Here is a 288,358-nt window from a genome sequence, read left to right as displayed (position 1 = left end):
TACATGTCACAAGAGGTAGCAATTTGTCTTTTCTTTTTCCTTTACACTAGGAGAAGTGCAGGTGAGATATAAAGGAATGAAAGAAATATTAAATGCTGGAATAAATTTCGGAGATGCAACGGAGAATTTTTCTTGACAAATTTATTAAGAAAAGACTTAACCTACTAATTTTAGGGGTAAGTGTAGCTCTGTTAGGTGGAAATAGTTTACACTTGCTGCTCAAGTGTGGTCCCTGGGTCAGCAGCATTGGTGTTGCCTGGGAACTTACTGGAACTGCAGGTTATTTACATGCATATTCAAGTTTGGGAATGCACTGGCCTGCACGATGACCTCTGAATATGCCATCTGGTTCCAGGCACTCATATTATGGGGGAGAATACAAATAGAAATCTAGGCCAGGTGAAAATAATTCATAAATTCATGGCAATAAATTAACTTTACCACAAGCACCTGAAATAATTTGGGTTTTCTTTTAGAGAAATTGTCCTGCATACTGGTATTCTGCGCGTGTGTGAGAGCACGCATGTGTGCGTGTGCGTGTGTGTGTGTGCGCACGCGCACGCGTGTGGTTTAAGTAGATCAGCAATTTACCGGGCAACATGAAAATTCAATTTAAAAAGTTTAATGAGGGGGGGCGGAGCAAGATGGCCGAATAGGAACAGCTCCAGTCTCCAACTCCCAGCGCCAGCGACACAGAAGACCGGTGATTTCTGCATTTTCAACTGAGGTACTGGGGTCATCTCTCTAGGGAGTGCCGGACAATCGGTGCGGGTCAGCTGCTGCAGCCTGACCAGCGTGAGCTGAAGCAGGGCGAGGCATCGCCTCACCTGGAAGTGCAAGGGGGAAGGAAATCCCTTTTCCTAGCCAGGGGAACTGAGACACACACCACCTGGAAAATCGGGTAACTCCCACCCCAATACTGCGCTTTAAGGAAACAGGCACACCAGGAGAATATATCCCACACCTGGCCGGGAGGGTCCCACGCCCACGGAGCCTCCCTCACTGCTAACACAGCCGTCTGCGGCGATCTATCCGCAAGGCAGCAGCGAGGCTGGGGGAGGGGCGCCCGCCATTGCTGAGGCTTAAGTAGGTAAACAAAGCCGCTGGGAAGCTCGAACTGGGTGGAGCTCACAGCAGCTCAAGGAAGCCTGCCTGTCTCTGTAGACTCTACCGCTGCGGACAGCGCACAGCTGCAGTCCATTAGGGGAAAGAGCGGGGCCGCTGCAGACCCGAACGACTCTGTCTGACAGCTTTGGGAAGAGCCGTGGATCTCCTAACGTGGAGGTTGAGATCTGAGAACGGACAGACTGCCTGCTCAGGTGGGTCCCTGACCCCTGAGTAGCCTAGCTGGGAGACATCCCCCACTAGGGGCAGTCTGATACCCCACACCTCACAGGGTGGCGTCACCCCTGAGAGGAAACTTCCAAAGAAAGAATCAGACAGGTACACTCGCTGTTCAGCAATATTCTATCTTCGGCAACCTCTGCTGCTGATACCCAGGCAAACAGGGTCTGGAGTGGACCTCAAACAATCTCTAACAGACCAACAGACAGTCCTTCTGACTGTCAGACGGAAAACTATCAAACAGGAAGGACACCTATACCAAAACCCCATCAGTACGTCACCATCATCAAAGTCCAGAGACAGATAAAACCACAAAGATGGGGAAGAAGCAGGGCAGAAAAGCTGGAAATTCAAAAAATAAGAGCGCATCTCCCCCTGCAAAGGAGCGCAGCCCATTGCCAGCAACGGATCAAAGCTGGTCAGAGAATGACTTTGACGAGATGAGAGAAGAAGGCTTCAGTCCATCAAACCTCTCAGAGCTAAAGGAGGAATTACGTACCCAGCGCAAAGAAACTAAAAATCTTGAAAAAAAGTGGAAGAATTGACAGCTAGACTAATTAATGCAGAGAAGATCATAAACGAAATGACAGAGATGAAAACCATGACACGAGAAATACGTGACAAATGCACAAGCTTCGGTAACCGACTCGATCAACTGGAGGAAAGAGTATCAGCGATTGAGGATCAAATGAATGAAATGAAGTGAGAAGAGAAAACCAAAAGAAAAAAGAAGAAAAAGAAATGAACAAAGCCTGCAAGAAGTATGGGATTATGTAAAAAGACCAAATCTACGTCTGATTGGGGTGCCTGAAAGTGAGGGGGAAAATGGAACCAACTTGGGAAACACTCTTCAGGATATCATCCAGGAGAACTTCCCCAACCTAGTAGGGCAGGCCAACATTCAAATTCAGGAAATACAGAGAACGCCACAAAGATACTCCTCCAGAAGAGCAACTCCAAGACACATAATTGCCAGATTCACCAAAGTTGAAATGAAGGAAAAAATCTTAAGGGCAGCCAGAGAGAAAGGTCGGGTTACCCACAAAGGGAAGCCCATCAGAATAACAGCAGACCTCTCGGCAGAAACTCTACAAGCCAGAAGAGAGTGGGGGCCAATATTCAACGTTCTTAAAGAAAAGAATTTTCAACCGAGAATTTCATATCCAGCCAAACTAAGCTTCATCAGTGAAGGAGAAATAAAATCCTTTACAGATAAGCAAATGCTTAGAGATTTTGTCACCACCAGGCCTGCCTTACAAGAGACCCTGAAGGAAGCCCTAAACATGGAAAGGAACAACCGGTACCAGCCATTGCAAAAACATGCCAAAATGTAAAGACCATCGAGGCTAGGAAGAAACTGCATCAACTAACGAGCAAAATAACCAGTTAATATCATAATGACAGGATCAAGTTCACACATAACAATATTAACCTTAAATGTCAATGGACTAAATGCTCCAATTAAAAGACACAGACTGGCAAACTGGATAAAGAGTCAAGACCCATCAGTCTGCTGTATTCAGGAGACCCATCTCACATGCAGAGACATACATAGGCTCAAAATAAAGGGATGGAGGAAGATCTACCAAGCAAATGGAGAACAAAAAAAAGCAGGGGTTGCAATCCTAGTCTCTGATAAAACAGACTTTAAACCATCAAAGATCAAAAGAGACAAAGAAGGCCATTACATAATGGTAAAGGGATCAATTCAACAGGAAGAGCTAACTCTCCTAAATATATATGCACCCAATACAGGAGCACCCAGATTCATAAAGCAAGTCCTTAGAGACCTACAAAGAGACTTAGACTCCCATACAATAATAATGGGAGACTTCAACACTCCACTGTCACCATTAGACAGATCAACAAGACAGAAAGTTAACAAGGATATCCAGGAATTGAACTCATCTCTGCACCAAGCGGACCTAATAGACATCTATAGAACTCTCCACCCCAAATCAACAGAATATACATTCTTCTCAGCACCACATCGCACTTATTCCAAAATTGACCACATAATTGGAAGTAAAGCACTCCTCAGCAAATGTACAAGAACTGAAATTATAACAAACTGTCTCTCAGACCACAGTGCAATCAAACTAGAACTCAGGACTAAGAAACTCAATCAAAACCGCTCAACTACATGGAAACTGAACAACCTGCTCCTGAATGACTACTGGGTACATAACGAAATGAAAGCAGAAATAAAGATGTTCTTTGAAACCAATGAGAACAAAGATACAACATACCAGAATCTCTGGGACACATTTAAAGCAGTGTGTAGAGGGAAATTTATAGCACTAAATGCCCACAAGAGAAAGCAGGAGAGATCTAAAATGGACACTCTAACATCACAATTAAAAGAACTAGAGAGGCAAGAGCAAACACATTCAAAAGCTAGCAGAAGGCAAGAAATAACTAAGATCAGAGCAGAACTGAAGGAGATAGAGACACAAAAAACCCTCCAAAAAATCAATGAATCCAGGAGTTGGTTTTTTGAAAAGATCAACAAAATTGACAGACCGCTAGCTAGACTAATAAAGAAGAAAAGAGAGAAGAATCAAATAGACGCAATAAAAAATGATAAAGGGGATATCACCACCGACCCCACAGAAATACAAACAACCATCAGAGAATACTATAAATGCCTCTACGCAAATCAACTAGAAAATCTAGAAGAAATGGATAATTTCCTGGACACTTACACTCTCCCAAGACTAAACCAGGAAGAAGTCGAATCCCTGAATAGACCAATAGCAGGCTCTGAAATTGAGGCAACAATTAATAGCCTACCCACCAAAAAAAGTCCAGGACCAGATGGATTCACAGCTGAATTCTACCAGAGGTACAAGGAGGAGCTGGTACCATTCCTTCTGAAACTATTTCAATCAATAGAAAAAGAGGGAATCCTCCCTAACTCTTTTTATGAGGCCAACATCATCCTGATACCAAAGCCTGGCAGAGACACAACAAAAAAAGAGAATTTCAGACCAATATCCCTGATGAACATCGATCCAAAAATCCTCAATAAAATACTGGCAAACCGGATTCAGCAGCACATCAAAAAGCTTATCCACCATGATCAAGTGGGCTTCATCCCTGGGATGCAAGGCTGGTTCAACATTCGCAAATCAATAAACGTAATCCAGCATATAAACAGAACCAAAGACAAGAACCACATAATTATCTCAATAGATGCAGAAAAGGCTTTTGACAAAATTCAACAGCGCTTTATGCTAAAAACGCTCAATAAATTTGGTATTGATGGAACGTACCTCGAAATAATAAGAGCTATTTATGACAAACCCACAGCTAATATCATACTGAATGGGCAAAAACTGGAAAAATTCCCTTTGAAAACTGGCACAAGACAGGGATGCCCTCTCTCACCACTCCTATTCAACATAGTGTTGGAAGTTCTGGCTAGGGCAATCAGGCAAGAGAAAGAAATCAAGGGTATCCAGTTAGGAAAAGAAGAAGTCAAATTGTCCCTGTTTGCAGATGACATGATGGTATATTTAGAAAACCCCATCGTCTCAGCCCAAAATCTCCTTAAGCTGATAAGCAACTTCAGCAAAGTCTCAGGATACAAAATTAATGTGCAAAAATCACAAGCATTCTTATACACCAGTAACAGACAAGCAGAGAGCCAAATCAGGAATCAACTTCCATTCACAATTGCTTCAAAGAGAATAAAATACCTAGGAATCCAGCTTACAAGGGATGTAAAGGACCTCTTCAAGGAGAACTACAAACCACTGCTCAGTGAAATCAAAGAGGACACAAACAAATGGAAGAACATACCATGCTCATGGATAGGAAGAATCAATATCGTGAAAATGGCCATACTGCCCAAGGTGATTTATAGATTCAATGCCATCCCCATCAAGCTACCAATGACTTTCTTCACAGAATTGGAAAAAACTGCTTTAAAGTTCATATGGAACCAAAAAAGAGCCCGCATTGCCAAGACAATCCTAAGTCAAAAGGACAAAGCTGGAGGCGTCACGCTACCTGACTTCAAACTATACTACAAGGCTACAGTAACCAAAACAGCATGGTACTGGTACCACAACAGAGATATAGACCAATGGAACAGAACAGAGTCCTCAGAAATAATACCACACATCTACAGCCATCTGATCTTTGACAAACCTGAGAGAAACAAGAAATGGGGAAAGGATTCCCTATTTAATAAATGGTGCTGGGAAAATTGGCTAGCCATAAGTAGAAAGCTGAAACTGGATCCTTTCCTTACCCCTTATACGAAAATTAATTCAAGATGGATTAGAGACTTAATGTTAGACCTAATACCATAAAAACCCTAGAAGAAAATCTAGGTAGTACCATTCAGGACATAGGCATGGGCAAGGACTTCATGTCTAAAACACCAAAAGCAACGGCAGCAAAAGCAAAAATTGACACATGGGATCTAATTAAACTAAAGAGCTTTTGCACAGCTAAAGAAACTACCATCAGAGTGAACAGGCAACCTACAGAATGGGAAAAAATTTTTGCAACCTACTCATCTGACAAAGGGCTAATATCCAGAATCTACAAAGAACTCCAACAAATATACAAGAAAAAACAAACAACCCCATCAAAAAGTGGGGAAAGGATATGAACAGACATTTCCCAAAAGAAGACATCCATACAGCCAACAGACACATGAAAAAATGCTCATCATCACTCGCCATCAGAGAAATGCAAATCAAAACTACAATGAGATACCATCTCACACCAGTTAGAATGGCAATCATTAAGAAGTCAGGAAACAACAGGTGTTGGAGAGGATGTGGAGAAATAGGAACACTTTTACACTGTTGGTGGGATTGTAAACTAGTTCAACCATTATGGAAAACAGTATGGCGATTCCTCAAGGATCTAGAACTAGATGTACCATATGACCCAGCCATCCCACTACTGGGTATATACCCAAAGGATATAAATTACTCTACTACAAAGACACATGCACACGTATGTTTATTGCGGCACTATTCACAATAGCAAAGACTTGGAATCAACCCAAATGTCCATCTGTGACAGACTGGATTAAGAAAATGTGGCACATATACACCATGGAATACTATGCAGCCATAAAAAAGGATGAGTTTGCATCCTTTGTAGGGACATGGATGCAGCTGGAAACCATCATTCTTAGCAAACTATCACAAGAAGAGAAAACCAAACACCGCATGTTCTCACTCATAGGTGGGAACTGAACAATGAGATCACTTGGACTCGGGAAGGGGAACATCACACACTGGGGCTATCATGGGGAGGGGGAGGAGGGAGGGATTGCATTGGGGAGTTATACATGATATAAACGTCATGCACATGTACCCTAGAACTTAAAGTATAATAAAAAAAAAAAAAATGACAATTATGTAGATTCTTCCAATATTTGCCAACATATGGAAATATGTCACTTAAAGTGATATTTTAGAGAACAGAACAAAGAAATATAGTAGCTGTTGACTACAATTGAAAACAATGCATGTATGTATATATTGAAAAAGAAAGTAAATGTGGAGTGATATAAATTATTAAAATTTAGTATGCATTAAAAAAAAAAAAAAACATTTCATTTATTGCCAAAGAAAAAAAAAATCCTCTTTTAAGACCTGTATGCTTGTTTATTTTCCACAGTTTATATTTAGATTTAAAAATTATTTATGTTTAACTTCAGTACCAATTTTCTATTGAAATTTAAATACCTTAAGCTCCTGAAGCCCTCGAGATTTGGAATCTTTAATGAAAGCTGTACTGGCATATTAATCACGTGCCTTGAATTCTCAGAATCAAAGAACGCATGGGCTTTCAAGACTATAGAGCAGTTTGCAAATATAAGACATTATCAGTATCACTACTAATAATTATTATATGACTTAAACCCTCTGTGCCTCAGTTTATTTATCTCCAAAACGGGTATGGTAGGTTGTCTTATAGGTTATTATGTGAATCAAATAAGTTAATAAATGTAAAAAGCTGAGACGTAATACATGTAAAAAGTTAGCACATAATAGAGATTTAACTAGTGTTAGCTATTATTATCTAATGTTTGTTTCTATGCATTACTCAGTTTGAAAAATACTGTTTGAATTCAGGTATGTAAAAATGTTGCATCTTTTCAAAGACACTCATTGGGTTTTCGTTGGATGCATTATACTAAAATCAATTTAATCATTAAAGAAAAACACACTTTGAAACTATTAAGCAAGCTATATATATTTTTGTTGTTGTTGTTGTTGTTGTGTTTTCTGAGATGGAGTCTTACTCTGTTGCCCAGGCTGGTTTGCAGTGGCGCGATCTCGGCTCACTGCAACCTCCGCCTCCCAGGTTCAAGCAATTTTCCTGCCTCAGCCTCCTGAGTAGCTAGGATTACAGGTGTGTGCCACTACACTCAGCTAATTTTTGTATTTTTAGTAGAGACAGGGTTTCACCATGTTGTCCAGGCTGGTCTCAAACTCCTGACCTTGTGATCCGCCCTCCTTGGCCTCCCAAAGTGCTGGGATTACAGGTGTGAGCCACCACGCCCAGCCTAAGCAAGATTTTTTTAAAAGCCAATTTTTTGGTACAGAACCAGTCTAAGAAAAATCACCCTCAAATTATTTTTTTCTATGACATCTATCTATTTCCATGTGATCATGGAGAATAAAGTCATTATTATATGGGAGAGGGTTTTCCATGAGGCTGCCTATTCCTAGGAATAAGAATTTAAATTCTAAGGGACAAGTGCATATTGTATTACAGAAAGTGTCATGCATAGGTGGTGATTGCTAATAACAAATTTTAATGATGACGGTGGTGATCGTCTCAGTCCTTTTTGCATTCCTCTAAAAGAATACCTGATGATGGGTAGTTCATAAAGAAAAGAATTTTATTTGGCTCACAGTTCTGGAGGCTGTACAAGAAGCACAGCACCAGCATCTTCTGGTGAGGGTCTCAGGAAGCTTCCAATCATGACAGAAAGGGAAGTGGAGCTGGCATGTAAAGTGGCGAGAGAGAAAGAACGAGAGAGAGGAGGAGATGCCAGGCTTTTTGACAATCAGTCATGACATGAACTAATAGAATGAGAACTCACTCATTACTGCAAGGATGGCACCAAGCTGTTCATGAGAGATTCGCCCCCATGAGCCGAACCTCCCACTAGGCCCCACTTCCAACATCTGGGATCAAATTTCAGCATGAAATTTGGAGGGTGAAATATCCAAACTACATCAGGGATGATGAGTAATAAGAAAAAATAAGGCCAGGCACAGTGGCTCACCCTGTAATCCCAACACTTTGGGAGGCTGAGGTTGGCAGATCACTTGAACCCAGGAGTTTGCAATCAGCCTGGACAACATGTCCAAACCCCGTCTCTGCAAATAATACAAAAAATTAGCCAGGTGGGGTGGTGCGTGCCTGTGATCCCAGCTACTCAGAAGGCTGAAGTGGGAGGATTGACAGCCTGGGAGGTTGAAGCTGCAGAGAGCCAAGATTGCACCACTGCACTCCAGCCTCAGCAACAGAGCCAACAGAGCAAAATCCTCTCTCAAAAAAAAAAAAAAAAAAAAGAATAAGAAAAAATTCACATTACTACTTACCCATCTTATCCCCCTGGCTCACAAGAAATTAGATTAGTCAGTTAAACTACCGAAAAAAAGTTACATGTAGACATATAGAGAGAGATTTTTTTTAATGCCCTATAAATATGTTCCTCAGGAACTGACTTCAACTAATATGAAGTCACATTTCAAGACCTTTATAATAAGCAGTGTGTGCAACCTCAGAAACCATATTTCAGAAAATCCCTGAAAATTTATATTCAGTTTTCTAATTTAGATATCCACAGACTGGGTGGTGTTTGGATCAGTTTCCCAAAGTAAACTTTTACAGAACAACCTTCCATGAGGAATTTCATTTCTTCCTGTGAATACATCTAGACATCTACCTATAAAAGAGATTTTCATATCTACCTTTTTGATATGAGGAGTGAAAAAAAGTCACTGATTTTCGAATGACTCAAGGTTTATGCAGTTAACAGAGAAAACAGAAGAAAACACACACATAACATCAGAAATTTCCAGGAGTACATGCAGATTCCCAGCTCAGTTCCAATGGTGATTTGCTGCAAATCATTGCTAATAAGGGATTAATAAGGGAAATGCTTATTATTTAGGGAAATTACTCAGGAAAAGCAATGCCTACAGCTGAGGTAGGTAGGGTTCTGAGTATTTTCAAATCCTTTCTGGATACCTCTTTACCACATTTTCTGTAAACACTGAGGAGCACAAGATTCCCACCTTAGCCTTCCTCTCCTCTCACTCTATCTATTCTTCTTGATTGAATTTATGTACACCTGTTGCTGCAACAGTTGTCTTCAGGATGACTCCCAAATTAGTATCTGCAGTTCTAGCCTGTCTCCTGAGACCAAGTCCTGTATTTTGAACAGCCTATTGGGAATTTCTGCATGGAGATCCCACAGTTACCTAACATTCAACATTATTCGAATCTAATCTACTATCTCCTCCCCCTAAACCTGCTCTACCTCATGTATTTCCTGCTTTAATTAATGATCCCACCAGCCAGCCAGCCTGCCGAAACCGATTCCATGTCCTCACACATCCTCACCACCCATGGACTTTAAAGCGCTTCAACCATGGCTTCCTCTCTGTGAACCAATGCTTCAGGGATTTTCTCCAAGCTCCAAAACATCTTTAGGTATAGACCATTTCATTTTAATCTGTTTTTAGTACTCAAATCACTCTTTGGGACCAAACAAAGGTGTTTTAACCTGAGGCACATGGACTATCAACAATAGGCAGACTCTGTAACTCTTCTTGCCCATTCTTACACCAAAACCTGGCTTCCAGGCAGACACATAGCGAGACCCACATCTCTGAAAAATATTTTTTTAATTGGCCCAGCATAGTGGTGTATGCCTATAGTCCCAGCTACTTATGAGGCTGTGGCATGAGGACTGCTTGAGCCCAGGAGTTTGAGGCTGCAGTGAGCCATGATTACACCACTGTACTCCAGCCTGGGCAACAGAGTGAGACCCCATCTTAAAAACAAAGGTAGGAAAAAATATAGCCTGAAGAGACAATACAATCATAAAAACCAGACTCAAATATGAGAAATATTTTTAAACCATCAGACAAGGAATTTAAAATTATAATGATTAACCGCTTAAAAGCCTTAATGGAAAAAGTAACCAACCTGCAAGGTCACATAGTTGATTTCAGCAGAGAGGTGAAAACTATAAGAAAAGATCAAATGGAAGTGCTATAAATGAAAAACACGGTAATAAAGATGAAGAATTCATTTAACAGGTTCTTCGATAAACTTGATACAGCTGAAGAAAGAATTCATGAATTTCAAAATAGGTCAACAGAGGCCAGGTGCAGTGGCTCACAGCTGTAATCCCAACACTTTGGGAGGCTGAGGTGAGTGGATCACCTGAGGTCAGGAGTTCAAGGTCAGCCAGGCCAACACGGTGAAACCCTGTCTCAGGCTGGGTGTGGTGGCTCACACTTGTAATCCCAGCACTTTGGGAGGCCAAGGCAGATGGATCACGAGGTCAGGAGATCAAGACCATACTGGCTAACATGGTGAAACCCCGTCTCTACCAAAATACAAAAACAAAATTAGCCGGGCGTGGTGGCGGGCGCCTGTAGTCCCAGCTACTCAGGAGGCTGAGGTGGGAGAATGGTGTGAACCCGGGATGGGGAGCTTGCAGTCAGCCGAGATTGTGCCACTGCACTCCAACCTGGGTGACAGAGCGACAGCGAGATTTCATCTCAAAAAAAAAGAAAAGGAAAGAAAGAAAGAAACACCATCTCTACTAAAAACTACAAAAAAAAAAAAAAAAAAGCTGGATGCAGTGGTGGATGCCTGTAATCTCAGCTACTCAGGAGGCTGACGGCAGAAGAATCTCTTGAAACTGAGAGGCAGAGGCTGTGGTGAGCCAAGATCGTGCCACTGCACTCCAGCCTCGGTGACAGAGTGAGACTTCATCTCAAAAATTAAAGAAAAAAAGAAAAAAGAAAATAGGTCAACAGAAATTACACAAACCAAACACAAGGAGAAAAAAAAGAGTTAAAAGCAATTTTTAAGCCAGAGTATCCAAGAGATCTGGTACAGTACCAAACTGTCTAAAAATTGGAATTTGAGAAGGAAGAGACAAGTAGTAGGAGGAAAAAAACAACCAACAGGGCATCACAAATAAGAAATATAGCAGATTTCACATCAGAAACTACACAGTCAAGTGCTAAATGAAATGGTGTGACATCTTTAAAGTGCTAAATGGGAAAAAAGAAAAAAAATAACCTGTTAACCTGAAGACATCCTTCAAATATTGAGAGAAATAAGGATTTTCTCAGACAAATAAAAACTGAGGGAATGTGTTGCCAACAAATATACTCTAAACAAATGTTAATGTAAGTTTTTCAGGTATAAGAAATATGCTGTCAGAAACATGGATCTATACAAGCAAATGGAAAATGTTTGAAATGAATTAAATCAAGATAAATGTATTGGGTTGAATAGTGTCCCCCTAACATTCATGTCTAACCAGAATGTGATCTTATTTGGAAACAGGGCCTTTGAAGGTGTAATTATTTAAGTTAATATGAGATTATACTGGATTAAGGTGGGACCTAAACACAGTTAGTGGCATCATTATAAGAAAAGGAGAGGACAAATAAAGACACACACAAATGAGAGCGCCATGCAAAAATAGAGGCAAAGACTGGAGTCATGCAGCTACAAGCCAAGGAACAACAGAGATTGTCAGGAACCACTAGTTGTTAGGGAGAAACAGAAAGGTATTCTTCCCTAGAGCCTTCAAATTGGGTTTTAAAAGGCAGCATCCAACTATATACCGTCTAAAAGAAACCCACTGTAAATATAAGGAGAGTGGAGAGTTGAAAGTAAAAGAAGAGAGAAAGATATACTATGCAAATGTTGCATAGTAAAAGTGGGCAAAGGATATATTAATTTTAGACAAAATAGACTTCAGAATGAAGGAAGATCACCAGGGATTAAAAGGAATATTGCATAATGATAAATCAAATCTCCACAAAGACATTATCCTTTAAGTGTAAGCACCTGAAAAAGAACTTCAAATTACATGAGGCCAAACCTGACAGATCTGAAAGGAAAACTAGACAAATGCACAATTATAGTTGGAAACTTCTACAAGCCTTTCTCATTAACAATAAATATCAAGCAGAGCATATTCTTTGGCCATAGAGAATAATAATATTAGAAAGATACCTAGAATATTCCCAAATATTGGCTATTAAACAATACATTTTAAGATAACTTATGAAGCAAAGAAAGTCTCAAAGGAAATTTTTAAATATTTTGAATTGAATGAAAATAAAAACAATAAATCAAAAATTCTGAAATACAGCTAAAGCAGGATTTAGACAGAAATATATATCACTTAATGTGTATATTAGAAAAGCCTGTATCTATAATCATTGACCTAAACTTCTGCCTTAGAGAAAGAAGAAGATATCAAACCCAAAGCAAACAAAAGTAAAGAAACAATAAAGATTTGAGAAAAAAATCAATGAAATTGAAATAGAGAAAAATCTGTGAAAATAAACTAGTTCTTTAAAAAGAGCAATAAGATTGATAAACATCTAGGCAGGCTGACTAAGACAAAAAGACGGAAGACACAAATTATAAATGTCAGGAATAAGACAAGAGCGATCAATACTGACCCTACATTAAAAGGATAATTATGGAATACTACTACTTGACAGCATAGATGAAACACAACATTTTCTTGAAGACATCAGAAGATCCCAAAACTCACTCAAGAAGAAATGGATAACCTGGATAGTTCTATGTATGTTAAAGAAATTGAATGTTTAGTTTAAAACATTCCAAAAAAGAAAAGTCCAGGCCCATATGACTTGGGTTTTTTTTTTTCTTTTCTTTTCTTTTTGCTTTTTTTTTGAAACTTGGTAGATTTTTATTCAAACAATAAATCACTAAAACAAAAAAAAAAAAGAAAAGGAAAGGAAAAAAGGACAGGATAATTGGAAAAACTTGAACATACTGACTTGATAATGCCTTAGTAGACATTATTTTCTTTTTTATATTAATTGTTTAAGTTCTGAGGTACATGTGCAGGATGTGCGTGTTTGTTACATAGGTAAATGTGTGCCATGGTGGTTTGCTGCACCTAACAACCCATCACCTAGGTATTAAGCCCAGCATGCAAATGACCCCCATTAAAAAGTGGGCAAAGGATATAAACAGACACTTCTCAAAAAAAAGTCATACTTGCAGCCAACAAACATATGAAAAAAACCACAACATCACTGATCATTAGAGAAATGCAAATCAAAACCACAATGAGATACCATCTCACACCAGTCAGAATGGTGTTTATTAAATAGTCAAGAAACAACAGATACTGGTGAGATTGTGGAGAAACAGGAATATTTTTACACTGTTGGTAGAAATGTAAATTAGTTCAACCATTGCGGAAGACAGTGTGGTGATTCCCCAAAGATTTAGAACTGGAAATATCATTTAACCCAGCAAACCCATTAACTGAGTATGGATCCAAAGGAATATAAATCATTCTTTCTTTTTGTTTTATTTTATTTTAGTTTAGTTTAGTTTAGTTTAGTTTTGGAGACAGAGTCTCACTCTGTCACCCAGGCTGGAGTGCAGTGGCGTGATCTCGGCTCACTGCAACTTCTGCCTCCCAGGTTCAAGCGATTTTCTTATCTCAGCCTCCTGGGTAGTTGGGACTACAGGCACATGCCACCACACCCAGCTAATTGTTTTTGGTTTTTGTTGGTTTGTTTGTTTTGTATTTTTAGAAGGGACAAGCTTTCACCATGTTAGCCAAGATGATCTCTATTTCCTGAGCTCATGATCCACCCACCTCAGCCTCCCAGAGTGCTGAGATTACAGGTGTGAGCCACTGTGCCCGGCCTAACTCATTCTATTATAAAGATACATGCACGCGTATGTTCTCTGCAGCATTATTCACAATACCAAAGACAGGGAATCAACTCAAATGCCCAACAGTGACAGACTGGATAAAGAAAATGTGGTATATATACATCATGGAACACCATGCAGGCATAAAAAGTAATGAGATCATGTCCTTTGCAGTGACATGGATGAAGCTGGAAGCCATTATCCTCAACAAACTAACACAGAAACAGAAAATCAAAAGCTGCATGTTCTCACTTACAAGTGAAAGCTGAACAATGAGATCACATGGACACAGGGAGGGGAACAACACTCACTGGCACCTGTTGGGGAAGGGCAAAGCAAGTGGGGAGAACATCAGGCTTACATGATTTCACTGTTGAGTTTGACCAGGCATTTAAGGAACACATTACACCAATTATAAACAATTTCTCACAGAAAATATAAGAGGAGAGAAACTTCTGCACATATTTCATATGGCCAGCATGAGCCTGATAACAAAACTAGACAAAGATATTACAAGAAAACTAAAGATCATAAATATAGATGTAAAAGTCCTCAACAAAATATTAGCAAATTGAATCCAGAAGTATATAAAAAGAATAATACATTGCAATTAATTGAGATTGATTCTAGGAATGCAAAGTTAGTTTATCATTGAAAAAAATCCATATAATTTACCATATTAACAGACTAAATAAGAAAACACACACATATAGATATATTATTATACTTTAAGTTCTAGGGTACATGTGCATAACGTGCAGGTTTGTTACATATGTATACTTGTGCCATGTTGGTGTGCTGCACCCATTAACTCGTCAGCACCCCATCAACTCGTCATTTACATCAGATATAACTCCCAATGCAATCCCTCCCCCCCCCCCCCATGATAGGCCCCAGTGTGTGATGTTCCCCTTCCCAAGTCCAAGTGATCTCATTGTTCAGTTCCCACCTATGAGTGAGAACATGCGGTGTTTGGTTTTCTGTTCTTGTGATAGTTGGCTAAGATTGATGGTTTCCAGCTCCATCCATGTCCCTACACAGGACGCAAACTCATCCTTTTTGATGGCTGCATAGTATTCCATGGTGTATATGTGCCACATTTTCTTAATCCAGTCTGTCACAGATGGACATTTGGGTTGATTCCAAGTCTTTGCTATTGTGAATAGTGCCGCAATAAACATACGTGTGCATGTGTCTTTATAGCAGCATGATTTATAATCCTTTGGGTATATACCCAGTAACGGGATGGCTGGGTCATATGGTACTTCTAGTTCTAGATCCTTGAGGAATCGCCATACTGTTTTCCATAATGGTTGAACTAGTTTACAATCCCACCAACAGTGTAAAAGTGTTCCTATTTCTATTATCTCAGTAGATGCAGAAAAATCATTTAAGAAAATTCAACGTCCATTCATGATAAAACCTATCAATAAAGTAGGGATAAACTGGAACTTTTTAACCTAATAAAGAGTATTGAGCACATATAATGCAGCAGGCATATAACTTATATTATCTCATATTAGTTTTCCCAACAATTGTTAAGATAGACACCATTAATATCAGAATACAATGAGCAAACTAAGAACAGAGATCAACTAACTTTTCCACTGTCTACATCTAGTAAATGGCAGACATAGAATTTCAAACCACATCTTTTAGGCTCAAGAGCCCACTGTTTCTACCATATCATCTTCCCTTTAAGACAGAAAAAGAAACAAAAGTTGCAGTTCACGATAATGTTTCAGAGATTAGAAAGCATAGCTTAATACAAATTTGGCAATTGTATCAATTCTCTTTTCAGGATGAACATAATAGTTTCTGAGCTTAAATCTAGGACTACTAAAGTTTAATAAGGAAAAAAGAAAAATATATAAGTAAAATATATATTATTGGTTGAAATTTCTTATATCTTATAAACCCTGAAAAACATGTTTTAACTCTTACTGAGAAAAATAAAGTTATCTAAAACCAGGCTGACTTAAAATTTAATTCTGAGAAATAATCAGAAATGTTCACAGATACTCATGTCTGAAAATTTTCATTCCAGTATTTATAATAGCAAAAGGAATAGAAGCCATCTAAATGTTCAATCAAAAGAGAGATACTAAATTTATTTTGTGTGATAGAATAATACAGTGTAATTTTGGGAATTTGTGCTCCTAATATTTTAAACTCATAAGGAGAGATCAGGATTCATATATAGAGAAAAAGACTGGAATGGATAATACTGAAAGGTAGCATTGATTCCACGGATGCTTTTATCCTTCTTTATATCTTTCTGCATTTTCTTACTTTTTCATAATAAAAATGTGTTACTTAAAAAATAAGATATTTACAAAAAGGAATTTAACACAGTGAAGTGCAATTTTAGAAAGAAGCTAATACAGAGCCAGTGAAAAATGAGCTTACTTTAACATGGGAGTTAACAGCTTGTTGCTGATTTTAAAACGTCTCCATTTATTCTTACCAGCCAGCAGACATACAAAACCCTGTGCAAAGTTGTGATCTTCCTAAAGGTACTCCTGCATACCTCTTCAGGCTGCTGTATATACATTATTTGACATGGCTCTGCAAGTTCAGAAACACAATAGTGGTGCTTTCAGTAGTTCTCATTATAGTTTCTTTTTTCTTATCATTTTGTAGCTGAGACATCATTTGAAATAAACAAATGTCACTGAATTTGTCTTCCTGGGATTTTTCAACCATCCAACTGACAGGGCTTGCTCTTTCTGGTTTCATGATCATTTACCTAACAACCTGACAACTCTCCTAGGGAACATGCTCATAATGCAGGCCACCAGGGTCAGTCCTGCCCTCCAAACTCCAATGAGTTATTTCATCAGCAATCTGAGCGTCCTGGATATCTGCTACGTGTCTACCACCATCTTGGTCATGCCAGTGAACTTATTCCAGGAGAAGAAGACCATCTCCTATGAGGGCTGCCCTTCTCAGATCTTCTTCCTTGTGACATGAGCTGGCATTGAGGGTGTCTTTTTGGCTGCTATGGCTTATGACCACTATGTGGCTATTTGCCACCCTCTTCAATATGGGATCCTCATGAGTGTGAAGGTCTGTGTTTGTTTAATGACTTGGTCCTGGATGTGTGGGCTGGTGAATTCTGGGACACACACAGTGTTGACAGCTACAATTACTCTGTATGAACCCAAACCAGACCCACTGCTTGCTCTGCGGCATCCCATTGCTCCTGAGGCTCTCCTTCTCAGACACTTCTGTCAGTGAGTCTGTGCTCCATGGGGCCAGTGCCACTGTTGGCCTGAGCCCCTGCCTGTTTACTGCAGCATCTGACATACTCATCATTTCTGCTATCCTTCAGATTCCCTCTCCTCAGGACCAGAGAAAGATCTTTTCTACCTGGGCATCCCACCTCACTGTGGTAGTGGTCTTCTTTGGGATATCCCCCTTCAACTATGACACGCCCAAGTAACTCCTAGCCACTTACCTAGGAACTTTGCTTTCAACAAAATTGAAGGAGGACCTAGTTCAGTAGTTAGATGGTACATCACTTTTTATATTTACTTAGACATTTACCATTTCTGATGATTTTTATCATTTCATAAAGATTCTAGATTCCATCTGATATCATTTCTCTTCAGCCAGAAGAATGTTGTTTAGCATGTTCTGTTATACAGCTCTTCCAGCAACATAATCTGTTAGTTTTCTTTCATCTGAGATTGTCATTATTTTACCTTAATTCTAGAAGAATACTTTCTCTAACCACAAAATTCTGGGTTGAAAGTTTTTTTCTTTGACTACTTTTTTTTTTTTTTTTTTGAGTCGGAGTCTTGCTCTGTCGCCCAGGCTGGAGTGCAGCAGCCGGATCTCAGCTCACTGCAAGGTCCGCCTCCCGGGTTTACACCATTCTCCTGCCTCAGCCTCCCGAGTAGCTGGGACTACAGACACCTGCCACCTCGCCCGGCTAATTTTTTGTATTTTTTTTTTTTAGTGGAGACGGGGTTTCACCGTGTTAGCCAGGATGGTCTCGATCTCCTGACCTCGTGATCCGCCTGTCTCAGCCTCCCAAAGTGCTGGGATTACAGGCCTGAGCCACCGCGCCTGGCCTTCTTTGACTACTTTTAAAAATTGTGTTCCACTGTCTTCTGACCTGCATTGTTTATGATGAAAGGTCAATGAAAATTTAAATTTCTCTTGGTCCTCTGGCTATAATGTATCATTCTTTTCTAGTTGCTTTCAAGGTATTTTCTTTATCTCTGCTTTTTGGCAGTTCAATAAGAACCTTAAACATAAACAGATCAAACTCTTCTCTTAAAAAGTTTAGAATGGCTGAATGGATAAAATCAACATGATCCAACTATATGCTGCTTGTGTGAAACTCATCTTGCCAGCAGAAACACATATAGACTAAGAAGAAATGAATGGAAAAAGATATTCCACACAAACAGAACCAAAAGTGAGCAGGAGTTGCTATACTTATAACAAATAAAACAGACTTTAAGTCAAGACAGTAAAAAGGACAAAGAAGGTCATGGTACAATGACAAAGGTATCAATCCAGCAAGAGGATATAACATTCTAAATATATATGCACCTAACACTAGAGCACCCAGATTCATAAAGCAAATATTAGTAGATCAAAAGAGAGAGAGATAGACTACAATACAATAATAATGGGAGACGTCAGTACCCCACTCTCAGCATTAGACAGATCATCTAAACAGAAAATCAACACAGAAACATGAGATTTAAACTGGACTTTAGACCAAATGGAGCTAACAGACATTAACAGAACATTTTGTCCAACAACTGCAGAATACACATTCTTTTCATCAGCACATGAAACATTCTCCAGCGTATACCATATGTTAGGTCAGAAAACAAATCTCAACAAATTTTTAAAAATCAAAATAATATAAAGTACCTTCTCAGACCACAATGTGGTAAAACAAGAAATCAATACCAAGAGGAACTCTGGAAACTATACAAATACACGGAAAGTGAACAACAAGTTTCTTAATGACTACTGAGTCAATGAAGAAATTAAGATGGAAATTAAAAAATTCTAATAAACAAGCATACCCAAAATGAAACACAGTATACCCCAAACTGTGGGATAAAACAATAACAATTGTAAGAGGAAAGATATAGCAGTAAATGCCAACATTGAAAAAGCAGAAACATTACAAGCTAACAATCTAACAATGCACCTCAAAGAACTAGAAAAGCAAGAACAAACCATACCCAAAATTAGTAGAAGAAAAGAAATGATAAAGATCAGAACAAAACTAAATGAAATAGAGACTAAAAGATACAAAGCATAGGGGAAATAAAAAGTTAGTTTTTCTAAAAGATAAACAAAATTGATAAACCATTAGCTAGACTAACCAAGGAAAGAGGCAAATAAGCAAATTCAAAAATGAAAAGGGACACATTATAACTGATGCTACAGAAAAGCAAAAGATCATTAGAGACTATTATGAACAATTATGTGCTGACAAACTGGAAAACACAGAGGAAATAGATACGTTTCTGGAAACACACAGCCTGCCAAGATTGAATCACAAAGAAAGAGAAAATCTGAATAGGTCAATAAGAGTAACAAGATTGAATCAGTAATAAAAAGTCTCCCAACAGGAAAAACCCAGAACTAGATGGACTCATAGCTGAATTCTGCCAAATATACAAAAAAGAATGAATATCATTCCTCCTGAAACTACTCCAAGAATTAAAGAGAAAGGAATCCCCTCTAACTCATTCTATGAAGTCAGCATTGCCCTGGTATCAAAACCAGACAAAGACACAACAATAAAAGAAAACTACAGGCCGATATCCCTGATGAACATAGATGCAAAAATCCTCAAATACTAGCAAATTGAGTCCAACAGCACATCAAAAAGATAATCCACCACAATCAGGTAGGATTCATATCAAGGATGCATGGATGGTTCAACATACACAAATCAATAAATGCAATACATTACATCAACAGAATGAAGGGGAAAAAAACACATGATAATCTCGACAGACTCAGAAAAAGCATTTGATAAAATTCAACGTCCCTTCAGGATTAAAAAAAAAAACTCTTGGGGCACACCCAAGATGGCTGAACGGGAACAGCTCCAGCCTCCAGCTCCCAGCGTGAGTGACACAGAAGAAGGGTGATTTCTGCATTTTCAACTGAGGTACCAGGTTCATCTCACTGGGGAGTGCCAGACAAATGGTGCTGGTCAGCTGGTGCAGTCCAACCAGCGAGAGCTGAAGCAGGGCAAGGCATCACCTCACCTGGGAAGTACAAGGGGGAAGGGAATCCCTTTTTCTAGCCAAAGGAAACTGAGACACACAACACCTGGAAAATAGGGTAACTCCCACGCTAATACTGCACTTTACCAAGGGTCTTAGCAAATGGCACACTAGGAGATTATATCTCACACCTGGCCCGGAGTGTCCCATGCCCACAGAGCCTCCCTCATTGCTAGCACAGCAGTCTGAGAACTAACTGCAAGGCAGCAGCGAGGCTGGGGGAGGGGCGCCTGCCATTGCTAAGGCTTAGGTAGGTAAACAAAGCCTCTGGGAAGCTTGAACTGGGTGGAGTCCACTGCAGCACAAGGAGGCCAGCCTGCCTCTGTAGACTCCTCCTCTGGGGACAGGGCATAGCTAAACAAAAAGCAGCCGAAACCTCGACAGAGGTAAATGCCCCTGTCTGATAGCTCTGAAGAGAGCAGTGGATCTCCCAGCACGGAGGTTGAGATCTGAGAATGGACAGACTGCCTGCTCAAGTGGGTCCCTAACCCCTGAGTAGCCTAACTGGGAGACATCCCCCACTAGGTGCAGACTGACACCTCACACCCCACACGGCAGGGTACACCTCTGAGATGAAGCTTCCAGAGCAAGAATCAGACAGCAACACTTGCTGTGCAGCAATATTCTATTTTCTGCAGCCTCCACTGCTGATACCCTGGCAAACAGGATCTGGAGTGGAACTCAAGCAAACTCCAACAGACCTACAACTGCGGGTCCTGACTGTTAGAAGGAAAACTAACAAACAGAAAGGACACCCACACCAAAACCTCATCAGTACATAACCATCATCAAAGACCAAAGGCAGATAAAACCACAAAGATGGGGAAAAAGCAGGGCAGAAAAGCTGGAAATTCAAAATATCAGAGTGCATCTCCCCCTCCAAAGGAACGCAGCTCATCACCAGCAAGAGAACAAAGCTGGACGGAGAATGACTTTGACGAGCTGACAGAAGAAGGCTTCAGTCAATCAAACTTCTCAGAGCTAAAGGAGGAACTATGTAACCGGTGCAAAGAAACTAAAAACCTTGAAAAAAGAATGGATGAATGGATAACTAGAATAATCAATGCAGAGAAGACCTTAAAAGAACTGATAGAGATGAAAACCATAACACGAGAACTACATGACAAATGCCCAAGCTTCAGTAACCGACTCGATCAACTGGAAGAAAGAGTATCAGCGATTGAAGATCAAATGAATGAAATGAAGTGAGAAGAGAAGTGTGGAGAAAAAAGTAAAAAGAAATGAACAAAGCCTCCAAGAAATATGGGATTATGTGAAAAGACCAAATCTACATCTGATTGGTGTGCCTGAAAGTGACGGGGAAAATGGAACCAAGTTGGAAAACACTCTGCAGGATATCATCCAGGAGAACTTCCCCAACCTAGTAAGGCAGGCCAACATCCAAATTCAGGAAATACAGAGAACACCACAAAGACACTCCTCAAGAAGAGCAACTCCAAGACACATAATTGTCAGATTTCAACCAAAGTTGAAATGAAGGAAAAAATGTTAAGGGCAGCCAGAGAGAAAGGTTGGGTGACACACAAAGGGAAGCCCATCAGACTAACAGCAGATCTCTTGGCAGAAACTCTCCAAGCCAGAAGAGAGTGGGGGCCAATATTCAACATTCTTAAAGAAAAGAATTTTCAACCCAGAATTTCATATCCTGCCAAACTAAGTTTCATAAGTGAAGGAGAAATCAAATCCTTTACAGACAAGTAAATGCTTAGAGATTTTGTCACCACCAGGCCTGCCCTACAAGAGATCCTGAAGGAAGCACTAAACATGGAAAGGAACAACAGGTACCAGCCATTGCAAAAACATATCAAAATGTAAAGTCCATCGATGCTAGGAAGAAACTGCATCAACTAGCAAGCAAAGTAAGCAGCTAATATCATAATGATAGGATCAAGTTCACATATAACAATATTAACTTTAAATGTAAATGGACTAAATGGTGCAATTAAAAGACACAGACTGGCAAACTGGATAAAGAGTCAACACCCATCAGTTTGCTGTATTCAGGAGACCCATCTCACATGCAGAGACACACACAGGCTCAAAATAAAGGGATGGAGGAAGATCTACCAAGCAAATGGAAAACAAAAACAAAAAAAGCAGGGGTTGCAATCCTAGTCTCTGATAAAACAGACTTTAAACCATCAACGATCAAAAGAGACAAGGCTATTACATAATGGTAAAGGGATCAATTCTTCAGGAAGGGCTAACTATCCTAAATATATATGCACCCAATACAGGAGCATCCAGATTCATAAAGCAAGTTCTTAGAGACTTACAAAGAGACTTAGACTCCCATACAATTATAATGAGAGACTTTAACACCCCACTGTCAACATTAGACAGATTAACGAGACAGGAAGTTAACAAGGATATCCAGGAATTGAACTCAACTCTGCACCAAGCGGACCTAATAGACATCTACAGAACTCTCCACCCCAAATCAACAGAATACACATTCTTCTCAGCACCACATCACACTTATTCCAAAACTGACCACATAGTTGGAAGCACTCCTCAGCAAATGTAAAAGAACAGAAATTATAACAAACAGTCTCTCAGACCACAGTACAATTAAACTAGAACTCAGGACTAAGAAACTCAATCAAAACCGCTCAACTACATGGAAACTGAACAACCTGCTCCTGAATGACTACTGGGTACATAACGAAATGAAGGCAGAAATAAAGACGTTCTTTGAAACCAATGAGAACAAAGACACAACATACCAGAATCTCTGGGACACATTTAAAGCAGTGTGTAGAGGGAAATTTATAGCACTAAATGCCCACAAGAGAAAGCAGGAAAGATCTAAAATTGACACCCTAACATCACAATTAAAAGAACTAGAGAAGCAAGAGCAAACACATTCAAAAGCTAGCAGAAGGCAAGAAATAACTAAGATCAGAGCAGAACTGAAGGAGATAGAGACACAAAAAACCCTCCAAAAAATCAATGAATCCAGGAGCTGGTTTTTTGAAAAGATCAATAAAATTGATAGACTGCTAGCAAGACTAACAAAGAAGAAAACAGAGAAGAATCAAAGAGACGCAATAAAAAATGATAAAGGGGATATCACCACCGACCCCATAGAAATACAAACTACCATCAGAGAATACTATAAACACCTCTATGCAAATAAACTAGAAAACCTAGAAGAAATGGATAATTTCCTGGACACTTACACTCTCCCAAGACTAAACCAGGAAGAAGTTGAATCCCTGAATAGACCAAGAGCAGCCTCTGAAATTGAGGTAATAATTAATAGCCTACCAACCAAAAAAAGTCCAGGAACAGATGGATTCACAGTTGAATTCTAGCAGAGGTACAAGGAGGAGTTGGTACCATTCCTTCTGAAACTATTCCAATCAATGGAAAAAGAGGGAATCCTCCCTAACTCATTTTATGAGGCCAACATCATCCTAATACCAAAGCCTCACAGAGACACAACAAAAAAACAGAATTTTAGACCAATATGATGAATATCGATGCAAAAGTCCTCAATAAAATACTGGCAAACCGAATCCAGCAGCACATCAAAAAGCTTATCCACCATGATCAAGTGGGCTTCATCCCTGGGATGCAAGGCTGGTTCAACATACGCAAATCAATAAACGTAATCCAGCATATAAACAGAACCAAAGACAAAAACCACATGATTATCTCAATAGATGCAGAAAAGGCCTTTGACAAAATTCAACAGCCCTTCATGCTAAAAACGCTCAATAAATTCGGTATTGATGGAATGTATCTCAAAATAATAAGAGCTATTTATGACAAAGCCACAGCCAACATCATACTGAATGGGCAAAAACTGGAAGCATTCCCTTTGAAAACTGGCACAAGACAGGGATGCCCTCTCTCACCACTCCTATTCAACATAGTGTTGGAAGTTCTGGCTAGGGCAATCAGGCAAGAGAAAGAAATAAAGGGTATGCAGTTAGGAAAAGAAGAAGTCAAATTGTCCCTGTTTGCAGATGACATGACTGTATATTTAGAAAACCCCATCGTCTCAGCCCAAAATCTCCTTAAGCTGATAAGCAACTTCAGCAAAGTCTCAGGATACAAAATTAATGTGCAAATATCACAAGCATTCTTATACACCAGTAACAGAAAAACAGAGAACCAAATCGTGAATGAACTGCCATTCACAATAGCTTCAAAGAGAATAAAATACCGAGGAATCCAACTTACAAGGGATGTAAAGGACCTCTTCAAGGAGAACTACAAACCACTGCTCAGGGAAATAAAAGAGGACACAAACAAATGGAAGAACATACCACGCTCATGGGTAGAAAGAATCAATATTGTGAAAATGGCCATACTGCCCAAGGTTATTTATAGATTCAATGCCATCCCCATCAAGCTACCAATGAGTTTCTTCACAGAACTGGAAAAAACTGCTTTAAAGTTCATATGGAACCAAAAAAGATCCCACACTACCAAGACAATCCTAAGCCAAAAGAACAAAGCTGGAGGCATCATGCTACCTGACTTCAAATTATACTACAGGACTACAGTAACCAAAACAGCATGGTACTGGGACCAAAACAGAGATATAGACCAATGGAACAGAACAGAGCCCTCAGAAATAATACCACACATCTACAGCCATCTGATCTTTGGCAAACTGAGAAAAACAAGAAATGGGGAAAGGTTTCCCTATTTAATAAATGGTGCTGGGAAAATTGGCTAGCCGTAAGTAGAAAGTTGAAACTGGATCCCTTCCTTACTCCTTATATGAAAATTAATTCAAGGTACATTAGAGACTTAAATGTTAGACCTAAAACCATAAAAACCCTAGAAGAAAACCTAGGTAATACCATTCAGGACATAGGCATGGGCAAGGACTTCATGTCTAAAACACCAAAAGCAACGGCAACAAAGGCCAAAATTGACAAATGAGATCTAATTAAACTCAAGAGCTTCTGCACAGCAAAAGAAGCTACCATCAGAGTGAACAGGCAACCTACAGAATGGAAGAAAATTTTTGCAATTTACTCATCTGACAAAAGGCTAATATCCAGAACCGATAAAGAACTCAATCAAATTTACAAACCCCATCAAAAAGTGGGCAAAGGATATGAACAGACATTTCTCAAAAGAAGACATTCATGCAGCCAACAGACACATGAAAAAATGCTCATCATCACTTGCCATCAGAGAAATGCAAATCAAAACCACAATGAGATACCATCTCACACCAGTTAGAATGGCAATCATTAAAAAATCAGAAACAACAGCTGCTGGAGAGGATGTGGAGAAATAGGAACACTTTTACACTGTTGGTGGGACTGTAAACTAGTTCAACCATTGTGGAAAACAGTGTGGCGATTCCTCAAGGATCTAGAACTAGAAATACCATTTGACCCAGCCATCCCATTACTGGGGATATACCCAAAGGATCATAAGTCATGCAGCTATAAAGACACATGCACATGTATGTTTATTGCGGCACTACTCACAATAGCAAAGACTTGGAATCAACCCAAATGTCCATCAGTGACAGACTGGATTAAGAAAATGGCCGGGCACAGTGGCTCAAGCCTGTAATCCCAGCACTTTGGGAGGCCGAGACAGGCGGATCACGAGGTCAGGAGATCGAGACCATCCTGGCTAACATGGTGAAACCCCGTCTCTACTAAAAAATACAAAAAACTAGCCGGGCGAGGTGGCGGGCGCCTGTAGTCCCAGCTACTCCGGAGGCTGAGGCAGGAGAATGGCGTAAACCCGGGAGGCAGAGCTTGCAGTGAGCTGAGATCCGTCCACTGCACTCCAGCCTGGGCGACAGAGTGAGACTCCGTCTCAAAAAAAAAAAAGAAAATGTGGCACATATACACCATGGAATACTATGCAGTCATAAAAAAGGATGAGTTAGTGTCCTTTGTAGGGACATGGATGCAGCTGGAAACCATCATTCTCAGCAAACTATCGCAAGAACAGAAAACCAAATACCGCATGTTCTCACTCATAGGTGGAAATTGAACAATGAGATCACTTGGACACAGGAAGGAGAACATCACACATCAGGTCCTATTGTGGGGAGGGGGGAAGGGGGAGGGATAGCATTAGGAGATATACCTAATGTAAATGACAAGTTAATGGGTGCAGCACACCAACATGGCACATGTATACATATGTAACATACCTGCACATTCTGCACATGTACCCTAGAACTTAAAGTATAATAAAATAAAATAAACTCTCTATAAACATAGAAGGAACATACCTCAAAATAATAAAGAGGATATAAAACAAACCCACAGCTAACATTATACCAAATGAGGAAAAGTTGAAAGACTTTCCTCTAAGAACTAGAACAAGATAAGGATGCCTACTTTTACCATTCCTATTCAACACAGTACTGGAAGTCCCAGCCACAATCAGACAAGAGAAAGAAATAAAAGACATCCAAATTGGCAAAGAGGAAGTCAAATTGTTTCTCTTTGCTGATGATATAATCTTACAACTTTAAAAACCTAAAGACTCCACAAAAATCTCTTAGATTTGTTAAAGGAATTCAGTAAAGCTGCAGGATACAAAATCAATGTGCAAAAATCAGTAGCATCTCTATACACTAATAATGATCTGGCCAAGAAAAAATTCCCGAAGGCAATGTCATTTACAATCAGTACAAAAAAAAGAATGAAATATCTAGGAAAAAATTTAACAAAGGAGGTGAAAGACCTCCACAAGGAAAACTACAATACGCTGGTGAAAGAAATTGAAGATAACACAAATGAATGGAAAAACATCCCATGCACATGGATCAAAAGCATTAATATTATTAAAATGACTGTATTGTCCAAAGCAATCTACAGATTCATTACAATCCCAATAAAAATACCAACATTGTTCCTCACAGAGTTACAAAAAACAAGCCTAAAATTCATATGGAACCAAAGAAGAACCTGAATAGCCAAATAAATTCTGAGCAAAAAAAAAAAAAAAAAGAAAGCTGTGGGCATTACACTGCCTTACTTTAAAATATATTACAGCATGGTATTGGCATAAATATAGATACATAGACCAATGGAAAAAATAGAGAACCCAGAAATAAAGCCACATATTTACAGCCAAGTGATCTTTGACAAAGCCAACAAGAACCTAACATTGATTGGTGAAAAGACACCCTCCTCAATAAATGGTAATGGAAAAAGTGCATAGCCACATGCAGAACAATGAAAATGGACCCCTATACCTCACCATATTAAATACTCAACTTGAAATGGATTAAAGATTTAAACATAACACTTGCAACTACAAAAATACTAGAAGAAAATCTAAGAATAACTCCTACATTTTGCCATCACCAAAGGCAAAGACCTAGATTTTGATCAAGGCAAAATCTAGGACATTGGTCAAGGCAAAGGATTTATCACTAAGATTTTGAAAGCACAGCCAACAAAAACAAAAAATAGACAAATGGGACTTAATTAAACTAAAAAGCTGATACATAGCAAAAAAGAAAAAGAAAAAAGAAATCAAGAGTGAAAAGATAACCTGTTGCAAAGAAGAAAATATTTTCAAATTATTCATCCAACAAGGGACTAAGATCTAGAATATACAAGGAACTCAACAGAAAAAAGAAAAATCTCATTAAAAAGTGGACAAAGTACATAAGCAGATATTTCTCAAAAGAAGACATACAAATGGCCAACAGGTATATGAAAAAAAAAAAGTTCAACATTACTAATCACCAGAGAAAGGAAGGGAAATCAAAACCACAATGAGATAACACTTTGCCCTAGTCAGAACAGCAATTATTAAAAACACAAAAGATATCAGATGTTGGTGAGGACGCAGAGAAAGGAAACTCTTATACACTGTTGGTGGGAATTTAAACTAGTACAGTGACTTTGGAAAACAGTATGGAGATTTCTCAAAAAACTAAAAATAGAATCACTCTTCAATCCACCAATTGTACTACTGGGTATCTACCCAAAGGAAAAGAAATCAATATATCAAAGGGATGCCTCCACTCGCATGTTTATTGCAGTACTATTTACAATAACAAATATGTGGAATCAACCTAAGTGTCCATCGGTGGAGGAATGGACAAAGAAAATGTGGTATATACATGATGGAATACTATTCAGCCATAAAACAACAGAAGAAAATCATGTATTTTACAGCAACATGGATAGAACTGGAGGTCAATATCTTAAGTGAAATAAGCTAGGCACAAAAGGGACAAATACTACATATTCTCACACATATGGGAGCTAAAAATTTTGACCACATGGAGATAGAGAGTGAAAAAATAGATTACAGAGACTGAAAAGGGTGATGGAGGTGAGGGAAAGCAATGAAGAAAAGTAAATTAAAGGCTACAAACATGTAAGACAGAAGGAATAAATTCAATGCTTGATAGCACAGTAGGATGACTGTACTTATTATAATGTATTATACTCAGGTGATGGACACTGTAAATACCCTGACTTGATCACTACACATTACATACATGTAAAATATCTCTTATGTATTCCATAAATGTTCACAAATAAAACAATTATTTTCTAATGCAATCATTTAAAACTATACATTTCCTTCTAAGCAATGTTTTAACTACAATGTTCTAATTCTACAACCTGTTGTATTTTGTCATCTGCATATTATTCTATCCAAATTATTTTAAATTTCTGTTGTGATTTCTTTTTTGATCCTTGAGTTTTTAGAAGTATGTTGCTAATTTCATGATATTTTGTAATTTTCTATGTATTTTTTGGTTTTCTGTTTATTTCTAGTTTAATTCCATTGTGATCAGAAATATACTTTATATTATTTAAATAATTTTGAATTTATCAAGATTTATTTTATGGTCCAGTATAAGGTCAATTTTGGGAGAAATCAATGAAATAATATTCTTTGAAAATATTTTCCCACTCATTCTTCTTGTCTTTTTTTCTTTAACTTTTTAGATTCAGTGAAAAATTTCTAGAGTGCTATATGCATTCAAAGCAATTGTTTATCCCATAGTTATCCAGTGTCACCCTCTATAAATATCAATTAGCAGAGGCAGGTTAATTGCATTGTTGAAATCTTCAACAAAATTATGGGTTTGTCTATATCTCCTTTTAGTCTATTAATTTTTGCTTCATGTAGTTTGAAACTAGGCTATTAGGTGCATAAACGTTTCTAAAATATAGTCCCATATTTATATTTTAAAGAAGTCAAGTTTTTTTGTTAGTTTGTTTTTTGAAATGGAGTCTCACTCTGTCACCCAGGCTGGAGTGCAGTGGCACGATCTCGGCTCACTGCACCCTCCACCTCCTGGGTTCACGCCATTCTCCTGCTTCAGCCTCCTGATTAGCTAGGACCACAGGTGCCGACCACCACGCCCTGCTAATTTTTTGTATTTTTAGTAGAGACAGGGTTTCACCGTGTTAGCCAGGATGGTCTTGATCTCCTGACCTCGTGATCTGCCTGCCTCAGCCTCCTAAAGTGCTGGGATTATAGGCGTGAGTCATCGCACCTGGCTAGGGTTCAAGTTTTAAAGGATGTGTTAGACAATATAATATTTCTAGTAGAATCTATATTATTTGATGTGATTTTTAAACAGTTTTATTGAAACATAACTTACACTATAAAATTCACCCTTAAATGGTATAATTCAATGCTTTTTAATAAATTTACAGAGCTGTGCGATATCACCAAACCCAACATCACCAACCTTTTCATCAGTTCAAAAAGATTTCTAATTTCCACTTGCAGTCAGTCCCCATTTCTATTTCCAGCCCCAAGCAACCACTAATCCATGTTCTGTGTCTATGAATTTGCCTATTCTGGACAATTCATGTAAAATGAATGATATATGTAGCCTTTTGTGTCTGGCCTATTTCACTTAGCATAATTTTTCAAGGTTCATCTACACTGTAGTATATATCAGTACTTAATTCCTTTTTATTGCCCAATAATATTCCATTGTATGTGTACACCTCATTTTATTTATCCATTCAGCAGCTGTTGGACATTTGGATTACTTGCATTTTGGAGCAAGTATGAATGATGCTGCTATTAACATGTATGCGCCAGTTTTTGTTTGAACACGTTTTCATTTCTTAGGAACATACCTGGAAGTGGGATTTCTGGGTCATTTCCTTTTGAAGAACTGCCAGGCTATTTTCCAAAGCAGCTATACCATTTTGCACCCCCAACAACAATGAATGAGGATCCCAATTCCTTCCCATCCTTACCAATGTTAATTAGCTCTCTTTTATATTATAGCTATCCTACTATGTATGAAGGGATATTTCATTGTGGTTTTGTTTTGCTTTTCTCTGATGACTCAGGATGTTGAGCGTGTTTTTATGTGCTTACTGGCCATTTATATGTCTCCTTTTTAACTTTTATTTTAGGTTTGGGGGTACATGTGAAGGTTCATTAGAGAGGTAAATTCATGTCATGGGGGTTTGCTGTATAGATTATTTTATCGCCCAGGAATTAAGCCTAGTACACAATCATTATCTTTTCTGCTTCTCTCCCTCCTCCCACCCTCCACCCTCAAGTAGACCCCAGAGTCTGTTGTTTGCTTCTTTGTGTTCATAAGTTCTCATCATTTAGCTCCCACTTATAAGTGAGAACATGCAGTATTTGTTTTTCCTGTTTCTGCATTAGTTTGCTAAGGATAATGGCCTCCAGCTCCATCCATGTTACCCCAAAAGACATGATCTCATTCTTTTTTATGGCTACATAGTATTCCATGGTGTATATGTACCACATTTTCTTTTTACAACCTGTCATTGATAGGCATTTAAGTTGACTCCACATCTTTGCTATTGTGACTAATGCCATAATAAACATTCACGTACATGTGTCTTTATAGTAATGGTAGAATGATTTCCATTCCTCTGAGTATATACTCAGTAATGGAATTGCGGGGTCAAATGGTAGTTCTGCTTTTAGCTCTTTGAGAAAACCACTGCTTTCCACAATGGTTGAGCTAATTTACAGTCCTACCAACAGTGTATAAGTATTTCATTTTCTCTGCAACCTCGCCAGCATCTATTTTTTTTTATTTTTTAATAATAGTCATTCTGACTTGTGTGAGATAGTATCTCATTGTGGTTTTGATTTGAATTTCTCTAATGATGAGTGATACTGAGCTTTTTTTCATATGCTTCTTGGCCACAAACTATGTCTTCTTTTGAAAAGTATCTGTTCAACAAAGTCCTTTGCCCACTTTTCAATGGTGTTGTTTTTCTCTTGTAGATATGTTTCAGTTTCTCATAGATGCTGGATATCAGACCTTTGTCAGATGCACACTTTGCAAAATGTTCTCCAATTGTGTAGGATATCTGTTTACTCTGCTGATGGTTCCTTTTGCTACGCAGAAGCTCTTAAATTTAATTAGATCCCATTTGTCAATTTTTGCTTTTGTTGAGATTGCTCTTGCTATCTTTGTCATGAAATCTTTGCCCATTCCTATGTCCAGGATATTATTGCCTAGGTTGTCTTCCAGGGTTTTTATGGTTTGGGGTTGTACATTTAAGTCTTTAATCCATCTTGTGTTGATTTTTGTATACAGTGTAAGAAAGGGGTCCAGCTTCAGTCTTCTGCAAATGGCTAGCCAGTTATCCCAGCACCAATTATTGAATAGAGATAGTCTTTTCCTCATTATTTGTTTTTGTTAACTTTGTCAAAGATCAAGTGGTCATAGGTGTGCAACCTTATTTCTGGGCTCTCTATTCTGTTCCATTGGTCTATGTGTCTATTGTTGTGCTAGTATCATGCTGTTTTGGTTACTGTAGCCCTGTAGTATAGTTTGAAGGTAATGTGATGCCTCCAGTTTTGTTCTTATTGTTTAGGCTTGCCTTGGCTATTCGGGTTCCATATACATTTTTAAATTGTTTTTTCTAGTTTTGTGAAGAATGTTTTTGGTGGTTTGATAGGAATAACATTGAATCTGTAAATTGCTTTGGGCAGTATGGCCATTTTACTGATATTTTGTCTTACTATCCAAGAGTATAAAATGTTTTTGTGTATAAACAAGAGTATAAAATTTGTTTGTGTCTTCTCTGATTTCTCTGAGTAGTGTTTTGTAAATCTCATTATAGAGATCTTTCACTTCCCTGGTTAGCTGTATTCCTAGCTATTTTATTATTTTTGTTGCAATTGTGAATGAGACTGACTTTCTGATTTGGCTCTCAGCATGGCTGTTTTTGGTGTACAGGAATGCTAATTTATGTATATTGATTTTGTATTCTGAAACTTTGCTGAAGTTGTTTATCAGTTGAAGGAGTTTTTGGGCAGAGATTGGGTTTTTTTAGATATATAATCATGTTGTCTGCAAACAGCAATAGCTTGACTTCCTCTCTTCCAACTTGGATGCCCTTTCTTTCTTTCTCTTGCTTGAGTGTTCTGGCTAAGATTTCCTATGTTGAATCGGAATGGTGACAGAGGACATCCTTGCCTTGTACTGGTTTTCAAGGGAAATGCTTCCAGGTTTGCCCATTCAGTATGATGTTGGCTGTGGGTTTGCCATAGATGGTTTTCATTATTTTGAGGTAAGTTCCTTCAATGTCTAGTTTCTTGAGAGCTTTTAACATAAAAGGGTGCTGAATTTTATTGAAAGCCTTTTATGTGTCTATTGATATAATCATATGGTTTTTGTCTTTATTTCTGTTTATGTGATGAACCACATTTATTCATTTGTGTATGCTGAACAAACCTTGCATCCCAGAGATGGAGCCTACTTGATTCTGATGGACTTACGTTTGATGTGCTGCTGGATTTGGTTTGCAAGTATTTTGCTGAGAATTTTGTCATCAGTGTTCATTGAGGATAATGGCCTGAAGTTTTATTTTTTGTTGTGTCTCTGCCAGGTTTTGGCATCAGGATGATTCTGGCCTCATAGAATGGGTTGAGGAGGAGTCCCCCATCTTCGATTTTTTGGAATAGTTTCTGTAAGAATGTTATCAACTCTTCTTTCTACATCTGGTAGAATTTGGCTGTGAATCCACCTGGTTCTGGGCCCTTTTTGGTTGGTAGACTATTTATTACTGATTCAATTTCAGTGAGTGTTATTGGTCTGTTTAGAAAATGAATTCCTTCCTGGTTCACTCTTGGGAGGGTGCATATGTCCAGGAATTCACCCATCTCTTCTGGATTTTTCTAGTTTGTGTGCATAGAGGTGTTCATAGTAGTTTCTAACAGTTATTTCTATTTCTGAGGGATCAGTGGTAACATTCACTTCATTATTTCTAATTGTGTTTGTTTGGATCTTCTCCTTTATTCGTTTTTTTTTTTCATTGTTTTTATTAGTTTTTTTCATTTCATTAGTTTTTCATAGTTTTTTATTGTTTTTTGAAAAAAAAAAACAACTCCTGGATTCACTGATCTTCTGAATGGTTTTTCATGTTTTAATTTCCTTCAGTTCAGTTTTGACTTTGGTTTTTTCTTGTCTTCTGCTAGCTTTGGGGTTGATTTGTTTTTGATTCTCTAAATCTTTCTGTTTTGATGTTGTTAATTTGAGATATTTCTAAGTTTTTAATGTGGGCATTTAGTGTTATGAATTTCTCTCTTAATACTGTCCTAGCTGTGTGCCAGAGATTCTGGTATATTGTGTCTTGGTTCTCATTAGTTTCAAATCTGCCTTATGTTATTTACCCAAAGTCATTCAGGAGCATGTTGCTTAATTTCCATGTAATTGCATGGTTTTGAGCAAATTTCTTATTCTTGACTTCTATTTTTATTGCACAGTGGTCCAAGAGTGTGCTTGGTATGATTTCAGTTCTTTTGCATTTGTTGAGGATTGTTCTATGTCCAAGTAAGTTGTCAATTTTAGAGTATGAGACATGTGGCAATGAGAAGAATGTATATTCTCTTGTTTTGGGGTGGAGAGTTGTATAGAGGTCTGTCAGATCCATCAGGTCCAATGTTGAGTTCAGGTCTTGAATGTGTTTGTTAATTTTCTGCCTCAATGATCTAATACTGTCAGCAGAGTGTTGAAGTCTCCTACTGGCATTGTGTTGAAGTCTATGTCTCTTCATAGGTTTCTAAGAACTTCCTTTATGAATCCAGGTGCTCCTGTGTTGAGTGCATAAATATTTAGAACAGTTAGGTCTTGTTGAATTGAACCCTTTACCATTATGTAATGCCCTTCTTTGTCTTTTTTTCATCTTTGTTGGTTTGAAGTCTGTTTTGCCTGAAATTAGGATTGCAACCTCTGCTTTTTTTCTGACTTCCATTTGCTTAGCAGATTTTTCTCCATCCTTTAATTTTGAGCCTATGTGTGTCACTTCGTGTGAAACGTGTCTCTTGAAGACAGCATACCATTGGTTTTTGCTTTTTTATCCAGCTTGCCACTCTGTATCTTTTAAGTGGGGGGCAGTTAGCTCATTTACATTGAAGGTTATTATTGACAGATGTCAATTTGATCCTGTCATTGTGTTGTTAGCTGGTTATTGTGTTGACTTGTTTGTGTGGTTGCTTTACAGTGACATTGGTCTATGTGTTTAAGACTGTTTTTGTATTAGTTGGTAGCAATCTTTCCTTTCTATGTTTAATGCTCCTTTCAAAATCTCTTGTAATGCAGGTCTGGTGGTAATGAACTTTCTCAACATATGCTTATCTGAAAAGGATCTTATTTATTCTTTGCTCAGGAAGCTTAGTTTGGCTATATATGAAATTTTTGGTTGAAGATTTTTTTCTTTAAAAATGTTGAACACAGGCCCCCCAATCTCGTCTGGCTTACAGGGTTTCAGCTGAAAGATCTGCTGTTAGCCTGACAGTGTTCTCTTTGTCAGTAACCTGCCCCTTCTCTCTAGCTGCTTTTAACATTCTTTCTGGCATTTTAACCTTGGAAAATCTGACAATTATGTATCTTGGAGATAATCTTCTTGTATAGAATCTTGCAGAAATTCTCTGTATTTCCTGAATTTGACTATTGGCCTCTCTAGCAAAGTTTGGGAAGTTTTCATGAATGATATCCTGAAATGTTTTCCAAGTTATTTGCTTTCTCCCTCTCCCTTTCAGGGATGCCAATGATTTGTGTAGCTCTGGCCTCTTTACATAATCCCATACTTCTTGGAGGTTTTGTTCATTCATTTTTATTCTTTTTTTTTAATTTTTGTTTGTCTCACTTCAGAGAATTAGTCTTCAAATTCTGAGATGCTTTCTTCAGTTTGGTTTATTCTGCTGTTAATACTTGTGATTGCATTGTGAAATTATTGTATTGTGTTCATCAGCTCTGTCAGACCTGTCAGGTTCTTTTTTATACCACCTACTTCGTCCTTCAGCTCCTATATTGCTTTATTGTGATTCTTATTTTCCTTGGATTGGGTTTTGCTGTTCTCCTGAATCTCAATGATCTTCATTCCTATCCATATTCTAAATTTTATTTCTGTTATCCCAGCCAGTTCAGCCTGATTAAGAACTCTTATTGGAGAACTGGTACAGTCATTTTGAGGACATACAAATCTCTGACCATTTGAGTTACCAGAGTTCTTGCATTGGTTCCTTCTCATTTCTGCATATGGGTGTTCCTTTAACTGCAGTATAGACTGAGTTCAGTCAATAGACTTCTGGATGTTTTCACCTGGCTGAGGCCTTGTGCAAGGTCTCTATTTGAAGCTGATTTCTTGTCTCTGGTTTCAGATGGGGGTATGTTAGTGAGGCATTTTTTATGTTGAAGCTTTGTGGTGTGATCCAGTAGGTGGCATTTAGGCTTACTGGTCAGTTGGTAGACTCACTCAGTTGTGTAGCTCCCCTATGTTTCCCCACAGTTGCAGCTATGTTTCCTCTCAATCCTCTGGAAGTGTGGCTTCCTCTCCCCCTTGAGCGCTGACTGTAGATCATGGCTTGTCACTCCTGGACTGCCCTCTGTAACTCTGGGATGATCTCAGCATTTATGATCCTTCCCCAACTCAGAGGCAGCAGAGGAAGAGACCTTAGTAGTGGTTTTGACCAAGGGTCTTTTTCCTGTCTCCTGAAGGCTCCACCCAAAAGATGGAAGATGAACTGACCTCCCTTCTTAAATTGACTGCAGCTTATTGGAGGTATGGATAAAGCACTTAAGGCCTTTTTCCTTCATTAGTCTGAGTGCAGTAATGGCAGTTCTACTGCAGAGACAGTGGCAGAGAAGCTTTCAGTTGCCCCTGGAGGCTCTGCCCAGGGAGTTGCTGAGGTGCTACTGGCTCAATAGCTCTGTGGATGGCTCAATCAGTGGATGGCTGGAGGCCCTGGAGAACCTGCCCAGTGAGGAGATACGGGAATAGGCACCCATTCAGTCTGGCCAGTTTTCCATAGGGGTACTGTGGTATGCTGGAGTCCCTCTCCAGTTCCTAGTTGCCTTGAATTTTCCAGTATGTGGAGATATCATCAGTGAAGGCTGCAATACAGCAAAGATGGTAGCCTGTCCCTCCCTCTGGAAGCTCCATCCCAGGAAGGTATGGGCCTGGTGCCAGCCCAAATGTGCCTGCAGGAGGTGGCTGGAGACCCTGATTAGGAGGTCCCACCTAGTGAGGAGGAACAGGATCAGGAACTACTTTAAAAAGCACACTGGCCGTGTTTTCATAGAGCATCTTGCTGTGCTAGGGGTCTGCTTCAGCTCCCAGTCACCTCAGACACTCCAAAACCACCCAAACAGCAAAGACAGAGGTCCACCCTTCCTCTGGAAGCTCCATCCCAGTGAGGTTTGAATCTCTGTCAGCCAGAGAACACTGGTGAGGGTAGCTGGAGACCCTGGTTGAGAGGTCTCACCAAGTGATGGGGAATGGGATTGGAGACCTGCTGGAAAATGCAATCTGGCCATGTTTTTGGAGGGTAACTGTGTTGTGTTAGAGGTCCACCTCAGACCCTTGTCTGCTTGGACTCTCCAAAGCCCAAAGGTTGGAAAGGCTAAGTCACTCAAAAAGCAAAAATAGTGGCCCATCCCTTCCCTGGGGAGCTCCGTCCCAGGGAGGTGCAAAGCTACTATTGGTGGCTGGCTGGAACTCCAAGCCGGTGGGTCTTATCCTGTGAGATGGCCATGGATGTGGTGCCTGCAGACTAGCTGATCAGCCCCCTGGATTCAGCCTCTTTCCTAGGTGTATATTTAGGGTCTAACCTCCTGCTTTGCCTGAGTTTCAGCTACTTTTGCTGGGAAGCGCAGATAGCCTGAGTATCTAAGGCTTCCAGGTCTCTGCAAGTGCTGAGTGGCTGCTCTGCCAAGACTCCATGTAACTCTATGTGTCAGACTGAAGGGCCTGGTGGAGTGGGTTCATAAGGGGATCTCCTGACCTAAGGGTTGCAAAGATCCATGGGAGAAGTGTGGGTTCCCAGGGTCACACATTCACTCATTACTTCCCTGGGTAGGGAAGGTTCTCTTGGCTCTATATTCCTCTTGGGTGGGCCACCATCCTGCCTTCTCCATTCTCCATGGGTCAAGTTGTTTCCTTGATTAGTCCCACTGCTAGTACCTAGATGTTTCAGTTTGAAGGTGCTGTATTTACTGACCCTTCCGTTCCTCTCCATGAGAGCCATGCACACTAGCTGCTTCTAGTCAGCCATTTTGGCCACCTCCCCAATATGTGTGTCTTCTTTGGACTTTGCTCATTTATAAATAGAGAAATTTGACCTTTTATTATTGAGTTGTAACAATTCTTTATATAGTCTAGATACAAGTCCATTAACATATATACATTGGCGAATATAATCTCCCAATCTGTTGACTGCTTTTTCACTTCCTTGGTGTTGTCCTTTAAAGCACAAAATCTTTTAATTTTATGAAGTCTAATTTATTCATTTGTTCTCTTGTTGCATGTGTTTTTGTGTTACACCTAAAAAACCAAACTGCCAAACCCGAGATCATAAAGATTTATTTCTAATAAATCTCTGTCTGACACACAGAGCTAAGTGGAGTCTTGGCAGAGCAGTCACTCAGGCACTTGCAGAGACCCAGGAGCCTTCCCTCTGACCTGGAGGGATAACTTTGCCCTGAAGAGCTGCTAGGCTAGTTTTTTGTTTTTTTTTTTTCTAAGAATTGCATAGTTGTAGCTCATACATTTAGGTCTATTAGCCATTCTGAGTTAATTTTGTGTATATTACTTACAAATCCTACAAATGATGTTTTGTAAACAAAACTTATTTGTGAACTGGGAACTGCCTATAACACATGACCTTTTGAATAACACAAGATTCACCTTGACATTAATTGTGATGAATAGAAATATGTCAAACAACTGCCTTGGTGCTTTTGTTTGGGAAGTAGGCAAAGAGGGTTGTTCTTCACAAAATCTACCAGTAAATGTGTGTTAGTAAAATGGACCATTGATTCAGGTGTAGGCACTTTTTAAAAAATAGGCAGCTGGGCTGTAGAAGCTGAATCTCCCTACAATATTCCTATTTTGTATGCCTGTTGGCTATGCCCAGATTTCATACAATTTACATGTCTATATTATGACATTTCTACCGTCTTCTAATAAGCACTATTGCTCCTTAGTGAGTAGAAATAACATAAATTACTAACGATGTCTGCATTTTTGATATATAAATCTGACACTGTTAGATGTTTTTGTCCTAGTTTCATTGCAGTGAAATATTGCAAGATTATTCAAGCCTACTGCCTTCCCTCTGACCTGGAGGCATAACTTTGCCCTGAAGAGCTGCTATTTATCTTTTCCTTTTCTTGTATTCCAGAGGCAACTGCTGTTAGTACAAAGTCTTGGGAAATGGCAAGCAGAATATCAGGGGACCTATGAACTGCAGGAAGCTGTGGGGAAGCCAGGAGGCACAGCATTCAGGAAAGCATTTTCAATCAGAGCATGGGTTGGTACTAAGAAAGTGGTGTATTGTTAGAACCATAGCTTTGGTGCCAAAGCACAGGTCAGTGTAGGTTGGTAAGTCAAAAGAAAGGGAAGGTGCCATATGGAGTCTAAGAAGGTCTGTATCCAAGGACACCAGCCAATTTGGAGGAAAAAGTCCATATGTGAAGTCTAACGAAGCACATGGGCTATGGTTAGTGTACTGAAATCCAGGCAATAAATACATCAGAGAGGTTTGTGTAATCCCAGCTTTGGGAGGCCAAGGCAGGTGAGTCACTTTAGCTCACAAGTTCGAGACCAGCCTGGGCAACATGGCAAAACCCCATCTCTACAAAAAATGCAACTTAACCAGGCATGGTGGTGCATGCCTGTAGTCCCAGCTATTTGGGAAGCTGAGATGGGAGGATGACTTGAGCCGGGAGGCAGGGGTTGCAGTGAGCCGAGATCGTGCCACTGTACTCCAGCCTGGATGATAGAGCCAGACTTTGCCTCAAAAGAAAGAGAGAGAGAGAGAGAGAGACCGAGGTAGTGAGGTCTGTTAGCATGTATAACCATGGGAAGAACATGGAGGGTACTCAGACTGGCCTTGAGGGAAACAGGTAAGGAGCAGAGTTCAAAAAAAGCAAGAAACAGCAATTTGGATCATAGAACCACAGAGCAGCATAACCAGCATTATGGCTGCGAGTTTCTTAAGGCTGGGAATTGTCTTTTCATTTCTGTTACTCCAGTGCCTAAAATGGACCTGACATAAAACAAGTGCTCAGTGCCCGCTGTGGAATTAATGAATACATGAATGTTTATAAGAGGATTGAAGTTGTCTGCTCCTAGGCTTAGTTGTTTTTGTGGATGTCTAAGGTTGTTGGGTATGCACAGTTCTCTAGAGAGGGGAAGGACTCTGCAGATGACTAAAGTTGGAGACCATAGCTTATGGGGTGGGCTGAGTTTGGTCCATTGAAGAGTACTCACTCTCAATACTCAATAGTCAGAAACACAGTGGTTAAGATAAAGAGGAAATGCAGTAAGGTGCAAGTTTGCATAAATTAGGAAAAGAGTCAAGAAACGATGACAATTTAGGCGGCCTGACCAAAGTTATACTAATGAGCTTCAACAATCAGCTATTCACAGGGAGTCTGATTTGAAACTTAAGTTATGGAGAGTGGCATATTTTCGCTATCTCTGCCCTCTTAGAGCACAAAAGAGAGCTTCAGGGGAGCTGAGATAGAGAGCTAATCTGTTCACTGGGTGTGTAGGATGACCAACACAAAAAAATTCCTGTGTTCCTGGCAAATATAAGGATTTAATCAGAGAATTCTCAACCCTGAAAATAACAGACCAGAGGATGATTTGAAACCAGTGTCAGGAACACCCTAGTCCCAGGGACTGTCTACTGCTCATCAGAACTAATTGATTTAATCCACTGAGAAGAAATGTTTGAACTCTTACGGTATTATAAATAATATCATATTTATATTACATAAGTGTCTGAGCATGATAATAAAAACTCATGGTTGGTAGGAGCTGTTAAGAGTGATCTCACTGGATGTAGCAGTCCAGCCTCTGCCTGAATATCTCAGTCATGAGGAGCTCATTACTCCCTAAAAGCTACAAAATGCTTGTTCAATTAGTAAAACAAGGAATTGAAAAGCAAAAACAAATACAGTAACAACAACAAAGAAAAATTTTAAAAACCAAGCTTCTATGACAACACATACTTGCCTCAATTAAACATGAGAATGAGATTACAATTCACTATGAACTTCCCAGCTTTTCCAACTGCTAATCACACATTCTCTGGGAAAGCTTGTGGATTTACAAGTAAACAAAGTTAAGTTGTGAGCTGAAACCTGAACACCCTGACATTTAATATGGGGGGAAAGTTTAAACTTCTAAGCTTACTCAACAGATATTTCGTATTCTGTCAAAGCAAATTATTGACAGGCATACTCACTGTGCTTCACTGTATTGCATTTCACAGAGACTGCATTTTTTACAAACTGAAAGTTTGTGACAACCCAGTAACAAGCAAGTCTGTCGGCTCCATTTTTCCAACGGCATGTGCTCACTTCGTGTCTCTGTCATATTTTGGTAATTCTCATAATAGTTCAAATTTTTTCACTATTATTTTGTCTGCTATGTTAATCTGTGACTATTGATCTTCGGTGTTACTATTTTAATTGTTGTGAGGTGCAAAAACCACACTCTTATAAGATGGCAAACTTAATCAATAAATGTTGTGTGTGTACCAACTCACCACTCCCTTGTCCATCTCTCCCCTTCTCCACAGGCCTCCTTATTTCCTGAGATGCACCAATATTGAAATTAGGCCAATAATAACTCTACAATGGCCGCTAAGTGTTCAAGTAAAAGGAAGAGTCACGTGTCTCTCATCTTAAATCAAAAGCTAGAAATGATTACGCTAAGTAACTAGTAAACGATTAAGCATGTCAAAAGCTGAGATAAGCCAAAATCTATGCCTCTTGCACCAAATAGTTAGCCAGGTAGTGAATGCAAAGAAAAAGTTATCAAAGGAAATTAAAAACACTACTCCAGTGAACATGTGAATAATAAGAAAATGTCACAACCTCATTGTTTATATGGAGAAAGTTTCAGTGGTCCGGGCAGAAGATCAAACCAGCCGCAATATTCCCTTAAGCTAAAGCCTAATCCAGAGGAAATCCTTACCGCCCTTCAGTTCTATGAAGGCTGAGAGAGGTGAGAAAGCTGCAGAAGAAAAGTTTGAAGCTATCAGAGTTTGGTGTTTATGACATAAAAGTACAAAGTGAAGCAGCCAGTGCTGATGTGGAAGCTGCAGCAAGTTGTAAAGATTTAGCTAAAATAATTGAGGAAGGTGGCTACACTAACCAACAAATTTTCAATGTAAATGAAACAACCTTCATCTACATTGATGAAGACGGAAGAAGATGCCATCTAGGACTTTCATAGCTAGAGAGAAGTCAATGCCTGGCTTCAAAGCTTCAAAGGATGGGCTGACAGTCTTGCTAGGGGCATACTGCAGTAACTTTAAGCTGAAGCCAATGCTCATTTACCATTCTACAAATCCTAGGGCTCTTAAGAATTATGCTAAACCTGCCCTTCCTGTGCCCTGTAAATAGAACAATAAAGCCTGGATAATAACACATTTGTTGACAGTGTGATTTACTGAATATTTTAAGCCCACTGTTGAGACTTACTGCAAAAAAAAAAAAAAAATCAATTCCAAAATATTACTCATTGACAATTCACTTGGCCATGCAAGAGCCTGACAGAGATATATAAGGAGATTAGTGGTGTTGTCATGCCTGCTAACACACCAACCATTTTGCAGCCCATGTACCAAGGAGTAATTTTGCCTTTCATGTCTTATTATTTAAGAAATACAGTTTGTAAAGCTCTAGTTGCCATAGATAGTGACTCCTCTGATGGATCTGGGCAAAATAAATTGAAAGTCCTCTGGAAAGGATTCACTATTCTAGACACTATTAGGAACATTTGTGATTCATAGGAGGAGGTAAAAAATGTCAATGTGAACAGGAGTTTGGAAGTTTATTGTAACTCTCATGGATGACTTTGGAGGGTTCAAGACTTTGTTGGAGGAAGTAACTGCAGATATGGTGGATGTAGCAAGAGAACTAGAATTAGGAGTAGAAACTGAAGATGTAACCAAATTGCTGCAATGTCATGATAAAATTTGAATGGACAAAAGTTGGTTCTTTTACACTGTTAGTGGGACTGTAAACTAGTTCAACCATTGTGGAAGAGAGTGTGGCAATTCCTCAAGGATCTAGAACTAGAAATACCATTTGACTCAGCCATCCCATTACTGGGGATATACCCAAAGGATTATAAATCATGCTGCTATAAAGACACATGCACACGTATGTTTATTGTGACACTATTCACAATAGCAAAGACTTGGAACCAACCCAGGTGCCCATCAATGATAGACTAGATTAAGAAAACATGGCACATATACACCACGGAATACTATGCAGCCATAAAAAAGGATAATTCATGTCCTTTGTAGGGACATGGATGCAGCTGGAAACCATCATTCTCAGCAAGCTATCCCAAGGACAGAAAACCAAACACCACATGTTTCTCACTTATAAGAACACCACTTATTCTCACTCATGAGTGGGAATTGAACAATGAGAACACTTGGACACAGGAAGGGAAACATCACACACCGGGGCCTGTTGTGGGGTGGGGGGAGGGGGGAGGGATAGCATTAGGAGATATACCTAACGTAAATGACGAGTTAACAGGTGCAGCACACCAACATGGCACATGTATACATATGTAACAAACCTGCACGGTGCACAAGTACCCTAGAACTTAAAAGTATAATAATAATAATAATAATAATAATAATAAAGAAAGCCGTTTCTTGAGATGGAATCTACTCCTGGTGAGGATACTATGAACACTGTTTAACTGTAAACAAAGGACTTAGAATGTTACATAAGCTTAGTTGATAAAGCAGCAGTAGGGTTTCAGAGGATTGACTCCAATTTTGAAAGGAGTTCTCCTGTGGGTAAAATGCTATCAAATGGCATCATATGCTACAGAAAAATCTTTTGTGAAAGGAAGAATCCATCAATGTAGCAAACTTTATTGGTCTCTTATGTTACCAAATTGCCACAGCCACCTTAACCTCTAGCAACCACCACCCTGATCAATCAGTAGCCATCAACACCGAGGCAACACTCTTCACTAGCAAAAATATTAAGACTTGCTGAAGGCTCAGAAGATTATTAGCACTTTTAGCAATAAATTAAGGTATGTACATTGTTTTTATACATAATGCTATTGCACACTTAACAGACCACAGTATACTGTAAACATAACTTTCATATGCACTGGAAAACCAAAACATTCATATGACTCATTTTATTGCAATATTTGCTTTGTTGCAGTGGTCTGAAACCAAACCTGCAATATTGCTGAAGTATACCTGTATTTCTTAGAAACTTCTAGGCTTATTATATATCTACCATTTAAATTTAGCTTTAGCAATTGTCGAATTTGAACTTCAGTATCAAATTTCTATTGAATAATAAATACTTCAAAAGGTCCTGGAGACTTTGAGATTTGGAATTTTTAATAAAAGCTACGTCTGCCTATTAATCATGTGTCTTGAAAGCTTGGAATAAAAGAATAAGTAGTGTGCGTTATTTTTCATGTGCTTTAAATAATTCAAAGTATTGTTAAAGTGTATCATTTCATAATTATGTTATATGGCATATTATCTAATAATCCATAACATTATCATAGCCACTTAACCCCTCTATGCCTTGAATTTCTCATCTATAAAATGAGAATAACAGTATGACTTCAGTATTGTAATGATTAAATAGCTAATACATGTAAAGCAATTTCAACAAATTCTGGCATCTAGTAAGTTTTCATTAAGTGTTATTATTATAATACTGTCTAATATGTGTCCACACACAACACAATTTGGAATATCCTGGTTAAATTCAGGCATGTGAAAAAATGCATTTATTTGCATGTGTATTTGTCATTTTATAATGAACTCAATCTAGAGGTGACAAGTCAGGATAGAGGATACATAGCACAGTACTGACAGCATAGACTCTAGAGTCTTACAAGCTGGGTTTATATCTCACTTCTGACACTTAGCTGAGTGAACTTGGGCACCTCATTTAATCTTTCTGTGTCTCATTTTTCTCAGCTGTAAAACGAAGGTCTTAATAGTATCTATCTTCTAATGTTATGGTAAAGATAACCGAATTAATATACATAAGATATTTAGAGCAGTGAACTCCATATAAGGGTTTACTACTATTATTATTATTACGTCTACTATTATTTTTCAGGATCTACCTTCAAGTAAATAAAAGTCATATATCAAGATATTTAAAATAAGCAATGAGACTAATTCCAAAGCCAACCAATTTTGACCCCTGAATATCTGTATCCTTTTTGTTAATTTGGTTATTCAAAAACAAGGCAAGTGTCTCTCAGAGAAACTATGTAAACAGTGCCCTTTTTTCTTTTCCTTCTATAAATAAACCTACTTCAAGTTGGGATATTTATTTGAGATTTTCTATCATGAGATAAAGTAATATATCAGCTCCCAAGGGAGGAGGAACTTGAGGTTTATCATCAGAGATGATAAAAACCACAAAAAGCAGCACTCTCATTACAGAGAAATTTGGAACACATATACTCAGACTCCTAACCCATTTAAGGGGAGTATTTGCTGAAAAATCAATGCCTAAGCCTTGGGGATTTCAGTGCCTGCAGTCAACTCTGGAGATTGAGATGAGTATCTAAAAACCCATCACAGATCTTCCTTGACAACTTTTTCTACTTTTTAAATATATGAGGACCCAATCCTCAACTTCTTTTTGTAACTACTCTCCCTGGTACATTTCATACACAGTCATGGCTTCAACACTCTCCTTCATGCCAATGACTCTTAAACTGCTATCTTCAGCCTTTCTCCTGAGTACCAATCCTATAATTTCCATTATTGACTGGGCACTTCCTCCTGGAGTCCCACAGCACTTTACATTTCCAAAATGAATTCATTATCTTATTTCCAACACTTGTTCTTTCTCAATAATTCCCACCATCATTTAATGACCAAATTGGCTCAGCGAATTCATACCCACCCACGGACTCTAGGATGTTCAAAAAACGCCTTCCACGCACTGAACTATTGCTTCAAGGACTCTCTCCAAAGTCCAAAACCTCTATCTTCACATCACAGACCAATTTTTTTTTTTTTTTGAGACTGAGTCTCACTCCAGGCTGGAGTGCAGTGGTGTGATCTCAGCTCACTGCAGCCTCTGCCTCCCGGGTTCAAGGGATTCTCCTGCCCCAGCCTCCTGCGTAGCTGGGATTACAGGTGCACACCACCACACCCAGCTAATTTTTGTATTTTTAGTACAGACAAGGTTTCACCATGTTGGTGAGGATGGTCTTGATCTCCTGACATCATGATCCTCCCGCCTCAGCCTCCCAAAGTGCTGGGATTACAGGTATGAGCCACTGCACCTGGCCCAGACCATCCTCTTTAAATATGGTTCTAGGTCTACCCACTTTCTGGTCTAAATGAGGAATTTTGAACTCCAGGATCTGCTGAGTGCTATGAAAACTCAACAGGTTTTATAATTCTGAAATTCCTTCTTGAAATTACATGCAAAATGCCATGAGTGTAGGTAAGTTCATTTTTCTTAGTACTTGAATTGTATTATGCTTTGCAATCCATCTGTGGTCGATGGACCGTTGACTCACCAAACAGATTCACTACTCAAAACAAATTATTGACTCACACTTTTGAAAGATATGTCAGTCCTTACATATACTCATGGGCACCCTACTGTTCTTCATAAAGAAAAATAATGATGGTCAAATGTGGCAGACTGCCACAGTTACTACTTGAGACCGTCACTACAACAGTTTCTACTGTCACTACTTGAGACCGTCATTACAAGACTGAACAAAGGGACGAATGCAGAAATGAAAACCTAAGACAAAAGCAATCTGTTTTAAAGAAAGGGCCAGGGGAAGAAGAGAGCTCACTGCTTCTAGTGAGCAAGGGCAGCCCCCGAGCTTCTACAGCCCTTCATATTTATTGGGTAACAAGAGCAAGGAAGAGGAGGTAACGACTACTCAGCTGCTTAATTGATCACAGGTTCATATTATTACTAACAGGCTTCAGATGTACCTAATCACAAGAAACACTGCACTTGGGGCATGACTACCCTCAGCATTCCTTCTGGGTGGCATACACAGTTTGTCAGTTTGCCAACATTCTGCGTTTATGAGAACAGTTTGCAGTTTACTCATATAGACTCCGGTGGTATACTGAGTTAATCATGACCCTCAATCTTTCAGCCTCCAACAGTCAAATCTCTGCCAGGAATCACTGGCCACAGTGCAGTCATCCTTTGGGACCATTACCAGTTCCTCCAAGCACCAGGCTTTAGGGCCTTCTCTATCATACCATTCTTCATGAAATAAGATGTCTGGGATAACTTTAACCTCATCTTCACCCAGGGAGTGGAAGACAGATATGTCTTTATTGGTGTGAGTTCACCGTGACATCCTCTGGGCTCTGCAACATACTAACCAATGTCCTTACGTGATAAGCAGCATTTTGAATGGCCTTGGAGTAGGATCTATTAATACTTAAAACACAAGCTAATAACTTCTCCTATGCTGACATCTCATGGACCCCTGGGGAGCACTTAATTACCTATTTCAGAACTGCTCCCAAATCAATTGTAAGAGAATTTAAGAAACTCAACATGGAGATTCCGGATAAAATATCATTAGCCATGCAGTCTATGTGATAGTGAATGTATTAGTTTCCTCTTGCTACTATAACAAATTACCACATACTTAAGGGTTAAAATAACACAAATGTATTGTCTTCCAGTTCTGGAAGTCAGAAGTCCTAAGGTGAAGATATCATTAGGGCTGTATTCCTTGTGAAGGCTCTAGGACCAAATCTGTTTCCTTGCCTTTTCCAGTTTCCAGAGGCTGCCTGAATCCCCTGACTCAATGGCCCTTCTTTACTCTTCAGAGTTCATCATTCCAATCTCTGCTTCCATCATAACATGTTCTTCCTCTAACTTTGACCCACCCATCTCCCTCTTGTAAGGATCCTTGTGATTACATTGGGTCTACCCGGATAATCCAGGATAGCATCCCCATTTCAAAATTCTTAATTGAATCACACCTAAAAAGTCCCTTTTGCATTCACGGGTTCTGGGAATTAGGATGTGAACATCTTTTGGTGTTCACATGATTATTTTTGTCTGCCATAGTGAACAAGGCAGCAGTCTTTTTAGGGTAAAAGCCTTCCCTTATTTCTGTTACTAAGAGTATTAAAGATATCTAGGTTTACCAGTTACTAACCTTAGCTCACTTTCTGCTTTTTCACCCTGACATCTCCAGTACTGGCCCCTTTCAGAAAGGTGATTTTTTAATAGGTGGAGGATGATGCAGTGTTTTGGCATATTTCTCTCTGCCCTGACCAAATCTTGCTCTGACTATGCACGGTCTCACTGGTAGGACCATATACCTTCCCCAGGTGAATCCTAGTCTCTCCTCAGCTTATTTATTACAAAAGCTAACCTGGATAAAATTTAATACCTGATTTGGTAGGTGGGCCCAGTGTGCTAGACATGTGTAAGAGCAGAAAGTAGACCGGTGTAGTTCCAACACAGTGAGCAAAAGGTAGAATGGTTTAAGATGAGGTCAAAGAGCTAGCCATGAATATCTGAGCGCTTTGGACTTTACTCTGCTTGATGTGGAAAGCTACTAAATGGTTTTTAGCCAAGAACTCCCCTTTCCAATCTATGGGAAGCATGGGAATAGAGCAAGGGTGAAATAATAGAAAACAGTAGGCTATTGCCAGTAAGTGAAAGATTTTTTTTTTAATATGTGATAAGAATGTGTTGAAAAACTGAGCACAGGTATGAAATAAAAATATTTATATCTATAAAGAAACACCCTGGCAGCTGTGAGGAGAAAAGACTAATACAGGTAAGGTAGGAGGTCAGTGGAGAGGCTATTGCATAGTCCAGGGGAAAGAAGGTGGTAGATTGGTTTGGGGAGTTAGCAGCAGAGTTGGTGAGAAAATAGGTAGAAAGCACTCGGAACAGAGTGCTTTCTGATGAGACTATTGTATTTTAAGAGCTGTTTACATGGGCTGATACATAATCTAATTTAATCCTTCTAAAACACATATGAGTTAGATATTATGATCTTTATCATTTAGATGAATAAACTGAGACTCATGGACAACAGTTTCTAGAACATACAGAGACAAAGCCAGGATTCAAATCTACCTGGCACCAAAGCCCACCCTTTCCATCATAGTTACACTGACTCCAATTCTAAAACAGATACACTGAAAACTAACCCAGCAAGGGTTCAAAGTTTAAGTGAATAAACTAGTAGAAAGTTGGTAGTCATATTGACTGCTGTTAGGAAAGAGAAAATATTTAACAGAGGATGTCTAGGGTAACAGTTTATATCAATGAGAAAATATTCCAGAAGAAACTGGCATAAAATTAATTGGTTGATTAAAATTTCTAAGAACGTAGGCACTCTGAAAAGAGAAATCATATTGTTAGGAAAAATAAAGTCCATACAAAAGAAAAAACGTTTTCTCAAAAAAATTCTCAAGAAACCTGCTAAAAAAACAGAACTTGCTGTGCTCACCCCCGTAATCCCAGCACTTTGGGAGGCCGAGGTGGGCAGATGACCTGAGGTCAGGAGTTCGAGACCAGCCTGGCTAACATGGTAAAATCCTGTTTCTACTAAAAATACAAAATCAGCTGGGCTGGTGGCACATGCCTGTAATCCCAGCTACTTGGGAGGCTGAGACAGCAGAATCACTTGAACTTGGGAGGCGGAGGTTGCGGTGAGCCAAGACTGCACAATTGTCCTACAGCCTGGGCGACAAGAGTGAAACTCCATCTCAAAAAAAAAAAAAAAAAAAATCCGAACTCAAACATTTAACTTAAGGAAATTAGCAAAAGATGGCATATAATAATATAAAAAATGCTCATCACAATACTTCTATAAAAGAAAAATCATGAACACAACCTAAATATTGACCAATGTGGAATAATTAAACACAATTTATATGTATTTCCATATAATGGAATATTACACAGCCATTGGAAATTATACATTCAAATATACTGAAAGCTATGGAAAATGTTTATGCTATAATGTTAGTTTTTCATGATTTGACTGATGTGCTGCCCACTGTGCTGAGGGTGATGATACTACTTTTTAAAAGATACAAAATTAAATACAAAAATATCTATTTTGTGAAGATACAGACACATATACAGATACAAATGAAGAGAGAGACACAGAAAGAGAATAGTAGAGAAGAGAGGGCAAGAGGAAAAGAGAATGAGAACATAATAAAATACATCGAAGCGAAACATTTATTTGGAAGATGTTAAGCATCTTTTTGTATAATTTTTATTCATAAATGTCTATTATATTCATAATGAGACCTTCACATAAATAAAGTTAAATAATAATATAGTGAAAGCAATGCTAAGAGGGAGGTTTACATAGCCTTTAGAAAGTGAGCTCACTTTAACACAGAGATTCACACAGGTTTGAACTAGTGCATTCATGCGAACATGGGAGCTACCTGAGCCTGACATGGCAAGGTCCATCCTATCAGGAGAAGTGGTGGTCTTCCTGAAGGCAGTCCTGCTTGCTTTTCTCCACAGTCCAGGCTGCTTTGCTCCTAAAATCATTTGGCATAACCCTACAAGTTTACAAACTCACTTATGGTGTTCTCTGTGCATTTTCATTATGGTTTATTTTTTTCTCATTGTTTGTGATGCCATTTGAGTAAACAATCAGTCAAATGTCAACAAATTTGTCTTCTTGGGATTTTCCAGCATCCAACCTATAGGGCATGTTCTTTTTGGTCTTCCTGGTCATTTACCTGACTACTCTGCTGGGGAACAGCCATAATAGGATAAGACTGACCCTGGTGGCCATCACAATAACAGGCACCAGGGTCAGTCCTGTCCTCACACTGCAATGGGTTATTTCCCCAGCAACCTGAGGCTCTTAGACATCTTCTGTATGTCCACCACTGACCCAGTCTGCATTGAACATTCCACATGTATAAGGTCAGTATCTGCTTCACCTTCTTTAATATTATAGGGTTAGAGATTTACAATTAAAACTAAGAAATATACCACATGCCCTACAAGACGGGATGTCAAGTTTTAGTACTTCAGTCCTTTTAAGAGTGCCTTATCCATTCTTATAACTTTAAAACCCCTATGTCTGCAACTCTCAAATGTATTTTTTCAGTCTACACATCTCTCCTCGGCTTAAGACTTAGAGATTTGACTGCCTCTTTGACATCTCCTCCTGAATGTCTAGTAGGCATTACAAATTTACTATGTTCGAAATGAAGTTTTTGGTTTTCCCTGCTCTTTATCTGATCCTCTATTCATCTTCCACCAATTCTCAAACCATATTCCACATTCAATTCATGACCTAATTTTCTGAAGACTATCCCTTCTACCCTACTACAAACCTGAGCAAGTCACTAACAGTCTTTGCTCAGATCCCTATATTTTTCCCATGGTGGCCAGGTGCAGTGGCCCGTAACCCCAGCACTTTGGGAGGCCAAGGTGGGCAGGATCACCTGATGTCAGGAGTTTGAGACCAGCCTGGCCAACACAGGGAAACCCCGTCTCTACCAAAAGTATAAAAATTAGCCAGGTGTTGTGGTGGGCACCTGTAATCCCAGAAACTTGGGAGACTGAGACAGGAGAATTGTTTGAACCTGGGAGACAGAGGTTGCAGCGAGCTAAGATTGCCCCACCACACTCCAGCCTGGGCAACAAGAGTGAGATTCTCTCTCAAAAAAAAATAATAATAATAATAAATAAATATATATATATGTGTGTGTGTGTATTTATAATGTGTGTATACATGTATACACACACACATATTATATATATATATATATATATATATATTATATATATTTTTCCCCCTCATAGCTTTTTCTGATTCTGCTCTTAACGTCATTCTAATTCATTTTCTATAAGGTAACCAAAATGATAGTTCAAGAATATCAACCAGAAATCATATCACCAACATCAACACCAACACCACCAAGGTACATTACAATCAAATTGTTTAAAAAGAAAAACCTCTGATAAACAGAAAATATTGAAAGCAACCATATGAAAAGACATTATATACAGATGAACAAGGATAAGAATTATCACAGACTTCTTGTCAGAAACGATGCAAGCCAGTAGGCAATGGAATGATATATTTAAAGTTCTGAGGGGAAATGGTCAGCCCAGAAATCTACACCCAGTGAAAACATTAAGCACGTTGGGAGGCCGAAGCAGGTGAATCACCTGAAGCCAGGAGTTCAGGACCAGTCTGGCTTCAGGTGATTCCCATTTTTATAATATTAAAATACAGCAATCATAGCTGTAATTTAATGAGCCAAATACTGTTAAAGCACTTCCCCCAAATCATCTCATTTACTCGTCAATAACAAGTTTGTGAGTTTACTATGAGCTCTCATAGAAGGCATCTGGATGTCCATACTTAGGCGTATGGGCTCTGTCCTGGAGATGAAGTTCAGAAACACTCTGACTGTTAGTAGCCTTATTATCTCACAAGGTTAGTGAAATTTAGCATGATTGTAACTGAGCTACGTTCTGGCTCTAGGGGAACTCCAGATGATTCCTGAGGTTATTGTTCCTCCTGTCTGGTGTCTGCAAGCCTCCCAAGCCAGGCAGATAATTCCTTATTATAAATGGTCGAGGTACCTGCATTCCACCAATCAGAGCTCCAGCTTCCTTCCTTTTTGTGTGCATTCCAATCCACAGTGACAGAAATAAGAAAGGCTAGGGCTGAGAATGGGGAAGATCGACTAGAAAGGGGAAGGAGGGAGCTTTTTGGGCAAAGGAAGTGTGTATATATGTGTGTATGTGTGTGTCTACATATATATAAAATACAACATATGTAATATATTATATGTATTTTATTATAATAATGTAGCCCCAATAAAGTTGATTTTAAAAGTGTGCTTCTTACCTTAGGTTGTAGGGTTCTATATAATTTGGCTCCTGCCTCTGTCTCCAACCACTCCTGTCTCCTGCCACTCTCCATCTATCTCATAGTGGTCTTCTCTTTGTTCTGTTTCAGTCACAGGAGGTCTCTCTGTTTCACAAAGCAAGGCCTTTCTTGCCTCAAGGACTTTGCACTTGCTGTTCCTTTAGCCTGGAGTGCTTTCTCCTAGCTCTTCCTATAGCTAGCTCATTCTCATTCTTAAGATTAATCACAAATATTCCTTTCTCAAAGAGGTTGCCTTTGCCATTTTAATATAGCCACCCCTTCCCCCATACCTCTCTTCTTAATGCCTTGCTTGGCCTTCACTATCATGAAGACGAACATGTAAATATAGATCTTCCAGACATGACCAAAAGATTTTGAGATTCTGTTTATCAATAATTTGTTACTTTTTAATGCTGATTAGTATTCCATTGTATAAATAAACCACAATATTTTTATCCATTCACTGTTTTTGATAGAAATTTGGGTCATTTCCAGTTTGAGACAATTACAAATAAAACTACAATAAACATTTGTGTGTTTGGGGGGACACATTCTTCATTTCTCTTGCAACGTTGTCATGCAGAAAAGACAGATATTTGCAAAATTTCTTATGTTACAGGACAATCTATTATTATATTCTGAACTGCCAAGTACATTTGATGGGAGATGATTATCTTTAAATAACATTAAACAAATAATAATATTTGAATATCCAAGAAATATCCAGATTGTAATGGCGAAAGAATAATGTATAGACTTGGTCATTTTTCCTAGAAACATGACCTCACAATTTTAACTGTTAGTATAAACTGATAGTATAAACAAGCATTTTAAAGATCACTTCAGGCCGGGCGCGGTGGCTCAAGCCTGTAATCCCAGCACTTTGGGAGGCCGAGGCGGGCGGATCATGAGGTCAGGAGATCGGGACCCTCCTGGCTAACACGGTGAAACCCCGTCTCTACTAAAAATACAAAAAACTAGCCGGGCGCGGTGGTGGGCGCCTGTAGTCCCAGCTACTCGGAGGCTGAGGCAGGAGAATGGCGGGAACCCGGGAGGCGGAGCTTGCAGTGAGCCGAGATCGCGCCACTGCACTACAGCCCGGGCGACACAGCCAGACTCCGTCTCAAAAAAAAAAAAAAAAAAAAAAAAAAGATCACTTCAAAAAGTAATAGTGTTCCATATGGATATCTACAGAAAAATACAAAGATTGTGGTATATTCATACAATGCAGTATTAAATAAGATGTGAACAAACAAAAGCTACATGCAAAAATATAGATAAATTTTACAAACATAAGAGAGATCATGTGATATTTCAGTTTCACCTTATATTTTTTCGCCAATAGTATACAGCATATAAAGTTCTCTATTTTCAATTAAAGAAATGGCACATCTATAGGCACTAACAAAGAGGTAGCTCTAAACAGCCATATTATATCACATGACCCTTCACCCCCCGCCACATATTTTGGACAGTAGATGTGTGTCTGATCCAAGAGCAGTCAATCCATAATTAAAGCAAACCCCTGCAATCCATGCTTAGTAAAGTGAAAACCAACACAAGCAATTCGCGCCCAGTGGACTCCATGCTTAGTACAAACACTAAAAATAATAACAAGTTCTGTCTTGAGAAGTTTCATAGAGAAGATGTTTCTAAAGGGGCCTTGAACAAAGGACAAAAGAAACATATAAATATGATGGAGGCTGAAAATGAAATATATTGACTCACATCAGTAAACTAGCAAAAGGGAAACAAAGTATACTTCAGAATAAAGCATATAACCAGGAATAAAGAAGGGTATTTAAAATGACAGAAAGGTCAATTCTTTGAGAAGTTATACCTAAGCCCAAATGTGTATATGTACTTACTAAAAGAGCATCAAAAACTGATAGACCTGAATGAAGAAACAGATAAATCCACAATCATAATAGCGATTTCAACATCCTTTTTAATCATTGATAGAACAATAGGTGATGATAGCTTTTAAAACTACTACAGAACACCAAAGGCTGTGAGTATTCCAACTACCAAACAGTAGTGGAGTTTTCATTCCCAGCAACGGGCTGGTGATCCAGTTCCAAAATGCTTTTTAGAGTCTGTTTCCTAGCACTGTTCTCAGTATTTACTATCTTAAGTCAGGTTCCTCAGGAAACAGAGTCAGACAGAGATTGGTGTTCCCCAGAGACCCATCCCTGGAACATTACCTGTAAAGGCAGTGAGAGAGGTAGGGTCGGGCAGACAGAGAGGCAGTGCCGAGCATCACTCCACCGTGATGGAGCTGTGACAGAGACCTCTGCTGATCCCACATGGAGCTGCAATGACTCTTCAGAGTTGTCTCAAACTGAGGCAGTGGGACTGGACCTTTTCTCTGTCACATCCACCAGGCAATGGAGAGGAACTGCCTCAAGTAAGAGTGTTATCTTAAGCAAGACAGGTCCCTTCAGCTGAGGGCAATTCTTAAAGAGGGACTTTGCTACAAGCTGGCAGAGAACTGCCTCAGTTCTGAGGGGGACGTGGCCAGCACATCACAGCAGTCACTACATAAAGATCTGAAGTTTAGTTTTATTATGTTTGAAATGCCTATTAAACATCTAACTAGAAGTGTTAAGTAGCCAATTGAGTATAAGAACTTGGAGCTCAAGAGAAAGGGCTGGGCTAGAGACAAATCTGTAGTCAATATTTGGGTGACACTTTTAAAACCTTAAGGCTAGGTGACATCACCAAGGGAATTCAAAGAGAAGCAGTTCAAAACCTGAACCCTGGAGCACTTCAAAGTTAAGAGTGAAGGAAGAGTAGGAGCCACCTAAGGTAAATGAGAAGGAGGAGCCAGTGAGGCAGGAAGAAAGCAGAGAGTATGGTGACCAGGAAGCCACCAAGTACACAAAGTGTTTCCAGAAAAGACGAACAATCAATGATGTCAAATGTGGCAGACAGGTCAAGGGAGATGAGGACTGAGACTTGACTATTGGATTTAAACATGTGAAAGTCACTGGCCATCTTGACAAGAACAGTTTTGGTAGCGCAGTGGGGGTGCAAGCCTGACTGGAGTGAGTTTACAAGAGAATGAAAAGAGAGGAATTGAAAGCATTAAGAATAAATAAGCTGCCAGGTGTGGTGGCTCACGCCTGTAATCCCAGCACTGTGGGAGGCCGAGGTGGACGGATCACCGGAGGTCACGAGTTGGAGACCAACCTGGCCAACATGGTGAAGCCCCATCTCTACTAAAAATATTTTTTAAAAAAATTAGCCGGGCTTGGTGGCAGGCGCCTGTAATCCCAGCTACTCAAGAGGCTGAGGCAGGATAATCACTTGAACCCAGGAGGTGGAGGTTGCAGTGAGCCAGAGATGGTGCCACTGCACTCCAGCCTGGCGACAGAGCAAGACTCCATCTAAAAAAAAAAAAAAAAAAAAAAGAATGAATAAACTTATTGTGGCATTTGCTCTAAAGGGAAGCAAATAAATGTGATGTAGCTGGAAGGGGAATGAGGTTAGAAAGGAAGTTTTACAAAGATAGGATAAATAACAGATGAAAATAATTAGTCAAAAGAAACAAACTGATAATGTGGGAGAAAGGGGATAATGCTATAGTGACGGCCTTGAGTGGAAGATAGTGTGTGAAATGGAGCATACTTGGAGGGGTTGGTGTAGTTAGGGGCATAGACACTAGGTGGGAAGGCAGAACATATGGCAGTTAGTAGGAGTTGTGGAAGTTCTTTTGATTGTTTCTCTTCAATGTTGGAAGCACTAGGATCAGCTGAAAGTGAGGATGGGGAGGTGTTGGAGATTTGAAGAGAGAATAGAGAGTATACAATCATCTTGGAGAGTGAGAAAGTAAATGGAAGAGAGATATAGTATGATAGGCAGGCAGCATTAGGCCCACTTGAGGTTTGTGGTCATTAATTTAAAATGGGAGTGGTTGGCCGGGCGCGGTGGCTCAAGCCTGTAATCCCAGCACTTTGGGAGGCCGAGACGGGCGGATCACGAGGTCAGGAGATCGAGACCATCCTGGCTAACATGGTGAAACCCCGTCTCTACTAAAAATACAAAAAAAAAAAAAAAAAAACTAGCCGGGCGAGGTGGCGGGCGCCTGTAGTCCCAGCTACTCGGGAGGCTGAGGCAGGAGAATGGCGTGAACCCGGGAGGCGGAGCTTGCAGTGAGCCGAGGTTGCGCCACTGCACTCCAGTCTGGGCGACAGAGCGAGACTCCGCCTCAAAAAAAAATAAAATAAAATAAAATAAAATGGGAGTGATAAGCATGATTGTGTTTCTCCACTGCAGCTATTCATCTATAAAACAGGGATATCAGTGCCTTTCTCCATGGGGTTGCTGGAGGATGAGAGGATTAAACATCTTAGTATAGGTAACATGCCTGACACATGATATCACTTAATGAGTGTTAATTATTGTCCTGTACATTGTTATCTTGTGTACATATCTCTATTTTGATCACAAATAAGTGGACTCCTAGAACTAGTTAAAAATCATCCAGTCCGACCACTTACTTGATAACCTGAATTTCATCTGCATCCCCATTCAGCCTTTGTCTGAGCTGCTTAGGGTAGAGCACATATTCTGTCCCAAAGCAGTCATTTCACCTTTGGACATCTCTAATAACTGAAATGGTCTTCCTTCTATTATAGTGAAATTGGCCCTGTGGTAATTTTCACCAAAACTTACCCATTGGGCCACACTGAAGAAATCATCCTTGTCTATGGGTCCATCTCTCCTACAAACGGTCCTCTTCATGTTTGACTGTAGAGCAGACAGCATTCCATGCAGCCAGTCTCAACCCTTTCAATACACCCTCCAACCTTTCCTTCCTTATCAGTATCATTTGCATTTGCAGAAGTAAAAGAAAAAGTCTATTTTTCAATACTTTCACCCCCTGGAGCCACATTTCTCGTTAAAGTGTCTGACTTTGTTACCTTGCTTGTTTCTGCAGAGAAAAGTGGATAATCTGCTTTTTTTCTAGTCCAGAACATTTTTCCTTTACTGTGTTTTGTAGAACGCTGTAAGATTCTAATGATTGTTTCATTTAAACATGGTTTAACAAAGGCAAATAATTTTGAAAAACTGTAGTCAAAATTGCACAGTTTTCTCATGTTGAAATAGCTAACATGTACTATCAATTCCCAAAAAGGTAGCTGTAGTGCATTTCCTAAATGTATTTGTTAACAAAAGCATTTTGATGTTGTTGTTGCTCATTTCCTGGAACTAGCATTCCACAGAATAATCTTTGGGAAACACTCACTCAGAAAAACATCTCCTAAACTAATACACGACATATAAAATGTTGGCTTATATTACATTTATTATGAAGTTATATAAATATGCACAATCATAAAACTAGGTGTTAACGCCACTCCTTATGCTTATAGCTTTTATATAAGCAACTATAAAACCAAATCAATTTATAAAATAAATATAAGTAAAACAAATGAACTTCAAATTGATCACATTACGTTAATGTGATGTGTAACATTGCTTTGTTTAAACAAAATCACCAATGCAGAGTTTATTGATAATGACATAACATATTATTATTAACTTGGTTTTTTATTTTGTACATGATAAACTTGCATTTGAATCAACAATACGATTGCTGATCATTTCAGTTTTTTAAAAAGAAACTCATAACCACAGATTTATTTTTGGATAGATCAATTTAAGGATTCACTTCCAAATAAAATACTATAATTTTAAAACACTTTTTGAAAAAAAACAATACTTGTTGCATATTTATTTTCTTCTGTTGAACTGTAGCAAGTTGGTATGAACAAAGAATACAGGTAAAACATTTAAAATATGAATACCATATGAATGTACTCACTATATGCACAGATTCTTTCTTTCTCTCTTTCTTTCTTTTTTGAGATGGAGTCTAGCTCTGTTGCCCTGGCTGGAGTGCAGTGGAGCAATCTCGGCTCACTGCAACCTCCACCTCCTGGGTTCAATCGATTCTCCTGCCTCAGCCTCTCAAGTAGCTGGGATTACAGGTGCTGGCCACCATGCCCAGCTAATTTTTGCATTTTTACTAGAGACGGGGTTTCAATGTGTTGGCCAGGGTGGTCTCGAACTCCTGACCTCGTGATCCACCCACCTCGGCCTCCCAAAGTGCTGGGATTACAAGTGTGAGTCATCACACCCGGCCGGATTCTTTCAAGTCTGACATTTCTATTTTTCTGTCACGTGGTCGTGATGGCAGTTCTCCCAGCGATTTTACTTTCTTGACCTACTGCAAAACCTTCATTCACAGGACACTCTAGGATATTATTTAGCCTTCGCTTGGCAGAAATAGAATCATAGACGCAAACTCAGGCACTAAAACTGGGTGACCATAGTCAGTTTTTAAGATAATTATCTACAACCCAGAATATTTTTATATTATTTTCAGAAATTACTATAAAAGTGGAACCAATAATGGGAAAATAGAGACGAGGAGCTGCTGAAATGTCCATCATAATCTTTGTAGACAGAGCGGATTGGCAGCCTCTCTTTTTTTGCACAGGGATGAAGAGAAACAGCTCAGCCAAAGTCTCCAGCCCTCCCTTCTATAGTTTTCCACCCACCCACCTGCCCAAAACAAACAGGAAAGAAAACTGTCAGGTATATTTTTACATTGCTCACACCAATTGTTTCTTATATTTGAATCTGTAAGGCTTTTCAATTTATTATTGTAGAAGAAAGGCTTTTCCTCTCATTCAAGGGAATTCAAGCTCAGATTCCCCGGACTGGTAAAGGATTCTGGATTTGGGGCTGGACAAGATACATAGGGTGATTTTCTCCTTAGAATTTAAGCTATAGTTAGGGATAAAATCTAAGCTAATGCTAATCTAATCTGAACTCTAACCTGCATTTGCAGGTGTAGGGAGTGTGATCTGCCACATGACACCCCAAGTTACTTTTTCACAATGCCCTGTCCCCTGTACCAGAGTTGGCTCCAGCCTGGCTCTTTCTCCCTGCTTGCCTCTCCTCTTTCCTCTAGGGGCCCCCTTAGTCCTCTTCTTCTCACTCTTCACCCTTCCTGCCCAAGGAGGAAGAAATTCCTCTAGGACCACGTTTCTGCGGAACTGGGAAGTGGTAGGCTGGCATGAAAAAGAAATGAAAGGAACCTCATCTCAAGAGAAGCTCAACTCCTAAGAAATAACATGCTTGGTTTTTTGTCTTTCAACTCTCAGATGATAACAAACATACTAGGACGGTGAGATTACAAGACACAGAACATGGTCTCCAGGTCCACACCGATGATTTTTAACGATAAAAAAATGGTGGGCAACTCTGGTTCAGCTAAATGGGAATATGTCTTAATGGTTTTCTCTGGAAAGTAAACTCTTTCATTTACCTGCATTTCCTAATCTGAAAATCTCTAAGAGGTCAATATTCCACTGAAGTCAGGCATGGAAGGATTCTTGTCTCTTCTTGAAGAAAAAAGAAGGAAAGATAAATAAAACTGCACTCTGGGACTAAGAGCATGCAACTCAGATAATTCATACAAGGCATGCTCCAAATTCCTTTCTGTATAGCAGTGTTCACAGTTTTTCCTTCTCATTTTTACTTTTTAATTTCTTAACTTTTTTCTCAGTTGTTCAACAAACATTTATTAAGTCCCTTTCATGCGACGGGCTCTCGGCTAAGTGTTTCAGGATTTAAAGATGAAAAAGACTGGTCCCTGTCTTCAAAAGACTTTCAGTCTAGAGGAAGACACAGACAATAAACTATAAATAGCCAAGTTAACAAATAATTTGCAATACATAATCATTCCTTAACTTGTTTGGAGCTTGTATGCCCATTTTTATTTCTGTTATTTTTTATTTTCTATTATAATCTCCACAGAGCAAGGCTCACCCTGGCCTGCTCAGATTCTGCAGACCTTGCCTACAATCTTTCAGAGAAGGGCATTCAGCATAGCTGCTTTTGATAATGAAGATATGGAGCTTTATATAATGACAACTGATCCATCTATAGATTGCAAGCTGTTTGTGCAGGGCCTGTGTCTAATTGTCCATTTCGTATAGCAGCTAATCCGCTGGGAAAATGCCTTAAGTGTTTAAAAAAGAAAAAAAATGTGTAGCAATACTCCCCTGCTGCCACCTGGTGCTTTATTTATACTAAGTTACACTCAGAATTGTAGGTAAGGCAGCTTAAAATCATTTATCACACTCAACAATAAAATGAAATCCCAGCCCCTCAACACACACATATGAATGTGTGCAAGCACATACGAATACATACTGATCACACATACATACACTCCTTCATTCCCTCCATCTCTGCTAGCCCAGAGCAGACATTTCTTCATGTTTTGAAGATATGCTACCATGATAGCCAGAATTGAATCTTGAGAACTATGTTCAGTTAAGACTAGAGAATAGAACTAAGACAGTGTAACTGAAAAAACTTTCTGCTAGGCCAGGTGCGGTGGCTCACGCCTATAATCCCAGTACTTTGGGAGGCTGAGGCGGGGGGATCACCTGAGGTCAGGAGTTCGAGACCAGTCTGGCCAACATGGTGAAATCCCATCTCTACTAAAAATACAAAACATTAGCCGAGCATTGTGGCATGCACCTGTAATCCTAACTACTCGGGAGGCTGAGGCACGAGACTCCCTTGAACCCGGGAGACGGAGGCTGCAGTGAGCCAAGATCCCACCACTGCACTACAGCCTTGGAGACAGAGTGAGACCCTCTAAAAAACAAAACAAAACAACAAAAGAACATATAACTTTTTTCTTTCTTCTGGATGACAAAATTGTGTGCTATAATGATGAGCCTAACTGTGTAAAGAGTTAATGAAGCAGGCCGGGCTCATTAGCTGTCAGTTAATTCATCATGAAATATTTTTGAAGACCTACGGTGTGACAGGCATAATTCAAAGCTCTGGAGAATCAGTGGTGAACAAGAGGAATACCTCCTATGCTCAAAAGGAAGCTATATTCTAGTGTGGAGAGTGCTGTTACGCTCCTAAACACGTTTTTAAAAATCAGGCAGGAGTAAGGGTTAAAAAATAGGTAAAATATGGGGCTGTGACTCAGGCGCTGCTTCCGTTAATGGAGGCAGGGATGGCCCCTCAGAGGAGGTCACATTTGGGACTCGAGGCAGTATTGATCATGAGAAAGACAGCTGTGTTAAAATCTAAAGGAAGAGCATTTCAGGCAAAAAAAAAAAAAAGACAGCACAGGCCCCAAGAGGAGAAAAACTTTGGTGTCTTCAGGGACAGAGGGAAGGCCTGGGTGGCCACAGCAATGTGAGATGAAGGAGGGGTGGGTGGAGAAAGACTGGCTGGTGAGGGTGGGAGGGTTGGAGTGGGGGTGCCTCCAGACTAGGGATTTGATTTGGTTCTGTAAGCAAAGACAAAACTACTAGAGGGATTTCAGTAAGGGAACAACAGAATCTGTGCTGCTCTTCTGAATAATCATTCTGGAAGATGAATTCCAGGGGGAAGAGTAGAAGTCCAAGACCAGTTAGGAGGCTATGGCTGGCTGGGCGCGGTGGCTCATGCCTGTAATCCTAACACTTTGGGAGTCCGAGGCAGGCAGTTCCCAAGGTCAGGAGTTCCAGACCAGCCTGGACAACATGGTGAAACCCCGTCTCTACTAAAAATACAAAAATTAGCCGGGTGTGGTGGCACATGCCTGTAATCCCAGCTACTCGGGAGGCTGAGGCAGGCGAATCGCTTGAACCCGGGAGGTAGAGGTTGCAGTGAGCCAAGATCACCCCAGTGTACTCTAACCTGGGTGACAGAATGAGACTCAGTCTCAAAAAAAAAAAAAAAGAAGAGGCTATGGCTGTCATGTCATCCAGGTGGAGAGAGGGTAGTTATAGTAGCAGACAGTAGAGATGGAAGAAATTGTCAGCTTTGAGATATATTTTATAGGTAGAGTGAAGGGGTTTTGGAAGACCTAGACATGGGGATATAACTGAAAGAAGAAAAGTAAATAGGGCTCCTAGAGCAACTAGGTAGACAGTGGTACCATTCACTAAGGTGGGAAAGGTCAGGGTGGGGGAATATATCTAGGAGGAACGGGGAATAAATAGCTCTATTTTGGCCATGTTAGGTTTGAAATATCTGTTAGATTTCCAAATGGAGTAGACAGGTAGATACTAACTCTGGATCTCAGGGAAGAGGCCCAGGTCATATGTGTAAGAATTGTCAGCATGTACGTGGCCCCTAAGGCCATCCTTGTTCACCTTACTCTACCTTAGCTCTAGATAATATATTTTCCTAACACCTCTGTCCCAGCTTCCCTGAAAGGCATGTTCCCATCAACAAAAATCTCAAAGACTGAATGGAATGGTAAAAATCTGCCATTCTAAAGAACCAGCTCCATGCACATGCACAAGACAGATTTGCAAGGCCTCTTCCATCAAACCCCTCATTTATCCATGATGAGTTTGGGGTGCAGAGAGGTGACAGACCCAGTGGTGTCAATGCATAGCATTACCAGGGCTTAAACCTGATGTGTTGGTCCACAGCACAGCATCCCTTCAGCAATCCTGTTGCCGTCAAGATGGCCTGATTATATTAGGGCTGTGGGATATGAACAAAGTCAGGTATGTGCACATACCATAACTAAATTTAAAATTACAATTTTAATCTATGGGGAGGGCTCAAATCATTCAAGGGTGAGTGAGAGTCCTAGGCATGGTATAGAACAAACAGCATGCAAAGTTTTAAAAATAATAATCCTTCTGAGGACCAATGAGCTCAAGTCTATCTCCAAGGCTCCTCTGAGCCCTGCTTATCTTTAATTCATGGTCTGTGAAAGCGAATAGGCATTGAGGCCCCAGGTGCCCTGGCAGTCTGCATCAACCCTTTGTGAATAACTGCCATGAAAAGTTAGGTACCACTTGGTTCCTGCAAAGCACCACTAGAGGGCTGCAGACACTAGCAGTGGTTGGTACGGACGGCCACTGAAACCGAATTTGAGAACCGTGCCAGCGCCTAGTGGTCCAACCCTCCCTGTAGGCTGGGGAAATTAGAGCCTCAGAAATATTAAGTGGCTATCCCAAGGCCTCCTGGCTGGTTAGTGGCAAAGTCACAATTCCACCACAGTTCCTCTGATGCAAAATTCAGTGTGATATAATGGAAGTCTATGGGTTTTAGAGCCAAGAATCCCATTTTGCTGTGTCTTATCTTGAGTGCTCAGTGAAATTTCCTAACTTCTCTGAACTTCAGCGTCTTGATCTGTTTTATGGGTGATAAGTGCTTCTGCTGTACCGTGTGTTCTGCTGGTACGTTGCCATAGTTGAGGGGCCTGGCACTTAGTGAACACTCAGCCAATGCTGTGGCCTTCACCTCTTTCTGCTGAGGCCAGGTTCTTCTCTGAGATTGCTCAACCTCATGAAGCAACTTTCAGGAATGAATCCAGATGATGCAGTCTGGTTACAATACTTTGCTGCATGTTGGAGTACACATAAAGAGAACTACCTATTGCTTTAAAAGACACAACAAATAAACACAACCATAGGAGGGGTGTGTGTGTGTGTGTGTGTGTGTGTGTGTGTGTATAGCTTTAGTTGAACAAGGAAGCATGGGAAGGAAAGGGGCTTCCTTGCTCTGTCCTAGGATTTAGATTCCCAGCATGTCCTTTCATGCACGCCCTTTCAATGGATGTTTGTTGAGTGCCCATTGAAGGAGGGACCTGGGCATTTGGGGAGGACACACACGAATCCTACCCTCAGCAAGAAACACAATTTCATGCCAGGCATTTCCCATAACTGTATCTTACCTCATGGATTCCCACGATAGTCAGGTTAGTGATTATTAGTCCTTAAGGATTCATCAACAGTCCCTCATGATTTTAGAGATGAGAAGACTGAGTCCCTGAAAAACTTAGATAACTTGTCCAAGGTCTTTCAGAAAACAGGGAGAAAGAAGCTCTGGAGTTTAAGCCCAGCTCTGCCTGAACTTTCACAGCACTGCCTGCACCCTGTTTCCGGAGGGGTAAGGACTGAGGATGTGGGAAGTGCCGCAATAAGAAGGCTGCTGGGAATTCTGAGCAGTGGCCCCGAACTGAGGGGATCCAAGACGGCTTCAGGGGAAGCTCATATTGGCCTGGGGAGGTGGGAAGAAGAAATTCCTGCCACAACTGTATATGTTAATCTGATGCATCGAAACATGGTGTATTTGATGGATGAAGGAGAACACACACACATACACACACACACACACACACACAGAGTTAGGGCTGGTTGAATTCCATAAAAGAATTCTTCCTGAAAGGAAGTACAGTCAAAAGCTGAAGTAAAAAATCTAAAGTTAGAGTTGTAACACCAGTATACCTCACTACCAGCTTGCCCAGAAAATTAATTTCATGTTGCATTGTTCTATTTAAAAACTCTGGCTGAAATGTCTTCACAAGGTAAACAACGGGAAAGGGTCCAGGAACTTCCTAAAGCATTTAACACAGCCAAAGGCTGACCTGACCTAATTGGTGGGAAGTAGGAGGGAGGCCAGGGAATCCCAGCTCCCTTCCGCCTACCCGAGGCCTGGCTGACTGCCACTTAAAAATACTAGCCCAGTGGCCACGTGCGGCAGCTGCAGGGCCCACCCCCTCCTGGGCCCTCGAGGTGCTGCCCACCAGCAAGTTAGTCATTGTGAGCATCTTCTGAACATGAATGTCCAGATGCTATTCCAAAGCAGTTCTAGAAATAGCCAGGCACCTGAGTAAAGCCTGACACAGGAAACATCTTTCCATCCAGTACAAAGCACACTCCTCCAGGGGAAGCGGAGAGGAAGTCATAATTAGAATCATTCATTCATCCAACAGAACTGAGCCTCCAGCAAAGAGCCAAATGTAATTTTTGCCTCTGACTGCACATTGGAATCACCTGGGAACTTTTAAAAATACCAATGCCGCAGCTCCACCCTAAAACAATTAAGTAAGAATATCTGGGAGTGAAGCCCAGGCCTTCGTATTTTTTAAAAGCTCTCTGGATGATTCTTATGTGGTTGAGAATTACTGCATTAAATATTATATACAAAAAAAAAAAAACAGAGTCACGACCAGGCCTCAAGGAGCTTACAGTTTCACAGAGCCATACAGTTTGCAATATGTTTCTTTCTGCCGGTGACCTTGGTTGATCGTCACCACCAGTCTGGAAGGGTATAGTTGTTGCCTGTTTTGCAGATGAGGCAGCTGAGGCTCAGAGAGAGTATACAATATTGCACAGCAGGTAGGCAGCAAGTGAGCACAAGAACCAGGTTTTCTAATTCCATGACTCCTGCTCTCACATCACAGAGTAACACGTAGAGGAATCGGACTGAGGAGACGCTCAAAGCGCTTCATAATTACAGCATGGCAAGAGTCAAGAGCCAAAGGAATAAATCGAGGAGAGTCTTAGGTGGACCTACCTGCCCTAACTAATTAGTCCACCAACCAGATGATGTCCATTAGTGTTCCTAAAACTGTGCCTGCATTGATCAACTGCTTGCTTAACTCTTCTCATTAAGAATTTTCTAGGCAACAGAACCTTGTGGATAGAATTTTAAGCAGATACTTAAAATATCACCTTGCCAGGCTCAACAACTGGCCTTTGGATATGCTAACAAACCCTAAGAAAAATACAATTTATTGCATAAATTCTTAGACTGTGAACAATAAGTACTTAGTACAGTATGTCAACTGATTTGTTGGCCATTAATTAATGGTCAGTAGGTGTTAGAGGGAGAGCCCATGCTAGTAAAAAGAAAAAGGGAAACAGGTGCAGCATATGGCTAAGCAGTGAGCCAGAACTCAGAGGCTTTGAAATCTAATTCCCTTCTGGGTGGTTGTTTAGCCTTATGTAAATCCTTCCCTCTTTAGGTTACATATACAGTTTTGCCTACCCCGAAGTGGGCTGTACATTCCCATGGCCTCAGAGATATTTAGTCTGGTTTCCCAAGTGCTGGTCCTTTGGGAAGCAGGAATTACTCTTCTCAAACAGATTTTCTACCCCTGCCCTTTCCCCTTCAGCAACTGTAATCTGGCTCTTCTCTGTCTGCTCTCCTAACCCCTTTTCTTCCTCACTCCTGGTGTTTGTCAAAGGGCTGTTTCCCTGTTCACCACTTGGGAATCACCAATAAAATGCAACCCTCCCATTCTGCAGATGAAGAGACTGACATCCAAAGAGAGACCCTGGCCAAAGCCACATGGACAGTGACAGAGCTAGGACCAGCCCAGCCTCCTGGTCCCACCCCTGTACTCTGTCAGGACAGAAACAACCAGGACTATAAAGCATTTGCGAGTGTAGGTTCCATTCCCAATGCTAACTAGAGCAACTCACAGTTACTAAACTCAGCTTAGTGGCCTTTGGGCATGGGTCTAACCTTGGGCAAAATCACGATGAAAGGAAATGTAGTCTGATAACCCCTTGCCTCTTTCAATTCAAGAAGAAAGTACTTAGATGGATTACTAATGTATGTTACTAACACCTCAGTACATTCAAAATCCATATCTGTTTTTTAAAAGGAGATCCACTAAGAGAAGAACCCAAACAAATAACTCTCTGGTAACAGCATTTATGCTCTGTGATATCTGGATTCAGCTGACCTTCTTGGTTCCTTCCATAATAGTAGTAAGGATAATAATAATAATCTACCTACCATTTACGGAGCAGCCGATATATTCCAGGGGCTATGAAACAGGCTTTATGTATCATTTAATGCTCATGTGAAGCAGGTCTTACTTTCTCCTTACATAGCTGAGGAAAGTGAAACTCAGAATGGGTAATAACATGCTCACATTCCCACAGTTTATAAGCACCTGAGCCAGGGTCAAGTCTGGGTCTTTGTACCGCATATATAAACTCCTCCTCAGAAGACCTCAGTTCTAAACAAACATCCAGAAATTTTGGACATGGCAGAGGCCATACATAGATCCAAGGATGCACAAGAGAGAGAAATATCAGTTCTCAAAGGCTGAGCACTCTGCAGTTACTTTTGAACTGGTTGCCCACCCAACCCCTGGACCATTCATCTTACCCTTAGTCAAGAAGTCAGTGAGGCTGGGCACAGTGGCTCATGCCTGTAATCCCAGCACTTTGGGAGGCCAAGGTGGGCAGATCACGAGGTCAGGAGATTGAGACCATCCTGGAGGCTGTGAGGGAAGCATGCAGCTTAAGCACTGTCTGGCCCAACACTGGAGGGGAGCCTGATGGCCGTGACATTCATCAACTGGTTAATTTAAGAAAGGCATCCATTTGCACCAGTTGCTTAAAAAACTCTTGGCCCTCAGGAGACATTCAACCAATCACAAAGCAAAGGCAGGGAGTGTTTCTGGTAATCACATTCAATTGGGTGTCTGTCTGCTGCTTGATTGGTTGTATAATTTCAGCAAAGCAAAGGACAGTGGATAACAGAGTTAAAATGAATGATCTTATTTCTTTTAAATTATTATTTTTATATTTATGACTCACATTTGTCCTTAATGCACAAGTGCCCCATTAATCTATCATGACGATGATGGTCATGATGAAAATGACTGCTGTTGCTCTTTACATGGTGAGAGATGCTTGGCTGTTTCTGACAAATTCTCCCCAGGTGGCCGCATTTTGTGTGTGTGTTTGGAGGGAGGGGAGAGGGAAAGTCACCACAGGTCCAGGGTCTCCTCCTGAACTCGGTCAGTTCAAGTTCAAGTCTCAAGTGAGAAATGTCTTATAAAAATGATTGGTAAACCAGAAAGCAAACACATTCACATAGACAAGGAGAGATTTCCCACCAGTTCCCAGAGTTGGTGTTGAGGAATGGGGCACTTCCTCCTAGTTGTCAGTTCCCCTCATGAAAGCAAACGCTCTACGATCACAGATTTGAAATAAAGAGCATGGGATGTTCTTAAGAAGCCATTTCTCCTTGTTGGGGTGAAGATGAATGAAGAGAAAAGCAGTATGATCATTTCAATCAATGCATAAAATGGATATGACAAAATACTGCTCCCTCTTATGATAAAAACTCACAGCACACTAGGAATACAAGGGAATGTCGTCACTCTGATAATAAGTATCCACAAACAAATTAAAACTAATCATATTAAGTGGAAAAATACTGAACGTTATCATTTCTATTCAACATTGTACTGGCCTGTGCCATATGGTGTTAATGTCAGAAAAATAATGAAAATGTATTGCAATTGGAAAAGAAAAAATAAAATAGTAATTATTTACAGTGACATGATTGTGTATGCTGACCCTTCATAGCCCCACTCTATAGTTAATTCTTATTGGGACCTCTCAATGTGGCAAACACTGGACAACAATGATCTCACTTGGTCCTGCACTGGTTATCTCTTTCATTTTACTGGTGGTGAAGGAGAAGCCTAGAGAAGGCAGTGCCCTCATTCAACTCCAGGTCTGTCGACCTACAAAGCCCAAGCTCTCAATTGCCCCCTTTGTCCCATCTCTGTAGGTTTAGAGCCACTTAAAGAGTTAGCACTGTGTGTCTATACTCAAAGTACCTTCTCCCTATGTAGTATTGAGCACTTCTGACTAATTTTTGCTTATTCTTTCCTTTTATAGTCTCTTTGTAATCCACCAGTCTGGCTGCATTTGAGAGTTTATATGTTTGTTTTAAACTCAATGGTTTATTAAAGTTAAGAATGAAGACTCAGTCCAGAAAAAATATATATATTCATGTATACATATATACACACACACATATATACAATAGTAGAAAGAAGTTGGGGATTATGGTAAAAGGGCAGGTAGGTAGGAGAGGGCAGAACATAAATCTGAAGATGCTACATTCACTATTCAACAACAAATAAGTGTGGAACATTTACTGTGTGCCAGCTACTGAATACTTAGAACTGACAATAAAAAGATGAGGTCTCAGCCTTAGCGCCATCTTCTTGGAAACCTCTGTGCCATGAGAGCCAAGTGGAGGAAGAAGTGAATGTGCAGGCTGAAGCGCAAAAGAAAGATGAGGCAAAGGTTCAAGTAAATCACTAGTCTGTGCACCAGTGGAGGCCATGGGAGTAGAAACATGGAATGGTAGAGGCCGAAAATGCTGGTACAAGTTGTTGAAATGCAAGCTACTGTTTAGAGCTTCTCTCAATGGATCTAGAACTTCATCGCCATCTGATCACCGAGACTACCTCTGAGACTCACCTTGCTCATAACAAAAACTGTCCATGTTGGTCCTCTGCCCTGGACCTGTAACATCCCAGACTATTTCTGTGTTCACTTGTGGCTGAGTGCAACAACTATACAATGAATCACCTCTTCTTCTGTCTTAGCTGAAGAGTTAAAAAACTAAAAAATAAAAAGACGAACAGAACTAGGCTATACCCTCAAGCTTCCTGCGGTGTAGTAGGGGTAACAGTGGGAAATAGTTATGATCTAACGGGTATTTTGGAAGCAAAGGAAAATGCATGACCTGACTCTGCCAAAGTCCCTACGTAGGGAAGCAGGGCTGGGAAGATTTCACTTGCCTTTAAAAATTATATCTTCTATTAGCTCATTAATGGCACCATAAGATGAAAAAAAGTTCATTTTTTTAAAGTCCATGTCTAGGACAAAAAGTCTTAACACAAATATTTAGAAATATCGGCTTATAAATGAATAATGAAATATGTTGAGGTGGAATAAAATATAATAATAAACTAACTGTATTCATCTGTTTTCACACTGCTATAAAGAATACCACCTGCGCCCAGGTAATTTATAAAGAAAGGAGGTTTAATTGACTCAGAGTTCCACATGACTGGGGAAGCCTTGGCAAACTTACAATCATGGCAGAAGGTGAAGGAGAGGCAGGCACCTTCCTCACAAGGCGGCAGGAGGGAGAAGAGAAGGGAAAACCGCCTTTTACAAAACCATCAGATTTTATGAGAATTAACTTACTATCACAAGAACAGCATGGGGGAAATCAACTCCATGATCCAATCGCCTCCCACTAGGTCCCTCCCTCTGCACCTGGGGATTATAATTCAGATTACAATCTAAGATGAGATTGGGGTGGGGACACAGAGTCAAGCCACATCACTAACATTTATCAGTTCAGGCACCAATCTAAGCTCTTTACATGTATTTACTCATTTAAACCTCACTAGAATCCTAAGGGATAAATATCAATACTATTCCCATTTTACAAACTAAAAATTGACTCACAGATTGCTACACATGACCAAATAACACTTATTATCTATTATGTAACTGATCCTAAAATGAGGTAGCAAGGAGTAGAGGAAAGAGAACAAACTTTAATTAGAACAGGGCTCTGCCACAGTTAGCTCTGTTGATTTGGGTTTTTATGGGTAAAGTGAGTGGGCTGGTAGATAACTTCTGAGGCTCTTTCAATTTCAAGCCTTGAAAATCCTTCTTAACTTTATTTTCTATGGGAATAAGGTAAGGAAGGACAAGAGATGAGCAAAGGTGAGAAGCAGACTGAAGCCACCAGGGCTTTGGAAAGTGTCGCTGGAACTGCAACAGAGTTAGTACACAATAGAACCGATGCCCAGTAGGTGGTGAGGAAACAGATGCTGAACAAAATGAATGTATGAAGGGAATAACTAGTGAAGGAAAAATAAAATCTTCAGACATGGAAAAAGATTGACGCCGTACAATATAGCAGAAAAGAATGTAAGCACTGTGTTTATAATGGAACCCCCAGTGGGACTACAGAGGAGGAAGCATGACAAACTTCCTGGTTCCATGGCAGGGTTGTCAGGAGCATGAGTTCTGGCATCAGACTACTTCGAGTTCAAGTCCAGACTCTGCGGCTCTTTACTGTGGCCTTGGGCAAGTCATTCAATCTCTCTGTGCCTTGTTTTCCTTATGTATAATTCAGGAATACTATTAGCACTTTCATCATAGAGTTGCTGAAAGATAAATTGAGATAATATACGTATAGCCCTGGCACATGGTGAGTGCACTATTCATTTAGGCATGGTTATTAATTCTGAATTGGTGTGAGTGAGACAGACAAGTAGGAAATATTGGTTGCACCAGTATTGGTATCTTCTCATCATATCCAGCCTGATTTCTCCTTGAAAGAAGTTGTGGCAGGGGCGAAAGGATGATGTAAACGTTTGGTTAATGAGATCACTTATAAACATGGAAGGAAATAAGATCAGGCATTGTGGAGAAAGGGGGTTGAGGCATTATATGGATTGGTGCATAAAGGGCTCCCTAAAAAAGTCAGTGAGGCTGGGCGCAGTGGCACATGCCTGTAATCCCAGCACTTTGGGCGGCCAAGGTGGGCAGATCACGAGGTCAGGAGATTGAGACCATCCTGGCCAACATGGTGAAACCCTGTCTCTACTAAAAATACAAAAATTAGCTGGGCGTGGTGGCACATGCCTATAATCACAGCTACTCAGGAGGCTGAGGCAAGAGAATCGCTTGAACCAGGGAGTCGGAGGTTGAAGTGAACTGAGACTGCACCACTGCAATACAGCCTGGTGACAGAGCAAGACTCCATCTCAAAAAAAAAAAAAAAAAAAAAACAAAAAACAAAAAACAAAAACAAACAAACAAACAAACAAAAAACAGCGAACTAGAGCTCTCTGTCTCCTCCAAGGGCAGGTCCAGAAGAAATGAGCTTGCTTCCAAACAGAGGGGAAGACTGTCCTAATAAGAAATTAAGAATAGAGTTCTAAAGGAGGAAGAAAGCTGCCTATTTCCTACTTTGTGGAGCTTTATAATGTAAATAGAAACATGTTTTGGACCTTTACATACATTCTTATCCTACTGAAATAAGGACTTAACTAAGGCGAAGGGTGAGTTGGAATGAATCGGTATTCCAAGCCTCAGGTCTAACAACCTAGTATTGTTGGCATTCTTTTTTTTTTTTTTTTTTTTTGAGATGGAGTCTTGCTCCATTGCCCCGGCTGAAGTGCAGTGGCGCCATCTCAGCCCACTGCAAGCTCCACCTTCCGGGTTCACGCTATTCTGCCACAGCCTCCCAACTAGCTGGGACTACAGGCGTCTGCCACCACACCAAGCTAATTTTTTGTATTTTTTAGTAGAGACAGGGTTTCACTGTGTTAGCCAGGACGGTCTCCATCTCCCGACTTCGTGATCTGCCCGCCTCGGCCTCCCAAAGTGCTGGGATTACAGGCGTGAGCCACCGTGCCCTGCCACATTGTTGGCATTCTTGCCATAGCTTTGGTTCTACTTTGTCAAATTCAGCCGCCACTTACTGAGCACCTACTGTGTGCCAGGCACCCTCCAAGGCCTCACACTTGTTTTATATTCCAGACCTCCTAGTCGGCCTTTCTGAAGCACCATTAATTGTCTATATGGGCGTGCAATCCCCATTCAACCTTAATTCGCCTGCTCTTCTCCAGCAGCTGATTTCTGACTCACAAACTCATACTCAAGTCAGCCATAACACCGACGTACTTCCCTGGTGTGTGCGCTGAAGGATGGGTTGGAGGAGGCGACAGTGACACTGGTTCAGACATTGAAAGCCTCCTTAGGGTCTGGGCCTCCACCCTCACACCTAGCAACCGGGGCCACAGAGATCATTAGCACAGTGCACTGATTTCCTTCTATTCCTCGGGTGCTGAGAAATGGAGGTGAATTAAAGAGAAGAGTCGTATAAATAGGCCCCTTTAACAAGTGATCATATTCACACCCAGGAAACACAATAACAAATCAGAACAACAGAGAAACATAGCCCACTAATGAGACCGGAAGGCTGTTTCAGTTTCTGGGCTCTGCTCGCTTGTGTTTTGAAAGGGCGAAGCAACTCAGTTGCAGGAATGTCCTGGGGGAGAAAATTCCACCAGGACGGACTATTATCAAGTTGTCACGGAGGAGGTGGGAAAAGGCTGCCAAAGACAGTCTGATTCGTAGACTGCTCTCAGAAGGAATCAGTGCTGGTTCTGATCAGAGCTCATCCTCTTTCATGCTGCCTGATTTTTTGAGAAATAATGCCCAGGGTTACACTGCATCGTTGCAAACTCACCAGCCAGCTCCAGTCAGAGCTAGAGACCCGGCAGGGGAGAGCAAATGTAATCTGACCCTACCACCTGCTGGCTGGCTGGCTGGAGGGCTGGCTGGAGGGCGGGTAGGGAAGGCAGGCCATGTTTGAGAATCTTTGTTGAGGCTTTGCTTCATCCTCCTCCCTCCCCCATCCTCCCACAGAATTGCTTATTCCTCTGGCAAAACCCTGATTCTCAGCGCCAAGCTTCTCCATGCATAAAATAAGGATGATAACATTTGTTTTCCACTTTTCCAGTGTCTTGTGAGACGTCATCTGCTAATATTTATAAAGCATCTCAAACTTCTTCAGTGAAAGGTGACAATCTGTAAGCACCTTGAACTGCCACTGACAAGTGACATTTATTGAGCCTGGACTTCGGATCAGACCGTGTACCAGGTAATTTATATACATGGTATTCCATTCAGGCCTGGTACAACAGCCTGGCAAAGTAGGTGTTGCTATTCCTATCTGGCAAAGAAAAGGAAACCCAGAAATGTCAAGTAATTAGGCCGGGCGCGGTGGCTCAAGCCTGTAATCCCAGCACTTTGGGAGGCCGAGACGGGCGGATCACGAGGTCAGGAGATCGAGACCATCCTGGCTAACACGGTGAAACCCCGTCTCTACTAAAAATACAAAAAAAAAAAAAAACTAGCAGGGCGAGGTGGCGGGCGCCTGTAGTCCCAGCTACTCGGGAGGCTGAGGCAGGAGAATGGCGACCCGGGAGGCGGAGCTTGCAGTGAGCTGAGATCTGGCCACTGCACTCCAGTCCGGGCGACAGAGCGAGACTCCGCCTCAAAAAAAAAAAAAAAGAGTCATGATTGAGTCTGATTCAGATTTCCCAATACGTGGCTCAGCCTCTCTCATACACTTTGCTTTGAATCTCCTTGGATTGTCTGTTCATCTATCCAGTGAGCCACTAGGTGCCAGGCATTCTTTCCCTATTTTTCATCATCTACCCTTTTTCTATGTCTCTGTGTTTACCTATCTGTTTCTACGTGTCTTTCTCCAATTTTTGTCTCTGATACACACACACACACACACACACACACACACCCTGAGCCAGGTGCAGACCAGTGTTCTCATCCTATAGCCCAGTTATGGGTCACCCAGCTTTTCTGGGCCCACGCCACAAGACTTATTACCCTCCACTAGCAGGGGCAGCCCCATCTCTTGGCACAACTCCCAGGGGCCCCCGTACCTGGCGCTGCTGAGGGACCCAGTTCATCTACCTGAAACTGAGTGAGCTTTCCTTGGCAAATTCTGAAGAAGTTTTTTCATTCATTGTTTGCTACCATTCATTTGACAATAAATCATATATTGCTTTGTGGCAGCTCTTCCATTGTTGCCTTAAACAACTGTTCAGCACTTAAATTTTTCTCATGTTTATGTCTTGTTCCTGGAAGCAAGAGTCGTGTCTTATGTCTCTGTTTCATCTGCAGTCCCCACATGCTTGACACGTGAGAGGCATTCAAGAAACATTTGTTGATTTTATATTCAGCTTCCTCCCCTTCCTGGGAATGGGTCTGCCTAATTACCCTTCCTGACAAATTCTGTGCCTTGCTATATATTTCTATCTCCCCGTACCCCATCCTTTCTTTCTATTTTTATTTTTTTCAATCCTTCCTCTCCTCAGTTAACTAGGCAGAAGTCATGGAGTTATGTGTATTTGTTAAATCATCTTCCTTGGGTCCTATAGGTGGAAAGAAAACCAGATTTTCTGACAATCTGAGTTTGAGTCACTATGTGTCAACGGAGTTTACTGGCTGTATGACCTCAGCCTAACTACTGAACTCATCTGAAAATCCACTTCTCCCACAATTGTTATCTCCAGGTCTTCCTCATCTCAGACCATGCTCCTAAAAGTCTTGCAAAGGTCATACCTTTGCAAAGGTCATCAATGTCCTACCTACAGCCAAATCCAATAGACTATTTTCAGCCTTTTTGTTTTGACCTCAGCACATTTGTCTTTGTTTATTTATGTATTTATTTTTTGCAGAGACAAGGTCTCAGTTTGTTGCCCAGTCTGGTCTTGAATTCCTGGGCTCAAATGATCCGCCCATCTCAGTCTCCCAAAGTGCTGAGATTACAGGCGTGAGCCACTTCACCTGGCCCATTTGTCCTTATTGACCAGTTTTCCCTTGTCTCAACACTATTCCCCCATGCCATCACCTTCATCTCATGTTCTTCTGACTTCTCTAGTTGCTGCTTTTTTTCATTATCATTCTTCTTACTAAAACATGAGCTAACCTTAACTGATGCTTACTATGTGCCAGAATTGCCATAAACTTTAGGTACTGCTCCATAAGGTAGGTGCTATTATTGCCCCTGTTAGAGATGAAAAGACCATGGCTCAGAGAGGTGACCTAACTTGCCCAGAGACATATGGCCAGAACATATTTTCTCAACAGAACAACATGCTTCTTCAACTCCTTTATGGGTTCTTCTTCTCTTCTTTTTACTTTTGAAGTTCCTTGGAGCTCTATCCCGGGCCTGTTTCTCCTCTGTCTACTCTCCCTGGCAATCTCAGCTACTTCTTTGTCTTTAATAACCAACCACATGGCAATAGTTCCATATTGCCATCTTCAGCCCATGCTCCTCTCCTGAGATCCAGATCTTTGTCTTCAACTACTTACTGGACAGTGACACATGATGTTTCCAACATGACATGTCTTAAACTGCATTAGTCATCTCTCCCTCAAAACCTGCTTTTCCTCTCAGGCTTCCTACCTCAGTAAAGTCACATGAGCCATCCACCAACTGTCCAAGTGAGAAAGCTCAATGTCATCTTCTTTACCTCTCATTCATCCTTCTTAACATGGCTTACAAGACCCTTCAAGACTTGGTTCCTTCCTCTTTCCAGTTTCATTTCTTTTGATTCATCCCTGACATTCTTCATCCAGCTGTGATCACCGCAGTGTGGTTCCTAGAGTAAGGCAAATTCACTTGCTTGCTTTCTCTGACTTTCTCTGATCTTCTCATGTCTGGGTCTTCAATAAATTGTACCTCTAGCTGTAACATGCTTCCATCCCTTGCCCCTCACCTAGCTCATCTTTACTTACTATTCAGTCTCATCTTAAATGTCATGTCTTTTGAAAATACTTGCCTACACCATCTCAGGTCTTCCTGCTGGCTGTGCCCAGCTACCCTTACGTACCGAAACATAATCCCATCACATGGCAATTACTTTTCAACTGTTGATATAGTCTTGTCCGTTGTAGTATCTCGAGTATCCAGCACAGTGCCTTGTGCATAAAAGGCTCTCAAAATATGATGAACAAATGAATGAATTATAGAGTTAGCTAAAACTACTTCTCAGTATTATTAGGTAACTGTGGAAATTACAAGATAATATGTGTGATTATACCTTGTAAACTGTAAAATTCTAGAAGACACTCCATAATGATAAAATTATGCATGGTTGATCTCTCACACTTTTCCAGATTCCTCATCCTCTTTCTGGACCTACCATCTCCTCAACAGCTAAGAGATCTTGATGTATCAAAGTCCCATCAGGGGACTCCAGCTGAGATTCGCCCCAGATTCTCTCACTTTGAGGCTCCTTTCTGATCCAGGAGCTACTTAGGTAAGTTGTCTTCCATATCATCTGTCAGTTCCAGGCTGAACTTGGCTCAATCAGCAGCTACTGCCAAAACCACTCTTCCATACCTATACCTCTGCTCTGGTCCAATCCAATTTGGTTCTTTAAGCTGATTCTCTCCACTCACTTTACCCTCTAATCTGCCAAGACACTTAGTGACTACCTTTGCACTGAGAATTAGCCTCTTGCCCTACCACCCCAGTGGACCCTCTTGCTTTCACTTGCTACAGAAACTTTATGAGAGATGGACATCCTAACCTAAGGTTTTCCTGGCCATAGAGAAGCTGATTTGGAGAAGATTAAGATGTTGATAGGTTTTTAAAGCAAACCCTCAATGAGTCAACTACTGAGTGAGGGAGGTTGACATGGGTATGAGAAAAGGGAGACAAGGAGAAACAAGGAGTATCTATGGAGCTACAAGATTTGTTGTGGGAGGAGGAGCATGAATTTGATCCTCCCTGGTGATGCACTGTTCTCTCAGTGACAGCCCATCTCTCCAAAAGCAGGGTAACTTTTCTGGCTGGCTCCCAGAGAATAGATGTCCCATTCTCAACCAGCATCACCTAAGACACACTTGGAAACAGGGTTGCTTATCCAGAACCATCCCTGAGTTTAGAGGCCCAAATCGGGGATAATCTGAGTAGCTTTTTAAATCACCACCAGGGGTATGTTTTGGAAAGTCAATCACTGTATCAGTTAGTGGTTTCAAATTATAAAATCAACCACAATTGCAACAGCAAAAACCTCTGGTTCATTCACATAAAGAGTGTGTGTAGACGGGCCTTCTTTTCTACTTCAACACCTGCTCCTTAGACTCACCCCCTTTGTGACTTCTTGAAAAGTGCCTTGGGTGTTCATTAACCTGATGTAACCAATATAAATATGTTAGAGGAAAGCACTCAACATGATCTGCCCTGGACCATGCTTGCCAGAGAAGGACAAGCTCTTAATACTATAGGAGATTGTTCATCTAAAAAATCTAAACACTGGAAGCATCCAAGGACTGTTTATAAGCTAACTTTATTTTCTTTTTTTAGGCAATAAGTTCATGTGGAATTAACATATCTAAATTCCAGAGAAAGTGCTGATTGAACATTCAAGGTGAACAGTCCTCCCTTACAGTCCCTGAGCTCAGGCACTTTCCCTTTCCTCAGGCCCTTAACATCTCTCTCCCTTAAAGGCTCTCCTTCCCTTCTGGCTTCTGGTGCAGCACCTCTTTCTACCACACACCCCCATCCTCGGCCCAGCACAGCATTGCTTCTAAAACACTCAAGGTGCTAAACTTACCTGCACCTTTGTGTGTTTTTACTGCGTAATTTAAGGAAGTGACAGAACTGTCATAATGTGTGAGTTTAAGTCTCTGAGTTTTAAATTCAACACAGAAGAAAAACAAGGGGCTCATGAAGATGAGAAAGGTAGCAGACACATTTGATAATTTTTCAAGGTATTACTCTTGGAGCCTTATTTTTTTCCTCCTCCTGAAATCCTTGCATAACAACTAGATAGAATGATGAGCAGTGGCACCTTGGAAGGCAGCCAGTCTCACAGTATTAGAGAGATAATATAATTTTAGAACTGGAGGGGACCTCAGACCTGATTTAGTCCAACATTCTCATGTTAAGATTAGGACAGTGGGGCCCAGGGAAGTGTTGGGATTCGCTCAAGGTCGCATAGGGGATTTAGTTGAGCAAAAGCCCTCTGGGCACCCAAGGCCATACTATCCAGATTTAGGCAGGGCTTGACTGGCAGCAACCGGGCCTGTGCAGAGAGCCAGAGGGAGGCAGTGGTAAAGAAAATGAGGCTGCAGGGTGCTGGGGGAAAAGAAACCAGGAAGGATCGCAGAGGAAGATGCCTTTGAAGCACAATTTCAAACCAAGTGGTCAAGTTTGCAACATTCGGAGCATGAAGGTTACCAGATGGGCCTGGGATGGGCAGCAATCAGGCACTGGGGGATTCACTGGGAGTCAAGGCAACCATAAGAAGCTGAATCAAAGACACTGATGTGAAAACCACACAGGGCTCTCCATATAGTGTGGCTACAGCTGCAAACTCAAGGACAGTGTTTAAATTGACGGGTGTGTGGATAAGACTTTTGGTCAGGGCCGGGTGCGGTGGCTCATGCCTATAATCCCAGCACTTTGGGAGGCCAAGGCCGGCGGATCACGAGGTCAGGAGATCGAGACCATACTGGCTAACACGGTGAAACCCCGTCTCTACTAAAAATACAAAAAATTAGATGGGCGTGGTGGCGGGTGCCTGTAGTCCCAGCTAGTCGGGAGGCTGAGGCAGGAGAATGGCGCGAACCTGGGAGGCAGAGCTTGCAGTGAGCCGAGATCATGCCACTACACCCCAGGCTGGGTGACAGAGTGAGACTCCATCTCAAAAAAAAAAAAAATGATTTTTGATCAGCATCAGTCACCTCAGGCAGGTCCCTGAATCACAGCCAAACCTAGATGAGTGGTATTATTGACGATGATAATGGGAGGATGAATGGTGGCTATGACGGCCTACTGCAATCAACCTTTAGGATGACCGGAAATTCTGATTTGGCCAGCATTTGGCCCAGATAGCAATGTCCCCAAGACACAGTGATCACTGTGAACAGAAGCAGCTTCCATGACAAAGGCCACATACACAGCCCTGTGATCGAGGAGACCACTTTGTCATGGGTCAGAGCTCAGGTTAACACAGGCCTTTGGGGGTGTGGGGGATGGAGACAGTGAGGAGAGCACAGAGCTGGAGAACGGAGAGAACTGAATTGACTATTTTCAAATCTTATGGATTCAGAAGCTGTCAATGGGGCAGTAGCAAAACATTCGTGCCACTGATACTAAAAAGGCAAATCTCTCAACAATTTTATTGCCAGTATATTCAGAAGGTTTTGTCACAAATCTTGAGTAAGTGACTTAACTTTGCTATGTGTCAGGCTAAATCAATGCAATGCAAAAACATCTGGATGAAAATGAAGCATCTCTGTCAGTTGTCTAGGTGTTTTGTCTACCTGACATCAAACAGCTGGATTCTTGTAAACATTTGGATGACGCACTAAATTTTTCATTTTTCATTCAGATCACAAAATCATAGACTCTCCAGCTTGGCAGGAACTTAAAGGTCATCTAATCCCTGATATTTGGCATAGCCTCAAATGACCTATTTTGTATTATCATGCAAATCAAACACTAAGATAGGGGTATGTGTTCTGTCTAATTATACACATTGTATCTCATTTAAAAACATGTTTATTTTAACATTCGGTTCTCCTTGGCTGTTTAATTGAACTGTAAATAAATCATTTACAGGGGAAACTAGATTATTATATGTATAAAAATACAATGAAATCCTGTAATTAGGCCAGACCTGATTTACAAAAAAGAGAAAAAAACTATAGGTGTGTAAATGCGTGTGAACTTTGGTGCTATGTTCAACACAAAACCAAGAGGCTGTGTGAGTTACCGTCACTCATACAGCTACCTGCTTAGTTTCACAAGGAGAGCAGTTTGCAAAGAAGTTTGCTTTACCTCTTTTTCACTCCTTACTTATTCCTGCCATTTAACAAGCTCACACCAGGTGTCTGTTTCTAGACTAAGACAAGCAAAGTAAGGGCAAAGGACTGTGAAATTCATTAACTCCAGAGATCTGTTTCAGCATCTGAATCTTTCTCATCCAGATGGCCAAGGCTTCATCCCACCCCAACCCCCTTTCATATTCAGAGAGTTCCTTTAAAAACATTCACCCAATCACAGCTTCATAGAGAACACAGCTAAGGAAGCTTTCTTACCCATAGATTCAGCTCCTGGTCTAAAGTATGTTTTTAATTTCCCTGAAAGTCTGCATGGAGTTTTTCATTTTTTACAAGTTGTTTTTTGAGCTATTGTCTCATGTATACTAGTAGGCAGCATAGAAATGAGGACAGCCAAATTAAGATATAGGAGCAAATAGGGAGTATTTTCCAAAACTAGATAATGTGTGCACGCTGAGTGAAAAAATGATAATCTGGGGAGAAAAAGTTAGAAGGTCCAGAAAAAGGAAGAAAGGGTGAAATGAGATGGTGAGTCAATGAGACAGGGAGATCTACGAGGACTGTTCTGGATGGCAGGAGATGTAGCAAAGAAGGTTCTTGCATTTGCAGTGATGAAAGCTTATAATGGGCAAGGGGGAGGCATAGTAAATCAATCAGTCAGTCAGTCAGCAGCATGTGCCAGGTGCCCACAGTGTACAGAGCATTCTTGCTACTAATAACTGCAGGGCGTTATTGAGGTTGTAAAAGACCTTCCAAGATGAGCTTGAAAACTAGTGGAGGAGAACATCACAGAAAAACCACACCTCACTAAACTTCACAGGAAACCAGAATCATACTGAATAATGAAGATGGCTATTACCTAAGCAGACATCAATACAGCCACATACACAAAAAATAACTCAAGCAATCTAGCTAGTATAAGTTTAACATATATGTATGTCAGAGTTAACATTTATGGAGTGCTTACTATGCAGCAGACATTGTATTAAGCACTTTATACACATTACATCTTATATATGGGAGATGTGGACAAGCCTAGAAAATCTAAACATCATGTAATAGGCCTGTTCATTTTGGTATGAAATGAAATAAATGAAAGGATATGGGTAGAGATGTAAACACAGACTCCAGCATTCAAGGATTTGACATAACTAGCTGTGACTATTCATGGGCAACCCTTAAAGTAAAGGGGTTAAGTTGTAATTTTCTCAGATTTGGATTGACTTATGGTGGGCAATGACTCTCCTTCAGCTTTGGGTAGAGAATTGTTCACTGCTACTGTCTACATCTCAGTACACCTTGATTGTTCTATGTGTTTCATTGAGTTTGTCATTTTTTTTTTGAGACGGAGTTTCACTCTTGTCGCCCAGGCTGTAGTGCAGTGGCACGATCTCGGCTCACTGCAAGCTCCACCTCCCGGGTTCAAGTGATTCTCCTGCCTCAGCCTCCCCAGTAGCTAGGATTACAGGCGCCCGCCACCATGCCTGGCTAATTTTTTGTATGTTTAATAGAGGCGGAGTTTCGCCATGTTGGGCAGGCTGATCTCAAACTCCTGACCTCAGGTGATCCGCCTGCCTCGGCCTCCCAAAGTGCAGGGATTACAGGTGTGAGCCACGGCGCCCAGCCAAGTCATCATTCGTTTGAAGTTACGTGTTTCTGAATTCTAGGGGTACAGTATAAACTATTGTTTAACCAACAGTTTGAAGATCTGCAAATGTCTTCAGAAGTATAAATGTTCACAAACGGAAAGTGTCTCCTGACTTTAGAGAAATGCAGAAGTACCCCATTGGGTATGAATAAGTTCTCCAGAGTCTCTCTTTAGTTCTAGGGTAGGATAGAGGTGGAGCCAGAAGGGTCTGTGTCTGCAGTTGTGTCAGTGTTACCCTTCTTCAGCCTCCTGCACAGTGAGTGACCTCCAAGGATTATTCAGGGTTTGGGAATAGAGAATTGTAAAATGTATTTTAGATGGTCCAACCTTTTCTCAAAATCCTCTTCAAAGGAAAACTAGCCTCTTCCTCACCATTCCCTGCTGTACTGAGGAAGAGGACCTGATGTTCCTTGAAGGAGAGTGGCCATTTCTATACCACAAGAGCCTACTCTGCCCTATGACTGGATGCCTGGCCAACCCCCGACATTAAGGCAGCAAGCAACCCCAGTACTGCACAAAGTTCTGCAGCAACAGAAGTGATGATTAAATAGGGCAGTGGATTCTCTTGGGAATGTGAACTGGGAAATTCCAAAAAACAATCAGTCAGTATCATGAGGAGTATCAGGAAGAACACAGAAGAGCAGCCGAGGCATGCTCGCAGTGAACAGCACGGAGATGAAGGGCCACCTCAGTGTTAGATCCTTCCAGGGGCCATGTAACATTTCACTCACCGGGAGGCCACTGCTGCCAGATGCTCCTGTGATGTACCTCTCTCTCATTGCCACAGGTATGCTGCAACAAGCCCCCAGTGACTAAGGTAGCCTGAAGGAGTGTCAGTTCCTGGAAAACAAAAAATCACTGTACTGTCAGAGGTAGTCACTTAGTCAGTGCTACTCAAAGTGTGGTCCAAGGACCAGTGGAATCCATCACTGTTCCAGTGTGCAGAAATGAAGCATAGAAATAGAATAAGCATTTGGAAACCTTTAAATAGGAATTTGACCTTGCCCCAGCATCCAATTTTATGTCTGTTAAATCTAACAATAAAAAGTTGAGCTTGCATTGCGTAAGTCTATGGGAGTTTTTTTCACTTCATTTTCCTAATAATTTATTTTTATTGTGTTTTATGAAAGCATCGGTCAGTATGTGAAGGACTGAAAACTGTCAAGTATTTAAAAACTGGTGCTTCACAACAGACAGTTTGAGGAGCACTGATCTAGTCCCCTGTTTACAAACGTGATTTCTTGACCCATTCGTGGGTAGTAATCCGTTAAGGCGTCACGAAATTAATTTGTGTGGATACCAGCATTAACAAAAGAATAGAATAAAAAGTATCAGGGTACATTGCATGAATTCAGGGTTACTTTTTTGTGAAATTTTTATATTAGAAAGTATATGCAAATGCATATACACATACACACTTCTATATTTTTGCATGTATATAAAACAGAAAAAGGAACCTGGGATGCCCATGTTTTGTTGTAAATGATACTTCTGCTTTTCCAATAGTTGTAAGGAAAATGTCTGCACATCTTTGGAAAGCTATGTGTTGTCCATCGCACACCCTTCTGCTATCTTTTATCTGATTTGGATTCTATGGGAGCTATTTCACAACTTTGTAAACTGTAACTAGCTGATAGCATTGCAAAATAATTGTTGTCTGTAAACATTCAAGTTTTGTCCCTCTGGTAGAGGTTCAATTGACTCCCACTCCCTCTGTGGAAAAAGTCAGTTTTGCCCTTTTTTTGTGCATTCATTTCAATATTCTTGATCTATACATGTTCTTTGTATTCTCTTTTGAGCCAGTTAGTCATAATATCTGCCTAGTTCTTTCATTGATTGAGTTATACAAAATCTCTAACATATGTTCATGTTCAATCTGTATGAGTCATGATTCTATCTTTTTTTTTTTTTTTGAAAATTACCTTTTAACGTAGGTCACAGTAGAGTTTTCATGCATCAGGTGGCAGTGTTTGTTCAAACTTAGGTCAACTGATCAAATGGGATACCTCGACAGGAAGGCAAGCCTGGATCCCTAGCAAGGCAGAAGGACTTCCTGGTTTAACTTTGTGCTATTGCCTAGAGGAATCAAAAGGAAGGGGAAAATTTTATTGTGAAAGATCATATGCCAGCAATGATTTTAATTGCTGCTCTGTAAGATCCCTCCCACGTTTTGTTCCCATGATGTTTGAAATACACACCTCTTTTACTACAGCTCAGAAAAATCTGAAGATACAAATGAATGTGGACTACGCAAATTAGAAGTACAAGGTCTCAGATATAGCAAGAAAGAACACCAGCCTGAGAATCAAAAATTTAGGTTCTAGGCCCAACTTGATCCCTAATTAGCTGTATGATTTGATTTTAAGCATGTTGACTTAGCTTCTCTGGGCCTCATATTCTTTATCTGTACATTGATTTACCTTAAGCTGGTAGCTTTCAATTTCTTTTCAGGCACAACAACTTTTCTTTTTTTCAAAAGAAAGCTTGCACACAGTTTTAATGTGCGAAACAAGATAATAACTCTGGTTTAGTAGGGTGTCTGCTTGGTTTCAACTCCTCCACTATGGTGGCCTCTAATCATAGGGGCCCCTCAGAATTCTGAGGATTCCATGACGCACAGTCTGAGAAGCATGGAATCCAAGAGCACTAACACTCTTCCTAATGCTGCGATGTTGCAGTCAATTACTTTGTCTCTGGCTTAAGAGCATTCAAAATCTTTTCCAAGTTGTTCCACCCTTTCCTTCCTTGCCCCATCCCCACCCTGTTGACTATCTCCAATTTTAGCTCTGACCTTTAAAGTCCTTGTTCTAGCTTCAGTTCCTTCAACTGCTGGGATCCACCCCACAGCTTTGGTCCAAAACTAAACGTATGGGATGTATTCCACTGTATTCTAATGATCTGTTTAATTATCTGCTTCCCCCACCAGACTGAATTCCCTGAGAGTGGGAGTCTTGTCTTCTCACCTTTGTCTCCCAGGTCCAGTGCCAAGACTCGTCCTCTTCTCTATTCTCAGTACACACTGTCTGAGTTCTCTCCTCTACCCTACCTATGTATGTTCTACTCAGATCTCTCTCCTCAATTTTAGCCTCTCATGTACAACTACTTTCCAGACAATTCCACTTTGGGTAGCTCATAGGCTCTTCAAAAGCAGCACATCCAGTTCTATAGCTTCCATTCAGAATCTTCACCTTCTCCTAAAGTCCTATCTCAAGGAAAGATGCTGCAATCTACCTGCTGCCCAAGCCAGAAATCCTTGACACCTTACTTTCTTTCATTTCCACTTCCATATCCAACCCTTTAATTCCACCTCCTACTATTTTTGAATCCAGCTACACTTTTTTTAGAGATGGAGTCTTGCTATGTTGTCCACACTAGATTTAAGTGATCCCCCTGTCTCAGCCTCCTGAGGAGCTGGAGCTACACGTGTGTGCCACAGCACCAATGATCTATGTCTTTCCATTTCCACGACTGTTGCCCAGGTTAAGATCACATGGATAATAACAGATCATTTTGATGGTGCTTCCAAGGTGCCAACTTGGAACATTAGATCCTTCAATGTGCATATCTGCTCTGGTTATTACTGTAGCCCCATTTTATCATTAAGGAAACTGAAGTTTAAAGAGAATAAATAATTTACCTAAGCTGGTAAGTGTTGGAGCTGAGAATTTAGTCCCTTTCTCTCCAATGCCAATACTCCAGCCCTTAACTGTAATATTACAACTGAAATATTAACTAATGTTGTATCCCTACTATCAGCTTTGCCTTCTAAGTCTTTTCTTCCCATTCTACAGCCCAGGGATTTTTAAGAAATAGTGATCTTACTGTGTCCGGAATTTACTCCTTCTGGCGGGTTCTGTTACAGTTCTTAAAGATAGTGTGTCCGGAGTTTGTTCCTTCAGACGTTCAGATGTGTCCGGAGTTTCTTCCTTCCAGTGGGTACGTGGTCTCACTGACTCGAGGAATGAAGCCACATACCCTCGCAGTGAGTGTTATAGCTCTTAGAGGGGCGAATCCGGAGTTGTTTGTTCCTCCCAGTGGGTTCGTGGTCTCGCTGACTTCAGGAATGAAGCCACAGAGCCTGGCGGTGAGTGTTAGCGTTCGTAGACCTCATTCGGACGCGAAGAGTGAGCAAGATTTACTATGGAGAGCGAAAAAACAAGGCTTCCACCCGGAAACGACCCCCAGCAGGTTGCCGCTGCTGGCTGGCTGGGTGCGGGGGGGTTGGGGGGGGCGCAGCTTTTATTCCCTTATTTGTCCCCGCCCACATCCTGCTGATTGGTCCATTTTACAGAGAGCTGATTGGTTCATTTTACAGAGTGCTGATTGGTCCATTTTTACAGAGTGCATTTACAATCTTTTAGCTAGATGCAGAGCACTGTTTGGTGTGTTTACAATCCTCTAGCTAGACAGAAAAGTTCTCCAAGTCCCCCACTCCACCCAGAAATGTCCAGCTGGCTTCACCTCTCATTATCATGTATCGTTCACTTAAAATTCTTCATTATTTTTCCTTTGCCCAGGGATACAATAGAAATGTGTTAATATCTCACTACGCCCTTCATAATCTGTGTCTGGTGTCTTTTCTTGCTACTCTCACCCTTGGCTTCAGTCATACTGAACCATTTATGATATGGGGGGCATATATTACAGTATTTTCCTTTCATCCTCAATATCTTATTTTTCCTCTGCTTGAGAAATTCTTTATTTCCCCAATAAATATAGCCAATTTATTGGCTTTACCCAGCCAGCTCCTAGTTATACTTCAGTTCTCAGCTCAGAAATGTTCAACTCTAAGAAACACTCTGTGCCTATTGCTGTTCCCAGAGCACCGTGTATCTTCTGAAGCTACCATTGTGACTCTACATTATAAATGCTTATGTATTTGTCCGTATCCTCCCCCAGTACAAGCTCCCAGAGGGAGACTACTTTTGATTTATTCAACATTGCCTGTTGTCTTAACTTGGGTTCCTTAGAAGCAGACCCTGAGATGAGAATTCTTACTCAAGTGATTTACTGAGGGTGAAATTCATATGAGTGAGGGAAACTGGATAGGGCTGGAGAGATCAATCAAGCTGTGGGTCTAGCCTCAGCCTGATTCCAGGGGGCGCTTTGGAGCTTGAATGACATCACAGAGTCAGCCCACTTGAGACAAGGGGACTGCGCTTTTATTCCCATCCCTAACAACCGGACATTGGCTGCAAGCTGCCCCTAGAGTGTGTGTGTGTGTATGTGTGTGTGGTGAGGGGATGAAGGTAGCATAACCTCCCAGGCATCCAGGCATCGCTGTGGGGAGTGCTTCCCTGCTGCAGGGCTCCAGAGAAGGGTGCAAGTGTGAGTCCTTAGTAGCTGGGGGATGGGTGCTCCGCCAGACAGCGGGGATCTACTACATACCCCAGCCGCTAGAAAATGTCCTACCACATCACACTCAATACATGCCAAAGAAAGAAATGATAGAACTTTTTCAACCACCTATTTCTCATTTATTCCCGGCTGAATGATTTTTCTAGTAGATTCGATTCTCTAATATTCCCAATCTTGATTTTTTTTTTAAAGTCTCTCAATTTTCTTCCACCTTTCCTAAACACTAATCACTTTATAAGATTTCCAAACTTGGGTAACTCTAGTTTCTCAGCTCATGTGCTTCATTAAGTTCTAGACAAACATGAGCACGGCCATTAATATTTCTACAACTTAATTAGTTGAGGTCTGACTGGTTACTGGTCAGAATGTACACATCTTCTCAAATTGAGTGGGACTTATGGGGAGAAGGTTTCTGTCAATTATGGGAAAATTTGATTTTTAAAAAATTAATTTTTTGTTTGTTTTGTTTTGTTTTGAAACGGAGTCTCACTCTGTCCCCAAGGCTGGAGTGGAGTGGCGTGATCTCAGCTCACTGCAAGCTCCGCCTCCCGGGTTCACGCCATTCCCCTGCCTCAGCCTCCCCACTAGCTGGGACTACAGGCGCCCACCACCACGACAGTCTAATTTTTTGCATTTTTAGTAGAGACAGGGTTTCACTGTGTTAGCCAGGATGGTCTCGATCTCCTGACCTTGTGATCCACCCACCTTGGCCTCCCAAAGTGCTGGGATTACAGGCGTGAGCCACCGTGCCCAGCCTGGAAAATTTGATTTTTAAACCATTTGTCTAGAACAATTTACTCCAAAATATCTACCTATATACCTTGGGGGTCTACCCAGAGAGATCTGTGAATTCTCTGTAATCCATGAATACATATTCCAGGCTGTGTGCCCTTACCTCTGGCATTCAGCTACCACCTGCTCAGATGGATGGACACCAGCAGCCTCCTCCCTGATGGCGAAGTTGGACCACATGGAGGGAAGACGACTTCTTCCCACAAGAAGGTTCCCTTCTGCTCAAGTGGACTGGAGACCTGAGCTTATTCCTCAAGGAAATTTTCTCTCTGGAAGAAGTCTAACCCAATCAGACTCAGACAAAAGGTAAGAGTCTTAAAGATAGAGATCGGGTCCTGTTCTTCTTTACGTAAAAACTAATAATATCTCACACTCAACTGTTTAAAAGTGCTTTCACATATTGTATCTCATCTGATCCTCAATAAAATCCCACCTATGAGAAAACTGAGACATCTAGCAGTCAAGTGACTCACCTAAGATCACACCTAAGACCAACAAACGGCAGAGCTGTGATTCAAACCCAGGATCTCTGATGCCAAATATGAAGGTCTTTTCAGAGTACCCTGCTGTGTAACACAAGGCCTGGCTTACTCTATGCCCCTCATTAGCTTTTCGTTGAGTTGAATTACCTATGGCTTCTGTTATTCGTGTCCAGTGCACCCCTTCTTTAGATAACAAAAAGTAGATGATGGACTAGTCTGTGTCAGCTAAAGCATTGTGCCAATGAGGTCCAGGTCATTGGTTCAACTCCCAAAAGACCAGTTACCTTTGCCTCAAGATGGCAGTAAGCTTAGTTCTGCTGATACAGGCCACTGCCCTAATCACTCATTTTGCCTATGAGTCAACATCAGAGAATGGCAAAAGGATTTGGATAGAGCAGAGCAAGTTCATTACTAATTCTAGAGGGACATGGGGAAGAAAATCTTATTGCTTTTATTTTTACCCAGGAAAAGGGATAGTGCATCACTGGACTTAGCCGTAGAAGGCTCTGGGTTGATACATGTGGAGTTGAATTCAGTGACTTGAGCGGATCTGACCCAGAAAGGCTTCATGAGGAGGGGGTGTGCCAGGCTGAAGTGAGAAAAAGGGCTGGGAAGAAATGACCAGCTGGAAAGGCCAGTCCAGCACCGCCAAAGTCTTCAAACAGAAGGCTGCAGGGGACATTTTCTGCTAGAGATAACTTGAAGACTTTGAGGAGTAGGAAAGTGTCATGGTTCTGGAGGCTAAATTTAAAATCCAGAGCCCCAAATAAAACCTTCACTCAGGTTCTCTTCTTCCATTCCTATAACTTAGCCTATGGTGCTGACAAGGAAGCAAATACTTAAAAACTGCAGAGCTCTTATTATCAATAATTGTTATACCATTCAATGCAATAAACACTGACAAGCCTGTTTTGCATCCACTGCTGTACAACATGCTGGGGTTGGGGTTCATGAAATCTCTGACCATAAGTTATCATCCAAGGAGTAAAATGATTGTAGTACATTATACAGATCAAGCAAAAATAAGTTCTACTTAGTGACTGCTCTGAGAGTTTAAAGGGAAAAGTTGACTATGGTCAGATTCCTTTGGAAGAACTTCTCAGGAGGGGACTGAGTTAGTCTTTGAAGAACTGGCAGGATCTGAATCTGAAGGTGGAGGGAGGTAGAAAGAGGATTCATCCCCTGAATCCAGTGCCCCACATACCTCCTTTGGGCCCACCTTACTGTTTCAGCCATTGCTATAGCAACCAGCTATGAGCAAGTGAAACCTGGCAGAGCCTTGTCTTTGGTTGCAGAGAGCAGTGCTCACCTTCTGTTCCTGGTTTCTGTGCCACATCTGCCTGCAGGAACCTGCTCGCCATTCTGATACACATGCAAACCTGAGAGTATGGGGAAGTTAACAACCAAAGGACAATACTTGATCAGTGGGAGCAGACACTGGTAGATTAATACTTCCCTCTTCCACCTTGCAGGCTGCCAAGTCTGAGATGCATTCTACAGGGGCTTCATAGCCTTCTAAGTAGGACTGAGCTCTGGTTGCCCACAACGATGATCCGATAAAGTCATCATGGATTGGCTTCTCCTTCTTCCTTCTTTCAGCCTTCACAGACCTCAAAGGTCCCAATCCTACTTCTTAGCATAACTCCCCCAATTCAACCACCTGTATGAGCCATTTTTTGGGAGGGAACATGAACTAAAGTTAAAAATGGGCATGTTGCTTTTTCCCTATATCCCTGAAAAGTAACTTCCAGAGAAAGGAGAAAGCTGAACAACGTGGCACAGGGAAAAGGTGCAGATTCTCTTTACTACACCTCCCAAACCCCTAACTGGCTCCCACCTTTTGATCAATCCTTGGGGACTTCACTTAGAGCCACCAGGGGTCTTTAAAGAGCTCCCTGAAGCCTGAGTGATGGGAAGCCTCACACCCATGTGGTAGGGGACATTTCACTGAGAGTGACACAGCCAAGCCCTCCTCTCCTTCCCCAATTCCTTCAGACATCTCTGAAAGCTGAAAGGGGTTCTTGCGTTCCCAGGCCAAGGACTGCAGGGAAGGAGGTAGCTGACCCTCAGCCTCCCTGAAACATCCTTTGTGGGACTCCCATCCCTACCACCTCTTTAAGTTCTCAGACCTCAGCACTGGGCTGGGATCTTCCCAGGACCACCAGCCCACCCAGCCCCAGAGTATATCCACCAGAAGCCATGCTCAGAAGCTGGCCTGATCTTGGTAATAGTCCTGACTCTTTCCAAGCATAGACCATGCTGGGTTTTATGCCTCACAAGTGAAGTGTGATAACAAGAACTTGGAGAGGATCTAAAGCAACCAAAGGGCAGGGCATGGTGGCTCATGCTTGTAATCCCAGCACTCTGGGAGGCTGAAGTGGGAGGGCCACTTGAAGCAGGAGGATTGCTTGAGGCCAGAAATTCATGTTTACAGTGAGCTACAAGCTGCATTACAGCCTGAATGACAGAGCAAGATCCTGTCTCAAAAAAAAAAAAAAAAGTAAAATAAGATAAAGCAACCAAAGGGATATGAGTTTGAAAAACAGCTTTAGGCTGCACCCTTAGAGAAGTGGGGCAACTTACCTTCTCGAAAAGGCAGGAAGTGCAAGGATGGCCACTCAGCCCAGAGGAGGACACGATATGAGAGACTGGGGCAAGACAGAACTTTGGCCTTGCGAAGACTGTGGAAGGACTTGAATTTGCTGGGGAGGTGAGACGGGAAAGATAATTGGAGAGTGTGAAGAAAGGATTGCTAAATAGTTTTTTTCTGGCAACATTTTAAAAAGTTCAGGTAGTTTAGACACGGCTGAGGCAATGCTTGGAGAGAGTCGTGGGAGTGGGCTTTTTCTTCGCAGCAATCTCTCCAGCCCTGAGTGCCCCCGTCAGATTCTACCCTTGTACACTTGAAGGCACATGAAAGTGATAAGGAGAAGAAGGGAGAGAGGACAGCGGAGAAGGAAAGGTGAGAGAATGACATTGGTCATTGCTGTGGCACATTTCAGGTCACCGAGGCTGCCCACCTGCAGGAATCCTTACACAGTCTTCCCGGGCCTGTAATATGGGACCCTCTTCAGGGAAGCAGTATGGCCTAGGATTAAGAACACTAGCCTTGGAGTCAGACCCAAAGGTCCCAGAGCTGTTTATTGGCTAAACAACCCTTGCTCAACAAGTATTTACCTTCTGGGGCCACTGTTTCCTCATGTAGAATGGGAGCTCCATGAAGTCTGCCTTATTCTCTACAAGAGCCCTAGAGCCTCGTATTGCACCTGGCGATACATATTTGCTGAGTGAATAAATAAATCTATAAAATGAGAATAACCTTATTACTACTCCAAAGGCAGTAAAATCACGATAAGGAACGTGGATGCTGGAGCCAGACTCCCTGGATTTGAATCTGGGCTCAGCCGCTTCCATTACTGCCACTTAGCAGGTTAGTGAATCTTTCTACGCCTCTCTGTGCCTCAGTTTCCTTGTCAGTGAAATGGGGGTGATAACAGAACACCTACCTCAAAAGATTGTTGTGAGGCTTAAAACAAGTTAATGTATGTGAAATGCAGAAAATAGTGCCTGACTATGTATCAGTTCACTATTGTTATAAGGGTTAATTGACTAAATCCAGAAAAAGTAGTGAGAATTTCATGTTTTATTCTATATACTTCTGAACTATTCAAATCTCTCTCTCTCTTTCTCTTTGAGATATAGTCTTGCTCTGCCCCCTACCCCCAGGGTGGACTGCAGTGGTATGATCTCGGCTCACTGCAACCTCTACCTCCTGGGTTCAAGCAATTCTTGTGCCTCAGGCTCCTGAGTAGCTGGGACTACAGGCATGTGCCACTGTGCCTGGCTAATTTTTGTAGTTTTAGTAGAGAACGGGGTTTCTCCATGTTGGCCAGGCTGGTCTTGAACTCCTGACATGAAGTGATCTTCCCACCTCGGCTTCCCAAAGTGCTGGGATTACAGATGTGAGCCACCGCACCCGGCCTCAAGTCTCTTATAATAAAATGTAATCAGATATTATTATTACTAAATATTTTTAAGCAGTTAGCTCATTACCTGCTACATTGTAAACTCTCACTAAATGCTGGCTGTTGTTGTTGTTATTGAAAAAAAAATCATTCTGATCTTACTAGGTCTGCCAGTTGATGATAAAGCCAAAAGTTTGTCCTCAGGATCAACTTAGAATAGGAGCAGGCAATTGCAGGCTTTAACTGAAGAAGGATCCCCAGGAAAACTGCTATTGGCATTGAATAGGATGAGAGTAGTGGGAGCTGCATTGGTTGTAATGTTTAGCCGCAGGCTAGAGAAACAGACTTGAACAGGAGAAAAACAGTGCCTTGCAGAAGCACATACACTGAGTGTAACTGTTTGTAATATACCAGACCAATTTCTTCTTTTTTACAGTTTATTTCCATTCCTAGTCAGAGGAGCTGGTCCAATTCCTCAGGAAGTAGTTACAAAACTCCTATTTTTTTTTTCAGCCCTACCATTGGGGTTGTGGGAAAAAGAAAAACCCTACACGGCAGCCCTAACTCTTGCAGAGAGAATATGTTAAATCATAAAGCAAGATCATATATGATCACATCTCAAAGTGCACAAAACAGGAAACTGCTACAGTAAGTTAAGACAAGGGAGACATCAATTCATTTGTTCATGCTCGCATGTATTCATTTACTGACTCATTATCTAAAAGACACTAAGCACCCACTGCACCGAAGGCCATAAGAGACAGGGAGCTTGGGGTGGGTTCCCTTCCCTCAAGGAACCTACGCTTCATTGAGTTGGTGTCAATCTGTATGAGAATAACTCCAATACGGGGCAGAATGTGATCATGCTTTATGAGGCCACAGAGCTTGCTTGGGGTGAGTGTTATCAGAGTTGCCTGGTTGAGTAGTCTGGTATGGCTTTTTGAGGGTGGTGGGACTTGATTTGGACCTTGAAGGTGTGGTATTAGCTAAACAGATGGGCATGAAAGTTGGCATCCCAAGCAAGAAGACACTAGGAGGAAGCTCACGGAGGCAGGGATGATCATGGCTGTTATATTATTGATTCATCAATGCACTGAACAAACTTTCGTTTTGAAATATCTATTATGTGCTTGAAAGATGAACACATCATCATTCTTTCCCTCAAACAGTTTTTAGTTTAATGGGGGAGGCAAACACATAAAGAAAAACGTCTATTACAGTGTGGTAAGTGTATTAGCCAAGGTAGGTATAAAGTTGCATGCAGAAGGTTCTCCCGGGGAATGAGCTGGGGGCTCAGAGGGTGAGGAGGGAGCCATGGTGCTGCAAGCACAAAGGGCTGCAGAGGCCCTTTAGGAGGTACATTGGAGGAAAGGGTATATGGGCCACTGGAGAGTGATGGGAAATGAGGTAGCTAGATGGGTAGAGATCAGATCATAAAGGCATGCTGAGGACGTTCTATGGAATTTGGGTTTTATTCAGAGGACAGGGCAATCACTGAAAGGTTTCATAGGAAAGGACATACTACATTTGCATTTTAGAAAGATAATAAATTATAACATTGTCTTATATTATTTACACTATTTAGGGCCAACTATGATTTAAACATCGAGCCTCACAATAATGTTAATTATCTCCAGAGAGATGCATGCACACTTGCCCCAAGTCAGTTGAGTAGTAAGGAGTAGAAAGATGCTCTGTCTACAGGGCCAAACTCTTAACCCTTATACTCTGCTACTTCTGCAGCATGGAGGAGGGAGGCCAGGGGGTGGTGAGGAAAGAGGCAGGAGCTGAAGTCAGAATGAAAAATAATGAGGCCAGAACTAAAGCAGTAGGGGTGAGAATACAGAGAAAGAAACAGAATCCAGAAATGTTGAGTAAGTAGGCTCTACCAGATGTTAGGATTGATTAGATGTAGGGAGAAATGTGAAGGGAGGACTGGAATGACTCCCAGGTTCTGCTCCTCTAAGTGTGTCTCGTGTGAGGCTGCTACCAGTGAGAGGAACTATAGGAAGTAAAGGAGGTGAGGAGATAATGAATTGAGGAAGCTGTGGGACTCCATGGCAGAGATCCTAGTGGGGAGTGGGACAGACCCAGCTGGAGCTTAGGAGCCAGGAATGGGCTGGAAGAAGAGACTGGGAAATCTGACGGATTGGCTGGGGCAGCAAGGACTGATTAGGTTGCAGGAAGCTGAGATGACAGGATAACATATGGATTTGAATTTGAAGACTATAAAAAGTCGCTGAGGCCTTTTGATTACGGAAGCAACATGGTCAGTAACAGCTTTTCAAATGTCAAGCCTCAAACTAAAATATCCAAGAACTGACACGGAATTTTATTTCCAACCTTGCTTCCGGTCTCTGGTGAAAGCAACATCTCAGTAAGGATGGGCCAGTCCCCCATGCTCAGGGTGAAGACCAGGTTCTGGGGGGCTTAGCAGGCACTGGGGAAGGGAGCTGGTCCTTGACCGCTTTCCCCCTCCTGCCCCTGGGACATCCTCATCCTGTAGCTCTACTCCACAAGGGTCCCAGCCACAGCTCCTCCAGAGGGTTGCAAGGTCTTTCCTGGTCTGAAAGAGGTGAAGGGCTGGAACCCCTGTATTCACAAGCACTTGTCTCTTTGTTTTGTCCCTCATGTCACCTATATCCACCAGGATATGAAAAGGAATGTTGCAGGTGAAGCAGACGTGGAAAATATTAATAATATCGTGAATATTATCCTGCCATTTAATTAAAATCGTATTTTGGGAAAACCAGTTCACAACACTGGACAAGGTCTAATGGAGGAGGGAAAGGACAGGAAACAGGCAGACCAACTTAGAGACTATTGCAGTAACAGCAGTGTTGTGCGGTACTGTGTAACTTATGGTGCACTTTGACCGCTCGTTTGATCCTCATAGTGTCTCTGCAAGTTGGCCTTACTAGCCTTATTTTACAGATAGGGCAACCAAGAAAAGTTAGCTCAATGAGACAAAATCATCTGGCTAGCAAATAGAAGAGCTCAGGCTTAACACCTTGGTCTTCCAATAAAAACCTTTAAGAGAAAAAAGAATCCCATCTTCCAGTGCATTCATCACCTGCTGCACATCCCACAACACCAGGCTGCCTCTCGGGAATAAGGTGCTCTAAACATCAGAGCCTAAACATGCATTTGGAGGCTCTGTCTTCTGAGAAGATCCCACTGGGAAACAAGTCTGCACCACCTTAAAGGATTCCTCTGGGCTTTGGAAGGGACTTCCCACAGAGAACTGCTTCCAATCATAACACATTCAGCCTTCTGCAAGGTCCCTGTGTAACTAACTGTCGAGGCACAGTAGAAAGCCGGCTCCAAAAACCATCCTCTGTTCATGCCTAATGAATCCCTGGTATACGCTGTCAGGATTTAAGAGGCAGGTGTCGCTCCCCTGATGCTTTGAATAGGAACTTGTTCAAATCATGTAGCCTCTCTAGGAACAGTTTTTCAAGAGTGTTTTATAATTTTTCATGTGTAGCAGTAGTGAGGGGGTGGATTCAGAGGAAGAAGGAGGAAGTACTGATGGGGGAGGCAGGAAAAGAAATGCCATCCTGGATCAGAGCTGTGAACGTCAAAGGAGAGGGGTGATCCTCACCTCAGGAGATGAGAGGCTGGAAGAGAATGGCTGTGAAGGTAAAGGAAAGAAAGAATTTAGATGTGGTAGGTGGAGACCTCTCTACAGAGAAACACAGAAGAGGTTTCTATTTCCCCAGATGATAGCTAGTAGTCAAGGCTTCCTGGCCTCACCATCATCCTCTGCAGGCATCTCCACATCAACCAGGCCAGGCCGCTCCTCCTTCTACCCCCCTCAGTAACCCCCAACCCTTTCTCTCGTTTATACAACCCAATATCTATACATTTGTTCATCTGGTTTACTCTTTCTGGATCACTCTCTACCCTTTGCTTTACTTCATTGATCAGAATCAAATTTAAGTGCTGAATGCCCTGTAAGTCTGACCTGAAACTCCAGCCTACAGTGGTTCTTATTGCCTGTACCAGCAGTTCTCAAACCCTAGCATGCATCAGAATCACTCAGGGGGCATTTGAAAACACACGTTGCCAGGACCCCCAGAGTTTCTGATTCCCAGAGTTACTGATTCAGTAGGTCTGGGCCAGAGCCTGAGAATTTACCTTGCTAACAAGTTCCCAAATGACCCTCGCTGATGCTTCTTGTCTGGGAACCCCTAACCTGTACCATTGATTTAGCCTTAATCATGCACTACCCTGTGCTGATACTCTAACTGAGTATCCAGATGCAGCTGTGAACATATCAAAGGCAGTGATGTGGTAGGTACTGAGCTATATCCCCCACAGGACCTGGCTAGCATACTCAGAGCAGTTACCCAAACCCAATATAATTTATTAGTTGTTGTGAAAAGTTAGTATTGGTTTTAGGTAAAATTAGGAAGACAGTAGTTTGTCCACAGGAACCTTCCACTTTCCCTCCTCCATTTCCCAACCAACTTCTGTGTCTCTCACTCTTCCTCCTCCAAGCGACCCAGGCTCCCCTAAACATAGGCTTGCCCAATACCCAGAGCTCTCCCATCTGCCCCTCAAAGTTTACAGGCAATTCTCATAAGAAGTTTGACTGAGGCTGGGCATAGTGGCTCACGCCTGTAACCCCAGCACTTTGGGAGGCCGAGGCAGGTGGATCACAAGGTCAGGAGTTCAAGACCAGCCTGGCCAACACGGTGAAACCCCATCTCTACTAAAAATACAAAAAAAATGGTGGCAGGCACCTGTAGTCCCAGCTACTTGGAGGCTGAGGCAGGAGAACCACTTGAATCTGGGAGGCGGAGGTTGCAGTAAGCCGAGATCGCGCCATTGCACTGTAGCCTGGGTGACAGACCTAGACTCTGTCTCAAAAAAAAAAAAAAAGAAGCTTGACTGAGAAGTTAAGAGACAGTTGAGCTTATGAGCTTATTTAAATACTGATGGAGAGAGGCCAGCAGTGGTGCCGGTGTGGGAAAGAGAGGGAATAATGGCAGGTGAGATCCACAGGGCAAGAAGGATTTGCTTAGACAGGAGCAGGGACACCTCTGCCACTGTAAATGGAAAAAGGAAAAAATGGATTTAGATGCAGGAATAATGAAGCTTTAGATGCTAGGTGACTCCCAGCTCTAACATCTTGTGATTCCATGAAATTAAATTGCCACAGTGTCAGTGGCTTCATATGTCACCTCTCCCTGGCAGAGCTTTAACCCAAGGAAATGAATGTTTCAGGAAAGGCTCTTAGGCTATGGGAGGCCTGCCAGTGGGACAGCAGGGCCTTCCCAGTGGTCTTGAATACCTGTTGCCCCACTAGGCAAAGTGGGATTGGGAAAATGGGATAAATATATCCAACTGTGACAATGTAAGAACTACAGCAAGGCCACAGAGCTAATAGGTTCTGGAGCCAGATTTAGAACTCTATATCACTCAAGCCCGCAGTCATCTGGCCACCCAGTCACATTCTGACCACCTGAAATTGCAAGGGAGAGCTGGAAGTATTAGGAACAACTTCTTCCTAACCCTTGGGCTAGAGACTTGACATGACATGCTCCATCCCAGACCCACACAGCCCCAGCCCATCTCTGGGGCTCTAAGAAACACCTGATAGTGACAGGAATAATAACAGCAATAATAATTTATCAAATGTCTCCTCAATTAAACTAGCATGTAAGGTGCCTGGTACATCGTTCCAAAACCTGAATCATAGGAAGAAGTCAACAAATGCAAGCTGTCATCCTCCTCCTCCTTCTCCTCCTCTTTCTCATTATCACCACCTTCACCGTCTGCCAGTAACCATACTAGGTACTTTATATATATTTTTAGGTATATTTTTTCCTGATTACAAAAGTAACCAGTGTTTAAAAATTCTAACGAGAAATGCATAACATAAAAAGACCAAGTGTAGTGCACTAGAAAGAGGGAAAGCGCATAAAAAGTTGCTGACCAATGCCTTATAAAAAGTCACATAAAAAGCACAGCAGACTGTCTATGTTTACTTTCTGGTTCTTCTAATACTCACTGGGTGGTCTTATTTAACTCTTCTATGCTCCAGTTTTCTTATTTGTTAAATGACAGCAATGATAGTTCTAACATCTAGTGTTCTTGGGAAATTTAAATAAGATGCTGTATACATAAGGCAATGAGCACAGTGCTCTGCACATAGTAAGCAGTCCATATAAAGTGGTTATTATTTATATTATTTTTTAATAAATAAAATTCTTCGTGATCCACATGTCAGAAGTAACCCATATTGGCCAGGCACGGTGGCTCATGCCTGTAATCCCAGCATTTTGGGAGGCCGAGGCAGGTGGATCACCTGAGGTCAGAAGTTCAAGACCAGCCTGGCCAACATGGCGAAACCCTGTCTCTACTAAAAATACAAAAATTATCAGGGCATGATGGCATGCGCCTGTAGTCCCAGCTACCTGGGAGGTTGAGGCAGGAGACTCGCTTGAACCTGGGAGGTAGAGGTTGCAGTGAGCCAAGATTGCATCGTTGCACTTCCAGCCTGGGCAACAGAGCAAGACTCCATCTCAAAAAAAAAAAAAAGAAAGAAAGAAAGAAAAGAAAAGAAAGAAAGAAAAAGAAATAACCCATATTCATAGCTTATTGCATATTTTTCAGGCGAGATATATGTATATCTATATACACATTCTATGAGATCCAAAACATATACACTTTTTTACATTTCTTTATTCATTTGACAAATAGTATGGGTGATTCTTAAAACAATCTTACGAAGTACTTATTGATACATGGTTTTGTTTCCATTATATTTCTTCTAAGGTTGCATCTCCACCTCCCAAATATTCAGAGGAAACCTCTGAATGGGTGGATGGGTCAGCAACCTTTTTTTTTTTTTTTGAGACGGAGTTTTACTCTTGTTGCCAAGGCTGGAGTGCAATTGCGCGATCTCGGCTCACTGAAACCTCCATCTCTTGGGTTCAAGCAATTCTCCTGCCTCAGCCTCCCAAGTAGCTGGGATTATAGGCGCCCACCATCACACCTGGCAAATTTTTTGTATTTTTAGTAGAGATGGGGTTTCACCAGTTTGGCCAGGCTGGCCTCGAACTCCTGACCTCAGGTGATCCACCTGCCTCGGCCTCCCAAAGTGCTGGGATTACAGGCGTGAGCCACTGTGCCCCGCCTGGTCAGCAACGTTTTTTATGTGAAGGACCAGACAGAAACAGTTTAAGCTTTGCAGACCATACAGTCTCCGTTGCAGCTACTTAATGCTGTGGTTGTAGTGCAAAAGCAACCGTAGACAATACGTGAACAAATGAGAGAGGCTATGTTCCAATAAAACTTCTTTTTAGTTAGTTTGTTTGTTTTGAGACAAGGTCTTGCTCTGTTGTCCAAGTTGGAGTACAGTCGTGCAATCATAGCTCCCTGTAACCTGGAGCTCCTGGGCTCAAGTCATCCTCCTGCCTCAGCCTCCTGAGTAGCTGGGACTACAGGCATGCACCACCATGCCTGGCTAATTTTTAATTTTTGTAGAAATGAGGTCTTACTATGTCGCCCAGGCTGGTCTTGAACTCCTGGCTTCAAGTGATCCTCCCATCTCCACCTACCAAAACGTTGGGATTACAGGTGTGAGTCACCATGCCCAGCCCCAATAACACTTTATGGAGATTGATATTTGAATTTCCTATAATTTTCAAGTGCCATGAAATATTCTTTTAATTTTTTTCCAACCACTATTTTAAAATGTAATAACCATTCTGAGCTTGCAGATGGTACTGTGTAAAAACAGGTGGCAGGCTGGATTTGGCCTGTGGGTCACGGGGAGCAAGCTAGCTTGCCATTCTGGAGCCTGGTTGAAAATTAGAGGGGCAATGAAGTGTAGAAGTAACATCTTAATATAACCTTCCTGCCTTTTCAGTGAGTAGTGCCTTTTCCTCTTCTTGAGATGCGTGATCCCATCACACCTGTTAAAATTCCCCTGAAGAATTAAAAGTTGTTGCCTCCTCAGAGTCCTCTAAGCACTTCTTTATAGTATATACTAAACACTGGGTGTCCCCCCATACCAAAATTCCTATGAAGCTTCAAACTCCTTGCGTGTTCAATTTACTGCTGTTCATCCAGAACTAGCACAGTGCTTGGCAACCGACAGAGGTTGGGTTGAATCACAAAGCTTCGCTTTCACTCTGTTGGTGCAAGCAAAAGGAATCCATTAGAACCAGTCTAGTGGGAGGGAGAAAGGGGAACGATTTAGAACTAGGAACATCTTAGTGTAGGAAATCTCCACCAGGGCTTTGGGCTTCATTCTCTCTCTCTCTCTCTCTCTCTCCTCTCTCTCTCTCTCTCTGTCTTGGGCCACATGGATTCTTATCTCTATGTCTCTGAGTGGGTCTACTTCTTTTTTTTTTTTCCTCATCAGTTTTATCGGTTCAAGAACTTATAGAGATCAACTAGCTTCTGTGAACCCTACTTTCAAATTTCTGGGAGAAGGCCAGGCACAGCGACTCACGCCTGTAATCCCAGCACTTAGGGAGGCCGAGGTGGGTGGATCACCTGAGGAGTCAGGCATTTGATACCAGCCTGGTCAACATGGTGAAACCCTGTCTCTACGAAAAATACCAAAATTAGCCTGGTATGCTGGTGTGCGCCTGTAATCTCAACTACTCGGGAGGCTGAGGCAGGAGAATCGCTTGAACCCGGAGGCGGAGGCTACAGTGAGCTATCGCACCACTGCACTCCAGCCTGAGAGACAGAGCTCGACTCTGTCTCAAAATAAATAAATAAATAAATTTATGGGAGAGAGAATCGGATTGGCCAGGGGAACTGGTCGTACAGTATATACGTAAGTGCAGAAGCTTAACTGAACGGGTAGTCTAGGGATTATTTTCCAAAAACAGAGGGAACGTGTTGTGCAGACACTTCAAAATGCCTATAATACTTGCTAGCTTCCTTTATTTCATGATGGCTGTGTCATGGTTACTAGTGTACATCTTTCTCTTTTCTACTATCTAGATGGAACGCTCCTTTAGAACAGGGAAAAAGTCTTCCTCATTTTGGTGTCCCCAGTCCTAGCGCAGTCTTTTGCAAGTAATAGGTAACAGCAAACACTTATTGAACTGAATGAAAAACACTACCTTCTATTCAGTCTTTCATGCATCTTTCATCTTTATGAAAGGTACACATTCCATTGCTAGGCAAAAGACATGGTATAAAAGATAAATTTCCTTTTCCTGGCTTCAGTACTGTTTTTTATTAAATTGTCTTTAGCTCAGATAATTGCATTATTTCCATTTTAGGTTTTCAGAGGTCAAACAACCTCAGATCCAGATGTACTATGAATGCAACTATAATAGTTTCAGAGCAATTATCTCCATCCAGCTCTGTAGGGCAGAACAACTCGAACTCTGGAGCCCAGCTGGTGAGAAATCCTTTTATACATAGCCCTCTCAGAATCAGTCCAAACTGAACTCAAGATTAGTTTCAGCAGAGAATCTACTTAGCTGTGGCTAGTGGCCTAGGTAGCTGTTGCCTCTGCAGGCATCTAAGCAGCCCTGAGAACAGCTGAGTGCCCCAGGTCATACCTGAAACTCTCTGCCCATTAACCAAGGCCAGCGTAAGCTCATGTTCAACACCATTGCAGCAGCTAAGGTCAATCAGAAGAGGCAGTCTCTTCCTGGTGAATGAGTCTCTGCAAATGGCTGGAGAGTTTCTCTCCATAGTTTATTACATCCCCTCTGATCTGCTCCCCTGGGGGAGAAGTTGGTTCATTGTTTACCAAAACCAGTTGCTCCCACTGGTAGCTCCGCTGCCTCTTTCTGCTCTGATGAGCTGCAAGCTTCTGGCAGAAGCATATTTCAGGGAAGGGGCATTACAAACACAGCCCACAGCAAATGCAACTTGTTCTTGTTTGTGCCTTCCTTGCTTTGGCTCATATCAATTCCTGAGGCCTTTTTCAGAGTGTTCTAAGCTCCTTTCCACATCTTCATTAGAAGGAGTTGGGGACAGGACAAAGTGGCTTTTCTGTCCTACTGATATGTCCGTTGTATTATTACACATATACCATGTTCATGGTAGACATTCTAAGACTTTCATATCTGGGGTTCTAATAAGGTACAATCCTGGCTGATCTTCTGCAAGAGGACACTGTGTGAGTGTTCACATACATATGTGCCGCATCTCTACATGAAATGCACAGAACTCCAATTTATCGTTAGTTAATGCATTTAAGTAACAATTACAAATACAAATCAAATGCATACGAACTCAAGCAAATCTCTTTGACTCTCCTTTATCAGTTAATCAGGATCCTTCTTAGGTCTTCTGCAACAATTAGAGTTTCTTCAGAAAGTGGTCCAGAAAAAAAAAAAATAGCTATGCTTTTAAAAAAAGATGTTAAGATCTTGGGCATTTAGTCTGTTGGCCAATTCTAGAATGGTCATATGTCGGCCTACCCATATATGAGTCCATCCTTCTGATTTATTATTGTTTAAAAAGAACAAAGAAGCTGCATTCATTTATTCTGAAGGATAGGGGAATTTCTGTTCCTCACTACAATGATGCTGCCTCTCACCAGAGTTCAATGATGTGAATCTCTTGTTAACACATATTTATAAGTTAGTTGTGTTCCCTTAAATATTTTTGCTTATATAAACTGTAGTTCTCAATTTTCTACCCATCTCATAGTACATATTATATATTATATACTACAGTTTGTGGATTACCCAGATGCCTTGTTCTTTCTTCTTACTGGAGCTTTTGGCCATTTAATGCTCTCTAGTGACTTGAAGCTTTGCTGAGAAGAGAAAAAGATGAAATTTAAATGAATAATGTTTAAGTCCTAAATCATGAATTTGTCACTGTGCTTTTCTGAGATGCTTGAACTGTACTGTAGGTCACTTTGAGCGGTCTTTTCAAATAGTATTTTTATTTTGTCCATTTTTAAATTTTTTGACTTTTTTTTTTTTTTTAACTTCCTGCACTATGCTGATGTAGTATTTTTTATTTTTTTTAAGAGACAGGATCTCACTATGTTGGCCACGGTAGTCTCAAACTCCTGGCCTCAGGTGATCCTCCCATCTCAGCCTCCCAAAGTGCTGGGATTACAGGTGTGAGCCACCACACCCAGCCTCAAATAGTATTTTTAAATATTAACATTGTTTCTCTAAGGTGTCCTGTATAGAAAATATTTTCCTTGAGTGTTTGTTTACAGACTAACCATTCAAATGGGAACCTAATAAGGACAAAACAAATGATGATAATTAGTCTGTCCCTTCAGTTATTTGTAGGTCTGAAAAACCATAGCAAGATAGACAATATAAAACAGCTGAAATAACAGAGGCTTTGGGTCAAACAGAACCAGGTTTGAGGCCCTTATAGTTATGAACTGTGTGACCCTGGACAAAGTACTTAATCTCAGCAAGCCTGTAAAATGAGAACAAATATAACATCTAACATTTGTTGATTACTTTTTATGTACTGGGCACTATGCTAATTATGTCACATACATTCATTATCTCATTTTGTCCTCAAAGTAATCCCATGAAGAAAGTACTATTAATATCCTCATCTTACAGAAGAAGAAATTGAAGCTCAGAAAGGTTGAGTAACTTGTCCAGAGTCACAAAGTAGCAGAGCCTGTAACTCAATGTCATGTCTGTCTGGGTCTAGAGACCAAATAAATAAACACCACTAGTAGTACTTCCAATAGTAGTACTCCCCTTACAGGGTGAATTGCAAGGATTAAATGAGATAATGCATATAAGGCACATGCCTAGCACATAGCACTGCTATTCTTACTAAATATTATTATATATTACTAGCTAAAATTTGTATAGCACTTCACTGCTTGTAAAGCTTGTTTACATAGTAACTCGTTGGAAACTGTCTCAGAAAAGTTAAAAGACTTGGCCAAGGTCATTTAGCTTGTAAGCACACTGATATCAGAACCTGAATCTTTCAATTCCAAAACGCAGCCATTTTACCTTGGCTTTTAATCACTGGGGAGTGCTACGTTTTTCTGTAATTTAATTTACTTATTATTAGTAAGAGGTAGCTATTTTCAGATTAGGTGAGTTCTAATCTTGCCAGCCACTAAATTGCTCCTTTATCTTGGTAAATCTTAAAATGTGTTTCTTGATTTTCTGCTTGATTCTCTCCTTTAAGTCAGACAATTTACCTTTCAGAAATGTGGAAGAGAAGTCTCATTTGTCCTACTCCCACATTCTTTTTCACAGTTAAATATATACATGTAGGTAGATATCAAATTATGAATGGGCTGTAGTTTTTATGGTTATTTTGTAAGTTGGTTGTTTAGAAATCTGAGCATTTTTCCCATGTTTTGAATGAACCTTAAGTCCCATAGGGAACCCACAGGAACCTATTATGAGCCTGTGCCAGATGCAGGAAAAGGGAGAAGGAATATGGAGAATGATGAAGGTCCTTCAATTCATTCTGGGCTGGGCTAGATAAAAGTTTTGAAAGTCTTTGCTTTCCACATCTCCTCACCTCCTATAGCTTGTCTCGTTTCCTAGTGTCCCTTCTCTTTCTACTGCCCTGTACAGCCTCCAAATCAGACCTGCCTTACACCAAGGAGTCTTCTAAGTTCCAAAACTATCTACTGGCTCCTACTACTTTTTTCCTCTTCTCCCTCTACTCTAAATGGCTGTTTGATATGATCTAGGAATTTGTAGAAAAGTAGGCTAATGAAATAATTCATGCTAAAGTAGGAAAGGCTGACTTCCCTTATCCCTTCCAGAGCTGTTTACATTTTTAAAGGATTATTAATAATGCAAGTGAATTTGTAATTGGTGGGAGTTCTAGCAGTGAAAATAAAGTGAAAAGTGGGTATCATGTAGAAGGCGTTTTGGAAGAGGTGTGTTGCAATCTGGGTAGAACAGCCCAGATAGGGTCTAATTCTTGTTCCATTCCTTAATGCCACCACCCCCTCCAACACATTTTCTCACACATGTGCCAAACACATCTCATCAGTTACCCTGGCTTCTAGGTTTTTTTTGTTTTTGTTTTTGTTTTTGAGACAGAGTCTTGCTCTGTCGCCCAGGCTGGAGTGCAGTGGTGCGATCTCGGCTCACCGCAAGCTCTGCCTCTCGAGTTCACACCATTCTCCTGTCTCAACCTCCCCAGCAGCTGGGACTACAGGCAAATGCCGCCACGCCCAGCTGATTTTTTTGTATTTTTAGTAGAGATGGGGTTTCACTGTGTTAGCCAGGATGGTCTCGATCTCCTGACCTTGTGATCCACTCGCCTCGGTCTCCCAAAATGCTGGGATTACGGGCGTGAGCCACTGCGCCCAGTCTGGTTTCCAGTCTTTCCCTCATCAACCAGATAACTACTAGCATGATAGCACTTCAGAACTGGAAAGGGTTTTAGAGCTAATGTCATTAGCTTATTTTATAATAAGGTTCAGATAGCAAGGCTTGTGCTCACACACTGGTGAGTATAGAACCAGCACTAGAATGCCAGGTCTTCTGCCTAAGAATCTAGGACGTTTTCATCTATACTCCATGCTCAGCATTCATAAGTCTTGTAAAATACACTTAGAAATGCTCATGCATTGACCTTGTTCACATATCCACTTGGAATTTCTCTTTTTCTCTTTGGAGTTGGCAGGTGGAAGCCATCAGTGCTGGAGGCAAGATAGTCTGACCTGGTGTTCTTACCAACATGTTCTGGCCTGGAGGCCTGGCATTCTCTGTCCTCTGCCAAGTGGAGGAATTGGAAAACTAAAGGTTGTTTGGGGGCCTGGGCACATGCTTTCTTCTTCATTAGCTACTTTCAGGAGATGTCATGAAATTTTAAAATGCATGTGAAAATGTTAGGATCATGACTGCCTCTTTCTTCTTTCTCTCATTGAGCGTTTGTATTTTCACTCTAATAATTGGAACAAGTCTTTTCGCTGCCTTAGCAGTACAGCATAGTGGTGGCGATCCTGGTCTCTAGAAAGGTAGACCACCGGGAGCCATATCTCAGCCACGACCTCCTAGCTGGATTATCTTAACACCTTACTTCACTTCTGTGCCTCAGCTCCTTCATCTAGAAAATAGAAACACTAATAGTTTACACTGTATGCGGTTGTTTAATATATGGAAATGCTTAATAAATGTTAGTTGTTGCCATCATCATTATCATCAATATCTATGGGCCTTTTAAGTTTGCTTTTTTATTTAAAAAACTTTTTTATACTTAAGAAAAGGAAGCTTTTCTGGTCTTAGCTACCTTTCTCCATTCCCTAGCCATCTGAAAATAGTGCAGTCATGGAAGGTTAAGTCGACCCTTTATGCAATTCTTACCTAGGAGGCCTCATTGTGTATAGTGAGTCACCACCACTTAGAAGTGGACGGTGAGTCAGTAACCTATTAAGGGGAGGTCAGAAGTTCCCCTGGCTCAAAATGAAAGGATCCAAACCCAATCCTGGGGTACAGAAAAAACAGTGTACTTGTATGGCTGACTGGACTTGAAGTGCCATGGACTACCTGGTCTACTCCAGTGAGAAGGCACAATTTGGTGGGTAAATGCTGGGGCTTTAGAATTACACAGACCTCAGTTGGATTTCAGCTCCACCTCTACCTTGCTGTGTGACCTCAGACAAGTTGCTTAACCTCTCTGTGCCTCATTTTTCTATCATCTGTAAATGGAAATGATCTTAACAGAAATTACTTCATGATATAAATGCATGGGAAAATGCTAAGAATCAAGTAAATACTTAAAAAAAGTAATTATTATCATTATTATCACCACATCGTCATCATTAATGGGAGTCGGGACAGACAGTTCAGGGATCAGGGATAATGGAGAAGCAAATTAAGGGGGAAAATAACAGGAACAAGTCTATGTCTTTGATGTGGTGAGTTTTAGGTAGTGACACCTCATTTCGCTAGTATTAAGTATGAAAGAAGTCATAATTTATTCTTTACTGCACTCCTATGAAGGAATGAGTGATGTGTGTTCACATAATTTCCATTTTGTAGAGGAAGATTCTGAGGAATAGAGTCTAAACAATCTTCATGAAAAAGTACAGATCTGATTTAGCAGCAGTTAGGAGCGAAGCTTCCATTCAGATCCTGTTGCATAGGGGTGACTCTTCTGGCCTAGGCAGAGGAGATCTTGTTAGGTCTGTGAGTCCACAGTATCTAAAAATATCAATGTCATATAATCATCCTGTCATTCTCCTTCCTGATCTCAATTGGCCCTCCTGATTTCATGCCATCTGCAAATTTGCACATCCTTTGTGCTCCTTTTTGCTCACATTTTATGCCTTCTTTTACCATCTCATTTACTCTGCATGTTTCAATCTCTCTGGGTTTCCATTTTTCTTCTTTTTTTAATGCAGTGTTGTTTCTCTCTCTCTCTCCACTCCTTTACAGCCCCCACCTCCTCCCTCCACACCAATCAAATTCCTGCTTGTTTCTTGCCATATTCATTATCCTACCTCATTCCCCTCTTATTCCTAGAAAACAGCACGCAGACTCACCCTCCCCTCCTCCAACTCTCAGGCCCACCCTCCATAAATTCCAGCAGCCTGGCAATCAGTAACTTTAGCATCACACTTCACAGCTCTCCTAGTTTACACTACTTGTTACTACGCTCCTTGCTACTGCTCTCTAGGGTTTGTGCTAAAAGAAAAAAAAAAAAGCTTCACTTTAAAAATATCCTGGGTACAAGTTGAACCTACAGTTAAGTTTACTCACACATTTACACATTTCATGATTTTATTGTAACTAGTAGCTCAAGTCCATGCTCAATTATGCAGTGAAAGAAGGCTAGATCCTTAGGAAACAATTTTTTCTCTATTGTAAAGAAGAAAAATCACCTAACCACTGAACAGAAACCCCAGTCCTGGGGCCACCCACCCTCTTGTCTCCCTACTCCCCCAATCTCCAGCTAATGGGACTTTGGTTTTTCCTTTGTCGGGTCATTTATTTCACTTTTCCTGACGCTGAGATGGCCTGAGTCTGTGTATGTGTGCACACGTGTGTGGCCACTGCTGTTTTTCCAAAGGGCTCACCTCTCTTCTGCCATTTTACTAGGACAGAGGAGGCAGCTCTCTGCTCTGGCTCTCCCTCTCTCTTTTTCTCCCTGCCCCCAACTCAGCCTGGGCTTTTTCCTGTCTCTTAACTCCACCAGTGCAGCAGCAACTAGCTGAGCTGCTTGAGCGAGAGAGAGGAGAGAGAGAGAGAGAGAGAGAGAGAGAGAGAGAGAGAGAGAGTGTGTGTGTGTGTGTGTGTGTGTGTGTGTGTGTGTGCGTGTCTGCGTGCGCAGCTAGGCCAAGCCTGCGAGCCTGCCTGTCACTGGAGAGTTTTAGTTTGCATTCAGAAGAAAGGAGGAGGGGAGACAAGAGGGGAGGAGGAAAAGGTGGAGGGGGGAGGAGTAGGGGGGGCGTAGAGAAGGGAGGGAGAATGTCTTGTTTGTGGCTTGTCAGCAATTGCTTGAGACAAGCTTCCATGTGTGAAAGCTACTTGGCATGAATGCCTGGGCCGTACCAAGTGTCACCGCAGCAAGAGGGGGAGTCAGAAGAAAAACAGATCAGACCAGAGCAGACAATAGGCCCCTAAAGTGTTCCCCCTAAGTTGCTTTGATGTTGTCCTGGTGTCTTGATACCAGGAGGCCAGGGATTGCAGGAAAAGGGTCTTTTTTGTCTTCATTCACTTTCCCCCCTCAGTTTCTGAAATGATTCTCCAGAATTTCTCCTCATAAAAAAGGTAAGAGCCCTAACAATTCCTTCTTCGGTGGCAGGCTTGTTCGCCTGTGCCTGGAAGTGGGGGTCTCATTCCTGCGCTGCTCTGGAGGAGCGCTGGGGTCCTGCGATTGGAGCTCCTGCGTTGCCCCTGGAAGTCTTTCAAGGCGCCCAGGGCTGGGGATGGCCCCTCTTTCGAGGGAACCCCAGTAACACGATCTGTGCCTCTGGGTTGGTGGGGGAGAAGGGGTGGATGGAGAGGGGTGGGAGGAGGGTGTGAGTGTGGGAGGGAAAAGAGAGAGAGAGAGAGGGAGCGAGAGAGAGGGAAGCCTGAAAGAGAGGGAGAGAAGGGCAGAGCCTTCGTTCAGGGAAGCCCCAGCCCAGAGCCCAGGGAGGCCTTGCAGGCTCCAAGCTGTGCATTCTCAGGCTGAGCAAGGGCCGGCCAGGGCTCTGCCGAGTGACTGCAGAGATTGCATCGAGCTTTGTGTGTGCCAGTGTGCCGGTGGGTCTGTGTGTGCATGTGGACTTCCCACACACTGCCCTGGTGTGCCTTGCTGTGAAGGGGAGGCACCCCGATCCTTACCACCCCAGCCCAGACTCTACAAGGAGGAGCGGCATGGCAGGCGAGAAGGGAGAGCAAGAGAACTCTGCCACAAGACGATCCAGAAACTTTTCCAGTCTCAGGGATTCCTCTGGTCGTAGAGACTGTAGAGTTGTGGGGTGCCCCGTGCCTCAATTTCCCCATCTGTAAAATCAAGGGAGCTGATCAGGGATGCTGTATGCCTCCCTGGGATTGAGCGAAACGGAACAGATCACTGTGTCTGAAACGCGTGGAGAAATCGTCAGCTAGAGATGCTGTGGAATCACAGAGTAGAAGTGTTATCATTATTCTTGATCATCATCATCAGGGTAATAAAACCATCATTAAAGACACCCTGAGACAAATAGACTGAGGAGCATAGATCAAGTGTCTGAGCATTTCTGAGGAAACAAAAAGCCTTGTTCCACCTGTTGGCTTCTGTCCTTTTCTCTTGTGTCTTTTCGTTAGATTTATTGGCCGATTTGTACAGAGAATGGGGTGGGAGGGATTGGGTTTTCCCCTTTCCTCCTCCTTGTACATATTTTTGTTTTAAAGAAGGTCAATGTAAGATGCTTGAGCGAGAAAATGTGCCTCCTGGTATAGTAGTTTATTCAAGACCTTGTGTTTTCTGGCACTGGCAGGGCATGCAGACACATCTGTAAACTCTACCTTGGAGGTTAAAGATTTTTATTGTGGCTTTTAGAGATTAAATGAGATTTATTTACAATTGCTGTTTATCAGAGAGTAAATATCTCACTGTGTGTGTATGAGGCTAAGAATGTGAAGGCTGTTTACTCGCTGGTGGTTTTGTGGATAAAACCTTTTCCTTTTTGAAGTGACATCTTGAGGGATGGAATAGAGGGCTAAAATCAGTGCTTAACATGCATCTTTAAAATTTTTTTTTGAAGAAAAAAATGTCTGCTTATTTTCTTGAGTTGTGGCTTTCCTTTCTTCTGTTCCTACACAGTGATTGTTTAAAGGCTCTCAGTTGTAGCTCTCTCTGAATTCTCTGGGGGGAATTCTGCTTTCTTACCTAATTCTAGGTTTTCTGTGACTCTGCTACTTGTCCAAAAAAATCTGTAAAAGTCTAGGAGGCTGTGCCTCCTTCCATTCTAACTGCAAATGTTTATCAGACTGACTCCCTGTGATAGCTGGAGATTGAAGCAAAGGGCCAGCCCTGGTTGAGAATATTTATGTGCTTCTCACAGAGGCCTGGAAACCTGACTTCTGAGTGTGGGAAAAGCTGAAGGAAAGCCATTAGTTGGCCTGGATCTGGCAAGAAGGTCCCCCTACATTTAGTGTTTTATTAAAATAAAGCTGTATTGTATATATATGTGTATATATATATGAAAACTTAATTGTTTTCTACTTTATAGGCAGAGATCTTACCATGGTTGTTCCTGACAAGATTTCAGGGTCCAGATATGTTCCTAAAATGTTAGAATTTAAGGACTGCAAGGAAAAAGAAGTGTTATTCCATCATGTTATAGACGAGAATGTTAAGGTCCAAAAGAGATAAGCACTGATCTGAGGGGCGCAACAAAGCTGTGGTAACATCTAGACCACACCCGGGGGTTCAGAGTACCCCGAGGGTCTTCATGCCAGGTACCTTTACCTCACACCCACATTTGATTTTACATACTCCAGCACTTGGCCAACCAAACAGAGGCACCTTTTGTAGTTCTGCTTGCTGTGCTGGATTACAGCAGCATGCTCTGCCCTGCTCATGTCATCAAATAGCACAAATATGACAAACATGGGTCGACAACATGAATTTGCATAAATTCATTCATGTATTCATTTGTTCATTCAACTAATATTTTGGGGATCTTTACTCTGCAGCAGGCAAACACTGGGCACTGAGGATATAGGAAAGAGAAAGGCGGATATACCCCTGCCCTCAGGGAACTTACAGTCTTGTTGGTATGATCCACATTAATCACATGGTCACACAAACTAGTAATCCTAATATTGATAATACTTATTGAACAGCATACAGGTATTATGATGGAGTGCATAGAGTTGCATAAGTTATTGACTCAAAGTGTGTAACTAGACATAAGCTAACTGTTCTGTTTCTCTTTGTGGTTGAGTTCCCCTTGCCCCAGCCAACTTCCATTCCTCTGGTGTCATTCCTACTCACAGGGAGCCCAGCAATTCCAAAGAGCAGAATATTCTCCTTCCGTCTCTCACCGTCCTTCACTCTCTCTCTTTCTCAGCACACAGACCAACAAATAATATCTGCTAATCCCCTACACTTGTACTGTGAAGTAACTTCACTCTTGTAGTGAGCAGCCTAACATTGCTACCGGGATAATTCATGTTGACTGTGGTTAGTGAGACTCTGATCTCATTTTACTGATTCCATCGTTCTTCTAGGGCTAGTACTAAGCACTCAGCTGCAAGAGACTCCACCATTATCACTGTCATCTTGGAATTCCAAAGACAATATAATAAAATGACCTTTCCTACCCCTCCCAGCAAGGACACATATCCTACCCCTCCCAGCAAGGACTCATAAAGGGAAAAAAAACTAAATACCTTTTTAGCAGATCTCTGGTTGTGTTATTAAAATCTGACTGGTTTAGTGATATCAAAGATAGAACCTTTTTTTCTCTCTCTCTCTCTCTCTCTCTCTCTTCCTCCTATTTGTGGCCTTTCTTGGAAAGAATACAGTGTCTGGTTGAAATGCCAGTCATTTCCACGGAGGCAGATTTGTGTTAATGCTGGCGTCACCATTTTCTACATCGTGTCTTTCTCTAGTACTCAGCGGAGTTTGTCTTCAGTGTTGTCCATCCATCTTTCTTTTAAGATTAATTTAATAGTTTTTTTAGAAGGCACACAAGTCCACCCACACATAAATCATAGGTTTGATGCCTATACTTTAGGAACCCACACATAATGTGTGGTTAAGCCATGTCATGAGAAAAATAAGAGTCAGTTCTACATACCCAGCATTGTTACACAGGGATGTGCCCAGCCCACATTGTAGCAACAACCTAAACCGGAGCTTGCCAGCTTGCTGTGGTCTGCATTTGGCACCTGTGGCCAACGCCTCCTCCTCTGAGCGGTATGCACTTCATTTGCAAGTCTTTGATCACTTCCGACATACTCTCCCCCACCCCAAGTGTGTTACTCACCGGGGAGCTGCCTCTTGGGGAGGCATTCTGAGTTGGCATTGGAAGAGTAATCCAAAAAGAGGAGTAATCCAAGTGGGGAGTTGAGGAGTGAGTAAAACAAGGATCTGGTCAGAGGAAAGATTTAACAGAACTGGAGAGCCAGACAGCAGTGATACAGGTCATCTTTAACTCCGGGGGAAGAAAACTGAAGATTGTTATGACATTTTAAAGGGTGCAATGTGTAGGTACTCTGCATAAATAAAAATTCTGGAGTCTCTAGTCCTGCTGAAAGTAAAACCAACACAAGGTGCAGGACATTTCCAAAACTCATTAGTTACAAATACGGCTTTTGCATGTAGCTTTACTAAAGGGGATTTTGTAGTTTTTCTACTCCCAAGAGACATAAATATAAGATGTACAATGGAAATTTTCTCCATTCCTTTTAAACCTTGACATTTTAATGCACTTTAAAATATCTGCCTAGTCCTCTATTATAACAGCTCTGTGAATTAAATAGTATTGTTATCCTTCTCTTATATTTGAGTAAGGTTATGTGACTCACCCAAGGACTCACAAGAAAATGAGGGGTGAAACTGCTAGCTAATTAAATCTCCCTGTTAGGCCATCTTTGCAAGAGATGAGAAGCAAAGAACAGAGGCAATCACCACGACATTCAGATTAAAGGTACTGTGTTGACTTGGCATGAAAATAATTGCCTTGGGCCGGGCGCGGTGGCTCACACCTGTAATCCCAGCACTTTGGGAGGCCGAGGCGGGCGGATCAGGAAGTCAGGAGATCGAAATCATCCTGGCTAACACGGTGAAACCCCGTGTTTACTAAAAATACAAAAAAAATAGCAGGGCGTGGTGGTGAGCGCCTGTAGCCCCAGCTGCTGGGGAGGCTAAAGCAGGAGAATGGCGTGAACCCGGGAGGCAGAGCTTGCACTGAGCTGAAATCACGCCACTGCACTCCAGCCTGGGTGACAGAGCGAGACTCCATCTCAATAATAATAATAGTAATAAATAGTAATAATTGCCTTAGTTTTGCCTTCCCCCACCCCCCTTTTTTTTTTAAATGGTAGGATTTAGAGTGTTCATCGGAAAAAGGGATCCCTAGTTCTAGTTTAATAACGACATGTTTTCTACAAAGCGCAATGGACCAGCCTCTATCTTTGGTTTTGGCAATCTATGGCCTAGAAATCCCCATTCTACTTCTCTGGACCTCTCAGAATGAGGGAATCTGACTAAATCATCTTAAAGCTTCCTTCCAGCTCTGCTATTCAGTGTTTTTCTGATTCTGTGAATAGGATACTTACTGAATCTGGTCTTTGGTCATCTTATATGAAGCCCAATTCAAGAACTATAGTTATTAAAGGGGAAAGGGTAGTGGGTTTTGTGGATATATAGGATTCATTCCTATACGTCTATATCTATCATACTGACTGTGTTGACATTTTGAAGTGAAAAGCTCAATAGGAAGAAGTGAGAGTTTAATTTATATCTTTTGGAGAATTTGCCAGTCAGCATGCAGGCACATGTGCAAGAGACTAAAGAACCATTTCCAAAAGAAGAGGCTGTTTTGAATGCATGTTTTTCTGTATAAGTATGCATTTAAAATGGATGGGCACTGGGTACATCTCTTAGCTTTGCTGTTCTCACAGGCTTTTTCATAAAAATTGTGTTTTTTTTTTTTGTATTGTGCTCACATGTTGTTTTGAGGATGCAAAGGAACAGTGTAAGCAACTGTAGTGCTGATGGTACATGCTATGCATTTAACACTATGCTTTTGGGGATGACGGGACCATGGGCAATCTTTATGACATGAAACTCCTGAAAGAGATTATTGAAGACTTGCTGATAGTTACATATGTGTGTGTGTGTATAATATATGTGTGTGCACATATATTATATATGCCTTTAAGATATAAGTAATAATCTGCTTCTGAAAGGTGATTGAGGGTGAGACAGAGGGTAGAGAATGAATAATGGTTTCATTAATCATGTCATCTCTATGAGTAATTCCAAACACTATTCATTTGAAATTGGTTAAACCTTTGAAAATATATAATCTAAAAATTTTACACAGTGGCTCTTAATGTAATTTTTAGAACCCCAGAGTAAATTTTCCTGCCTTGTTTTAGGAGTATCATCTTGTTTGGAGCAAGGGAAACCAGTTCAAGGTTGCTTTGACAGTTAGTAAACCACTGACTCTATTTTAATTCGTTTTACGTTTTTTCATCTGGAAAAAAATAGTATGTAAGATATAATTACTTTCTAGCTGGGAAAGAGGATTTTGCACACTGTATGTAATAATTTTTTGATTTAGAATGTGTCTTTATTCTGGGTTGCTTAAAATTCCTGACATTGAATATCTTGCTTAATATCATAACAATAATAATAAGTAGATACATAAGAGAAATGTATTATTAACTTTAAAGACAGGAAAACAGAAATAGTTTAGTGAAGTGGACATGCCAGTAAGACTTTTAGAACCTAAGAATGTACTCTGTAGAAATTTGTGAAGTGTTTGGTTACCGATGAATGCTAAACATTATAAAGGGAAAAGGAAAGCATATGCTATATATTATTGTTGCCAATCTAATTTTTAATGATCTAAGTAGTTACCAAAAGTATTCTTAAAGATTCAAAAAGCCTTTAGTTTAAAACTTTGGAGAGCTTGAGTAATTCCATAAAAATCACAATCACTCTTTTTCCTGAAAAATACACAAACTCAAAACTACCACTAATAGCATTTGAAGGAAACCAAGCCGTCATTTGCTCAGAAGAGAAACTTATGAACCTTGTGGTAACTTTTTATCTTGGATAATACTAGATATATTGGACTTTCTGTTATCCTTAGGGCTTGTGTAGTTAGTATACGTTTGAGGAGAGAAATTTTGCTGAAGGTCTGTGGACAAGGATCATTCTGAGTGAAGGTTAAGGTCATACTTTCTCCAAGGATGCTTGGAATGGTAGTTTACGGTATAGACATCCATGACACACTGGAGTGTTTAAGGCAACCATAGTCTAAAGAATTCAGGACTTTAACTTCTGTGCCAGTGCCCACGTTGCTGTCTCTGCCTGGAATGTCTTTTTGCCTTAGCTTTTCCAAGCCAGCTCCAGCTGCTCCTTTCAAGATTGATCCTGGGCATTTCTTCTGGGAAGCTTCCTGGACCCAAATCAGGTCATTCCTGCTCCACCACCTCCTAGGGTGCCCTTATGTGGCTCTTATCACACTGCACTAGAATCATCTGCCTCCTGCTCTGGGCTGTGGTCCCTCAAAGGTTGGAATTGTTTGTAGTTTTTGTACCCCTAATCCTTAGCATAGGGTGAAACAGAGCAGGCAATCAATAAATGTTGGTGAATGAATAAACAGTTCACATTGAAATAAAGGTTATTAATGAATTTAATTAAATATACATCCAGAGGCTGAGGTGGGAGAATTGCTTGAGACCAGCCTGGGCGAGATAGTGAGACCCTGTCTCAAAAAAAAGGTGTAAATACAAAAAGAATTGACAAGAAGAATCTTAAATTGCAACCTTGTGTTGCATTAAAAAAAAAGGAAATTTCTCATAGGGTATTCGTCTTCTCTCCTGTTGCAAAGAATAAAATACACAATCATAGTAAAGCATTTTGTATACTCTCAAATTCTCTCCTTTTCTTTCTTTCTTTTTTTTTTTTTTTTTTTTGAGACAGAGTTTTGCTCTGTTGCCCAGGCTGGAGTGCTGTGGCAAGATCTCGGCTCACTGCAGCCTCTGTCTCCTGGCTTCAAGCAATTCTCCTGCCTTGACCTTCCAAGTAGCTGGGATTACAGGTGTGCACCATGATGCCCAGATAATTTTTGTATATTTAGTAGAGACAGAGTTTTGCCATGTTGGCCTGGCTGGTCTCAAACTCCTGACCTCAAGTGATCTGCCCACCTCAGCCTCCCAAAGTGCTGGGATTACAGGCTTGAGCCACCACACTCGGCCTCCTCTCCTTTCTTATGTCCAGCTTTTTCTCCCTAAAGCTTTTGTTTTTTATGTTTCCCATTCTTGGACCTTGTGATTTCCTATGAGTTTATTTTTTATGTCAAAGAATCACAGATGATAAATCAGTTAGTTAAGTTTGCCTATCTTACCTGCTATTTATTGATATTTATTGACTAAAGAGGAGAAGTTTCTTCTAGCTCAGAAACAGGAAAAATCAAGAGATCTTTCAGGAAGTCTGGACAATCAGAGGATAGTAAGGTGAATGCCTGACTTCCAGGAATCTGCAGTTGTGACCATCTGAAACAAAGAAGGAGTCACTGTAATTTAATTTTCATTTTCTTAAAATGGTTTTAAGTGCTAAACTGTCTAGAAAAGGGCTTCTGGTTGCAAAGAACTGACTCACCCAGGTTCCCTCTAGGAAAGTGACATTCATTGTGAAGATGCTCACGGATAGAGCCTGCAATCATACTTGGAGACCTTTTAGGTGCTGAGGCAGCTCTAGGGACAACCTTCTCGTTCATATCAGTCTGATTCTCTCCCTCTGTGTTTGCCTTACTCAGGCTCTTTCGCTACTCACGGCTTTGATCTTCTAGCTTTATTCAGAGTGAGCTCTCTCAATCTCATAGCCTTTTAATTACACCCCTAATTGTTGCTTCTTTGACTTGTCAAGAGCCCCATGTCCAGAATCTACTCTTTCTACTCTCCCCGGTTCATGGCTTCTCCTCATGGTTTCTTTCCTTCCATTCTTTCAGCTGCAATTTTCCGTGATAATTGCTTCCTTCTCTCAGAATTCCCTAATTTAGATTCCCAAGAAAGGATCCAACTAACCCAACTCATCTTTTCACTGCCATGCTTTATAGGTTCTTAGCCAGCTTGAGGTTGGAGCTGTCCATGAGTCAGAAGCTCACCTCTAGTCTAGGGTGCTGTGGTAAAGGGAGATGGGTAGGGGTAGAGTGGTTGTCACTTGGTATAAAACTGGACTGTCTTTTAGTATGAACCATGGAAGGGCCATCTTCCCTTCCATGTGGCTGGCAATGAACATGTTTGACACAGCTAATATAAGCCCATTATGGAAGTCTAGGAAATTAAGGCTAACTAGATTACTAAAAATTAAAATTTTCATGGGTGACAATTAGTACAACTGAGATAAAAAGACCATGGGAGCAATAGCAAATTTATAACAAAAAAAATTGGGAGAGGGAAGTGTATTAGAGTTAGCTCTTACATGAGAGACGTCATTTCATGTATTTATCAAAAAGCAAGAGTAGGTGAATAGTGAGAGTGAGAATATATTGACATGGATGCCAGAGGCTAGTCTAAAAAGCAAGCGTAGTACTGGAATTGGGGACCAGGATGAGGATAAATAGAAATGCTCAACTCCATAGGGAGCTTCAAAGCCTGTGCTTTCTTCCTATGCTTCCCTGTTTTGTACTTGATCCAACTTGTCTGTAGCTTCTGGAACAGTCTGTCCTGAACTGGTTATGTGACCTTGGGCTGGTTATTTGTTCTCTCTGAAACTCAGTTCATCATCTGTAAAATAGGGATAATAATTGTTATTTAAATAGCTTGTCTTAAGAATTAAATTAGATGGGATCATATATTTAAAGTGACTGATACACATTACCTGATATGTAAAAGGCACTCAATCAGTTGTAGCAATTATTCTAGAACATAAGGAGGAAGGAAATGTTGATGGAACAACATACTGGGTAAAATTCTGCTTTTTATATCATTTATTCCTTACAACAGTCCTGAGGGACTTGTATTATTATTTCTACTTTATAAATGAGGAGACAGTAATAATAATTGAATATTTGCTATGTGCCACACACTGAGCTAAACTCTTCCAGGCATTGTCTCATTCAAACTGAGATAGGTGCTATTAATACCTTCATCTCATAGTTGAGGACACTGTGGTCTAGAGAGTATAACTTGCCAAACATCATACAATTAGTAAGTGACCATTAGAGTATAAGTCTATCTAAAGCTGGGTTGGTCTGACTGCAAAGGATTTCCAAAGTTATATAATTGCTAAATGACAGAGCCATGACAGAGTCATGGCTCAGGTCTTGTTAAGGGCAGTACTTCTTCAGTGCACAGCCAGAGGTACATGCTGATTGAATGAAGGATAGTGGCAGACACACACCTATAAGGGTCTTGCATCAGACTCTGAATGCCATGGTTAGACAAGGGTAAGTTTTGGATAGGGTACTGTTATGGTTCGGCTGTTCCCTCCATAACTTAGGTTCGAATTTAATTGCCATTATTAGAGTATTAAGAGGTGAGACCTTAAAGAGGTGGAGAATCCGTGAGGGCTTCACTTTCAAGAACGGATTAGCGCTGTTATCTTGGGAGTGGGTTAGTTATCGACGGAGTGGGCTCCCTATAAAAGGATGAATTTGGCCCCCATTTTCACTCTGCCATGCCCATGTGTTCACTAACCATGTGATGCCTTCTGCTATGGAGTGACCCTCACCAGCTGTGAGGGTGATCTTGGACTTTCCAGACTCTAGCAAATAAATTTCTTTTCTTTATAAATGACGAAGTCTGTGGTATCCTGTTATAGCAGCAGAAAACGGACTAAAGTATAGATTTTTAAAAAGTTTTAATAATTTAAATATGTCAAAATAAGGTCTCTGAGACCTGAGGAAGTGATTTAACAAACATGATAAATATCTGTTGTATATCAGGCAATGAAAATGAGCTTGGCATTGCGGGGTGCAAGATGATTGAGGCTTGAATCCCTACCTTTAAGGTGCTTTCATGCTGGTGGAGAGAGACAGATATTCACAGAACTAATTATAAAGCATAAACCAATGGATCAAAAGAACTGTAGTAGTCACGGGAGAGAACAATTAATTTGGTGGTGAAGGGAATAATGGTGGAAGGAATTGGGGAATGCTTCATGAAGGGGATGACATTTGCAATGGTCCTTGAGGGATGAATGTGGAAGTACTAGAAGTCTTCTATAGTTTCCTTTTTCTTCACTCCAGTGGTTTTATAAAGGGTGATATAAAGTAGCATTGTAATGACTGAATAATAGATTGAGGCCAGGCGCAGTGGCTCACGCCTGTAATCTTGGCACTTTCGGAGGCCAAGGATGATGGATCAACCGAGGTCAGGAGTTCAAGACCACCCTGGCCAACATGACGAAACCCTGTCTCTACTAAAAAACACTAAATTAGCCGGGCGTGGTGGCGCATGCCTGTAATCCCAGTTACTCAGGAGACTGAGGCAGGAGAATCACTTGAACCCAGGAGGCAGAGGTTGCAGTGAGCCAAGATCACGCCATTGCACTCCAGCCTGGGCAAAAAGAGTGAAACTCTGTCTCAAAAAATAAAACAAACAAACAAAGATTGACAGATAATAATGCTTTCAAAGATTGGTTTCTTTGAATGAAAGCGGAGAAATATCTACTCTTACTAACCATAATAATATATTGGCATTTTCCTAGTCTGTACTTTCCCAGAGTTCTATTGAAGGAATCGCACAATGAAATACCCTGTTCTGTGCTTTCTAGGTTTGGGTTCTAGAGTTGAACAGCAATCTAACAAGGGCCTATCAATCCCTGGTGTGACCATATGGGACACTAGTGTGAGTTCTTGTAGTACAAAGGAGTACTGGGGTACTGACAGATGGGTCATTTATTCATCTAATGTTTGAGATTTTAGTCTGTAGTTGGGAATTTCTTTTTTTTTTTTTTTTTTGAGACGGAGTCTCGCTCTGTCGCCCAGGCTGGAGTGCAGTGGCCGGATCTCAGCTCACTGCAAGCTCCGCCTCCCGGGTTTACGCCATTCTCCTGCCTCAGCCTCCCGAGTAGCTGGGATTACAGGCGCCCGCCACCTCGCCCGGCTAGTTTTTTGTATTTTTTTAGTAGAGAGGGGGTTTCACCGTGTTCGCCAGGATGGTCTCGATCTCCTGACCTTGTGATCCGCCCGTCTCGGCCTCCCAAAGTGCTGGGATTACAGGCTTGAGCCACCGCGCCCGGCCTGTAGTTGGGAATTTCTAATTTTTTTTTTTTACATACAATACCAGGCTTTCTGGATTTGGTGGGTTTTTTGGAGACAGTCCTAATTTAAAACATTCTGCCTTGTCTCCATAAGTATATTCATGACTGGTAGTCAATATATTCTGGTAGCTGTTTCAAGTTGTTCAGGTATATTGAGTTTTCACATCCTAATCCTGTTTAAAGCCTAGTAGATGTCTTCTGCATTATGGACTTTATTCACTTGCTGTGACTAAGTGCATACTGACTGGTCTTTACACTGTAAGGTAGAACCCCAGCTAAGCTCTCTTGTTCTGTTTTGGTTTGGTTCTTTGCTCAGCTTCTTTTTTCCCAAACGCTGCAAATGGACATTAGACTCATTCTTCTTTCAAGGTCTGGCTCAAATGTCACATTCTTCACAGTCTTTTTCAATTCCTAAAGCCAGAGGACTCTTGTGTCCATGTTATCTTCTACTTTGCTTAGAATGATCATATTACTATACGTGTTCACTGTCATAAATCCCTTACTAGAGAGTAAACCAGAGGGTAAGGATTTAGGTCCTATTTACCTCTGCATCCCCAAGAGCACCCAGCAGAGTTCCTCTCCTTTCAAGTGGTTGTGCTCGAGATGTTTACTGAACCCAACTGAATTGAATTCTTGGCTTCATTGGATTTGCTTTGAGTATGGTAACATTAATGTCTGTGCCCCAGTTCCCTTTTGGAAAAGAAATGCTGCCTTAACAATAAAAAGCATCTTAACTGATTTTGGGATGAAAGACACCACGTAATATAAGCAGTAATTGTAATTATTATTAATAAGCATCATTAAAATAGTGTGAACTGATAGGATTACTTCCTTTGCTTGCTTTTGCTGGCAGAGTTGGCAGGTTTGGTAAACTAACTGGTCTTTTCCATCTTTAATATCTATGATTCTTTGAAATTTTATGTAGACAAATGCAAACTAATGTACACTGGAAGGAACAATTGAAACAGCTCATACTCACTGATGGGCTCTGAATTACTCTACTTGTGAGTGCTCAGGAAAAAGATCTCAGATTCATTGTGGATTGCTCAATGGAGACAGCTGCTCACTGTGCAGCAGCAGTCAGAAGAATGAATGAGATATAATAGGCTGTATTAACTTTGAGAATGGGATAAAGAATAATGCAGAAAATAATATAGTGTGCATAATTTGGCATTGACTATTTCTGTAATTACAATAAAACATTTTAATGATATACATTGATGTTATGACTTCACCTTAAAATCAGAAATCAGCACTGGGTCCTTTCATTTCAAAGAAAACAAAGCAGAAATACAAAGGATCCAGAGAAAAACAACAGACAGTCTCAAAGACATACAGGGATTTGTCTGTAATGAGAAACTGAAAAGACAAGGACATTTTAATTTTGGGTAAAGGGAAAGATGACATTGTATAAATTAATTTAAAATTAATGAAAATTTCAGAAAATTGCTAGAGCTGGCTTCTGTTTATCCTTAGTAATGGAGGTCAGAGATAGGCAGGATAATCTCCAATCCTCATTTTAGCTATTAGTTGCAGCATCCTGTCCTACCAGTAGTTTTTACTAACGAATAAATATAATACCAGACACGACAGCTCAGGGTTTGTGAAGTGAACATGAGAAAGGCAGCCTGGGCTATTGAGAAGTGCACAGAATTTGGAATCGGGTGACCTGGGTTCTAGTCCTTGCTCCCTGTTTATGGTCTGCACAACTTTGAATGAAGTGTTTAACTTCTATGAGACCTACTTCCTACATATGTAAAATGGAGATAGTGGAAATAGTTATTTTACAGGATCTTTGGGGGAAATGAGTGAGCTAGTTGGAAGTGATGGCTGGACTGTGCAGGTTGAGAATTGGTTGTTGAGAGTGCTTGCCTCAGGGGCCGACATATCTCCAGGTCTCTGGTGCTTACACCCCACCTTTCTTTCTCTTCAATCTCCTACTTCTTACGATCTTGGCAAGAGATTTTAGAAGTATAAAACATTTTCTTTATCTCCAGAATCAGCATTCCTACTCCCTTGCTCCCGGAAAGCCTTAAAATAATTTTGCACTCATTTTTATTAGTGTATGATTAATTAGAGGTCATCTTATGTAATCTTCACAGCAGCCCCTTGAGGTGGGTACTGCTATTATCCTCATCTTTCAGATGCAGACCCTGAGACATAGAAGACTTGTTTAAGAACACAGAGTAATGGCAGACTAAAGAGTCAAACTTACGCTATCATGCCTCTGGGTTGGTTTACGAAGTCTAGAAAACTGAGTCATATGACTATACTGATTTCTTTTTTTTTTTTTTTTTGAGACGGAGTCTCGCTTTGCCGCCCAGGCTGGAGTGCAGTGGCCGGGTCTCAGCTCACTGCAAGCTCCGCCTCCTGGGTTTACGCCATTCTCCTGCCTCAGCCTCCTAAGCAGCTGGGACTACAGGCGCCCGCCATGTCGCCCGGCTAGTTTTTTGTATTTTTTAGTAGAGAGGGGGTTTCACCATGTTAGCCAGGATGGTCTCGATCTCCTGACCTCGTGATCCGCCCGTCTCGGCCTCCCAAAGTGCTGGGATTACAGGCGTGAGCCACCGCGCCCGGCCAACTATACTGATTTCTACCCTGGGAAGTGACTGGCTTTCCTTATTTTCCTAGGACCTCCTACTCTATACTTTGGCACCCAACTCAGGACTCACCTGCCCCCACGGAGGCTGTCCTAAGCCCTCTCTTCCCCTGTAAGAGATCATCTTGTGTGCCTTCACATCCTGTATTGCAACTTTTAACGTATTATTTGGTTAACAACAGTAGAAACCCTTATGCCCGATTCAATTAATAATTAGCGATTTAGTTGAACAAGTTAGTTAAGGCAGGAATCATGCAAAATGATGGAATCATACTTTAAGCTTTTATTTTAACTTAAAACATGCCTCAGGTTTTTGATGTTGAGCCAAGGCACCATCTTTGGAGTTGAAGGCTTCCTATTCGACTTCTGAGTCTTGTTTCTCACAGAAGTCACACCCCGAGGCTTTCCCAATCATTTTGTGTCCCGGGTTCTTTAATGTGGAGCAAGATCTTAAAGATATTTGTGAGGCAATCAGATTTTCCAGATTTAATGATGTTTTATGGTTGGCTCTCTCATGCCTAAGTTAACAGCACATTTTTCAGTAACTCTTTTTTTTTTTTTTTTTTTTTTTTTTTGAGGCGGAGTCTCGCTCTGTCTCCCGGACTGGAGTGCAGTGGCCGGATCTCAGCTCACTGCAAGCTCCGCCTCCCGGGTTTACGCCATTCTTCTGCCTCAGCCTCCTGAGTAGCTGGGACTACAGGCGCCCGCCACCTCGCCCGGCTCGTTTTTGTATTTTTAGTAGAGATGGGGTTTCACCGTGTTAGCCAGGATGGTCTCGATCTCCTGACCTCGTGATCCGCCCGCCTCGGCCTCCCAAAGTGCTGGGATTACAGGCTTGAGCCACCGCGCCCGGCCAGTAACTCATTTTTAAAGCCTTTTCTAAACATTCACCTTAGATCTTACAGAAACAACATCTTTTTTGCACTCATATTTCATCACTTTAAGTAAGTTTAATTAAATTATGTAATTACAATCATAGGAAGAACTAGCACAGATAGGCTTGGGAACAAACACTGACTCTTGGTGAGCAGACAGCTCCACTGGTGGGAGCAAGGGCATGAAGGTGTCCTAGAGTAGCCTACTACTAGCAGTGAGGCTCAGCAGATCGAAGGCCTTATGTCTTTACATTTATTTATTTATTTACTTATTTATTTTGAGACGGAGTCTCACAGTGTTGTCTGGGCTGGAGCGCAGTGGCTCCATCTTGGCTCACTGCAATCTCTGCCTCCAGGGTTCAAGCAATTCTCCTGCCTCGGCCTCCCGAGTAGCTGGGATTACAGGTGCCGGCCACCATGCCTGACTTTTTTTTTTTTTTTTTGTATCTTTTAGTAGAGACTGGATTTCACTATATCGGCTAGGCTGGTCTCGAGCTCCTGACCTCATGATCTGCCCGCCTCGGCCTCCCAAAGTGCTGGGATTACAGGCGTGAGCCACTGCTCCCAGCCTTATTTATTTATTTATTTATTTATTTATATTTTTTTGAGACGGAGTCTCCCTTTGTCGCCCAGGCTGGAATTCAGTGGTACAATCACAGTCACTGCAACTTTGACCTCTCAGGCTTAAGCAGTTTTCCCACCTCAGCCTGAGTAGCTGAAACTACAGGAGTGCATCACCACGCCTAGCTAATTTTTAAATTTGTTTGTAGAGACAGGGTCTCATTATGTTGCCCAGGCTGGTCCTGAACTCTTGGGCTCAAGTGATCCTCCCACCTTGACCTCCCAAAGTGCTGGGATTACTGGTGTGAGCCACTGCACCTGGCCATCTTTACATTTAAGGAGTGAATGGAGACCACAGATTAATCACTTAAGTGTTGGTCACTTGAGACAGCTCCTGCTCAATATGACATCTGTTTCATGTCTTTGCCATAGATGAATGCCTTGAAGGTCTAGCTTGTATCTTTCTAGTTAGTCTCAGAACCTAGAGCAGTGATGGGTATACAGTGGGCCCTCAGTGACCATTGACTGACTAGCTAATTGACCGACTAGCTAATTGACCATACTAAAAAAACAAAGCTTGGCTTTGTCACTGCACATCCTCAGGCAGGGGTACCAAGCAGCAATCCACTGTCTAGAAGTTGAACAAGGGGGAGAGAGACAGAGACAGATCTAGCAAACGAAATTCTAATATTGCAGGACAAGATGATATATACCGTTAAATAGTTTTAAAATGTAAGGCAGCTATAAAGAAGATGACTTTGTAGTAATATATAATTAACCTGGGTAACTCACTAGCACAAAATAACAGTGACACAACTTGCTTGATAACATTTTATATAGTGGATTAGATATGTTCTTATGTGAGGGAAAAAAATCTTCATTTACAACCATAATATCTGAGCACAGAAAGTCTTTCTGATGATTATGTTCAAGGCCAGCCAGATAAAGAAAAAATTTCCCTTACAGATATATCCTTGCAGCTTTGAGTTTATTATATGCTTCTTGTGACAAAGTAAAGCATCTTGTATTGAGCACCAGTAGAGGAAAGAAGTCGGATATGAAGGATATTCAACTTGACAAAGACATTCTGTGGTAAGTGACTGGTTTGGAAGATAGGGGTTGAGGCTTGGTGATCGCAGGGATATCCTCTTTTCTAAGATAAAGTAGGCAAACACATTTAGCTTTGTGCTCAATGGATGAATTTCACATTGAACTAAAATATACTGAGCAAACAGAGTTGGAAAGTTGTAGAATATTTACCCTACCATAGGAAATGGGATGAGAAAAAAATATATACATGTATATTTTATATATGCATGTGTAGAATAGAAATAATCTTCCATAGGATCTGGTGGGTGCAAACTTTCTCATTAATTTTCCATATTGGAAATCTGTAGGCTCCTTCCAATTATTAATTATTTAGGACCTCCCTGTTCCTCAAGAGGTTGTGAAACAGTTGTCTAAAAAAGGAAGGATGAAATTAACATTGTACTGAGTACTCATTGTTTGTCAGCCATTATGCTAATTATTTAATATATGTCGCCATATTCCTTTGAATATAAGTTGCCATTGATTTTTGTAAGACCCACATTAGTTTATGTGCCACTATGAAAGAAAAAAAAAAAACATACCCAATCAAACTGTATGTATACCATACATACCATCAATGTTAAAAAATGTGCATCTTAGAATCAGTGAGATGTGGTATGCCATTTATTTCTCCCAACAACCCTTAAACTAAGTAATAATAGGGGTAGATGAAGAAAGTGAGGCTTGGAGAAGTCAAGTAATTTGCCTAAAGTCAAATAGCATGTAAGTGTCAGAGCTGGGGTTTGACCCAGATTAGTCTGTCTCAAAATCCAGTAAGTTGTCCTTAGTACTATGCTGCTGATTGAAATCAGCACTTGCCCAGAACTCAGAGCTACATAAATAAATGCATGGTATCCCACCAAAAGCACTTATCTTTGAACTTCTCTCCCAAAGACCTTTCCTCAGAGAAAACTGTGGATGGCTCTGGAGTCAATGGCTGCCATGGATTTAAGGAGATCTCGCGTTCCTTGGTCTGGTCTCCCTCTGGTGTCTGATAATGCCTGCTGCCCCCACCAACCCCAAGGAAGCACACACGCTCTGTGGAAGCACAAGTGGGCTTTGCTTTTATCTACTTGTTGGTCCTAGTTCTATCTGTGGAGACATGGAGAGTGAGCCTTACCCATCTTACCATGACATGGCTCTTCCTGTATTTGAAAACAGGTGTGAGAGTCTTCTGAAGACTTTTCTTCTGGTGGAACATTCTGAGTTCCTTATAGGATGTGATATAGAAATCTCTCTTTCTCTCCAGTTACTATACTGAATGCACCTCAGTTTGTTTGTAGTCCTTTTAAACAGAGGCATTCAAAATTGATTGCAGGGCTCTACAAGGAGTAGGTGAACTATCACCTCCCTTGCTTTAGGCCACACTTCTCTGGGTGCAGCCTGAGAGTGCATTTGATTTTTCCAGCACCTCATCACATAAGTATAAAATCTTCCTCCCCCTACTTCATCTCCTTTACTCTCACCTTTTCTCCTCCTCCTTTTAAACACATGCTTCTACGTAGGCAACTTGGACTTCTGTAATTTTTCTGTGGGGCTTAAATTATTTTTGCTTTTATCACTTTTGAAATTTGGAATTTGTCTTGTTAGAATTGGTATTTTCAAGATTTTTTTTTTCTTTCTTTCTTTTTTTTTTTGTCGTCATTTGATGATCATCTCTCCTAATTTTTTTCTTCTTTACCAGGAAAGTCAGTGATCTCCTAATTTTGTAACATCCTCAAATGAGATTTTTAAAAGTATTTTCTATAGTTTTAGCCAAATCATTGCTATGTAAATTGAGTAGGACAGGCTCAAAGACAGAGCTCTTTGGGAGGCTGTAAGAAATCTTTTCATTGTTCTATTACCAACCCATCAGATTCCTCTGTCATCAGCTTGTATTTCTTTATCTTGTCTATAAAAATAGCAGTTGCTTTATATGTGCCATTCCACTTAAACTGCAAAATTTCATGTACCAAGTACTTTCGTTCCTGTTTAGGTTAGGCAAGCCAAACTACAGATAGCTGAAGCAGTTTGCCCAGAATTTCCCTGTTTGATAAAAGCAGAACCAGGATTTGCACCCAAGCTTTCATGTCCCTTCTTCTCTGTCGTGGTTGTACCCATTGTGAATTACCTTGATGAAATGCAGAGATGGTATTTTTACCTAATTTTCCTGGACTACAAGAGAGTGCTTTTGACCCCAAGGAGCCAAATGTTATAATAGAAATGTACTCTCTTCCTTCTTCCTTCAGAGAACCATAAGCAAGAGAGTAAATACCTCATTCCTCTCTAAGGACAGTACTCACACCCTTACCTTCCCCACTGACTTCTTTTAGAAACAGGTAGAAAAATAACATTTGAAAAAGAAGATTCTTTTCTGGGCTGTCTAAGCAATGGAACAGTTGTTGGGTCCTGAAGGCCGGGAATTAAGACCCAGAGAAAACAGAGACTTTAAGAAGCTTAGTAAAACGCTGGTTACCTAAAGTCTTGGAAACCAGAGTTCGAAAGCCTTGCTTTCACTCTCTTCCTCTAGGATATGCTAAGAGGACTTCGTATTTCAGAATAAGTACAGACTGTTGTAAAGTTAAAAGAACAGAACAGAAAAAGAACGTAAATGATGCAGAGAAACACTTGTGCTATTCAGACCACAGCTGCTATCAAGCTTGTTAGTAGGCAAGGTGTGTGGGATAGACGAAATTCATGAGGAACAGTAGTAGCCCAAGGTGAGTGTCCAATGCCATGCTTCTGTCTCTCACTGAGGGACTGATCTTTGGTGGATTCCTTAATCTTTCAGGAGGAGTCTTTTTAACTATTAAAAAAGAATAAGGCGAGGCCAGGCGCGGTGGCTCACACCTGTAATCCCAGCACTTTGGGAGGACGAGGCAGGTGGATCACCTGAGGTCAGGAGTTCTAGACCAGCCTGGCCAACATGGTGAAACCCTCTCGCTATGAAAATTAGCCTGGCTTGGTGGCGGGCGCCTGTAATCCCAGCTACTTGGGGGGCGGGGGAGTAGGGGGGCGCCAAGGCAGGAGAATCGATTGAACTCGGGAGGCGGAGGTTGCAGTGAGTGAAGTGAAGGTCACGCCATCCCACTCCAGCCTGGGGGCAAGAGCGAGACTTCCTCTCAAAAAAACAAGAAACAAAAAACGAATAAGGCCAGAAGCGGTGGCTCACTCCTGTAATCCCAGCATTTTGGGAGGCTAAGGGGCTTTGGGGGGATGACTTGAGCCTAGGAGTTTAAGACCAGTCCTGGCAACGTAGTGAGACCTCATCTTTATAAAAATAAATATATACATAAATAATTTTTTTAAAGTAATAAAAACAAGGCATCCTTACTTCATGGAGTTTCATGATTCTCAGCCATAATTAATAACAGATGGTTTACAATGTACTAACAATATGTGTAATTTAAATAACAACAGGGACACCTAGGTATCCTCTTACTCATAAAGAGAGTCAAGGTCAGTGCCTGAGGCAAAAGACGGTGAGTGAGGAAAAGTTGCCTCATTGCTTTCCAAGCAAATATTATGCCCATTTGCTACATAAACAGAAGTCTTTGCTCCATGAGGAGGTTCATTCACTGTCATTGTTCCAAAGCAAAGTCACTTAAGATAAATGAACTCACCAATGCAATTGATTGAGGTAAACCCCAACACACACTTTAGTCTTTCTGGAATGCTAATATAGTACAGCAAAGAATTAGGAAATTAACTGAAACTTTTATCTTTCTTTCTGAAAAGGAACTGCTCAACTCAAAATTAATTGCTAAGGGAGATGGTTTTACATTATTTCCCATAAACTCACCATGGGGATTGAAGGACCATGGATAGCGGGGAGGCACAGACATGGAATCTATGTCCTAGGGCACTATTAACACAGTGCATAATTTTCAGCAACTCCCAAGTGACCTTTTCTGACATCCATTCCGTAAAACAATGGAAATCTATTTCCAGGCTTATTTGTGTTTCCCTGGGGCCCTTCAACGCCATTGTGAAGATTAAAGGGCTAGACCCTTTTCATTCCCTCTTATGATTATTCATAATTTTTCTAAAATCATCTTATTGAGTGATGCAGCTCAAAGATGAATTTTAGGGTCTATTTGTCTATTTCTTCATTTGTTCATTCATTCTTCAACAAATATTTATCAAGGACCTCCTTCACATCATGTTCTCTGCTAGGAACTTAATAGGCATAAAAAATGAAGAAGAATCAGTCCCCACCCTTAAGGAGCTAATAATATAATAGGGGAGTAAGACATGTACACAGATAACTGTAATACAAAGAATATAATAAATGCCTTAGAAAGTTTCAGATGAAATCCTGTGGGAGGTTCACATCTAGTCAGAAAGAGCAGTGAGAGTGTCATGGAGATGGTATCATTTGACTCTCTAGGGACTGACTAGTATAGGAGCTCAACAGATGTTATTGGAGGAAATGTCAATTGAGACCCAGAAAATGGCATAAATAAAAAGAGTCATGTTCCGAGAAGAGGAAGTAAGCCAGTTTGGCCAGAACATAGGATAAATATAGGCAAATGTGGAGAGGAAAGAAGAGCAGTTCAAGATACCTGGGAGAGGCCAGGCATGGTGCCTCATGCCTGTAATCCCAGCGCGTTGGGAGGCTGAGGTGGGCAGATCACCTGAGGTTGGGAGTTCAAGACCAGCCTGACCAACATGGAGAAACCCTGTCTCTACTAAAAATACAAAATTAGCCGGGAGTGGTGGCGCATGCCTGTAATCCCAGATACTGGGGAGGCTGAGGCAGGAGAATCACTTGAACTCAGGAGGTGGAGGTTGCAGTGAGCCGAGATCGTACCATTGCACTCCAGACTGGACAACAAGAGCGAAATTCCGTCTCAAAATAAATAAATAAATAAATAAATAAATAAATAAATGAATGAATGAATAAAGATACCTGGTAGAGGATCTTAAACAGTGGGTTAGAAAATTACAGTTTTGTTTCTTGGGTACTGGGAAGCCATTAAACGTTCTTGAGCAGGAGTGACATATGTAGGCCTTTATTTTTCAGAGACATAATCTGACAGTAGTGCAGGGGTTGGATTGCAGAAGGATCAGAAGACTAGTTTGAGAGTTACTGAAGTAATTCTAGGGAGAAATGATGAGGACTTGAAATAGAATGATGGCAATAGAAATGCAAAGGGGAGTTGAGCTTCATAAACACTATTGAGGCTGACTTGATGGGATTGGGAATAGAGGCAGGGGGAGACTCACATGTGACTACCTAACTGGCAAAATAATGATGCTCTTAATAGAAAGTGGGTGCATGCACTTGCACATTTATACTTAGGAGCATGGACGGGGGGTGGCAGGATTAGAAGTAATCTTTTTAAAAGGCAAACCAAATCTCATTGCTGCCCCACTTAATATCAAAATGGCTTTCCACTGCATTTAGAATAAAATCCGAACTCCTTACCATGGCGTGGTGGAAGCCCTACATGATCTGGTCCCTGCTTTTCCCTGACCTCATCTCTTAAAACGCTCTGCTTTGGTTTAGCTTTAGCCACTCTGGCCTTTTTTCAGTTCCTCAAACGCACTGAGTTCATTTCTGCCTCAGGGCCTTTGCCTTTACTGTAACCTCTGCCCAGAACACTCTGTCCCCAGATTTTCACATGGTTGGCCCCTTCTTGTCAGTCAGGCCTTAGCTTAAATGTCACCTCTTCAGAGAGCCGTTCCTAACCAATTAATTCTCTTACTCTTCGTTCACAGTCACTCTTTATCCCATGGTCCTGCTTTTTATTCTTCACAGCACTTACTAAAATCTGAAATGATCTTCTTTGTTTACTCTGTTTATGTGAGCTCCTCTTCCCCAAAAGTAAGCCCCTAGAGTGTGTCTTGTTCATTGCCGTGCCCTGTTTATTAGAACGGAGCCTAGCACATACACATACATAGTCATCGAATGGACGAATAAATGAGTGGGTTCTGTTAAGGGAATGCTGGCTTCTCATGCAGGTATAACAACATTTAGGTAGACATGGGCAACAAGGACCTAGATACATGGGGTTAGGACTCAAGAGAGGGCTAGATTTGACCTCTGCTTTCAGGAGATGAAAAATCAGGGGAAGGAATGACAATTTGTGGGCCTTTTTGAACAAAGGCATCACTGCAGTGCTTCTGCCATAGCCACTGATCCTATCAATGACTGTTTGAAAACATGTGATATCCAACTGACTTAATCTTCAGTGTCCAAGTGAGTGTCCTGACATCATCTACTTGGTAGACTTTGGCAGAAATGCTACCACGTCTGAAGTCAATTTTGGAATTTCTATTTTAGAATTGCCTATAGAGTCGGCAGCACTTTCGTAATGTAAAATATTAACAACTGCTACTCATTACACACTCGTACCAAGCACTGTGCTAACTGTTGTCACACATTAATTTACTTCATAATCCTGAAAATGGGTAAAATGATTCTCCAATATTGCAGTTGAGGAAATTGAGACTCAGAAACATTAAATCCTTTGAACAGTGTGAGATCTGAGGTTCAGGTTCATTCTGGGTGACTCCAAAGCTGGCTTGTTAATGACTTTGCAGCATTCTAGGAGGAGTTGGGGTGAAAGGGTGGGAACCTTCACTTCCTTTGCATGTGGATGTGACTTGAAAACAGCCAGAAGCTATAGAACAGAATCCCCGTTGTGCCATTCTATAGGCGTGTGATCTCAGACTAGTAACTTCCTCAACGATAAAATGATGCTACGAATGCTTTCTTGTAGGATTGTTCTGTTGAGTACAATCTGTAAAACACCTGGCACATTGTGGGAAAGTAAGTTTTTGCTCCTTTCCGTTTCTCATAACAGACACAAGTAGCTCTTGATTCGGTCAGGGTTTGATTATCTAGTTGGCGGATTATTGAGCCCCTGGCATTTTCTCATCTTTCCTATTATCATATTTAGGATTTTATTAATTGTTACCATTTCCATGTTGAAGTCAGGCAAGGTGAGGGATTGGAGGTTGTACTGTCTGTGAAAGGAACTGGAAAAATAAAGTCTGAAGTGATTGGTTCAAATTACAGCTTTATTATGTTTGAAGTCTGAGACCTTGGGGAAAACGTCTGGGTCTCAATTTCCTCATCTGTAAAATGAGAAAATATTTCTTCTCTTCTATCTCCTGAGAGCTGTTTTGAGGATCAAACTATAGCTGTGAAGAACTTTTGGAGAGCGTAAAGTTATGTACAACTGTAAGGCACTATTATCATTGCCTGCATTACAAAACCAGAGTCTATCCTTCTTTTTAGAAGGTCTAAAATAATAAATGTGCTCTATTTGTGAATTGCCTAAATTAAACCTGTGCCTTCCTTTATTCTTCTGTTGAAACAGTTCTCAAACCACTCCCTCGTTCTTTTATCTTTATACCTGAAGTCTGGCTTACATAAAGTTAATATCTACCTGGTCCAATATGGTAACCACTACCCGTATGTGGCTATTTAAATTTAAATTAATAAATAAAAACTTTAAAATTCAGCTCTTTAGTCACACTAACCTAATTTCAAGTACTCAATAGCCACATGTAACTAGTGGCTACCATATTGGGCAGTGCAGATAGAGAACACTTCCATCTCTGCAGAATGTTCTAGTGGACAACGCTGTTGTTGATTCTCTTGAATTCCATTTTTTTAATGCTTTCTCTCCCATCTTTAGCCATGATAAAACCAAGCTAGTTATTCTTTAGTTAATAACCCAGTGTACTTGCCAATGACTGCATCACAGACTGTCAAGAATCTAAAGGCTATTAGCCATCCTCTACTCTAACCTTTTAATTTTATACATGAGAAAATGTAAGCTCAAAGAGGCGAAATCACTCGCTCAAGCCCATGCAACTCTTCAATGGATTTCCACTACTATTTCCACAATGCAACTACATATACATGAGTAATAGAGGAGGCTTACATTCCTTTTTCAGAACTGCTAATACCTTCCATCTCAGAAGAAAATATGCCTGAGACAGAGCTTACAAGTTGCTAGCTGTTATCAGTGTGCATTCTTCCTCTTGCCTGGCCAAGTGCTGTTGGTGAGGGCTCGTTATGTCACAGTGAAGATATGCTGAAAGTTGGATAGCACACCTTTCCAGCTCTACTTCTGTTCAATTACAAGTGTCTTAGAAGGATGGCTGCTTTGGGAGCTAGAGTAATCTGTGATTCAGAATTCCCCAGACCCAGCTCAAATCCCTTGGGATAGGCCTTACTTCTTTACACACTCATTTAAACTATGAAATATTGGATCTTTTTTTTTTTTTTTTTTTGAGATGGAGTCTCGCTCTGTCACCCAGGCTAGAGTGCAGTGGCCAGATCTCAGCTCACTGCAAGCTCCGCCTCCCGGGTTCACGCCATTCTCCTGCCTCAGCCTCCCGAGTAGCTGGGACTACAGGCGCCGCCACCTCGCCCGGCTAGTTTTTTGTATTTTTAGTAGAGGCGGGGTTTCACTGTGTTAGCCAGGATGGTCTCGATCTCCTGACCTCGTGATCCGCCCGTCTTGGCCTCCCAAAGTGCTGGGATTACAGGCTTGAGCCACCGTGCCCGGCCCGAAATATTGGATCTTTAAGCAAACTTCTAGAGAATTTGGAATGGAGATTGTTGTCTCCCAGGATTGCATGCAATGTAGATATAAAACACTCTTGTTCATGGCTCTTGGTGTGTTGTAGGTGCCCAGTAGATATTTGACATAGCTCTTGGGACATAGTAGGTACCTGGTAGATGTTTAATTCCCTCCCCTCCAGATCTACCCACTTCCACCCCCATCCTCTTACCAGAGGCCAGGCCTTTTCTAGATAATCAACACAAGACTTGCAATTCCCATCTTCTTGTTGCCAGAACCCCAAACTACTGTTTCTTACAATTATTTTCCCATTGATTAATCTTCATTGAGAGTCCATAATCAAGGGTACAGTGTACCTAACAGTCGTAAAGTTGGTGGGGGAGGGGGAATATTTGTAACATTTATCATGAAGACATTTAGCATCAAGACAGAGGAGCTGGTTGGTGGAAAAGCATTTCCACCAACCTGCACCACAGTTGAGGCAGGAAATATGCCAAAAACTTCACCGTGTAGTTGCTCTATTTCTCCAGTAGAGGTCCATTCTTCAGGTGAAAATTGAATGTTGGGGCCCCACTGGCAAAGAGGTTAGCTGGGTACCTGAGAACAAAATATGTGTTTAGGCAGGAGTGGGTCTAGGTTTTGTGGAGCCTGAAGCTTCTTCAATTCAGGGGATCCCCTTGAAGAAAATAATATTCAAAATTACTTAGACACAGGGCCTTGGAAGGAGACTATGAAAGTCATGGGCCGGCCATGGCTGGGCGTGGTGGCTCACGCCTGTAATCCCAGCACTTTGGGAGGCTGAGGCAGGTGGATCACGAGGTCAGGAGATCAAGACCATCCTGGTTAACACGGTGAAACCCTATCTCTACTAAAAATACAAAAAATTAGCCAGGCATGGTGGCGGGCGCCTGTAGTCCCAGTTACTTGGGAGGTTGAGGCAGGAGAATGATGTGAACCTGGGAGGTGGAGTTTGCAGTGAACCGAGATCGTGCCACTGCACTCCAGCCTGGGTGACAGGGAGACTCCATCTCACAAAGAAAAAAAAGAAAGTCATTGGCCATAAAGCTAAAGTTTCGTTGGCCTTTGTGTAAAGCATGAACTGTGAGTGTTTGTTTATGTTTAAGATACTCACATTTGGGGTGATAAGGGAATGCTAGGTGGAAGCTAATCACAGAAAGAGTCTGAATATGTAAAGTTATTGCATCAGGCACCATTTACTAACTAATCTTGTACGGAAGCTGGAAAAAAAGCATTAAATTGGGCCCTGTGGGAAATAGAGTCTGGGTGGTTGGGAAGCTTAATAGGAGGACAAGAGCCTCTTCCAATGTGGGTAAGGAGTTTCACGCCAATACTGATATTATCTGTTTACAGTTTTATTTTACCTAGTGAAGGGATTATGTATTATTTGATTAATTTCTTGTTTTCTAAGAAAAGCAACCCTTTCCCAACCCTCCTTCACCTGACACACACAGTTTCAACAAGTGGATTATACAAACCCATTGGCTTTGGTGATGTTTTCTTGTACGAGTGAATTCATGGACTGTACAGAGTTGAGGAAATCAAGTGAAATTTTTTCAGAAGAGAATTTTTGGTTTGTTTAAATCTCCTTAATGGAGATTATTGATAGTATTGCAATAGTAACTTCATCAGTAAGTATAGGAAGAGAATGCTACTCTGGCCTGCTTTTTACAATTGTAGATAACTTATTTCCAAAATATTCTATTTGAGTTGACATTTCCACACATACTGGGTATATCCCTAGAGGAAATTTGGGAGGGAAAGACAAAATGGAACCCAGTCATTTATTATTTTTAAGTCAAGTAAAAGCAAGAATAAAATATTTCATTTATGAAAAAGGTATGCTCAACAATTAATGGCACAAAATTCAGTATCTTTAAAGCATCCAATTTGGCATGTAACTGACCCTCAAGGAGAATAATGCCTAACTCTGTTGAAGGAAAATATGTGGGGAAATTATGAGACCACAAGACGTGAAAGCAAGTAGTGTTCTGCACAATGAAGCTTAAAACCGTTCTTGTCTTAGGAGCCCGCCCCTTCCCCCTCCCACTGCCAGGAACCAATCTCTCCTTCCTTCTAATGTGCAGATCCCCTTATCTACGTCCAGGGTGGCATTGCTAGTGACCCAGCAGGTCTGACTGCCTTTCTGCTCCATTGCTGGCTATTTATTTCAAATTTTATATTCCATTGCAGCTCTAACAATCACACCTTGAAAGTGTGTGCCTTACTGCTCTGCAACTCACGTGCACACACAACACTAGCAAACCTCATATAGCTGCATCTCTCTGTGACAAAGCATGCTAACTCCTTTCTTATGGAAGCCCTTGCATATCAAGCTTTAGAAATGCTAATGATCTCACCTACCTCTGTAATCAATGCCTCTTCCTTTCAGAAATGGACATTTCCATTTTTTGAGAATTCTACCCTCTTATTCTCAAAAAAGTCCTAGCCTTGTTACTTATCCCAGTAGGCTGTCATAGGACTGAAGCACTTTAGGGGGAAGCATTGTGGTCAGATCACCTCCTAAGAAATGCAGTTCTATAGCCTTGAGAGGCTTTAAAATCTAACAGCAAATTCTTCCTAATAAATGCCCTGTTGACTGATACAACCTAGAATGCTCTGCTTCATGGAATTACAAAGTTTCTGAGTTAGAAAGAATCACAGTGTATTCTAACTGAAGGCTTGAATTCCTTCTATCATTAAATTTCATAGTTGGGCACTGTTCAAATAGAAAGCTTGTTGGAAGAAAAAGAAAAAAGAAACAACAACAACAAAAACAAGTTTCTTAGTCATTTCACTTGGATCCAACAGAACAAGAATTAATATTTTGCGATTTCTGTACACCTACTGAGGGGGATTTTTTTTTCTCTTTTTCAAATGTAGAAAGGGGTTAGATGAAATAAGAGAGCTGATTCAAGAGGACTATTAACAATCTCCTTCTCTTATCTGCTTCCCTCCGTCCCTACAGATCTTCCTAAAAGATATGGTAAGTTAGATAGTAAGACGTGAGGCCATCTTTGAAAAACAGTCAGCTGTGTCTAGCTTCAGGGCATTGGGCATTCCAAAAGAAGGAATACATTTCTTTAAATGTATACATTTATTTAAATGTGTCATTATATAGGTTCTTTCATTTTTCTCATGAGTGTATGTCTATCTTGTTTCTCCTACCATTCTCATTCATTCATTAATTCAGTCAGTCATTCCCTGAGTACCTACCATTCTGCCAAGTGCTAGGTATCTCTAGAAATCATAAGATAAATGTCTTCCCTTCAGGGAGCACACTGTATAGAGTAGTGATGAATAAGCAGTCCAATATAAAGTGACAAAAATTATTTATGGAAACCTGGAGGAAGAAGGATCTAACCAACAGGTTGCTGGCGGAAGCAGGAGAAGGAGAAAACTCTTAGAATGAGCTCTACAGGCCTGGAGGAGGTTTCTGGGTGAACAAATGGACAAAGGAGTCAAGTAGAAGAAGGGCAGAGAGAAAGAGGGGATGTGCAAGGTCATGGAGCTATTAAAGAACTAAAAGCCTTTTTAATAAATAGGTATTTGCTTGAAAAAGATTCTTTTTGGAGAGAGTAAAAGGAAATGAGCAAAGGTCCAGAAGAGGAAGGGTCTGTCTCATGATAAGAAATTTAAACTTGGCTGGGTGCAGTGGCTCACGCCTGTAATCCTGGCACTTTGGGAAGCTGACGAGGGTGGATCACCTGAGCTCAGGAGTTCAAGACCAGCCTGGGCAACATGGTGAAACCCTGTCTCTACTAAAATACAAAAGAAATAAAAAATAAATAATAAAATTAGCCAAGTCTGGTGGCATGTGCCTGTAATCCTAGCTACATAGGAGGCTGAGGTGAGAGAATTGCTTGAACCCGGGAGACGGAGGTTAAGGTGAGCCAAGATCTTGCCACTGCACTCCAGCCTGGATAACAGAGTGAGACTCCCTCTAAAAAAAAAAAAAAAAAAAAAAGAAATCATTCTATAGTACTTCGGAACACAGCAAGACTGGAGATGGAGATACTAGCAGACTGTCGTAGTGAAAACAGGTGAAAGGTGATGAGGGCCTATGGCAGTGAGAAAGAGGAGGAAGGGATGTATTTAGAACATTTTGGAGATAGAATTTGCAGGATAATGTAGGAGTGAAGGAGTAGAAAGAGTCTAAGATGAATCAGGTTTCTGGCTTAGGCATCTGAATATTAAAGAGGCCATTTTCTGAAGGGAAAAAAAAGGAGTTAAAAAAGAAGAATCAGGCACAGGAGAAGATTAGTTCTTTATGTTGAATATAAAGACTCTGTGGGACATCCTGATGGTGATGTCTAACGGAGCTTGTGGTTGGAAAAATCTAGCTAGAACTCTAGTTAGTTTTGTCAGACATTTACTGCTTATTTTCTGTGTGTTAAATATTATGTTTAACAGGATGTCTGAGCTAGAGCTATTGGTTTGAGAGCCATCTGTTTGTAAGCAGCAATTGAAACTATGGATAATCACCTAGAAGGAGCATGATGAATGAAAAGAGAAAGTCTTGGGATGGGACTCTGGAGATCCCCGATATTTAATGAAAAGGTGGAAGAAATAACTAAGGAAAAGGAGAAAGATGGTGTCACAGAAGCCATGTCAGGAAGAGAACTTCAGGAAGCATTAAGGAGTCAATAGTCCAAATCCCACAAAGAGGTTGGGCAAGATGTAGGCAGGAAGGCGCCTTCTGGATTTGACAATTTGAAGCCATTTGTGACCTTGGCGAAAGCAGTTTCTATGAAGCGGGGTAGGTGGAAGCTTTGCAGTATTATCATCTTTGGGGCAAAAATTATATTTTCAAATTCTTATCTATTTACACTCTCTGCCTTTTGCTTCTCTGTTCCTCATCCTATCCCTTTGCCCCCCATTCCCACTCTTCCTAACACAAAATTATTGACTGATTTTCTTTTTTTTTGAGATGGAATTTCACTCTTGTTACACAGGCTGGCGTGCAATGGCACGATCTTGGCTCATCGAAACCTCTGCCTCCCGGGTTCAAGTGATTCTTCTGCCTCAGCCTCCTGAGTAGCTGGGATTACAGGCATGCGCCACCACGTCTGGCTAATTTTGTACTTTTAGTAGAGATGGGGTTTCTCCATGTTGGTCAAGCTGGTCTTGAACTCCCGACCTCAGGTGATCTGCCTGCCTTGGCCCAAAAGTGCTGGGATTACAGGCGTGAGCCACCACACCCAGCCCATTGACTGATTTTCTTTTTTTGAGACGGAATTTTGCTCTTGTTGCCCAAGCTGGAGTGCAATGACGCGATCTCGGCTCACTGCAACCTCTACCTCCTTGGTTCAAGTGATTCTCCTGCCTCAGCCTCCTGAGTAGCTGGGATTACAGGCACGCGTTACCATGCTCAGCTAATTCTGTATTTTTAGTAGAGACAGGGTTTTGCCGTATTGGTCAGGCTAGTCTTGAACTCCCAACTTCAGGTGATCTGCTTGCCTCGGACTCCCAAAGTGCTGGGATTACAGGTGTGAGTCACCACGCCAGACCCATTGACTGATTTTCTAATCAGTGTTTGCTTTACTTTCCCTAGGGTTTCCCATGGCTTCAAAACCATCCATCTATATTATTTCTTTAATACTTTTACTTCTCTCCTGAGTTCCAGACACATTTTCAGTTACCCATGGACACCCCAAACTTGATCTTCCATGGGCACCTTGAGCAAAACAAAATACATTCACTTTCATCGAAAAAGCCTGAATTTTCTCCTGTATTTCCTTTCCTAAATAATATCTAACCATTCATTCAGTCCCCAAGGGGCCTCATCAAATTTTTTCTCTTCCTTAATTTCTACATCTAAATATTCATGTGGATTTATCGGCTTTACCTTAAAAATGTCTCCAAATGTATTCCTTTCCTTCCTTTCCTTCCTTCCTTCCTTCCTCCCTCCCTCTCTTTCTTTCCTTCTTCCTTTCTTCCTTTCCTTTTTCCTTTCCTTTTTCCTTTCCTTTTTCCTTTCCTTTCCTTTCCTTTCCTTCTTTCAGACGAAGTCTCACTCTGTCACCCAGGCTGGAATGCAGTGGCGCGATCTTGGCTCACTGCAACCTTTGCCTCCCCAGTTGAAAAGATTCTCCTGCCTCAGCCTCCTGAGTAGCTGGGATTACAGGCGCATGCCACTACACATGGCTAATTTTTGTATTTTTAGTAGAGACAGAGTTTCACCATGTAGATCAGGCTGGTCTCAAACTCCTCACCTCGTGATCCACCCAAAGTGCTGGAATTACAGGTGTGAGCCACCACACCCGGCCCAAATGTAGCATTTTCTTTCTTCACTGTGTACATATTTCTAATAGGAATTATTTCATTTCATCATAATTTTGTTCTGTGCAAGTCTCCTCCTCTAAATCTTTAGATCCTTGAGAATAAGGTTGTTGCCTTACTTAATCTTATAACCATGCGTTTAGTACAGTACCTAGCACCTGGCAGATGGTCATCGCATATTTGTTGAATGAATAAATGAATGAACAAGGCCTTTTCATAGCTGACATTTGCTTTACCATCCAGAAGCTTACAGAACCATTTCTCTACCTGTGGCTCCACCATTTCTGTCCTGTGATCTGCCTGTCAACCCAGTTCCTTCAGTTTATTTTTAGTTGGGTGTCACCTGACCTTTGGCTAGAGAACATTGGATGCATTAAACCAACCAGTTATGAATTTCCCCTTCTTGCCTCTCCCACAGAGGAAAACACTTTCCAGATAGGAAGAGTGATAGGTAACCTGGTCTTCAAGGGTTGGAGGTAGGGGGTAATTACTAGAAATCAATTAATCTTTCTTGCAAGGAGACTGTCTTCCCAAGACCTACCCTAATATAGCTCAGAATAGTAACCCAGGAAGTGCCAGTTGAACAAATATGAATGAGCAAAAGCTTGACTGCAGAGGAGAGCTGTGAATCAGATCCCCAGCTTTAAGGAACCACTTTCATACCACCAGCAGATACTGGCTTTAAAGTCTTTTTAGGAAGACCAATTTTAAAGGTTGGCCTTTAGGTGAGGTTTTACTGGGAAGATTCTAACCCTTCAGCACCCAAACTTTTGTTTGTGTGTGTCTTGTAAATAACACATATAAATATTTTAAAATAATATGTATGATATTTTCAAGGACAGGCATTTTCCTTGAAGGGGAGTAGCTGGACATACACAGTCCTGAATAAATCAACCTCATTTGGGGCTTCTCCTGGCTATGTGGGGGGACAGGAATAGACAGGACATGGGCTCCCTAACACCTCTTCCTCAGGTGACTTCCAAGCCCCTTTGTTGTTTGTAGAAGTCAGTCTCGGATTGCTGATAGTCCCACATTCACTGGGGGATTTCTCTGAGGCCATTAAATAAAAGGCTTTATTTTCTGGCAACTTTACTGATTTTTTCCCCCTAAAGCAACAATTGTAAAACATTTTTTATTTCCTTTTGCCTCAGATGAGGAAAGCTGGTGTGTTTTCTCAAGCAAATATCCCAACATTCTGTCTTCAGAGGGGCATAGTGTGGACTTGGGCATGTCGCGTAAACATTGTGGCCCACAGCTTTTTCATCTGCTAAATAAAGGAGTTGGTTGACTTAATCAACTTCTTCCTCAGATCTGCTCTGCCTTGATTCGGGGGTTCATAATAGTTCCCTCTCCATCCTAGCCACTGAAACTCTCATCTCTCTGTCTGATGTATCTTAGAGACACAGGAAGCTGGGGATCTCAATTATATTAAGGAAACCAAAGTGATATATTAAAACTCCGTATTTACGTAAAAAACAAAATGAGAATCAGGAGAATGACCTGATGAATCCCCTTTTAAAAGGTTCAGACAGACACAGTGGCTCATGCCTGCAATCCCAGCACTTTGGGAGACCGAGGCAGGCATAAGAGTTCGAGACCAGCCTGGGCAACACGGTGAAAGCCCGCCTCTGCCAAAAATACAAAAATTAGCTAGGTGTGGTGGCGCACTCCTATAGTCCCAGCTACACAGGAAGCTGAGGTGGAAGAATCGCTTGAGCCAGGGAGGTAGAGCTTGCACTGAGCCGAGATCGCGCCACCGCACTCCAGCCTGGGTGACAGAGCAAGACCCTGTCCCAAAGAAAAAAAAAATTTCTTAATTTTGCCAAAACATTTATTTATTCGTTTTTAATCCTCTTAAATAAATCACCTGTTATGTTTTAAGGCCTTCTAAGAGGCAGGTTTCTCCCCTCTTTCAGGATTTCTTAAAAATGTGCTCTTCTAATATGTCAAACTGGGGTTTTCTGTGACCAAGGGCCTTTCCCTGAGGCCCTCACTTGCCAGGGCTGCCCATAGTCTTAGGAGTGGTGAAGAACCAATCCCTGTGGCCAGTAGAAAATGAGGAAGGAATCCTTAGCTCTCATTGGTCTTCATCCATATAAATCCATCCCCAGTAAAGTAAGATATAGAGGCCAGCAAGATCATAAGTTTGTTACCTGCTGCTTAGATTTAAAGCTCTAAGCCACCCTGCTAGATAGGCAGCCAGAATTAACATCTGGTAGAGATGGACTCATACTTGCTATCAGGGTATTTGTGTGCATCTCCCATCCACCAGGCTGTACACCCTGGGACCCACCAGGTATCCTTGAGAACATAGTAGGTCACACACATTCCAAGGCATGTTTCATCACAGAGACAATTCATGGTCAGGAGGTAATAGCTCACTGTTAAACGCCATTTGTAGTGTGTAATTGGTTGTGGTATTTGTTCTCAGAACTTTTCATTTTTGATTCTGACAGCTCTGAGGTGGGTACGATTGTTTTTTTAATCCCCATTTTACCTAGAAAAAAAAAAATGAGACAGTCTGGTCTCAGATCTGAGTCTTCTGATTCCAAATCCTTCCTTCCTTCCTCCTTGAGCCTTCTGGCCAACCATCACTGATACTCCCTTTCTCTGCAGAAAGACCAACCTGACACCACCCCTGGGTGGTGTATTTCAGACAGAGGCAAGGGTGGTTCTGGGTTTTCTAATCTCCAAAAAAGTAAGTGCAGCTAGAGACCCCCTTTTCATCAAAGCGAAGCTCCTGGGTTGGGAGGAACTCAATGATCTGGAATTTAGGGGAGAGTTTACCACTAGCCCCTCCCCAGGTTATGTTGAAATCCCTGAGTTCTTCCTCAGACGGTGAAAAAGCACCCTTTTCTCTGTATCCCACTCCCATTTTCCTACAGAGAGACCTCAGGGTGATGGCACTCAGACAGAGGAAATGGCCTCACAACAAGGTGTGGCCATAGGCAGCCCTCCAGACACAGTCGTAAGAAAAGCTAGTCCTGCTGAGGGTTGCCTCCTGCAGAGATAACACAGGAAGAGGAGAGAATATACGCCTTCCCAGACCTCTGCATACCTGAAGCAGCATCTAAGTTTCCTTGGTTTTGCCCCAAACTCCTGTACCAGAACCCAGGACTCTATTTATTTTCTCTATGCATTTGATCCACATACATTTATTGAGCATCTACTATAAGCCAGGCTCTGTTCCGGTATAAGAGATAAAACATCATGCCTGTAATCCCAGCACTTTGGGAGGCCGAGGTGGGCAGATCACGAGGTCAGGAGATCAAAATCATCCTGGCTAACACGGCAAAACCCCGGCTCTATTAAAAAAAAAAAAAAATTAGCCGGGCGTGGTGGCGGGTGCCTGTAGTCCCAGCTACTCAGGAGGCTGAGGCAGGAGAATGGGGTGAACCTGGGAGGCGGACCTTGCAGTGAGCCGAGATCGCGCCACTGCATTCTAGCCTGGGCGACAGAGTGAGACTGTCTCAAAAAACAAACAAACAAACAAAAAACAAACAAACAAAAAATAGATAAAACACCATAAAACACAATTCTGTCCTGGAGTTTACATTCTTGTGGGGTATAAGACTAAAGGCCAGGTGTGGAGCAGACTTTCTCAGAAAAGGCTCCTAAGAGGTAAGTGACCAATGTGTTTCCATTTCAACCTCTCCTAACATTGACAGACATCACTTCCAGGACAGGCTAGAGCTCTGCTGGCTGGGAAAACTTTTGACCTGAGCTAACTATAGGTGACCAGCCAGTATGCATTCTGATCACCTTAACACCTCTTTAGAAGGAAAGATTCACAGGTAGAAATTTTTGTTTGTTTTTGAGACAGAGTCTTGCTCTGTCACCCAGGCTGTAGTGCAGTGGCACGATATTGGCTTATCGCCACCTCTGCCTTCTGGATTCAAGCGATTCTCCTGCCTCAGCCTCTTGAGTAGCTGGGACTACAGGTGCACATCACCACGCCTGGCTAATTTTTGTATTTTTAGTAGAGATGGAGTTTTGCCATGCTGGCCAGGCTGGTCTTGAACTCTTGACCTCAAGTGACCTGCGTACCTCGGCCTCCCAAAGTACTGGGATTACAGGCATGAGTTGCTACACCTGGCCACAGGTAGAAGAATTCAGTTCTCAGTGGTAACATTTAAGATGAGAAGCTGGGGCTTTGGTCATTCATTTTTGTTTCTCCGGATGGAACAATCCAGCAAAGAACATCTATATGTGTTTGTGTATGTGTGTACTCACATGTGTTTGTGTACCCACATATTTGTGGAATGCCTTATTAGCCTTATTTGTCATGGTGTTTTGTATTGGGGTGAGCATCTTATTCTCCATAGGATGGAAGACTTATTAGACACACAATAACGACTTAATAATTGATGAATATTGTTAAGAACAAGGTTGAGGCCAGGCGTGGTGGCTCACTCCTGTAATCCCAGCACTTTGAGAAGACCATGTGGGTGGATCATCTGAGGTCAGGAGTTTGAGACCAGCCTGACTAACACGGTGAAACCCCATCTGCACTAAAAATACAAAAAAATCAGCCGGGCATGGTGGTGCACGCCTGTAATCCCAGCTACTTGGGAGGCTGAGGAAGGAATCACTTGAACTCAGGAGGCAGAGGTTGCAGTGAGCTGAGATCAGGCCACTGCACTGCAGCCTGGGCAACAGGAGTGAAACTACATCTCAAAAAAAAAAAAAAAAGAATAAGGTTGAAAGGCTCATTCTTGAAGGTGTTTTCCCTGGTTCCTTCAGTTACAAAAGGGAGTGGAAGCAATTCGGTGTGACAATGATTGAGAGGATACGCTCCGGAGTGAGACCGGGGTTCACTTCCTGACCTTGTCATTTAATAAAAGTGAGGGTTTGTTTTGTTTTAAATTATTTATTTATTTACGTCTCAATTTCCTTATCTCTAAAATGGGGAGCATTGCTGTAAAGGTTAGGTCAGAAAATTCATGTACTACATTCAACACAATGCCTGCTTCACTATATGCAGTGAATATTGTTATTTTCCAGGAAGGAGAAGTGACTTCTTTAAGCCACACAGCTAATTAGTTAGAGATAACCTGAACTTAACTAGATTTCCTAACTCTCAGTAATGTGTTTTTTTCCCGCTGTCACTGCACTATGCCACAGAAGAGTAGCAAGACAGATAAGATGTGGAACTTAGTTCAGAGGTGGATATTATGGTGCCTTGAAGGGAAAAAAAAAATCCTATTGAGGGTTCATTGAGGGCTACTATGTGCCAAGTACTGTCCTGCATTCTATATATGTTTCCTCTTTAATCCTCGCAGAATCACTATATGACATTGTTATTATCCCCACTCTAGAGATAGCAAACTGAGGCTTAGGTAGACTAATTTACATAAACCCAGGCCCATCTGACCCTCAAACCCATCACTATCCTCTGATGACTGTGGTAAGAATATTGAGGTCTAGTAAATGTAACTGCAAGGCAAAAGGCACCCTGAACAAGGCTGTGTGGGGGTCAGCTTTTGCCACTGTCTCCACTCTCAGTGGCAGCCCCTTCCTGAGACTGCAGTTGTCATTTGTGGAAGAACATAGTGCAATTTGAGTGGACAGTGTTTTTACAGTATTTGTTTCACTGTATAGGAGAATCTGTGTAGACAAATGAAGAACCTACTGCCATTTAGGACCAGAATTCCGGAGGAACCAACCATCTGTGCACCTCCATGTCAGGGGAAGGTGTTTTATTTCCAGTGTGAAATGCCAAATAGTCCAGGAATGATAAAATCACCCTAGTTTTTCTTATGAACTCCTAGAAGTCATCTTTGTTGGTATAAATGAGATCATTTAGCCTAATTAGTTCCAAGCTTAATTAGCAGTAATTATCCCAACATGGGAGTAATATCCGAGCAGGAAGTGCCGAGTCCTGGATTAGATAGATCTCTAATTGGTGTTACAATATTGTAATTAAAGCGTGTTTGTACGCCTCTGCCACAGCACGCGATTTGTTTCATGTCTGATTAAACAGGGAGACCCAGCAGCCTTTGAAGGGGCCAAAATTTTAGATCTGACTCACATAGCATGTTAACCCTGTGACAAAAAAGATATGGGGACCTACCTCAGTGGCCAAGGTGAGTGTACAGCTCTGAGCCAAAGGCATTTTTGCAGAGAGGATGAGCCCTTGGTCTACTCCACCCTTTGACTCCCACGTAGAAAGTATAGGAAAACATAAGTATATTGTTGAGGGGCACTTTGTAACCTTTATACCTTTGAGGACTGACTCATATATAACCAGGGAAGACTGTACAAAAAGGACAAATAATAATAGCTAATGTTTATTGAGCATTTACTATGTGCTGGATGCTGTGCTAAATGCTTTAAATGTCAAATTCATTAAAACTTCAAAAAACCCTGTGAGGCAGCTATTACAGTCCCTGTTTTACAAATAAGGACTTGAAGATGAGGGAGATGCTTCACCCAACTAAGTCTGTGTTACCCTTCAGGTCTTGCCTTAAGCATCACTCCTCTAGAAGGCTACTTCTGATCCCTAGACCATGTTAGTTTCCTGACACAGCTCCTTGTAATTTTCCTTCATACACTTTAATATAATTTCATTGTCTGCCTTTCCCACCAAACCGTAAGCTCATTTTTGCCTTGTTCACTGCTTCTGCCCAGTGCCCAACACCAAGCTAAGTGCCAGCAATGTAGCAGGTGTTCAAGGAGTAAGAGCCAAATGAATTGTCAGAAGTTACTCAACTGATTGGATGATTTGAACCCAACTCTGTGTGGTTCTGTAGTCCTGTGCTTTCCATTACATCATGCTTCTTTTTTTTTTTTTTTAATGTTAAAAACTCCAAAATTTCCGGCCGGGCGCGGTGGCTCAAGCCTGTAATCCCAGCACTTTGGGAGGCCGAGACGGGCGGATCACGAGGTCAGGAGATCGAGACCATCCTGGCTAACATGGTGAAACCCCGTCTCTACTAAAAAATACAAAAAAAAAACTAGCCGGCGACATGGCGGGCGCCTGTAGTCCCAGCTGCTTGGGAGGCTGAGGCAGGAGAATGGCGTAAACCCAGGAGGCGGAGCTTGCAGTGAGCTGAGACCCGGCCACTGCACTCCAGCCTGGGCGGCAGAGCGAGACTCCGCCTCAAAAAAAAAAAAAAAAAAAAAAACTCCAAAGTTTCTAGGTAGCACAAGTATAATAAACATGGATTTTGAGGAAGGATAGGGGAATAGAGATTTTCTTTCCTCTCATTTCAAAGTGCTTTTTAAAACTTCTGCAACAGATGCCTTAACCATTCACTATATTTATCTACTTAATGCTTCAACCTTATGTTATAATTTAGATCTTTGTGTGCATATTTAAATAATTGGTCACTGAATTTAATAAGCCCAAGAGAATTAGAATAAATCAGATAGAACTTATATGCATTTATGTATCACTGGATTCTGCAAATCTTTAAAAATGTACCTAACACTTTTGGAATCTGTATTTCAGTGATTCCCAGCTGTGGTTTTGGCACACCCTAAGAATCTCCAGTTATTCTGAATAGTGACATAAAATTCTCAGTTTTTTTTTCAAATTAACTTTTTTGGATATTTAAAAGAAAACATGCCACATGATGCATTGTGGGGGAATAAGAAACAGGCTAGATCAGAATGGAGCCAATGCCTTTGACCCTTTGGAAATCATTGCTATTTAATCTTGGTCACTGCTGAAATATATTCAGGGATTAAGAACCTTAACAAGAATTTTTGTTTATTCATTAAAAAGTGTTAACATAATTATTAAAAATTAGTAGGTGATACTTGCACAAAGTATAAAATTCACAAAAATATCTAAGTGAAAAGGCCCCTTCCACCTTTCCCCCATCTCCCAGCCACTCTAGAGATAATCAGTCTTGCATATCTTTCTAGAATATTCTATGCATATGCAAATATATAATTTTAAAGGTATTATTTCTTGGTAAAACACCAGAGTGCACACTGACTCATAAAGGTCAATTCACTCACTTTTCAGTTTAAGCAAAGACAGAAAGTGATAATGAGAAATTCACTACATAGAAACCAAAGGCACAAAGCTTTGTAAGTCTATTTTCTTATAAAACTATTACTAAACATTGTGGTGCTATATTGTAATGAAATGTGGTAATAATGGAGAAATGCTGCTTGACTATGACAATAATGATATCCAGTGTGGGTCCTGAATCTTCCTGGGTTTTCTGTTCTGATTAACTCTTAGATGATGTTTCTGTGTGGCGATTTATCTCAATACCAGCAACAAAGAAGCCAAGCTGGTAGGTTCCAGTCACTGTAGGGAACTTAAGTGAGGAAACTTACTGCTGGTCTCTTGTCACTAGAGGAGGCGGGTGAGAAAGTGACAAGAGACCAGCAGTAAGATTCCTCATTTAAGTAGCCTACAGTGTGGAAAATAACATAATGATGATACTTTTTGTATCAACAGACATTTCTCTTTTGACGGTACCGTCAAAAGAGAAATGTCTGTTGATACAAAAAGTATCATCATTATGTTATTTTGTATGGATGGGGCTTGATGAATCTTTGGATGATTATTTTAGTGCAAGAAAATTGATAAAGCTTCCTGCAGTTAGTATGCTAACTTTTTTTTATTGTTTCTGGCTTTTGAATAATCAGAAGTGACCGAACCAAGAAATTACAATAATTGTATTGCATTTGGACAAGCCTACAGATAAACTGGGTTTAAGTAGTTGTAGCATGAGTATCTCACGATACCCAAGGAGTACACTAGCCAAGGTCATCGTCAGCTTTTGATAGTTTATATTTAGAATGTATTGAGCCCTGCACATGTTCAGCTCTGTAGAAAACTTGGTGGCCTACGAACTGATGGTCTTCAGTTATTTATCATCTCCTTTTGTTTATCAAAGACTTGCCTGCAGTCCCTGTGGCTTTTCTTTTCTTGGATGGAGACAGACGCTGATGCTCTTCTTTTATGACTATGGAAGGCACTCATGACTGAGTAGAGTGTGATTTTCTTCTGGAATGTGTCTTTGGCAAACAAAAGGACGAATGCCGTGGAATGTTCTGGAGGTATCATCTAAGACCACAGTAATCTTTTGTCTTTATTTTAAGTACTCTGTTCCATTGTTATTTTGTGTCTCAATTTTTGGCTTAGAAAATATAACCACTAGAGCTGGAACAAAGTGTCTCTAGAGTTGGGCCCAACCCTTTTTGCTTTCCTTAGTGGAAAGATAATTTTGTGTTTTGTTTTTCTGGACCTGGATCTTTCCATTGTAATGGTATGTTGGATCAATTGATTCCTAAGGCCCCTTTTGTCTTTGGCATTCTACGAGTCTACCATCCGAACTTTGGAGCAGTGCTTCTAAAGTTTTTCTACCAATATCTTTGTGTGTGTGTGTGTGTAAATGTCTTCATGATATCAAGCTCTGAATGAATGTGGCTATAATTGATATGACAAATGGAGACATTATGTCTGTAAAGACAAAGTCCAATTAGTTTTGATATATGAGTTAACTGATTATTTCCCCTTTTATTCAGCTTAGATGTAGAAAACCTTTCCCTCCCAAACCTTAATACGATTTGAGTTTTCCCTCTGAATATATAAATAAATAACTGATTATTTCCCCAAGGAATAGCTCTTCATGGCCAGCTTCTGTTTGCCATCACGACATTTCCAAAAGTCTGTCTGTGTTTCTCCTCCTGCTGGCGAATGACTATGTGACTGACTTCAATTATTCCCCATTCCCCATTAATTTAGTCAGTACTGCTTTCTTTTACGGCAGGAATCGTGATACTCATCTTATTGGACTTCCTCCTTCCATGCCAAGTGTTTGCATATAGAGGTTGAGCATCCCTAATCCAAAAATCCAAGATCCAAAAGTTTTTGAGCACCAACGTTAGGGAAAATTCCACACCTGACTTTCATGTGGTAGGTCACAGTCAGAAAGCAGTTTATTCAGTATCCTCAAGGAAAAAATAAAATTACCTTGAGGCTATGTGTATAAGGTGTATATGAAACATAAACGAATTTTGTATTTAGACTTGGATTTCACCTCCAAGATATCTCATTAGGTATATGCAAATATTCCACAATGTAAAGTAATCTGAAACATTTCTGATCACAAGCATATCGGAGAACGGATACTCAATCTTCTACTAGGCATTCAGAAAATGGTTGTTGAATTAAACTGAATTTCTGACAATTTCCTACCCCTGGCATCCTTCACAACTTCCTCCAAAGAAACCTTTCTGGACTAACTCAATTCAGACTTTGCATTCCCTTAATTTGCATTTCATGACACTTCTGTGCACATAGTTTGTATCATGTTAACTTGTGTAGTTATTTGTTGTTGTTATTCCTTTTGAATTATATGTGAAGTATGAGGGAAAGGTACCCAGACTTGGAGTCAGGAAACTTGGTTTTCTGACCAAGAAAACCAAGTCTCGCTCTGTTGCCCAGGCTGGAGTGCAATGGCACAATCTCGGCTCACTGCTACCTCCTCCTCCTGGGTTCAAGCGATTCTCCTGTCTCAGTCTCCCAAACAGCTGGGATTACAGGCGCCCGCCACCATGCCCGGCTAATTTTTGTACTTTTAGTAGAGATGGGTTGCCGTGTTGGCCAGGCTGGTCTTGAACTCCTGACCTCAATTGATCCACCTGTCTTGGCCTCCCAGAGTGCTAGGATTATAGGCGTGAGCCACCGCGCCCGGCTGAAACTTGGTTTTCATCTCTGCTAATATGCTAGTTGAGTGACCAAGGACAAGTCCATTCAACTTCCATAGATTTCAAATTTTTTAATCTAAAAGATGGAAGGAGAGGTGAGGCAGGAATGGACCAAATGATTCCCAGGGTTCTTTCTAACCCTAGCATTTTGATTTTTGGCATATTCATTCCCTGACAAAATCACGAACTTCTCAAATGCAGAGAATTTCCTTTCTCTACGGAATATATACACTGCTTGACACAGATGGTGCTTAATAAATGCTTCCTTAGAAAATGACTGCTGTTCTACCCCTGCTAGCAAGAAGTTAAACCTGAAGGTGTCCCTCTTATAGCCCATGTCCTAAAGGGACTCTCAGACCCAAGCTGGGAAATGCTATCCTGGACTTGGACATCAGAAACTGAGACTAGCACACTGTATTAGTCATGAGTAGGGGCACACCTAACAGCTTTGCCTTTTTAAGTAAATGTGTTTATGGTTTGTGCTGCTTTCCTCAGTAAGATCATTTCCTTGCAAGTAATGAGAGCTGTGTGTGATATGGTTGAAATCCTGTCCCTCGGCTGAGATGGAGAACTCACGTGATGCTGAGTGGGGCCCATTATCCCAACGGCACTCACAGGAATGCTAAGTCTGGCAAATATTAACTCGAACCACAGCAGCAGTTAGGAGGCAGCAAGCAGTCTACCCACCTTCCTGACTATCACTTTGGGTTTTTCTGATTTTCCTTTCCTTGGCTTGAGCATTGTGTTTATTCCCCCTTCCATTCATTCTTCCTCTTCTCTTAAAAAGCAAAAACAAGACATTATATTTCCTCCATTCATCTCTGACTGGAAACTCTGATGTTCTCATTCATTTCAGACAGAAGGCTTTCCCTCTTTTGCCTAAGCTATGTACAACATGTTTATTCATCCTCCCTGCCTCCATGCCACAGGCCTGGGCATTGGAAGAACTCTGGAGTCTTCCAGAGGTCTTGGGGAACAGACTCTCATTGCAGGCAGCTATGGATAGAATAGATGGATTGTGAAAGCCCCTCAAAACCAATCCTGTGTGCTGGAGAAGCTTTCCTTGGAGGAAGAGAAGCCTATGATATTTCCCCATGTGGCAGGGAAAGGAGTGACAGATGAGATGGAAGAAACCTAACACACATCTGAATGTATGTAAAGAAAAGACTTATAACTAAAAGGGAGGAGTTGTGGTTTAGATTAAAACCACAAAGGAAGTGAAGGACGTTACCACTTTCCTCTTTGTGGGTAGAAGATTCTCCTTTGGCTCATCTAATGGGCTCTGTGAGACCGAGTCTTCCTATAGGAATATGTTTATCCCTCCTACCCTTCTAGAAAAGCATTGTGCACAGTGGTTTGTGGTCTTAAAGAGTTTAGACTTAATTTTGAAAGCATAAACATGCCACAAAGCACCTCCATGTCTAATCCATTGTCCCAAACATGCTTCTCTTACTGTAAATAGAAAAGCAAAGAATTAAAACTCTCTGGGAAATGAAGGAGAGGAAAAGCCCTTTTCCCAAGTTACCTAAGCAATTTCCCTACCTCACCTTAATTTTCCTTTGTTTTCCTGGTAGAGACCTCGTACCTGTTTTGACTTAGCAAAGAAAATTATTAGTAGCTCTGTTCCTCTAATAGCCACCATCATTGAGGACCTACTATGTGCTGGATATTTCCCTTGTATTATCTCTGAACTTCCAAAACTTCTGAGAGAGATAGACTTTATTACTACCATTTTTATAAGTGAAAAAACTGGGGCTCGGAAAAAAACCATTGCCCAACTATGACCTCAAGCCTTGTATCCAGGTGTGTGTGATGATAACACTGGTGCTCCTCCCTGCCTCTCCTTCAAATCTGGTTTTAGAAGTATTTTGGCCATCGATGTCACAAACTTGGAGGTGGGTTTGAAACCTGGCTCTGCCTCTAATTACCAACGTGACCCTGGGCAAATTATTTGACCTCTCTAAAGTCTTATCTGGTATGTCTTGTCTGGTATGACAATTGCTTAGGTAACATTGGGAAAAGGCTTCCTTATTGGCTTCTTCTTAGCATTAAATGAAGCAACAGATAGAAAGACATGGTATATCAACTGGGAAACAGTAAACTCCCAAAATGACAGCCATTCGCTAATTGTGTGTAGGTCAGGTTCTAGACCAAACTGTGAAATAGCTGAACTCCGCTTAAGGGAACCCTCTGTTTTCTTAAATTCCTCATCCTCATTCCTGTCACTCTCACCTTCTAGAAAAATGCATCAAGGTGTAAGTGGCTGTGAACACTTGGAAGAGAGAAGTCATACTTCTTCAATAATAAAACAAAAGAAGCAAGTGTTAGCTGTAGAATTTCATCCTTCTAAAGTGTGAACCGAAGGTTGTTTTTTGGTCTTTTGTTTGGGGGAAGGTGGGCTGCTGTAGGGTAGGAAAAAGGAAACCCCGTGAGTCCCCGAGCCACACTGCACAGGACCTACGGCAGCTCTTTAATCTCATGCTTCTTTTTCTGGATACATTCAGTGTAGGGTCAGTTGTAGATTCCAGGTCTCAGCTGCTTTTGATCAGAACTTTTTTTTTTTCTTCCTGTGGTGATTTTGCATGAATTTTAGACGCTGGCGACTTTCAGTTGCCTGAGTCTGTTTTTCATTGCAGATATTTGTCAGATTTTTACATCTAGGTTGCATTTTGAAAGCTTTTCTTTTTTTCTTCTCTGACTATTCTGTGTGAACTTCTGATTCTGGATTTTTTTTCCAAATTATTTTAGACATAATATTTATATATTTTCCTTATTGCAAAATTAATAGCTATTCATTGTGGAGAATTAGAACAAAAGAAGAAAAGATTTGAATCACCCATAAACCTAGCATCCAGAGCACTTTTCACATTTTATTGCATTTTCTTCCATCCTTTCTCTACACATATATGTTTCTGTCTATATAAACTGTATGTATGTATATGTTTTGCAAAATTGGGATAAGACCATGTATGCATTTTGTATCTTACTGTTTCATGTCACTTTATGTCATGAGCATGTCTTGCATATGATAAAATGTTTCTGTGAAAGATTTATGTCTGCATAATAGTTCATCATATGAATGTACCAAGGTTTATTTAACCCTTCCTATTCTGCTCTATGCTTAGATGTTTTTTGTATAAATTTCTGTCCAAGTTTCTCCATTTCCTTTTGCTTTGTAACTTATTCCTAGAAAGGGAATTATTAAGGCAATTAGGGCAAAGATTATGAACAGTTATTTTTTTATTTAAAAATGTATTTATACTTGGTTATTTTAATACAGACAGCCTTTTAAAAGCCTCTTGCTATTAGTGCCAAATGAATTTCCAAAAATGTTCCTGTAGTACAGGGTGGCAAACTAAGACCCGAGGGCCAAATCTGTCCTGTGGCCTGTTTTTGTAGAGACTATGAGCTAAGAATGGTTTTTACATGTTCAAATGCTTAGGGAAAAAATCAACAGAATAACAATACTGCATCACATGTGAAAATTATATGAAATTCACATTTTAGCGTCCATAAATAAAGTATTTCTGAAGCAAAACTATGCTCATTCATTTACATATTGTCTGTGACTGCTTTCACCCGACAGTGGCAGAGCTGAGTAGTTGCAATAGAGACTGCATGGCCTGCAAATCCAAAAATATTTACAATCTGCCCTTTACAGAAATTGTTTACTGATCCCTGCTTTAGTATGTAATCCTACAAGCTGCATATAAAAGTGTTCAGTTGACCACATACATACTAACATTGAACGCTGGAATTTTTTTATTCTTTGTTAATTTGAGCAAGTCAACAAATATTTACCAAGTGTTTGCCATGGACCAGGCCCTCATGAAAAATACAATTAGCTTAGTGTTTCTTTGATTACGAGTTAGTATGAGTTTTTCCATAAGTTCATGAAAATTTTTTTGTATTCATATTCTGTGTATATGAAATATTTACATTTCAACTCAGGCATTTATATTTTTCATATCCCTTTGTATGAGCTCTTTATATACTAAGAATATTAATGTCTTTTCAGTCATTTGTTGAAATCATAGTTGTTGGAAATATTTTGCTTTTATTAGATTGTTTGCCATCTATTTATTTATTATTTATTTATTTACTTTTACTTTTTTTGAGATGGAGTCTTGCTCTGTTCCCCAGGCTGGAGTGCATGGGCACAATCTCGGCTCACTGCAACCTCCACTTCCCAGGTTCAAGTAATCCTCCCACCTCAGCCTCCCAAGTAGCTGGGATTATAAGCATGCACCACCATGCACAGCTAATTTTTGTATTTTTAGTAGAGACGGGGTTTCACCATGTTGGCCAGGCTGGTCTCGAACTCCTGGCCTCAGGTCATCTGTCTACCTTGGCCTCCCAAAGTGCTGGAATTACAGGCGTGAGCCACTGTGCCCAGCCTAGATCGTTTGCCTTTTAATTTTATGATTTTTTTTTTTTTACACACAATTTTGCATTTGTATGTAGTCAAGTCTATACAATTTTTAAAAATTTTTGGCTGGGCGAGGTGGCTCACACCTGTAATCCCAGCACTTTGGGAGGCCAAGGTGGGCAGATCACCTGAGGTCAGGAGTTTGAGACCAGCCTGGCCAACATGGCAAAACCCCATCTCTGCTAAAAGTACAAAAATTAGCCAGGCGTGGTGGCTGGCGCTTATAATCCCAGCTACTCAGGAGGCTGAGGCAGGAGAATTGCTTGAACCAGGGAGGTGGAGGTTGCAGTCCGTTGAGAACGCGCCACTGCCCTCCCTCCAGCCTGAACGACAAGAGCGAGACTCTGTCTCAAAAAGAAGAAAAATTTATTTTAAAAGTATCTTTCCCTGTCCCCAAGTTCAGATAAATATTCACCTTTATTTTCTGTCATTTCTTTGATGGATTCGTTTTTTTTTTTTTTTTTTTTTTTTGAGGTGGAGTTTCACTCTTGTTGTCCAGGCTGGAGTGCAATGGCCTGATCTCGGCTCACTGCAGCCTCTGCTTCCTGGGTTCAAGTGATTCTCCTGCCTCAACCTCCCAAGTAGCTGGGATTACAGGTGCACGCCACCACACCCAGCTAATTTTGTATTTTTAGTAGAGACGGGGTTTTGCCATGTTGGTCAGGCTGGTCTTGAATTCCTGACCTTAGGTGATCTGCCCTCCTCGGCCTCCCAAAGTGCTGGGATTACAGGTGTGAGCCACTGTGCCAGGCCGGATTCATTTTTATATTTGCCTCTTTCATCCCTCTGTAATTTTTTTTCTTCAACTCTGGCCTATAGAACCTCTGAAATTATTTGTTGTATGGTATGAGATGAGGATCTTAAAATTTCTTCCAGACAGTAGAAGAATTATTCCAACAGTATTTGTTGACTTATCTTTTTTTAAATCCACTTATCTGTGATGTCACCTTCATCAATTCCCAGCTATGTTCAGTGGTGTGTGTGTCTCTTATTTCTGTTGCTGATTCCTTGTGGATGTCCACCTTATTGTTCCTGATTAGGCCTACACAGAATACAGACCCTGGCAGGATTTTCAGATTTATATCTTGTGTGCACCTCCCAGGTACTACTCCTTTTCTACTGTAAATTTCAGTAGCATCTTTCCTTCGTTTGGTCAATTTGTCACGAATGAAGTAGAAGTTTAGCTCCTAAAGTACACAAATGGTAAGGAACCTTCCGACTAAACAAGAGATGAGGGCCAGGGCCAGCCCTTGCACATAGGTGAACTATGAACCTTGGTGCTCATTCATAACCACTCCAGGTGACAAAGACTTTAACTTTGTAACCTTGGAGGTTGGAGGTTTTCTGGCCAAATAGCATCAACTGGCATAAAAAGAGCAAATATCCGGAAGGGGCTCCCAGAAGAGCTGTTACATGATGCACAGCCCCTAACCTTCTGTTAACAGCTCACCCCAACCCAACCTTGGTTCACAGTGGAGTTATTTCATTTACCAGGTGTGAAAATTGGATTTTACCACAGAGGAGGGGAGTTATTACCTATCAGGTCTGCTCTTTAGGGGAGCAGAAATTGCGGTGGGATTTATTAAAAGAGATTTGCTATGCATGGAACATGTAATTAGAGATGTGTTCCTTTAAAACTGGATTTGCAATCTTTGTCATTTTAGGAGTGCAGTTTTTTGCTTTCTGTTTTTCTGACAGCCTTCTTTTCCATGTAGGTTGCACACATCCTACCTAGGATCTGAATATTTTATATGGCACCATTCTGCCAAGAGATGGACCTCAGGGGTGTGACATGTGACAAAGAGTACAGCTTGGGGGGATGGTGGGGACTGCCTGTAGTTTGGATGCTGATATTAGTCACACATGATGCTAAGGATGGGGAGGGGACGATAAAGCATTTTTCATATTACTTAATTGCTATGTAGTCCAGACCTCGGTTTCATAGAGGTATTAGGGTCATTCTGAGACCCTCTGATGAGGGTACTATTGAAAATCGAGTTCAGATTTAATTACCTGTTGTTAAAGGCTATGTAAGACAGCCTCAAAGTTAGTACCTAGTTAACTACACCTGCTTTTAAAAAAGACACCTTGTTTATTATCATGGTGAACTGGGGGTGGCTGAATTTATTATTGTTTAGCATTTCTAGCACACTTTGTTCTTGCTGAGTGCTTCAAGCGTATTTATGTATGTATATTGGTTGCTCTTCGCAGCACTCCCAAGGGATGAGTGGGTGATAGGTTTTATTATCACCTGCTTTTCCAAGGAGGAAACAGAAGCTCCTAAGAGGAGAAGGGACTTGCCTGGGTTTATAGCTCAGAGCTCCTGCCACCTTGTTAGGGGATCCTCAACAAAATGGTGATAAATTCAGCCCACTGTCAGCCCAGGAGTACCACCTGTGCTCCATCCTGTATCCCACTAACTACAGTGGGATGCAAAATAAAAACCATCACAAGTATTGACCTCTCTGTGCTTGGCACTGTATCTCTCAACTGATCACCTTCCCCATAAAGTCGCCTTATTAACTCTGCTTTTCTTTTAAAGGCTCTTCTGTTTTCTCCACCGCCCAGCTTAGCTCCCTGAAGTCATGTGTGACTCAGCCTTTCCACCCACTTCAGTTGCCCGGGGAGCCATGTAGATTCTGCCACCCAAATGTCTTACATTTGTCCCTTCTCCCTTCTTCTCCCTCCCACTACCAAAATTCAGTCCTCATTACCCGCTACCTGGACTACTGTAATAGCGTTTAACTGGGTCTCTACACTTTCCATCCTAAGTTCTTCTGTCTGGTAAACCTTCCTCAAGTAAGGCTCTGATAAATGCCACTCTCCCACTGGGTCCTTTCTCAGGAGCCTTCCCATTTAAGTGCAGATTTTTACCCTGCACTCAGAGGTCACTTTCCTTTTTGGCCTTCTCGCCCACTAAGCCACTGAACAACTTTACTGCGCATCAAGAGCTTGGCTAGCAGGCGCCTGCCGTGAGCGGTTCTGATTTGGCGGGTCTGCTCCGGGGCCAGGGCACCCGCCCTTAATAGGCCTCCATGTGATCCCAGTGCTCGGGACCCTCTGGACCACACACTGCTCTCGCAGGCTTTTCCCAAGCCCGGAGTCTTCAGCCCCTGTGCCCGGCTATGCTGTTCTTTTACCCTGAAACGCTCTCTCAGCCACCTCTCCACCTGTTGAAATTTTTCTCATGCTTTAAGGCCCAGCTCAAATACCTCCTTCGTGAAGAATTTTCTGATTGTTCCAAATGGATAAGATGCAAACTCCTTAGCCTTAAATTTAAGATGCCCTGTTTTACAATTCCAGGCCCATCTCCTGCCTTCCTGCCTGGTTCCTCCACTATCGCTAAGCGCTCCCACCACACCGAAATGGTTCTCAGCACAGGCCCTTTACACATACTTCCGCCAGGAATGTGGTTCTCTCTCTCTCTCTCTCTCTCTCCTCTCTCTCTCTCTCTCTCTCCCTCTCTCCCCCTCCCCCCACCCAACCCCGTCTCTCCTAAACTTACCCTGCTAGATAGACTCGGCTCATATGTCACTTACTCAGTGCCACATTCATCAAACGACGGTCTTTCTAGACTCTTCCCCGCCCCCATAGCCGCTAAGTCACTCCCTCCTCTGTGCTTCCCCAGACTTTATACCCCCAGAGAACCCAACGACAGTAGCTTACTTGTGGTTTATCTGTTTAACTTGAACACTAGGCAGTGAACTTGGCTTAGGCTGTGTTCTGAGGACCTAGCCCGGAGTCCACAGGCAGTCAGTCCTTCTAGAATGCATACATGAATGGATCTCTTGCTTCCCAGCCGCCCTCCTCCGGAACAGGCTTTGCTCTTTGCACCTCTGGCGTTGCATTTCTCTTCCTGTCTTTTTTGTACTTCCTCTACTCACCCTACTAGATTGCAAGCCCCCTTGAGGGGACAAACCTTGTGGGATTTTGCTCCCTATCCCCAAGTCTGGCTCCTTAATCATGGCAGGAGGTCAATAAACGTTTGTTTAATTGAGTTGTAGGATGTTGTGCCCAGCTAGCTGCTAAATAATCTCATTTAAGGGGTTAACTAATAACACTCTGAGAAGTTCTTCTCCTTAGGGGGCATTTGCATTTTAATGGAAATCTTAAAAACCCAAAGGAAATGTTCTCTAATGGTGGGATTTCAGGCCTTGTAGGGAGGCGTGTGTATGTGTGTGTGTGTGTGTGTGTGTGTATGTGTGGTGTTTGATGGGGATTAGGGAAGAGTTCCTCCAGCCCAGTGGTGTTTCCACTTTTCTGTGCTATGGGCCCCCATGAGCAGTCTCGTGAAGCCTATGAACAGAATAATAATTTTAGACACATAAAATAAATTACTTAGGATTACAAAAATAGGTTATAATGAAATATAATGATCTAAATATTTAAGAAGTCAAGTTTGTGATACAGTAATATGTGCTTCTTTATTAGAGCATTAATTAAAAAGTCTACTGGCAGGTCTTATAATTATTGTACTGCCGTAGTGATGACTATAAGCGGTATTTGGGATATCTGTGATTCTGCTGGTTAAAACGTCATGAGCTGCTCATACCACCTTGATCTGTTGCCTGGATCCATAATTGAAGGAAATGATCATTTCCAACTAGAAGTTAATGGAAGCAAAGATGTATTTTTTTTCTCCATCCAAGTTCTAGCCTTAGTTTCCGTTGCGGACTCAAGGTTAAGAGGCCTGGCTTAGCTGAACCCTCAATATGATGTGGGTGGTCCTGAAGCCAGTGCCATTTCGGACCCTAGGCTTCCTTTTCTACTCACCGCTACTTTGACCTTGAACTCTCAGATTCTTATTTTTTACCCTTTAACAAAAAAGGACAGTATACATTTACTTCATTTACAGAAATATGAAATAAGATGAAACAAAAAGGATTGTTTGGGTTCTCCCTCTATCGCCAAGGCATCAAGATGTCAGACTTTGGGAGGAAGAGAGGCTCACTAGTTTCCTAGCGTGGGAGCACCCCCTCCCAGAAGTACTATCGATGGGGTGGGGTGGGGCGAAGCCAGGAGGAGGAGGAGGGTTTTTCCCAAATTCAGAGGTGGGAAAGCAGTTGCAGAGTTTACCTGAGAGTCCCTGCTAGCTCTTTCTAAAGTTGGAAGCCAATATCGGGACCAAAGAGCACTGTTCTAGGGGTGGTCCAGCATGATAAGTGACTAAGTGAAATACTGCTTTTGAGACCCTGCACTCCCTAATGCTGATGTGATTTCTAATTTAGGTTAAAGTGTTTGTTCAGTTTTCTTTTTAAACCCAAAATACAGGGAATATATTCAACCCATTCCCAGTTATCTTTGTGTATTTTAGTCATTTAGAGGCCATTTTCCTCCAGACAGATTTACCGTACTGTTTGCCATGCCTTGGGGCTTATACCTCTGCTCTCAGTGGGTGCATGCTTAGAGGATATCAGTGAATTTTAACATTACCTGGACATGTTGTTACCAGGGTAAGCACCATATCAGCCCAGGCAAACCATCATCCCTGCTCCTAATGGTAGTGACACTGAAAGCTTTACCCTTGACATCTTCCTTTTCTCTTGCATACGTTTTCCTTTGGTGAGTTCATTCATTTTCCTGGTTTCAGCTCTCACCTCTGCACCTCCAGCCTGTCCTCTCACCTGGCAAGACATCTCCATTTTGGTGTTCAGTCACCCATAATTCTAAAACTCGACTCTCTTTCGTCTTTTACAAATCAGCTTCACTTTTCTAAAACGCAGCTTTATTGAGGTATAATTTACAAACCATAAAATTTACCCATTTTAAGTGTATGATTTAATGATTTGTTTTGTAAATTTACAGTGTTGTGCAACCACCACTAAAATCCACTTTTAGAACATTTACTTTACCCCAAAAAGATCCCTATACTATCGGCAGTGGATCCCCATTCCCACCCCCACTAATCTGCTTTCCGTCTCTATAGATTTACATTTACAGGACATTTCATGTAAATGAAATCATACAATATGTAGTCTTTTGCATCTGGCTTCTTTCAGGCTTCTTTTGCTTAGCAAAGGGGTTTTGAGGTACATCCATGTTGTAGTGTGTATCAGCAGTTCATTTCCTATTGCTGAATAATATTTCGTTGTATGGATAGCCTGCATTTTATTTAACCATTCATCAGTTGATGGACATTCAGATTGATTCCACTTTTTGGTTATTAGGAATAATACTGCTATGAACATTCACATACAGTTCTTTGTGTAGACATACATTTTTATTTCTCTCAGACACCTAGAAGTAGAATTTCTGAGTCACATGGTAAACTTACATTGAACTTTTTAAGAAACTGCTAAACTGTTTTTGAAGGCGACTATAGCATTTTACATTCCCACCAGCAATGCATGAAAGTGATAGTTTCTCCCCATTCTCACCAACACTTACCATTGTCTTTCTTTTTTATTATAGCCATTCCTAGCTGATGTGTAGTGGTAGCTCACTGTACAACAGTGTCATTTTTTATTTTATTTTATTTTATTTATTTATTTTTTTTTTGAGACGGAGTCTCGCTCTGTGGCCCGGGCTGGAGTGCAGTGGCCGGATCTCAGCTCACGGCAAGCTCCGCCTCCCGGGTTCACGCCATTCTCCTGCCTCAGCCTCCCGAGTAGCTGGGACTACAGGCGCCCGCCACCTCGCCCGGCTAGTTTTTTGTATTTTTTAGTAGAGACGGGGTTTCACCGTGTTAGCCAGGATGGTCTTGATCTCCTGACCTCGTGATCCGCCCGCCTCGGCCTCCCAAAGTGCTGGGATTACAGGCTTGAGCCACCGCGCCCGGCCTATTTTATTTTTATAGAAATGAGATCTTGCCATCTTGCCCAAGCTGGTCTCTAACTCCTGGGCTCAAGCCATCCTCCTGCCTCAGCCTCCCAAAGTGCTAAGATTACCAGCATGAGCCACCAGCATGTTCTACCCAGTGTCATTTTTGAATTCGTCTCACTTCTGACCATACTGCCCCCACTTTCCACCAATTTTATGGCTAGAAAGCAAACACACTATTCTTCCTTCCTCTTACATTTACATGCTTCAGAAGTAAGCTGCTACAATCTTCTTCAGCTAGCACCTGAATTTCCTACTTCTTCATTTATCTTTACATTGCCCTACCTGGATCTGCATCATTTCACACCTGAATTTCTGCTGTTTTCTGGCTTCTCTCCTTGCCTGTCGTAGCTCTTTCTTCAAATCTTCCTTCCTATAGCTGCAGATTAATGGTTAAAATAGTAACATGAAAGGAGCATGCATGGATATGGAATTGGGGGATCTGTGTTCTAGTTCAGGAATCACCACTCATCATCACGTGACCTTGAACTAGTCTCGTAACTTACCTGAGTCCAGCTCCTTCGTTAAGTTACTTAACCTCTCTGAGCCCCAGTTTCCTCATATGCAAATTAAGGATAATTATAGAACCTTTCTTATAGAGTTGTTATATAATACATGCAAAGCCCTTAGCACAGTGCCCGGATGTATGAAGAACACTCAATCAGTGCTGGCAAATGTTGTTATTTTAATGATTATTATGACTATTATTGTTAATTATTATGATGGGCGCTATCTACTAGGCCTATCATATGGTTGTCATAAGGATCAAGTGTGGCTGTGAATATAAAAAATACTTTGAAAAATACCGTGCAAATTGCAATGGTGTTATTTTTACATGTTTTTTTCCCTTGCATAAGGAGAAAGGCAGTGCAGGATAGCAGCAAGAATACAGGCTTTGCCATTAGCCTGGCATTCAAATCTGGACTGTGCTTTTTAACCGTTGCGAGGCTTGAACAAATCATTTACCCTCTCTATTTTGGTTTTCTCATCTGTAAAATGGGTATAATTATAAATCACATTCAGGTTAATGTTGTCAGATGGTGCCTATTCCACAGCCAGTATTCTGTAAACTGTAGCTTTTTAAAAAAAAAAAAAAAAACTCAGTGTATTCTTCTTATATACTTTCTCTAAATTATATTCTTCATAATTAATTCCCACCTTATTTATCTATCTGTATTCCCCACTGATCCTAACACATACATTGAAGAGAGGCTATCATGTGCAAAGATTAAGCATTTTCACCTCAGGCTGACTTGGGCTTTAATCTCAGCTCCACCACTCTCTAGACACATGACTCCACACAGTTACCTTATCTTTTTAAGTATCTGGCCCCTCAACTGCAAAACAGTTGAGGGAGAGCAATTCATACCTCATGGGGTTATTGTGTATATAAATAAGATCATAGAAAGTCCTTAGAATAGTGCTTGGCACATGCACATACTAAATACTCAATAAACAGCAGCTGCCATTATGTTTGTTTCTAATCACCTTTACCACTATCGTTTTCTGATTCACTACCCCCACATAAGCTGTGCTCCTTTCAGTCTCTGGCTTGGCTCCTTGTCTCTCCCTCCTGGCCATCCTCCCCTCCTGGAACTGCCCAAATCGTGTTCTTCAAGGCCAGTTCGGCTTCTGATCCTTCACAAAATTATCACACACTACTCCAGATTCGAATCATTGCTTCTCGTCCGGCCCTCCCACTCCCCGGAAATCTGTCGTTTGTGCAGTGTCTGTAATTCTGTTTAGAAATTAATTATTAAACATCTTCTGTTGTAGTTGTTTCCTCGACTGGACTGTAAGATTCTGGAGGAGGGGTATTTATTCAGCTTCCAGTGAAGCTCTCATTCGGCTTACTTTGGCACTAGACACATAGTAGGTGCTTATTAATGCTTGACTGATAAACAATAACTAAGAAAGCAAACACATAAAAGTAATTGTGAGATTTTGCAAACAGGGGTTCCTTAACCACCTGGATAGTGCCCTCAATGACTGTGAATCAAGAGTGATCCTGAGCAGTGTTATTTCAAAACACCAGCACAGAGTAGAGAAAAGAGCAGTTGATGCAGAACACCCAAATCAAGGTCAGCACTGTTTAAGTTAGCAAAGCCTGTCTTTACTGGCACAGATGACCTTGTTTTTGTTTTCCTCATCACTTCTTGGCATCTCTCGCCAATCTCAATCACTTCTTCCAATCCCAGAGGACTTGCTGCCCTCAGAAAGCCCTCTGAGTATCTTTCCCTCTATCTTGAATTTCTGGGGAAAGTTCTCCAAGCTTCAAAATTCGCCTTTTCTTTCTTCCCCACGATATTCCCTCAGTGCAGTTAGCAGTTAAGGAGGATAGAGGTCTGGCCAGATAACTTATTAAAATGAAACAGGGCTAACCTTTTATTATGTTATCCCCCCAGGGGCTGGGCAAAGTGACATCTTAAATCCAAAGTATGAATTTCTAATGTCAGAATTTACAAGAGTGTGTCAGGAGAGTTGAGGAGATATCAGTAAGCGAGGTTGGGTGTGAGAATGAGTGAGGTATTGAGGGGGTAGCCTTTCAGTGTCCCTAAAATCTCCCCACAGGCCAATTCCATTTTGGAAAATCCGGAGATGACCAAATGCAACAATAAGAACCAACATTTATCGGGCACTTAACTATGTGCTAGGCACTATTCCTACATGTCTACAGTCATTCATTTATTCCCACACTACTCTGGGAGAAAAATACCTATTATCAGTACTCCACTTGATGGGGGGAAAAAAACCCTAGGGAGGTTAAGTAATTTTTCCAAGGTTATATAGCCTGCTCATGGCAGAGGTAGGATTCAAAATCAGGTGGTTTCCACCCAGAAGTGGGTTTTTGAATCACACGTCTCCCCTTGTAAACATTCTGGGAAAACAGAGGAACAAACTTCATGAGAAACAAACCTAGATATTATCATTATTACCATCACCATCATCATCACAGCAAACAAGGTGCTGTCCCTGTGTATGCAGGGCACTGCATGAGGTGCCCCACTGTATGCCTGAATCAACCTGACCCTCAGATTGCCTCAAGTGCTTCCACCTCTATGAAGTAGTTCTGCTCATGTCTTCTCCCTCAAATAATGTATCTCCTCTGATTGCCGATTTACTTTTTGCTTCTGCTCTGCCATTTATTTATTACCTTCTATCTTGCATTGTGGTTATTTATATACATTGTCACATTGCTGAGTCCTTTGCCTGGCTGACTCCTACGCATTCTTTAAGATTCCACTCAGGTCTTATTGCATACCCTGACTCTCCTGCCTGGACTAGATACCTCTCTTCTGTATGCCCAAACACTTGGCATTTATTCATATTATGCCACTTATTATAAGTGATTATAAGTGTTTACTTGTCAATATTTTTAACAAGCTAGATCCCAGATCCCAACATCAGGGGAGTTAAGTTATACTTTTTTTAATCTTCAGTACCTTGCACAATACCCAGCACATGGTAGGCACTTAGTAAACTCTTTTTTTTTCTTATTAATGAATGAACCCTCCATACAAATCTGATTATACTTTGAAAACAGAATTGAATGTCAGATTCATTTTCTGTATCCCCCAAGCCCTGCACTTAGTAGTTGCTCAATAAATATTGCAATGAATAAATAATTGAAAAACAAAAGAGATGTGAGATTCTGCTCTTGGGATATGGGAGAAGACTGGGACCTAGAGTAAATTTTGCATATCTAGGCTATATTTTTAAGTTGATTATAATAAACATCTACCACTAAAATAGATGAGAAAGAAAACATTGTTTTTGACCAAAATTACTTGGCTACAAAAATATAGTTTAATATCCAAACCCAGGTCCATATGACTCTAAAACCAGTATTGTTTCTGTCATACAATATTGTTGAGAGCTTTTTTTTTTTTAATCTGTAATAATTGCCAGTTTATTCCTCAGGCTAAGCGATCCAGAGGTAATTTGAGGTTTACATTTCTTTTTTATTGTTCTTTCATCTAGAGTTTAGGTGCCCCCATTGCCCTCATAAGCTGGTTGCAAATTATTTGACTCTTACTTATTAAAAAAAATCCTTAATTCTTTTTGTGTGTGAGACACGTGTTCACTAAAAAGCACATATAAGCAAAAAGAATAAAAAGAAGAAAACAAAATTTCACATCACATAGAAATAAGCTTGGTTAAGTTTTTGATATATGTTATATGGATGCATGTATACACACATGCACACACACAAAGTTTGGAATTTTATCCTATATATGTGAGCTGATATTAAATATGCTGCTTTGCCATAACCTGTTATGTTTTACTTTACAACATGGAATGAACACATTCCCATGCAAATGTGTGAAAGTTTCCAATTGAGAAATAGACCCGGAAAATGGGTCAAAATCCAAAATCCAAAGAGATGCTGGTACCAAGGAAACTACCTAAAACAAAATTTCATCAGATTATTAAAAGTAAAATGGAGGTCAAAGATACATCAGAAAATGCTAACAGAAAGCAAGCTTGGGCCAGATTTTAATATTGGGCAAAAATGAATTCAAGGCCTAAAGCACACAGGATAAGGACAGCTGCGTGAATGTCTTTGCTTCCAATGCATCATCACAAACTTGTTTCTTACTCTTCTTCTCTCTTCCCTAAGCTTTTCAAGCTCATCTACTCCTCTTATCATTTCTTCAGGGTTCAAAGGCCTAATGGGTGTGTCCTTTTTAAATCCCTGGCCAGGCTGATTCGGCCCTCCTGCGGGGTTTCCTTCTGCCTCCTGGCTTACACCTTCTTCGGAAGGTTGAGGATTTCCTTCTGCCTCCTGTGGTACATCCTCCAAAGGGCGATCTTCCTCGGCCTTTGGCATGTTCTGTGGTTTTCCCTCATTTTCTTCACAAGACTTTTGCATATTGAGTATTTTTTATTTCCTTTTTGAATAAATTAGTCCTGAAAGGATCTTGGGCACTTTTCTCCTTCTCCAGCAATAGGGAGCTGCTACAGGGAAACAGACCCTGGACTATAAGGCATATTGTTGAGATCTTAAGGTAGATAGAGGGGCCCTCATTGGGCCCAGCAGAACCAGCAGGGCTTAAATAATTAACAAGGAATAGACACTGCATGAACTATGTAAAAAATGGTGGTATATGTAAACCGCTTTTTAAAGAAAGATCTATCTGGCAAGAGCGTGTAGAATTGACTGATGAGGGGAGAGGCTGGAGGCAGGGATATCTATTGCAACAGTCCCATCTTGGAAACAGATAACAAGAAATTGATTTAAGGAGGAATTTGTGGACACTGGTGATGAGAGGAGACAAAGACAGAAGATGTTGAGTCAGGATTACCACAAAGTTTTAAGTCTAAGTGAAAGATATAGGGAACTCAGAAGTGAGACTTAATCTTGACAGATGGTGAGTTTGCTTTTTGACATGTTAAGTCACTTTAGATGAGCAAGCTGAGTAGATAGAAATGCAGGATTAAGTTCAAGAGAGGCCTGAGCTAGACCTGTAGATGTGCTGGTCATAGTTAAAGTTCTTTAAACTTCAAAGAGATGATAGCTAAAGTTAGGAGAGTGAAATGACTTAGGGAAAATTGGAGAGAGACAAGATCAAAGAACCAACGACTTAAAAGAACATCCACAATTAGGAGACAATGGGAAGAATTTAAATCAATGAAGAAGGCAAAACTGTAATATCATCAAATCTTGGAATTAACAACTTAAAAGAGATTCAGGGAGGAAAGGATATTCGTTACATGAATTTGGCAATTAGGTTTGGCCATATTGGACAGAGTATTTTGGTAGAATGGTTGGGTTAATTACAGAGGAGGAAACACAATTGTTGTGGCAGAGAATGTAGGTTGCCCTCTGGATAAATTGGGAATTAAAAAAAAGGGGGAAAAAAGGGTACTAATGTAAGAAAAATTTTACTGAAGATTCTAAAGCAAAGAGTAAGAAGCCAATGGATGGAGAAGAGTGAGCAAGGTCCTTCAGAGGTGAGATGAGATGACAAGTTTGGTCTTGCAGTGTAGAAAAAGTATGGATAGAATTTGGAATAATTGCTGTAGAAAATGATAGAGACAACAATGAGGATACATAAAAGGATTACAAAGTGGTAAGTAAAGAACTTCAATGTCATCACCTTAATTTTGGTTGGGATCCATTTTATTGGCTTCATGGTTTTTCTAGCAATATCTGGTTGACTAGATGTGGAAACAAGGAAGTGAAGGTACATCTTAGCATTGGGAATTTCCATGGCCAGAATGGTGGATGGTCAAGGATTCCATGAAGACAAAGTGGCCAGTGAGTGCAACCTGAATGCAAACCATAAAGGTGAAATCAAGGCTGAAATAGTTGGGTAGTAATTCTAGAGAAACTGGGAAGAGATTGATTATGTGAGCTGGGAAGAGTCCAGTAGCACAGGCTGAAATCAGGAAAAACAACTGGAGGGCAAAATTCCTACGGAAATGTCTAGGAGAATTAAACAAAGTAGTAGAAACACCCAGAATTATTGTTGGGAAAGCAGTTATGAATAAGAAATGAGGCTGGGTTCAGTAGTTTATGCCTATAATCCCAACCCTTTGGTAGGCCAAGGCAGGAGGATTGCTTGAGGCTAGGAATTTGAGACCAGCCTGGGCAACATAGGAGACTATCTCTAAATAATAAATTAGTGGAAATTGAGGAAGAAAAGGAAAGTGGGATTCTAAGAACTGATGTGAAGAACTGGTATGAAGATCAAGAGATTTGGAGAGAAATGGTTAAAGCATGTGGAATACGTAGATTGTCCTTTGGTAAGGCATGATGGACAATGGTTAAATAGGAAAAGTGGGAAAGGATCAGGATCATTATGTCAATCATTTAGGGCTCAGGAAATGAGAATGTCATAAAACCTGAATTTTAGAAGGTAATGAGAGTAGGAAGTACAACCATGTAGGTTTGAGGATGAAAACAAAGGGGAAGCATTGGTGGCAGGATCTGAATGTCACTTCAAAGCTTCATAATAATGGTGACTCTGATTCCCAAGTTGTGAAGAGCAGGTATGTGGTGACACAGAACAAGACTCAAGCTCTCATTGAATGCCAGGGGCCTCAAATGAAGCTGCAGGAGGAAAGGAGGCGGGAAAATTGATTTCCACCTAACAAAGGAGACAATTAGTTTTAAATTTTCCAGCCAGGGATGAAGCTCTGGGACTCCCTCATTGACTTCAATAGACTGGTGAAAGGTAGGATAAGGAGATTTGTTTCTTTTTCCTAGGAAACCTAAAAAAGAAATAATTTCCTGGCCATGTTATTACAGCACTGGGGTACAGCACTATGAAAGTCAAGAGATTAGATTGACTTTCTAATGGTTAGATGCTATTCCATTCTTACCCTTCATTTTCTTTTTTCTTTTTTTTTTTTTGAGACGGAGTCTCGCTCTGTCACCCGGGCTGGAGTGCAGTGGCCGGATCTCAGCTCACTGCAAGCTCCGCCTCCCGGGTTCACGCCATTCTCCTGCCTCAGCCTCCGGAGTAGCTGGGACTACAGGTGCCCGCCACCTCACCCGGCTAGTTTTTCGTATTTTTTAGTAGAGACGGGGTTTCACCGTGTTAGCCAGGATGGTCTCGATCTCCTGACCTCGTGATCCGCCCGTCTCGGCCTCCCAAAGTGCTGGGATTACAGGCTTGAGCCACCGCGCCCGGCCTCTTACCCTTCATTTTCAATCATTAATGACTCTCTTGGTAGTATTCTTTTGAAGCTGAAATTCACCAGTTTTGGTGAACAATGAGGTAGATGAATCGGTAATAAATATTAATAGTACAAGCAGCAGGAGCCCACCGACAAGCTGAGGGCTTTGACCAAGGCAAGAATTTGTTAAGCCTTCTCGTAACCCTGATACCAGCTGGCTGAGTGGGCTCAACCTTTCTTAGTCTTGGTTTCATCATTTCTAAGGTAGACTTTCATATTCTCTCCTACAATAATAAATATTGTTAGGAATGAACAATCATTGGAATTTAGAATACTGCTATGGAGTCTTGGACTCAAATTCTAGTCCCTAAAACTGAGCATAATCTTGGCAAATCATTGAACTTCTATGCCTTAGCATTCTGTAAGACAGGATGGAATTCCTTCCAATCCTAAAATTTAGGTGTAAGTTTATCAAGAACTGAGGAAACAAAAGCACTTGTTGCCTCAACTTGAACGTGGAGTTTACAGGTGGAAAAACTGGAGGCAAACCTAACATAAATGCTATGATTAGCTAAAGAACTAAGAAGTCAAACTTACATCATCTATGTTTGCAACACAGTGAGTGCTCATCATTATGAGAAGCAAATTTCAGTAAGTGAGAAAATCAAAACCAAGTCTCTTTAGCATCAAAATCCTTTATTTTTAGCAATTTTACCATTTGGGTAAAAAAATGATTTCTTATCTTAAAATTTCTAGAGTAGCAGTAACAGTTTGAAGCTTTTATTCATAGGATGCTTTTAAAAAAGCATTTCATTATCCATTAATGTTTATGTATATACAGTGTGTTAAATCCTTATACACCAAAATAGAATTCTTTCTCAAGTGAGATGAAAATGCATAGAAGGTAGAAAATTCAGAGGGCAAAAATTCTAGTAAAATAAACTATTTAATAGAATAAATTCTATTTTAAAACACATTTCTGTCCCATCCGCAATGTAGCTAAATTACCATTTCTATGGAACCTCTAACCTTTAGATTTCATGACTTTTAGCATGCTTAAATTCTCAATATTATTATTCTTTTACCCTAGTGTCGTATGTTTAATATTCGTTTGTATTTTTCTTCTGATTCAATAATAATTTTGAAATTTGACACATATGGCTGCATGAGGGCTTAACGCTTAGTAAAACGGCTAAGACTTTCTTTTAACATTTATATTATTGTTATTGAGTTTGTTTTGAGCTTGCTGAGCAGAGGTGATCTGGTCTGGGATTCCCCCCAGGCCAGAGCTTATTTTGGCAGTGGTTTTCTCATACAGATAAGTTCTGTGAGTTCCTTCTTTCCACCTCTTTCCACCTAACATTAGCAATCCCAAATGTTTCTTGCATATTCCTGATTTGGTTGTCTTTTCTTATACCATAAGAAAAGTCCGTTAGGTCCATACCTGACTTTTTCCTCCTCCCTTTTCGTACAAGGGTTCTTAGCTATGTTACATCAAATATTCTATGCCCCAAACTTAACAAAAGGCGTTTTAATTATTTTCTGTTTGGAATTCTCCAATTGATCTTGATATTGTTTATAACAACGATTGCCTTTCTTCTTTATTTAATTTATATCCTCAGTCATGACAGAGGACAAAGAGAAAATACCTTGCCACAGTTTTTCATAGGATCTAAGCAGGGGAGGCAGGGTATAGTAACTTACAGTGACCAGTTAAAGAGTTTTACATGATTTCTAAAGCAGATCAGCTTTATCATTTAGGGCTCTCTTGACCATCCTTTACCACTAGCACCATTCCTTAAAAGGTTGCCCAAGGAAGGTTTCCTTTAGGAAGGGGAACCAACACAGGAATAAGTACCCTGGTTAAAACCATGGGTGACAGAAGCAAGAGAAGACTTATCTCGTTCTCCTGGCCATATTGCCTCCATCTGTCTCCAGGGAGAACACGCAGTACACTCTAACATGGGCAGTCTTCACCTAACTGATTCAGAAGAGCTGCGGGGTCAGTGCACAGTTGCCAAAGCAGCTTACTTAGATCAAGACCCCACAAGGCACAAGCACAGAGGTGCAACAACAGTGTATTTTGGGGAGGGTGCAGAGCAGACAGATCTATAATAACAGTTGTTCACCGCAGCAACCAGGGCCACACAGATGAAGCAGGAATAGCCCGAATCTGAGCTTTGATTCAGCCACATGCTCTAACCATGATGCCGTCATTTTATCCTTCTGAGAAAAAGTGGAATTTAATGGGCTACCCTCTCACGACAGCGCCGGGATCCTCGGGCTTTGAGCCCTCCAGAGCAGAGATCTTCCGAAAAATGAGGGGAGCTACCGCGGCTGTGAAGCGACGTTAGGTCCTGGACAGAGATCCCCTCTGTGGGCACCAGGCAGCGATGCCTGAGCCAGGCTGGGCCAGGCCTGATGTGAAAGGAGACCCGGCACCCCTGGCGCATCAGCGGGACTCCTGCACTTCGCAGAGGGTGGAGGAGAGCGCAGTCCCGGGCAGGGGTTGCTCCCCTGCGAGGGGAGAAAGCCGGCCATGGCCCAGGCGGTGCAGACTCAGGGGTGGAGAGACGGGACCGGAAAGCAGGGTGGAACTGCGTCCCGGAGGTGTGAGGAGGTGGCCTTGAAGGTTGAGGGCTAGGCCGGGACCTGGGCGGCAGGGAAGAGTGAGGGAAAGACCGGCTCTTCAATTCGTTTCTGTCAAAAATGGCCAAATTCCACGCTGCCCTTCCCCCTCCGCGCCTTTCCTAGCCCCGCTCGGTTGCTCCCCGGGCTGCGCGAGGCGGCGGGGAGGTCCGGGAGAGCGCGCGCGTGGGGAGGAAGGGACGGGAAGAGGAGACCCTCCCGGGCCGCACCTCCCGCCCCGCCGGCCCCTCGGGAGGCTCTGGAGTTGGGGACTAGACCTCTGCCGCTTTAAGCTGGGGAGTGGGCGTCCCCTCCGGCCGGGTGACGGTCTGGGGTGGGCCCTGGCGGGCGTGCCTATGCAAACCAAGAGGTGGTGCCGGCGGTGGGCGGGCCCGTAGTAAAATATCGGGGGCGGGGCGGCGGGAGGTGCGGCTGCCTGGTGGGCGGGGCCCTGCGGGAAGGTGGGGGCGGGAGGAGGCCGCGGCTGGTTGGTACCATCGCGCGCGACCGGGGAGGGGGACGAGCGACTTTCCCTGGAGGGGCGGGCCCTTCCCGGTGGCGGGGCCGGACGCTGAGGCGGGGCGGGGCGGTCCCGGTTCCCTGCGGGCGGGACGTCGGGCCGGGGGGAGGGGGCACCCTCCGCTCGCGTCCGAGGCGGGGTCGGCTGTACCTTTCGTGGCGCGGTGCGGCGGGGGAGGGCCGAAGGGAGGGAAGGGGCGGGACCGGGAGGGGGGAGCCGGAAAGGGGGAGGCGCCGGCGGACAATGGAGCCTATGTGTGCTTGCCGGAGTGGGACGGCGCCGCCGCCGCCGCTGCCGCCGCCGGGGGGAGACGCTGCGCCGCCGCTGCCGCTGGCCCCGGCCCCGGCCCCCCGGGGCTGAGAGCCGCCCCGGCCCCAAGCCTCTTCCCCTGCTCTGCACCTCCTCTCCCCTCCCCCACTCCTGCCTCCGGGGTAAGTGGCACCTGGGGGAGGGGGAGGGGAAGGACCGTAGCCGGGGGCAGTGGGGGTCGGGTCCGCGTCCGCGTGTTTTGAGCCGGTTTGGGGGCAGGGGTAGCCACAGCCACGAAGAGCGGGGTGGAGGGGGGCAGAAAGGGGCGGGGGCCAGGGTTGCGGGTTTAGTGAGACGAGTCTGGAGGAACCTGTGGGGGGAGGTGGGGGTGCTTCACGGGCGGTGGGGAGAGAGGGGGGCATGTCTTTTTTTCAGAGGTTGTGTCCCAAGCAGTGCTTAGAGAGGTTAAACCAGGAGAGTGAGCACGGTCCCAGGGTCTTGGATGCAGGGGTGTTGGAGGGGCGAGCTGGAGAGCTAAATAAGGGAATTGGGATTGAGTTTGATGGGGTCTGTAAGACCCCTGAGATGTAGAGAGGTAAAGCCGACTTTGCAGGCCAGTGACTTGTTGAAGGGTAGAGGGAGGTGGAAGCTAGGGAGAATGTATGAGTAGTTAAGGGCCGAGGCAGGTGAGTTGGTGATGTCTAGGTCACTGAGTCATTGTGGGGGTCGTGGGACACACCAGTGATTTCCAAAGTGGAGCCCTAGTCGCCGGCCTTTGAAAGTTGCAGAAACTATTAAGATGTCACTGATTTAGTGTTGGGTGAGCCTGGTGAAATGGAGATATCCTAAATAAAACAACAGCAGGGTTGGTTATTATGTCCAGAGGGAAGGAGAGGGAGGGGCCAGAGGCCTATAATAGTATTGCTGGGGGCCTTATGGGAAGGCTACCAAGCATAAAGGAGGCGGCCAGAAATCTGTCCTCCCAAGAGGTCTGAAGGAGGGGGAAGGAAGAATGGGTTTTTAGTGATAGGAGAGACTTAGAGCCTACATTGGAGTCCAACTGGGGACTAATAAAGTTACTAGATAAGTTAGCGAAATGGACCTAAGTATCTCGTAGTAGAGAGTCTGTAAGATGGGATAGAATTGATGCAAAATTTGACTTTGGTTACAGCAAACATAGGTAAATCCCTGGCAATGATTTCAGTGGGGAAATGACTGTCTATGTAAAGAGTTACATTTTGGTCAATGATGGGTATTGGAGTATTAGTTATCACTTGATATATTCAGGAATTAAATGTTCGTTTTTGGGGCAGAGATTTGGACTCATGCACTGAGCAAAGTGATGAATTAGAACTAACAGACAGTAAGGATAAATTGTAAAATCATTGAGAGATGGGAGGAGGGGGCAAAAGGATGTTGGAGGTAAGACTCGTGGGTTTAGAACCTTTGTGGAAATTGTGCAACATGATTGTCTTGTTTTGTGTTTTTTACTGAATACTAGTGATTGGAAAGTTTTAGCACGGAAGAGATGTTTGTGTGAATAGCGTAATGGCCCTACATAAAAATTTAAGAAAGACCTCCTTATTCACTATTGAGAAACACCCAAACTATTAAAGACAGAGATGGGTTTATAAGAGGAGATGTTAGTTAAATGGCATAAGGATGCTTTGAGAAATGAAGATTCCATTAGTTGTTTGAGGGTTTGGATAAAAAGAGAAGTTGTATTTTATTTTATTTATTTATTTTTTGAGATGGAATCTCGCTCTGTTTCCCAGGCTGGAGTTCAGTGGTTTAATCTTGGCTCACTGCAACCTCTGCCTCCCAGGTTCAAGTGATTCTCCTGCCTCAGCCTCCCAAGTAGCTGGGATTACAGTCACACGCCACCATGTCCAGCTAATTTTTGTATTTTTAGTAGAGATGGGGTTTCGCCATGTTGGCCAGGGTGGTCTTGAGCTCCTGACTTCTGGTGATTCACCCACCTCAGCCTCCCAAAGTGCTGAGATTACAGGTGTGAGCCACCGCACCTGGCTAGAATTTTTGTCTTTTTTTGAGATGGAGTCTCCCTCTGTAGCCCAGGCTGGAGTGCAGTGGCACAATCTCGGCTCACTGCAACCTCCGCCTCCCCATCCCAGTTCAAGCAGTTCTCCTGCCTCAGCCTCCACAGTACCTGGGATTACAGGCATGCGCCACCATGCCCAGCTAATTTTTGAATTTTTAGTAGAGACGAAGTTTCACCATGTTGGCCAGGCTGGTATGGAAATCCTGACCTCATGATTCACCTGCCTCCACCTCCCAAAGTGTTGGGATTTCAGGCGTGAGCCATTGCGCATGGCCTAGAAGAGAAATTTTAATGTAAATTTGAGAAAAGTTGAGATGAGGGATGGGAGTATGAGATTTGGAAGTTTTATGACTTAGAGATTTGGAATTGAACCATTAAAATATTTTGTTAATAACCAGGTAGAATATAAGATGATAATGATTTCAAAAGAGATGGTAGATAGACAGGGAGGTCATTGGCTAAAAGATAAAAGAACAGTTTCCATAGAGTTCTCTTTGTATAAGGTAAGTGTATGTCACTTGGTTCCTCAGAAGTGTCTGCTTCTGTGAATAAAAAGAAAATGCTCTCTGGTTTGTGGGGAAAAAGAATACAGATGTTTCACAAGCATTATAATCAACTAAATATTTGTTCATGGTGACTTGGTACAGTAATTAGAGCCTTAGTTGTAGAATCAGGAAGTTCATTCTCCCATTGACTTATGTGTGACTTTAAACAAATCCCTTATATTTCTCATATTTCTCCAGTTCTCCCATCTACAAAGTAGTAAGACCACCTGCCCTAACCACTCATAATAGCGTTTCTGCCTGACAGGTTAGTGCCTAACTGCAAAGTACTCTGAACATCTCTTAGAATGAGAGATTATGTAGCCCAACTCTTTCAATTTCTGTAAAACTACTATCTCACTAACAGACCAAATTCAGCTTTGGTAATGTGCTTTATCAAGGAACAAAAAGGAGTATCTTGTACATCTGTCTTGTTCTGTTGTTCGGGTTTTTGTTTTATATTAGTTTTGAAAGGTAATGCCTCTCTCCCTTTAGTGGCAAGACAGTCATAGTGATGACAATTGTAGAAATGTAAGCACAGGTCCCCATGGGAGAGTAGGAAGATAGATGCTGTGAGTGCTAACCTGGGCTACGCCAACCCCAAATGTCTGTGTGGACTTGGATATGTTTCCTGGCTTCCTGGCAGCTTAATTTTCTTCAGCTATGCAATAGTGTTGGTGGAATAACTTCTCTTCCTGCCTTGGTGAAGATGACTTGCTCTAGATCAGGGTTTTTTGTTTGTTTGATTTGTTTTTTTTTTTTTTAATTGAGACGGAGTCTTGCTCTGTCGCCCAGGCTGGAGTGCAGTTGCACGATCTCAGCTCACTGCAACCTCCGCCTCCTGGGTTCAAGCAATTCCCCTGCCTCAGCCTCCTGAGTAGCTGGGATTATAGGCACATGCCACCATGCCCAGCTAATTTTTGTAATTTTTTTTTTTTTTTTAGTGGAGACGGGGTTTTCACCATGTTGGCTAGGCTGGTCTTGAACTCCTGACCTTGTGATCCACCTGCCTTGGCCTCCCAAAGTGTTAGGATTACAGGCTTGAGCCACCGTGCCCGGCCAGTTCAGGGGTTCTTAACCTTATAATGTCCCATGTACTCCTTTGGCAATCTAGTGAAACATAGGACTCCCTTCTGAGAATGTTTTTTAAATGCACAAAATAAAATACATTGAATTATAAATGAAATGGAAACAGTCATCAGAATATTAATTGTAACATATGTTTCTTTATAACACATTATTAAATAATAAAATACAGCCGCAGGTCTAATGAGACTGTAATTTTTGAAGTAGTGTATGTATTATACCAAGATATTTGCAACAAAACTATGTGACATGAAAATGTCTTGTGGTTTCTGTTGGTGACAAGGTCACAGAGTTGCTAATGCTATCAGGGATGGTTACCTCCATTCATCATTGAAGGCCATGCTAATTATTACTTAGAGGTTAGTCAAAACGAACATCTTAGCTTTCCCCAGGAGTTTCATAAACATCTTCCCCTCCCCCAAGTCTATCCACAGACCTCTTGGGAGTCAGTGGGATCCCAAGTTAAGAACTCTTACCCATTTTTGAAAGTCATATTGTCTCATGGCCTGTTGCATTTTAGGCTTTGCAGTGTTTTTTAGCATCTCTACCATGCTAAGAACAGGAGCACAGAGAAGACATGAAACAAAAGTCCATTTCACAACCTGTGGTGACTGTTTTTGGTTGTGGAAAATGTTAAAAACAATGATTAAAATGAGGCTTTTGTATCTGGTGGCTTTTGCTTTTCTAAGCTCCCAGTCATCCATGAGCATGGTTAAGCCTCAGTGGGATGGAGATGGGCTGCAGTGACCCTATCTTGGACTTCTTGTATTTTGAGTTTTAGTGGTTTTGCCTTCCTTCTCCATTTTTGACCTAATTGTTTTCTTACTGTTTCTTCTTCCAAAGATTGCTTTGGCTGCAGAGCATTGGGGAATGGGTGGTTTTCCTTGGAATCAGTATGAATTGAGATATGAACTTTACTTTTTCCTTATCCCTATAGGACTGAATGTGGGACCAGTTGGTGTCATTCCGCTTTGACCTAAACATTCCCTCCCATCTGATTGGGCGGTAGAGATCATTTTTGGAAAGTTCTTCCGTGTCCTGATGTAGAAGAAATAGCAAATTGGACATATTGAAAGGTAAAGAACATCCTGATAAGTCAGTTACTTTTGTGATTCAGTCTGACTATATTGGATTTTTGTTGCTGTTTCCGTAGGGCCTCTTGTAAGTTACAACTACATTTATTCATTATTCTAAGAATTCTCAAGGCAAAAATCATCAAACTAAATGCAAGTCAAAAATATAAGAGCAATTATCTTACACCTTTCTGTGAGCAGGGACTTGTGCAGTAACTCATTTCATAGGGCCAAGGATAAAGGCAGGTGGTGAGAAGTTAAACAGGTATTTATCATGTCATCTTTAGTTTGTGTGAATGCAAGGTAAAGGTAGCAATACAAGAAGCCCCAAGCTCATTATAATACATGGATCAAACAGCATTAATTGAGTTTCTGCCAGGTATCAGGTGCTGAGAGGAGGAATGACAGTGCCCTCACTCAGGGAGTTCCGTGTCTACACAGACAGTTTTGTGTTATAATAGTATTGTGATTATAATGCCGGGGGCCGTGGAGGACATACAGGGGAGAGTTAGTAATCAAGGAGAGTTTCACAGAGAAGGGGCATCTGTGCTGAAATAATATTCTGGGTAGCCATTATTCCAGATGGTAATAGTTGAAATTCATTTTTGAATGCTTGAATTTTGTCAGAAATCTTTAGCTTGATATAAAATTTTATTTGCTTAAAGTTAGCTATTAAAAAGTGACAGAGATGTTTCTACCCCACGAGTACTAAAATGTACATTAATATTTTGCTTGGACCAAAGTTTTCTCTACATGCCCATTGCATAGTTTACTTTTCTCCACATGTTGGGGAAAGATTGGTTTTTCCTATTGTGTACTTTTTCTAAGAGGAAGCTTTTTAGTAGTTGGTATGCCAGAAGTTAAGAATGAGCTAGGAATGGAATCCTGAGGCCTTTTAGTTCCACATTCTAAGTTTGATACTGTGCCTTTTATGGAGTAGTGGTCATAGCATAGAAATGAAATTTGTTAAGGATGACATCGTTCTAATAAACTGGACTTCTTAGAGCAGGGAAATGGGAAAGCATCACTGGAAGAGTTGAAATTGGAATCATAGAGATGATTCTGAGCTTAGTTAGATTAATTTGTGAATTTACTTAAACAACTTGATTGCATGCCTCTCTAGGAATCCTTTTAAAGATTCCTAAATAATTTAGCCCTAAGACAGTCTGCAACTTACTTCTCCCTTGCTATTTCAAAACTGTAAATTCTGGGCAAAGAGGGAGGCTCAGTGTCGTAATTCTAGTTTATAAGGACTAATGGTGGAAATTGTTCTGCTTGGCCAGTACTTAGTGTTTTATTGACTTAGCCAGCTCAATTCAGTACCACACTTTGCACACAGTAGGCACTGAATAAAAGGAAGTCATCTGGTCACGTTATTCAGCTCTTAAGTACCCCCAAAAGTGTATGAAAATAAATGTTCTTGCTGGATGTAGAGTTATGGTTGAGAGTAGGGAGAACTGGGAGTGATCTTCACTTTGTAAGTTCAGAGACGTATCTGGAATTTTGTCTCTTCTCACCTTTACAGTCAGCTTTCAGATCTCTATACTAATAAGGAATGGGAAGAAGCAAAATTATGAGGGGTTTCTTTCTACTACATTTCCAGAATTCTAAAAAGTAGAAAACTTGATTTGCACTTTATATTTCTCCAGCCTCTGAAAATAAAATGTGCTGTTGGGAAGGAGGAAAAGCCACACGAGCCTTGAACTGGCTACAGATCAGATATAACCCTTGAAAAATTGGGAGTTGATTCTGTTTGTGTGGGGAATGACAGCTTCCTCTGAAACTGATATTCTGGAATAAATAAGAAACCTATTTTTCTTTTAAGATAGTCATTGACAAATGGATGTTTTTGATTTTTTAAAAAATCTGCTTAGGACTTTTTTTTTTTCTCTTCTAGTCGAGGGTCATCTTTGAGAAGGGGTTCCTGGACTCCTCACCTCCAGGATGAGCACTGCAGTGTCGTGACCCTTGGGGTTTTGGTGAGTACACTGATGGCTGATAGCACTGGAGCACGTGCCTGGCTTAGAAGAACGAGCTTAGGGAAAAACTTCAGCTTTTATTTAACGACTTTTTTTCTTTACATCACCCAATTTAACGATTTTTTTTCTTTACATCACCCAACCCTCACCCCGCCACCTCCACCCAGCCACTGCCCTTGGTCACCACCACCATTTTACTGTCTGCTTCTACTGCCAACTTTTTAAGATTCCACATGTAAGTGAGATCATGTGGCATTTGTCTGTCTGTGCCTGGCTCATTTCACTTAACCTACTGTCTCCAAGTTCATCTACATTGTTGCAAATGACAGGATTTCCTTCTTTTTAAAGGCCGAATAGTATTGCATTGTGCATATATACTACATTTTCTTTATCCATTCCTCTGTTGATGGATACTTAGTTCCCTGTCTTAGTTCTTGTAAATAATGTTGCAGTGAACATGGGAGGGCAAGTATCACTTCCACATACTGATTTCATTTCCTTTGGAGAACACAACAAATTTTTTTTTAAGCAAATACCATCTGCTAGGCACTGTAGTAATTGCTGGGTATACAGAGATGAATAAGTCAGTTATGGTCCCTACCTTCATGGAGCTTGTGGTCTAATTGGAGAGATGAATGTTACACAGATGATCACATAAATTGCCTATATAATTACAAAGCATGAAACATGTTGAAAAACCCTAGATGCTTTAAAAAGAATGTAATATAAAATTTCATGTAGATTGATGGCATTAAGGGATTATTCTCCTCTGAAAAAGAAACACTTAAGCCAAGACTTCATTCATTCAACAAAACTATTCAAACTTGATATGGGAAAGTTGAAGTTTAGGGAGAGAGGTGTCAACAATGACTTCCGAATTTCTGGCATGAGCGACTGTGTGGATAAAGGAGCCATTTATTAAGATACGGAAAACTGAAGGAAAAAGGTTTTAGGAGGAAGGCTATATACAGAATCGAAGAATTCATATTTGATCCTGTTAAGTTTGAGACATCCAGGGAGATGTCAAGCAGGGAGATGTATATACAGATCTGCTGGACTGGACCTGTGAATTTGGGAGTTGTTGGCATGGAGAGAACTTAGAGCATGAGAAGAGAAGATAACTCAGAGTAGAGTCCAGAGGAACTCTAAAGTTTAGAGATCAGGTGAAAAAGAGGCCTGCAAAGGAAGCAGCTGAAGAAGGCCTGGAGAGATGGGAGGAAGGCTAGGAAAATGAGGTGTTACGGAAACCAGGAGAGGAGTTACAAGAACGAAGTGAGCAACTGGCAGAATCTAAGAGATGGAGTAAGATGAGATTAGAAGAGTGGCCAGTGGTGACCTTAACAGAAATAGTGGTCGCTATGATCTCGAGGTGGAAGTTGGTTTAAAATGATTAAAGGATGAAGTGAACACTGTGTCTTGTCAACTCTGTGCAGAAATTTGGCTCTGAAGGGTAATAGAATGCTAGATCTGCGTTTTGTTTTGCTTTTTTTTTTTTTTTTTTGCACTGGAAGATTCTACAGCCTGTCTGAATGCTGATTGGAAAGATCCAACAGACAGAGGGGATGGCCAGAGGGGAGAATGATAGCTCTCAGAAGGCTGGAAGGGATAGGCCTAGTTCACCTGTGGCTGGACTGACTTGGGAGAAAGTGGGCTATCTTTTTGTTTCAGTAATAGAAAAGAAAGAGGAGATAGCTATTGATGAAAATTGGTTTGTGTATTTACTAGTAAGAACTTTCTGCCTGGCAACATCTCTTCTTATTAAGTACTGGGCAAGTCCAGGTATTGGGAGTGGGAAGGAAGGAAGGAAATGTGGTACCTAGGAGATGTAGAAGGTATTTTGAAATGGATTCAGGCACGATAAGCCAGCGTGCTCGCTAGAGAGTAGTAGTAGTCATAGTGATACTTAATGCTGGAGTGCTTACATTATACTGCTGAGCACTTTATATGAACTAGTTCACCTTGCCCACCAAGGCTCTACTTTGACAGGCACTACAGTGATGAGGAGCACAGACTTTGGGGCTGGAGTGACCAGAGTGCTGGTTAAAGGCCCACTCTACCATTTACTAGGGTGTGAGCTTGGGCAGGTTACTTAACATTGCAGAGCCCGTTTTCTCATCTCTAAAATAGAAATAGTAGTGGCACCTGCCTCCTGGGGTTTTTGTGACTGTGTTAACATGTTTGTATAGTACTCAGAACAATGCATGGCACATAGTAAAAATTTTAAGTTTTAATTTAAGAATAGAAGAGAAAAACATCTTGTAAGTGGATCTAAGGTGTTTGGAGATGTAGTTATGTTGGGGAAAGAAAAAATCTCTCTGGCTGTAACGATTCTACGGAAGATCCTTTCCAGTCCTTAAAGGTTAAACAGTTGAACGCTAACCTCTTGAAGAGCCTAATTTTATTCTTTGGAACTATATGTTTGGCAGATTTTTTGCTCAGTCGTTTTGATCATCAGAAAGGCTAAAAGTAGAAACAACTTATTTCCTTGGATTAGGGATTGAAAAATCTAGATTTTGATCCCAGTCACTGGGTGAACCCACATGCTTATTTCAACCTCTGTGCTGTCTCTTTCTCCATAAAGTAATGGGAAGGAAGATGGCTTCAAGGAAGGAGCCAGGGTCTGAGAGCAGTGACTGGAAACCTGGAAGAAACCATTCACACCCCATGTGCTCCATTCATTCATCTCTAAAATGCCTGTCAATCAAAGTCAGGCAAATTGTGAGAAAATGAAACTGTATGTAGAAGTACTTCGAAAATAAAAGTGTTTTATGTTCACAGCATTATTATCAGAAATAATCTTTGCTACCAGCTCATCATAAATGCTTGGCAGATTAATGAGGTGATTTGATAATTGTAATGTTTTGAGTTTCTTTGGAAGACGTGTGTAACACAAATGCCAGGTGTTCCTCTTATGGGAGAACCTGAAAAAGTCACAGAGGATCTAACTACATTCTTAGTACATCATGCTCAGTATTATAGAAAAACAAAACTTTAAAACAAGGTTCTTGTCTTCTAAGAACATAGTCTTAACAGGGTGATAAAATACACACCTAGGATTATTCAGTACGACATGTGATGGAGTGCTAGAAGCAGACAGAAAGTACTAGAAGAAGTTATGGAGGGGGACTATATAGGTGGTAACTGCTTTTCTTTTCCTGAGGTAAATGTTTTCTGATGGCTTTGTCCATGCAAGATTCATTTTCTACTTCTATTTTCCCGGTGATTTCTAATGTTCATTGAGAGGTTACAAAATGGTTTATGATTATATATGTCAAATTTGACAACCACAATCCATTTCTTAGTCTAAACCAAAAAAAAAAAAAAAAAAAAAAAAAGCTGGAAGATGATGGGGGATAAAAATAGAACCTTAAATATAATCAAGACCAAAATGTTTTTTAACATGCTCTCTCCTGAGGTCGGCATAGAAACATTCATAATGTTTTCATTCTAGTTCTTTTTCCTGACTTTTTTATTTAAAAAGGAAAAAATTTAATTGAATGTACTCAGAACTTCCATAAATTTCTTTCACTGTCCCAAGTAAAATAGCTGGGACTATTGCAGATTTCTAATTGAATAAATAGACCTTTAACGTGTGACAATGATCACAGTGCTACAACCTGGGATATAGCTGATCCTCCCAATTTTAGCCCAGTCTCCATTCTCTCGAAGTACATGTAAGCTGCAGCACCTGAGCTGTTTCTAACACCCTTTGGTTCTGTAGTCACTAGTCCTACACCTAATAATCTCCTGCTTCATTGCTATACTTTGTCAGTAAGATACCAGAAGCTGGAAGGGTGTTGATAAGGGGATAGTGGTTACAAGAAAACCATAATGGAATTGCCCTGGGAGGGAGCAGAGATTTAAAGTATGTCTTGGTTTTACCTGAATTCGTCTAGGCTTCCCTAAATAAAGGACTTTCTCATTTGTTCTCTAGCTAGGTTTGGGAATATTTTATTGACCTTTATGCTTCAAATTAGCCTTGCAAATTGGCTCAAAAAATATCTTAGCCTTCAAAGATGTTCTTTTACTTTCAGAATTATGGATCATTCCCATGCTTACCCATGCCTGCAGTCCCTGTCATTAAGCAGTGAGAACACGAGACACATACTCGGCATAATTTAATAGAAAGATCATGGAAATCAGGGGGCAGAACTGATTGTATTTGGTGTTGGCTCAATATTTGATTTCAGAAGTATCTCCTTTTAAGTCCCCCCACCCCCAAGGCCCTGAGAGTATAAACGTAGATTAATTTGCATCATGGTTTGAAATTGGGGGTTGTTTCATTTCAGGGCTGTTGTTTGCCATCAGAACTGAAACGCCAGATAGTCACTATGGATCTGTGGTGTCAAGGGGTTTCAAAGCATTGTTTTGAAAAAAGAAAGACACAAGTTTTTGAGGGTTTTGTATTCAAAACTACAGAAATGTAAGGGAGAATACATAGCTAAAGAGAAAACTGCCTTTGTCACCCTGCTCACCCTTGCCTGGTCCATGCTACTTGGGTGGGAGGCTTGCATGCTTGACAGGAAGTCCTAGTCACCCTCCAGCTGGTTGTGGCCCCTGAGCATTTGTCCACAATGGGAGCATCACCCTTTCCTTTCACCCTGATGGAAGTGGAGGCATGGTCTAGCTGCTTCGCTGAGTTGGCTAGTGCTTTCACCTTGATCCTGTTGTAAGGGTGTTTTATGTCTCTGTTTTTGCTCCCAACTTTTTTTGGGTGGCCTTTTCCTGTAGTGTGCCCTGGAGATGCGAGATTTTCCTTTGGCAGCAGGAGGTACGCCCCCAGAGAATGCTGGAGCTGCAAGGGGAAAGGACCCACTTCCACAGCAGAGAAAAACAAAGAGGAAAAAGGCATACAGGCAGCCAGCGCTAAGGAACGCACCCAGCAAGCAGTGGGCCAGTGCCACTGCCCCCAGCAGCTGTTTCTGCTGCAACCCGAGAGCAACTCGGTGAGCCTGTCCCGTTTGTGACTGCAAGCTCAGGATTTCAATCAATGCATTCCAGTAACCCTAAAGTGAGGAACTCTCCATCAGGAAACACACAGAGGTAAGGGCTAGGGCCTCTTCCTGCAGCCCCTTGGGGATGCCATAGTCACACCATGAACACTCATTGGTGAAACAGTATGTTGAATTAGAAGTAAATGAAACCCAAATGGGAAAGGAAGAGAAAATAGACTAGTAAGTAGTAATGTAAGAGTAAGCAGGATACAGTGTAATCAAAGATAATGTTAGAGTTTTCCTTTGTTATTCTTCTGTTCATCATTCCCTGACCTCTCCACCCACCTCCCTGTCAAAGCACAAACAAAAGGACCATAGGGACCAACCAGTACAATCTGCCCAAGTTGGCAAACAGGGAAACTGAGGCCTGGAATGGTGAGGAGGCCTGACGCCTTAGAACCAAAACATTATTCCCCAGACTCCCACCGTGACGCTTTTTGCTCTGTTTCCCAGTACTTAAACCGTTACTCTAAAAGAATTTTGTCCTCCCTCCCTGAGGGCAGCGGTTGGTTTATCTGCTTTGGTGGAATACTGCTTGTTGGGAGGGATTAGTATCCTGGAGGATTTCCCTAACCTGACAGTCACCAGCTCCCGTGCTCTTTGGGACCTGCTTGCATTTTCCATCAGGGAAGTGAGGCTCTCCTACAGCTGTTCTTGTCATCAGCCTGGGGCTGGGTAGTATTTTGATCTTAACGATGCCTGTTTGTTTACTCTGAGCTAGTCTTAGTGTAAGAGTCACTTCTCTATGTACATAGAAACCGTTGTCCTTTATTGACAGAAGCCCTGGAGATGGGTCCCCATGTGACTCTAGGGTTCCTGAAACCTGGCAGGCCACTCTGCTTGATCCTCCTTTCTACTGATAGCTCTGAGATGGGATCGGGGTGGTGGGAGCAAGCAAATGGCTGAGGTGAATCATGGGGTGGTTATTTTAGTCCTAAGGGTTTCCTTGACCCCCAGTAGAAACTGCTTCTCCCTACTTTGTGCTGACCAGTTGTATCTGGTGTCTGATCTTCCTTTGTTATTTGTTTCTTTTAGTAGCCCTAAGTCAAAGCAGGAGGTGATGGTCCGTCCCCCTACAGTGATGTCCCCATCTGGAAACCCCCAGCTGGATTCCAAATTCTCCAATCAGGGTAAACAGGGGGGCTCAGCCAGCCAATCCCAGCCATCCCCCTGTGACTCCAAGAGTGGGGGCCATACCCCTAAAGCACTCCCTGGCCCAGGTGGGAGCATGGGGCTGAAGAATGGGGCTGGAAATGGTGCCAAGGGCAAGGGGAAAAGGGAGCGAAGTATTTCCGCCGACTCCTTTGATCAGAGAGATCCTGGGACTCCAAACGATGACTCTGACATTAAAGGTATGTCTATAAGATCTTTGAGACTCAGAGGGAAGTAGGTATTCCTGAGGGAAGGCCTCTGACATTCAACAGAGGCAAGAGAGCCTAGTATCAGACAAGTGGGGAGAGTAGGTATCAGATGCAGGAGTTCTCACAGTTTATGATGGAACTGTTTCTTCTCATTTTGTTACTAGCTGAAGAATTGTTTGGAACCTCCTAGTTAAGGAGTTCTTGCCCTTAAGGATGCAGTGATTTAGGGGTTATGGTAGGATGTTTCACAGGCCTAACCCTGTTTGTACACGTTTCTGGCCTCTGTGTTGTTTGTACTTTAGTTTCAAGCCAGTCACTCTAGTTTGTCTGTGCCAGCAGCCCCCACTGGGGCAGTTTTTCTGGTATCCCCTTCTCTCCTCCATCAGAGCAATCCTCCAAGGCTTGGGTCTTGTATTCTCTAGTTGCCATTTTGCCAGACTTGCAGACACAAGAGGAAGCCTTTATGGCCCTGGCAGTAGTCCAGATTTGTTACAGCTGATTTTAGTGTAGCAAGAATGAGTGGCTACCAGATGTGTAGAGATTTGGCAGGTACCAAAATGGAGTGAGCCAAGAAGGGTATGGGACCAACAGCTGTGGTTTTAGGCTTTTTTCCTCCTAATATAAGACCAAAAGTCTCAACTGTAGGCCAGAACATGAAGTTAGTATTCAAGGAATGGAAGTATGATTTTCCAACCCAAATTAGAAATGAAAACCTGGGTGATTGTTTCTCCTCCCTTCCTCCCCTCCTCCCTCAAGTGTTTTGGCAGGCCTGCTGTAAGTGCTAGCACTATGCTGGGGGGCCATGGTCAGCAAGATAGATACAGCTGTTGTCCTCAAAGATTTGAATGCACCTGGAAAGCTGATTATTAGACAGTTACAGTAAAAGATGATAAATGCTAAAATAAGAGAAGTTAGAGGGCTGCGAGATCCATCCCCAGTTAAGTCTAGGAGGTTTCAAAAAGGTTACCGGGAAGAAGGGTCATTTACGCTAATATATGAAGGAGGTGTAATAGAGAGGTAAGGAAGTGGGGGAAGACTGCTCTGTGATTAGTCATTTGAGAGAGAAGAGTATTTGAAATTTTATGAATAGAAGAGGTTTCCTCTTAGCAAGGTGGTACTTCCTTGAAATTCTCAAGGTTGGTTTGTGTTGTGATGCTATAAATGCTGGCAGAAGAAAGGAAATTGTATTCTTTCTATGACGAGTCATTTTATTCTTTTAGAATGTAATTCTGCTGACCACATAAAGTCCCAGGATTCCCAGCACACACCACACTCGATGACCCCATCAAATGCTACAGCCCCCAGGTCTTCCACCCCCTCCCATGGCCAAACTACTGCCCCAGAGCCCACACCTGCTCAGAAGACTCCAGCCAAAGTGGTGTATGTGTTTTCTACTGAGATGGCCAATAAGTAAGTTGATGGCTGTGTCTTGCTGTTGGGCAGGGCTTGCCTGGGGACTTAAGTTCTTATTCCCATTGCAGATTGATCTTTTATTATCACCTAAAGTTAACAGTACAGAAAGAGATAAAACATAAAACCTCCCCAACCCAAACTCCCCCAGAGGCAACCACTGATAATATATCCTTTGCTTCCCTTTCAGAAATTTTTCATGCTTGTACAGATATACTTATATACCTCTTTTTGTTTTTTTGAGATGGTGTCTGTCTCTGTTGCCTAGGCTGGAGTGCAGTGGCGATCTCAGCTCACTGCAACCTCCACTTTCTGGGATCAAGCAATTCTTCTGCCTCAGCCTCCTGATTAGCTGGGATTACAGGAATCCATCACCACGCCCAGCTAATTTTTTGTATTTTTTAGTAGAGATGGGGTTTCACCATGTTGACCAGGCTGGTCCTGAACTCCTGGCCTCAGGTGATCTGCCTGCCTCAGCCTCCCAAAATGCTGGGATTACAGGCATGAGCCACCACACCTGGCCATATATACCTCTTTTTATAGAAGAAATTGATTGCACAATACACACTTTTCTGCAACCTACCTGTTGTTATTTTCTAAACAACACAAGTAATAAATGTCCATTCTAGAAAAATTAGAAAGTATAACTAAAAATTAGTATCTCTGGAATTCACAGAGATAACTACTGTAAACATTTTTATATATAAATTTCTAGTGGATGGATGAATCAATTTTTATTTATCAGAACTGTGATTATACCCTACATAGGGTTTTCTGACTTGTTTTTCACTTAAGATAAAAAGTGAATCTTAACAGCCTTAAACTGTCACTAGGATTGTACAATCTTATCTTCCCCTTTTTTGGGTTGGGATTTTGAACTCAGATTCTCTGTAAAATGCCTACCACAGTGGATTGGTTTCAGGAGAAAATCTTGGTTTTTGTTTTTTAATGCCTCTTTTGAGATTTGCTGATGGCTATCTTTTAATTTTAGAATTTTGATGGTAAGTGGTAAACATAAATAATGAAACATATTTGTCTTGATTTCTTCTTCAACATTTGTGGTGGTTCTTTATATTCCTTCTTCTCCCTTACAAGTTGATTGTGGGGTTAAAGTGCTTTGGAATTACAGTTAGTGAAACAGAAACAAGTTCTAGTGTGTGCTGTCTCTTCCGTCTTTGCAGAGCTGCAGAAGCTGTTTTGAAGGGCCAGGTTGAAACTATCGTCTCTTTCCACGTCCAGAACGTTTCTAACAGCAAGACAGAGAGAAGCACAGCCCCTCTGGTATGTTGTTTCAGAAACCGAGTAATGGTTTAATGATTCTACAGTGACTGCAAAGGAAAGGAGGTGGTGAATTTAATTGATAGGAAGGTAGTCTTGATGGTATGAGCTGTGTTCTTGGCATTTAACCTAATTCTGACATTGTGGGGCATTAGGCATATCATACTATACTAGCCTTTTCTACGAGAAAGTCGAATTGCTAGGGGGAAGAAGATGCAAACTAAAAGAGGACCTACAAAGATATCTTTGGGTTTCCTTCATGTAATCGTCTCTGGGAAAATCTAAATTCAGACCCTGTGTACAGAGCAGGTTTTTTAAAAATAACACTCTTGAGCTAGTTGAATAACAAAGAACAGAAAAAAAGCAACAACTAAAACTTCTGGTGTACCTGATGACAATATCATAATCAGAGCCTCTTCAACTTTCAAAGTGATTCATATTTATTTCAAAGTGGTAAGACCATTGAATGCTTTTAATTGCTTGATATTTGTAAAATTGTAATACAATGTTAGTCTGTTTTCTATCTGGATCTTAAGCACCTGCTATAAACTCCATTAGAAGAAGCATACAGTGGATGTAGTTTACCAAATTGAACCAAAAGATATTTCTTGTATCTGGCATCGTCAAGCCATTGCATCAAATGCTATGGGAGATACTAAGAGGTTCAAGACACAGTCCATGCTTTCAGGGAGCATGAAATCTAATACTGGGATGAGTCTTTTTTTTTTTTTGAGACGGAGTCTTGCTGTGTCACCCAGGACGGAATGCAGTGGTGCCATCTTGGCTCACTGCAAGCTCTGCCTCCCAGGTTCACGCTATTTTCCTGCCTCAGCCTCCCAAGTAGCTGGGACTACAGGTGCCCGCCACCACGCCTGGCTAATTTTTTGTACTTTTTAGTAGAGACGGGGTTTCACCATGTTAGCCAGGATGGTCTCGATCTCCTGACCTTGGGATCCGCCTGTCTTGGCCTCCAAAAGTGCTGGGATTACAGGCGTGAGCCACCGCGCCGGGCCGTTGGCATGAGTCTTAAACATGGGAAAAGTTAATTGACAATAAATGATCAAAGTGACAATTCAAGATAAAATAGGTGGCATCTTTCCTATTTTGTGTATCAGGAAAGTCTCCATCTTTGTAGACATAAGCAGAGCTTAGGCCTTCCTAAACTTAGAAAAGGAATTTCACATTCCCCATGCATCTTGACTACTCAAGGGTAGAAGATGCATACAATTATATTTAAAATGCGTATTGTCCTGGAATGAATACAGTACAGTGCAGCTGAAACCAACCTTTTATTGACTTAATGGTAGTTCTTAATATCTACACCTTAATACTACACCTACACCTTCTCTGGTACTAAAATCAGGAAAGGAATTAAGGAAGGAATTGGGAATAATCCATTGTTCCCCATCTAAATGTTTTCTGCTGTCATGGTTTCCTTATATGAAGTCAGTACCCACCCACAACAAATGAAACCTGACCAACAAAACCAAACTTAAAATGGTACTAGAAGGAAAATCAGGGTGACCTCTACACTCCAGTTAGGAGTTGTGGACATGAAATATACTTTTGACTGTACAGAATCATATAAGATTCAGCCGATCTTACTCACACAACTCGATACCTACAGACAGAAGTGCATGGATACCTCCAAATCCAACATTTATATATGTATTCACAGAATATAAGTACTCAAAGATATGTTTTCATGTATATGTAACACAAATTGTTCATATGCAGAGGTACACATAATTATTTGTTCACATATTTGCACACAGGTAAACATTCCAGAGAGTAGGTGAGGAGGTAAGAGCCTGAAGGGTTTGGAAATATGGACTGGATTAAGTGAACAAGTAGGAGCAAATGAACACGAAAAAAGGATCTGGAGAAAGGCCTTTGGTGAAAGGTCTCTGAGACAGAGTTTGTAGATCAAGCCCTTCTGTTTGTCAGTGCCCTCTTAGATTTCAGCAGTGCTATTGGTTTAGACCCAGAACATATACATCCCTCTTCCAAACATTCAAGGTGTCCATGTCAGCTATTGTAGGTGAGTGTGCTCCTACCCTGGACTTATATAGCATTGGTACTTAATAAATAATAATAAGGCAACCATCCAGCATGTTATAAAAGGGCAGTCTACTGTCTACTGGCAAGAACAGTTCAAGAGACACCATAAGCTAGATAGCCTCAGATTTCTCCACAGAATCTTCCTGTCTGCAGCTTATCTCACTACAGTTAATGTACAAAGTCTTATCAAGTATGGAATCAGTGATCACAAACCAAAAACAGAAACCGGAGATGTCAGACCCCCTGGAAACTCCAGGAGGGGAGCGCCTCAGTAGTCACCCTGCCAGAGGAGATGTTGAAATGGAGCAGCCTTACCCGCTTCCTCGGCTGGTAGAGTACAGAGCTGCAAGTGACTTACGCTTTCTCTTTCAGATGGCAACATCAGGCCTTTTGATTGACAATGAGAAGTCTATATACCCAGTTATACTTTCAGGGAAAAGAAAAAGGTGTTAGGTACAGCCTCCCACATACCAAGAAACTAATCTCTCTCTGAATCAGAAACACATAGTAGACATGTGATATCAAACCTGTTCCTCAAAATAGATACTGAAATGTATTCACTTTGGCAGAGTGGCTCTCCCCTGGCATACTTTTAAAGTTATTGAAACCTAATCTTCAGCACGGGAAAGAGGATGCCATTTGACAGTAAGTTTAAAAAAAAAAAAAAAAATCCAAATGTCTCCTTGCCCAAAAGAGGGTTGTACATGAGCAATTTCTACAGCCATTGTCAGTTAGATTTATGTGACTGGGTACAATTCCTTTATAACATATCTTGCGCTTTTAATTGTCCTTCTGTTCAGTTTACCAGTGATTTTTAAAATATTTGTTTGTCTTCAGAACACACAGATATCTGCCCTTCGGAATGATCCGAAACCTCTCCCACAACAGCCCCCAGCTCCAGCCAACCAGGACCAGAATTCTTCCCAGAATACCAGACTGCAGCCAACTCCACCCATTCCGGCACCAGCACCCAAGCCTGCCGCACCCCCACGTCCCCTGGACCGGGAGAGTCCTGGGGTAGAAAACAAACTGATTCCTTCTGTAGGAAGTCCTGCCAGCTCCACTCCACTGCCCCCAGATGGTACTGGGCCCAACTCAACACCCAACAATCGGGCAGTGACCCCCGTCTCCCAGGGGAGCAATAGCTCTTCAGCAGATCCCAAAGCCCCTCCGCCTCCACCAGTGTCCAGTGGCGAGCCCCCCACACTGGGAGAGAATCCTGATGGCCTATCTCAGGAGCAGCTGGAGCACCGGGAGCGCTCCTTACAAACTCTCAGAGATATCCAGCGCATGCTTTTTCCTGATGAGAAAGAATTCACAGGAGCACAAAGTGGGGGACCCCAGCAGAATCCTGGGGTATTAGATGGGCCTCAGAAAAAACCAGAAGGGCCAATACAGGCCATGATGGCCCAATCCCAAAGCCTAGGTAAGGGACCTGGGCCCCGGACAGACGTGGGAGCTCCATTTGGCCCTCAAGGACATAGAGATGTGCCCTTTTCTCCAGATGAAATGGTTCCACCTTCTCTGAACTCCCAGTCTGGGACCATAGGACCCGACCACCTTGACCATATGACTCCCGAGCAGATAGCGTGGCTGAAACTGCAGCAGGAGTTTTATGAAGAGAAGAGGAGGAAGCAGGAACAAGTGGTTGTCCAGCAATGTTCCCTCCAGGACATGATGGTCCATCAGCACGGGCCTCGGGGAGTGGTCCGAGGGCCCCCCCCTCCATACCAGATGACCCCTAGTGAAGGCTGGGCACCTGGGGGTGCAGAGCCATTTTCTGATGGTATCAACATGCCACATTCTCTGCCCCCGAGGGGCATGGCTCCCCACCCTAACATGCCAGGGAGCCAGATGCGCCTCCCTGGATTTGCAGGCATGATAAACTCTGAAATGGAAGGGCCAAATGTCCCCAACCCTGCATCTAGACCAGGTCTTTCTGGAGTCAGTTGGCCAGATGATGTGCCAAAAATCCCAGATGGTCGAAATTTCCCTCCTGGCCAGGGCGTCTTCAGCGGTCCCGGCCGAGGGGAACGCTTCCCAAACCCCCAAGGATTGTCTGAAGAGATGTTTCAGCAGCAGCTGGCAGAGAAACAGCTGGGTCTCCCCCCAGGGATGGCCATGGAAGGCATCAGGCCCAGCATGGAGATGAACAGGATGATTCCAGGCTCCCAGCGCCACATGGAGCCTGGGAATAACCCCATTTTCCCTCGAATACCAGTTGAGGGCCCTCTGAGTCCTTCTAGGGGTGACTTTCCAAAAGGAATGCCCCCACAGATGGGCCCTGGTCGGGAACTTGAGTTTGGGATGGTTCCTAGTGGGATGAAGGGAGATGTCAATCTAAATGTCAACATGGCATCCAACTCTCAGATGATACCTCAGAAGATGAGAGAGGCTGGGGCGGGCCCTGAGGAGATGCTAAAATTACGCCCAGGTGGCTCAGACATGCTGCCTGCTCAGCAGAAGATGGTGCCACTGCCATTTGGTGAGCACCCCCAGCAGGAGTATGGCATGGGTCCCAGACCATTCCTTCCCATGTCTCAGGGTCCAGGCAGCAACAGTGGCTTGCGGAATCTCAGAGAACCAACTGGGCCCGACCAAAGGACTAACAGCCGGCTCAGTCATATGCCACCACTACCTCTCAACCCTTCCAGTAACCCCACCAGCCTCAACATAGCTCCTCCAGTTCAGCGCGGCCTGGGGCGGAAGCCCCTGGATATATCTGTGGCAGGCAGCCAGGTGCATTCCCCAGGCATTAACCCTCTGAAGTCTCCCACGATGCACCAAGTCCAGTCACCAATGCTGGGCTCGCCCTCGGGGAACCTCAAGTCGCCCCAGACTCCATCGCAGCTGGCAGGCATGCTGGCGGGCCCAGCTGCTGCTGCTTCCATTAAGTCCCCCCCTGTTTTGGGGTCTGCTGCTGCTTCACCTGTCCACCTCAAGTCTCCATCACTTCCTGCCCCATCACCTGGATGGACCTCTTCTCCAAAACCTCCCCTTCAGAGTCCTGGGATCCCTCCAAACCATAAAGCACCCCTCACCATGGCCTCCCCAGCCATGCTGGGAAATGTAGAGTCAGGTCAGTATGCTTGCATCCTCACCGTTGCACCTTGTAGCTGGAGACGGCTAGAGCCTGATACAGTTCCTTTAAGAAAACTGGTGTCTTGAGTACACCTCTGGCAGTCCTTGTTGAAATGGCCGTATTTGTGGCAAGGTGCATAATCAGTGTTTCCATGGGGTTATGCAGAAGTGCCCAATCTCAGCAAAAAATATGTGTGTCAGAGGGAATGTTAAAAGGAAGAGGGGAAATGGGGAATATGTGTTGGGTTCCCAGAATAATTTACATTCGCACAATGAACAGATGCAATAAAATGTCTTAACAGTGGATGAATGTGGCTTCTTTAAATACTGGACCCACTGCAAGCGGCTGCCCTTGAATCGAGATTCTGGGTATAATCCTAAACAGAGACAGGGGAAGCTGCTGTAAGACTTGTGTGGTTCTTGTAAATACCTGTTGACCACAAAACCTTCTCCTTAGTAGACCACAGTTTTCACAGATCAGCTACAATTTAGGAGGATTTTCTTCCTGGGAGAATTTTCTTCCTTTCTTGCTGATGATGATGGTTTTGTGAGTGGGACTTGAGGTGGTCAGTGGAAGTAGCGCCAAGGTGTAAATACTAGGTTGGCGCTGTCTCCACCTGAGAAAGACTAGAATCAGAGCAAGATAGAAGATTTATCCTACCAAACTAAAGTGTCTCTCCGTGGAGTGGCAGTTCACTGAAGCAGTACAGTGGGACAGCCCCCTCGGACCTTTTTGGTTCAAACATCTTGGTTGTGGAAATTAATCAAGAATGCGTGTAGGGTGATGTCGTTAGTACCTGGGGCTATATCACTAGTCTGGCTTCATGGCATACTAATACCTGAGTCGAATTCTAAACTGTGATTGGCAAGGGAAAGAGATCCACTTATTTCACATTCTATTCAGTGAAATGGTTGTCTGTAAACCACATTTTCCCCAAGCTTGAACTAATATTTCTAACACATTCTGGTGTGTTTGTCTTCACATCTGCTGATCCGTCATGTCACCTCCATACCACGCCGCGGTCTCCCTCTGCACTCACACAGAGCTTGACTAGAAGATTGATGATTTGTGTCTGGGGTCTAATAACACTGTCCTGTTCATCTGTTTCATTCCTGGCCTTGCTAGTTCATAATCATAGGGCCCAATACCCTTCAAAAGGAATCTAATTCCCTGCCCGTTTTGTTTTATTTTGCTTCCTTTTAGGTGGCCCCCCACCTCCTACAGCCAGCCAGCCTGCCTCTGTGAATATCCCTGGAAGTCTTCCCTCTAGTACACCTTATACCATGCCTCCAGAGCCAACCCTTTCCCAGAACCCACTCTCTATTATGATGTCTCGAATGTCCAAGTTTGCAATGCCCAGTTCCACCCCGTTATACCATGATGCCATCAAGACTGTGGCCAGCTCAGATGACGACTCCCCTCCAGCTCGTTCTCCCAACTTGCCATCAATGAATAATATGCCAGGTAAGAAATCAGAAAGGCAGGTTGTGGAGTGAGTGCTAGACCAAAGAGAAACCTCTTGAAGCGTTTTCTCAATGGCTGTACACCTGAATAGGTGGAAGTTCAACAAGTAGAAAAAATCTTCCATCTAAGGTAGTTTCAGTAGAATGAAAGTGTCTTGACTAGAGGAAGATAATTTCTTATTAGCTTGATTCCTTATTTGTAAGAAAGCAGGTTTCTTTATAGTTCTGATGCTTCTGTGTACCTGGATGGTTTTGAGGGTTTTTGTTTTTTTCTCTTTGGGCCCTCATGTAGCAATATAGTGAGCCGTTTCTAACAGGCTGATTGGAATGTCTTTAGTTCTCAAGTACTTTTGTCTGGAAGAGCAGCCTCAAACCACAAGTAGCCACAGGATTTCAGACAGTGGAAAGCTCCTATTTCCTAGAAAAGCCTTTTTTTTTTTTTTTTTAAGGACTAGGGAGATAATAAAATCCTTCCCTTCCCTACACATTCGGTACACCTTCATTCCTTATACCCACCCCTCATCTCGACCCCTGCCACCTGACTAACAGAAAATGATCAGGATAGTGAAAGCGATCAGCAAAGAGACCATGAGTTTTCAGCCATGAGTTTCTGGTTCCAATTCTATTCTGATTGTTATGAATGCTATGTATTTATCAGTAACTCTAATTAACCAGGTTAGTACATGTACCAGGAAGAGCATAAGCCTCATACCACACTCGGTGATAATTCCACAGAGAGACCAAATACTTCAGTGTCCCAGGGACTGTATTAGAATATGTTACTTTCCTTTTCTATTAAAAGTTATTTCTTGAACATTTCATGTAATCTCGAGTTTTAAATGTTTTCTCTATAAGGCACTATAAAATAATGCCAAATGCCAATTAAAAATGACCTGTTGATAGTTTGTTATGATTCCTGATCATTGGGATTGTAGTACTGATTTCTCCAAAAGGACCGTACTTGAGTCATTCAGGCAAATTGTTTTCTTCTGTGTTAAATGTCTCCAGTGAGGAAGACGAAACTCATTTATGTGCTAATTTATAACTTTTCACACATGAGAATTTCTCCCTTGCTCTCTTCTACACACTCTTAAATCATACAGTTTAAGACTCAATAATATATTGTCCTGTAGAGCTCTTGGTTTGTATGTCCCCAGATGTATTATGATCTTATTGATGGCGGGGATTGTGTGTTGTATGTTTTCCCAGCATTGTACTATGTGCACTGGATGCACAATAATTTTTTTGTTAATTTATTATAGTTTTTCTGAGTTGATTTTTGGTTAAGTTGATTCCTTTGATATCTTTATTTTTCTAGGAATGGGCATTAATACACAGAATCCTCGAATTTCAGGTCCAAACCCCGTGGTTCCGATGCCAACCCTCAGCCCAATGGGAATGACCCAGCCACTTTCTCACTCCAATCAGATGCCCTCTCCAAATGCCATGGGACCCAACATACCTCCTCATGGGGTCCCAATGGGGCCTGGCTTGATGTCACACAATCCTATCATGGGGCATGGGTCCCAGGAGCCACCGATGGCACCTCAAGGACGGATGGGCTTCCCCCAGGGCTTCCCTCCAGTACAGTCTCCCCCACAGCAGGTTCCATTCCCTCACAATGGCCCCAGTGGGGGGCAGGGCAGCTTCCCAGGAGGGATGGGTTTCCCAGGAGAAGGCCCCCTTGGCCGTCCCAGCAACCTGCCCCAAAGTTCAGCAGATGCAGCACTTTGCAAGCCTGGAGGCCCTGGGGGTCCTGACTCCTTCACTGTCCTGGGGAACAGCATGCCTTCAGTGTTTACAGACCCAGATCTGCAGGAGGTCATCCGACCTGGAGCCACCGGAATTCCTGAGTTTGATCTGTCCCGCATTATTCCATCTGAGAAGCCCAGCCAGACGCTGCAATATTTCCCTCGAGGGGAAGTTCCAGGCCGTAAACAGCCCCAGGGTCCTGGACCTGGGTTTTCACACATGCAGGGGATGATGGGCGAACAAGCCCCCAGAATGGGACTAGCATTACCTGGCATGGGAGGTCCAGGGCCAGTGGGAACTCCAGACATCCCTCTTGGTACAGCTCCATCCATGCCAGGCCACAACCCCATGAGACCACCAGCCTTTCTCCAACAAGGCATGATGGGACCTCACCATCGGATGATGTCACCAGCACAATCTACAATGCCCGGCCAGCCCACCCTGATGAGCAACCCAGCCGCTGCCGTGGGCATGATTCCTGGCAAGGATCGGGGGCCTGCCGGGCTCTACACCCACCCTGGGCCCGTGGGCTCTCCAGGCATGATGATGTCCATGCAGGGCATGATGGGACCCCAACAGAACATCATGATCCCTCCGCAGATGAGGCCCCGGGGCATGGCTGCTGACGTGGGCATGGGTGGATTTAGCCAAGGACCTGGCAACCCAGGAAACATGATGTTTTAAGCTGCTAAGATTGGATGTGCCGATCCTTGTCAAGATGAGATTCCAGGTCCTGAGAGCTGCTTTGAGGGAGTTCCAGGAGTACTTACTATTGGTCATGCAATAGGAGAACAGAGACCCGAGGGCTGCTTTGGGGGAGGGGGGAACTTGAGAATGTATGGATTTACCTGAAAACAAATTATTCATTTAATCAACAGGTGTGTTTTTTTTAAGATTTATTTTTTAAAAATTATTTTTGTGGACTTGGGTATCCATGATGGCACCTACTTTTGGGAATCTGTAGCTGTGCTTTGAGAATTGCCATCGGTCATGTGTTGCACCGTTCTCTGTATGTTTACGTCCTTTGGACTGGCTTCTCCCAGGATTCTTTTCTGTTTTTGTTTTTTTGATTTGGGCTTTATTTTTTTTGTGTGTACTGTACTATATTGTAAAAGGGATTTTAGCAGAGACTTTAGTCTTTGGGGCAAGAGGAGAACAGGAATGCTGGGCTGTTTACTTTAGGTGGAGAATCCATCTTCAGACCTTTGGACTATTTTCTTTCAACTCCAGTGTATAGAAAAACCAAACAGCGACCTCAGAGCAGAGTATTAATGAAAAGCACAAAAAAAGGAACTAAGTTCAGCGAGGGGTGGGGGGAGGGGGGAGATTTTTCTTTTGAAAAAATAATGACTCTTAGGATATTTGTTTTTCAGTTCAAGTGCTCTTCAGCACTGTCTGTCTCCCAGTATACCAACCCACTGGCACATTTTTCTCGTTTTGTCTCTCCCATTTTGCTCTGTCTCCTCAGTTAAGTGTTTCCTTCCCTTGTGCCCCCCGCTGGTGACCCTCTGCTTCCTTCTCTCTTTCCCTTTGGCAGCTGCAATACACAGTGTTATTTTGGGGAAATAAATCTAGCAAAGCCTCGCCTTCCGTGCCGAGCGTCCTCCTGGCTCTGGGAGGGAGAGGTCTGTCCTTGGGATGCTCTCTGGTCTTTTTTTCCCCTAAGTCTTTCTCTTCCCCATCATACCCTTCCCTGCCCACCTTGTTTTCTGTTCTCCTTTTATTAGGAATTCCCAAGTGAATTTTATTAATGTGGGAGTGGAACAGATGCTAAAAGCTATCCAGGATTTTGTTTGTTTTAAATTTTGTGGTTCCTTCCCTTTCCTCCCCCTCCCATGCGTAAGACGTTCTGTGTAACCTCCATTAAATTTGGTACAAAACCACTCGCCAGAGCTGTGGTGTCAGAAAAATAAAATATATTGTTTCTTACAAAATTGAACTGCCTTTTTTGTTCATTTGGATTCCTGATTGTTTAGTACTGGGCATACCGGTTGCCATGTGACCCAGAGGCGTAAAGTCTTTGTATTGGAGTTGATCAATAAGGTGATAGCAAATAAAAGTACCTTCTCAAAGCATATTCCATGCTGTTAAGGAATAACTACTCATATAGGTTTATTCTGTACTGTTCCTATCTCAGTCATGAAATCCTAGTTATAAGCAGAAGAGCAACCCTGGTCCCATTGCTGAACTTTACCTCTAGGGCAATTAATGGTCTTCATTAGGAATGTTTGTGAGAGCCAGTTTAGTGGTATGAAGTAATTAAGAAGGCCAAAGGTTATATAGTTATTTGAATAAGCTATGAGGTGTCCCTGGGTCTTGTTAAGGTAGAATATTATTACCATACCTGCAAATTATGGGTTTCCACAGTCTGTGGGTTTCTGTGGTCCTTTCTGGCTCCCCACCTCCCCCTCATCTCCATCACCTCTGCTAACCCTGCTCAGTCGTTGTGCACAGTTCAGTTCTCACCACACACATCTTCAACAGATCAGTGTGTATCCTGCAAGTTATGTGTCTAATGGACTCGCTGTTGTGCTTCTGTGCAGTTAATTCTGTTCTGGTGTGTGTATTTCTTTTGAGTTGTAGTTGTTTTTAGCTCAGCAAGTGGGCGTCTGTGTGCGTGTTTGTTCTTAGGTGAGAGAATCTAATCGAGGAGCGGCAGGTGCAGAGTCATCTGCAGACAAACTTGGACAAATTGGGCTCTGCTGGTGTTTTCACAGTCTGAGCTTTTCTCTCTGACAATTGTTTTGGAGAGCCATTTTCTCTTCCTTTTCAGCAGCCCTGTCTTCTCAGTAACGCAAGTGTCCCAGACAACAGAAAATGTGGAGATGAACATTTGAGTGCCTACTCTACCAGTCGTCTCCACGCACTTTATCTTGCTGATTTTTAAGGGGCTCTATGATGTGAGTGGTAATGATCTCGTTTGCAGATGAGAAAACTGAGCTCACAAGTTTAAGAATTCTGATTCAATCTGGTGTATTGTGTTGGTGCTGGGTAGTGAAACTTTCATGTTGTAGAGAAATTAGGATAGTAAAATGAAGATTTTGTTTCACAAACTTAGCCATGTTTCTGGGTTCTCTGGTTTTAAAGTCTATAGATGAGAACAGACTGACAGCCAAGCATGGGCAGCACAAGATGAGAACCTGAAGGAAGGGCCCTACCTGGCATTTGCCCACTGGTCTGGCTTCTTGGGGCGCTCCCCTCCTTGGTGTACCCAAGTGTTGCAGTCACTAATGGTGTGTGGTCCTGTTGTTACTCTCACAGGCAGGGAGTCAAGGCATAAAAGGTACCCATAAAGCAGAGCAGGTACCCACTTAGAGGGCTAGCAAGAGACCGGTGGGTCTGGCTGCTGTGGGTAGCTGGATGTGTGACACTCCTCTCACAGCCCCCTGCTGGAGAATTTGCGGCAGTGCAGAGCAACTTCCCCACCTGGTTTTTAAAAATACCCCATCATACATCTTCCTTCACTTTATCAGCACATGCCGTTTCATCACGATCATCTCTGACAAGCCAAATTTAGGGTCTAAATACAACAATTTCTCATTTACTAAGATTGTTACAAAGTAAAATTACATTTAGACTGGATGCTACTGCATGGAGAACTGATATAAGATTTTTTAAAAAAATCAGTGAAAGAGTGATGAAGATGTTTCATATTAACACATCTTCTCTCCTTCCTCTCCTGAATTTTGGGACTGAATGGAGAAAATGCAGTAGTGACTTGTTCACTTCAGGATAAGTGGTGGAGTGTGTGTGACTCATAGCATTTTTTCTTAAGGACTAACTAGAAGTATGTAGCATTTTCCATGAAACAATGTAAAATAAAATACTTTTCTTTAGAAAAGATTCTACACTTATAAATGAAAACAGACGTAATTATAGGAGTCTTATGAAGGAGGCGGCATGAGAAAATAAATTGAAAACAATTTTACATATTTAAAGCTGCTTCTTATAAATGGATCCAACATTTCTCCCAGCCTCCCTGCGCTCTATAGTTCTTGATATTATCATCAAAATGCAACTGTGGTCATCAGGGCCAGCCTAATGGATGTGCCACCTGTGCAGTTGGACAGGACCCAGCTTGGTTTAATGCTCCACCATCACTGTTTGGAGTTCCTCATTATTGAATAGGGGCTCCACATTTCCATTTTGCCCTGGGTCCCACAGATTGCTTAGCCAGGCTGTTGTAAACAGAAATCACAACAGCTCCACAGAGGTGCTGCGACCCCAGTCTCCATATTTATTCTTGCTGCTTAACAGGTGGCCAGGATACTTGCTGTGTTCCGCTTAAACTGTCTACACTTCAGTCATTTCCCTTTCCTTTTCTGAGTAATTTCAAGGTGCTGAAAGGAGAGGGAAGTTGCATTTTAACCCAAGGAATCATTTATTTAGCAAATATTTATAGTGCACTTACTGTGTATCAAGAACTATGCAAAGGCTGGGATGTGGAAACAGGTGTGTAAACCAGTTACTGCGATACAGTGATTGCTACAGTGAAGGTATGGACAGGATGCAATGGGCCAGAAAGGAAAATTCAATGAATGCTCAAAGGAAAGGTGATTTTTTTGAACTGACTCTTAAAGGAGAGAGCATTCCTGGAGGATGGTGGTGAGCATTGAAGCAGAGGAAATGGGAACAGCAAGGGCCTGCTGATGGGATGGCCTCTTTAAGGGAGGAAGAAATAAAGAAGTAAGAAATAAGCCTAGGCCGGGCGCGGTGGCTCACGTCTGTAATCCCAGCACTTTGGGAGGCCGAGGTGGGCGGGTCACGAGGTCAGGAGATCGAGACCATCCTGGCTAACATGGTGAAACCCCGACTCTACTAAAAATACAAAAAATTAGCCGGGCGTGGTGGCAGGAGGCTGAGGTAGGAGAATGGCCAGAACCCAGGAGGCAGTGCTTGCAGTAAGCCGAGATTGCGTCACTGCACCGCAGCCTGGGCAACAGAGTGAGACTCCATCTCAAAAAAAAAAAAAAAAAAAAAATAATAATAATAATAAAATAAGCCTAGAGAGAGAGTGGGTCACAGAGAGCCCAGTGTGGCCCACTAAAGAGTTTGAACTTTGAAGTTTTAAGCAAGGGATCAGGTAATCAGATTGGCTGGGATGTGGAAGATAGGCTGGGCGCGGGGTGAGAGAACCACAGGAAGATCACTTGGAAAAATTTGCTTATTCTACAAAATCCTTAGACTCATCTCTTTTGCTTTAAATAACATTAAATTGTATTATATTTCCCATGCTGTTTAAACAACTTGAGCCTCACTGCCACTTTCTTTTCTCTAACTCGACCTGTAATTTTTTTCAAAGTCACAAACCCTTACTAAGAAAAGTCATGAAGTCCTAATTTGGTGGCAAGATTTTAATAACACATTTAAAGCAATAAGTGTATAAAGCACAAAACCAGTGGGTGGCCAAACATTTCCTATTGGAGGGAGCTAAATCATAAAAATAATGTTAAAAGGAAGGTATGCCATGATGATTGTAATAGAAGTTGTCTCTATTTAACATGGCTTCTTATCTGCGTTACTGTTAAACAGACACGAATCTATTTTCTGCCTATAGGTGACCCCACTTCAGCTGTTAACTTTCTGTCTCAGTGCTTAATTGTGCTTGGTAATCAATACTGTCAGAGGAAGACGGTGAGTATATGTATGACGATAGAAAGAGAAAATAAAGAGAAGAATCAGAAATTATTTCCTCATACATAAAGCATGGGAAAATTCAGTTATTTCACCAAACACGAAAGAACTCAGATTTCTCTTGCAAATACCCGCTTAGTGTCCCCAAACAATTATGTGGGTACCCTGGGGTTCCAAAGAACAGGAAAAAGAAACCCAGCCCTAGGAAATTGCATGTCTTCACTGGGGCCGGCTGGGCGTGTTGCTGTCTGGTTCTGGGTGGTTGGGTTTCTCATACCTCACCAGCTGCACCTAGACCAGCAACCCCCCTCATGAGGGGCTGACTCGCAGTTCTGTGCTAGCCACACTCTTTCGTTCTCCAGAGGCTGGAGCCAGGGTCAAGGGCAGAAACAGCTTACAAATCTCAGTTATATCCAAGTGTCCAATTAATTAGTGTTGAGAGTGAATTTAAGTTTTCAATAATTTTTTTGTTTGTTTGTTTTCTACAGCCAAAGTTCTTTTTATTAAAGACCCCGGGAGCTCATGTTTGTTTCTTATCTTTACCAAGCTTCCAGGAGCTTTCATTCTCCTCACTTCCCACATAGAAGCTCAACAGCTACCCCGTGAGCTGTTTTCCCTGGAGACTCCTGCCCATCCCCATGAATCAATCTGTGATCTAAGGCCACGCTTTTGACGGTGCTTTACGAGCTCTGGAGTACTGGCTTCTGGCTGCTCGGTTCTCAACATCAGATGAAGACAAGGGCTGGGCCTGGCACCTTGCTAGAAACTGAGTCATTGTTATTGGGTTCAGTCAAAATGTATTTGATGACAGGGGATGGTGGATTACTGTGATTTATTTTATTCTCTAAACTGCAGAAGGTCTCCTGGGCTTTGGTAAAGTTCTCTAGGATAGCTGTGAGTAGTCGAGCTATTGAAAACTTTTATACACACATATACACATACGGATTTACTTATACACGTGTATATGTACCTTTAATATGTGAAAGTGTGTAAATAATTAAATGCCAGTTTTGAAATATCAACATTGCAATGAAGAGTAGTTTGTTTTTTCCTTGTCAATGAGGCTGGAGAAGCCCTAGAATTGTCTTCATTCCTGTTATGCTCGGTACCTGCAAGGCCTTTAAAATAAAATCATCATTATTTACAAGTGTGATAATACCAATGAGAAATACAAGGACCACTCCCATACGAAGGATGAGCCAGGCCTAGGACAGAATTATCTGACAGGCACCTCAAACTTAACATGTCTTAAACTTAACCTCTGAATTTCTCTCACATCTTATCTCCATACCCTACATCCCCATCACAGTAAATGACATGTCCAGCCCCTAGTTTTCATGTCAGACACCTGGGAATCATTCCTAATTCTTTACTCCTCATGTAAAACCATCAGCAAATCCTTTCATGCCAATTTCCAAAACATACCTTAAATCCATGCACTTTTTTTCATCACTCTGGAGGAAGTTACTATCTTTCACCTCATTTATTACGTGGTTTTCTTTTTCTTTTTTAACCAGTGTTTTCACTCTAGCTCTTCAGTCTATTCTCCACGATATAAACAAAGTAACCTTAAAAAGTATGAATTGGCTGGGCGCTGTGGCTCATGTCTATAATCCCTGCACTTTGGGAGGCCAAGGCGGGTGGATCACGTGGTCAAGATATTGAGACCATCCTGGCCAACACGGTGAAACCCTGTCCCTACTAAAAATACAAAACTTAGCCAGATGTGGTGGCACGCACCAGTAGTCCCAGCTACTCAGGAGGCTGAGGCAGGAGAATTGCTTGAACCCAGGAGGTGGAGGCTGCAGTGAGCCAGAGACTCTGTCTTACAAAAAAAAAAAAAAAAAATATATATATATATATATATATATGAATCACACCACTTTCTTCCTTAAGAACCTTTCATGGCTTCCTAATGTAATTACTATGAAACCCAAGATTTTTGGCAGGCCTGCCAGGCCCCAGTGCCTCTCCAGTTTCGCTTCATGCCCTTCTCGCGCCACCCACTATGCTCCAGCCAAACCATGCTAATTTCAGTATCTCCAGAGTGCCAAGGCCTTCTTGCCACAGGACCTTACCCACACCAGTTCCTTGGAATGGCATACTTGACTCCAGGCTTTCCCAATGGCTGGCTTCTCCATGCCCCTTAGGTGTCTCAGCTTGTTTGTCATCTCCTCAGAGAGGTCTTCTCTGAGTACCCTGTCAAATACCTACCTATCCCCAACACACATACACACACACCCCATCATTTTGTATCACAACCCCGTTTGTATCCGTCATAGCAATTATGTATTTTATCTTGCCCACTGTGTGAAGTCAGGAACCAAATTTTTCTTGCTCATCATTTGTTCAGCAGCATCTGGCACAGTGCCTGCACTCTATCAAAGATCAGTAAATAGCTGTTAAATAAGTGAGAGGGAAGAAGGATCTGTATGAGCTTGGGTGGCCAGGAGAGATTTCATGCTGGTTGTGGTACATGAGGTGGACCCTATAATGAGGCTGGGGGTGGAGGACATACAGGCGACAACAGGAATGAGGAAATGGCAGTGGGAATGGACGGATAAAGAAAAGCAGGCCAGATGACAGTGAAGGGAACAGCTTAAACAAAATTGATCATGTGCATAATAGAATGTGAAACTGAAAAGGGAGGGAAGAATGAATAGCCCCAAAAGCCAAGAAAAGGAATTTCATCTTGATATGAGAAGCAACAAGGACCCACTCTTTGGTCTTAGAGACTTACATACTAAGTATTTTATCAAATGAGTCTGGCAGGGGCAAGCAGGATGGATTGAAGCAAGGACAGGCTGGAATTGCTGACTGGAAGCACACAGGTATTCTGGGGTTGAGGAGGTGAGGTTCCTGGCGATGCAATGGAGAGTAAAGGGAGAAGCAAAGAGAGCTGTGAAGGAAGAACCCCCAAGACTTCGTTGGATAATGGGGGCAATCATGGAGATATTGGAGAAGAGGCAGAAATCAAACATGAGGTGGTGATTTTGAGACTGAGAAGCTGAAAGAAAGGTAGAATTGTGTTGGAAGGGGCCACCCTACTGCCCTACAGCATCCCTGACAGGTGGCCAGCACCTCCACTTGAGCCATCCGATAATGGGAGGTCATTCTACTGAACGTCATTAGCACTAATATTTAGAAAATTCTGCTGCCTAATGAATCAGGCTTCTTTTAGCTTTTTGCCCATTCATCCCAATTCTGACTATAGGAGTAAATGCAGAGTAACAGCAGTCCTTCTTTCTCATCCCAGCCCTTCAGAGAGTTGAAAACAATTATTACTTCCCTCCTAATTTTCTTTTCCTAAGCTAAATGCCCTGGTCCATCAATCAAGACCAATGAGATGAGGTTCCCTAACTGCCCTCATAGTTTTATCTTGTTTTATCACAGTTTACACATACCTCAGAAGAAGAAATAAAGTGTTTGGTGCCCCAGTACTATCTGATCAGCAGAGAACACAGTGAGACTATTACTTTCTTTTATCTGAGCATAGTTTCACTAATAGGCAAAAGTTTCTTTTATCTTTTTTTTTTTTTTTAACTGCTATGGAGTTATATTGGAATTTTAGGAAATGAAAGCCTCAAGATCTTTTTCATGTAAAAAAAGTCATCACCCCTAATTCTGTATATTATTTTGCTTATTTAAATCCTATATTCAGAATTCTAGTTATTCCTATTTAATTTCAATATTCATTCTGATCTGTTGTTCCACAATCTTAAAGTCCTTAGAAACTTATTCTAACAATCTTTATATTGGTTCTAATTTTTCTGTCAAAAGCAAAGCTAGTAATATTTTCATCAGAGTGATACAAGGACCCAGGATAAAGACCTGGAGCTCATAATTGAGGTGCTTTTATCACCCATTTTTAAAAATTGCAGTAAAAAATACATAGCAAAAAACTGACCATTTAAACCATTTTTAAGTATACATTAATGTGCTGTGGCATTAAGTACATTCACATTGTTGCACAATCATCATCGCCAGCCATCTCCATAACCTTTTCATCATGTAAAATTCTGACTTTGTACCCATTGAACAATAACTTCTCATTTCTCCCTCTGAAGTTTTTGAAGAATTGCCTTACTGTTGTCCATAAGGGCTGCACCATTTTGCATTCCCACTAGGAATGTATGAGGGTTCCAATTTCTCTACATTCTTGTCAACATTTATTATTTTTGTTTGTTTTCTTATTGTGGTTTTGGTTTGCATTTCCCTGATGAGTGACATTGAGCATCTTTTCATGTGCTTATCGGCCATTTGTGTATTTTCCATGGAGAAATGTGTATTCAAGTCCTTGGCCTGTTTTTTGATGAGGATTTTTGGTGGTGGTTGTGTTGGAGTTCTTTTTATCTTCTGGATATTAATTCCTCATCAGATAAATGATTTTCAAATATTTTCTCCCATTCCATGGACTATCTTTTCACTCTGTTGATTGTGTCCTTTGATGCCTAAAAGTTTTTTTTTTTTTTTTAATTTTGATAAAATCTAACATATCTATATTTTCTTTCCTTGCCTGGGATTTTGGTATCATATCCAAGAAATCATTGTGAAATACAATATCATAAAGCTTTTCCCCTGTGTTGTCTTCTAAGACTTTATAGTTACAGCTAATCTTTAGAGTGACATCAATTCAGTAATTTTTAAATGTTTTAAATATACTTGTATAATCACTTATAATTCTACCTATTATCATCTAGCTCTCATTCTCCATCTACCTATTGAGTAATTGGCTCTTTGATTGACTCATCAGTCTCTACAAGGCTAGGAACCGTGGATGCCGCAGTGAACTGGTCAGGAGTGGTCCCACCCTGAGCTCATCAAACCCAGAGTCTATTGAAGATGTTAAACACTGAATAAGCGACTACAAGCACAGTCATGGCATGAAAGAAAAGGAAGCTGCCCACATTGAAGACAGGGAAATGCAACCTAAAAGATTTTATCAAATTTCCTGAGAATCATCTATCTACTGGTCTGTTAACCCAAAGGAGAAAGGAAATAGTTCAGCCAAGTACTGATTCCTAGTGATGATTGCTGCTTTCTTTCCTAAGTGCTCACAGACTTTTCCTTTGTTTAAAGGTATACTCTAGAACAAGGAGCTCTCCGGTCTTTACATTCTGGAGTCTATCATTTTATGGGTTTTAAAAACTAGGGCCACATTTGCCTTTGTATTTTGGTTCTTTGAGACTAGAAATCTGACAGTATCTTCATTTCTCATAGATTACTGTCTGAAGTGACATCTATAAGTTAACTTTATTTACCCCAGGGTATTACCTACCAAATAGGAAGATCTGAACTCACTGAAATCAACCAGGTGCTGTCCTCACCTCTCTAAGGTTTCAATTCCTCCCAGCAATCTTGGGCCATTTGTGGCTTAAAGGTAGATTCTCTTGTTAGGAAAGACTTACTAGGAAAGAGAGGGACTTGGATTTAACTACTTTCATTTTTCTCTCTCTCCTCTATTAAATCTTCTCCCCCAGATGCTGAGCCTGTCTTTTACTTCTTCATTACTTTTTTTCTCAGAATACAGCTTAAGAGCCCTTAGCTTCCCCTTCCTGTCCCAATCTTGCCCAAGCTTCTGGTATTATCATGAGTAAAAATTGGGGAAGCTGGGGAGAAGTCCTTGTTGGGGGTTGAGAGAGTGTTGAGTATGAAGTGATGAAGTGGTGTCTATGTGTGGACAGTTGGAAATTAGGGACAGCGGTGAGTGAGCAGTTTGGACTAGCTATGGAGATGTGAATTCCTCCGCATGGAGATGAACATAGATTATTTCTCTATAGGAGTGACAGAATAGAGCGCCAAGTGGAGGGCCAAGAACTCAGTCATGAGGGATTGGCACAGTCCACAGGCAGGAAGAAGTTCCAGCAAAAGAAACCGAAACTCACGGAATAGGAAGAAAACAGAAATTATCTAGTCCACTTCTCCCATCTAACTGATGAGGAAATGGTTGTCCAGATAAAAATGAATCAGTGACTAAGGCAGCTATGAAAGTATAGAGTTGCATAAGTCCTGAGGGGTTGGGGGAGTGGCTTTCAAGAAATAGGAGGTGGTCCACAGGGCCAAATACTTCTGATCAATCAAAAAAGGTGAGGGCACTAAGGATGGTACTTGAAATTGATTAATGTATTGGTCTCCCAGAGTGTAGCTGTGGTAAAGCAGAAGAGAAACCTAAGCATGCGGGGGAAAGGGTGTAAGTGTGAAAGAGGCGAAGAGATACTGAGTTATACATGCTCAGTAGGTTTGGCAGTACCAGGCAAGAGAAATAGGATGGTTAGGTAGAAGAAAAATATAAATAAGTGAAGTTTAAGACAATGGAAATACTACTAATTTAAGACAGAAAAGAAGGAACCAATTGAGTGGGAAGGATTGAGGACAAAAAAGAAGTCCTACCATCCTTGGCAGGAAGATCACAAGAAGCAGGACACGAACTGAAGCACAGGTAGCGGTAAACTTTGGGGAAAGAAAGATACCAGAAGTGAAAGGAGAAAGGTGCCACGTGTGATGAAGCAGGTAAAGCAAAGAGACAAAGGGACACATCCCAGAAGCTAGACGTGCAGATATGGAAGGAAAACCATGCTGATCCTCAGGTCAAAGGTGAAAACTTGAGTCCTGCCTCTGCTTCTCCCTGGATATTTGACTTTGATCTCTTTGAGCTGGCTGCTTCACCTTTGGATGTCATAGGCTTTTTGTGAAACTGGTATCAGATAACGTGTGTATGCCTAATATGAGTTATCAGAGCATTTTTGAGAGATGGCTTAGGCTGTAATGCAAAACGATATGAAATGGCTGCTCTGGTGAGTAAATTAGAAAGCTCACAAGATACACCAGCTGGGCTTAGTAAGAGGGTTCTAGCTGGAGCAGAAAATCGTGATTCTTCTTTCAGAAGGGACACCCAGGGACCCCTCTTGCTGCCCTCCTGGGCACTGAAAGGTAGCACAGAAAAGCCATAGGGAAAGAAGCAGCACAGTGGAAATTCCACGATGGGATGGTGGTGGCCACAGCAGGAAGGCGTTTTCAAGAGCTGCTAATCCCTGGAGTCCCCAAGCCCAGCTAGCCCAAGGTGGGGATAACAGCAACACTGGGGTCACCAGATTCTCAAGCACATCTCTCCTCCTGCTTTTAAGGTTCAGAATCATCTAATTAGAGGACCAAACTCCATCCCTGACCACATGAAAAGCAAAATGAGGCCTGACTCTGACTCAAACTGTTCACAGGGAATGAAGGATGCTGTGGAATCCTGGAACTTCAGATTCTCATGGTAGGCAGGGACTGGCCCGTGTGTGACCCTCTACAATACTTTGGCTAAATGCCAGTGTAAGCTTATAATCCTCTAGTAAAAGAACCCTCTAAGGTAGCCCAATTCATTCACGGTCAGCTCTGATTATTTCAAAGATTTTCCTTATGTTGATCTCAAGTCTATACATCCCTGCAACTTATACAATACTGTTCTGCGTGTGGTCCTCAGTGCCCACATAAATCAAATATTTGATATGCCCTCTGTCTCTTTGATCCCTCTCTCGATGGTCTTTCTCCAATTGACAAGCTTGTCTAGCTCTGCTATCAAGTCTGGCTCTCAGATCTGAGCACAGTTCCCTGGCTGTGCTCTGAATTATACAGGATGGAACATCACTTCCTTCATTCTGTTGATAAGCCTGTATATCTTTATTTGTGCAAAAGGACTCTAATATAGCATCTCCCTCATGGAATTATCCTAGGAATCACATAGATGACGTATGGAAAGTACTTCCTGATATGAAAAGTGTTATACAAAGATAAGGCATTGCCAGGATAGCCATTGCACATTTAGGACTTTAAGGAACACTTCATACTATTGATTCACACAGAACAAACCCCTCTTCAGCTGTGGGCAACTGACTTTGAGGACTCAAGATCAGAACTCTGCATTTGTCTCCATTAAGTTTCATCTTAAAATATTTGGCCTAGGATCTAAAACTGGTATCAGCACAAACATATCTAAGACATCTATCATTTATTCAGTCATTCAGTTAGTCATCCAGTGATTTTCCCCAGTTTTATGTCTTCAGTAAATGTGACCAGTCTGTACCCTGTATCTTCACTCAGCTGTATTTTATGTAAATCTTTGAAAAAAATGTGTCCAACAGGGCAAAGGCCTATCTTACAATATGGGATACTTCCCTGAAGAACAGCTGACCACTGAATTAGTTTCTTTATTAATTCAGCAAATTCATTCAATAAGTACAAATTGAGCCCCTACTACATGCCAGGCCATGATCTACAGACAGCATCCAGCATGTTCACTGCATCCAGCAGTGAACCAGCCAAAGTTCCTGCTTTTTGCAGAGAAGGATACAGGGGATAATAAACCCTTAACAACAAATAATCACTAATATTTTTTAGCTTGCCTATGTGCCAGCCATTGTTCTAAATGCTTTATGTGTTTATTCCTCACAGAGCCTTATGAGGTAAGTACTCTTCTTGTTCCCATTTTATAGATTAAAATGCAGAGAAGTTGTCACTTGCTCAAGGTCATATGGATCCTAAAGGATGGAACATCAACCGGGGTAGTCTATCTGCAGAGCCTGTGTGTTTAGCCACTGGGCTTCTACTGGGTCTCTGTAGAAAGAAACACTCAGTTAAATATATACGTATACACATATATTCCCACGTGAGAGAGGGTGGTATTTAAGCTGAGATCTAAAATGACAAGAGGGAGCCAACTCCTTGAGATCTGTGGGGAGAGCAAAAGGCAGTGTGGCAGAGGATGAGGCTGGAGAGGCAGGCAGGGGGCCTATTCCATGAGGCCTTGTATATCAGGGATTGGGGCTCCAGTCATTTAACCAGTGGTGAATGTGCCTAGTTGCTTCAGTATCCAGCCCATCCATACCCATCTTGTCCACAAATATACTGTGAATGATTTCCTTTCCTGATCCCCATATATGATCAAAGGACACTCCCTTTATACTCCAAACCATTACCTTCCAGTCTTCACCATCAGTGTGGCACAGAAAAATACACTGTTTTGTTTTTGCTTTAGTTTTTGTTTTTTTTGAGAGAGTCTTGCTCTGTCATCCAGGCTAGGGTGCAGTGGCATGAACATGGGCCACCACAGCCTTGACTTCCCATGTCCAAGCAGTCTTCCCACCTCAGCCTCCTGAGTAGCTGAGACTACAGGCACTTGCCACTATGTCAAGCTAAATTTTAAATGTTTTTGTAGAGATGAGGTTTTGCCACGTTGCTCAGGCTAGCCTCGAACTCCTGGGCTCAAGAGATCCTCTGACCTCAGCCTCTCGGAGTGCTAGGATTACAGGTGTGAGCCACCTGGCCAAGATGTACTCCAGATGCACAATCGCAGTTCAGAATCCATTAAATCTCCATGGTGCTATATGACCTCAGCCAAGCCACAGGCTCTCTGATCTTCAGTTTCCAGGGATTTTTCCCCTTGTTCCATAATATTACCTTACTCCTAGAACTGAACCCCTAAGGTATTCAGCATTTTGGAATATTGGACCTAGAGAACAACCATTCCTTCAACCTTTCCCCTTCCTGATCTCTTCCATCCTTCTCTCTGCAAGGCCCAGGTAAGCTGTGCCTACCTTTACGCAGCTGGCTTCAGTTACTAACAGCTCCAGGGACTGCTCTCTCATCTCCCAAAAGCCCTGCTGGTTTGACCCCATCAAGTTCTACTTACCCAAGTGTTATACAACCCTCCCCTTAATTGCACACTCAATCAGTTCCTCCCAAGCTCAGCAATTTGTGGTCTCTGGGCATCCCCCAGCTGCTTTTCCGGAGGTAGCTCCTAGGCTGGGTCTTGGCAAGCCTCTGAAGCACTGCTTGGGTTTTTAAGGCCACAGTGCCCAGAGTTGAAAGCCTTGCAGCTATTTCACACTCTATTTCCTTCTAAATTAATTCTCTGGTGAATACTGTCCTTTGCAGTGATGCAGTGCAGGCCATTTCCTTACATCTTTCCCTTACCTTTGAGACTTTTAATCTCTCTCAAATCCAGATTTTCCTTTGTGAAAGGCTTGCCTCAGAGGAAAATGCCCTGCTTTCCTACCAACATAAACAGCTCTACCAACACTGGTCGCAGCCTCCCGGCACACTCCCTTTACTGGTTTACCTAGCCGTACCTTTGATTTCAAAGCACACATATTTCCCTTCTCTAAAAATCTCTGTACAACAGAGAGCGACTCAAACTTCTGGGCATACAGTAAGCTGCTGGACCCTAGTTTCCTTAAGCCCCAAATACAAGAAGATGCAGGTTCAAAATTTGTATCTGAGGAGGTAGCGCCTTCCATACCCTTTCATAGGGTTATTTTGCTTACACCCCTCCCCCACCCCCAGCAGATAGTATCACCATCCTTCCATGTGGATAAATAGAAACTCTGCAATGCTAAAGGATTTGCCCAAGGTCACAGGGCCCAGGAAAGTGGTAAAACTGGAATCCAAATCCCTGGCTTTTCTCTTCAAGGTAGGTGCTTCATTCAACATCCTTCATGTGGCTTAAACATCCCCTAAAACAGCCTAGTCTTCAGCCACCAAGATCTTACCACCAAGGGGCAAGCCATCTAGGTCCAGGCACCCACTGCCCACAGCCCTGAGGAGTGCTCTGGAGCAGCCACAAAGAGGCTTCTCTGGCATAGCAGGAGCAATGCCTTATATTTGCATAACACTTTTCATATCAGGAAGTACTTTCCATACGTCATCTATGTGATTCCTAGGATCATTCCATGAGGGAGATGCTATATTAGAGTCCTGTTGCACAAATAAAGATATACAGGCTTATCAACAGGAAGTTAATGGACTTGCCCAGAGTCACACAGGTAGTAGGTACAGAGCAGGACTTGAACTCAGAGCACATGACTCCAAGAGATCCGTGGTCTCTTGAGTTCTCAGACATGGTGACTGTGGGCCACTGCCCCCCTCCCAATTTCTTCAGGAAAAGGTACATTTTATTTAAAGGCCAAATAGAGAGCGGAATCCGGAGAAAACCAGCTTTTTACTGGGGAAAGTGTTTTTCAGTTCTCTCCAGCCAGCCTTAGACAGGGGCCAGGTTTCTAGAGGCTGGCAGGGTGGACTGGGAGGGGCCAGGCTGCGAAGTCCCCTTGGCCACTGGAGGGCAGGGTCTGAACAGAGGGAAGGGACTCATCGCTGCCTAGCAGCCCCAGGACACGCTCTAGCCCAAAGCTGAAGAATGATCCCTTCCTGGCATGTAGTAGACAGGGCAGGTGCCCTTAGCCCACCCCTCCCGCCATGGCCCACCCAGCCTCCTCGGCAGGTAGATGACGGTGCTCTAGAGGATTCCAGCTGAGGAAAAGGGGTGCCAGGTGCCACTGACAAATACTTGAGTTTCCTACAATGAAAATAAACAGGTCAGCCCGCCAGATCCCGGTGCTTCGAGGACTAGGGGAGAGTGGGACGGGAACTCTCTCCTCCTTCCTCTTCAGTTGGGCCCTTCAGGGTTTCTGTCCCCTTGCTGTCATTTTTAAAGATCCACGTGGAACTGTTACAGGGGAATTGACACACGGCAGTGAAGGGTCTTGTCTAATGACAATCTTTCATCCCAGGTGCTGCCAGTCAAGAGCTCTGTAAGATAAGCCACGAGGCCCTCAGGAAGAGCTATCAAGGCAGCCGCAGATGAAGTCGGCCTTCCCTGGCAAGCCTGGCTCTCCTCCGTCCTGGGAAGCCTTTTATTTTGCCATACACGGGTGAGAGCCTGCTGTGGGAATTCTTTAACCTCAACAGCGCCCTGAGGCCCCTTAGAGAAAGGAGTCAAGGCAGGGGCAGGTTAGGAATTTATGAGGAGCTTTTCACACCCTATTTTCCATCCTCAGGACAAATCATCAGGTAGATAAACATTAACTTTCCCGCTTTATAGTTGGGAAAATGGAAGCTCAGAGAAATTAAGTGACATGCCCACAGTCGCACAACTGGTGAGTGAGGGAGTCAGGGTTCTGTACAAATCTCCTGCACACACAGGCACAGTGCCCCTGGAAGGGCAGGCGGAGACGGGGCGCTGCCTGCAGAGGAGCATCGCCAAAGGCTCCCTTGACTTGGGAAACCTACCATAGTTAAGAACCTCGTGGGATGTGAGATGAAAGAGAAAAGGGAAAATAAGCACATTTGAAGGCACTTATACGTTTCCTTAATTAATTCTCACAACAACCCTAATTAGTACCACCATTATGCCCATTTTCACGAGAGGAAAAACAGACTCAGAAACACCCGTCCAAGGGTTGCAAAGAAATAAATATGCTGGGCCGGGCGCGGTGGCTCAAGCCTGTAATCCCAGCACTTTGGGAGGCCGAGACGGGCGGATCACGAGGTCAGGAGATCGAGACCATCCTGGCTAACATGGTGAAACCCCGTCTCTACTAAAAAAAATACAAAAAACTAGCCGGGCGAGGTGGCGGGCGCCTGTAGTCCCAGCTACTCGGGAGGCTGAGGCAGGAGAATGGCGGGAACCCGGAGGCGGAGCTTGCAGTGAGCTGAGATCCGGCCACTGCACTCCAGCCCGGGCAACAGAGCGAGACTCCGTCTCAAAAAAAAAAAAAAAAAAAGAAAAAAAGAAATAAATATGCTGTCAGAATTTGAACCCAGCTAAAGCCTTGGTGTTTTCCTTTACTCCATGCGGTCCCCTAGTGGTGTGTGGAAGGAGAGTGCACAGAAGCCACCTGGGTGCCAACGGAAAAGAGTTAAGTCTTAGCGTTCTGAACTCATTTATTCATTCAGTAAATCTTTGCTGAGGTCCATTTGTACAGTCTCTGTACTTGGTTCTAGAAATACAATAAAAGACAAGACAACCTCCTATTAAAGGACAAACAGAAACACAGGAAGCCTGGAGATAATTGGATTAGACAGGAAAAGGGAGTGTGTGTCAGGGGTCAGGTGATGGAAAAAATGTGTGCCAAGGTGAAGAGGCCAGAGAAGTGCAATTTCCTTTTTTTAAAACATACTATGGGTCTGGCTAGGGAGACATGTGAGGGGTGAAGCTGGAGAGGTAGGCAGGGGCCAGGTCTCAGGGGGTAATGGAAAGCAAGTGAGGGTATGGCCCATTAGGAAGCCACTGTGGTAACCTAGGAGGGTGGCCTTGGGCCCCAGAAAGATGTGACAGAGGGGATGTGTCATTCAAATGTTCAAGTGTCTGAGTACTAGCATGCAGTAGGCACTTTTCCAGGTGCTAGGGACACATCAGTGAGCAAGAGGAAATCTGCCATCATAGAGCTTCCATTTTAGTCAGGGAAATAAGCATATGGATACACAAATATGTAATATCCAGCACTGATAAATATTGCAGGGCAGGGGGAAAGACAGGACAAAGTGTATTCATTTGCTAGGGCCTGCTGTAGCAAAGTATCACAGACCAGGTGGCTTAACAGAAATGTATCTCCTCACAGTGCTAGAGGTTAGAAGTCCAAGATCATGGTGTCAGCAGCGTTGGTTTCTTCTGAGGCTTCTCTCCTTGGCTTGTAGATAGTCATGTTCCCTCTGTGTCTGTGTCCTCATTTCCTCTTCTTATAAGGATTCCAGTCATATTGGATTACAGCCCACCCATATGACATCATTTACCTTAACTACCTCTTAAAAAGCCCTATCTCCAAATATATTGCACCTGAGGTACATTCAGTCCTCAACATCATTGATAGGTTCTTGGAAACTGCAGCTTTATGTAAAACAACGTATTAGAAAACCAACTGTTTTTCTCATCAATGGTAAAGGCAGCGATGTTGAACAAAACAGTGTTATTCAAGGACCTGCTATATGTCCTTTCACTGAAAGTCAACATTTCCAAGAGCCTATTGACAGTGTCAAGTGAGGACTTACTGTACTAGGGGTTAAGATCTCAACACATGAATTTTGGGGGGACACAATTCAGCCCATGACAGAAGGTGGCTGAGTGCACCTAAGGCAGGAGGTAGAAGGAGGGCCTCTCTGAGATGACAATGAGCTGAGATCTGAATGAAGAGAGGGAGCTAGCCACGCAAATGTCTAGGAGAGCATTCCAGGCACAGGAACAACTTGTGCTCACCCCGAGGTGAAGACATGGCTCAGGGCTACTTGGCATACTCCATCTTCAAGGATAGTAAGAATGGGATGGGATGATGGGAAAAAGGGAGATGTCAGTCAAAAGGTACAAAGTTTCAGTTACACAGGAGAAGTAAGTTTTTGTGATCTAGTGCACAGCATGGTGACCGTAGTTCATAACAGAATACTGTTGTCTTAGTCCATTTTATGTTGCTGTAACAGAATACCACGGATGCGGTAATTTATAATGAACAGAAATTTATTCTCTCATAGTTCTGGAAGCTGAGAAGTCCAAGATCAAGGCACCAGCAGGTTAGGGCCTGGTCTCTCTGCTTCCAAGATGGTGCCTGTTGCTGCATCCTCCAGAGAGGAGGAACACTTTGTCATCATGTGGCAGAAAAGCAAAAGAGAAGGAACCCATTCCTGCAAGTCCTTTTAGTAATGGCATTAATCCACTCAACATCCCCATTAGGCTCCACCTCCCAGTAACATTGTGCTGGGCACTAAGTGTCAACATAAAATTTGGAGAAGACAAAATCACTCAAACCACAGCGACTGTACACCTGAAATCTACTAAAGAGTATATCTTAAACATTTTCACCACAAGAAAGTGATAAGTAGATGAAGTGGATATGTTAATTAGCTTGAGTTAATAATTCCCTCATGCATACATATATCAAAACATCACATTGTACTCCATAAATATACACAATTCTTATCTGTCAATTAAAAAGAAAGAAAAAGTTTGTATTACAAAAAAAAAAAAGAAGAATGGTAAGATGGCTCGTATGGCTGGGGTGCAGTGAGATGTCATAGGACCGTGAGGGCATTATGACTGGCCCTTAGTTTGAGATGGAAAACCAATGGGGAATTTTGAGCAGAAGAGTGGCACGATCTGACTTTGTTTTAAAGGCAACACTGCATTGAGAATAGATGGGCAGAGAAGGGAAGGGCAGAAAAAGGAAGACTAGTTATGAGGCCTTTACAATAGTCCAGGTAAAAGATGACACTGGGACTAAGACAGTAGCAATGGAAGTCTTGGGACATGGTCAATTCTGGACATAGTTTGAAGAGAGATACAACAGGAGTTACTGATGTAGTAGAGGTAGGATATGAGAAAAAGAGGGGAGTCTAGAGCAATTCTAAAGTTCTTGGCCAAAGCAACAGGGTGAATGGTGGTGCCATTTACCTAGATGGGAAAGCCTGTGGAAGGAGTAAGTTTGAAAAGGCCCAGAAATTGAGACTTTATTGTGGACAATGGGAAGTTTGATACCTATTGTATATCTTAAACACCCAATAGAGACATTGACTAGACTGTTGGAAATGAGACTGGAATTCACAGGGAAAGGTCTAGGTGGAAGGCATAAATTTAGCAGATATTGTATAAATATTTAAAACTGGAAATTCTTTTTTTTTGAGATGGAGTTTTCGCTCTTGTTGCCCAGGCTGGAGTGCAATGGTGCGATTGTGGCTCACTGCAACCTCTGCCTCCTAGGTTGAAGTGATTCTCCTGCCTCAGCCTCCCGAGTAGCTGGGATTACAGGCACACTGTACTCCATAAATATACACATAAATATATAGCCTCCCGAGTAGCTGGGATTACACCACATTGTACTCCATAAATATAGTAATTTTATAAAATTATAATAATTTTATAAAAATATAATAATGTTTGTATTTTTAGTAGAGACAGGTTTAGTAGAGACAGGGTTTTGCCATGTTGGCCAGGCTGGTCTCAAACTCCTAACCTCAGGTGATCTGCCTGCCTTGGCCTCCCAAACTGCTGGGATTACAGGCGTGAGTCACTGTGCCCAGCCTCAAAGTGGAAATTCTTGAGATCACCTAGTGGGTGAGTGTAAGGGAAAAGGTGGAAAAAAGGTCCAAGGAGTAAGCCCTGGAACACCCCAACACTTACAGATTAGAAAAAGGTAGATTCAACAGGAATAAAGTTGAGAAACTGGAGGAAAACCAAGAGAGCATTTGTCCTAGAAGCCAATGAAGGAAATAGTCTAGGAATACTGATGAGAAGTTTAGTAAGAAGAATGAAAACTGGCTGTTGGATTTACCACACAGAGGCCATTGACGATTTTGACAAGAGCAGTTTCCATGGAGTGGTGGGGTTGAATACTTAATTGTAGTTGGTTCATGAGAGAACTGGAAGGGAAGCATCAGAGGTAGCAACTCTTTTGAGGAGTTCTGCTATAAAGGGGAGAAGGAAAAGAGAACAGCAGTTCAAAAATGCAGAGAAAAAAGTTTAAGACAGGAGATTTTACCACATATTTGTATTGCTAATAGAACAACTGGTCAGGAAAAGAATGGACACTCCAGAAAAAAGATAATAGGAGTCAATGTAAAGCTAGAGGGTTGGGCTTGGATAGGAATAGGGTTGGTTCATTCTTAGTAAGAGGGAGGAAGAAAGGCTATAAAAGCACCAATGCAACCGGGTTAGCAGATTTGGTGGTTGGGTGTTGGGGGATATGGAAGTTTTCTTCTGATCTCTTTTAGTTTCTTAGCAAAATAAGAAATACAGCAACCAGCAGACTGAGGATGGAAAGGGGATACTGAAGATTGAGCATAAAGATATGTGAATAGATTAAAGAAATAAACAGGTAGTATTGATAAAACTTAACTGATTAGACATAGGAAAATGTAAGACAAAGAAAACAAAGACAGATTTCTGATTTGGCAACGGGGTGGACAGTGGAGGTGTCTTCATTCAGATAGGGAGGTGTGTGGGAGAAGCAGATCTGGGAGGAGAGGGGGTTGATTCCAACATGGCAAGTTTTGTGCCAGTGAAATCCAAGTGGACAAAAGTGTCTGAAGCTCAGAAGAGAAACCTGAGCTTGAGATATCTCAGCTCCCTGATCTAGAAGTTGTCAATATTAAGATAGTAGGAAGTGGAGAGGCTTTTGTGGTTGCTGTTTTCTCTGAGAGGTCAAGGGACTGGTGGTTTGAAATCAGAGAAGGGTTGAAATAGATTCTGGAGAAGAACAGGAACATTGACAAGGAGATAGGGGGATCATCAGGTACTCTTAGGGGGCACAGTTGAAGGTGGAGCTCTTGTGTTCAGTAGTTCCAGTCCTACCATTGCAGAGCCCTGGGGCCCGCATTTGTTTCTGGAACTAAAACCACCAGGGGCCCAGTGGTTCCTGCTTCTTCCTGCTGGGCCTCCACATCAGGGTTCCATCTTACCACCAGCAATGTTCCTTGACCTTGAAGCCTATGGTTTACCTACATGCAACATGCTTTCCTCCTTGCTTTCCTGGTTAACTCCTACCCACCTTTCTCTACTCAGATCAGGCCAGGACTATCTCAGAAACCTTCTTTGACTGTTCCCCATATCCCCTGCCATGTGAGCAGGAAGTTTCTTCTCTATACCCACATAGCCCCTCAAATATCTATTACAGCATAAAACATACTGCACTGTATCACTGATCTACTCAGCTGCCTGTCCCACTGGACTGCAACAACTTAAGGGCAGAATGTTTTCACCTTTATAATGATCACTACTTAGTAGGTAGCTCAATACATGTGAAATTAATATAGGAGAAAAGAACTAAAGTCCAAAACCAACACAATTCTATAGGGTCACGATGTCCCCAGCCTGTGTCACACACAGATGCTTCTAACCTTAGAAACCAACTCACAAAATAGAGAAATATCCTTTTGGTCTCAATATTATACCCCTTTTCCTTTCAGGAAGAAACCTTAATATACCCACAGAAAGGAAATATCCTTACCTTATATTAAAGTACATTACCCCTTGCTCTCTCCTCTTCCCAAACACACAAAGCAGGAGGCATTGTATAAAGGCACTTTATTTTAAAATCAACACATCCTGCTTGTATAAATCAGTTACTCTCCATTTCCAACTTCCATCACCTGACTTTGAGAGCAGAGTGCGTGGTATTCTCCTGGGCTTAATGTATAAACTGACATGGCGTTCAAGAACACGTCCAGCGGGCAGAGCCCATCGGGGCAACCTCTCGGCACTTGCTCCTGCGGAAGAGACATAACTCAGCGGGTCCACCAAGGAGCCTGTCCTTCTGCTATTTCCAGCTGAGCCCAGAGATCTGAGAGGCTCTGATCCACGTGGTATATGTGTGCATACATATTACAGACAGGAAGGCACCACTACCCGGTCAGCTTCCAGAAAAAAAGTACTATGCTCTGCTTGTAAAAGTCACTCAAAAAGTGTTGAATTGACTGGGAAGAAACAGTCAAGTTACATCCCTGAGCTGGGAGAACCAACAGGCTCATCCCTGGGATGTGCTCCGGCCTCTGCCCTGGACCCCAGCCCTGATGAAGCAGCCAACACCATGGGTGCTAACAGCAGCACACATCACCTCCCAAAGATACCATCAATAATCTGCAAAACAGGCTTCACAGCCAGGAGGCTACCTCCTGACAGGGACACTCAGGAGAAGAGGAGGGGGACCCTGTTCCTAGAAGGAGTCCGTAACAGAACTGGGATAAGGCCCAAAGCCCCATCCTGCCACCATCTGTCAAGTTCTGCCTGACCCGTGGGCATAGCCAGGAGTTGCCCTATAGGATTTAGAGAGCTGACTGTGCCGAGGGAGACTCCACTGGGCCTGAGGAGGGGGACTGGGTGCTAACTCAGGTGGGTGGGTTTTGTGGGAGGGTGCCTCACCACCACCCAACCCCACCTCAGGGGTATTACCTTCCCATGGTAATAGAGCTGCACAAACCACTCCTTAGATTCCAGGTGCTGGTATAGTTCCATGGTCAGGTCAACAGCAAACGGTGGCCATTTGCGGTCAAAAATCCCCAGGGTCATTAAGAGTGGTATGAAGGTCACATCATGAGCCGCATAGAGATACAGCTTTCTGCAAGAGGAAACCGCTCTCCACAATTCTCTACCTCAGGACTCTGAAGGTCAGGATGTGGCCTGCCTCCTTTAAGTAAGACACACTTGCCTGAGAAACCAGGTGACATCTAGAAATCAGCTGAGCCTGGTATAAAACTCCTTTGCAATAGATCGTGGGAAGAACCCTTGTTCCCACTCCCCATGTCTTCATGAGGAGGGTCTCCACCAGAGAAACTCTCCTGGCTTCCTCCTTGCCACCCACTCACTCCTCCCTGGTGAGTTTCAAAGAAGAAACTGAGCATGTCTGGCTTAGGCCCTACCTCTCTTCTCTCTTTGGGTCCTGCCAGCCTACATGAATGCTCTTCCTACTCTCAGTCATGAGATGAGTTTAGTAGGGCAAGGTGTGCTCCTTGTTGGGGAGGCTTAAAGTTTTGGGGTATTAAGTTTATTTCAAAAGAATATCCATAAGCCCATTTGGCCCTCAGCACATTCTCCAAATGGCTTTAATCTGTAATAAGAATGCCATTTTAATCTATATCTGCCTGACACCAGTATCCATCTCTTAGGAAAGACCAAGGATTTTATTTATGAACCCCCATCCTAGAAGACTAGCATTGGATCCTGTGGTATTCTAAAGATCCAAGGCAGAGGGTGGCAAGGTGGCAAAAGCCAGCAAAAATATACTGTCATTGCAGGTACTGTGAAGGATAGGAAATGGCATTCACAAGATTTGCTATTACAAATCCTGGCCCAAAGTTCCTGTTTCAACTCACTGTCCCCTATTCCTCTTATGCCATCATGAGTTTCTAGCTGTGCATAATACCACAACAGTGCTTCTCCAAAATTCAAGTGAATGTCAATCACCCGGGGATCTTGTTCAATTGCAGATGCTGATTCAGTAGATCAGGCTGGAGCCTGAGAATCTGATGAGTTCTTGGGCAATGGTGAAGCTGTTTGTCTGCAGACCGAACTTAGCAAGTGCCTAGGACACATAATATTCCACAGCCGTAGTCCCAACCTCGGATTCAAGGCTACAAAAGTGGCAATGGAGGCTCATGAGCCACTTCCAACATTTTTTTTTTGGAGACAGAGACTTGCTCTGTCACCAGGCTGGAGTGCAGTGTTGTGATCTTGACTCACTGCAACCTCTGCCTCCTGGGTTCAAGCAACTCTCCTACCTCAGCCTCCCGAGTAGCTGGGACTACAGGTGCATGCCACCACACCCAGATAATTTTTATATTTTTAGTAGAGCTAGGTTTAACCATGTTGGCCAGGATGTTCTTGATCTCCTGACCTCGTGATCACTCGCCTCGGCCTCCCAAAGCGCTGGGATTACAGGCGTGAGCTACTGCACCCGGCCACTTCCAACATTTTTAAATGCCTTACGGATATCATACCTTCTTTACACTCAATGAAAGTGGTTCAAACCACACAATCCATTAAGCAATTATCTTTGTTTTGGACTCTTATCATATCAAATCAGTGTCACATCATAATTAGCTATTGTTTGACATATCTTCAATTAATTAAAAAAAAAGAAGAGAGAGAGAAAGCAAAAGGAAATTTGAGGTTCTTTTCACTAAAATAAAATTTTCAAAACATGGTAGGAGGGATGCAGCAGGAAGAAAGGTTAAAAGATTGTGAACCTTTTTGAGACTTGGGGCCTGTTAAACATCTACCTTTGGTCACTGACAGCCTGGTTCTTGCCTCCCTAAGATTTGGGTTCCCTCCCTGCAGCCAGAAGTCCCCACGGCTCTTAGCTGCACAAAGCAGAGTTGCTGTGCCAGGTACCTGATGTTGTTGGGTGCAGTGGCAGAATCCACGGCTCTCAGCAGGTTGCCCTCCAGGATATGGAGGAATGGGCCTACTGCCATCTGAAGACTTTCCCTGTGAAAAGTGAACAACGTTTAAGCACCTAGAGGACACTCAGCATTCAGGGGACACAGACTGATTCTGCCCCCAGGACCTCATGAGTCCAATCAGACAGAGCTGAGAAAAAGGCAAGTAATGCATAAGGGCTAGCAATGGGCAAGAAGGAGAGAAATGGCACTGAGTCTGGTCTTGGGGTCCTCTGTGAATAAAGACTCTCAACAACACAAGCACCAGCACACAGACCTGTTGTGAACACAACTGAGATAGGAGGGGCTGAGGGAGCAGGAAGGTGATAACCTGGATAAGCTGTGACCAACTAGGCCTTGAGGAATCAAAGAACAAAGCTGACAAAGCTGGGAAGGAGAAGGGGTAATAATTTCCAGGAATTCTAGAAGGCCCTTAGAAAAACAATCAGAAGTAACAAGAACATCCTAAATTTTGTTTCCTATGTGCCAGCCTTCCTTCTTTTGGAGTTTAGACCATAAGGTCATTTCTTATTTATGTCTTATTTACTTTACAGAAGAAGTTCAGTGGTTGTGCTCCCAGGCTTGGCTCTGTGGCTCCACCACTTTCATTCTCAGGCCTGTCACATCACGACCACAGGTAACTACTGCAGCTTAGAGCACATTCACTCACAGTAGTGAACAAAGTCCACTTACTATAGAAGAAAGAAATGTTTCTCATCTACTCATCCTAGCAGCTGATCAGCTTCCATGGAGCCTTCAGGGGCTGGTCTTCTCCTTGTTTTTGTGCTTCTTACTTTTTATCAAAGAGAAAAAAATACCCCTCCTAGAATTCCCAGAACCCAGTCACTGACAAATGAAAACAAAGTTGCCATGACTGGCTTAGACAAATCCTTATTCGTGGTGACTGGGTAAATGACCATCTTTATAAGTCAAGGAATGTTGCAGCAATGGATGAAGAACAGGCAACCAACACTGTATGCAACATATACTTTTCAGAAGAATATATACAGGCAAAGCCAAGTTGTATGACCTTGTGAGGTTGTAACCATTTGTCCTTGAAGAAATGTTAGTTTTATAAAACCAGGGCTAATTGGAATGGAATAGACAAGGTCCTGTTTAAAGTGATTTACACCAGAATAAAGCAAACTACACTACAGGCCAAATCTGACCAGTTTTGGTAAATAAATTTTACTGGCACACAGTTGTGTCTATTTGTTTGCATATTGTCTTTGGTTGCTTCATGTTACAAGGGCAGAGATGAGTAGTTTTAACGGAAATTGCATGATCCTCACAGCTTAAAATATTTACTAAATATGTGTGTGTGTGTGTGTGTGTGTGTGTGTGTGTGTGTGTTGATAAAGGAGAGCGCAGTAAGTAACAACTTAGGTACGGTGGGGCCCCTGCACAAACAGAAAAGGGAAGCTGGCAAGCCCCAGGGAGTGGCAGCAAGCTGTGTGGCTTGGTAGGAACCTTCTGGACGCCCTAGGCTTGCATAAAAGTGGACACACTGACTCTGAGTGGAAGGAATGCAGTCAAGGGCTCTTATCCTTAGGCACTCAACCGTGCAAATTCTTGAACTATTAGATGCCTTTCCCCCCTACTCATCTTTCCCCGGACTACTTCCTACCTCCCCTCCTCTATCAAGTCACCTATTTTTAGTGCAAGCTGAATGCTCTCAACCAATCAGAAAAAAAAGGTGTCTTCCAAAATTTGGTAAGAGGAAAACTTTCCATTCTGGTAGTCAGGAAACATACCTAGAAACAGAACACTAACTGTGAGTCATATAGCGAAAACACAGAATAGGTAGTCAGTGGATCTGGGTCCAAGTTCTGGCTCCATCACTTGCTAGCTGGGCCTAGACCAGGTAGGCAGTATCTCCCAGCCTCAGTTTCTTTATCTATAAAGCCAGGGAGAAAGGTATCTCTCTCACCTCACAGTGAGAATGTGAAAATGATTTGTAAATTGTAACATGATGACTAAAGAGAGAAATGAATATTCTTTCTTCAGCTCCCTGCCACCCAAATCCTTTAAACCTTAAAGCAAAAGGAAAAGGCAAGTGATAAAGTCAGGAGGGTGGTGGCTCCTGGTTCTGCATAACGGAACAGAAGCACTAGGTCACCAGTTCCAGCTGCAGAAGTGCAAAGACCTAGGGCCTACTGGCAGGCGGGCAGAGTGGGGTTCAGCCTCCTTACACATGGAGATATCAGCTGTCAGGCGTGAGTGGGCCTGATGAACTCCTCTTCCCCATACACTTGGATGTCTGACCAAATGTGACTTCACGCCAGCAGTGAGAGGCCCCTCACCTGTCTTCCTTGGGCAGTATGTACAAGGATGTGTCCACAGCTCTCTCTTCAATCATCCGTGCAAATCTCTTCAGCATGGGGCAGCTTGGGAGGCTGTGTGCCTGAAAGGGCCACATGTAGTTTTAGAAGAAAATGCTTCTCATCTACTGATTCTAGCAACTGATCAGCTCCCATGGAAGCTGCAGGAGCCTGTCTTCTCCTGGGAAGAGAAGACGGGCTCAAGAACAGCTATGTCCCTTAACAGCTAAGAAGATATGCCGGCCGGGTGCCGTGGCTCAAGCCTATAATTCCAGCACTTTGGGAGGCCGAGACGGGCGGATCACGAAGTCAGGAGATCGAGACCATCCTGGCTAACACGGTGAAACCCTGTCTCTGCTAAAAACTACAAAAAACTAGCCGGGCGAGGTGGCGGCACCTGTAGTCCCAGCTACCCGGGAGGCTGAGGCAGGAGAATGGCGTGAACCCGGGAGGCGGAGCTTGCAGTGAGCTGAGATCTGGCCACAGCACTCCAGCCTGGGTGACAGAGCGAGACTCCATCTCAAAAAAAAAAAAAAAAAAAAAAAAAAAAAAAGAAGATATGCCTGTAAAGCTCTTCCAAAGCTATTACTAGCTATCTGAAGGCCAGGGAGAAAAAAACAAAAAAAAGAAAGGGTTTCTTCCCTTCTGATGACTCCCCATCCACTCCAAAATGATTAGCATTTTTGTTTTTTGTTTTTTTTTTTTGTTTTGAGACGGAGTCTTGCTGTGTCGCCCAGGCTGGAGTGCAGTGGTGCAATCTCGTCTCACTGCAAGCTCCACCTCCTGGGTTCACACCATTCTCCTGCCTCAGCCTCCCGAGTAGCTGGGACTACAGATGCCTGCCACCACACCCGGCTAATTTTTTTTGTATTTTTAGTAGAGACGGGGTTTCACCATGTTAGCCAGGATGGTCTTGATCTCCTGACCTCGTGATCCGCCTGCCTTGGCCTCCCAAAGTGCTGGGATTACATGCATGAGCCACCGTGCCTGGCCTGTTTTTCTGGTTTTTTTTTTGAGATGAGTCTCACCCTGTCACCCAGGTTGGAATGCAGTGACGCGATCTCGGCTCACTGCAACCCCTGCCTCCTAGGTTCAAGTAATTCTTCTGCCTCAGCCTTCTGAGTGGCTGGGACTACAGATGTGCACCACCAAGCCTGGCTAAATTTTGTATTTTTAGTAGAGACAGGGTTTCTCCATATTGGCCAGGCTGGTCTCGAGCTCCTGACCTCATGATCCTCCCACCTTGGCCTCCCAAAGTGCTAGGATTACAGGCATGAGCCACCGTGCCCAGTCTGTATTTTTTAACTTAAAAAAAAAAAAAAAAAGAGATGAATAAAATACAAAGTAAGGAATTCATAAATTCCTACTTGACCTTCGTTTTTCCAAAATGACTTCTAAAAAATACGCCATACAAATACATGATATGAACTCTTGCCTTCTAACCTTAAACCTGTTTTACACGTAAGAGCAAGGTGCATTTCTGCCTTCAGGGTACACTGTCATTTTATTTTCACAAGAGAAGGAGGGAGGATCCTATATACCTTTGGATGTCCAACTTCTGAATCTAGAGAAACTTTTCCCATTATTAGTCTTCTTTATATATTTATTACAGAAAAAAAGATCCTATGGCTAAATAAGCTTAAGGAAAACAGACTTAAAGATTAACCAGCTTTCTTTACGAAGGGCATCTCAAATTTTTTAAATATGTTGATGTACATATAGTACTCTCAAGAAGTGATACAATAAATAGGGATTCCAAAATTTTTAGACCCTACTCATCCCTTCCAACCATTGCCCCCACCTGCCCAAACACACACTTGCATATTGGGTGTTCTGGGGAACATGCCTCAAGAAGCTCTGGTCTAGAGTTCAGTGTCTGTGTTCCTACCTGGGTAAGGAGTCTTCCTCGATTGCTCCCTATCCCTTAGTCCCCACATCCATTCTATCTGCAGGTCCTATCACAGTTGCCTCCAAACCAGGAGGCCTCCACCCACTTCTCTCCCCCAAGTTTTAACTCAGGAGCCAGCCCACCAAGGCTATTATCCCAGGCTCCCCAACCCCAGGACTCACCTGCTCGGCAGCCACGTTGTCCAGGAGGATGAAGAAGTCCACTTCATCACTACTGTCAATGCCCATCCCTTCCTTCACCCTTTTCAAATCCTCTGAGATTCCTGGCTGTAAAGAGGCAGTCTTCCTCCGGCCTCTGACAAAAAACCAAAAAGTAATGCCTTATATTCTATAGTGATTAACAGTTTACAAAGTGTGCTTCACACTTGGGATATCATTTGGGATACCATTTAATCCCCACAACCCACTGGGGTTAGCTGCTATTATCCCAATTTCATAGATGCATAAACTAAGGCTCTATAAGGTCAAATGACTTGTAAACTTAAGTTAGCAAGCACCAGGGTTAGGATAACAGGATGAATTTTCCAAATCTCACTCTAGCATTTACATTATATCAAAAATGATGGAAGCGTGGCCCACATGTGTCTGAAAACAGCATTCTCTTTTCTTTATGGAATGCCATATAATCTTAGTGCAGCCTAGAGATACCTGATAACTGAAAAGTGTCATCAGCCCAAACCAATCTATCCTACATAGAAACATATTGGTAAGAGAAGAAAAGTCTGTGTCTTCTTGGGCTTGTACACCTGGATTTGCAGGTTAAAGACAGTCTCAATCATCTTTTATTTAACCTGTTGGTTTCCTCATCTGCCCCACCTGAGAGCCCCGGGTCGTCAGGAGGATAATACTTTGTAAATGGCAAACGCCCACTCATGGCTGTATGTATCATCTTGCTAGCCCAACGTGCGGCTCTTCTCAGAATTCCTGACCTTCACCGTGGGTCTGTCACTGTGAATAAGACTTCTTCGCTTCCTAGACAGCTGATGTCACATTTAAGTGTAATTCAAACCTTCCCATCCATTATTCGTCAGTACGGTAAGCCTGGGCAGGCCCTCAGTACAGACAGTTCTGCCAGCAAAGGTGGTAAAAGGCTGTCCCCCACTGGTGAGCAAGAAACCAGGAGCAGTTACCTGGTTCTCTGCCTCAGGCTCCAGCAGCTTTGGTAGTTGGGATACAAGACTTCTGAATCTGCTGCATCAGTGTGGATGATGATGGGTCCTGGAAGAAAGGTAGGAAGCACAGGCAGGCAGAGGCTTCAGCTTGTTCTTCCCAGCATCTCCACCCCCTTCTCTTTGTCTACAGAGATGGAGCAGAGATCTGCTCTGAGAGGCAGATCATCAAGGTTACTCCTTAAACACAGAGAATGCCCTCCACATGCCCTGGCCCTGCCAAAAGGGGCTCTCCTATAATCGGAGCAATGGAAAAAGTAAGTCACAGCAGCCTTGTTCTGTCTAGCACAAGCCCTCCTATTGGGCCACAAATAGGCTAGAGCAGGTAATAGACCTGAATCAGACTGGCAACTCCCTGACCCCTTCCAAAAAATCCCTGCTGTAAAGCACTACCAGCATCTGGGCATTCTAATAAAGAATAGCGTTATCAGAACTAAGTTACTTTCTTGCTTCCCAAAGCCTGATCCTATAGGCCACTATGGTGACTTATCACATAACAAACTGAGAAAAGTGAACGCAAGGCCACAGATCCTCTCAGAGACCCCATAGCCTTGCCCAAAATAAAAAGCCAGGCTTTTAGATGAATGGCTGGTCTAGCCAAAGATCTAACCAAAGAAACTACAAACAATGTTTCTTATATCTCATGGCAGCTCACTGCTGTTCAGAGCTCCTCAGTACCATTGTCCCCTCCTGTCAATGCTCAAAGAAGGTGTTCTAACACCCTCCCAGGCTTTGCTCTGTGCCAGAGATGGAAAGTGCCATCTCTGTGTGGTAGGTTCTTTTTCCACACCACTCAAGCCTGATGGCAAAAGAAGTAGCTCCCCAGCAGCAATTTGGGATTCACTGAGGTCAGTCTACAGAGTGATCAGCTGAATCAAAGTCCCAAAGGGGTATTTATTCCCAACTTATTGATAGTCAGAACCAAGGGCTTTAAAAGTAGCCTATAACTTTACTAGAATATCAGAATCCACACACACATCATTGGTCTGAACAGAAGAAGAAACCACACTGAAAGTCATGAGTTTAGTCTTCAGTCCACAACTAACCAGCAGAGTCACCTTGGGAAGTCACTACCGTTCTCTGGGGTTCATCTGTACATTAAAGGGGTAGGACTATATCAGCCACAGAACCTCCTCCAACCTCCAACTATTATGTAAAGCATAATAATAAAAGAAGAGGTGCTGATGGCTGCAAGGTGGAGATCCAAAGCATAGTCCACTTGTATGTCCCATCCCCTCCTTTTCTGTACTTCCTGAGACCCCTCTGAAGAATTCTGGGGTTCTGCAAGATGTGTTGTGAAAAGGACAAACCAAATGATCTGATGCCACCTCCAGATATACATGTCCTCAAAGAAACAGTTGAGCATAAAAGGAAAAAGTAGGATTCTGAACCAAGACTGCCAGAGTTTGAATCCTAATTCCACCATTTACCAGTTTTGTGTCCCTGGGCAAGTCATTGAGCCTCTCTGTGTCTTGGTTCTCTTATCTGTAAAAGGGGATAATGACACCTACCTCATAGGGTTATTACAAGAATTAAACAAGTTAATATATGCAAAGTTCTTAGAACAAAGTTTGTTGCACACAATTGGTCCTCCACATCCTTGGGTTCCACATCCATGGATTCAATCGACCATGGATTAACAATATTTGAGAAAAAAAGAACAATCCAAAATAACATAATAAAAATAACAAATTAGAAAACAGTACAGGATAATACATAGCATTTGTGTTGTATTGGGTATTATAAGTAATCTAGAGATGATATGAAGTACATGGGAGGATGGGCATAGGTTATGTGCAAAGCTATGCCATTTTATAAAAGGGACTTGAGCATTTGTAAATTTTGGTATCTGCCAGGGAAGAGGGTTGTCCTGGAACCAATCCCTTTTGGATACCGTGGAATGACTGTACTAGGTCCTTTATGTGTTAGAATAACTATGACTTAAACTTATATAACACTAATAAAATTATAAACCTCTAATATTTCCATCTGGGGTCTGATAATGCTGTCTGGATTTTGGACCCACAGTTTATGATAAATAAGGCACACTTGAGTAGACAAATGTACACTGAGCAAATGACTGGCCAAGTGGGCAGACCAACAATCTCCAGCTTTCCCCATAGCCTGATTCTCTGTAGCTTACATGTAACCTCTGGGATTTTTCTAGGATTTTACTCCTAAAGCAATATCCCAAAGTTGCAGCATTTCCATCAACAGGGCCACCTTCTGGGATTCTCTTTTTTTTTTTTTTTTCTGAGATGGAGTCTTGCTCTGTCACCCAGGCTGGAGTGCAGTGGTTTGATCTTGGCTCACTGCAACCTCCATCTCCCAGGTTCAAGCAATTCTCCTGCCTCAGCCTCCTGAATAGCTGGGATTACAGGTGCCCACCACCGTGCCTGGCTAATTTTTGTATTTTTAGTACAGATGGGGGTTTCACCATCTTGGCCAGGCTGGTCTTGAACTCCTGACCTTATGATCTACCCGCCTTAGCCTCCCAAAGTGCTGGGATTACAAGCGTGAGCCACCGCACCCGGTCCCTTCTGGGATTCTTTATTCAAGTCCCTTCATATAGGAAAGGCATGGAAGTAGCTAGGAAAGAAGTCAAACTGGAGTCCCAACACCTGTGGGTCCAGCGCAGGGAGCTGCTACCCAGACACCTGCACCTGAGGCTAGTGATTTCCTTCCCTGCTGGAAACCTGGGACATTCCCAGTCTGGGACCTGCCTAAAGAAAATGTTGCCACCGAGAAACATCTTTCCTTCTCAGTACCACTTCTGATGTTTCTAAGAAGATCTTTGCCTTTTAGAAGCTGAGCAATTGAGAGCTTTCAGAAGATCAGGTGCTGTGGGTCATTCTTAAACTCAAGGCCTCCTAAGAAGTAAGGGGCAGCCCAAACTGCTTTATGTTACCTAGACACGTACTGTTTGTGTGCAGCAGCCAACTACAGCCAGAACTAGCAGCAGTATCCAACCCAGTTGGGAGTAAGACCAGACTCCTCTTTCCTGAAGGTTCTATTATTTTACATATTTCTTAAAAAGTGTGATGGAAATTTTGTTTCTATTTGAGATACTGCCAAAAAGCTAAACAAAGTAACAAGAACCTTTGTTTTGTGGCACCTGTTTAGTGAGGTCATGATAATCTGAAACTCAGACCAGTGATTAAATGTAAATTTGAGTCAATTGCAAATGACAAAATGAAGCTTCATGTGATGGCCAATGGCTCTCAACACATGGGATCCACAAGGGAAAATAATTAACGCAGTCCTTGGGGATGACAAGGTTAGGAACCACTGACTGCAACCATTCAGGGGCTGAATATATCAAAACCCAAACTTTCTCAACTAGGAAAGGCTAGACAGAACACTGTTCACGCTACGGATTATTACCAAGATTAGGGCAGTAGCAGCAGTGTTGGGGCCCAGTGTCCTTCCTTTCCAGCAATGTCTCACCTAAACAAAAAGTCCCCTTGATTGTTCACAAAACATGGTTAAGACTGCCTTGTGCAGCTTGTGTAGAAGCTTGAGGGGAGAAGCCAGGAGCCAGAGGCAGATCAGAGCAGCTGCTACACTGCTGCTACTGTGGAGGTCAGGCTGGCAGGGGCACCATAAGGCCAGACAGGGAAGGACCCACCGGACTAGGTACACACTGGAAGTCACACATGCAGGAGAAAAAAAATCAAGGGAACAGGCACCAAGAAAGAGATAGGGGCTTTGGAAGCGAGAAGCAAGAACCCCAGGGACAGGGACTGACTGGGATCCCAAATACGAACCTTCTTTCTGACACTGGAAAAGCCCAGCCAGCAAACAACGGGTGGACTCCAGATTCCGAAAAATGTTAGTGGAACGAATACTGAAAAAAATGAGAAGACAGTGACAGTCATAAAAGGAATATTTAATTATATACACTCTTATTTTATTCCACAGAGGCTCCAGGGGTCTTCAAAGAGTACATAAGGAGAGCTATGGAACTAGGAAGAAAGCTTTACTTCTCTGTGGGATGTCTGCCCTCAAGAGACTCAAAGTCCAATGAATGTGACCTCCAGGAACCACCTGTTCACCAGATCCTGTGACATAAGGGTATGCAGCATGACAAATTGTCCCCCCAACTACCTTGGGTGAGAGTGGGAACCATCTTTGGGAGTCAGGACAGGTATCCTCATGCTCAATACCTTAAATTAAGTGCAACATCCCTTTTCAAGTGACTCACAAGACCTCCTCTGGGTTGAAGGTTGGTGAAAGAAAGGGAATGTCTTCCACATAGTTCTTCCTCAGTCTCTCTCCCAAGGCAAACATCTGCTGCATGCCCACCTTGGTCAGCTGCCCAGCAAACATGCCCCCCTAAAGTAGGGAAGAAAGAGAAAGAAGAATGAAAACACCTGACAGCCTGCTGAACTCAGCCCAGAGAGAACCACCCAACCTTTGCAGTGAGACTCCCCAGAGCAAGGAAGCATTACTCACCTTCAGGGTGGTCTCACGGTATTGAGAGTCATAAGGAGAATATGGTTTTGGACCACCAGTTAGACTGGTGACTGTGTAATCAAACTGAGTTTGGGGTGGGACCTCTAATAGCTGCGGGTTCCACTCTACCTGTTAGTACCACAAAAAACAAACAAACAAACAAAAACAAAACAAAACACACAAAAAAACATTGTTTAAAAATGGTTCTTGAAATGTACTGCATTAACATCTCAAAGTACTCAGAACACATGGCTGGAATCACTGAAACTAGGCCTGCAACCTTCCCATGGGATGGAAGGAAAGAAATGTTAGCTGAAATTAAGGGAAGAAAAGACGGTGATTTATTATTCCAGGTGTCCTTAGCCTAAGTCCTGTTATTGCTACACTAGTAATGACTGCTAAGGGGCTGCTCTGGCACTTAGCCCACACTGAAGTAAAGGGGAAAAGTGACCAGAATGCCTGGCATGCGGATACATAGTGAATGAATGAAGAGATGGATGAAAGAAACATGATATCAGTGTCCATATGTGTGTAAGAATTTATAAGGAATTAATCTGGAGGTTTCTACGCCGTATCCCAGCTTAAGGATTCTACTTAATGTCCCTTGTAACTACTACATTTTTCTCCTTCTTTCATGCAATTTGTGAAACAAGCAGCTGCCATCTAGGAAGATGTTGCTTTTTCATGATCTTCCGTTATTCCTTGCAATCTGGCTCCTGCCCCAACTGTGCTGTAATGATTTCAAAACATCACTAGTGGCCACAGGTCTCATAGCTCCAACTGTCCATAAAACTCTGACACTCATTGAGTCAGATGTGATGACTTCAATTTTAAAAACAAGTCTAACCCCATAGACCAGTTCCCCTTCCCAATCTACTATGTCCCTCTCAATGTTACCACAGTTCTCCTAGGCCCCAAACCTCATACCTTTGCCTCTCTGTGGATCCACCATCCCCACACCAAGCCCTGTTGATCACTGCCTAGAAGAAAAGTCCTCCCCAATGGTCCTTCCATTATCTTATTGTACAATGTAAACCTTATTACTACAGACAAAAGCCTGTGACAAACTCCTCCCTTTTACCTGCACAATCCATCCATCCATAGCCAACTAATTAATCTTTTTGGGAAAAATATTTTTTATTGCATTTAAATATTTTATATTTTAATTGACAAATAATTGTATATTGTATATATTTATGGAGTATAATGTGATGTTTTGATATACATTTACATTTGATATGATTAACTAATGTAAACAAAATTCATCAGTTCACATGCTTTCATTTTTACGTGGTGAAAATATGTAAAGTCAACCTTTTAGTAACATAGGCATACATCATTTTATTGCTCCTTACAGATACTGCATTTTTCACAAATTGAAGGTTTGGAGTAACTCTGCATTGAGCAAGTCTATCAGTGCCATTTTTCCAACAGCACGTGCTCATTCGTGTCTCTGTGTAAAATTTGGTAATTCTCATAATATTTCAAACTTTTTCATTATTATTAAGTCTGTCAAGGTGATCTATGATTTGTGATTTATTTTTTGTTTTGAATTGGGATCTGGCCATGTTGCCCAGGCTGATCCTAAACTCCGTGATCTTTGATGCTACTATTTTAACTATTTGGGAGTGCCATAAACCACACCCATGTAAGATGGCAAACTTAATCAATAAATGTTATGTGTTTTCTGAGTGCTCTGCTGACTGGCTTTTCCTCCATCTCTCTCCCTCTCCTCGAGCCTCCTTATTTCCTGAGACACAACAATATTACAATTAGTCCAGTTACTAACCCTACAATGGCCTCTAAGTATTCAAGTGAAAGGAAAAGTTACAAGTTTCTCACTTTAAATCAAAAGCTAGAAATGATTAAGCTTAGTGAGGAAGGCATGTAGAAAGCTAAGATAAGCCAAAGCCTATGCCTCTTGCACCAAACAACCAAGTTACGAATGCAAAGGAAAAGTTCTTAGAGGAAATTAGAAGTACTACTCTGGTGAACACACAAACAATAAGAAAGTGAAACAACCTTATTGATAACATGGAGATATTAAATGCAGAAGAAACAGCCTACATAGGAAGAAGATCCCAGCTAGGACTTCCACAGCTAAAGAGAAAAAGTCAATGCCTGGCTTCAAAGCTTCAAAGGACAGGCTGACTCTCATTAGAGATTAATGCAGCTGGTTTCCTTAAGTTGAAGCCAAGGCTCATTTACTACTCTGCAAATCCTACAGCCCTTAAGAATTATGCTAACTGTACTCTGACTGTGCTGTATAAATGGAACAACAAAGCCTGTATGGCAGCACATCTGTTTACAGCATGGTTTACTTAATATTTTAAGCCCACTGTTGAGACCTACTGCTCAAAAGAAAAAATGGATTCCTTTCCAAATATTACTGCTCATTGACAATGCACCTAGTCACCCAAAGGCTCTAATGCAGATGTACAAAATTAATGTTGTTTTTGTGTCTGCTAACACAACGTCCTTTCTGCAGCCCATGGCCCACAGGAGTAATTTTGACTTTCAAGTCTTTATTATTTAAGAAATACATTTTGTAAGGCTATTGTTGCCCTAGATGGTGATTCCTCTGATGAATCTGGGCAAAGTAAATTGAAAACCTTATGGAAAGAATTCACCATTCTAGATGCCATTAAGAACATTTATGAGGAGGAGGTCAGAATAGCAACATTAAGAGAAATTTGGAAGATTTGATTCCAACCCTTATGGATGACTTTGAAGATTCAAGCCTTCCATGGAAGAAGTAAATACAGATGTGATGGAAATAGCAAGAGAACTAGAATTAGATGTGGAACCTTAAGTTTTGACCGAATTGCTGCAATCTCATGATAAAACTTGAATGCATGAGAAGTTACTTCAAAGAAGTGGTTCCTGGAGAGGGAATCTAGTCCTGGTGAAGATGGTGTGAACACTGTTGAAATTACTACAATGGATTTATTACAGAAACTTAATCGACAAAGCAGTGGCAGACTTTGGGAAGATTGACTCCAATTTCAAAATATGTTCTACTGTGGGTAAAATGCTATTAAACTGTGTCACAAGCTACAGAGAAATCTTTCATGAAAGGAAGAGTCTATCAATGTGGCAAACTTCACTGTTGCCTTATTTTTAAAAATTGTCACAGCCACCCCAACCTTTAGCAACTACTACCCTGATCAGTCAGCAGCCATCAACTCAAGGCAAGACCTTCCACTGGCAAAAAGATCATGGCTCACTGAAAGCTCAGGTGATCACTAGCACTTTTTAACAATAAAGCATTTTTAAATTAAGGTATGTACATTTTTAGACATGCTATTGCATAACAGGATACAGAACAGTGTAAATATAACTTTTATATGCACTGGGAAACAAAAAAAAAATTGTGGGACTCACTTTTATTGAGATATTTGCTTTATTATGGTGGTCTAGACCTGAATCTGCAATATCTTCACGATATGCTTGTATGTGTAGAATCTAAAACAGTCAAACTCACAGAATTAGACAGCAGAATGGTGGTTATCAGAGGCTGGGGGGGGGGGGGTGCGTGCAGTGAATGGGGAAAGGAGAGATTTTTATCAATGGGTACAAAATGTCAGTTAGACAGGAAGAATAAGCTTTAGTCATCGATTGTACAGGATGGTGACTACAATAAATAATAATGCATTGTATATTTCAAAATCACCTAATTAATCTTGCTAAGCCACTTTCATCATATCAGTAGCTTTTTCCTAATGTCTCAGAGGTAAACATCTGTCCGTCAAGGACTTCTACATCATGGCTGGGTGCAGTGGCTCATACCTGTAATCCTAGCACTTTGGGAGGCTGAGGTGGGAGGATCACTTGAGACCAGGAGTTCAAGATCAGCCTAGGCAACATAGCAAGACCTCATCTCTTAAAAAAATAAATTTTAAAAAAGGACTTCTACCCCTTTGCCCAGCCCCTGTACTCAGCTTCACTGCTTCTCTCCTCCCCTCCAACCCAAAGGTTGCCCACTGCTTCTGCAAAGATGCCTTCCAGCTTGCTTCTCTTGCTTGGAGGGACTCCTGTTCCTATCTGTCCATCACCTTGTTTTCAATGTTTAAGGATAGCTCAAATCTTACTTCCCGATCACTGACCACTCCAGCTTTCAATGGTTATCTTCTAAATATGAATTCCTATAACATTTATAATTAAAAAAATAGGCCGGGCGCGGTGGCTCAAGCCTGTAATCCCAGCACTTTGGGAGGCCGAGACGGGAGGATCACGAGGTCAGGAGATCAAGACCATCCTGGCTAATACGGTGAAACCCCGTCTCTACTAAAAAAAAAAAAATACAAAAAACTAGCCGGGCGACGAGGCGGGCGCCTGTAGTCCCAGCTACTCGGGAGGCTGAGGCAAGAGAATGGCGTAAACCCGGGAGGCGGAGCTTGCAGTGAGCTGAGATCCGGCCACTGCACTCCAGTCTGGGCGACAGAGTGAGACTCCATCTCAAAAAAAATAAAAAAATAAAAAAAAAAAATATTTAACTCAATTTCCTACTAATTTGTTTAGTTTTAAAACTAACATTTAGAAACCTACTATGTCACACATGTCATCATATTTATCTTCATCCCTCCCAGAACTATCCCAGGATAATGGCACTGGGAGCCTCAGATTCTCTTTGCATAGAGGGAGCCCTCCATTCTTCCCAAAGGCACGTGTCAGTCCCACTGGCACCTGGTCTCCAACACCTGAACCTCCTTCTGACACATCAGAGGACCAGATGTTCACAGAGAGGCCTTCTTCCTTCTTTCACAGTTAATCACTGCTCCCTCTTTCTGACACTCTAAGCCCTCTGGATAAAAAACCCTTCAAGGGTTCATGACTCATGTGACCCCACCTCCTCTCTAGTAGCCCCCTTACCACTTCTTCCCTATTCTACACACTTACTCTCTAGCCACACAACTTTGTTTCCTTTCTCATATTTCATGGCCTTTCAGTATCATGTTTCTTATGCCTGGAATTTTCTTTCCTCATTCATCTAGAAAGACTTTTGTTCATTCCATAAGACTCAACTTAAATGTTCCCAGAAACCTTGGTCATGGCCTTATGCTTTCACAGTTGCTTCAGTGGCTCTCTTTAGTAGCCTTTACCAAAGTGTATTAAACGAGCTCCTTTATTGGTCTGTCCTGTTCAGTAGACTTGGCTTCCTGAGAACAGAGACTGGGTCATCTACTGACCTCTGTTTCCCAGCAAAGGGCCTCACACACAGGTACAATTAATAGCTCCAACAATTTGCCAGCTTTTGTGGAAGATACCCATCTTGAGAAAACTTGACACTGCCTTTCCTGGGTTTTCAAGTTAGTAAAGAAAAAAGGCCAGCTGTGAATGTAAATGGCAGCAATACCATAATAGAAGCTGATATGTGCTGCAAGAAACCATATGAAGGTCATCGCAGTTCAAAGGCAAGACAGACCTTCTCTTCTGGCTGGGGATTCAGGAGAAGTTTCATTGAGGGAATAGCATTTTAAATGAATAGTATTTAGACAAGCAAATACCTGTACTTAAAAAGGGTGGCATTCAGAATTCCAAAAATAACTAGAAAGCTTGAGCAAAGCAGAGATGGTGAAGAATGTGTATGGCAAAGAAGTGGTTTGGTTTGCCTCAACCAGGGAATGGTTTTCCAATTTTTAAATCAGAAAACACCAGGTAAAGTTAAACTTAGATTTGTACACATAAAGGCAAAAACTGGAATTTCTCTAGTTGAAGTAGGAGTAGGATCCTACAGCCCCAGCTGCTCAACATCACCTTAGCCCAGGGGCTCCACAGAATAAATCTGAAACCTGGCAGCATATATCACAATTGAATGGGAAGACTAGATGCAGAAAAGCCTATTTTGAGATGTTAGCAATAGCCCACGTGAGAGCCTAAGTCCTCATCTAAGCCAGTAGGAATAGAGGAGATAGATGTAAGACATGTGAGTTAGACTTGGCAAGTGAGTAAATAAAAGCTTTATTTGGGGACTGTGTTGGTAGGTAAACACAGAGGAACAACAACAAAAACAACTACTTTGATTTTTGAGCCTAGTAATGGAGGTATTCCTTGACTAAAACTAAGACTGAGACAGAAAAACAGGTGGAAAGCTGATTTCAGTTTTGGACATTTGGAGACACCTCCTTTGTGTTCCCAGTGCTCCCAACATATTCCCTTAATTGTTGTCTGTTGTCGCTCTCCTTTATCACATTGAAAACTCCTTTAAAGGCAAGACTGAATTATCCATTCTTGTAGTTCCAGTGTCCACCACAGGGCGTGACACAAAGCTCCACAGGGCCATTCAGCCTCACTAAGAAATCTCCTGTTAGCCACATTCACCAAGAGAGGACCCTTGGTGTCCCCTAGGAGACTGGAGGCCAGGTCATGTCAAGTCTAGAGTACAAGTTTTCAGATTTTCAAGAATGGATGATACATCAGTTTCATATAATAGTGTCCACTCCACATACACACTCTTATTCTCATTCCTGCTCTTAAGTTTCCCAGTTAGTGGCAAAGACTAACTTGATAACTTTACTTATTTTATGTATACCCAACTTCAAGGAGTAATAAAGTAGATAGAGCAAAAATTAAAATATAGTAAGACAACCAATCCCAAGTAGGCAAGAAAGACAAAAGCAAACAAATGTAGGGACAAAGAAATGGATGCAATAACACGGTTACTAAAATATGTACAACAAGAAGATCTGTTTACTTAATATAGGTGGGCAACGGACTTGGCACCCAGCTTCCGGACTTTTACATAAAGAAAGAAACTTGATCAGCTAGACTAAAGAAAAAGGCAAACCAATTGTGCAGGAGAAGCACACCATTTCTAATGCTAACAGACAAATTCTTCCCAAGGGTCCTCATAAAGAGGATAGAGTAATATAGTGAACATCTTTTCAGCAGCCACAGCAATGAGTTCTGTGGGACTGTTTCTCCTAGTTCTCTCAACATAGAATGATAGCCTCTTACCAAAGCACATTTCAGCGAAGGCAATTCTGTACTGGGATTGATATACTACATTCCAGATAAAAGAAGAAATCTACATAAAAGTAAAGAAAAACCTTCCAGGTGTAGATTTTAAAATAAAGCAATCATATTAAACCTTGTCTGTACACTGGTATTACATTTTTTAAAAGTTACTGATGCCTGAGTCCCATCCTGGGATAATCACATTTGGATTATCCCCCCAAAAAGGGAGGCCTCCACTTTTTTAATGCTCTTCAGTCCAGATAATTCTCAAGCTTCACCAGAGAGTCTTTTACATTATCTGGATACCCTGGACCAATTAAATTAGAATCCTTCAGAAGGAGACCCTGGCATGTGTATTTTTTAAAGCTTCCCAGTTGACTTCAATGTTCCACCACGGTTAAGAACTACCGATCCCGAAGAATGGGTGGACTGACTAGCACATCCCTCATGTAATGCTTCTTGAATACCACTTCTTTTAGCTGAGCTTTGGAAAGGTACTAAGCAACAAAAGATACTGACATGCTTCCCAGCTCATCTGTATTGTCAAATAAATAAGGACCCAAATGTCTTAATCAACAGTGAAGCTGGGGTAGGTTAGACTTTATTTTATAAAAATTGAGGAACCTCCTTGGGTGGAGGCCATCTTGACACCCAGGGGAGTTGAGGGAAGCCTGGAAGCAGTGCCAAATCTTTTCTTTTGATAGTGCATTTGGATCTACTCTAATGATTACAAAAAAAAAAAAAGGCCAATCAAGTTCTATATTTTTATGTCCAAAGCACAACCTTTTAGCAAAACAGGTTAAACCAACAGCCATTCAAGCCATAAGAAAACAACTCAATAAAACATCTAGTTTTTTGTTTTTGAGATGGAATCTTGCTCTATCACCCAGGCTAGAGTGCAGTGGCACGATCGTGGCTCACTGCAACCTCCGCCTCCTGGGTTCAAGCAATTCTCCTGCCTCAGCCTCCCCAGTAGCTGGGATTACAGGCGCCCCCCACCACACCAGGCTAATTTTTGTATTTTTAGTAGAGAGGAGGTTTCACCCTCTTGGCCAGGCTGATCTCGAACTCCTGACCTCGTGATCCACCTGCCTCAGCCTCCCAAAGTGCTAGGATTACAGGCGTGAGCCACCGCACCCAGCCAAAACATCTAGTGTTTTTTTTTTGTTTGTTTGTTTTTTGGAGACAGAGTCTTCCTCTGTTGCCCAGGCTGGAGTGCAGTGGCGCGATCACGGCTCACTGCAAGCTCCGCCTCCCGGGTTCACACCATTCTCCTGTCTCAGCCTCTCGAGTAGCTGGGACTGTACCCAAAGTGCTGGGATTACAGGCGTGGGCTACCACACCCAGCCAAAACATCTAGTTTTAAATCATGTAGCATGAGAATTTGTGAGATGACTGAAGTGACTTGTCACATACATTAATCTATAAACCAGTCAGAAATCAGGAAACATGTACCAAAGACAAAAAATTTTTGCCAGGCAGTCCCTTCTGACTATGAAGATTAAAAAATCCCAATAATGGCCGGGTGCTGGCTCACACCTGTAATTCCAGCGCTTTGGGAGGCTTGAAGCGGGCGGATCATGAGAGCAAGGTATCAAGACCATCCTGGCCAACATGGTGAAATCTCGTCTCTACTAAGAATACAAAAATTAGCCAGGTGTGGTGGCGCACGCCTGTAGTCCCAGCTACTCCGGAGGCTGAGGCAAGAGAATTGCTTGATCCCGGGAGGCGGAGATTACAGTGAGCCGAGATTGCACCACTGCACTCCAGCCTTGCAACAGAATAAGATTCTGTCTCAGAAAAAAAATAAAATAAAAAATTCCAACAACAACCTCTATCAAACTGGATCGTGAAATGAACACCTGACAGAGACTATCCAGAAACAAGTTTTAAGAGGTTAATATTTGTTCATAGCCTAAACTGAAAGAGAGTTGGTTCACCCCTGATTTTTATGCACATGACTTTATACTAGATAACCAAAGATGTTTAAAGTATCTGCCTAAAGTCTGGAGAATATGAGCAGAGAGGAGAGGTAACATGCCTCCTCTAATTGCAAAGTCAGGCCATGGATTCAGATGCTATTTTGTGGCTACACAGATTGAAGACGAATGAAGCTGGTATCCTAAGCTACAATGGACTCTTCAACCATAAAGGCAGAAGATACCCATCACACACCCACTCTCCCTCAGGGATAAAGCCCTAAAAGAATCTAAATCTTTTCCTAGGGCCTTCAGGGTGTATATATATGGTACATACTAGGTCTAGGCCTGCACATTCAAAGTTTTACTCTCCGTTACCACTGATAACTTTTTGTCTTCTAGGTAAATATAATATATATTCCTACATATGATTCCCCAGTCCTTCTATACCAAGAATAGAGAAGAATCGGGGGAAGGGGAGCATCAGAGATGGGCTGTATACAAAATCATAAAGAAAATTTAGTGATCTAATATAAAAAGGCAAAGTAAGAGACTGAAAAAAAAATCAAAGAATCAAAATGAAAGAAGAAATCCCAGTACCAGAGAGCAAGTGGTACAGCCAGAGTAAGGCTAACCAGAAACCTGGTAATAGAATTAAGTGCCTTCCAAATGTATTTATTTATGTGGAAAATGCTTTATAAGTTTAATTTCATGTGCGGTCAATTTTGAAAAATGGGCTTCCAGTTGTACAATGTAAAGACACAATCCTGAAGGTTTCTAGAAAGCAACTGTGACTATGAAGAGTATACCTAACATCAATTTTGGACAATCTGTTGGACCTCCTCCAACACCAACCTGGAAGACCAACAATACATCACTCCTCAGGTGTAATACCTGGGTGTTTGGGGATTTCAGGTTGCCTATTCCTCTTCACTAGGCCTTTCTGCTGTGAAAAGTCACATCAGGAAAGATAATCATTTTTTAAAAACTATTCGTGCTTTAGTTATAATGATCCTGACAAAACCAGACAGATTTTTAAGACATTAACAGCCACAGACTAGCCCATTTTTTATGTTTTCCGACCTCAAATCCCTTCCACTATACGTTTAGTAACCTTAAACAGAAAAAGAGAACCCTAGAGTACAACACTTGTTACAAAAATAGAAATAAAAAAATAAACCTTCAGGAGATGTCAAATGGCCTCCAGCAAACCCTGAGAAAAAACTGTTATAAAGTTTGTTTCCAAAGGCAACGACCTTATCCACTGTGATCTCAGTTAAGAGTGGTTCCTGTCACTAAAGTCCCTTCAGCTCTGACAAACCACCTTCAAAATTGTCACACGGAAGTGCACTGCACCCTTGTACTCATGTTCACCCAGACACTTAATAGAAATGCTGACCTGGGGCACTACTCCACACTTGCTGAATCAGAATCTGCAACGTAGCAGGATCCCCAGGCGACTCCCATGCGTCTTAAGAAGCGCTTGGTGCGCCATCAGGGCAAAACGAGAAGTTCCGGGTCTGTCCTACACTCAGCAGGTCCTTTGCTCAAGAGCCTGGGGGAGGAACTGGCTACTGCTGTTTTCCCCTCTTCTGGACCCAACCCGAGCCCCGCTCCGCGCGAGTAAAGCTCTGAAGATGTGTGTTCCGGCGAGATGCCTGGCCTGGCACACGGTCCTCGCCCCACCAGCCCCGGCCCGGGCCGACCTCTCACCTGCTCCTCCAGCGGGAGCGGCTTGAGAGGACTCCGCGCCCCGTGTCGAAACACGACCTGCACCATTTTCAACTTCAGCAGGCTGCGGTCGACTGGACGCTGGCCATCGGCCCCCTGCAGCTCGGCCAGGGCCACCCGCCGCTGGTGTAGACAGTACGCCAGCGAGGTCAGGACGCCCACCGGGGTCCACAAGCGCATGCTGAAGACACCAGTGATCATGGTGGTAGGCCCTCGCTGCCCTCCGGGTTGAGGCTGCAGGAGGCAAACACAAGCCCTCTGCGGGCGCCGGGGCTCAGCGGGCGCCCCCAAGTCCGCGGGAACCTGCGGGTGCGTACATCCAGCCCCTCAACAAGCAGGGACCGCTGTGCCTCCCGGCCCTGAGGGAGACCCCGAGTGGGAACGGGGGGAGAGAACAGGAGGTGGCGGCAGCGAAGAGTCCCTGGGAGTTTTAACACGGGTCGGGGTTGGTCGCTCCTGCTGCACACCGGGCCGGGGGAGTTCGGATCCTTATCTTTTGCCAGATGGGGAAGCTTAAACTTGTATTTCAAGTTTGGCCTCCAGCACTCTTGAAGGAACAGGAACCGGCTCTGAGTTCCCTGGCGGCAGCGGCTCCACTAACAAGTAAGACTCGATTCCACTTTTCTATAAGCAAGCTCCTACCCACCTCACCTACCCAGGGACCCGTCCCAAGTGGACCCGCGCACAGGAGCACGGGAAAACGAGTCCTGCAGTGACGCCTCGCCTGGAGACTCGGAGTTGCGGGAACTACAGCTCCCACAAGGCTGCGCATACCGCGGCTCCCAAGAAGTGGCTTGTACCAGCCCGGCTCTGCAGCCGGCCTCGCCCCTCTGGCCCAGCCAGCCGTTTTCCAGGCATGGGTGGCCGGCCCACTGACGTTCCTGGACCGGCCGTGGAATGGAAGTGAATCTGTCGGGCCATGGAGTTTGCCAGGCAGGAGGAGCGCGAGCACAGGAGTAGAACTGGGTGGTGGAGGGGAGTAGTTTGACTCTAGTTTTGAATGCAGAAGACTTCCTTCCGGTCCTGGAAACCTGGTTGCTGAAGCGAGGAGCTGAGACACCTGCTTAGTGATTACCATTTGCGAAATACAGCACTAGGTGCTTTATATTTAGTCATTTACTACTCCCTTCTCTCTTTTTTAAAAATTCTCAAGCTTAAGTCATTGTGATCATGTAGAACTTGAAGCTCACTGATGTGTTTACTTCCATCCAGAATATTTCTTGTGGAAAAAGCCAGGCCTTGCCTGTGGGTGTCCCAGTGATTAAGTTGGCGCGGTGGCTCACGCCTGTAATCCCAGCACTTTGGGAGGCCGAGGCTGGCGGATCACGAGGTCAGGAGGTCGAGACCATCCTGACTCACACGGTGAAACCCAGTCTCTACCAAAAATACAAAACAAAAACAAAAACAAACAAAAAAAAAAACTAGCCGGGCGTGGTGGCGGGGGCCTGTAGTCCCAGCTACTCGGGAGGCTGAGGCAGGAGAATGGCGTGAACCCGGGAGGCGGAGCTTGAGTGAGCCGAGATCAAGCCGCTGGGCTCCAGCCTGGGCGACAGAGGGAGACTCCATCTCAAAAGAAAGAAAGAAAAAAAAAAAGAGCCTAAGAATACAGGACAATGCCAGGCTTACCACCTGCTAGTCTGGTTTCTGTTGATATACAGGTATCCCAAGCCTGTGTTCCCAGATTTTGCAACAGGACACAATCTGCGATCCATTATGTGTCTATCTAAAGGTGAAGGCCAAATTGAGAGGAGACACATTTGTGAGGAGAGTCGGTGTATGCCATCTATTTCTTTAATCATTCTAAATCCTATCTTTGGATCAAACTGGGCCAGATGTAAAGACAACATACTTACAGAGCATGGCTCCTGGCCTGAGAGCAAATTCTGTTCACCAAGCTGGAAGTTCTGAGTGCTCCCTGATGCAGGAAGGGTCATTTTGGAACACTACACATTGTCACAGTTTTCTCCCCAGCCAAGCCAATGGACTCACTTTTCAGAGTCTTATTGTGTGTGCTGATGTGATTCAAAATCGCATACTGTTTGCTATGGACTCAGTTGTGTCCCCCCCAAATTCGTACCCACTAAGTGACTGTATTTGGACAGAGATGATTTTGTCAGAGGCATCTGAACCATAGTGACTCCATCTTGAATAGGGGCTGGGTAAAATGAGGCTGAGACCTACTGGGCTGCATTCCCAGGATGTTAGGCATTCTCAGTCACAGGATGAGGTGGGAGGTCAGCAGGACTGGTATCATGAGAAACCGGTCAAAAAGACCCTCCTGATAAAACAGGATGTGGTAAAGAAGCTGGCCAACACCCACCAAATGCGAGATGTTGATGGAAGTGACCTCTGGTCAAACTCACTGCTTGTTATACATTAATTATAATACATTAGCATGCTAAAAGACTCCCATCAGCACCATGACAATTTACGAATGTTGTGGCCAGCAGTTACCCTATATGGTCTAAAGTGGGGGGGAACCCTCAGTTCCAGGAAATCCCACTCCTTTCCCAGAAAATTCATGAAAGATCCACCCCTTGTTTGGCATATAATTGAGAAACAACCGTAAGTATATTCAGTCGAGCAGCCCATGCCCCTGCTCTGTCTGTGGAGTAGCCATTCTTTTGTTTCTCTTTTTCTGTAATACACTTGCTTTCACTTTATGGACTCACCCCAAATTCTTTCTTGCCTGAGATCCAGGAACTCTCTCTTGGAGTCTGGATCAGGACCCCTTTCCAGCAACAATTTTCGTTAAGTGACGATATAAATGTGAGGTCCTAATCTGGTAGGATTGATGGCTTTATAAGAAGAGAAAGAAGGATCTCTCTCTCCACACAGGAGATCTGATGGTTTTATAAGTGTTTGGAAATTCCTCCTTCTTTCTCCTCTGTAGTCTGCCAACTTGTGAAAAAGGTGCCTGCTTCCCCTTCTGCCATGACTGTAAGTTTCTTGAGGCCTCCCCACTCCCCAGCCATGCGGAACTGTGAGTAAGTTTACTCCTTTGTTTATAAATTGTAGTATCTTTATAGCAGTGTGAAAACGGACTAATACAGCAATGGTCCTGTCGGGGCTCACGTGTTGTGTTGGAGGGGGAGTGTGGGGAGGTGTGGGGAACAACTTAGCAGCAGATCTCCAAAAGAAACCAGAGTAAGTGAGGGTGGAAAATAGCAGATTTCATGTGGTTGTGAAAAGCACTGTTTGTCAACACATGTGAGATAAACCATGGGGAGTCCAGACATATTTTGTGTGTGATAGTAGTATCAGTAAGCTGCAATTTAAAAGAGACTGGGCCGGGTGCGGTGGCTCACACCTGTAATCCCAGCACTTTGGGAGGCTGAGGCAGGCAGATCACCTCAGGTCAGGAGATTGAAACCAGCCTGGGCAACATGGTGAAACACTGTCTCTACCAAAAATACAAAAATTAGCCAGGTGTGGTGGCACACATCTGTAATCCCAGCTACACGAGAGGCTGAGGCAGGAGAATTGCTTGAACACAGGGGGCAGAGGTTGCAGTGAGCTGAGATTGTGCCACTGCACTCCAGTCTGGGCGGCAGAGTGAGATTCCATCTCAAAAAAAAAAAAAAAGAGAGAGACAGAGAGAGACTGGAAGTCCTGACCCAGGGCAGGACCATGTGGGTGGCAGTGTTAGGGTGGTTGCAGGAAGCAAGAGAACACTGAGTAGCTGTCATTTTGACCCTGGTTTTAAACTACCAGGCAGGGATGGCTTGGGAAATAAGCCCTTTCCCAGCCAAATTGTCTTCAGAGGATTGCATTTAATATTATGCAAAAACTCGGTTTTAATAATGAGATTAGATAAGATACAACTACATTCACTGTTTTATTCCCAGTGGTGAGCATGGTGCCTGGCTTGTAGTAAGTATTCCATAAATACTTGCCAAATGAAGTTATAGGATATATCATAGGAATGTTGTTGAGCCATTGTTCATTACATCATTTATTGCTTCCTTTATAAATCTCCTCCTGAGAAATTTGGTTTAGAGTGTTAGAATTAGAACAAGCATTAAGAAGTATGAAGATTACTTTCCCTTCAATTTTGCCTTGGTTGTCAGGAAGCTTGGTGCCTAATTTCAAACTTTCCTATAGCAAATATTTAGAATCTAGTGGCCAGTATAACTGTGATCTTTCCCTCCAGAGTATTACTCTGGATTGGATGGGAGCAAACCTGGAGAAAGGGCAGTTAGGAGGCTGTTGCAGCAATCCAGCTATGAAACATGTAAGAGGTAGTTAACAAGTGAGAAGGAGGAAGGAGTCAAGGATGACTACTGTACATTTTTGGCTTGGACAACTTGCAGATGATGCCATTCACCTGGGAAGGAGGTTAAGCAGAAATTACCAAGTTAATTTTGAATATGTAGATTATAAGGTACTTAGGTATCAAGGAAGCCAAGCGAAAAAAGGTTTTTAAAAAAAGAATGGACAAGAGTGTCAAATGGAACTGAGAAGCCAAGTAATGTAAGGTCCAGCATCCAGTGGATTTAACAACAAATTAATCTTCTGTTAATTAAGTGAGAGCAGTCTCAGTGAAATAGTGGGGTCCGAATCCAATAGTGGGGCAGAAATTGAATGCAAGTGGGAAGTAAGTGTAGACATCTTTAAGAAGTTTAGCTGAGAAGAGGGAATGAAAAAAGGCAGTAGCTGGAGGTGTTTGGTTCATGAAATTAAGGGAGAATTGTCTTTTGAAAATGAGAGCAGCTTTCTATATGTTTAAATGTTGATAGAAATAAGTTTGCAGATAAGGAAAGACAGGATAAGAGATTCAATGAAGTGCTTAGGGCAGGAGAAAATGAGAAATGAGCTTAAGTGGCATAATTAGCTTCAGAAAGCAAAGTATGTATTTTCCATGTTTACAGGAGGGAAATAAGAAAGAATAGGCATGGGTGAAATACAGTCATGGTATGGAGATTCATGGGGCTTTTTTCTTTGATTTTTTTTTCTGCAAAATCAGAGTATGAGTTAGAGGAGTGGTGATTGGTGCTCTTGACAATTTGAGGAATGTGAGAAAGTAAAATACCCTCAGTATACATGAGAGAGGGTCGCAGCTAGGTAGCTAGAGGATTGCTAGGTACCATGGAGAGCCCAATAGAGAACAGTTTTCTCCAACTTTATGGTACATCATAATCATTTGGCTTATTTGTTAGAATGTAGGTACAGGAGCACCAATATGTCTTACTACAGCTGAGTGGAGCCTGGAACTCTGCATTTTAAACAAGCATCCAGGTGATTCTAATACAGAAGCTCTTCAGATCACACACTGAAAACTGTGGATAGAGAGTCAAAGAGGGGATAGTTTTAGTATGGAGGTGTTTTTTGTAAAATGGGTGCTATAGTTTGGATGTTTGTCTCCTCTAAACCTCATGTTGAAATTTGATCCAGTGTTAGAAGTGGGGCCTAATGGGAAGTGTTGGGTCATGGCAGTAGATCCCTCATGAGTAATAGACGGTTGCCCTCCCTCAGAAGTGAATAAATTCTCACTCTACAAAAGCTGGTTGTTAAAAAGAATGTGGCACCTCCCCACCTCCTTGCGTCGTTTCTTATCACGTTATCTCTGCACTCACTGGCTCCCCTTCATCTTCCACCATGAGTGGAAGCACCTAATGCATATGCCCAACCTTGAATTTTCCAGCCATCCAGAATTACAAGCCAAATAAAACTTGTTTCTTTATAAATTATCCAGCTTCAGATATTCCCTTATAGCAACACAAAATTTACTAAGACAATGAGAACAATTCCCAGTGGAGGGGAAACAAGAAGACAAAAAGAAATAATTGGTAGAGAAAAATTCCTAAGGAGTTGAGAGAATGTGTGATAAAGAAGAAAAGAGGAAGGGTCACCCTTGGACAGGGAAGGGTTGCATCTTTCATTAAGGGTCATCTCTTCTATTAAAATGGAAGAGGAGGCCGGGCGCGGTGGCTCAAGCCTGTAATCCCAGCACTTTGGGAGGCCGAGACGGGCGGATCGCGAGGTCAGGAGATCGAGACCATCCTGGCCAACACGGTGAAACCCCGTCTCTACTAAAAAATACAAAAAACTAGCTGGGCGAGGTGGCGGGCACCTGTAGTCCCAGCTACTCGGGAGGCTGAGGCAGGAGAATGGCGTAAACCCGGGAGGCGGAGCTTGCAGTGAGCTGAGATCCGGCCACTGCAATCCAGCCTGGGCGACAGAGCAGGATTCCGTCTCAAAAATATATATATATATATATATATATATAAAATGGAAGAGGAGGAGGTAAAGATAGATGGTGAAGCAGGGAAGATTGGTAGTTTCACATCTAACAAATTATTTCCCCCAGTGATATCTCCAATAAGCTTGGAAAAAGAAAAACATCAATAATAGTAATTGAATTAAGTGCTTACCATAACCATATACATGGCATTATATAATGTGGCATTTAATCCTTATAGTAACTCAAGTTGCAGCTACTGTCACCATTTTGTAAAGGAAGAAATTGAAATTAGAGAACAGAGAAGTAACTTCCCCAAGAATGTACAGATCTTAAGTGGCAGAAAGTGAGTAAACTAAATTTGAACCCATGTTTGTCTGGCATCTGGGCCCACACTGTGAGTCACAGATATTACAGATATTATAATGCTTAACTTATATTAGGGAAGAGGTAGCAATTTGTGTGATATTTAGCATGAATAATACTCCTGTAAGATGAGAGATTAAAACTTTCCTTTGTGACTTCTCTCCAATAAGTCTCTTTCTTCCTACCGTTTCCTCAATCCTGATGGATGGCTTCCTGTTTTTTCCTTAGTGTTACTTAGGACTCTTTCTGTTGCAAGTGGCAGAAGACCTGATTCAAGCTGGTTTAACAGGAAAAAAGACAAAAGAGTTGATTAACCCACACAATTGAAAATTTCAGAACTGCCTTCAGGCTTAGCTGGATAGAAGCTCAGTTAATATTGATTTTTTATTTCTTTTGTAGCCTCCAGTTCCATCTCCCGATGTTTTGCCTTTGCCCTCAAACTTTATCTGGTGACTCAGAGCTCACCCCTTCATTACACAATGACTCAAGCAGTCTAACTAGAAATAAAGAGCTCTTTTCCCCACACAGCAGAAATTCTGGGCCTCAGAATTTTTTGCCAGATTTGAGATATATGCTTACTTCTTGAACCAATCATTTCCAACCATCCCTGAAGTTGAAGGGGAAGTCAAACCCACCCAAACTAAATGAGCTACTAGGGGGTTCAGGCGATTCTTCAAAAGAGGTTCAGATAACTGTTTTTACTTTAAAAAGAGAGTGAATGGATGATGAGGGGAGAATAATAGATGTCCTCCATGCCTTTCTCCAATCTCTTCTTTGCTCATTAATCAACTTCCTATGTGCATTGTTGGTGACTCATGCTGAAGTTGCTGACCTTTCAACAGAGGGACGGAGGGAGGTGGGCTTAATACTCTACAACTCCTACAACTCTAACAGTACGTCTGTGTCTATACATCTTTGTAATTTCCTTGTTTAAACATCTTTATTGGCTCCCCATTGCCCACAGAAGAGTGACTTACAATACCAGTTTTCAATGTTCCACTACTCTGATATTCCATGCTGTTTTCAAAGGTACTAGAATACTGGTACTTCTGTTGGTATGATACTGTTAGTTTGAAGTTAAAAAAAAATCTGAAATCTGAAACATTTATGTTCTGAGACATACCAGAGACCTGTTTCATTAAAATTTGGGAATCACGTGTAGGTGAATGTGTTTAGAAAACTGTCTTATATGCCTTTATAATCCTCAAGAAAAAAGAAAACAAAGCAAAGCTTCTAATACAAGAATAAGTATTATCTATCACAAATAGTTTACAACAAATGGACATGAACAGAACACTATTGGTATTAATAAGGTGTCTGTGTTAGAATCTTCATTTATGGAAGATGAGATGGAAAAATAAAGACAAACCAGAAATACTTTCTTTGAAGCAAAAAAAAAAAAAAAAAAAAAAAAAAAAAAAAAAAAAAGTTTGTTACTGTCTTGGCCCACTTAGGATGCTGTAACAAAACATCTAAGATTAGATAATTTATAAATAATAGAAATTTACTTTTCACAGTTCTGAAGTCCAGGATATCAAAGATCAAGGTGCCAGCAGATTTCTTATCTGGTGAAAGTTTGCTCTATGCTCCACAGATGGCCCTGTTGTTGCATGCTCATATGATGAAAGGGCAGAAGGGCAATAAAGGGCTAAACAGGGAGAACTCACTCCCTCAAGCCTTTTTTTATGGGCACTAATCCTATCCATGAGAGTGGAGCCCTCACGACCTACTCACCTTCTAAAATCCTCACCTCTTAATACTGTTGCATTGTGTTAGAAATGCTTGTTTCCCGATGCCGTAAAGAAATAGCACTTGAACATAAATTTAATTTTCTCAGCAAGGCCATTTTTACTTTCTGCAGAAAGGGTACATTCGCCAGCAGTTTTGCCATGAGAGTACACCGAACAAAGGAGACAAGGTTATTTGTAACCTCACACGTCCACCCTACTGCTGTGTCCAGTTTCCATTGGCTGGAATGGGACCTCACATTCTGTATTTGTCCCAATTGGCTAGCAACTTAGAACTTTCTAAAAGAGGCAAAGGCAGTGGAGAACAAAGGAAGGAGGAAGTAACTTGTGGAATGCTGAGAAAGGTAAAAAACACCTCCAAATAAAGAAGAGGAACAGGCTATGACCTAATGTTTTCTTGGGCCAGTATAAGCGTGCTAGGGCAAATATTTAGGCTAAATTGTAGGAGCTAAGAACACAAAGTACATTGATTTCTTTATTATGGCTTGCAGATATCTAAGAATGTTAGCACAGGTCTTTGAATAAATTTTGCTTCTAAATGAAGTTACTATTTATTCCTAATTAGACAAGGAGGAAAGTGTTTTTAAAGAGAAACCTCTACTTTACTTTTACAATTGGAATTATGTTTCAAACGAATTCTTGAGGGATACAAACATTCAAACCATAGCAGTTAGAAATTTAAAAAAACTGTTCTTACAAAGAAATGAAACTTTGCCCCCCGAAAAATATTCTCCTCAAAGTTATTAACCAAGAGATAGGATTGTTTGTAGATAATGAGTGTCTTAGTCTATTTTGTAATGCTACAGCATAATACCTGAGACTGGGTCATTTATAATGAACAGAAATGTATTGGCTCACAGTTCTGGAGGTTGAGAAGTCCGAGATTGAGGCACTGGCATCTGGTGAAGGCCTTCTTGCTGCATCATCCCATGGCAGAAGGCACAGGGGTGAGAGAGAGCAAAGTGGGGCTGAACTTGTCCTTTTATAAGGAACAGATTCCTGTAATAATGGCATTCATCATTTATGAGACTGGTGCCCTCATGGCCTAATCACCTCTTAGAGTTCCCACCTCTCAACATACTTGCACTGAGGATTCAGTTTCCAATGCATGAACTTTGGGGGACACATTCAAACCACAGCAGTGGATTAGAAAAAAATATTTAAGAGCAGTTTATAACAGTATCTTTATCATTCTCTTAACTGCATAGATTCAGAGAGAGGTTTTTAGCACTGGAAAGGTTTACACAGCTCAGTGATGACATCATTGATGGACTAAGTACACATTAAAAAATTATAATTCTATTTTATTTTTAAGTTCAAACTTTAGTATGTAAACAGTATTTTATTTTTATATTAGACTAAATTATTTTTAATATGTTCAAGTATATTTACATTTTACTTATGGTTATTAATTTTTGTATTTGAAAAGTATTGTGTCTTAATCAGCAAGATGGCAGAAAAGAACTTTCCAGTGCTAGTCTCTCCACAGAAACATCAATTTGAAAAACTATCCATGCATAAAAATACCTTCACAAGAGTAAAGAAAACCAACTGAGAGATTATAGCACCTGAGTGTAGCACAGAAATAAGAAAAGACACATTGAAGAGGATAGGAAGGGCAACTTTACATTACCCACATCACCCTTACCTCCATACCAGGCAGCACAGTCCACAGAGAGATACCTTTCACTTCGGGGAATATGAGGCAACTAAGCATCAGACTTTGCCTCAAACCCCAATACTGGGCCCACTGATAAAACCCAGCACTGGGAAGGCCCCTACAGCCCCAGATTCTAGGCCCATCCTGACACCAGGCCAGATCCTATATTCCCAGGCTCCAGGTCTGCTCCCTAGTCTCAATTTCCAGGCCAACCTAACATTCCTATGCTCCATTCTGACCCCAACACCTAGCTGACCCTCATGCCTCAGGCTTTGAGCTCCCTATAGTGTCAGGCCAGTCCTCACAGATCAAGCTCCAGGCCTACCCTGAAGAGTCCGTCTTCAGGTTTACTCCAGGGTCAGACCAGTCCCAATGGTCCCAGGCTCTGGATGCCTCCCAACCCAGCATCAGGCTGGGCCCCATAGCACCAGGCTTCATGACTATCTCAGAACTAGGCCAACCCCTACGACCTGGATGCCTCCCAACCCAGCATCAGGCTGGGCCCCATAGCACCAGGCTTCATGACTATCTCAGAACTAGGCCAACCCCTACGACCCTAATCATCAGGCCAGCACTCAGCCTTCAGGCTGGCCTGCAGATATAGGTTTCAGGCCTGCCGATGATAAGGCTAGCTCCTGCAGCTGCAAGCTACAGACCCGCCCTAGTTTAAGATCAGTCCAAAGCCATGTCAGCCCACACAGCCTAAAGCTTTAGGCCCACCTCAGTGCCAGGTCAGTACATCTCAGGCACAAGGCTCATACCACAGACAGGTTTCAGGTGGGCCTAGTGCCAGGCTGATCCCTATGGCCTCATACTCCAGGCTGGCACCTACAGTCCCGTGTTCCAGCAGATGTAAGGGCCAGATTTGTCCCAGTAGACCTCAGTGCTAAGCTGACCCTCATGGACCTAGGCTCCAGGGCTACTCCTAAATACCCAGGTTCTAGGCCAGCCCCCATAGACCCAAAACTCCATGAACTCAGGATACAGGTCTACCGCAGTGCCAGGTCAGCCCCCATGGACACAGGCTCTGGGCTCATCCTAGTGGACCCAGGCTCCAGATCCATTCCAGGGCCTAACCAACCCCTACAGACTCAGGTTTAAGACTCACCCTAGGTCAGATCAGCTACTATGGAACCAGGCTTCAAGCCACCCCCCATGGATATAGGCTTTAGGTCTGCCCTTGGACCTAGGCTCCAGGCTCACCTCTGCAGACCCAATCAATACATCTACCTCACGGGATCCAGGATACAAGCTCAACCTTATGGACCCAGGCACCAGGTCTGCCCACTTGCTGACCCAGGCACAAGGCCCACTCGTCCAAGGACTCCAGCAGCAAGTGCGCCAACAGGCCATGCTAGACAGCCTGCCCAGAATCTCTGGACTTGCTGATTGGTGAAGGATTTCCCAAACAAAGCCAGTTTGCAAAGATTGGAATAAGTCTCCACTTCTTAAATGAGCAGACACCAGCAAATGGCCACAAAGATCAAAAATAATCAGGGAAACATGTCATCACCAATGGAAGAAAATAAAACATGAGTAACTGACACTAAAGAAATAGAGATATAAACTGCCTGATAAATAATTCAAAATAATAGCTGTATAGCAAACTTCAATAAAATGCAGAGAAATAATACATTGAAATAAAGAAAACAATAAATGACCAAAACAAGAAATTTAACAGGGATTGAAATTATGAAAAAGTAACCAAATTCTGGAGGTGAAAAATACAATGAATTAAATTCTAAAATGCAATAGAGAGCATTGACAGCAGAATTGATAAACAGAAGAAAGAACCTGCAAACTCAAAGACAATTATTTCAAAATATGCAGCAAGAAGAGAAAAAGGAAAAAGGAATGATGAAAACTTATGGGATTTATGGAACAGTATCAAAAAAGCAAATGTTCAAGTTATAGGAGTTAAAGGAGAAGAAAGAGAGAAATCTGTAAGTTTATTTAAAGAAATAATCACAGAAAAGAAATTAAATCTGAGAAAGAAATATCCAGGTACAGGAAGGTCACAGGACTGTGATTAGACTCAAGCCAAACAAGACTGTAAGACATAATCAAACTGTCAAAAATCAAAAATAAAAAGAAGACACTGAAAACAGCAAGAGGAAAGAAGCAAATCATCTATAAAGGAATTCTTAAAAGGCTATCGTGATTTTTGCACATTAATTTTGTATCCTAAGACTTTGCTGAAGTTGCTTATCAGCTTAAGGAGATTTTGGGCTGAGACAATGGGGTTTTCTAAATATACAATCGTGTCATCTGCAAACAGGGACAATTTGACTTCTTCTTTTCCTAACCGAATACCCTTTATTTCTTTCTCTTGCCTGATTGCCCTAGCCAGAACTTCCAACACTACATTGAATAGGAGTGGTGAGAGAGGGCATCCCTGTCCTGTGCCAGTTTTCAAAGGGAGTGCTTCCAGTTTTTGCCCATTCAGTATGATATTGGCTGTGGGTTTGTCATAAATAGCTCTTATTATTTTGAGATACGTTCCATCAATACCGAATTTATTGAGCATTTTTAGCATGAAGGGCTGTTGAATTTTGTCAAAAGCCTTTTCTGCATCTATTGAGATAATCATGTGTTTTTTGTCTTTGGTTCTGTTTATATGCTGGATTACATTTATTGATTTGCATATGTTGAACCAGCCTTGCATCCCAGGGATGAAGCCCACTTGATCACGGTGGATAAGCTTTTTGATGTGCTGCTGGATTTGGTTTGCCAGTATTTTATTGAGGATGTTTGCATCGATGTTCATCAGGGATATTGGTCTAAAATTCTCTTTTTTTGTTGTGTCTCTGCCAGGCTTTGGTATCAGGATGATGTTGGCCTCATAAAATGAGTTAGGGAGGATTCCCTCTTTTTCTATTGATTGGAATAGTTTCAGAAGAAATGGTACCAGCTCCTCCTTATACCTCTGGTAGAATTCAGCTGTGAATCCATCTGGTACTGGACTTTTTTTGGTTGGTAGGCTATTAATTATTGCCTCTATTTCAGAGCCTGCTATTGGTCTATTCAGGGATTCAGCTTCTTCCTGGTTTAGTCTTGGGAGAGTGTAAGTGTCCAGGAAATTATCTATTTCTTCTAGATTTTCTAGTTTATTTGCGTAGAGGTGTTTATAGTATTCTCTGATGGTAGTTTGTATTTCTGTGGGGTCGGTGGTGATATCTCCTTTATCATTTTTTATTGTATCTGATTCTTCTCTCTTTTCTTCTTTATTAGTCTTGCTAGCCATCTATCAATTTTGTTGATCTTTTCAAAAAACCAACTCCTGATTCATTGATTTTTTGGAGGGATTTTTGTGTCTCTATCTCCTTCAGTTCTGCTCTGATCTTAGTTATTTCTTGCCTTCTGCTAGCTTTTGAATGTGTTTGCTCTTGCTTCTCTAGTTCTTTTAATTGTGATGTTAGAGTGTCAATTTTCGATCTTTCCAGCTTTCTCTTGTGGGCATTTAGTGCTATAAATTTTCATCTACACACTGCTTTAAATGTTTCCCAGAGATTCTGGTATGTTGTATCTTTGTTCTCATTGGTTTCAAAGAACATCTTTATTTCTGCTTTCATTTTGTTATGTACCCATAGTCATTCAGGAGCAGGTTGTTCAGTTTCCATGTAGTTGAGCGGTTTTGAGTGAGTTTCTTAGTCCTGAGTTCTAGTTTGATTGCACTGTGGTCTGAGAGATAGTTTGTTATAATTTCTGTTCTTGTACATTTGCTGAGGAGTGCTTTACTTCCAATTATGTGGTCAATTTTGGAATAAGTGTGATGTGGTGCTGAGACGAATGTATATTCTGTTGATTTGGGGTGGAGAGTTCTGTAGATGTCTATTAGGTCTGCTTGTCGCAGAGATGAGTTCAATTCCTGGATATCTTTGTTAACTTTCTGTCTTGTTGATCTGTCTAATGTTGACAGTGGAGTGTTGAAGTCTCCCATTATTATTGTATGGGAGTCTAAGTCTCTTTGTAAGCAAAAATCACAAGCATTCTTATACACCAGTAACAGACAAACAGAGAGCCACATCATGAATGAACTTCCACTCACAATGTTTCAAAGAGAATAAAATACCTAGGAATCCAACTTACAAGGGATGTAAAGAACCTCTTCAAGGAGAACTACAAACTACTGCTCAGTGAAATAAAAGAGGACACAAACAAATGGAAGAACATACCATGCTCATGGATAGGAAGAATCAATACTGTGAAAATGACCATACTGCCCAAGGTAATTTATAGATTCAATGCCATCCCCATCAAGCTACCAAAGAGTTTCTTCACAGAATTGGAAAAAACTGCTTTAAAGTTCTTATGGAGCCAAAAAAGAGCCTGCATTGCCAAGACAATCCTAAGTCAAAAGAACAAAGCTGGAGGCATCATGCTGCCTGACTTCAAACTATACTACAAGGCTACAGTAACCAAAACAGCATGGTACTGGTACCAAAACAGAGATATAGACCAATGGAACAGAATGGAGTCCTCAGAAATAATACCACACATCTACAGCCATCTGATCTTTGACAAACCTGACAAAACAAGAAATGGGGAAAAGATTCCCTATTTAATAAATGGTGCTGGGGAAATTGGCTAGCCATAAGTAGAAAGCTGCAACTGGATCCTTTCCTTACTCCTTATATGAAAATTTATTCAAGATGGATTAGAGACTTAAATGTTAAACCTACTACCATAAAAACCCTGGAAGAAAACCTAGGTAATACCATTCAGGACATAGGCATGGGCAAGGACTTCATGTCTAAAACACCAAAAGCAATGGCAACAAAAGCAAAAATTGACAAATGGGATCTGATTAAACTAAAGAGCTTCTGTACAGCAAAAGAAACTACCATCAGAGTGAACAGGCAACCTACAGAATGGGAGAAAAGTTTTGCAAACTACTCATCTGACAAAGGGCTAATATCCAGAATCTACAAAGAACTCAAACAAATTTACAAGAAAAAAACAACCCCATCAAAAAGTGGGCAAAGGATATGAACAGACATTTCTCAAAAGAAGACATTCATGCAGCCAACAGACACATGAAAAAATGCTCATCATCACTGCTCATCAGAGAAAGGCAAATCAAAACCACAATGAGATACCATCTCACACCAGTTAGAACGGCAATCATTGAAAAGTCAGGAAACAACAGGTGCTGGAGAGGATGTGGAGAAACAGAAACACTTTTACACTGTTGATGGGATTGTAAACTAGTTCAACCATTATGGAAAACAGTAAGGCGATTCCTCAAGGATCTAGAACTAGAAGTACCATACAACCCAGCCATCCCATTACTGGGTATATACCCAAAGGATTATAAATCATGCTGCTATAAAGACACATGCACACGTATGTTCATTGCAGCACTATTCACAATAGCAAAAACTTGGAATCAACCCAAATGTCCATCAGTGACAGACTGGATTAAGAAAATGTGGCACATATATACCATGGAATACTATGCAGCCATAAAAACATGAGTTGGTGTCCTTTGTAGGGACATGGATGCAGCTGGAAACCATCATTCTCAGCAAACTATCGCAAGAACAGAAAACACAAACACTACAAGTTCTCACTCATAGGTGGGAACTGAACAATGAGATCACTTGGACTCGGGAAGGGGAACATCGCACACTGGGGCCTATTATGGGGAGGGGGGCGGGGGGAAGGAGGAGGGATTGCATTGGAAGTTATACCTGATGTAAATGATGAGTTGATGGGTACTGAGGAGTTGATGGGTACAGCACACCAACATGACACATGTATACATATGTAACAAACCTGCGTGTTATGCACATGTACCCTAGAACTTAAAGTATAATAATAAGAAAATTAATAAAAATAAAATAAATAATTAAAGGCTATCAGTGGATTCCTCAGCAGAAACCCTGCAGGCCAAGAAATATTGGAATAATATATTAAAAATGCTGAAGGGAAAAAAAAAAAAACACTATCAACCAAAAATACTATACCCAGCAAAGCTGTCCTTCAGAAATAAAAGAATGATGAAAACTTTTCCAGATGAACAAAAGCTGAGTGAGTTCATTCCACATGATCTGTCTTACAAGAAATGCTAAAGGGAATTCTTCATGCAGAGCAAAAAGGATGCTAATTATTAATGGTAGCGCAACATATGAAAGAATAAAGCTCATTGGTAAAATAAGTACACAGCCAAATTCAGAATACTATAAAACTGTAATGGTGGTATGTAAATCACTTATATCTTTAGTGTGAAGGTTAAAATACAAGTATTAAAAATAATAATAGCGGCCGGGCGCGGTGGCTCAAGCCTGTAATCCCAGCACTTTGGGAGGCCGAGACGGGCGGATCACGAGGTCAGGAGATCGAGACCACCCTGGCTAACACGGTGAAACCCCGTCTCTACTAAAAAAATACAAAAAATTAGCTGGGCGAGATGGCGGGCGCCTGTAGTCCCAGCTACTCGGGAGGCTGAGGCGAGAGAATGGCGTAAACCGGGAGGCGGAGCTTGCAGTGAGCTGAGATCCGGCCACTGCACTCCAGCCTGGGCGACAGAGCGAGACTCCGTCTCAAAAAAAAAAAATAATAATAATAATAATAATAGCAACAATAATTTTTGAGGGATATATAGTATAAAATATGTGAATTGTGACCTCAAAAACAGAATGTGTGAGTGGGTAAAGTAAAAGTGTAGTTATTTTATGTAGTTAACGTTAACTTCTTATTTGCTTAAAATTGCCTTTTACAACTATAAGATGTTTTATGTAAGCCTCATCGTAGCCACAAAGCAAAACATTATAGTAAATACATAAAAGATAAAAAGGAATCAAAGCATACCATTGGAGAAAATCATCTAATCACAAAAGAAGACATCAAGAGAGAAAAAAGAAACAAAGGATCTACAAAACAACCAGAAAACAACTAACAAAATGGAAGTAAGTTTTTACCTATCATTAATTACCTTAAATGTAAATGGAGTAAATTATTCAATCAAAAGACATAGAGTGGCTGAATGGATAAGAAAAGAAGACCAATATACACAGCCTACAAAAAACTCACTTCACCTGTAAGGACACACATGAATTGAAAGTAAAAGGATGGAAAAAATATTCCATGCAAATGGAAAAAAAAAGAGAGTGAAGGTAGCTATACTTACAGCAGATAAAATAGACTTTAAGTCAAAAGCTGTAAAAGGAGACAATGGAAGTCAATATACAATAATAAAGGGGTCATCAAAGATATAACAATTGTAAATATGTATGTTCCAACATTGGAGCACCTAAATATATAAGGCAAATATATTAATAAATCTGAAGAGAGAGATGGATTGCAATACAGTAATAGCAGGGGACTTAAATACCCTACTTTTAACAATGGATAGATCATCCAGACAGAAAATCAATAAAGAAACATTGAACTTGAACTACACTTTAGACCAAATGGACCTAATAGACATTTATAGAATATTCCATACAATAGCAGCAGAACACACATTCTTCTCAAGTGCATTGCAATATTCTCCAGGATAGATCATATGTTTGGCTCTAAAACATATCTTAGCAAATTTAAGAGGATAGAAGCATATCAAGTAGCTTTTCCAATGACAATGGTATGAAACTAGAAATCAATAAGAGAATAAATTTCAGAAAATTCACAAATATGTGGAAATTAAGCAACATGCTTCTAAACAACCAGTGGGTCAAAGAACAAATTAAAATAGAAATTGAAAAATATCTTGAGACAAATGAAAATGGACATGCAATATACCAAAATTATAGATGGCAATAAATGCCTACATCAAAAAAGAAGAAATACATAACCTAATGTTACACCGCAAGGAACTACAAAAAAAAAAAAAAAAAAGAAAAACCAGTCCCCAAAAGGAAGTGATCAGATCAGAAATAAATGAAATAGAGACTAGAAAACAATAGAAAAGATACACTAAGAGCTGTTTTTTTGCAAAGAGAAAAGAAACTAACAAACCATTAGCTAGACTAGCTAAGATAAAAAGACTCAAATAAATAGAATTAGGAATAAAAGAGGAGACATTATAATTGATATTATACCATAGAAATACACAGTATCGTAAGAGACTGCTATGTGCAATTATATGCCTGAAAATTGTATAACCTATAAAAATTGATAATTATTAGACATATATAACCTATTAAGACTAAGTCTTGAGGAAATAGAAAATCTGAACAGAATAATGAGTAAGGAGATTGAATCAGTAACAAAAAGTCTTCCATCAAAGAAAAGCCCGAAACCTGATGGCTTCATTGCTGAATTTTACTTAACATTTAAAGAACTAATAACAGTTCTCAAACTCTTCCAAAAAATTAAATAGGAGGGTGCTATGGTCTGGATGTTGGCTTCCCTGCAAAATTCATACATTTAAATATAATCCCCAATGTGATAGTATTAAGAGGTAGGGCCTTTGGGGACGTGGTTAAGTCATGAGGGCTCTCCCTTTGTGAATGGAAGTAGTGCCCTTGTAAAAGAGATGGAGGGATCATGTTTGCCCCTTCTGCCATGTGAAAATGCAACAAAAGGCACCATCTTTAAAGCAGAGCAAGTTCTTTTTTTTTTTTTTTTTTTTTTTGAGGCGGAGTCTCGCTCTGTCGCCCAGGCTGGAGTGCAGTGGCCGGATCTCAGCTCACTGCAAGCTCCGCCTCCCGGGTTTACGCCATTCTCCTGCCTCAGCCTCCCGAATAGCTGGGACTACAGGCGCCCGCCACCTCGCCCGGCTAGTTTTGTATTTTAGTAGAGACGGGGTTTCACTGTATTAGCCAGGAGGGTCTCGATCTCCTGACTCATGATCCGCCCGTCTCGGCCTCCCAAAGTGCTGGGATTACAGGCTTGAGCCACCGCGCCCGGCCGCAGAGCAAGTTCTTACCAGACATCAAATGTACTGGCATCTTGATTTGGACTTCCTAGCATCCAGAACTATAAGCAATACATTTCTATTGTTTATTAATCACCCAGTCTAAGGTATTTTGCTATAGGAGCCTGAACAGACTATGACAGAGGGACAACTTCTAGAGTCATTTTACAAGGCCAGCAATACCTTGATACCAAAGTCAGACAAAGGCACCATGAGAAAAAAAGTTACAAGCCAATATCCCTGCTGAGCATAGATATAAATGTTCTCAACAAAATACTGGCAAATGGAATTCAGCAGCACATTAAAAGGATCATTAATCACTTGGGAGGACAAAGTGGGTGGATCACCTGAGGTCAGGAGTTTGAGACCAGACTGGCCAACATGTTAAAACCCCATCTCTACTAAAAATACAAAATAGTAGCTGAGCGTGGTGGCCCACTCCTGTACTCCCAGCTACTTGGGAGGTGGAGGCAGAAGAATCACTTGAACCTGGGAGGCCAGGCACGGTGGCTCATGCCTGTAATCCCAGCACTTTGGGAGGCTGAGATGGGTGGATCATGAGGTCAGGAGATCAAGACCATCCTGGCTAACATGGTGAAACCCTGTCTCTACTAAAAATACAAAAAATTAGCCGGGCGTGTTGGTGGGTGCCTGTAGTCGCAGCTACTCAGGAGACTGAGGCAGAAGAATGGCGTGAACCCAGAAGGCAGAGCTTGCATGAGCTGAGATTGCACCACTGCACTCCAGCCTGGGCAACAGAGTGAGACTCCATCTAAGAAAGAAAGAAAGAAAGAGAGAGAGAGAGAGAGAAAGAAAGAAAGAAAGAACCTGGGAGAGGGAGGTTGCAGTGAGCCAAGATTGCGCCACTGTACTCCAGCCTAGGTGACAGAGCAAGACTCCATCTCAAATAAATAAATAAATAAATAAATAAATAAATAAATAAATCATTTACCATGACCAAGTGGGATTTATCCCTGGGATGCAGGAAGGGTTCAACATATACGAATCAATAACAGATGAAGGACAAAAACCATAATGATCATCTCAATAGATGCAGAAAAGGCATTTGACAAAATTCAGTATCCCTTTATAATAAAAATCATTCAACAAATTAGAAATAGAAGGAATGTACCACAATACAATAAAGATCATATACAATAAGCCCGTAGATAACATATTCAATGGTGAGAAGTTGAAAGCTTTTTCTCTAAGACCAGGACTAAGACAGGGATGCCCACTCTCACCACTTTTATTCAATATGGTACTAGAAGTCCTAGCCAGAGCAATTAGGCAAGAAAAAGAATAAAATGTATCCAAATTGGGAAAAAATAAGTTAAATTTTCTCTGTTTACAGGTGATATGATCTTATATAAAGAAAACATTAAAGACTACTAAAAACTGTTAGAACTAGGAAACAAATTTAGTAAAGTTGTAGGATGCAAAATCAACATACAATCAGCAGGTTTCTACACACTAATAACAAACTATTCAAAAAAAAGAAATCCAGAAAACGATCCCATTTACAATAGCTAGAAAAAATAAGATACTTTGGAATAAGTTTAACTAAGGAGGTGAAATACCTGTACACTGAAAATTATAAAACATTGATGAAAGAAACAGAAGAAAACACAAATAAATGAAAAGATATCCTGTGTTCATAGATTGGAAGAATTAATATTATTAATTCTGTACTGCCTGCTAGAGTTTGAATGTTTGTCTCCTCCAAATCTTATGTTGACATTTGATCCCCAAAGATGGAGGTGGGGCTTAATGGGAGGTGTTTGGGTCATGAGGGTAGATTCCTCAGGAATAGATTAATGCCCTCCCTATAGGGATATAAGATCATGTTATAGGCAGACAGTGAGTGCATTCTCACTCTGTTAGTTCCCATGAGAGCTAATTGTGAAAAAGAGGCTGTCGCCTCCTGCCTCTCTTTCTTGCTTCCTCTCTTGCCATGTGATCTCTGCACACACTGGCTCCTCTTCACCTTCAACCATGAATGAAAGCATCCTGATGCCCTCTTCAGAAGCAGATGTTATCACTATGCTTCTTGTACAACCTGCAGAACTATAAGCCAAATAAACCTCTTTTCTTCATAAATTACCAGCCTCAGGTATTCCTTTATAGCAACACAAATGGACTAAGACACCACCAAGGCAATCCACAGATTCAATGCAATCTCTATCAAAATTTTAATGACATTTTTCACAGAAATAGGAAAAAAACCTAAAATGTATATGGGAACATAAAAGACCCCAAGACCCCAAATAGCCAAACCAATTGTGAGCAAAAAGAACAAATCCAGAGCCATCACACTACTTGCCTTGAAAATTTACTACCAAACTAGAAGAATCAAAATTTACACAAAACTAGAAGAATCAAAAGTGTATTGTACTGGTATAAAAACAGACACATAGACCAATGAAACGGAAGAGAGAGGTCAAAAATAAATCCATGCATTTATAGTCAATTGATTTTTGACAAAGTTGCCAAGAACACGAAATGGAGAAAGAATACCTCCTTCAATAAATGGTGCTAGGGAAACTGGATATCCACATGCAGAAGAATAAAATTAGATCCTCCTCTCACACCATATATTTATACAAAATTAACTCAAAATGAATTAAAATCTTAAATGTAAAACTTGAAACTGTAAAATCAGTAGACAAAAATCTCTATGACATTGGTTTGGGCAAAGATTATTTTGATATGACCCCAAAAGCAAAAGCAACAAAAGTGAAAGTAGACAGATGGAATTACATCAAACTAAAAAACTTCTACATAGCAAAGGAAACAATCAACAGAGTGAAGAGACAACATGTAGAATGACAGGATATATTTGCAAGCCATACATCAAATAAGAGGTTAATATACAAAATATATAAGGAACTCAAACAATTCAATAGTAGGAAAACAAATAACCCAAATAAAAAATGGGCAAGGGACCTGAATAGACATTTTTCAAAAGAAGACATATAGATATCCACTAGTATATGAAAAAATGCTCAATAACACTAATCAGGCGGGGCACGGTGGCTCACGCCTATAATCCCAGGACTTTGGGAGTCTGAGGTGGGTGGATCACAAGGTCCGGAGCTCGAGACCAGCCTGGCCAATATGGTGAAACCCCATCTCTACTAAAAATACAAAAATTAGCTGGGCATGGTGGCGGGCGCCTGTAGTCCCAGCTACTGGGGAGACTGAAGCAGAAGAATCGCTTGAGCCCGGGAGTCAGAGGTTGCAGTGAGCCAAGATCACACCACTGCACTCCAGCCTGGGTGACAGACCGAGACTCCATCTCAAAAAAACAAAACAAAACAAAACAAAACAAAAACAAAAACAAAAAACCACTAATCACCAGGGAAACACAAATCAAAACCACAATGAGATATATCACACTTGTTAGAATGATTACTATCAAAAAAGATGAAAGATAAGTGTTGAGGATGTGAAGAAAAGAAAACCCTTGTACACTTGGTGGATGTGTAAATTGGTACAGCCATTACAGAAAGCAGTATGAGGTTTCCTCAAAAAATAAAAATTGGACTACAGTACCATATGATCCCACAATCCCACTCCTGGGTCTATATCCAAAAGAAATAAAATCTGTATGTTGAAGAGGCACCTACAATGCCATGTTCACTGTGGCATTATTCACAATGTTCAAGATACGGAACCAACTTAAGTGTCCATCAGTGGATGACTGGATAAAGAAAATGTGTTATACATACATAATGGAATACTATTCAGCCTAGAAAATAAAAACAACCCTCTCATTTATGACAACATGGATGAACTTGGAGGACATTATGTTAAGTGAAATAAGTCAGGCACAGAATGACAAATACCACATAATCTCATATGTGGAGTGTTTAAAAACTCAAACTTAGCCAGTGGCTAAGTGGCACATGCCTGTAGTCCAGCTAATCCAGAGGCTGAGGCAGGATGATTGCTTAAGTCTAGGAGTTCTGGGCTGTAGTGTGCTATGCCAATAGGGTGTCTACACTAAGTTTAGCATCAGTAGGTGACGTTTTTGAAAGCAGGGGACCACTAGGTTGTCTAAGGAGGGACGAACCAGCCCAGGTCAGAAATGGAGCAGGTCAAATATCCCGTGCTTATCAGTGGTAGGATGGTGCCTGTGAATAGCCACTGTGCTCCAGCCTGGGCAACATAGTGAGGCCCCATCTCTTAAAAAAAAAAAACTCTCAAACTTATAGAAATAAGGAGTAAAGTGATACTTACCAGAGGCTGAGGGATGGGAGGATTGGGGAGATATTAGTCAAAGGACACAAAATTTCAGGTAGACAGGAGGAATAAGTTCAGAAGATATATTGTTTACCTTGTTGGCTATAGTTAACGATGATATATTATATAATTGAAAATTGTTGAGAATAGATTTTAAATATTCTCACCACAAGAAATAAGTATCTTAGATGATAGATATTTAGGTGATGGTTATTTAGGTTGATTCAGCCATTTCACAATGTATACACATATTAAAACACCATGTTGTCATTGTGGAAAACAGTATGGTGATTCCTCAAGGATCTAGAACTAGAAATACCATATGACCCAGCCATCCCATTACTGGGTATATACCCAAAGGATTATAAATTATGCTGCTATAAAGACACATGCACACGTATGTTTATTGCGGCACTATTCACAATAGCAAAGACTTGGAATCAACCCAAATGTCCATCAGTGACAGACTGGATTAAGAAAATGTGGCACATATACACCATGGAATACTATGCAGCCATAAAAAGGGATGAGTTTGCGTCCTTTGTAGGGACATGGATGCAGCTGGAAACCATCATTCTCAGCAAACTATCGCAAGAACAGAAAACCAAACACCGCATGTTCTCACTCATAGGTGAGAACTGAACAATGAGATCACTTGGACTCGGGAAGGGGAACATCACACACCGGGGCCTATTGTGGGGAGCGGGGCATTGGGAGTTATACCTGATGTAAATGACGAGTTGATGGGTGCTGACGAGTTGATGGGTGCAGTACACCAACATGGCACAAGTATACATATGTAACAAACCTGCACGTTGTGCACATGTACTCTAGAACTTAAAGTATAATAATAATAATAAAAAAAGAAAAAAAACTATTGGACATGGCAAACAACAACAACAACAACAAAACACATCATGTTGTATACCACAAACACATACAATTTTTAACAGTCAAAGAAATAAATAATTACGAGTATTAAATACTTAGTTTTACTGATCTCAAGTACTGAAAATATATCAATACAAAATATACGGAAATACCAAAATATACTGAAATTGTACACCCATATTTAAATGACACTTCAGTTTGGTACTGGAGGTCCTTTCAATCAGCCTTCCATCTACATCCGCTATTTCCATCCCAGAGGTAGATGTTTTTATCTTGTGTCCTTTTCCAAATAGACCTTGGATCTGGCTACCTCGATTCCTTTGATCAAGACCCCTTTTCCTATTTCTATCTGTAATGTTTATATGAAACAAGCACAACTGGTAGAATGGAATCTTAAAGCAAATTCGTTTTTGACTATCTTTTTAAATCCTCACTGAGGAGCTGTTCTCCTTGACCCTAGAAAAAACAGAGGTTGCCCCTCAGAGATATTAAAGGCACTCAGCCATTTTTAAAGTCACAAAACATACTGGAAATCAGGAATTAAAATGGCAGTCATAGGTAAGAATGATCATTTTAATCTTGAAATTTCTCCTCCTCTCCTCCAGTTTGTACTGGCCACAGGCTAGAAGTCTGAAATTTGAAAGTGGGGTAGGGGATAATCTCATTATTCTTCTCCTTTTACCATCTTTCTAAAACTGATTCTGATCACTCTAGGATCTGGAGCTTAGGAAGGAAGATCAATGAAGGAATACTAACAAAGTTCTTAGTTGACCGGTACTGCGCAGGTGATCAAGTTGATGCTCTCTGGCCTTTGCAGATGTTTAAAGCTGATTGCTCTTTTAAGGGATTTTCATGGGTTGCTCTAAGACTCTTCCTTTTCCCCACCTTTCTGCAGCCTTAGGTATTCAGCAGCAGTTCATCTCCAGCTTTCCTTTATTAAGGCTCCTCGCTCCTGCAGGAGGTCATTATAAACAGGGGCTAAGCAACACCACACAACTCCCTTTCCCTCTTGGGCCACATCTGGTCCATAGGAAACATGGTTGTCCAGGAAAACTCTGGGAGTGCAGCCCCTTCCCCACAACTCAGCACTCTGGATTTAGATTTCTCAAGGATGAACCAGTCAGAAGTCCCCTGTGTCCCTCAAACTTTAGAAGTCACATATTAAGCTCCACAGATGGCACCGTAAAAGTTCTGTCCTTTGGTTTGATTTAAGGAGCAGATATCCCTTCTTCCCACCCCCACCCTCTTTCTCCCCCTTTCCCTATCCTCTCCTCTTCTCTTTCTCTTCTCCTCTTTTCCCCCCATAATGAGAAGGATAGAATTCTTGGAACCCAATACTTCTCTCCAAAGAAATCCTTTTCAAAAACCTTGCTGATCTCCAATTCAGCATCCCTTTATGCCATCAGTGTGGGTAACTATTTAAGAATTACCAACCCAGGGCCAAGCACGGTGGCTCATGCCTGTAATCCCAGCACTTTGGGAGGCAAAGGCGGGCAGATCATGAGGTCAAGCGATCGAGACTATGCTGGCCAACGTGGTGAAACCCTGTCTGTACTAAAAATACAAAAATTAGCCGGGTGTGGTGGCATGCACCTGTGGTCTCAGCTACTTGGGAGGCTGAGGCAGGAGAATCGCTTGAACCCAGGAGGTGGAGGTTGTATTGAGCTGAGATCACGCCACTACTCCAGTATAGTGACAGAGAGAGACTCCATCTCAAAGAAAAAATTAATATAAAAAGAGTTACCAACCCCTCCACCCCTTTTTACCACCTACTTTGAAAGTGTTTGCATTTTGGTCCAACACATAGCTCTGTAATGTGCCTTAGCTGAAGCTTTCATTTTAATATCTTGTAATATCCCTAAAGCTCACTTTCATACAGCTATCTTTTAAAAAAATCTTCTCCATCATGCTCAGGTAGTAATTTTTACTTCTTTGAACCATTAGGTGTGGATCATTATGCCGTTCACATAGCACTTATTTTCTTCCTTGTTTTGTAGTTATTTAAGTCTACTTATTTTTATAACAAATGTATAAGTTCCTCAAAGGTAGAGACTATGCCTCTTTCATTTTTATGTCACAAAAGACGTACACACAGTTTGTATGTACTATTTATTATATTTATAAATGGATTGTTCAATATTACTGATTGTAAAAGTCTTGGAAAATAATCTCTTCAATTCAACGTGTATTTATTGAATATGTGCTGAATTTCAAGCACTGTGTCCAGTTGAGGATACAGACACAGACAAGACATAATCCTGCTTCTGAAGAGCTTACTATTATCAGAGGAGGCTGGCATATATGAAAAATTGCATGTGTCCACAATAAAAGTGTGATCTAAAGGTTGTGCACAGGAGGGAACAGTTAGTTCTAACCATGAGGCTCGGGGACGTCTTCATGAAGTTGGATATGTCTGAATTGTTTTGTATTTTAAATGAGCTAAAATTTGTGTACCATAAAATTCACCCTTTTGAAGATTACAATTCACTGATTTTTAGTATGTTCACAAAATCAAGCAATCATTACCACGATCTAATTCCAGAACACATTTATTACCCCAAGCCCATTTGCAGTCACTCTTCATTCTTCCCTTCCCTGAACCCCTAGCAACCAGTAACCTACTTTCTGTCAGTATGGATTCCCTAATTCTAGGCATTTCATATAAATGGAATCATCCAATATGTGGCATTTCGTGTCTGACTTCTTGCACTTAGCATAATGTGTAATGTTTTCAAGCTTTGCGTTGTAGCATGAATTGGTACTTCATTTTTATGACTGAATAATATTCCACATTATAATATACATTTTATTTATCCATTTATCTGTTGATAGGCATTGTGAATAATGTGCTATGTGAATAATGCTATTCACATAGCACATTATTCTATGCTATTCACATAGCATAGCATTATATAATGCTATGTGAATAAAGGCTATTGTGAATAATGCTGCTATGAACATCCATGTACAAGTCTTTTATGAGCAAGTTTTCAGTTCTATTGGGTATTTACCTAGGAGTAGAATTGGCAGGTCATATGGTACTGAATTGATTTTTGAGGGATCCATAGTTTGCTAGTAACTAGACTAATAAGAGAAAATGGCAGCCTAGATCATTATTACATCAAGACACTCAGACTCTCAGTCCAAGTATTTCTAAGTTCAGGAGCCCTCTCTACCTTTCTGTCAGATAATGTTATTTTAGTTCCTTGTGGTTTTAAATCCATGAAATCACTCTACCTCTTGGGTAGGAAATATGGCTTTTTCCTTAATGACATGCTCTTTCTGCAGCTATGGCTCATTTAAGGTGAGATGTGGTGATTTTAAGGATCCAGTCCACTGCTACTTATCTAACCCCACAGTCACTGCTTCATCGAGAAGCCCAGAGCTTTTGGCAGGATAAACCAATGGGACATTTGCCTAGGAAAGAGTAGTTCTCCCTGAGTCCTAGAAACAGCTGTTATAACTATGTGCCCAAGATCCCTTAAATTACCTGGAAATCAATCCATGTCCCTCCTCCAGCTGCAGAGCTTAGTTTATTAAACTTTTTCAAATAATTACAAGCATCATACTTTGATGTGATGATTTTTTAACTAACATTATATTGTTTGCCATAGGGGAAGATTTTTTTTTCCCAAAGGAGGAAGTGGGTAGAATTGGTGGAAAAAACAAACTAAAATAAACTAATGCCTAATTTCTCAAGCCCCTTCCAGAGGCTAATTTATATAGGAGTGCTAAATGGGCCCACTCTCCTGCAATTCCAAAACAGGACAGGCTCTATCTACTCATAGGTGTTCTTTTCCTAGGCAATGTTGGTGTATGTGCATATTCCTTTTTGAGATCCAGCTCATTTTCGAGGCCACCTTCCCTGAGAAATGCCTTCCCTGGTTCCACGGGCAGAGTGACAGACTTCCATTTACTACACTCCAATCCTTAAGTGCTGTCTTGGTTTCTTATAGGTTGGTATTATAGAATGCCACATACTGGTTAATATATAAAGACGAGGAATTTATTTCTCACAACTGTGTAGGCTGGGAAGTCCAGTATCAAGACAGTGGCATCTGGGAAGAGCCTTTGTGCTGCATCGTCCCCTGGTAGAAGACTGAAGGGCAAGAAAGCACGCAAGAGAGAGCAGGAGGGGAAGGTTCCTTTATATGAGGAACCTACTCCTAATGGCATTAATCTGTCAGAGCAAAGCACTCATGAGTTAATCACCTCTTAAAGATCTCACCTCTCAACATAGGTCAACTGGGGATTAAGTTTGCAACACGTTAAGTTTGCAACACGTGAACATTCAAACCAGGGCAGGTGATCATCTCTAAAAAACCTTATGTGTTTGATTGCATTTGTCTGTTTGTGTTCACCGTTCTTTTCATCAGTGCTTTGCTCGTAGTAAGCACTAAATAAGTGTTCAGTTTAATTATTCTGAAGTGATGACCCTATACTAGTAGAGTGTTAGTCTGCCAGCACAGCATGCCAGTTCCAGCTTCATGAAAGAGGGAACTCACTACCCAGGGAAGCACAATGCTTTGCTAGGTTTATACTCATACTCTGAGTTTGCACAATGTGGGTCAGACACAGAATTCCCAATTTTGTGTTCTCATGACTCTATCCATCTAACAAAATTTGTTGGGCACTTACCATGTTCTGGGTGGGATTCAGAGGTGAATAGGACAAAGTACAATGTGCCAGGCTGCTGTATAATTATTACATTTACTTCCTCCAGTAACAAAGAAAAGTATGTTAGTCAGGATTTTTCTGGTTGCAAGAGATAAAAAGACAACTTAATGACATAAAACAAAAGAAAATCAAATGTATTGGCTCATGTATCCAAAATATACAGATGTAGACTTCAGGTGCTGCTGGATCCCAGAACTGGATGATCCTATCTTGATGCTATCTCTCTCTCCATCTCTTGGCTCTATTTTTCCTGTGTCTTCTTTATTCTCTGGTAGGCTTTCCCTTCATAGTCATTAGTGGCTGCCAGGACCTCCACAATTACCTTCTATCTTGTTGGCAGCCCTTGTCAAAAGAGAAAGATTCTTTCTAGCTGCTCCAGCAAAAGTTTTGGGATTACCTCTGTTGAACTTCCTCAGATCTCAAGCCCATTCCTGAACCTTTGGGCTGTGCCCAAAGGGAGAAAATATACTAATTGACTAGACCTGGATCATATGCCCTCTTTATTTTTTTAAATTTATTTATAGATTTTTTGAGACGGACTCTCGCTCTGTCACCAGGCTGAAGTGCAGTGGCGTGATCTCAGCTCACTGCAACCTCTGCCTCCCAGGTTCAAGTGATTCTCCTGCCACAGCCTCCTGAGTAGCTGGGATTATAGGTGCGCACCACCACGCCTGGCTAATTTTTGTATTTTTAGTAGAGACAGGGTTTCACCATGTTGGTCAGGCTGGTCTCGAACTTCTGACCTCATGATCCACCTGCCTTGGCCTCCCAAAGTGCTGGGATTACAGGCGTGAGCCACCACACACAGTCGCCCTCTTTAATTTCTAGAGAGTGGACTCAGCCAATTAAACCTTATGGGCTAAGGGTGAAGAAAGAGTAGTTCTCTAGGATAATTTGGCATCCTATTATGTGAAAGGAAAATGGATACTGGATAGACAGAGACCATTACAGTAGTTATAATAAACTCCACTTTAGAGATAAGGAAATTATGGCTTGGGAAGTTGGCATATGTTACTCAAATTCTCATTGCTAATATGTATTAGAGAGAGGACTAGGACTCATGAGTGTCTGATTTCAAATTCTGGGTACTATGCCATGTAGCCCATGCTTTCAAAGAGCTTATACCCCAATGGCCTTGCAGCCTTGCCAGTCAGTGGGAATCACTTTTTTTTTTTTAAGAAATTGTAAAATATACATAACATGAAATTTACTATTTTAACCACTTTTGAGAGTAAGGTTTAGTGACGTTAAATACTTCCACCATATTTTGCAACTAGCACTACCATCCATCTCCAGAAATTTCCATCATATCAAACAAGAACCACTGACTCCTTCCTCCCCCAGACCCTGGCAACCACCTTTCTGTGTTCTGTCTTTATGAGTTTGACTACTCTAGGTATCTCATATAAGTGCAATCATACAATATTTGTCCTTTTGTGTTTGGATTACTTCATGTAGCAGAATGTCTTCAGGTTTCATCCATGCTGTAGCATGTATCAGAATTTATTTCCCTTTTAAGGCAGAACAGTATTCTACTGTGTGTACATATCACATTTTGTTGATGGACATTTGGGTTTTTTTCCTATCTTTTGGTTATTGTAAGTAATGTTGCTATGAACATGAGTGTACAAATGTCTGTTTGAGTTCTTGCTTTCCATTCTTTTGGGTACATACCCAGAAGTGGGATTGCTGGATCATGTGGTAATTCTATGTTTAACTCTTTAAGGAGCAACCATAATGTTTTCCCTAGTGGCTACACCATTTCACATTCCCACCAGCAATACACAAGGGTTCCAATTATTCCACAGCCTTGACAACACTTGTTATTTTCTGTTTTTGTTTTTCTTAAATAACAGCGATCCTAATGGGTATGATGTGGTATCTCATTGGCTTTGATTTGCAATTTTCCTAATGATTAGTGATGCTGAGAATCTTTTCATGTGATTTTTGGCCATTTGTATATCTTTTTTGGAGAAATGTCTGTTTAAGTCCCTTGCCCAGTGTTGAATTGGATTGTCTGTTTTGTTTTTGAGTTGCAGGAGCTCTTTATACAGTCCAGGTATCAATCTCTTATCAAGTATTTAATATATGATTTGCAAATATTTCTGCCATTCTGTGAGTTGCCTTTTCACTCTGTTGAAGTAGTGTCCTTTGAGACACAAGTTTTTAATTTTGAAGTCCAACTTTTTTTCTTCCGTTGCCCGTGCTTTTGGTGTTATATCCAGGAATTACTTTTGAAAAGCAAAAAGGAAATGTTTAAAAGGATAGCACATTGTCATTAGTCATAGAACATGTATGCATAAATGTATTGGTCATTTTCCAATTTCAGCCAGTTGAAGTTTGGTTTAGAAAAGAGAGTGAGCTACCTGAAGGAGCGTTTGGGGTAGGATGCTACAATGAGCAAAGAGACTTTTACCAATATTAGAGCTATAACTGTCTGACAGGGAAAAGGAGAAGAGTTGTAGGAGCAGGAGAGTGATGTGTTGAGAAGAAGCAGCACAAATGTTACCTATTTCACAATTTTAACTACTCTGATGAAACGGTCTTACTGAAGTGTGGTGAAAGCAAATGTCATTAAAAATCTGTACAGTACTTTAAAAAAAAAATCCTTCAGACTCCTTGGTTCAGTACTTCACAGTGCCAAGGGAAGCATGCCATACGTGAAAGCATTATAAAAGTGCTACATAAGATTGTATTATTATTGCTAATGTGTTTGTTCAACAAATAAGCATATGGAATTGGAGCACAAGAATACGGACCTAGGAGGGAGGTAACAGACATGGAAAGGCCCCACTCAGATCTCCTTCTCCTTTCCAGGAAAGACTTACAGCCGTGGGGAGTATAATGTGCAGATATCCTCTAGCTGTAGCTTTCTCAGATTTGGTCTCATCACAGAAAGCACCTCACCTCAGGTCATGACCTATGGGTGCATTTGGTGTCTAAGTGAGGTGAGAATATAAAAACCAGGCCATTTTGACCCAATGTAGAACACCCTTGTTGGTAGTGTTTGTTCTAAAGCTCTCTTGAGTCTGTACTGCAGTTTAACTTCTTCCACTGCTTAATCCACTCTCTGCGTCTTCCTTTCACAGGTGTTGATCCTGAATAAACATCTTACAGCCAAACTTCAACTCAATATCTGCCTCCAAAGAACCCAACCTGTGACAAGTGATTTTAGAGATTACCTAACCCAAACTCTTTTTGAAATAATAAAGTTTATTTTTTCCAAATTCAAAATTATTATTCTTCTAGAATGAGGTGAATACTCAAGTAGAAAGAAAAACATCGCTCACAATGTTTGGAGACCACTTACCATAATTGTAAGTAACTGTTTTAACCTTTGGGTGTATCATAATATACTTATCCCTTGAACAATTAATACTTTTTCTAGTATTTTTTTCTAGTTTTTCACTAGTTTCAGTAATGCTACAATAAATATCTTTGTGCAATAAAGGTTTTCATGTATTCTAAGTTATTTTCTTAGGATAGATTCCCAGGTGTAGAATTACTGGTTTACAGACTAAGATTTTTGTTGTTGTTGAGATAGGGTCTCACTCTGACACCCAGGCTGGGGTGCAGTAACATGATCATAGCTCACTGCAGCCTCATATTCCTGGGCTTAAGCAATCCTCCCACCTGAGCCTCCCAAGTAGCTGGGACTGCAGGCACATGCCATCATGCCTGGCTGTTTTTCTTTTTTTTTTTATTTGTAGAGGCAGAGTCTTGCTATGTTGCCCAGACTGGTCTGAAACTCCTGGGCTCAAGCAATTCTCCTGCCTCAGCCTCTCAAAGTGTTGGGATTACAGGCATGAGTAACTGTGCCCACCCAGGTATGCCATTTTCAGTGCTCTTGATGGATAATTTTCCAAAGGGTTGAATCAGTTTTTACTGTCAACAGAGTACAACAGGGCATCAGGAGGCCCATTTCAATGCATTTTTTCTATCATTTTATAGAAGAGATAATTATTGGTTAAATATTAATTTGTGACAGTGTTGAGTCTTTTGCTTCTTAGGTGAGATTAATTCCCTTTGGTCCATATGTGTAGAAAACCTGAAACTGTAAAATGTAAAGCTCTTCTCATCAGCTCACCAGTATTCCTTACTCTCCGGCATGGAATGCCAACCCCCAAAGGATGCTTTTATGAAGAAAAAAGGACTCAGGTGGTGATGGTAAAAGATAGAGACTCCTCTCTGGAGAGCAATAGAGATCAAGAGGCAGTGGTCTCGACAAAAACCAGCGGGAGTGAATAGGGACCCATGTAGTAGGTGGATCCATGTATTTCCAACATGGTGCGATGTGTATGTGGTAGCAGTGGACCCAAACACCACAGAAAACTTGAGGCAGCCACACAATGGTGTTATTTCAGTCTATAACAATGTTCCATAACCACCTTTTTTTTTTTTTGCTTAATATATCATGCATTTTCCATGTTATTAAATATATATATGTGATTTAAATCGTTCATATTATGTTAAATAAAGTATGCAGATTCTGAGATAAGTACTAATATTTTCATTTTAAAGATGAGCAAACTGATGTGCAGAAAGTTTTATAAACGTCTACCAGTCCCACAGCTAGTAAGTGAGGGGCTCATACTGAAATGCAGTCGGGTCTCACTCCAAAAGCCAGGATTTTCTCACTACACTGTGTTGATCCTCAGGGCATAAAAAAACCGGGTCTAGCACACACCCTCTTCTTTTGATATCTGGCAGAAGGCCTGGGGAGCAAGGTGTCTGTATGAGAAAGCAGAGTGGTCGAAATACGGCCCCAACCACCATCTTCCTGAAATTGTTCTATTATTTTGCAGTTAACAAGCTGATGGCAATTTAAATTCAGTTCAGGTACTTAAATACTAAACACTGGGAACACAAAGATAAACAGGGATGCCAGTTTAAACAGCTGTATCTGCTTCAACACATTTCGGAAGCAGGAGCAACAGGAAGACCAAATTAAGGCCTGGCACCTTGTGTGCTAGAGGCAGATTCCCAGAGTGAGCCAGTGGAGCTCATGCCCCACTGCTGGTTCTGCCGTGCTTACTGCTGCTGCCACAGAAATGTAGCCTAATTTGAATGGCACAGTCTGTTAGACTCCTCTTGATACCAAAGGAAGCCTTCTCTCTGTCTTTTAGTGATGAAGACAGCAGTTGCCCCACTTTTCTCCCTTCGCCCCCCCACCCCCTTGGCATCATTTGCCAAGCCCCTCTAAACACCCAATTCAGGCAGAACATTAGAATTTGCCTCTCAGAGAAGGTGCCTCTGACTCCCTCTAGAGGGCACTTGCTGCCAGTTCTGGGCTAAGTGCCACTGCTGGGAGGATTCCGTGATCAGCCGGCTGTCAGATTCACAGAAAGCTCCTGGCGCTTATTGGTTGGTTAGTTCTAGAGAAACAGTTGGAGAGTGTTTCCTTGGGCAGCTGGGAGAGGTAGGGGGACTCCCTGCCCACCTCACTCTCCTCAACACCCCTCCACCCCTCCCCTCCCTGACTGGGCCTTCACTCAGCAGGCCCTTCCAGTGGGTGGAGGCCAAAGGGTGTCACCGGCCTTCTTGAGCAATAATCCTGCACAATGCTGCCTGGAGCCTGTGGTGTTTGGAGGAATAGATTTAACCACAGAGAGCTTGTGGGAACTCCTAGTTCAGAACACAAAGGAGGAGAGAACAGAACACTGAGATGCAAAGATTTATGAGGGAGAAAGACTCACGTAAGAAAAGGAAATTAGAAACCAAGCAAGCAGAATATTCCAAAGACAGCCACATACCACACATAATAATGAAGTTTCCATGACTCTCTTTGGCTCAGATCAGTCTGCTTAATAATTAATATGGCAACTCTCCCTCTCTGCAAACAGGTGGGTGTCGAGGGCTTGGCAAATATTTCCTTATTGCTCCCTTTACTTTCTTTGAGAGGAAGATTGGGTGGTCCAGAGGATTTCCCAGATGGAGCAACAGGCTCCCCATGCCTTCCATTTGCATAAGGTAACAGAGTGAGACAAGGGCAGTTCTGGGACTGGCAGGCAGAGTTCCTTAGTGCCATGTGGACAGTGGCAAGATCTCTCAGGCACCTCAGGAGAGTGGGATCAAGGCCGAGAGGGTAGGCGAGTGTCAGTAGATAAATGGACTTTGAAATGGAGGCAGCACTTGGTGTGTGCCAGGTTCCTTTGGAAAATGATGCTACAGAGATCCCATCTCTGGTTGGGTCTCGTGCAGCTGCTTTGTGGAGGGAAGGATGAACATGGCATGCTCTCCTTTGTGCCAGTGCCACCACCCTAGTCAGGTCTGTTCCTTTCCATCCCTGGACTTGTTTCTAGTCTTTCTTGGCTTCACCCTCTCCTCTTCAGTCTAGACTGTGCATACTGCTGCCAGAAATATCTTCCCAAAACACTGCTTCTCCCATGTCCCTCCCCAGATAGAAAACCTATGGAGGAAGTCACAAACAAGTCATATCAGTCCTGTAGATATACTTTGTTTCAACTATGTGATGTTTTAAGAAATATTTTGAATTTGTTTTCAACATGGAAAAAAGGAAAATCTTAGATAAAAATCTGAATTTCTAGCTTTTGGTGGGGGGACAACTAGGTGATCTGCCAATTCTATACCTGTATTTCCACCTTGCAGTTGACTGGAGTGAAGTAGCAACTGCTGTCTTCAGACAGGGCACTGATGATGCTGAGCATCTTTTCATGCACTTATTAGTCATTCATATATCTTCTTTGGTGAAATATCTGTTCAAATCCTTTGTCTATTTTTTTAAAAAATGAATTGTTTGTCTTATCATTGAGTTATCAGAACTCTCCTTCGCTTTTTACTAGATAATTCTTTACTCCAATTCTCTGTTATGGTGAATAATTCCTTATATTACACTTTCTCTGCTCATATTACTATGTGGTATCTCTCTTTATTGGATTCCAATTTATACAGATGGCTACTAATATTTATACTCTGATAAACTGTCAAGAAATGATCAGAATGTAAGTAAGAAAGAGTGTCTGAGCTAGACAGATATGCATTTGGATCCCAGTTTTGCCACCTCTGTGTGGCTGTAGACAAGGCATTTCATCTTTCTGAACTTTCCTGTTATTATCTTTAAAATATGAAAATAATGGCCACCTCACAGGATTTTCTTAAAGATTAGAGATAATATACAAAAATAGCTTATCACAGAGATTGGCACTTAGTAACAAAATATGATAGCCAAAAATAGCAGCAGCAAGTGATCAAGAGCTGAAAATAAATCTTAGGGTTTCTACAGGTGAGAGTACTATTCATTCAAGCTAAATTTGATAACAAGGTCCTTGTTATTTAGCAAAAAGTACCCCTTATCTAGCACCTGTGTGCTGCTATAGCTAAAGCGATGCCAAAGAGAAGCTGGATGATGATGGCCCAGGAAGGTCCTCATGCCATGGCCACACTTTGGGAGCTCATCATAAATATGGAGACTGGTCTTCAGCTTCATAGGATCCATTTTATCAGTAACCCAGGAGTGTCCAAGTTTTAGAAGGGTGACGTATGTCAACTAAACTCATGTAGTTATTTTAGTCTTCAGGATAACTGGAGTGACTCTCCTTTAGGGATTGATTCATTATTCAGTTCCTGCCGATTATGAAAGTTAAAAAAAATTACTTATTCTCATATTCAACCCAACTATTTATGGAGACACAACCTCAAACTAAAATGATCAAGTTGCTATTGAAAAAAACATAAATGACAAGGTATCACAGGCACTGTGATATCACTACAATGCAATGATAATAGTTATTTAGATTAGCAGCTGGTTTGGACATTTTCATATGTTTAAGTTTTGTGCATAAGACTTTTTGCTACCTTTAAGGATATTAGAACCAGAATCAGGAATAGACACAATGAAGGTATCATAGCGGGGTCATTAATAGGTTTTCAAGTGACGGGTCGATCTTTGCATGAATGGAGCAGGAAAACTGCCAGCTAGAGGCCTGTAAACAGCCTCTGCACTCAGGTGACGATACTGGAGTGTATTAAGATCCTTCTCTTGTTTTGAGACCCTTTTGTTCTGAGAGAGTCTTGTAAGTGATCTCTTTGGTCAGGCAGATGTAAGAATCCATTTGTTCTTGGGGAAACCTGCTAAGTATTCTATTTGGATCTGTTATCTGGAGTGTGATCTGCAGATTTAGGGCATTTTTTTCTACACATGGATTTGAGCTGTGGTATTCTGAGCATTCTATGTGTATGAAATGCATAGGGGTTTTGCTCAAGCATTTGCACACTGAGTGCAGGAGGCAAGGTTATGGCAGGTGTGATGCACAGGCCTTATTGTCTCTTTACTGCACACCAGATAGCAGACTGGAGAGGATGTGGACTGTTTCTTGTGCCACATGGTTTTATTTAGTACAGAATAGGCCATTTTTGTTACAAAATAGGGCCTCACTGTGCCCTGTAAGAGAATGAAAGACAGTAGATGCTCTACAGAGACAGAGAAATGAGGTGGGCATTGGACTGAAAATGAGGGAGATCTTTGGGTCTAGTGGAAATTGAGCCTAGATTCTGGGCATGGAGATATAATGACATTTGTCAGCTACTCTCTGTTGCATGTCTTTGTTCCAAGGGCATTTATTACACACCCAGATTAGATTCAGATTAGCCACGTTTGGGGAGCTAAGGAACACAGCTATATGCATATTTAAGGCACTGCATGTAGAGGGAGATGGTATTCCTGGAGTTACAAGATGACAAGAGGTGAAAGCAGGAGCATGGCACCTCACTATTCTGGAGGTCAAGGGCTTGGGCTGAGATGACATGTGACAAACAGAGAGGGTTTATGGAACCAGGGAGCTTTTCTCAGTGACTACTGGAGATACTTGAGGAGGCGAGCCTGATAAAAGAGATTTTCTGCAGCCCTAGAGGATAGAGGATAGGGACTTAGCTATTGTTATTTGTGTATTAAAAGGCCAGAGACTTTGAGTACTTCAGGACTACATAAATGTACATGTTTTAACACCATAGGTATAACAAGATCACTGAAACTATTAGAAACAGAAGCTCAATTCTAGGATATTATGAAATGGCATTTCCAAATCATTCCTAATAATGAGTAGCAACACAGAAAAGACACTTTTTTCCCTCTACTTGCCTTCCTTTTCTCTTGCTGAGCTTGGAAATCTGGGTGAGGATCAAACAATTCTTGCTTATGGTTCATACAGGGCTCTGCTCTCTGGAGCTCCTCCTAACAGCATATCATGCTTCATGACTCCTGCAACCAACTGGCTCTGATACTCTGATCTGAACAGGTTTCTATCTTTTTTTTTAATTATTTTTTTATTTTTTTTATTATGTTTCTTATTATTATACTTTAAGTTCTAGGGTACATGTGCACAACGTGCAGGTTTGTTACATATGTATACATGTGCCATGTTGGTGTGCTGCACCCATCAACTCGTCAGTACCCATCAACTCGTCATTTACATCAGGTGTAACTCCCAATGCCATCCCTCCCCTCTCCCCGCTCCCCACAATAGGCCCCGGTGTGTGATGTTCCCCTTCCCATGTCCAAGTGATTTCATTGTTCAATTCCCACCTATGAGTGAGTTCAGTTTCCATGTAGTTGTGCAATTTTGAGTTACTTTCTTAATCCTGAGTTCTAATTTGATTGCAGTGTGGTCTGAGAGACAGTTTGTTGTGATTTCTATTCTTTTACATTTGCTGAGGAGTGCTTTATTTTCAACTATGTGGTCTATTTTGGAGTAAGTGTGATGTGGTACTGAGAAGAATGTATATTCTGTTGATTTGGGGTGGAGAGTTCTGTAGATGTCTATTAGGTCTGCTTTCCTGGATATCCTTCTTAAACTTTCTGTCTTGTTGATCTGTCTAATATTGACAGTGGGGTGTTAAAGTCTCCCATTATGGTTGTGTGGGAGTCTAAGTCTCTGTAGGTCTCTAAGGACTTGCTTTATGAATCTGGGTGCTCCTATATTGGGTGCATATATGTTTAGGATAGTTAGCTCTTCTTGTTGAATTGATCCCTTTACCATTATATAATGGCCTACTTTGTCTCTTTTGATCTTTGTTGGTTTAAAGTCTGTTTTATCAGAGACTAGGATTGCAACCCCTGCTTTTTCTTTTTTTGCTTTCTGTTTGCTTGTTAGATCTTCCTCCATCCCTTTATTTTGAGCCGATGTGTGTCTCTGCACATGAGATGGGTCTCCTGAATGCAGCACACTGATGGGTCTTGACGTTTTATCCAATTTTCCAGTCCGTGTCTTTTAATTGGGGCATTTAGCCCATTTATATTTAACGTTAATATTGTTATGTGTGAATCTGATCCTGTCATTATGATGTTAGCTGGTTATTTTGCTCATTAGTTGTTGCAGTTTCTTCCTAGCATCAATGGTCTTTACAATTTGGCATGTTTTTGCAGTGGCTTGTGCCAGTTGTTCCTTTCCATGTTTAGTGCTTCCTTCAGGAGCTCTTGTAGGGCATGCCTGGTGGTGACAAAATCTCTCAGCATTTACTTGTCTGTAAAAGATTTTATTTCTTCTTCACTTATGAAGCTTAGTTTGGCTGGATATGAAATTCTGGGTTGAAAATTCTTTTCTTTAAGAATGTTGAATATTGGCTCCCACTCTCTTCTGGCTTGTAGAGTTTCTGCTGATAGATCTGCTGTTAATCTGATGGGATTCCCTTTGTGGGTAACCTGACCTTTCTCTCTGGCTGCCCTTAATATTTTTTCCTTCATTTCAACCTTGGAGCATCTCACAGTTATGTGTCTTGTGGTTGCTCTTCTCAAGGAGTATCTTTGTGGTGTTCTCTGTATTTCCTGAATTTGAATGTTGGCCTGCCTTGCTAGGTTGGGGAAGTTCTCCTGGATAATATCCTGCAGAGTGTTTTCCAACTTGGTTCCATTCTCCCCATCACTTTCAGGTCCACCAATCAGATGTAGATTTGGTCTTTTCACATAGTCCCATATTTCTTGGAGGCTTTGTTCATTTCTTTTTACTCTTTTTTCTCTAAACTTCTCTTTTTGCTTCATTTCATTCATTTGATCTTCAATCACTGTTACCCTTTCTTCCACTTGATCGAATCAGCTGTTGAAGCTTGTGCACATGTCACATAGTTCTCATGTTATGGTTTTCAGCTCCATGAGGTCATTTAAGGTCTTCTCTACACTATTTATTGTAGTTAGCCATTCGTCTAATCTTTTTTCAAGGATTTAGCTTCCTTGCGATGGGTTTGAACATCCTCCTTTTCCTCAGAGAAGTTTGTTATTACCAACCTTCTGAAGTCTACTTTTGTCAGTTCATCAAAGTCATTCTCTGTCCAGCTTTGTTCCATTGCTGACGAGGAGCTGCAGTCCTTTGGAGGAGAAGAGACACTCTGGTTTTTAGAATTTTCAGCTTTTCTACTCTGGTTTCTCCCCATCTTTGTGGTTTTATCTACCTTTGGTCTTTGATGTTGGTGACTTACAGATGGGGTTTTGGTGTGAATGTCCTTTTTGTTGATGTTGATACTTTTCCTTTCTGTTTGTTAGTTTTCCTTCTGAGAGTCAGAACCCTCAGCTGCAGGTCTGTTGGAGTTTGCTGTAGGTCCAATCCAGACCCTGTTTGCCTGAGTATCACCAGCAGAGGCTGCAGAACAGCAAATATTGGAGAACAGCAAATTTTGCTGCCTGATCCTTCCTCTGGAAGCTTCATCCCAGAGAGGCACCCATCTTTATGAAGTGTCAGTTGGCCCCTGCTGGGAGGGGATCAGGCTACTCGGGGGTCAGGGACCCACTTGAGGAGACAGTCTGTCTGCTCTCTGAGCTCAACCACTGTCCTGGGAGAACCACTGCTCTCTTAGCTGTCAGACAGGGACGTTTAAGTCTGCAGAAGTTTCTGCTGCCTTTTGTACAGCTATGCCCTGCCCCCAGAGGTGGAGTCCACAGAGACACAGGCCTTGCTGAGCTGTGGTGGGCTCCCTTGAGTTCAAGCTTCCCAGCCACTTTGTTTACCTACTCAAGTCTCAGCAATGGCAGGTGCCCCTCCCCCTGCTAGGCTGCTGCCTCGCAGGTGGATCTCAGACTGCTGCACTAGCAATGAGCAAGGCTGTGTGGGTGTGGGGCCTCCGAGCCAGGCACGGGATATAATCTCCTGGTGTGTCATTTGCTAAGACCGTTGGAAAAGCACAGTATTTGGGCGGAAGTGTCTCGTTTTTCCAGGTATGGTCTTCGGTGAAGGTACGGGTTCCCTTGGCTAGGAAAGGGAAATCCCCCGACCCCTTGTGCTTCCCGGGTGAGGCGATGCCTCGCCCTGGTTAGGCTCACCCTCCATGACCTGCACACACTGTCCAACCAGTCCCAGTGAGATGAACCAAGTTGGAAATGTAGAAATCATGCATCTTCTGTGTCGATCACACTGGGAGCTGCAGACCAGAGCTGTTCCTATTCGGCCATCTTGGAACAGAATCCTTTTTTTTAATTAAAAGGAAAAAAAAAAAGGAAGAAAAGCAGCACTCCAGGGAGCCAGTTCACTGTGGTGTACTGGTCTAGATTTTAATTGATACTAGATGGCAGTGAGTGTGAGACTCTTCTCCCTAACAAGTCTTAAATCTAAGTATCTGTTTCCCTGTAAGTGCAGGACCCTAACCCACAATGGGCCATTGCACTATTTGTAGGACGATTTCAGTTTGTTCCCCAAGCTCTGCCAACCCAGTGTTCTTTTAATTCTGACCTGGCTCCAGGGATTTCTGCCCGCAGCCTGGGATGCTCTCTCCTCTCCTTCCTGTCAATCTTTTTTTTTTTTTTTTGATATGGAGTTTTGCTTTTGTTGCCCAGGCTGGAGTGCAATGGAGCAATCTCAGCTCACTGCAACCTCTGCCTCCCAGGTTCAAGCAATTCTCCTGCCTCAGCCTCCCAAGTAGCTGGAATAAACAAGTGCCTGCCACCATGCCTGGCTAATTTTTGTATTTTTATTTTAGACAGGGTTTTACCATGTTGGCCAGGATGGTCTGGTCTCGAACTCCTGACCTCAGGTGATCTGTCCACCTTGGCCTTCGAAATTACTGGGATTACAGGCTTGAGCCACTGCACCTGCCCCCTGTCAATCTTTAAAATTCCATCTTATTCATCTCTTCTCATTGAGAGTGACCACTCCTTCCTTACCATCTATGTAATTTTGGGTGAGTTCCTTGTCCTTTCAAATCCTTACTTTCCTCAACCATAAAAGAGGTCTGAGCTGGGCACAGTGACTCATGCCTGTAATCCTTGAGTCCAGGAATTCAAGACCAGCCTGAGTAACATAGTGAGAACTCATCTCTACAAAAAGTAAATTTAAGAAAACTGACCAGGTGTGACACACACCTAAAGTCCTAGCTAATTGGGAGTCTGAGGCAGGAGGATTGCTTGAGCCCAGCAGTTCAAGGCTGCAGTGAACCAAGATTGCACCACTGCACTGAAGCCTGGGCAACAGAGCAAGACCTTGTCTCTAAATAAATGGGTGGAGTCTGTATCTGTGTCATGTTTTGGAGAGTACATGAGAGATCATATGTGAATCCTCTAGCACAGTGTGCCTGGCAAATAGGAGGCAACTTATAAATCTTAGTTCTTCTCCATCCCTCTCTCTTCCCTTCTCCTTTAACACAATATGGTGTTTATACTTAAAGACTTGTTAAATCTGGTGCTGTACTTATTTCATATATGATTTCTCTTTATAAAGAGATGATTGTCTTTAATTCTTTAAGCCTCTCCTCCTCTCAAATTATAGATCATAGTGCTATGGACATAGTAGGAATGCAGTGCCTGTGGACTGAGTGATTCCAATTGGAATGTCATGAAAAGGAGGAGTAGAACAGGGTCCTCATGGCAGTCACTTAAATCCGTGGCAGGACCCTGTTCCCAAGGGCCCCTCGTGCCGTTCTCCAAAAGCTATTTCCCCTGTCAGAGTAGGACAGAGAGAGACAGAGAGAGTGAAAGTGACAGCAAGAGAGAGAGGGTGGGGGAGAGAGAAGCAACGTAGTGGGTAGGAGGTAGGGGGAAGCTGGAACGGTCTTTTTTTCCTCCTCACTCAACTTCAGTAAATAACTCAAATATTTTAATAGCCCAATTTTCTCAGTTCTCTTATAATTTAATTTGAGGACTTTGGTAATGCAGTGTTAGTACAATAGGGATTTTTTCTTAAATAAAGAGAAGCTTTGTGTTTGAATGAAAATCATGTACAGAAGGAATCTAAGTTTTTAAGGAAATCTTTTTATTGGAGTACATTTCTCAGACAGTAGTCAAACACTCCCTCTGCCACTTTCTCCACCAACCTCCCCCAGTGCCACCTAAAGAGACTTGAAAATAACTCATGATGTTTAGGGAAAATCAGCAGGCTATTTAACTTTTCCTAGATGGGTCATAATAAATTTTAAAAAAGAAATATTCTCCCCCTCAGTTTA

At 41.9% G+C, this 288,358-nt stretch overlaps 3 protein-coding genes and 1 long non-coding RNA gene across 14 annotated transcripts; 1 reads left to right on the top strand and 3 right to left on the bottom strand.

The window, feature by feature from the left end:
• Positions 1–82,924: 82,924 nt before the first annotated feature.
• On the bottom strand, positions 82,925–86,817 carry LOC117075536. The gene is made up of 3 exons (XR_004434038.1): positions 86,450–86,817; positions 84,550–84,703; positions 82,925–83,467 (listed from the first exon to the last, which is right to left on the bottom strand). It is a non-coding gene; the product is annotated as an uncharacterized LOC117075536 (long non-coding RNA).
• Positions 86,818–109,625: 22,808 nt separating this feature from the next.
• On the top strand, positions 109,626–200,524 carry BCL9 (BCL9 transcription coactivator). 6 transcript variants are annotated; one of them, XM_033197857.1, is made up of 10 exons: positions 109,626–109,900; positions 179,075–179,213; positions 181,108–181,189; positions 185,921–186,232; positions 187,219–187,535; positions 188,765–188,954; positions 190,136–190,235; positions 193,131–195,372; positions 196,579–196,839; positions 198,193–200,524. In XM_033197857.1, exons 4-10 carry the CDS (start codon positions 186,180–186,182, stop codon positions 199,272–199,274), a joined length of 4,245 nt encoding a protein of 1,414 aa, XP_033053748.1. In that variant the 5' UTR covers positions 109,626–109,900; positions 179,075–179,213; positions 181,108–181,189; positions 185,921–186,179; the 3' UTR covers positions 199,275–200,524. The 6 variants fall into 6 exon arrangements, with proteins under 6 accessions (XP_033053748.1, XP_033053749.1, XP_033053744.1 ...); XM_033197858.1 differs by having other exon boundaries at positions 109,627–109,900; positions 187,219–187,313; positions 198,157–200,524; XM_033197853.1 differs by having other exon boundaries at positions 109,627–109,900; positions 198,157–200,518.
• LOC117075512 (transcription elongation factor A protein-like 8) lies at positions 167,939–168,410 on the bottom strand. Its single transcript, XM_033197961.1, has one exon. It carries the CDS (start codon positions 168,298–168,300, stop codon positions 167,947–167,949), a length of 354 nt encoding a protein of 117 aa, XP_033053852.1. The 5' UTR covers positions 168,301–168,410; the 3' UTR covers positions 167,939–167,946.
• Positions 200,525–202,499: 1,975 nt separating the features above from the next.
• Positions 202,500–246,315, bottom strand: ACP6 (acid phosphatase 6, lysophosphatidic). Of its 6 annotated transcripts, XM_033197903.1 has the most exons (11): positions 245,337–246,311; positions 234,748–234,876; positions 234,497–234,627; positions 234,060–234,139; positions 231,736–231,777; positions 230,254–230,341; positions 229,286–229,418; positions 227,198–227,298; positions 224,848–224,943; positions 222,910–223,075; positions 222,029–222,227 (listed from the first exon to the last, which is right to left on the bottom strand). In XM_033197903.1, exons 1-11 carry the CDS (start codon positions 245,553–245,555, stop codon positions 222,084–222,086), a joined length of 1,329 nt encoding a protein of 442 aa, XP_033053794.1. In that variant the 5' UTR covers positions 245,556–246,311; the 3' UTR covers positions 222,029–222,083. The 6 variants fall into 6 exon arrangements, with proteins under 6 accessions (XP_033053799.1, XP_033053795.1, XP_033053794.1 ...); XM_033197908.1 differs by lacking the exons at positions 222,029–222,227; positions 222,910–223,075 and adding an exon at positions 202,500–202,930 and having other exon boundaries at positions 245,337–246,314; XM_033197904.1 differs by lacking the exon at positions 231,736–231,777 and having other exon boundaries at positions 222,027–222,227; positions 245,337–246,307.
• Between the last annotated feature and the right edge of the window lie 42,043 nt (positions 246,316–288,358).

This window comes from Trachypithecus francoisi, unplaced genomic scaffold (assembly GCF_009764315.1).
Source record: "Trachypithecus francoisi isolate TF-2019V2 unplaced genomic scaffold, Tfra_2.0 Lachesis_group5, whole genome shotgun sequence".
In the NCBI taxonomy this organism is placed as follows: Eukaryota; Metazoa; Chordata; class Mammalia; order Primates; family Cercopithecidae; genus Trachypithecus; species Trachypithecus francoisi.
Note: the sequence above shows the minus strand (reverse complement) of the source record. Positions and strands in the feature narration are given on the sequence as shown.

Bases quoted from the DNA above. Each gene is read 5' to 3' on its own strand.
- LOC117075512 (XM_033197961.1), bottom strand. From the start codon at position 168,300: ATGCAAAAGTCTTGTGAAGAAAATGAGGGAAAACCACAGAACATGCCA.
- BCL9 (XM_033197853.1), top strand. From the start codon at position 186,180: ATGCATTCCAGTAACCCTAAAGTGAGGAACTCTCCATCAGGAAACACA. The intron at 186,233-187,218 runs GTAAGGGCTAGG...TGTTTCTTTTAG, and splicing joins CCATCAGGAAACACACAGAG to TAGCCCTAAGTCAAAGCAGG. The intron at 195,373-196,578 runs GTCAGTATGCTT...GCTTCCTTTTAG, and splicing joins GCTGGGAAATGTAGAGTCAG to GTGGCCCCCCACCTCCTACA.
- ACP6 (XM_033197903.1), bottom strand. From the start codon at position 245,555: ATGATCACTGGTGTCTTCAGCATGCGCTTGTGGACCCCGGTGGGCGTC. The intron at 230,342-231,735 runs GGACACAAAACT...CCTTTCTTCCAG, and splicing joins AGGCTCAATGACTTGCCCAG to GACCCATCATCATCCACACT. The intron at 223,076-224,847 runs GTACCTGGCACA...TTCCTCTTGCAG, and splicing joins ACTGCACCCAACAACATCAG to AAAGCTGTATCTCTATGCGG.